Source organism: Cydia splendana, chromosome 11 (assembly GCF_910591565.1).
Source record: "Cydia splendana chromosome 11, ilCydSple1.2, whole genome shotgun sequence".
Classification (NCBI taxonomy): domain Eukaryota; kingdom Metazoa; phylum Arthropoda; class Insecta; order Lepidoptera; family Tortricidae; genus Cydia; species Cydia splendana.
Window position 1 is genome coordinate 4,979,980 of NC_085970.1, and position 288,358 is coordinate 5,268,337.

The 288,358-nt window shown below is 38.4% G+C and overlaps 10 protein-coding genes and 2 long non-coding RNA genes across 12 annotated transcripts; 9 read left to right on the forward strand and 3 right to left on the reverse strand.

Moving 5' to 3' along the window:
* The first annotated feature begins 51,481 nt into the window (after nucleotides 1-51,481).
* Nucleotides 51,482-52,173, forward strand: LOC134795011 (uncharacterized). Its single transcript, XR_010144757.1, has 2 exons — nucleotides 51,482-51,558; nucleotides 51,981-52,173. It is a non-coding gene; the product is annotated as an uncharacterized LOC134795011 (long non-coding RNA).
* Nucleotides 52,174-73,519: 21,346 nt separating this feature from the next.
* Nucleotides 73,520-214,197, forward strand: LOC134794745 (uncharacterized protein K02A2.6-like). The gene is made up of 2 exons (XM_063766528.1): nucleotides 73,520-73,526; nucleotides 212,766-214,197. Exon 2 carries the CDS (start codon nucleotides 213,078-213,080, stop codon nucleotides 214,050-214,052), a length of 975 nt encoding a protein of 324 aa, XP_063622598.1. The 5' UTR covers nucleotides 73,520-73,526; nucleotides 212,766-213,077; the 3' UTR covers nucleotides 214,053-214,197.
* LOC134795012 (uncharacterized) lies at nucleotides 74,693-77,852 on the forward strand. The gene is made up of 2 exons (XM_063766865.1): nucleotides 74,693-75,208; nucleotides 76,445-77,852. Exons 1-2 carry the CDS (start codon nucleotides 75,025-75,027, stop codon nucleotides 77,131-77,133), a joined length of 873 nt encoding a protein of 290 aa, XP_063622935.1. The 5' UTR covers nucleotides 74,693-75,024; the 3' UTR covers nucleotides 77,134-77,852.
* LOC134795102 (uncharacterized) lies at nucleotides 158,015-164,367 on the forward strand. The gene is made up of 2 exons (XM_063766935.1): nucleotides 158,015-158,145; nucleotides 163,719-164,367. Exons 1-2 carry the CDS (start codon nucleotides 158,015-158,017, stop codon nucleotides 164,365-164,367), a joined length of 780 nt encoding a protein of 259 aa, XP_063623005.1.
* On the forward strand, nucleotides 164,788-165,802 carry LOC134795103 (uncharacterized). Its single transcript, XM_063766936.1, has 2 exons — nucleotides 164,788-164,809; nucleotides 165,234-165,802. The coding sequence occupies exons 1-2, from the start codon at nucleotides 164,788-164,790 to the stop codon at nucleotides 165,755-165,757; spliced, it is 546 nt and encodes a 181-aa protein (XP_063623006.1). The 3' UTR covers nucleotides 165,758-165,802.
* Nucleotides 165,829-166,782, reverse strand: LOC134795105 (uncharacterized). The gene has a single exon (XM_063766937.1). It carries the CDS (start codon nucleotides 166,780-166,782, stop codon nucleotides 165,829-165,831), a length of 954 nt encoding a protein of 317 aa, XP_063623007.1.
* On the forward strand, nucleotides 178,474-191,038 carry LOC134794739 (putative nuclease HARBI1). The gene is made up of 5 exons (XM_063766521.1): nucleotides 178,474-188,912; nucleotides 189,064-189,194; nucleotides 189,537-189,735; nucleotides 190,446-190,585; nucleotides 190,900-191,038. Exons 1-4 carry the CDS (start codon nucleotides 188,823-188,825, stop codon nucleotides 190,530-190,532), a joined length of 507 nt encoding a protein of 168 aa, XP_063622591.1. The 5' UTR covers nucleotides 178,474-188,822; the 3' UTR covers nucleotides 190,533-190,585; nucleotides 190,900-191,038.
* On the forward strand, nucleotides 190,613-192,072 carry LOC134794740 (putative nuclease HARBI1). The gene is made up of 2 exons (XM_063766522.1): nucleotides 190,613-191,146; nucleotides 191,894-192,072. The coding sequence occupies exons 1-2, from the start codon at nucleotides 190,890-190,892 to the stop codon at nucleotides 192,021-192,023; spliced, it is 387 nt and encodes a 128-aa protein (XP_063622592.1). The 5' UTR covers nucleotides 190,613-190,889; the 3' UTR covers nucleotides 192,024-192,072.
* Nucleotides 198,896-200,572, reverse strand: LOC134795013 (uncharacterized). Its single transcript, XM_063766866.1, has one exon. The coding sequence runs from the start codon at nucleotides 200,570-200,572 to the stop codon at nucleotides 198,896-198,898; it is 1,677 nt and encodes a 558-aa protein (XP_063622936.1).
* A 7,024-nt stretch (nucleotides 214,198-221,221) lies between the features above and the next one.
* On the reverse strand, nucleotides 221,222-223,686 carry LOC134794743 (uncharacterized). Its single transcript, XM_063766526.1, has one exon. The coding sequence runs from the start codon at nucleotides 223,528-223,530 to the stop codon at nucleotides 222,454-222,456; it is 1,077 nt and encodes a 358-aa protein (XP_063622596.1). The 5' UTR covers nucleotides 223,531-223,686; the 3' UTR covers nucleotides 221,222-222,453.
* A 4,528-nt stretch (nucleotides 223,687-228,214) lies between these two features.
* LOC134795201 (uncharacterized) lies at nucleotides 228,215-229,192 on the forward strand. Its single transcript, XM_063767032.1, has one exon. It carries the CDS (start codon nucleotides 228,215-228,217, stop codon nucleotides 229,190-229,192), a length of 978 nt encoding a protein of 325 aa, XP_063623102.1.
* A 26,062-nt stretch (nucleotides 229,193-255,254) lies between these two features.
* Nucleotides 255,255-258,514, forward strand: LOC134795014 (uncharacterized). Its single transcript, XR_010144758.1, has 4 exons — nucleotides 255,255-257,570; nucleotides 257,653-257,826; nucleotides 257,988-258,027; nucleotides 258,403-258,514. It is a non-coding gene; the product is annotated as an uncharacterized LOC134795014 (long non-coding RNA).
* The last annotated feature ends 29,844 nt before the right edge of the window (nucleotides 258,515-288,358 follow it).

Here is a 288,358-nt window from a genome sequence, read left to right on the forward strand (position 1 = left end):
TTTATACAAATAACATTAGGCATGCCTACCTATTACACTTTACACACAGATACACTACACTTTACATACGGCATTTTACACAGATTTCCAACTTGTATTCATACATTTCTTCACGGTTAATTAATACGCTTTCCAGATGCGTTGACTCGGTTCCTTCTGAACCCACTAAAGTTGTAAATTTTACTCTGGCTGCTTCAACAGCCGTTGCTCCGCATTTAGCACATTTTCTATGTGCATTGCTGTAATCCATGTAGGTACAGACTTACAGTCTTAAGTGGTACGTAGCGGTACACGTTGTATGTATTATTTAAAGAGTTAATAAATAAAATTTTCGTTATGAACTTTAACCACAGCAGTTGGACAGAGTCATTGACAAATATATTTTTTTATTATGGTGGGTAGACGTACCTACCCTCCATATATTTTATGAACATTGATAAAGACAGTTGGAAGCAAATATTCATTATAAAACTTAATCGCATGTAATTAAGTTTTAAGCGTTTTAAGTCTCGTTTTATGATTAATATTGTATAAAATTCGTGATAATTTAAATCAGAGTTGGGAGCAATGTTGCTGTAGAAAAATGTTTTTATTTTTATTACTCGCAACTTTTTCCCGGAGGCCAACGCACACATAGAAGATTAAGGCGCACACATGCGCAATTATTTGGGGACATAACTTTCTTAGGAAGTGAACAGGCCTTGAGTTAAATTTACTAAATGTACTTCTACAACTAAAAGCTTTATTAATGCATGTCAACTACAATTTGGCATGTAATTTTATACATTTAAATTAGAATTAAGCCTAACTTTGATTATAATCTACAAGATTTTTATAAAGTGGGTAGACTCATATTTCCAGAAGGTTCGAGAAGCTTGTTATTTCCAGCGTTATTTTTATAGGAAAATTACAGTTAATAAGCAGATAGTGATAGCCAAATGTACCCAGAAAGAACTAAATGAAAATGTGATGGCAAGAAGAAAATGATTCCTTAATTTACTACTATGAAAGTTACCTTTCTCTTAAAACTACAAAATATTCAAAACACTCACCCTATTTGGGGAAATACTGGAACTTAACACATTTAATATTAGAATAAATTTTACACCATATTAAAAATTTGTCACATCATGACTGTAAAATTGTATCTTTGAATTTAGTCGATTTGACCTCTCGCTGTCAAAGCCGTGGTAGCAATGTCTCGGACGCGTATGTGTCTCATTAGCTGGCCGGTTCACATCGCTTATCGCGAGCCGGGTGACGTAGTCCTTTGTATTCGCATCTAGTTTTACCTAATAGCAAATGCAGTCGTCAATTCTGTTTGTTCGTAGATTTATTTTGTATATATTAGTTTTCAAGGTTTTTGTGTATATTTTTTTAGATAATAAGTATGAAATGTGTATTATAGTAGTTTATAGTTATATTTAGGTTTAAGTTTATTTCTTATTTTGTAGAATTTTAATTGGAAATAACGGTAAACCGTTACATACCCCTCTTTTTAGGTTAGGGTTTTTGCTAGGAAAACCCGCTATTTCTGTTGTCTACTCAATAGATACACTAGTCATCATTCAGGCTTCAATCTCAACATACACCTCCTCTTCATACATGCATCACACAGCCAAATAAGCAATAAACATTTCTATATATGTTTTTGCGTCCTAGCAGATTGAGTATTATACTTACGATTGTATAAATACTCTCATGTATTTATTAATGGTTCTTAAATATATTAATCACTAACCTCAGTGGTCTAGATCATACTACAGGCTGTTTAGAAGACCTGATAGCCTACTGATAGGCCTGAAATTCACAAACCGGTAGAGGTTTACAAAGTATAAATAATCTAATCTAACAGTTAGTGTATTTAGAGTATGTGCCAGCGCTTATACGTCAGTTTCATGAGGCTAGTGAATAAATTTAGACAGTTAATGTAGAAATCGTACATAGGGGACTACTTAATCATATTAAACTTTGTAGTTGGTGATCTTAAAATCTTTAACATGCCAGTTACCTATATTCCTCCCTTGCATGTCTTCTAGTTCGTATACTAAATTAGACTTTTTAGCAACGATCTTACATGGACAATACTTCGGTGCAAGTTTCTTCGCAAACATGTTGTTTTTGTCGCTAAGGTAGAACGTTTTTTTTCAAATAGTATCGCCAACTTTAAAATCATGATCTTTACGGCGTAGGTTATAGTGTTCGCTATTCCTAGTATGGGCTTGCACTAGAGAAGATTGAACCTTATCAAAAAATTTCCGCAAATGACCTAGATTCTCTGCATATTCATCTCTAGGAGTAAATATTATGTCGTCATCTAGTTCTGGGTCAATATAGTGTAAACCGCTAGTAACCAATTCCCGTCCATGAACGAGAAACGCGGGGGTGTATTTTGTTACCTCATTACTGGATGTGTTCATAGCGAATTGAATTTTAGGTAGATTGCAGTCCCAGAACCTATGGTCGTTTTCAATGTAGGATGATACTGCTGTAATAATCACTTTGTTGTATCGTTCTACTGTGTTCACTTGCGGAGTATATTTAGGCGTAAATCTTACGTTAGGGACATTGTAGTCATTAAACAATTTCTTTAACACGTTACTTGTGAACTGCTTTCCATTGTCTATAAGAACAGTACTAGGCACGCCGTGAACTAGGAAAACTCTTTCCTCGATTAACTTAGCTATTATCTCGGAGGTTGCGCGACGAATGGGAAATAATAAACAGTACTTCGAGAAACAGCATGTCACAACAAATATAAAAGTGTTCTGTTTTCTCGATGGGGGTAGGGGACCTAGGAGATCCATGCTTAACATTTGAAAAGGGCGTGAGCAGTCTTTAGGACGGCCCATAATGCCTAGAGTAGCATGAGTAGCATGCTTGTGAGCACAGCAAATATCACAATTAGAAACAAATTTAACTACATCGCGATGCATGTCCTGCCAGAAGTAGTTTAAAGAAAGCCGTTTATGTGTTTTATATATGCCAATGTGGCCAGCGGTAGGTTCTGAATGATTGTAACGTAGTACATTTTTCTAAATTTATATTAAGTATTATTGAGATGATTCATAATCAAAAGAAAAATACTTTTTCTTATTTCAACGTTTTTAACAGTGTCCGAAACGAACTATATTAATTGCACTTCTTTGCATAATCTGTTGCATTCAGATGCACCTCTAGATGCTTATCTGTTGTCGGGGTTGTCATACGAGTAAAAATAAATAAAACTTGAGATATTTATATTGTCACTCCAGGAAAACTTTGTATGATTTAGGTATGTTTTTTCAGGTAAAGAATAATTTTGATATAAAACAAAACATAGAAATTACAGACTTACAAAGTGGCTCTGGAATGAAACAATATTAGATTTAATGATAAAAATATATTTCTTAGGCTCAGGAGTGAAATTGTCTAAACAATTCAGATTGAATTTTCGAAGGATTTGTGTCTTCAAGGGACTGCCACCCTACTTTTGTTAGGCCCTCAGGGACCTCCATATTGGAGGAGTTCATTCGAGAATGATTTGCACATTTGCTTTGGGAACCCCTCTGGGGACACTCGCTCGCAAGAGCACAATTCATGGGAAGACCATACTTTCGACATGGTGGTCTGAAAGATGGAAACGGCTTGAGTCCTTCGGAAGCTCCACTGAGTGAGTACTAATTAAATTTCGTGGTGATCAACTCCACAATGGCGCGAAACGTTGTGGGTTTGTTCTTAACCAGGTTTTGGTTCTTTGCAGAGTGACTCCTGCTCGAGGGAAGGGAGCGCTCCGCCAGAAGTCTTAGCAGCTTTCAGTGCGGTGAGCTACATTTACAATTGTTTCGTTTCTTCTCTAGCGGCCATAAAGGGCATCGGCTAATATAACCTTTTCTCGGTTTACAGGAGCCGGGAATTTAAATTAAATTTAAATTAAATTTATTTCATCATTTCAAAAGCTTGGAAGTCAATTTATGAATATTGTTTGGGAGACCTCCTGGATCGAGGAATTAAGCATCCCATCTGCCTCTGCCACGTCGTCTTGGTACCACGTGCGCGGCCCCTGAGCTCTACATCTCCGCTCAGCTTCTAGCCTTCTCGGGGAAACCAGCCTGACACCCCGCAGCGTCTGAGGAAGGTTTTCATCCTGAGGTCGGTCCTTTCCATGTTTTAATTTTGTAGGGCATCAGCACCTGCTGTAAAGTGTAGAGTGAATTTAAAACTATGAGCAACCATTAATGTAGCATAAAGACTTTTGAAAATCCTGGTACATCGAATTTAGTGTTACAATAATTTAGTTCTTAAATAAGTAGAATTCTGTGTGAAGCTTTATTCTGGACCTATTAAGCGGCCCCGCCGTCCACTGAGCTAAGTTCTACCATTAGGTGTCGTCAAATCAAGTTAGAGGTTCACACAGAGGTCATAAGTTTAGATTAAGCCACTAACATTGCATAGGCAAGATTTTAGTAATAAATAAAGTTCCTTAAATATAAATTTGTTCGCTTTTTATCTCCCAAAATAGGTTCCTCCAGCAAGCAATTTTTGACACCACATTTTTACTAATTAAGTTAATTTTATTTTCTGTGCTAACGTGCTATGCTTTATTGAACAAGCCGGAGCTTTGCATCTTATTTACCTTTTAAAATAGCACGTTTCACATGGCGCCCAGGGAATAAGCTTGCTGTAGGAATTTGGGGAAATTTCATGTACCAGGAAAGTTGTGAAATATTTACTGTGTTACTCACCTTTTTGTTTAGTGTTGGTTGCTCTTTATACATTGAATAGTTTTTAGATATCATAATCTGAAGATTTGATTGCAATTCTGCTGTTTTGCTACACATTTATTTGTTGTTTTTTGGAAGAGAAAGTGACACACACTTTTTGACTTTTTGAGGTTATATTGCCAACCGTAAAAAATAACGTGGTTTTGCACTTTGCACCAAGTATATGTTTTGAAATTTCACTGATTTTATATACTAAGTTTTGATTTCAACATTGGATGTGAATTTGTGTCGTTTTTAAGCATAAAATTGCAATTTAAAAGGTTGTTGTGCATTCTTTTGTCGGTACGGACTTATTACAAAGATATTCCAATTTCAGTACAAACAATTATTTTAAGAGTATTTGCTTACATTTATACTGTCAGCTCATTATTACATATTTAAAGTGAAAAGCATTGGATTTTGTTGGAAATATTACATTCTTGGATTTTTGTGGTATTGTTTGGAACCAATTTGATAGTAGCTTTCACTTTGCAAATTTAAAAAGAAAGTTGACGTTTGAAAGTGCACACCTGTCAGTTAGAAATCATTTTCGGTAGTAAAAATACTTTACTCATTAAGGATTACAGTTACATTATTTGTAGATTAAGATTGGTTTAAAGAAAATAGTACACTATTTAGTAAAGTCCATTTCAATAGAACTTGGGAACTATGTAAACAAACCGCCATATTGAAATTGTCTCTGAATGATGAATTTACTAGTGATGGGCAAGAGTCTCACTTAGTCCTTTACTTAAGGCCGTAACACACTATCGCACTGCATCACGACCTTGGTGCGTCGCACCCATAAGTCGTTTTTTTTTGCATTAGAAAGAACTTGAAAGAAGGTAAGCCATCTTGACATGTCTATTAATTACGCTTATTAAAAATCAGTAACTATTACTTATGAAAGCAGAAGAATATAAATGATCGTATTGGATTCATTATTGTTACATATTTGCCGTAACTTATTTTTAAAATGTGTTTTTCAATCAAAAACAAAGACATAAAGATTGTTTACCTTATTTTTAATGCTAAAATAAAACGAACTATACAGGGTGGAAAGATAAGTCGAGCCCTGGAGGGAAACTATCTTAAATCCTTAAGCTGGCTCATTTTACTTAAAGGAGACCATACCTAATTTTTTAAAAGAAACAAAACTGCATTCAAAGTATGACTATACTGTGAGTCGGGTAGTGTGTAGCGGCTTTACGAGTATATCACCAACTTTAGTCACAACACTACCCATCATAGACAATTGTAGAATGTAAAAGAAACAAAAACGTCATTACATCAGGGCCTAATAACCTAACTTATGAAACCATTTTAAACTTTTATTAAAATATCCAAGATACAGTTATATATTGTTGTATTTTACGGTAACGACCGCTTTAATAGTGTATAGTGTATGTGTTTCAATGGTGTTTGATGAGATGATGTGAAAATTCAAGGAGAAACAGTGACATAACAAAGTTACGTCCTTTGTTTACATAGTTTGCAAGTTCTATTGAAATGGACTTTAGTATTTATTCTTTATAAAAACAACATAAGGAATACAGTCATACATACAAAACACATTGTTAATACCAGAATTTTCAATACAACAGTTGATACAATAGTTAAAAATGGAGCGCAGCATTCAATTTCACAGTCTTTTGAAGGATGAGTTGATTTATGAGGTTCAAATTCGGTCAGAAACTCCTGCAACCACAGTTGACGCTTTGAGAAAGCAACTTAGGTCTCTTATTGTAGAAGCTCCTAGCGAGGACATAGTGGAAACTGAACTGTCAGCGGAGTCGGAGCTAGGCATTGTCTCGGAGAAAGTGATCGATTTGGCTTCCATTGTTGACAAATATTGTGAGACAAAGGAGAGATATTCTTTAAGTCGCGCTAAAGCCCTTGGGTACCATATTTATCACCGTCTGGCCAGGGTTCAGCCGGAACGCAACCAGACATTGTTAGAACTGAAGACTAGTTTGCAATCCAAGCTTGAGACTTTATTGGCGAAGATTGAGGGTCCAGGTTCAGGTCCAGCAGCACCCAGTGGCAGCGCGGAGGTTTTAAATCCAAATCCTTTGGTCTCAGGAAGTAGTTCTGAAATGTTAACAAGCGGTATTAGGGAAATGCAGGTTCAGTGCTCAAGTGATTTGAATATTTCAAAATGGCAGGTTAAATTTAATGGTTTAACAGACCCGCGCTCATTTTTGGAGCGCGTGGAGGAGTTAAAGGAAGCAAATGGGGTTTCAGATGCCAAACTATTTAGGGCGGCACCACATTTATTTGTAGACTCGGCGTTGTTGTGGTTCAGAGGTGTCAAGGGTTCGGTTTCAAGTTGGCAGGATTTAAAGTCACTTTTATTAGATGAGTTTGTCCCCGGTGACTATGATTTTAGGCTGAGACAGGAAATTCAAGCTAGAACACAGGGGGAAAACGAACCCATCCATTTATATTTTGCGGTAATGTCAGGAATGTTTGCAAGATTAAAATCAGACTTACCGGAGGAGGCGAAACTGGACATCTTGTTGCACAACATTCGCCCACATTTTACTCAGCAGTTGGCATTGGTGGATATTAAGTCGGTCGCCGAACTGAAGGCTTATTGTCGCAAGGTTGAGTTTTCACAGCAAAGGGCGAAGTTATTTGTAGAACCGCCCAAGGTCAGCGAGCATACACTTTGTCGTGATCACGTTTATAAAGGCTCCAGTGCCAAGCAACCTCAGGTGAATGCCATCGCTGTAAAACAAAGCTCAGGCTTCGCGACCAAGTCGGATAGTTCCTTTTCACAGCGGAAACAGCAACCAAGGTTTTCGGACGCGAAGTTTTCGAAACCACATCGTGGAGTGTGTTACAAATGCGGAAAACCGGATCATAACTTTAAATTGTGTAAGGAAAAGCCTAAATTAAATTCGTATAGCTGTTTTGGTTGTGGAAAAGCAAATACAATTCGATCGGAATGTGAAATCTGTCAAAAGGGTAGCGTTCAGAAACCAATGCAACCACAGTCAAAAAACGCCTAAGGTTGAATCGTAGCAAGTGTCAATCGAATCGATTAAACTTTAAATCGATTGAACAAAATAAAAATGCTAGTTCGATTGCTACGATTCTGTTTGCCCCAAATAAAGATGATATTAGGCCGTATTTGAAATTTAAGGCGAATGATTTCGAGATTTATGGATTGGCCGATAGCGGTTCAGCATTGTCAGTTTTAGGGAACAATGCACATTTAGATTTTGTCAAATTTGGTTTTACATTTCAGGAAGCGTACTCTAGTTCGTGTAGGGTCGCAAATGGAGTAAATTGCGAGTCGATTGGGTACATTTTTGTCCCGGTTACGTTTGAAAATACTATGAAAGTCATAAAGTTTGTAGTAGTACCCTCGATCGTAAATTACGTGATTTTAGGGTATGATTTTTGGAAAGCTTTTGATTTATTGCCTGAATGTTTAAGAAATGCGGAACACATGACTCCACCTGAAAAATATTTTAGTTGCAACGGTTTAAGTGCAGAACAGGTACACACGATTCGGTCTTACGAGCATTTAACTGCGGCCGAGAGGGAACTCGCGGATACCGTCGTAGGGAAATTTAAAAACATTTCGTTCGAGGAGAAGGGGCTTGGCAGAACCAGCTTAACCGAGCATGTCATCGAGACTGGCGATGCCACGCCCATCAAAACGAAACAGTACCCGTTGTCGCCGGAAAAACGCGCTGCTTTAGCCTCCGAGTTAGACCGCATGTTAAAATTGGACGTAGTTACACCCTGTGAGAGTCCGTGGAATAACCCGGCTCTGTTAGTTAGGAAGCCTAACGGTGATTGGCGATTTTGTTTAGATTGTAGGAAGTTAAATGCGGTCACAAAGGGAGATTCGTATTCCATTCCGTATATACCCCAGATTTTGGATAGTTTGAAGGAAGCGAAATACCTGACATCGATCGATTTAAGTTCCTCATTCTGGCAAATCCCGTTAGCTGAAACCTCACAGGAGAAAACAAGTTTTTGCGTGCCCGGTCGTGGAATGTTTAAGTTCAAGGTCATGCCTTTTGGTCTCTGCGGCGCGTCAGCGCGTCAGCAGAGGCTGATGGACAGCCTTATTGATCACAATTTGACAGGTGACATCGAAACCGGTTTAGCATTTTGTTACATCGATGACATCGTTATTTGCTCATCAGATTTTCAGACGCACTTGCTTTTGTTAAATCGTGTGTTGGCGAAGTTAGAAAAGGCGAATTTAACAATTAATTTCGAGAAATCTAAGTTTTTCAGGCAGTCCATAAAATACCTCGGTTACGTCGTGGACGAGTTCGGGTTGCGTACTGATCCTGATAAGGTTTCTGCCGTTCTAAACTTCCCCACACCGACGAACGCACGTGACGTAAGGGCATTCTTAGGAACGTGTTCTTGGTATCGACGGTTTATCCGAAATTTCGCATCTATAGCCGCTCCTTTGAATAAACTTACGTCACAGGGCAAGAAGGCGCCACCTTTCGAATGGTCTGCAGAAGCAGAGGAAGCATTTAAAATTTTGAAGAACGCTCTAGTGACGGCACCCATTTTGGCGGTACCGGATTTTAAAAAAGAATTTTCTGTACATTGTGATGCCTCTTCGTACGGAATTGGTGGAATGCTTTCTCAGACCATCGAGGGTGTTGAGCATCCGATCGCATACGTTAGCCGCGCCCTAAACAAAAGTGAGCGCAATTACAGCGCCACGGAAAGGGAGGCTCTTGCGGTTATATTTTCAGTGGAGAAATTTCAGGCGTATTTAGGCTCACGTAAGTTCAAAGTAATCACGGATCACGCGTCACTCAAATGGTTCATGAATCTTGAAAACCCGTCAGGGAGGTTAGCTCGTTGGGGTTGCAGACTGTCTCAATTCGACTTTGAGATTGAGCACAGAAAGGGATCGCTTAACGTTGTGCCTGACGCACTGTCAAGACTTATGCAAGTAGACGCAATAAACGTGACGAATGATGACGCTGAGCCAGATGAGTGGTATGATAAGATCTTCAATGGTTGTAGATCTTTTCCCGCGAATTTTCCAAATTTTTGTTTAAAGGACGGGAAACTTTTTAGACTTTCTAAGTCAAAGTACAATCTGTTGCGAGAGTTCGATTGGAAGGAAGTGGTGAAGAAGTGTGATCGTAAGAGAGTTTTGCAGCAAAATCATTGCGAAGCAACCGCTGCGCATTTAGGTGTTTTTAAAACTCATCGCCGGTTGGCGTTGACCTACTTTTGGCCTGGTATGTACAAGGATGTAGTCGAGTTCGTAAAAGCGTGCGAGGTCTGTGCAGCGTACAAGCATTCGCAAAAACCGACTGCAGGCCTCATGGGACAGCCAAAGGTATGTCGACGACCATGGTTGGTAGTTAGCATAGATCTTGTCGGTCCACTGCCGCGCTCTCGCGCAGGTTATACATCTTTATTTGTTGTTACATGTTGCTTTTCGAAACACACACTGCTATTTCCACTTCGCCGCGCTACTAGCGCTTTGGTGGCGAAGCATTTTGAAAACCATGTCATTTTGGAACATGGCGTTCCTGAAACCGTGATTGCAGACAATGGAACGCAATTCACGGGATCAGAGTTTAAGCAGTTATTGAAACGCTACAACGTACCTAACATTTTTTATGGCCCGCGCTATACTCCGCAGGTAAATTTAGTCGAGCGTTATAATAAAGTAGTAATGACCGCCGTAGCGTCTTACGTAAAGGACAATCACCGTACATGGGACGAAAAGCTGCACCAAATCAGGTTTGCGATAAACAGTGCAGTAAGTGAGACCACCGGGTATTCTCCTTTCTTTTTAGTGCACGCTAGGGAACCCGTCATTAACGGCTCGTTTTATAAAGATACTGATAAGCAGTATGCTGTGGGTATGCCTAGAGAGGAGTATGCAGGCGAGTTTGGCTGTATGAGAGAGATTTTTGAGCAGGTTAGGTTACGTATGCTGCAAGCACATGCAACAAATGCCAAATATTATAATTTGAGACGCCGAGAGGCGAAGTTTTCAGTAGGGGATATTGTTCACAAGCGTACTTACACGCAAAGTGACGCCTCTAAGTTTGTTATGTCAAAACTCGCACCTAAGTATGAACCGTGCAGGGTTAAAAAGGTCTTATCTCCTTTGGTTTATGAGCTTGAAAGGCTGGATGGTCACCCAATTGGGTCGTGGCATATTAAAGATTTTAAGTAGAAAATGGAAGTTATCTCTGGACGCAAGACCCCGAGTCACTTTGGCTTGTCGTCTTGCCGCCAGAGTTGACAACCACTATCACCTACCTCTCATAACATAACAAAGACGGTTGAGATCGTTAGTAGTGTTAAATATTCGGAAAATATTTAATTCACAAATTTTGTTCGGAACGTGGCGAACAGGGAAAAACTGTTTCGTTATTATTTTTTGCATGGGCGATGAATGTTTGAGTCTGTTAGTGCGTGATGTATGTGCGGTGCGATCGAAGCTGTGCTCAGTCTCAGAGCGATATTGGGATATAGGACTTAGTATGGTTTTAGAGCTTAGGGGAGTTATCCTTGGACGCACGATCCCTCGTCTTGTACCAGTCGTCGTGCCGCCAAGGACGACAAACCACTCACCTGCTAAGTACCTCTCAACCCCAACATTGGAGCTATCTTTAATATGACAAATGGTAACGCATTGTTGCGCTTTGTCCGGTACTTACCATACCCGACAAACATCGAAATAGTACTTTGTTTGTTTTTGTTTTTAACTTAGTGTATTTTTTTTAAATCACGTGTCGTTAGGCGTAAGTCCTAATGTTTTTTTTAGTAGTACTATTTCGCATGTTGCCGTACCTCGGTTTTGTTTAGGTATACCATATTTTTGGGGGTGTTGTGCAACATGATTTTGGACGTTTCGTTTCCTCCGACAAGTCAGTCGGGGACAAACTTTTATAGGTAAAGATTGAAACTTAAGTTAGCAACTTTGATGGTTTGAAACTTAGAGTTTGTTGGATTGTTTTCCGGTTTGGATTTATGGTTGTTGGAGTCGGGTGATGGTTATTGCCTAGACTTCATCATTTTGCCCGGTCAAGAAGAGTTTATATTGATGAATGCTGAATATCGGTCCTGGCGGTTGGATTTGGCTTTCTCAGCACAACAAGCTTTACCGCGTTGTACTGAGAAGGCCAACGGTTTGTTCACTGGTTCGTAAGATAAAACGGAGGTTTTTTCTATGTGTTGCGCAGAGGCCGCATAGTTTTTTTCACCTTCCGTATGTTAACGTGGGTTCGAGATTTTCCTTTTTGGTCGGTTGTTTTTAGATTCGGTTAATCCATGTTTGTGGAAACGATAGTTTAAATTTTTTTTGAGGATATATGTATCATAGAATCCTTAGACTCCTGAGAGTCAGAATCTCGAAGCCGCGTTAGGTTTTGTTCAATTTGAATAGCTTGTGTAGTAGGTTAGTTTTCTTGCCTTTGGTTTGTTGTTGGTTTGGTCCAATAAACTTATTTCAAGGATCCAAGTCGCTGAGGACAGCGAGCGGTTCACCTACGTTGAACCTTAAAATCGGGGAGGGGGGTATTGTAACGTAGTACATTTTTCTAAATTTATATTAAGTATTATTGAGATGATTCATAATCAAAAGAAAAATTATTTTTCTTATTTCAACGTTTTTAACAGTGTCCGGAACGAACTATATTAATTGCACTTCTTTGCATAATCTGTTGCATTCAGATGCACCTCTAGATGCTTATCTGTTGTCGGGGTTGTCATACAAGTAAAAATAAATAAAACTTGAGATATTTATATTGTCACTCCAGGAAAACTTTGTATGATTTATGAATGAATGAAAAATATTTATTTCGAGCAACTATGGACTCATACAGATTTGTTAGTAGACTTACGTTCCTAATGTTAGTACCTAATTAACTATTACAATATATATACACTGCTGGAAACATGCATTTCGCAGCAGTGTCTCATATACGGGCAGTCAAGTCTGTCCGCTATCACACACAGGATAGGGTTGGGGCTGGCCCGCACCCGGCGCACCAGGGATGTGCATCGTTTGCGCATAGTCGCATAAAAGCAGTCCACGCGTGCTTCTGCGAACATCCCTGATGCGCTGCAGAAACGAGGCAGCCCCATCAATACCCGGAACGCGTTGTTGTATTGGATCCGGAGGGCCCCGTAGGCCCGCTGGGTATAGAACCTCCATAGGCTGCACGTATACAGGGAAGTACAGTACGTTTTAAATAAGGTAAGTTTTACCTCCCTTGTACATCGCGCAAACCTACGGGAAATCATGTTTGCCCTAACCGACAGAGCCCTCCGTTCTCGTTCTACGTCCAGATTGTCCTTTAAGTCAGACGTAACAATATGACCTAAATATTTGAAGCTCCCCACCCTCTCTAGTGGAATACCATTTAGATATATGGGAGGAACCTCATTAACCCTATTTTTGCCGGGGTCAAATACCATAAAATTACTTTTAGTTACATTGTATTTAAGTCCGTGTTCATAGGCGTATTTCTCACATACGTGTAACAATTGTCGTAAGCCACAAGCCGATGCGCTGAGCAAAACCATGTCGTCCGCATAGCTTATATTGTTTACGCACACTGCGTCTATATAGCAGCCGACATGCATCTTACCCAGCGCCTCGAGTAATCCATTTACGTACAGATTGAAGAGTGTGGGCGAGGTCAATCCGCCCTGCCTCACTCCACACTCCAACCTGTACGGGTCCGACAGTGTACCAGCCCATCTAACGCTATTGACCTGGCCCCCATACCAGTACTTAAGTATGCGAACTGTCTCAGAGGGTAGTTTAATAGCTTCCAGCTTCTTCCATAATACATCGTAGGAGACCAGGTCAAAAGCCCTAGAAAGGTCTAAGAAGGCAGCATAGACTGGCGTTTTCCTATCCACGTAATATTTGACAGTATACTTAAGGCACAGTATCGCACTCTCAGTGGATAGCCCAGGTCTAAATCCAAACTGATTATGGTTAAGGTGCACGTACTTATTTAACTGTGCGTTAAGCAAACTGTCAAATACCTTTGCTACAATGGTCGCAAGGGAAATAGGTCTATAGTTAGTGGAATCGGATAAGTCACCAGTTTTATTTTTAACGACCGGCACTACGATAGTCTTCATTAAGTCCTCAGGTAGGTAGCAGTGTCTAACGCACAACGTATAAAACATCGCTAGCGTCCTTGAGATATGAGGACCCGCATATTGAAGATGCTCAATGCTGAGGCCATCATGCCCCGGGGACTTGCCGCGGGAAATCGAGCGAATAGCTTTAGCTACTTCCTTAGCCGTATAACGAGGTCCAACCGGTTCCGTGATGGCCTCAGCACTGTTCATCTCCTGCGATGGTCCAAGAGGCGATTTTACAACGAATTGTTCCTTAAAGTTGTTAGCGATGTCTTTTAAATCGCTTTTGCCTCCAACGCTTACAGGACAGCCAGGCCGAAGCTTTGTGTTATTGGTAGCCTTCCAAAAAGCTCGGAAATCTTTTTTGGAGTGTTGCGACGCTATATAATCCATTTTAATTTGAGTTTCGTGATCTTGACACCATTTAAGGCGAGATTTGAAGATTTTACGCGTTTCACACATCTCGTTAAATAAATTTCCATGTGAGGGTCTACCATTAATAATCCACTCTTGAAACTTCAGTCTCGCTGCCCCATGAGCGCCCTTGACATGTCGATTCCATCCCACCACCCGATTTTTAGACTTTCGTTTCCTACTTTTACAACTGGCAATAGCCGCCGCGCATAACACTGACACAATATTCTTGTATAATTGATTAATTATTGTTCTATGGCTAGTTTCATTGCAGTACTTATCTGCGCAAAGTCTAAACTCAGATGGAAAGTCAATACATTTTAATCCTTTACTACATTCGTCACTGTAGCGAGCTACCTGATCCGCCCCTCTCTCCCCCCATACCACACGTTGATTATGAATACTAGGTAAATTGACTAATCTAGGTGTTATTAAGCATAGATCACATTCTAGCATAAGGGGAAAGTGATCAGACCATGCAACATCATATTTGACATACACATTACATATTGATGACATAACAGATTGTGTTATAAGGCAATGATCCAGCCAACGCTTACAATGATGCGCTTCACTTATGAAGGTATAGGTCTGCGAGTCAACACCTAACTTTTTTACATCGATGCAACACCATCCCAGTTCATTACAGTGGTTAATTAGTTCATAGTAAAAAAGTTCATTTGGATGTGCATTGAAGTCACCCAGTATGTATACCGATTCGATGTTACATTCGTCCACAAGAGCACTCACCGTACCGAAGCAGTCCGTAAAGTCTGGCAGGTTATCCGTACTATTCGTTGGCATATACAGACTTATCACTACAATAGGACGATCAGCTGTCATTATTTTTATGGCACATACTCGCGGATTAACGCACGGCACTACCGATACATCACTAAACACCGCACTCCTCCATAATAAGGCGACGCCGCCGTACGGTCTCCCACGCAGCATGCCCGCCGACGTATCCACGGCCGATGTACCTGTAGGTGATGTTTAGGTATGTTTTTTCAGGTAAAGAATAATTTTGATATAAAACAAAACATAGAAATTACAGACTTACAAAGTGGCTCTGGAATGAAACAATATTAGATTTAATGATAAAAATATATTTCTTAGGCTCAGGAGTGAAATTGTCTAAACAATTCAGATTGAATTTTCGAAGGATTTGTGTCTTCAAGGGACTGCCACCCTACTTTTGTTAGGCCCTCAGGGACCTCCATATTGGAGGAGTTCATTCGAGAATGATTTGCACATTTGCTTTGGGAACCCCTCTGGGGACACTCGCTCGCAAGAGCACAATTCATGGGAAGACCATACTTTCGACATGGTGGTCTGAAAGATGGAAACGGCTTGAGTCCTTCGGAAGCTCCACTGAGTGAGTACTAATTAAATTTCGTGGTGATCAACTCCACAATGGCGCGAAACGTTGTGGGTTTGTTCTTAACCAGGTTTTGGTTCTTTGCAGAGTGACTCCTGCTCGAGGGAAGGGAGCGCTCCGCCAGAAGTCTTAGCAGCTTTCAGTGCGGTGAGCTAAATTTACAATTGTTTCGTTTCTTCTCTAGCGGCCATAAAGGGCATCGGCTAATATAACCTTTTCTCGGTTTACAGGAGCCGGGAATTTAAATTAAATTTAAATTAAATTTATTTCATCATTTCATAAGCTTGGAAGTCAATTTATGAATATTGTTTGGGAGACCTCCTGGATCGAGGAATTAAGCATCCCATCTGCCTCTGCCACGTCGTCTTGGTACCACGTGCGCGGCCCCTGAGCTCTACATCTCCGCTCAGCTTCTAGCCTTCTCGGGGAAACCAGCCTGACACCCCGCAGCGTCTGAGGAAGGTTTTCATCCTGAGGTCGGTCCTTTCCATGTTTTAATTTTGTAGGGCATCAGCACCTGCTGTAAAGTGTAGAGTGAATTTAAAACTATGAGCAACCATTAATGTAGCATAAAGACTTTTGAAAATCCTGGTACATCGAATTTAGTGTTACAATAATTTAGTTCTTAAATAAGTAGAATTCTGTGTGAAGCTTTATTCTGGACCTATTAAGCGGCCCCGCCGTCCACTGAGCTAAGTTCTACCATTAGGTGTCGTCAAATCAAGTTAGAGGTTCACACAGAGGTCATAAGTTTAGATTAAGCCACTAACATTGCATAGGCAAGATTTTAGTAATAAATAAAGTTCCTTAAATATAAATTTGTTCGCTTTTTATCTCCCAAAATAGGTTCCTCCAGCAAGCAATTTTTGACACCACATTTTTACTAATTAAGTTAATTTTATTTTCTGTGCTAACGTGCTATGCTTTATTGAACAAGCCGGAGCTTTGCATCTTATTTACCTTTTAAAATAGCACGTTTCATGATTTTTACTAATAATGTCGACTCTAAATTCGAGGGGAATGACTTCTTTCCACTCGAACTCTCGAGTTAAAGGATTTAGACTTTTTTTAAACCTAAATAGTCTGCCGTTAGTTACTTTGTAATTTAAAAATGAAGTAGGAGTGTTTTGGCAACCGTTGTGAATATTTAGATACCACGAGTCGCTTGTAGAATAAAACATGTCAGGACTAGTTGGGATCTCATCAATCTCGGCAATAGCAACAGAACGGGAGAGACTGTCTGGTACTACATTTTCTGAGCCACGACGATGCTTGATCTCAAAGTTGAATGAGGACATACGAACTCCCCAACGGGCTAAACGACCCGTGGGATTATTTAGATTTAGAAACCACTTAAGTGACGAGTGATCGGTATACACGACGAACTTTTTGCCGTTCTCCAAGTAGCACCTCCAGTGTTCAATCGCTGTAAGTACTGCAAGTGCCTCTCGTTCTGTTGCGCTGTAGTTACGCTCTTGGTTAGAGAGAGACTTACTCATGTACGCTATAACCTTCTCTTGATTGTCTATGACCTGTGTCAGGACCGCACCCACGCCGTAATCGCTCGCATCTGTATGCACTTGGAACGGCTGCGTATAATCCGGGCACGACAATATAGGAGAAGATACTAAGGCTTCCTTTAGCGTACGGAAGGCGACTTCAGCATCGGTAGACCAGTTAAAAGGGGGTGAGTTTTTAGCTTGTAAAGTAAGTTTATTTAGAGGTGCAGCTATAGAACTGAAATTTGGAATAAAACGGCGATACCATGATGCCGTTCCAATAAACCGACGAACTTCCTTGCGATTAGTAGGAGTTGGATAGTTAATGATTGCCTCAATCTTTTCTGGGTTCGGTTGTAGTCCATTTCCATCTACTACATATCCTAAATAACTCAGTCTATTTCTGAAGAATTGACACTTTTGGTAACCAATGGTTAAGTTTGCCATTTTAAGTTTCTCTAGAACTCTAACTAATAGGGAGATATGTTCTTCAAAGGTCGATGAGACAATGATAATGTCGTCGATGTAGACAAAGACTTTATGCTCAAAATCAGGCCCATAGAACAACATATCAACCAGTCGTTGTTGCGTCGCTGGAGCATTGGTTAAGCCAAAGGGCATAGAAACAAACTGAAAGGTACCACGCGAAGGAATATAAAACGCCGTTTTACACCGGTCTTCTTCCTTAATAGGAATTTGCCAAAAACTCTTTGACAAGTCTAAACTAGAGAGATATTTAGCGTCACGCAGATTGTCGAGTATCTCAGAAATGTATGGAATACTGTAAGCATCCTTGATGGTAACTGCATTCAATTTACGGCTATCTAAGCAGAATCTCATTTCGCCATTTTTTTTAGGTGTCAACAGAACAGGGGACGACCAAGGGCTCTCGCAAGGTTCTACCACGTTTTCACGCAACATTTCATCAAGCTGAGTGTTTAGTATTCTTTGTTTTTCAGGAGACATTCTGTAGTATCTTTGTCGAACAGGAACAGCATTACCGGTATCTATATTGTGAGCAATTAGAGAAGTGCGGCCTAGACCACGTTCTTCATATGAAATGTTACGAAACTGCGCAGTGATATGATCAGCCGTAACTTTTTGCTCAGGCGAAAGATGATCATAGTCACATAAGTGTGTAGGTTGAGGGTCTAGTGATAGAGAGGCTAATTTATCAACATCCCTAGGTAAAATTACGGAATCTAGTTTTTTAGGAAACAATTCGAAAATTCTCCAGAAGTCCATGCCTAATATCAAGGAGTTTTCGACTTCTGGTACGACGTAGGCCTTCAAGATGTGGGTTTGATCTAAGAACGAGACAGGCAGATTGATCATACCAATATTGTTTAGTCTATGCCTGCCAGCTGCGAATAAATTTATCGTATCCGTACTGTTGAGCTTGAAACCCGCATCCAAGAAAACTTTATGATAGTTATTACCTAGAATTGTATAACCACTACCCGTATCTAACAAACCATGGATAGTTTTACCATTAATCTGAACTGAGACATACGGTCTGTTATGTATATTATCTGAATCGTGGATTGCAGTGACTGAATAGCAAGTGAAAAATTTAGATATGAAGTTGAGCCAAGATTTCCACTCTGAATCACCAAAGTTTTCACTAGATTTTTTAGAAAGATTATGTACACTACAATCCACTGAATTTAGTTTTTTGCATCTTTAGGATTACAGGATTTACAATCAGGATAGCGTACACCTTTATTACCACATTTAAAACAGATAGGGAAGTGTGGCCGTTTGCATTCTTTCAAAGAGTGTGTATCAGTGCGACACCTAGGAGAGTACTTACGCGAGTTACTAGCAGTGTTGACATTTTTTGTACTGTTTGCTGTCGCTTGTACAGCATTAGTAGTAGTAGGCTTTTCCTCTGTAGTTTTAGATTTGTTGTAGTTGTAAGAGCTCGAGTAGCTAGGATATTTGTTTTGATTATAGTAGTTTTTCTGTTTTTCATTTGAATTTGTATTTTGGTAGTTTTTATTTGTGTAGTAGATATTATTTTTATGATATTTAGTGTAGGCAAATTCTGGGGCTAGAGTCTCAGAAGTCACCCTAGGCGGTTCATGAAACAAGGATAAGCGTGACTGAATGTCCTCATAGTTTGTGCAAAGGGTTTTTAATGTCTTTAGGTCCTTGATCTCAGGTGAAGCGGCTAGGGTGCTGGCATAACATGGCCGGATGTTATGTAAGATAATTTCGAGTTTTTCTTCCTCAGACAACGGTTTAACCAATCGCGAAAACATGCCATGCATAATAGACAAGTAAATAGAAATGTTTTCTTGTTCCCCTTGCGTACGATATTTTATTTCATTAGTCAGGCGATAGTCGTAATTCTTTGGACTAAAGTCTTTTTTTAATAGGACGACGACATTGTCCCAGCTTTGAAAACTTTCTTTATTGCAACGGAACCAATGTAATGCGTCATCAGTGAAAATCTCGTAGGCAAACTTCAATACACGATCCTTTGATATATTCCTAACCTCTACGAATTCTTCAACTCTTTGAATGAAAGAAAAAACGCAGGCTTTTCCAGAGTACTTTAGTTTTGCCAAGTCAGAAGTCAGGTTACGATCACAGTGGAGTACCGCCGTAGCTTCAGGTTCCAAAACTGAGACTGCATTTGCATTTGAGGTTGATGCCGGCCTCAACGTCGTAATTTCTTTGTATTGGTTGTTAAAGGTAGTGCAATAATTTTTGTGCTGGTCAACTAACGTGGCACTAACGTTTGAGATACGCCTTAATCTGTGATATATGTGGTGTAGTAGATTTTCGGTACGCAAGAACAGGGTCTTATCAAATTTAGATTTGAGGGATGCTAGCATCGTTTGGGATTTTGTTAGACTGTCTTTAACAGCATCAAGGTCAACCGCAGGCTCTAAATGTGATTCCAAAATGTCCTCAGGAGGTATGGCCAATTTTACTATCTGGCTTCGGAGGTCCTGCACCGAACCAGTTGAACCACCTCTAAGGATCACCTCATATTCAAGCTCAGCTTTTTGTAGTGACAAATATTTAATTGGGTACGACATGTTTAAATCTTAACGTAAAAAGTGTGTGTTTTGATTACAATTGATTAAAAAGCAGTTAGGTTTAGTTGCTAAGTAAGTAGAATGTGAGATACGATAGAATTTTAAAATTATTTTAAATCGGAATAAGTGAAGTGTAGTGTTTTTTTTTTTTTTTTTAAACAAGAATTTTGCTATAACTATATGAAGTGAGAAACTGACAACCACGTACCAAACAACTGCTCAAATCAGACTTAAAAACTAGATGAATTACAAGTGCTAATATTAGAAAGCCACCAACACCAATGAAAACCAAGAGGAGAAAAAGGCCAAGGACTTGCTTCAATAATGCACAGCTCATAAATAACCCAGTATGGGCGCCAATGTGACGTTTAGCGTCGCATGAAGTAGGTAGATTGCAAAATGAGACGAAAGAAAACTAACCAGAGTAAATTTTACGAAATATAATTTTAAAAAAATAAAAAAAAACTAAAGGAAAGACAAGGTCGTGGATCTTTTCTGAGCTGGCAATTAACAGTGGTGAAACGAGTCCTTGATAGGGGTCACTTCCCTGCACTACGTCGCAGAACGTCGAACTTGGAGGTGGCCGTCTTCAAAAAAAAGGGTTCCGGATCCAGCACGGGAACCTTCCGGAACGAAGCGGAGCATGCGAATTCAGGTTGGTAGGTTCCGACTCCAACCCCAGACTTGGTCCCTGGAATTCCGGTAAAAATGGCCATTTCAAGAAAAGTCCAATTTTGTACAAGTGACTGCGACATCCGGATTTTAGGCCAAATTAATGCGCTAATGAGAAAGTAGGCTGGTGTAGTGAACCCCAAAGAATTAAAAGGTGATCAATGATGTGGCAGTCACAAGTAGAATCATCATTTTAAATTTAAAACAAAGAAGAAAGTGAAGTTAAATTTACTAAATGTACTTCTACAACTAAAAGCTTTATTAATGCATGTCAACTACAATTTGGCATGTAATTTTATACATTTAAATTAGAATTAAGCCTAACTTTGATTATAATCTACAAGATTTTTATAAAGTGGGTAGACTCATATTTCCAGAAGGTTCGAGAAGCTTGTTATTTCCAGCGTTATTTTTATAGGAAAATTACAGTTAATAAGCAGATAGTGATAGCCAAATGTACCCAGAAAGAACTAAATGAAAATGTGATGGCAAGAAGAAAATGATTCCTTAATTTACTACTATGAAAGTTACCTTTCTCTTAAAACTACAAAATATTCAAAACACTCACCCTATTTGGGGAAATACTGGAACTTAACACATTTAATATTAGAATAAATTTTACACCATATTAAAAATTTGTCACATCATGACTGTAAAATTGTATCTTTGAATTTAGTCGATTTGACCTCTCGCTGTCAAAGCCGTGGTAGCAATGTCTCGGACGCGTATGTGTCTCATTAGCTGGCCGGTTCACATCGCTTATCGCGAGCCGGGTGACGTAGTCCTTTGTATTCGCATCTAGTTTTACCTAATAGCAAATGCAGTCGTCAATTCTGTTTGTTCGTAGATTTATTTTGTATATATTAGTTTTCAAGGTTTTTGTGTATATTTTTTTAGATAATAAGTATGAAATGTGTATTATAGTAGTTTATAGTTATATTTAGGTTTAAGTTTATTTCTTATTTTGTAGAATTTTAATTGGAAATAACGGTAAACCGTTACAATATAGGAAACAAAATAAATTGACAACATTATTTTTTTACCTGGTGGTGTAAGAACGGACGGGCCTATTAAGTTCGGCCCTATTGAGTAATTCGGGCTATCATATCCGACCAAATTTTTATTTTTTTGCATTTTTTCCGTCCGATCTTACACCATGCGCTCAATATTCAAGAAATTATGGTTGTCAAACTTGAGATGTGGGGTCCCAACCCATGTAGGGTCAATGAACCATGTGGGTTCATTGACACCATAAGCGTGGTAGGTTGAAAAAAGGTGATAAAAGAGGATTTAAGGCTAAATTAATATGAAATTGGAGGAATGAATACGACCATTTTTAATCAGTCTGCGTTTTTATTATTTATAAACATATTTGATTAAGTATAAGAGATCATTTAAGTATGTGGTGTTACTTAGTTAAGTGTAGAGATCAATACAAGATGATTTGGGAGCTTTAGGCCTACTGTCCACGGAAGCGTAGCTGCATAGACGCGTATTCGTCATTGTACGCTTGGTGTACGCTTGCTTGCAGCCTACATACAAAACCGCACAACTCTGTCCACGAAGCGGCAACGTCGCGTCAGCGACGCTGCATGCAAGCTTCATGCCGCCGGGCGTACCGCCTGCTATACGCCGGGCTGCATCGCACGGAACAGCACGTTGAGTATTTGTGAGAAAAAATGGCGGGAACGGCTGCAAAGTTTGTGCAAATAGTGGAAAAATATCCGTGTCTGTACAATAATAACCTTTGAATTACGTTGTCATCTGCTGATAGTTTTCTTGCAGCTACGAAGTCTACAATGTATGTTTCTTTCTATATATGGATGTATCCAATATAAACGGCGTCATCGCCGACTTCGAAGATAATAATAGGCCAAAATAAGTCTTCATCACTGGACGACATCATCACGAATAGAAGTAAATGCAGGCTACGGTATGCTTACGCTACGCTTCGTGGACAATGTCAGTACGCCGGGCTGCATGAACGCTGCACGGCGATGCGTGCAGCGTCTATGCAGCTACGCCTCGTGGACAGTAGGCCTTATAGTGATTTAATATCTATTAATCACATTTACCTAATACCTAATTTAATTAGAAAAAGTGGTGACACGAATAAAGTTTGAGCATCCCTGAGAATTTAAGATCGGATAATTAGCATCCGATCTTTTACCACTTCGGGTTAGACCGGATCTCGGCCTACAGGCATCGTATCAAAATTCCAAATATACAGATTTGTCACAAATTTAATAAAAATAACATGCAATCTGTAAAAGAAACAAATAACGTTTCAACTTGCCAGTTATTCAAGAAAAACTGGCGGAGGGTATTTCCGGACACAAAATAATATCTCATTTTTTGGACGTTTGCACATATCTCGAGACTTGTTAGTCGGAGCGACAAGTGGGGCCTGGGGGGTGCAGAACAAAATAGCGCATTGCAACACCTTGCTAGCATTTAGAAAAAGCCCCGCAAAAGGCGGAAATTTGAATCATACGATCTTACCCGGTGTCCGATCTTAGTCGAACTCACCTTACAATCAAAGAAACAAAGACAAGTGGATGAGCGTTCCATACAAATATGCTGATGAGTAGATGGCGCCGACGAATGCCGTTACATATTTTTAGAGCGGATGTGTCAAGATTATTAAAGCGGCTGTAGGGACTCATATTCCAGTACGCGTGTACTGTGATATGAGCTGACTAGGCAAAGCCCGCGGGTACGGTACGGGCCCCGCTAGAAGCAGTCTCACCTTAACCACTGATCGTACAACATGAATGTGAATTCTTAATTGTATGTATTTAATTGTGTAGTATATTGGAGTCAGTAACATCAGTGCTTATTATTTACCCGCACCAGTGATATATAGGGTACACATATAAACCCTAAAGTGGTGACCCGACAATTGGACAATAATAGTAGCGTGAGTTATTTAAAAATAGACTTTTAAAATAAAAATTAAGGTTGTGGTTCACAATGACAGTGAAAAATGGTTGACAAAACAGAAGAACTGTCGAAGAACCTGCAAATTCAGGACATAGTGGTGCCACAATCCGCCGACGTCGAATGCCAGAATTCCCAGACTTCTGGATTGATCAGCCACGGGTGTGGTTTATCCGGACAGAGGCTGTCCTAACACCACAGCGGATAGGCGACGATACAAAATTTGATATGGTGGTGTCCAAGCTGCCGAAGGAGGTTATACTTCGGTTAACAGACTTCCTAACAAACCCGCCCACCACTAACAAGTATCAAGAGCTAAAGAATAAGCTGTTGAAAATGTTGGAAGACTGGAAGAATAGGCAAGTAGAAAAGGTCCTCGGGGAAATGGATCTGGGCGATCAGAAGAATATATTGAAGGATACATCGATGACATTCATGTTTACCTGATGACTGTAATGTGGGATGATATAAATGAAGAATTGGAAGGGATGGTGGGAAATGCATTAATTAATTATAAAGATTGGATTGTGTTGTTGGGGTGTGTTGAAGCGGAAGTGTTTTCACGTGTGATGTTTACTTTAAAATCATTTAATTACCTACTAAATGTAATATTTGTGTGATTGGGGCAAACATCATGGCATCACTAATGATGATGCTGATGAACATTGAGGTAATTTTTTTTCAATGTCATTACTGATGCTGCCTTTTCGAGTGTACATTTTAATTGTAATCATTTATATTCCTTTTCTCTCTCTTATATAATAAATCTTTTATACATAAAGTCTGGCTAATGAAAGTTGAACCCAGTATTTTTTTAAACAGCCACACTGGGAATATGTCATCACTATGTCAACTGTCAGTGTGACTTGTCACTTCAACGATTTTCCGTGAAAGTTATCGGCGTAATCTATAACGAATAATGAATAAAACTATAAACAGTAGTGCACGGCGGCTTTTATTTACTATGCTTAGTAAATACACGCAAAGAAAAGAAGAAAGTGAGCGTTTGTTTACCCAGAAAATGGAATGTTTACAAGTTATAACCAACTTTGTAGGTTAGTATAGAAAAAATACTTTGATACTTTTTTGCACATAATGTGAATATGATTGGAAGCAATGGTATTAATTAGCTTATATTATTATTGTCACAGAACGGTTAGCTGCAGATCAAGAAGATATTCGAGAAGTTGCTGAAAATATTAACCAACTGAAAAAAATTGTGGAGACGGAAAAGTTGACTCAAAACAAGTATTGGGAAAATATTCCTACCCTGACTGGTAAGTGATCTACTCAGATTGTTATTTTACGTTACTTGGAAACAAATTAGTTTTTATCATTGTATTTTGTTAAAGTGTAGGTATTAAAGGTTGGTACTAACTGTACTGAGTGATTTTGGTGATAATATATGTACATACTTAAATATACTCACAAATGAATACTTAGACACATGGCAAACATCCATAATGCAAAAATAAATATGTATTCATGTTCATCACACAAATAAATCTCTTGACTGGGATAAAAATCCAGAACCACCAGTTTTATAATCAATGAAAGAGTATATTATTTTTACACTAATTTTGGAATTGAAGCACCAGATTTCTGGATAGAAATCCAGAACCACCAGTTTTATAATCAATGAAAGAGTATATTATTTCTACACTAATTTTGGAATTGGAGCACCTTAATTCAGTTAGGTACTTTTTCTTCCAGATGTCAGTATATCAAACCTGAAAATAATCAACAAGGAAGGCCAACAAAACGACAGTGTCTTTAATATTCCGGGCAAGAAGCGACCTCATCAGGCTACCATATCAAATTTGGATGACTTCGACCTTCAGGCCGTCCGGAATAAAGTTAATGAATTTTATGTTGTCAAAAACAAGTTCCAACTCTTAGGACCCTTTTGGCCAATTTAAAAGAAAATATAGGTTTTGCTGGCTGTAGAGAAACTCTACGCCAAATCCTTAAACAATGGATTTGAAGTCAAACAAAATAAAAATGAACGTCCAGTTTTGAATGAACGTTATGATATTGCACTCGACAGATGTATTTGAGACAGATTGCTGCAAAACGTGCAGAACACAAACAAATCGTATACCTTGATGAAACATATTTACATCAAAATTACAAGCCCAAAAATCATGGCAGGGACCATCACCATCCGGTCTAACAGAATAGATTTCCTCGGGGAAAAGAATAATAATTGTCGATGCTGGTTCAGAAAATGGTTTCGTTCCCAATACCCTATTGACCTTAGTACAAAATCTATGAAAGCAGATTACCACCATGACATGAACTCGACAAATTTTAATAACTGGTTGCAGCAAAAATTTGTGCCTAATTTAGTAGAACCTTCTGTAATTGTGTTTGACAATGCCAGTTACCACACTGTTCAAACAAACAAGCTGCCTAACACCAACACAAGCAAGGCAGACATACAAGCTTGGCTCCGTGCCAATTCTGTGCCGTTTGATGAAAGATTATACAGAGAAGCACTTTTGCTTTTAGTTGACAAGCACAAACCAAAGCCAATTTATGAGGCAGAGGAAATTCTCGCAGCTCATGGTCATGAGGTTCTGAGACTCCCGCCTTATCACTGCGATCTGAATCCAATAGAGCTCATTTGGAGTACCTACGTTAAAGCGAAAAGTAGGTAGTCAAAATATAGGAAAATCACCAACTGAATTGGAGCAACTTATAAAAGAATCCTGTGATAGTATCACTTTAGCTGAGTGGAAGAAAATTACCGAATATGTTATTCATGTAGAAAAGAAATATAAAGAAAAGGATGGAATCACTGACCAAATGGAAAGTTTCATCATTAGTGTGCGTGATGGCGAGACTTCTAGTTCTGATGAATCCTTAGGAGTGGTATCAGGTACAGAGTATTTGGAAACAGATTTTGATTACTCTGAGTAATGTTGCTGTGGTGTTGAAAAATAAATAAATGACAATAATAACCACATAAACTTATTTTATTTATGTCCCCTATTCAACGACGAGGTTTGGCTATATTTTTGAAATAAATTAAGGCCCTGCTTCACATGTATGTTTTACTTATATAAATTAGGACGAAGCTATTCGTTAGAACGAGATAGTGATATTCATCTTTTATACTAACAAATATCTATGTTATTTTATTACGTAATTATTACGTAAGCAAAACTTACAAGGGTAAGAAGTCCGGAAAAAATATTAAGTACTGAAAATAATGAAATAGTAAAAAGTATCAAGATTATGCAATCTTTGTAATCAAAGTGTTGCCTGCTACAGATTTTTTGAAATTACCGCGGTTTTGCAGGTTCAACTTTCACTAGCCAGACTCTAGATAAAACTGCACCGACTCCAGTGGCGCCCTCATAGTGTATCAGTAAACTGCCTTAAAAGTGAACAAAAAAGCCTAAACATATAATCACTTGAAGAACGGATAATAAAAACAATCGAAATAGATAATAAAATTTGAAAATCTTAACTATTTTAGTTTTTGCACTGGTACCGGTTAAACTGTTTAATATTTTTGTTCACTTTCAACTTGTCTAATAATAACTATATGAATCTTTTGGACGAACGTGGTAGTGATGCTAATTTACAATATTGGATTAAGCCTAAAAATTTGTTCGTAAAACAACCCTACCCTATTTTGGATTGCTACCAAAAGAAATCTCATTTTGATGGGAATAAGATGCAAACTATAGTTGTTTAGGAACAACTGTTTTGGAACAGGGGTATTTAACTCTGCCCCGTAGATTTAACGATTTATAGGATGATGCTGTCCAAGAGTTGAAGAAGGGGCGGGGCATATGTCTGTTGTATGTATGGGTCCGAAAAATAAGACATGGCTATTCGAGTTTTGCAGTGAGAAGTAATATGTAAGTAATTTGTCTTTTTTCTTTTTACAGATTGCTCGAGTTACCATAATAATATTAATATTGTTTTTGTGTGTTTAATTTCTTTGAAATAAACTTTTCTTTGAGCCAAGATGGCAGAATTTAATCGAGGCAATCCTCGAGCAGGCCTATGGAACTCGCCGCGCGAGCTCGGATTAATACCTACGAATCCGCTCGCGTTCACGGTAGACAAGCAAGCCAGTTGGTTGCCACACGCGCTAACGTACGCACGCGCGCTCGAATATCCCTGTGAGATCATTCATACGAAGGAAATGTCATCGCAACGAAAAAAAAAATTACACAGCTTGTAGTGTTTATGGCTGCAAAAATACTAAATCAAATAATAAATTATCGTTTTTTGCTCTTCCGACAAATGAGGAAAAGTAAGTAAACCTACCGTTATTTTTACGATAGTTAAAAGCTACGAAATTTCTTTAAAGATGTTATGTTTCTAATGACACATATTTTATAGTTATATACTTGCCTATCTAAGTATCTATTTGAAACAAGTAGGTAGCTAACTTTTAAGTTCTTTTGGTACTGTCATGTTTATTTTAACGAAAGTAGGTACTTACTGCTATTTCAATGTAGGTATTAAGTACTAAACTATGCCCTGTTTGTCTTATAATACCTGTATTGATGTTTTCTCTATTATGTAACGTAAATCTCTAACAGGTTTTAAACTACACGAAGTTTTAAAACTAATTCTTGCTGGGATCAAGCGCGCGGTTAATAAAACGGCGTAAACACTGCGGTTACTGCAGGGACATATGACCTTTTAAAATGAGTATTTCGCAAACACTATCGCATAAACGGAATATTAGGTACCTATTATAATTTAAGATTTAGCTTTCCTTTTATTTCACTCCGCTGTTTAAGTAGGTATTTATTTATCATTTCTAAGCGTCAGCAACCCTAGCGTTGTGCCGGTGCGCGCGGTGCGGGGAGCGGCGATCTGAAGGTCACTCCATTGTATTATTGCGTATAGGTATCAAAACGGTAGGTATTTGCGTTTTCTTTGAGAGATAAGTATCTGTTCGTAAGAACTATTATATAATCTGTGCCTCGAGGGGGATACAGCTCCCGCGGTTTTCGTGGTCGACCTATCTCCGATAGAGATCTTAGATCTCAACGCCGTGCCTATGAGCACAGGAATGAACGCGAGCAGCGCGCGAATTGGGCCTTTGAGCCTGAACCTTTCCAGCCTGGACCAAGTAATTTCAAGCCCCACCAGACTGAGAGATCGTCAGCTTGGAAAACCAGCCAGACGAACAAGAAAGAATCAAAACGTGAAGAGAAGAAGTCCCAGTATAAAGCGACGGAGGAAACCCCCGCTACTTATGAACCTCTCTTCGATTTGGGGCCCCATACTGCCGGAATTCCGGTAAGAGAGATTTATTCTCAGAACTTCGAGTTCTCAGGTTTTTTAGACCTGAATGAAAGAGTGTATAATCGGTTACGAGGTATTGATCCGCGTCTAGACCGCACGTTACCGTATTGTATGTTTCTACACTACAATGTATCTGTCCTGAATGCAGTAATGATTGATGCCACCATAGCCGAGCGCAATATATGTTCCCATTGGAATGTAATATACTTACCAGGACCAATACATGAATATCTCTGTGAGATTGGAAATATCACTACTCACGAAGGCGATGAAGTAAAATTTAATTTGCCTGATGTTGCTGTTCCGGGTGTGGGTGCCAATAGAGGAAATTTCGCCCCATCAATGCCGCAAATTATAATGCGTATGAGTGCTACATTGCACCATATGTAACGGCCCAACGACTAATAGCTACCAGGGACCGTGTAGAAGATCGGAATATTGAAGCAATCACCGGAGGCCTGATACCTAATGAAAACCTCCTAGGATATGGACCCATTGATGACATCCAGGGTGAGGGTATTGCCCGACTTCAAGGTTTGATCTTTCCCCAGACTGACAATTTAACTGGGAGATTGCAGTACTGTTCAGAACTAATGCTGCGAGTAAATACCATTCTTAAAGAACTGAAAGATCGGTTTAAAATGATAGATATCGGAACTGATGACGATAAGCTTAGGAATTATATTACGCCTAAACCTATCTCAGGGAATTTACTGTTTGTTCATGCAGACCACGACGATGAGGTCCGGTTATCCCTTAATCAAGTAAAAATTTCCAGTTTTCCGCATATAGTAGCAGTTCATGCGGACAAGCTAACTTCAACGTTTTTCACCGACGCAGGACAAACCGCGTACGAGGAACATGCTGTTTAACAGAGTTGAATCAACAACCGGCCGGATGGTTGCAGACCATCAATAATAATTTTACAATGCAAGGACTTTTTAACTTGGCTATGATATCCAGCCTTGGGAAGAGCGATCATGTCTTCTAAAAGCTTACCGACAAATGAGGGGGACCCTCAGCCCCCTCCGTCTAACCGATCAGCGACGAAGGAAAAGAGAAAGTTTCACCAGAAACAACGCGCGGAGGCGCACCGTGAAGTGCAGGGTGCAACAATTTGCGGGCGAACGCAGAAGCGGAAGGATAGTATAGGCTTGTAAGTATTATAAATTGTAACTATTTTGGAGTAAATAAATTGAATTTTATGCAAGGAGTGTTTCACCCTACAATTGGCCAGGATCTTCCTCACTTACGATTCGAGAAGTATATAAAAAAAACACAACAGGGCAGCTTGTGGCGAGCTGTTGGGGAGTAACGACCCCACGGACCCGAGTGCTCCCGAGAGTCGGTCAGGGTCTCCGTCTCCGGCGTGTCTTCGTCGGTCGGAGTGGACCCCAAGGGGACACGCAGGACTCTCAGCTCTGGCTTGCCTTCATTGGCCGTCCAGAGAGGAGTCGCTAGAGCTATATGCTCCAGGGGTGGAAGTGAAACATGCATAAGACGCGAGTTGGCACAGAGGCTGGTAACAGCCACTAGGTAGAAAGCGGCGCACACCTCTCGACACCCCTGAGCCGCTCACACCGGTGTTGCTCCTGGTCCTCTTTACGACGGCAGTTTCAGGGGCCCATCTAGTCAGCGGCGAGTCACCGCCTGCCTCGATGACGGTGTTAATATTGTTATGGCAGGTGTCCGGACCTCTTTTACAATAGCCCAGTCTCATTGTCCACCCAAACATCAATCCATAGACCGGTATACTGTTCCCTTTTTCTACAATAGTCCCAATGCCTGCTGCGATCGGTTCATGGGTGTCTATTGTTGCGCCTGTGAACAGGTTCCAGCAGGCGTTCTACATGACATAAAAGCTCTCCAAAGGGCCTCTACGTGTTGGATCTATATCCCCACGCAAGCCTATCAAAAGACCGGGATTTATAGGCCCGTGAAATCTAAGGAGATACAAATATTAATAATATATATTAATATATTTTAAAAAAAGGATTCTTCCCCATCTAATTATAAATGTAAGATTTTTTCTTTATATTTATATATTTTAAATAGTATGAACCTAAAACATTAAAATTTCTGTTTAGTTTTTAACCTTGACCTCAGCATTTGTTTTTACGTTTTGGAAAGTATAGCGAAATAGAAAATAATAATATTATAGTTTATTTTATTTCCCTCCAACAGTTAACGAGGGTACCACCAACAACGGCAGCAGCAGCAGCAGCAGCAATGAAAGTAGCTCTCAGAGCCGCCTCATCATCTCTTCAGAGCAACAGCATCCACAATCAGCAGATCAACACCTCTAGCACTCGTCATGACATCCACCAGTTCGCAAGAAACGGACGAGAACAAGGAAAATCTTAACCCACTCTACTGTATTGAAGATGCTTATGAGAGTGACACCCCCGCAAAGGAGGTCATGCAATCAAAGAAACAAAGACTAGTAGGATATATGCGTTCCATACAAATATGCTGATGAGTAGATGGCGCCACCGAATGCCGTTACATATTTTTAGAGCGGATGTATCAAGATTATTAAAGAGGCTATATATTGAAGGATAGCTCGATGACATTCATGTTTACTTGATGACTGTAATGTGGGATGATATAAATGAAGAATGGGAAGGGATGATGGGAAATGCATTTATTAATTAAAAAGAATTGATTGTGTTGTTGGGGTGTGTTGAAGCGGAAGTGTTTTCACGTGTGATGTTTACTTTAAATCATTTAATTACCTACTAAATGTAATATTTTGTGTGATTGGAGCAAACATCATAGCATCACCTGATCATGTTGATGAACATTGAGGTATTTTTTTTTCAATGTTATTGCTGATGCTGCCTTTGCGAGTGTACATTTTAATTGAATAAAATTATATTCTCTTTCTTTCTCTTATATAATAAATATTTTATATACAGAACTAAAAATAGGGGTATGGTATATTTAATATAACCAAATGAATTCACAAGGTGTTAGTTTGTTTATTTAAATAAATTGTTAAACAATATTCTCTTTAGCTATCCAACTTTTTTCATTAAGCCAAGCCATTTTACATACACTTTATTCCCGCGTCGTCTCACAAAATTTTCCACTAGATAAATATCACTATGTTTAGTTTTCTGCAATTCTTGCTCATAAAACTATACAGAAATAGGTTGATGATGGGCATCTTCAAGTAAATACGTCATAGGGTTAGTGTTTTGCACTTTGATTACTTTAAATATTTCCGTAGTCCAGCGAAAATTGATTTATATTTACTTACTAATTCTCACGGAGTCATAGACCTTAAACTTGGCACGTGGTTTGATTTTAATATTATTGTAAACATTATGTAACAACTGATAAAGAGTTATTTTTAGTCACGCTTGCTGGCGCCATGCCGATAATAATTAGCCTCTCCACTATGGAAGCTTTCATAACGCTAAATGTAGAGTAGTGATTAATATTATGTTGCGTCATAAGCGATTGAAACTTGACATTGAAAAATTCATTTCCGTCATCGGATCGAATATTTTTAGGATTTCTCTCGTTTCTGCTTAAAATCTTGCGCATTGCCTTTGTAACGTCTTCAGCGCTCTTGGATTTAAGCGGTTGCAATCAAGCATATTTCGAGAAGGTATCAATACACACTAAAATGTATTTGTAGTTGTTATTAGCTTTCGAGTACTTTTGCATATCGATCAAGTCAATTTGCCATGTATCATCGAGCCCTCTCTGAATGAAACGGCGACGTGGAAATGTTTGGCAGTGCAGTTAAAGAAATCTAAACTTGTCCACGGAGTTTTGAAAAGCCCTCCAAAACCTGGAAGAGGATCCGAAACTTGAAACGGTAATCAACAGGATTCGAGACACTGAGATCGTGGAGGCCAACATGGCCACACTCAATCCCAATCAAGTACAAGCCCCCGAAGTACATTATGTAAACAAGAGAATGAGTGTAAAGAAACCTAAAAAACAAGCCGAACAGATTGCTGCAGAAAGTGCGGACGTTCTCCAAAACACAAATTTGCAGACTGCGAAGCTACAAACTCCATTCCTTTTCCTTTAAAGCAAGAGTTAAAATTCCATCGAGATGTGTACCACGAAAAAATATTACACATTTAGACTTAGCCCTTCTTTGCAACCAAGAAATAGAGATTTCGTTTCGGAGGAGATTGTTGAGGTTATTATGTTATCTATGGTAGTTGCCACCACAAATCCAATATTACAGATTTGAAATTTGAATCTCAGCGTAACTTGTTAGTACCTAAAGTTGTTAATACAACCTGTATTCGAAGACAACCCAAATGCAGTGATAGCACATAAAGACTTCTTACAATGGTCTTCAGAAATACAAAAGATTTTCAACAAAGAGTCGGCAGCTTCATATTATACACCGTACGTTGCACTTGGTTACACCGAAAAAATATTTTTCTACAATACTACCAGAACGTAGTTAAAAAAATAGTTATACCTACTAAAATTCGATCGTAATAACAAAAAATGTTGTATCGTGTAAAACTTGTTTTTTAAACATCACTGTTTAATTCTAGTTAATTGCAATTTAGTACTGCTTACAATTTCGTCGTATATGTAAAGATGAAAGTGTAAATATTAAACGTTTGTCTCGTTTAATATATGCATCGTAACACTATTATAACTATTGATATGTAAAAATAAAGATACGAGTATACACGTTACAAGTTATTATATTATTAACCATAACGGTTACTATAATGCATTGTATTCCGAACGAATCAAACAGTTGTGCCAACACCACGGTGTATGCGCGGGTGGCGGGGGAGGGAGAAAGGAATTGCGCAAGTCACGGAACAGCCATTGCGCCAGCGTCTTTCGTTGCGCCGGTCGGTGTTTTTATTTACTAGATCCTATCCATAATTTTATTGTAAACTAGTACAAGTGTATAGTATAAATGTGCTTAAAAACTTGTCTGTTTTGTGAACATGGACGAAGACCTAAGAAACCTTCTAATAACGTGGAACCTGGAGGAATATACGGAAATTTTCGAAAGTCCCTAAGTAAAAAGCTGATGTAATGGCCGAATAGTACGGCTCCATGTCCTAACAAAAATCAGTTTTATGGTCCCATCCTGAAGAAAGCATGAAACTTGGCATGAATGTAGCTGTCATATATGTGCTTCAATGGAAGCACGTCGAAAAATTATTTTTCCCCCCATTCCCCCCCTTTTTATGTGCCAAATCGTGTTTCATTTTATTTTTTTAGCTTGGCAAGATACCTGAAGATGTCGTAAAGATACTCAAAGAAGGTGGTACATTCTTGGAAACACTGAAATCCAACATGCAAAATTTCACAAAAGATGTCGTGCCATTTATAATAAGACTACCATTGATCGGATCAAAAAAACCAGCTCTAAAGTGGGGAATAAATCGATGGGCGACGCGTCATGTACCTCAAGCCGCCTGCCAAGGGCTACAGGCTCTAAAGTAGTTAAAGTTTGTTTTTTCTGCAATAATCCTGAGACTGATAAGGAAACCCTTCATACTGTCGTAACAAAAGAGATCGAAAAGCGTATTCGAGATAGAGCAACTACTCTTGAACGGCAGGATTTATTAATGAAAATGGCAACGAAAGACTTAGTGGCGCAGGAAGCATCGTATCATAAGAACTGTCTTACATTTTTTTACAACGAAGTTAGATCTTGTAAAAGTAAGACTAAAGAAACGGAATGTGAACCTGATTTTATAAATCTTGCATTTACAGAACTTGTGATGTTTATGGAGTCTAGCTCAGACACAACTAGGTTGTTTTCTAACTAGGTTGTTTAACAATCAAACAAATAACAAGTACTTATCTGAAAAAAGTGACTACTATAGAACATATGTATTTACTTATTCGAGCCCATTATATGAATGGGCAACACAAGTGCGCGAATTTCTAATAGCGTATTGAACCGGCGGTGGCATTAACTCATGAAAAAATTAACATTCACGTGCTTTTCTACCAACAAAACTTGTCATAGTCATTTATTTATAATATTTTAAATATTACATGTCAAGTTATTAGGCAAAAGGTATTCAATTTTTATATAACATTCAAATTAATTAAATAATCAGCTTAATTAAAATATCAGGATAGGTACAATGTCAATTATTAAATTAAATTATTAAAGTAGATTTAGCTTACATTACATTATTATCAATAAATTACATTTATAAATTATTCGGTAGATCAAATAAATCTTTAATATCGTAAAAAGAGTAGTTTAACAGCCATTTTCTTAATTTTTTTAAAAACATTTGGGTACTACCCGCATTCTTTATCTTCTGTTGGGAGTTTGTTTGTGCTGGGCTAACTTTAATCGTTTGAGTTTTTAGTTGGTTAGTAGTTTTTTTGTTGGGGTTTAGGTTTGTCAAAATGGAGCCTTTAGAGGTAATTTTGGCTCGCAATTTTTCTTTGTGAAACTACGCTCTCACGATTTCAACGGAGGAGCGTAGTGTGTCGGCTGCTATAGCCTGGTTATTGTTGCCATCGAAGACGCCGCGGTGTCTTAACTGAGCTGTAAAAATGATGTGTGAAAAATCAGCGACATATAAGTTAGGATTCCGCTGGCGATGTTATAATTATAAAATCGTGTCGCTTAATAATATCTTCTTCTCTTCTTCTTCGACCTAGCGTTTTCCCGGCCTAGCGCCAGGGTCCGCTTTCCTGCTCAGTCTTCTCCACTTTGCCCGGTCTTCGGCATCCTCGGGTGTGAGATTGTTCTCTCTCATGTCCGCTGTCACGACGTCCAGCCAGCGCTTCTTAGGCCTACCGCGTGATCTAGGGCCTTGGACAGTGAGATTGAGGCATCTATTTCCGACGTAGTCTACCGGTCTGCGGCGTATATGGCCATACCATCGGAGGCGACTTTCCTGCAGCTTATCCGCTACGTCACGGATTCCGAGGCTGCCACGGATGTGTCCGTTACGTATGCGATCTAGTCGCGTAACGCCACACCCCAAGTAGCATTGCAAGCTGTATATAAGCTGTATTAAAGTTTATTTGTATACTATATATTTTTACTATATATATTTGTATGCTGTACAGTTAGGCTGTACAAAGGCTGTATAAGCGCTTATACAGCCCTTATAAGTAAAAAAAGGGCCCAAATTATACAGCCTTTGGCGTTATTAGAGCTGTAGAGTAGCTGTATAAGCAATACATAAGCTGCATAATAGCTGCATTACAGCTACATTTCGGTGTAACAGGAAACCTTAACACTACAGATAATCTCTTATAAGTACGATATAAGAATATAAGTTTTAAATGAGTTATAAGAAAGAATTACAAGAGAATAATAATCATTTAAGAAACTAAAACGTCTTAATCTTGTTGATTCGTAATATAGTAATGGCGACAATAAAGTGTTATAGTGGATGGTAAAAGTAAAAGTAAATATTATACAGGACTTGAATGGAATATTACATTATTGGTAAGTGCGGATTATTATTTATTGTGAACCTGTGTATCTTTTCTGGCAAAATATTTACGCGCCTGCAAAATAACAAAGAGAAACCATAAGGAAAATATCAAAAATCGGTAAAGTTACTGTTTATTTTTAAGGTTAGAGTATCAAACATATTTATAAATATTAATTCTAAGGCTAAACAATTTATTTTAGCTGGTAATCATAACACGGCGTTAGTCTGCTAAATATTAGCAGTTATTTCTTTAATTATATTTACAAATACTTTTTTTTTTTATTGTAAAATGGCGACAATTTTTAAACAGCCTACAGGATAGTTGGAGAGCATTATAATCTTAGTAGCTGTGCTGTGTAATAAATGGAGTGTCTTTTACAGCTTTTGTAATTAAAACAGCTTTATAATAGAATATTTGTATTCGTTTGGCTGTATTTCGGTTCTCCGTACAAAAGTTATAATTCTCTTTAGAGATCCGTATAACAAATAAAACACCTGTACTGTAACTGTCATATATTCCTTTAGTTTTATAAAACACTTATTTTCAGAAATCATTACACTACTATACTTATACGAGTGTAAAATTACGCCAAAAGATTGTTATAAGCGACTCTATCAGTAATACAGAAAAAAGCTGTACTATAGCTGCCATTTATTCATTTGGTTTTATAATACCCTTACAGACAGAAGTTATACAACTACTATTCTTATAGGAGAGTAAGATTACGCCATAAGAAATAGCTTTAAAACGGGGTTGACAGATACATTTGTACAGCTACAAGTGCCAAGTGATACTACAATACAGCCTGTATACAGCTTTTACGATAAAATTAGCTTATAGTGTTCCACAACACTTAATGTTTTAAAACGGAGTTGACAGATACTTTTGTACAGCTAAAAGTGCCAAGTGTTACTACAATACAGCCTGTATACAGCTTTTACGATAGAATTAGCTTGTAGTCTCTTACAACACTTTTAGTTTTATAGTAGATTTTTTATATTCTGATAAAGCACCCCATGCTTCCGCAGAATCCTTTATAATGATTTTATACAGCTTGAGCTGTATAATGTCTGTAAAGTACCTTTTATACAGCTTAAATCTTTTCTGACACTCTTATAGGTCCCTTAAATCACTCAGTTCTTAATTGGCTGCTATATTGATGTTGCCGACACTTCCATGCTACTTGGGACATCCATCGCAACATCTTCATCTCCGTGACGTGAAGCTGCTGGACATGGCTTCCGAGGACAGGCCAGGTCTCGCTACCATATAGTAGGACTGGTCGGATGATGCTCTTGTACACAAGGCCCTTTAGCTTCACCGGTATCCTGGGGTCGCAGAGGGCACCGGTTACTTGCTTACACACCGCTTAATAATATCACCAACAAAAAATACTTTTTTTGTAAAAAGTAAGGTGAGTGTGATGAACACTTGTAAGGTGCATTAGTTACTGTGTGAAACAAAACGTATTGAGTGAGCGAGACAGTATGCTTGAAGATACTTTAGAAAGAAAGGGAAGAAAGATTGATTGAATGAAAGAGATAGAAATAGGATTAGGTTAGAGTAAGTTGAGAAAGAAATATATTCATTATGGCCGAAAACGTTGTTTCAATTCTAACATGTCGGGCGGACAAATTTGGATATTAATTTAAATCTACAGTCATAAATAACTAATCCTACTAAAGTTTATCTATTAAATTCGAGTATACGTTTTATATTCAATAAAAACTGAAGGAAATACCTTATATTTCTAATAAGCTAGGGAACCTCAGCGTATATATTGGCGTATACACACAATGGACAGCACGCGGGAGGAGGATTTGCAGGCGTTTACGGTGAATCAACTCAAAGCAGAGCTCAGGTCCAGGTATTTGCCCGTCACAGGGAACAAGGATGAATTGGTGGCACGTTTACACCAAGACAACATATCAAAACCAGGAACATGGGATATTGGAGGAGTATAAGATGGAACGTACGAAGAGGTTATCACAAGAAGTCGAGCTTAAAAATTTCCAAATTCAGCTCGATCAGATGAAAAAGGATGACGGTAATAATGGTACTACACCAGGTACGTCCACATCAGATAATACTTTATTGCAAATTTTGCACACTCAATCTATGATTTTGCAACAGATTACTAGTCCGACACAACAAACATTGCAAGTCTATTCTACAACAGCCACAAGTCAAGCAATTCCTTTATTTGGCGGTAACAGGTCAGAAAGTGCGACTGATTGGATAAAACAAGCAGAAAGAATTGCAAAGTTAGCAAATTGGTCAGGCAATTTAACATTAGTAAACGCATCAATGAGGCTTAGAGGTCCTGCAAGTAACTGGCATAAGGCCATAGGTAAAAACTTAGGTAACTTGCATGAATGGAAAGCCAAATTGTGTGAGAGATTTTCTTTGAAGATGTCATTTGCTGAATTTATAACATTTCAGGCAAAGAGGACACTGCGGAGCACAGAAACTATCACAGAATACATTTACAGTAAAAATGCCTTATTTGTTAAATCACCATGTACTATTCCAGAAGCAGACAAAGTGTCATTGATCCTGGAGGGCATCTAAGACTCGTTGGTCCATTCCGCTAGCATCTCATTGTTGTAAGGATGTGGAAGGATTGCTGTCGCATCATGCTGCTGCTTTGGACAATATTAGAAAAAATATGCCAAGAGATAAGTTTAACAGAAGTGAAACCGTAAGTAACAGCACTGAAAGCCAAAAATATAACAAGTTTATTCCTAATTTCAACCCACAATTTTGCTACAGGTGTAGAGCTAAAGGTCATGTGTCATACGATTGTAAAATGCCGTCTAAAACGGGCATAAAAGCAGAAATTTCAAATAATAAAGCCAATTACAATAAATTTGATCATAAGTACAATAAGCCCCAACCGTCAACAAGCTTCTTCGTTTATCATGTCCGACGTGCACCGCGCCGACCGCGCGTATACTGGGGTCCATTTGCGTTTGGGCATGCGGGGTCATGCAACTGTGAATCCCAGTGAGGAATTTGTAGCAGGCGAGATTATCATAGACGCCGATCCAAGATGCTTATGAGAGTGACAGACACCCCTGCAAAGAGGAGGTCATACAATCAAAGAAACAAAGACAAGTGGAGATATGCGTTCCATACAAATATGCTGATGAGTAGATGGCGCCACCGAATGCCGTTACATATTTTTAAAGCGGATGTGTCAAGATTATTAAAGCGGCTATATATTGAAGGACACCTCGATGACATTCATGTTTACCTGATGACTGTAATGTGGGATGATATAAATGAAGAATTGGAAGGGATGTTGGGAAATGCATTTATTAATTTCAAAGATTGGATTGTGTTGTTGAGGTGTGTTGAAGCGGAAGTGTTTTCACGTGTGATGTTTACTTTAAAATCATTTAATTACCTACTAAATGTAATATTTTGTGTAATTGGAGCAAACATCATAGCATCACCTGATCATGATGATGATGATGCTGATGAACATTGAGGTAATTTTTTTAAATGTAATTACTGATGATGCCTTTTCGAGTGTACATTTTAATTGTAATCATTTATATATTGAAGTCCGTCAGTGTATGCATCACTTAATCTTATCTTGCTCTATGGTATGATAACACTGAAGTGTCTATTTTATCTATGCATGTCTGACGCCATGTCCTTCCTCTTTCTCGAAACCTCTCGTCACGATAGCATCGATTCGCCGCTGCGCTCCTAGAGTTCTACTGTTACAAGTCTTCTGCTGTATGTTAATTCACAATATAAGTTTACCAAGTCGACTGAGTTTCCTTCGTGTATTTCAAGTAAGTCATCCCCTAGTCTGCGGAGTCCACGCGCACTCTGCGCACACCCCACGATATACTTAATATTATATTCCTTTTCTCTCTCTTATATAATAAATCTTTTATATACAGAATAAAAAAGCAGCAGCAGCGAAATTATTTTTATTGAGAACCAATAAGGGCGCTCCGCTCTTCTTTATGACGGGCACAGGTACAATTTTAGTCACAACAACAAAAATTCTAATAATAGTCTATAACAAACCCGTTTATGTTGGTTTTACCGTGGTAGAATTAAGTAAAACTTTAATGTACAATTTTCATTATAATTATAAATCTACCTAAGTATGGTGAAAATGTGAGGCTGTTATACACAGACACCGATTCTTTTGTTTATGATATAAAAACAATCAACTTTTACGAAAACATTAAGCCGGACTTACAATGTACACTTTGACACTTCGGACTTTCCGGAAAATAATGTCTATGGCTTACCACAGGTGAAAAAAAAAAGTTGTAGGCGTGATGAAACATGAAAACAAAGGCAAAGATGAGACAATTTGTAGCATTAAGATCGAAAATGTATGCTTATATATTAGACGAATAAACCAAGGACAATAAAAGAAAGTGTATAAACCATACCACTTTTGCAACTGACACAGACAACTCTTTGGTGGATAAAACACAAGATACTACACATACTGAGGTCCCGGTATATGCAGCTGGTCCAAACAAGCAAATTCCGAGAAAACGAATAAAAACGAGCGCAGACTGTGATAGTGATAAAACTGATAAAATAATAGAATATTTAAAAAATAAGAATTAACAAAAATCCAAATTGGATGGAGTCGATATTTTTTTTAAAGTTATGCGCAAACGTTTAAGACGTTTCCGCCTAGAATACAAAGTATGGCAAAATTAGAAATGGCTACTCTATTTGCCCGGTACGAGCTGCAAATGGCAGAAGGGAGTGATGCAAGTGCTCCTCGACCTGCAAATTTCCGGACCCTGCTAGTTCTAATCAAGAAAACAGGGTAGTTTAGGTTCTTCCACCACAATCAACTCAAACTACAACATTTCAAACAGCTAATGTACCGCAGTTGACTGGAGAAAAATCCTGAAAAATACTACTAAATTCGCCTTGTTCTTCTCGCGTGGTGTAAATGGGTGCACCCAATACTTTCTTTTCTTTTTAGAAGCTTCTAAGCTCCACAAGACCAATAATTCTTCGTCGGAAGATGAACTCTATAGTGACATGTTGCATGTACGAAGACACGAACGAAACTAGAACACGAGAATTTGAACGCCACTTGTGTGCGTCGGAACTCTTGACCGGTCAACGGTCACCAGAACGCGGAACTCTGACCGCTCTCTCTGCGTACGCTCTTACGCTTTTATTTTAATTACACACACACACACACTAACAGTCTACAAACACATAGTTTCTTAGTTATTAAGGGATTCTTCACTTCCATGAACCAAATAGCCCCTTCTTTCCATATAGTCGTCGTTTGTTTACATGGAACAGCGAGGAATGTCCTTATTTTACGTTTGACAAGGACTCCTTCTGCATGGTAATCCGAATGTAGTGACGCCACCGAATATTCAGTCAGATGCTCCATGAGGACCTTTTTTAGGTCCTTTCGCGCTGCACCCCATTTATTTATTATATCCATATCAGGAGCAAGCGCCTCAACGCTCGAGATGAAGAGAAGATTGTCTTCCGTCCTATCTCCACCACGTTTATAATTATAGGTGATACCCACATTATCAAACCACAACCATACACAAACAACACATTCATGTATTTTAATTTAAACGTTCACACTCTTTGCTGGTTTATAAAATAATGAAGACAATAAATTGTTTGTTAAAACACATCCGTTACACATAGAACAACAAATGACCGGCTTTGGAACGCGTACAGCGAGCCTCGTAAGTCGGGCTACGCCCGAATCTTTTAGTATGAGGGTGCCGAAGGCGCCCGGCTTTCGACCGCGTACAGCGCGCCACGTACATCGGGCTACAACTGACCCTTTTAGTGTCGCCTTTTAGACCGAGTCCAGTGCGTCACATAGGTATGTTTCAGTATGCTTCGCCTGAGCACTGCGAACCCCGATTACGCAATCAGATATAGCGAATGAAATGTACTCAAGTACTTAACTGATAACAGAATAGGTCAAATCACTCCCACGCTATATTTAATTTAAACAAAGGTACACTTGAAGGCAACAAAAACGAACCATCTTGTATGGAAATAACTATTCAAAGTAAGTTGTTTTAATTGTCCATGAGTACAGGCTCACCGCACATGATATCCGTATCATATACTGATAAAAAAAAACAACCACAGAAATGCCTACGTACGTACGTCGACATCCTCTCGACTAAAATGTATGAAACGACCAAAAAACTTTTGTGATTTCGGAGTTGGTCCCATAGAAGAAGTTGTTCAGTATGGCCTACCTAATCACCTCGCACAATATGGATAACGGTCCAAAAATTACACTGTATAATCAATCACGTACTAATATAATTTTTAGGGTTCCGTACCCAAAGGGTAAAACGGGACCCTATTACTAAGACTTCGCTGTCCGTCCGTCCGTCCGTCTGTCTGTCACCAGGCTGTATCTCACGAACCGTGATAGCTAGACAGTTGAAATTTTCACAGATGATGTATTTCTGTTGCCGCTATAACAACAAATACTAAAAACAGAATAAAATAAAGATTTAAATGGGGCTCCCATACAACAAACGTGATTTTTGACCAAAGTTAAGCAACGTCGGCAGTGGTCAGTACTTGGATGGGTGACTGTTTTTTTTTGCTTTCTTTTTTTTTTTTTTTTTTTGCATTATGGTACGGAACCCTTCGTGCGCGAGTCCGACTCGCACTTGCCCGGTTTTTTAATGTTTTTGCCCAATAAGTTACACTATATTGGCATACTAACACGAAATACCTAAGATACAAGTATTAAGTTACTTAGTTTAGGTATTGATGTAAAATATGTTCGAGCCAGATACAATTATTAAAACCATATTTGCATATTTACATTAGTTAAGTACCTACTATTTAAGTGTGTTATATTATGATTGTTATAATTTTGGATATTTTGAAATGAAATAAATATTATTCTTATTCTTATTTAATCCAAATATTAACTCCACAAGTCCACACCATTCCGAACCATAGATTAGTAGATGAACATTTCAAACAAATAGCGCGAGGAAAAGCAAGAGTTAAAATTTCATCGAGATGTGTTTCACGAAAAAATATTAAACATTTAGACTTACCCCTTCTTTGCAAACAAGAAATAGAGATTTCGTTTCGGATGAGATTGTTCAGCGATAATTATCTTTAGTATAATTATATTAAATAATCATTTTTGTTGTGTCATTCCAGCCAGTGGTGTCATTTGTTAAACAGACAGAAACGAAAAAAAAGGACCGGTATGTTTCTATGTTTTATTTATATTTTTCATTTGTTTTGTGGTTTATTTATTTTCTATCACTTCTTAGTCTTACACAGGTTAGAGATAGCATGGAAGAGACAAGATGATGATTGCTTGAGCTTTGCCATCGAATCGCTGAGTGTCTCTCTATCGCTCTTACATATTAGTGAGACAGGACAAGTTACGTCTTGTTGGCTACGAAGCGTTGGCGAATGGTATGTTGCCTACGGGACCAGGGAACAGAACAAAACGAAAAAAAAGAACCGGTATGTTTTATTTATCTTTCTTTTTTTTGTGGTTTATTTATTTTCTATCACTTCTTACACAGGTCGTAATGGCGGATGAACATATACGACAACATACAAGTGACATGAGGAAGAGTCAATTGCAAGCCCAGGCAAAGCAAGAGTTAAAATTTCATCGAGATGTGTTTCACGAAAAAATATTACACATTTAGACGTACCCCTTCTTTGCAACCAAGAAATAGAGATTTCGTTTCGGAATCTACGGTAAAGCTGCCACCACAAATCCAATGTTCCAGATTTGAAATTAGAATCTCAGCGTAACTTGTTAGTAAAGTTGTTAATACAACCCAACCTGTATTCGAAGAAAACCCAAATGCAGTGATAGCAAATAAAGATGCAATGGTCTTTAGAAATACAAGAAATTTTCAACAAAGAGTCGGCAGCTTTATATTATACACCGTACGTGTCTGCGTTGGTCCAAAAGACAGCCCGCAACGCATCTGGAAAACTTCTACGATATGTATATAATAAACGCCAACAACTGCGAAGTCGCGGGATAATAGAAAGAACCCGTTCCCGATCTTCAACAAGAACTATTATATCGGTCAGTGTATGCATCACTTAATCTTAGAATATGAGCTCTATGATACACTGAAGACAACACTGAAGTAGTTGTCTACGCCTGTCTAATGGGTGATACTTTCTCTTTCCGGAAACCTCGTCACGATAGCAGCTATCCAAGTTAGCTCCGCTCCTAGACTTCTATGTTAAGCCTTTTGCTTTATGTATTTGCGAATATAAGTTTACTGATACTGAGTTAATTGCTGTTTCCTTCGTGTGCATCACGGAAGTCATCCCCTAGTCTGCGGGGTCCCACGGGAAATCTGCGTACACCCCACGATATAATAGGTTACGGGGAGGGGGACTAGACCACGCTTCGAACTGAAGCAATTAAGCAAGTAAGAAAGAACATTCATTAAATCAATTTACTGAAATTACTCAAAAAGGGAGCATGGACGACCAACCCGTCGCAGCGCCTGTTGGAGCCATGTCGGCCGGTTCGGGCCACGTGGCTATTGAAAAACTGAATGGTGCGAAGAATTTCTACTCTTGGAAGTTTGCTATGAAATGTCATTAATGATGCTTTCATATTTTGTTCAGTTCTGTGTAGTCAACTGTGACACGCACACTAATAGTGTTATTTTTGTCACTACATTCGGATTACCATGCAGAGGGGGTCCTACAAGAGATACTTGTCAAACATAAAATAAGGACATTCCTCACTGTTCCATGTAAACAACCCATATAACCATTCCAGTCGCAGAATCACAAAGTGGTAACTAAATGTCAGATGTGTCGTAACAGAGTCCACACAATGTGTCTAGAATTGTTTCGAAACAAAGTGTCGTCGCCGTGTCTACACTTTTCCGTAACAAGGTGTCGACACATTTGTGTGCACTTTGCGTGCGGTTTGCGACTAAATCTGACAGCAAATTTGTGACAACAAATGTCAATATAAAATACCTCTTGAAAACCAAGGTTTGTCAAACTACTATTAGTGTCTCGTATGCTCGTAATTCTAGTAAGTCATCATGGGCAATGCAAATGATAATAATCGACCGAAACCATATAAACACCCAACACCCGTCAACCTTTTACAGAAAAGTTTTTAAAGAAATGCAATAAGCTACTTAGGTCAGGCAACGAATGCTCCAAAAGTTGTAGAGGGAAATGCTCGGAACACAATTTTTGACTCCGTAACTCGGTTTGACAAGTTAGGAGGTGAACATATCAAAAGTCCCCGGCCGTAGCCCTTGAGCGGGGGGGAGAGAGGGGGCTTTGAAGGTCCCATTTTCCGGTTTTTCGATTATATCTCGGAAACTATGCATCTCACCGACATGGCCACTTATACAAAATGAAAGTTAATTTAATTTGTTACAAGTTTATTCAGTCAATTTTTTCGATATGTTGAATAGTTTTTGAGATATCCGCTCTTGAAAGTTTATTTAGGGCTCTCAATTTTATCTTGATATATCTATATCAGTGAAGGTGCTAGGCCGTGTTTGGTATCGTTTTCGTATAAATCTGGGGTGCTGAATCCATTTAAGGTATCACATTGACACCATTCCACAAAATAAAAATAAATCTTTTTAGGGTTCCGTACCTCAAAAGGAAAAAACGGAACCCTTATAGGATCACTCGTGCGTCTGTATGTATGTCCGTCTGAATACACAAAATAGTTCTTTACCTATAGATGACAGGAAAACCTATTAGAAATGTGCAGTCAAGCGCGAGTCGGACTTAATGTACGGAACCCTTAATACGCGAGTCCGACTCGCACTTGGCCGGTTTTTTTGAAACTCCTCTTGACGCTTAACCGCTGAACCGATTTCGTTGAAATTTGGTATAGAAATAGTTTGCGTCCCGGAACAGGACATAGGATAGATCTTATAACCAAAATCATCTTTTGAAGGTGTGAAAAGTGGCGTGGAAATTTGTACGGGAAATCAATAACCGCTGAACCGATTTATATGAAATTTGGGATGGTCTACATCTTTGATTTAGTTAAAAATGATAAAAAAACATGACTTCAAACCTAAACTTAAACAGTATTAACTTCAAGAAGTCAATTCTGAATTCCCCCCTACACCTCATTTCACACCTTTAAAGGGTGATTTTTGAGATAACTTATTATGTCCTGTCTCAGGACTCAAAATATATCTGTACCAAATTTAAATTAAAACTGTTCAGCAGTTTAAGCGTGAAGAGGAGTTTAAAAGAAAGTATTTTAATAAGTTTATATGTGTTTACTTCGGAATGGTGTCAATGTGATACCTTAACTAAATTTGGTACTGCGAATTTATACGAAAACGATACCAAACATGGCCTCGTAGCTTTACTGTTGTAGAAGTCAAAATAAAATTGAGAGCCCTAAATTCTTATTACTTGGCCAAACTTGTGTAGAAGGAAAAGGTAAAATAAAAGTCTTCGGCAGGAATATAAGACACAAATATATATATTTTTTGCGTTACTATTTCAATCATCAAATATAAACATACCTTGATTATATTATTCTAGTGAGATCCTCATAGATAAACAAAAACATTTACTTAAAAAATTACAAGGTCGAAATGTCACGGAACTTGTGAGAGTAATACGTGAAAAATAAAAACTTTTATGACAAAAAAATCTGGACACAATTTAAGAATCACCCAATTGCGTCAAGGAATCATCTGTATTTTTGCTTGTTTCATTACCTCCTCGCTTCTTTTTTGTCCTTTGTATTCTGTAGCAATTTGTTAAATCTGAAAATAAAGATAACTTGCGTCGTCACGGATGCTGATTTATAGGTTTTAGGGAGTGCAGAATTCGAAAACGATGATCATTTTATAATCCAAGATGGCGGCTACGTATTTTGTCATAAAAGTCGTCATGAATATCGTTTTATAGGTTTTAGGAAGTGCCGATTTCGAAAATGATGACCAGTTTGGAATCCAAGATAACTGCCGTGCACTTTGTCATAAAAGTCGTCATGGATATCGTTTTATAGGTATAAGGGAGTGCAGAATTCGAAAATGATGACCATTTTGGATTCCAAGATGTCTGCCGTGCACTTTGTCATATGACCCGTCATGGATGTTGATTTAAAGGTGTTAGGAAGAGTAGAATTCGAAAATGATGACCATGACCAACGTGCACGGCAGACATCTTAGATTCTAAAACGGTCATAATTTTCGAATTCTCCACTCCCTAATACCTATAAATCGAGATCCATGACGACTTTTATGACAAAGTGTACGGTAGACATCTTGGTTTCCAAAATGGTCATCATTTTCGAATTCTGCACACCCTAAAACCTATACATATAGTAGTTCGCCCCGAACTGTGAACTCGCGGTTCGCCAAACAGATCAATTGAATGCAGCACCTCTAGCACATCTTGCATCCGCGACTTAGACCGCGACTCGAGTCGACATTCCCGCGGCTGTCAAATCTGTCGATTTCCGTAGCACAACTTGTACCCGCGACTGCAACAGCCGCGTAGAGAACTCGAAAGTCGCGGCGCGACTCATCAGTGTTCCCCGATGGAATCAAAGTCTAAACATAAATGCTATTTACATGTGACAACACTGAATCGGAAACAGGGTTGCGCTATTTCATTCGTTCTTTGGTGGTAAAAAATCTAGTTTATTGTCGATGGTTAAGTTTACATGTGACAACACTGAATCGGAAACAGGGTTGCGCTATTTCATTCGTTCTTTGGTGGTAAAAAATCTAGTTTATTGTCGATGGTTAAGTTTTTCCTGTCAAAGTCAAGGAACTTTCAAATTTTGTCAACATTTAATTACGAGAAAAAATATGAAAAAATGTAAGTAATAGAGCCTTATATACTAAATTTTGATAATATTCCTTAAAATATATAATATATAGTTTATTAATTTCTGTTTAATAAACCTTTTAAATAAAATATTTTTGTAAATAACTATAATTAATGGAATTGCTATTATTGGTTTGGTTCTCATATTCCTGTTGTAAATTGTGTTTTTTTTTTCAGAATAAGTCCAGCATTATCCTAGACACGATTGATATCCCAGCACCCAAAGGAAAACAGTGTTGGCCGAACGTTAATGCAATTGACCATTAAAAATTAACCATTGAAAAGGTTAATTGCCATTAACCATTAACCATTGAAGGGAAATTAATTATCAATTGCATTGATCATCAATTTGCATTAATATTAATTTATTTCGAACCACTAACAATTAAAAATAATTAATGGTTATTGCTTTACAAACCATTAAAAATTAAATCAATTTTGAATGAAAATTAAAAATATGATTGATAATTAACAATTAACAAGAATAAACATCGTAATTTTTGTCTCTGTATTTTTATGCAGGGTTCCCATATGTTCCCCGCGAAGACAAATGGGAATTCACCCATTATTGGTAATAATGGGTGCTTATTGGTGTATTCCCATTTGTCCCCGATTCGCGTGACCTACGACATGCATGAAGCTATGACAAATGGGAATGTTTTATGTGAATGAATATGAACGGCGGGGAACAAAAGGGGTACACCCGATATTAGTGTTCCCATTTGTCTCCGCTCCAATGAGATGGGGAAAAATGGAAATATTTCTGTGCAGCTTCTTTTCCCATGTTCCTATACACTCATTTTCATTATAGGTGTATTCCTATTTGTCCCTGCCATATGTGAGTTGGAGACAAATGGGAAACGGGGACAAATGGGATTTATATGCAGAGCCTATTCCATCTGTTCCAGGTGGGAACAAATGAGAAAACATCGGAAAATGAAGTGTTCCCATTTGTCCCCACCTTATTGGTGTGGAGACAAATGGGAAACGGGGAAAAATGGGATTTTATGCAAAGCCTATTCCATCTGTTCCAGGTGGGAACAAATGGGAAAACATCAGAAAATGATGTGTTCCTATTTGTTCCCACCTTATTGGTGTGGAGACAAATGGGAAACGGGGTAAATGGGATTTATATGCAGCGTCTATTCCATCTGTTCCAGGTGGGAAAAAATGGGAAAACATGGGAAAATGATGTGTTCACATTTGTCTCCACACCAATAAGGTGGGGTTAAATGGGAATGTTTTATATGAATGAATATGAACGGCTGGGAACAAAAGGGATACACCCGATATTAGTGTTCCCATTTGGCTCCGCTCCAATGAGATGGGGAAAAATGAAAATATTTCTATGCAGCGTCTTTTCCCATATGTTTACACTCATTATAGGTGTATTCTTATTTGACCCTGCCATATGTAAGTTGGAGACAAATGGGAAACGGGGAATTGGGATTTATATGCAGTGCCTATTCCATCTGTTCCAGTTGGGAACAAATGGGAAAACATCAGAAAATGATGTGTTCCCATTTGTCCCCACCTTATTGGTGTAGAGACAAATGGGAAACGGGGACAAATGGGATTTATATGCAGCGTCTATTCCATCTGTTCCAGGTGGGAACAAATGGGAAAACATCGGAAAATGATGTGTTCCCATTTGTCTCCACACCAATAAGGTGGGGACAAGCGGGAAATATTTATATGCAGTCTTTTCCTATATGTTCCCCGAGGGGACAAATGGGAATACACTCATTATTGGTTATAATGGGTGCATTATTGGCGTATTCCCACTTATCCCCTATCCACGTGTCCTACGCCATACATGAGAGAAGGGACAAATGGGAACACATCATTTTCCCATTTTTTCCCACCTGGAACAGATGGAATAGACGCTGCATATAAATCCCATTTGTCCCCGTTTCCCATTTGTCTCCACACTAATAAGGTGGGGACAAATGGGAACACTTCATTTTGCGATGTTTTCTCATTTGTTCCCACCTGGAACAGATGGAATAGGCTCTGCATATAAATCCCATTTGTCCCCGTTTCCCATTTATCTCCAACTCACATATGGCAGGGACAAATAGGAATACACCTATAATGAGTGTATAGAAACATATGGGAAAAGAAGCTGCACAGAAATATTTCCATTTTTCCCCATCTCATTGGAGCGGAGACAAATGGGAACACTAATATCAGGTGTATCCCTTTTGTTCCCCGCCGTTCATATTCATTCATATAAAACATTCCCATTTGTCCCAGCTTCATGCATGGCGTAGGTCACGCGAATCGGGAACAAATGGGAAAACATCGGAAAATGATGTATTCCCATTTGTCCCTTCTCATGTATGGCGTAGGACACATGCATAGGGGACAAGTGAGAATACACCAATAATGCACCCATTATAACCAATAATGGGTGTATTCCCATTTGTCCCCGCGGGGAACATGTAGGAAAAGACTGCAAATAAATAATTCCCATTTGTCCCCACCTTATTGGTGTGGAGACAAATGGGAACACATCATTTTCCGATGTTTTCCCATTTGTTCCCACCTAGAACAGATGGAATAGACGCTGCATATTAATCCTATTTGTTCCCGTTTACCATTTGTCTCCACACCAATAAGGGGGGGACAAATGGGAACACATAATTTTCTGATGTTTTCCCATTTGTTCCCACCTGGAACAGATGGAATAGGTTCTGCATATAAATCCCATTTGTCCCCGTTTCCCATTTGTCTCCAACTCACATATGGCAGCGACAAATAGGAATAATATATAATGAGTGTATAGAAACATATAGTGTAGAGTCTCATGTTAAAATATGTATCACGATCTGATAATTCACTGAAGCTTGTATTAATGGTTATTTTTATTTATAATTTTAATAGTTCCAAGCAAAAGTAACATTAATTATTACTTTATGAAATAAATTATTTAATTCCATTAAACGTTAATGCAGATTGACAATCAATGTAATTAAACGTCTCAAACTTCAATTCTAACTAATTTTAATTATATTGATGCGTAATGCAATTGATTAATTGCGGAATTAATGGTTAATGCAATTGATTAATTGTTAATTAGAATTAACCATTACGGCCAACACTGAAGGAAAATATTGTTAACAGGAATGTGCCAACGGGACCCGAAGTGGAGAGTCAGGAAAAGAAACACACTAGGCAAGCTTGTAGGTTTCAAACGCGGAGCTGTCCGTTTCTAAAGTCACTAAGATGTGAGACGCGCTTTAGCTTTAAGAACACCACCGAGGAAGTGAACTATTATAATAACCATAATGGTTATGGCGTACCTATCTATAGTTCATTCGTTTTTAGCATTAGAAATAAGGTAAACAATCTTGATGTGTCTTTTAATTGAAAAACACATTTTAAAAATAAGTTACAGCAAATATGTAACAATTATGAATCTAATACGATCATTTATATTTTTCTGCTTTCATAAGCAAATATTGTGCCAATAATGGATGACATGTGTGTGTACTGTGTAACTGTTTATGATTTGACAAATTGATATGAAAAGCTTATTTCATAGTCCTCGATGAAGTCACGACCATATTTTATTTTTTTGTTTACAAACCAATTTTCTTTCCAGGGTGATATTTAATTGTCCTACGCCGCATGTCGAATAAAAAGGAAGAGAGAAAATACTTTTCAAGGGTAATAAAGAAGATTCTTACAATTTCTCTATTGTGGTTCTAGATGTTAATAATATATTAGGTTTAATAATAAGAAGTCGAATATTGCAAGAATATATAAGGCAAAGCAATATACTATTAATTTAAATATTGCTTTTTTTTTTCACTCCTGAATTTTTTACCTGAAATTAAACAAACATAAAGTAGGTAGGTACCTACAACTCCTAGAAGCCATGATTAGCTCCCCAATGCCCACTTCATACCTAATGCTGACAGCAACGTATCATAGCATGATCGTATCAGGCCCTGTCAAACATGAAGTGAAACATCTAGAACGCGGGTATGATCTAGAGGAGTTTCAATATGGTAGACCATATGATAACCGTACCTATGCTACGCAGACTATGACATGAGCGTAACGACTCCTTCAAAATATTGTTGGTCGGGTCGGTCCAGTCACGTCACGGTATGGTGTTGGCAGGGGACGGAATGGTTTAGTGGGTGATGCTGATGACTGATAATATTTCATACAAAGCATGATTTTGAGCTGGACATGATCCTGTTACAGCCACGTATTACATCATTCTGTTACAGTACGATGCAGCGGGCACAGGCCACATGTAGGTATGTTTTGTTGAAGTCGAGGAAGGTTCCAAACGGTACCTAAATAGTAAGAGATTGTTGAAATTAGACATCTAACCGTGATCCTAAATACTACTACTAAGACTATGGCTTACTTAATAAGTTGGATAGTTTGTTTTGAACATTTGTACCTACCCACCTCATCGGCTTCGTTTATGTACAAGCAAGCGGGCTCCGTTGTTAGGTTGATGAAAGTTTTGTGTACGGAAGTCTTAGGATTACTTTTACAAACTTACAAACCTGAATTGAAATTTAAAAAATCCTACATATGTACCTATTTACTTAATTGAGTACCTACAAGCTAGCTGTTTGAAATTAAAGTTGTAAACATGATGGGTGTGTTGTGGTACTTGTAGGTATCACCGTGCATAATCGATATAAGAGTGCGTAAAGCGCATTTAGTGATTGTTCCATACTTCCTTATCCCTTAGGGCAATAAGTAATTATACAAATTATATTATTACATAATATATGAAACTTGTTTTTAAGTTATAATTATCATGAGTTCAGTTAAAAAAGTACAAGCAAACCACCCGCGAGAGCGAGTCGCGTTATAAAGTCGCGTAGACTTCGACTCGCGGATTGACATAAAGCCGAGAGAATATTTTGTCTCAAAATAGGCAGTTGTGCTACGGATTTTAGTTCAAAGTCGCGATCGTTGTCATTTTCTGACAGTGACACCTGATCGCGAGATTGTCGCGGCTCTCGCGCGTGAGTTGTGCTGCCAACACGCGACAAGCCGCCAAGTCGCGCCGATCTGTCTCTTCTCGCGCCTGTCGCGGCCAGTTGTGCTAGAGGTGCAGTGCTACTTAGTCTGAGATGGGCATTTCGTAATTGATTCCTGATTCCACGATTACTTGAAATTACTTTGTAATCTGATTACCGATTCCTAGATTACTTTGTAATCTAACAATACCGAATTACTAAGTACAATTCCATTTGAGGAATCAGGAATCAATTTTTCGAATACTACAATTTCTAGTAATAGAAATCAATGTCGATTCTTCATTAGGTACAGAAATATATATTACTTGATTCCTTTCAGATTACATTTCGTACTACTACATAAGTACTATCAAAAGTACATTTCGATAGTAGATATAGATGTTGTTGACTTACTAGGATGCATCTACCGATACCTTATTTGAAACAGGTGTGCAGATTTCGAAATTGATGACCATGACCAATAAAACAACATCCATGACGACTTTTAACATAGTGCATGGCGGCCATCTTGGATTCCAAAATAGTTATTATTTTCGAAATCTGCGCTCCCTAAAACCTATAAAACGACAGCCATGACGACTTTTATGACATACTGCATGGCCGCCATTTTGGATTCCAAAACGGTCATCATTTTCGAAATCTGCGCCCCCTAAAACCTATAAAACGACATCCATGACGACGTTTATGACATAGTACATGGCCGCCATTTTGGATGTCAAAATGGTCATCATTTTCTAAACCGGGGCCCCCTAAAACCTATAAAACGACATCCATGACGACTTTTATGACATAGTGCATGGCCGCCATCTTGGAATCTAAAATGGTCATCATTTTCGAAATCTGCGCCCCCTAAAACCTATAAAACGACACCCATGACGACTTTTATGACATAGTGCATGGCCGCCATTTTGGAATCCAAAATGGTTATCATTTTCTAAATCTGCGCCCCCCAAAACATATAAAACGACACCCATGACGACTTTTATGACATAGTGCATGGCCGCCATTTTGGATTTCAAAATGGTCATCATTTTCTAAATCGGGGCCCCCTAAAACCTATAAAACGACATCCATGACGACTTTTACGACATAGTGCATGGCCGCCATCTTGGAATCCAAAATGGTCATCATTTTCGAAATCTGCGCCCCCTAAAACCTATAAAACGACACCCATGACGACTTTTATGGCATAGTGCATGGCCACCATCTTGAAATCCAAAATCATTTTCAAAATTGGGGCCCCCTAAAACGTATAAAACGACATCCATGACGACTTTTATGACACAGTGCATGGCCGCCATTTCGGATTCCAAAATGGTCATTATTTTCGAAATCGGCACTCCCTAAAACCTATATATCGACACCCATCTCGACTTTTATGACAAAGTGTTTTGCTACCATCTGCATGCAAGACATTTCTATTATTTTTACGTACAAAAATGGCCCCCTGTCAACTTTCAATCGAGATTTAATCGATAATTTATTCGATTAATATTCAGATTAATTCAATTTCAATCTATGTTAGGTCGACTAAACTAATCGCGATTAAAATTTGAGAATTAACTTTTTTTATTCCATTAATTAGTCGAATAAACAGTTAATCGATTAATGCCCATCTCTGACCACGGCATTTTTACACTTTGAGAATATCTGAAAACAAATCAACACAAGGAGCCATTTTGCAAATCCAGTAACATACCAGTAACTTTGTTATTACTTTTGACAGCGCGTGTCATGTGTCAACACAGAGTCGACACAAAGTCGAAACATTGCGACTACTTTGTGACTGCAATATTTCTCAGCCTTAAACCATATTTATACATCATAATTAAAAAGTTTCGTAGTATGTAAAGCGTTATTTCTGTTATTTAAGTATAGTATACGCATCGAAGTACTAAAAATGCTTCAAATAATATAGTTATGAACACAGGCACTGAGAAGTAAACAATTTCATTTCCGGCTAAACTAAAACAATGTGGTGGCGCGTTGATTATATTACACTTAGTTTATCAAATCACTCGAGCAGTTTAATTCCCCATAATAATTTAAGTCCTATTGTAATATAAATGCAAACAATATATAATTACGTCTTGTAATCCGTTTTAGAGATGGCGTATTAATGTCACTTATTTTTATTTAAGTATTTTTCCATCTGACAGTTTCCATTTGACAGGAACAAAATGAACGAATGAACGAATGATTTTGGCATAAAGTAGTCGCAAACTCGAAACAATGTGTGCACACGGCGACCACACTTTATGTCACTTTGTGTCATGTGTCGACCCTTCCCCATTTCTGGTAACTGTGTCGACACGGCGACGACTCTGCGACTGGAATTGTGACCGAAACAGGCGGTGTCGACACAAGATGTGTCAACTGAATTGTGGAGCAAGTTCGACGCTCAGTTCGACAAAATCCGCAACAGTCAACCCGTAAAAGAAGTCAGGCTTTGGATGTGAAAAGATTAACTCTGCAACGAATTTTGAAGCGTGATTTGCATCTGAAGGCTTACAAGGTTCAGCTCGTCCAAGAATTAAAACCAGAAGATACGGATAACCGGCTTCGTTTTGTCAATGAAATGCTTGACCGGTTCAACAATTTCCACAATGTGATGTTCAGTGATGAGGCGAACTTTCACCTCAACGGTCACGTGAATAAACAAAATTGTCGGTTCTGGTCCGAGAACAATCCACAACGCTTGCACAAACGTCCACTTCACAGCCCTAAGGTCAACGTGTTGGCTGCAATATCGCCAACCGGCATCGTGGGGCCATACTTTTTTGAAGACAAAAGAGGGCGTGCCTTGACAGTTAGAGCCAACAATTATTGCGATATGATAAGGGAGTTTTTGGTACCAGCTTTGCAGGAATTTCAAGGCAATACCTCGAGGATATGGTTTCAACAGGATGGGGCCACATGCCATACGGCTAAGGAGTCCATAAGCCTGGTTAAAAATGTTTTCCCCGGAAAACTCATTTCAAAAAGCGGGGATATTGAATGGCCCCCACGCAGCCCGGATCTCTCCCCATGTGATTATTTTCTGTGGGGTTACCTCAAATCGGTAGTCTACGAGAATAATCCGAAGAATTTAGAGCAGCTCAAATGGAACATTATACGGGAAATCAACAATATTCCGAGAGCAACGTTTTGCCGAGTTTACCAGAATCTGCGAGTTCGGTTCCAAGAGTGCCAAGCAGCCGAAGGACGACATTTGGATAACATTATTTTTAAGTCCTAAAAATGTCTAAATGTCTATTTTTAAAAATTACGAATAAAAATGTGGTACGATTTGTAGTAATTTTTTAATTTAATTTTCAAACCGCCAACACCCTTTTGGACCACCCTGTATTACTTGTTTGCTAGTTGGGACTCCGCTTCCTGGGACCCCGGAAGGGAATGTAATGTAGGTACATTACATTCCCTTCCGGGGTACTACCTTATGTTTTTTTTGGAGATGGGGCATTTGCATTAAGGTAACATGTGAAGGAAACCATACCATTGGGTTCACTAGAAAGGACTTTTAATCAACGGTAGACAACCGTTGATTAAAAGTAAAGTGTCATTGTTGAAAATGTATTTGGTGTTCTAACATCAGTTTTTAGAATATTTAAAAAAACCCACGGAAATTGAAAAGGACAGGGCTATATTGCTTACCTGTGCGTTAATACATAATTTGAATATTGCACCTTTTTCTACTGACAAAGTTGTTTGACAGGCTATAGTGATGTATTTGTTATGTTCCAGTAATCAACGAAACCCGGCTATTTTGACATGAACGAGGGCTCGTTAGATTCGTCTCGGTGAGCTTAATTCAATGTCGTCATTTACACCGCCTAATGCTGCTATTACACTGCCTAAGCCTTTATAATCTCGAATTAGGAGTGTCAGAAAAACAAAGAAAGCTCGCGGATGCTGAAGAGAAACTCAATTTGTATACTCCCAAACTGAGAAAGTTGGTACGGAAATGGTCATACGTCCCGATATGTGTAGATAATGCGAAGTAACAGATTCTAATTTCCTTACAAAGGTGACGGGTATCGAAATTAGGCTCGTTGGATTTATCTCACCGTGACGTATCCAACGAGTCCTCGTTCATTGTTTAATTTCAATAGGAAGTCCCTGATTGGCAGTGTGGCAGTTGTGGCGGGTTTTTCCAATCCCACCTCAGCTTATGTTTACACTATACTATAAATAAGGTCTGTCCACGATAAAAAGTGGTCAGCATTTAATAAACAATAAAAAATAAAATAAAAGACAACTGACATCTGTCACTTTGATTGTTAGATAGCGGGAAGAATAAACTATCGTTTAGGGCTATTTGGAGTTTATAAATTCGTAACATTTATAAAATGTCGTCTAGCCAACTGGACATCCGAAAAAAGATCCTGTACACCTACAACCAAAATATCGGTATATCGCAAGGAAAGTTAGCCAAATTATTAAAAGTTCCGAAGTCAACCGTGCAAAAGGTATTGGCTAATTATCAGTCCAGATTGTCTGTTTCAAGAAAAGGTGGTTCGGGTAGAAAACGCGGTCCTGCTGATAAAACTAAGGCAAAAAAAGTAATCGAGCATTTTAAGAAGAATCCAACTCTCTCTGTCCGTGACGTCGCCAGAAAATGTAAGGTATCGAAATCGTATGTCCAAAAAATCAAGCAGCGTGCAGGTTTACGATCGTACAAGGCAACTACAGTTCCTAATCGCGATGCTACAAAGGATAAATTATGTAAAACCCGGGCTCGAAAGTTGTATACAAAATATTTGACGAAGTTTGGTTGTATTTTGATGGACGACGAAACATACATGAAAGCAGATTTTAAGCAATTACCAGGTTTGCAGTTCTATGTGGCAAATCAAAGAGGGAATGCCGATAAAAAATTTACAACAAAAAAACTTGATAAATTTGCAAAAAAATTCCTTGTCTGGCAAGCCATCTGTACATGTGGTCAAAAAAGCAAATCGTTTGTTACTACGGGTACGATTAACCAATTCATTTACACGAAAGAGTGTTTAAAAAAACGTTTATTGCCGTTTATAAGAAACCACACCGAGCCTGTCATATTCGGGCCTGATTTAGCGTCCTCACATTATGCCAAATCTGTTTTAGAATTGTACACTGAAAATAATATCTCCTTTGTACCGAAATTAGCAAATCCACCAAACTGCCCAGAACTCCGGCCGGTAGAGCGTTATTGGGCAATAATGAAAAGAAAATTGAACAATAGTGGTAAAATTGCTACAAATGAGAAACAGTTCAAAAGAATGTGGGATACGACATGTAAAAAGGTGACCGAAAGTGATGTACAGAGATTGATGGAAGGAGTCCGAAGCAAAGTCAGGGCATTTTACCAGTGTTAATTTGTTAAACAGGAGGTTTATTAATTTTAAAGAACACTAATAAAGCTTTAATTTAAATAGCCCATGAAATTGTTTTTTTTAGTTTTTTTCTAATTTGTCGTTATAACACCGACCACTTTTTATCGTGGACAGACTTTAACTCTTTAATGACTATACCTACAGCGATACATATTCTAGCTCTATAGCTAGTCTCATAATCCTATTTATACCTCTTTAAGACTAGTACTTGAATAAGCACTTAGATATTTATTGTTTCAGCTGAACAATGCAAGGAAAATTGGGGCAAATTACGAAACACATTCCTCAGCGCAATTAAACGTCGCAAAACGAAGTCTGGGCAAGCAGCATCAAATATTACTGCTTGGAAATACGAAGAGCAAATGATGTTTTTGCGTCCACATATTGAAATGAGAACTACAAAAACTAATTTAATTTTGTCATCACCGGAGTCACCATTGAGTCGGACATCAGAGAACAGTCCTCCTGAGCTTGGCGATAAGTCAGAAAGTAGGGATACTTCTTCACCTGTAAGGTCGAGTGATGAATCTCAAAAGAGTTTGTCATTGAAGAGAGCAGTCTCCGGTAATAGAAAACCTGACATGGGAGACATTTACGAATTGATGAAGAATAATAATGATCTCAGACGAGAAAGGCATCAATTGAAGCGGGACATGGACAAAACCGATTTATTCTTTTTAAGTATGAGTAAGGCAGTTAAGTCGCTACCAAAGCTCGAGCAAACAAAAATTAAGTTAGATTTACAGATGGCTATTTCGCAGGCAGAAATTCGTCAGATTTCTAAAACGGAACAAGTCTTCACGAACAAGAACACTCCCATTACTGTGTAACAACAAAATTTTAATTCTTCATTTTTTCAATACTGTTTAGTATGGGACCCATCTTCGTTTGATACCCTTATCGCCATCTAGTGAGCGCAGGCGTATTCACACAGCGCCCTATCGAACTAAGCTTGGTCCGTGTTGCTACATTAAAAATAATTTCGGTTTCTTCCTACATTTTTGGTTTTTTTTTAATCCAAAGGGGTTTGTAAATTAAAATTGCCTTCAAATATTGTTTTTTCTTTCTATTTAGTATTAGTCCAAGTAAATTAAAAAAGAAAGGTAATGTTTCCTTTTCAAAATCACCTAGGATCGCACGAATCCAGTTCGGGCTGTGGCAACTCTGCCATTTGGTCTGTCATTATTCCTGCCAAAATGAAGGACGAGCATTTTCGTTGGTGTTGCTCCGCAAACAAAAAGCCTTTTCAGGCGACTTCTAACCCAATCGGGAGACATCTCCCTTTTGAGTGAGTATTTTAGTGATTTTTGCGACGGGTTTTGTGTGTAAGATTCAGTTTAATAGTGTGGTGATTTTTATTTTCAGCCCAGGCGAAATACTGGAGCACATGCCGCCCCAAATTTAGTGGCCTTTGAGGCCGTGTTTTATAGACCTCGCTTGTGTCGACATATGTTGCATAGCACCTTTTGCGGGCCATTTTTCCACAGCGAGTAAGTTCTTATTTGTTTTTTTAAGAGTTAACCTTCCGCCGCGCTGGTCAAATGTTAACCTTGACCTGACGCGTGCCGTTCCAAATTCGAAATTATGTATGTCTGGACTCCATTTTGTTGCAAAGTTATTTAGGTTCCAGCGTTGCTAAAGCGTTGTGTACTCTTGTCTTACTATTTGAAAACTTTTCCAGGGTCTACATTTTACCTGTAAATCCGCCTGGCGCGGGTTTCTACCTCCTTGTGTGCCCGGTTGACAGCGTTGACTGGTGATCGGCGGGTGCTGCCTTGGCCTGTACCTGAGAGGTTGACGACGCGGCGGTGGTGTTGGTACCCTAACTCTGCGGACCAGGTCAGCTCCTTCCAACCTTTAATTACTTCTACGGCGCCCAACATTATTCTAGTTCAAGCGCAAATATTTGAGTAAAAGTGTTCAACCATAAGATTTTAGCCGCTAAACCCACATTCGCTCTCTCGTCCCTATTGGAGTCTCAAGTTAAACAAAATTAAGAGCTAGATTAAGATAACTGCAGTGTACGCAAGGCCCTTAAGGCCCGGGTAATAACTTTCCTTTGTTTTCTATAATAGAATAAACGTTGTAATTACAGTGGTTGTATTTTCTTTTCTCTCCTTAAAATCTTTAGAATAGCCACCATAAAATAAATTTTGGTAACAGTGGCGCCCAACGTGGGGCCTTCCTAGCGAGCAACCTTTAGTCACATAGAAGTTAGCTAAAGGAACTTATGGTTGAACATTTTTTTTTCTTAGTGTACCTACTTGTTGTAGCATTAATTCTACTTACTGTCATACCTTTAGTGATAACAGCACATGTGTCAATTGAATACTTATTATACAAATTGAATAGTGTTAGTGATAAGAGTTAATATTAATAGTCTAAACTTTAAATATACATTCTTGCTGGTATTTAAATTCCAGATCGATTAAAAATAAATAACTTACCTCTTAGGTTTATTTTTTGGGTACTATTGTGAACAATAGTAAGGTTAATAATTTTATTTAGTAGAAGTGTATTGTTGTATTGGGCCGAGCACACAAGGTCAATTTTATTGTTTCAAATCTTTATTTACATTGTTTTTGCATGCACTACTGTGTCCCGAACAGGGGTATTGTCATAGGGTTACTAGCGTCAACATAAAAAAAAAATCTTTTGTGTTAAATTGATTGTAATTGTACAATAAGTTTAATTTTTTTTTAAATGGAGGACCGCCCCATTAACTTTAATTTATTGCATAAAGACGAACTAGAGTATGAAGTGAAGGTACGAGATGCCACTCCGGCAGACGATGTAAAGGGATTGAGGGAGCAAATTAGGAAGTTAGCGAGGGACTTACCATCAGATGATATCGAAGAGTATGTTGGGCACATTTCGCCGGAGCTTGCTATAATTCAAAATAAATTGACTGAATTGGAAAACTTGACCACGGCCGCCAAGACTCCAATAACTTTAAAGTCTCTTAACCGGGTACAGGCTTTAGGGCATCACTTGTATCATCGTTTAACACGGATTAACCCGGAGGAGTCCGCTGATGTCACCTTGCACTCGGGGTTAACGGATCGACTCATGCGAATCCTTTCAAAGTTAGATAATATGCTATCGGTGTTTGTGTCGACTCGTTCCAATGCTGGGTTCGATGATGCGATGGAAGGATCGGGGAACCCTGTCCAACCTGAAACTTCATCGACAGCTCCTGCTACCTCGTGCTTTAATAAATATCAAACAGTTAGTTCTTTAAATCTTAAATTTAATGGTCGGACGTGTGTTAAGGCCTTTTTACAGCGGGTTGAGGAGTTGGCAGCTTCGCGTCGTATTACGGAAGCCAGGCTGTTAGCTTCAGCCGTAGAATTATTTGATGGGGATGCGCTTATGTGGTATCGCGGTATACGCACTGAGGTGTCCACTTGGGACCAATTGAAGGCTGTCTTAATAGATGAATTTTTGCCATTCGATTATGACAGGCGCTTATTGAAAGAAATTAGAAATCGTACTCAGGGTTCTAATGAGAACATTTCTACATACATTAGCATTATGCAGAATTATTTCAGTCGTTTGAATACGGAATTGTCGGATCAGGAGAAATTTGACATAGTTTCAATTAATGTTCGCCCGGAGTATACGGTACCTTTGGCCATTCAGTCGGTTACTACCTTAAAGGATTTGAAGAGGGTGTGTCGCGTGCTTGAGGACAGCTGGCAGCGGGCTAATGCTTTTGTGGAGCCTCCCAGACCTTCATCGTCTACCTTGGCCGCAGACTTGAGTTGTAAAACTTCTTCGCGTCCTAAAGTTGAGGCAGCCAATCCGCTGGAGAAGCCGTTCTGTGTTCGTTGTCGTGTAGATACGCACAGTCTGAGGGAGTGCAAGTCTAAACGGGTAGTTTGTTTCAAATGTGGTAGGGCGGGAGGGTCTTACCCAGATTGTCCCAATTGTTTTCCTAGAGCTTCTACTTCTACTTCGCCAGATGCAGGTGCTGTGCCTGGTGTTTCAAAAAACTAATTATTCCGGACCGCCGAATGTCGAGTCCCTACGATTTGGAGCGTGGGAACTCATGTAATTTGGTCGATTTTGGTGAAGATATTATGGGGGACATTGGGGTTAATCCAGACTGTCCTGATTACCCACTTATAGTTAGCACTTTAATGTCTCTTCCCGTTTCGGTGGTTCGGAGTCGGTTCATTTTAAATAAAGACGAGCGACCTCACATGTCGGTGGGAATTTTAGGTCGTTCTTTTCGTGGTCTTTTGGATACTGGGGCAGGGATCAGTATTATAGGTTCGAACTCGCATAGGGACTTTTTGTCATTAGGAGCTCAGTTGGTTTCTGCCACGGATAATACTCATATTATAGCGGCTAATAAAACTCGTTCGAGAATAATCGGGTGTATGTACTTGGTTGGTAAAGCTAAAAATTTAACACGCGAAATTAAATTTTATGTAATACCGGACGTGGGTACACGTATGATCTTCGGTGTTAATTTTTTTAAGGCATTCAATATCGCACCTGAATTGTTTAGTCAGTATGGGAACCAGGAACCGGACACTACCGTGAATGAGGTCGTGCCCGAAAAACACCTGTGCTCCTTACAAGAGTTGACACCTGATCAACGTGCCATAGCGGACGGGATTATTCGTAATTTCAAGGACATTTCGTTTGAGAAGAAAGGTTTGGGGCGTACGCACTTGCTCACCCATACCATAGATACCGGTGATAGTCCTCCGATTAAACAACGTTATTATCCGATCTCGCCACACCGTCTGGTAGAGCTTAACCGTCAATTAGATGAGATGCTAGAGCAGGACGTAGTTGAACCTAGTACTAGTGCTTGGAATAATCCTACCCTTTTTACAGCTAAGTCTAATGGGGAGCTTCGTTTTTGCTTGGATAGTCGCAAATTGAATTCGGTTAGTAAACGCGATGCATATCCGTTACCGTATATATCACGTATTCTGGACCAGTTGAGGGACGCGAAATTCCTGTCCTCAATTGACTTAAAAAGCGCGTTTTGGCAGATTCCGTTAGATGAGGCGTCGCGCGAACGAACGGCCTTTACGGTGCCTAAACGTGGCTTGTTTCAATTTAAGGTCATGTGTTTCGGGTTGACCGGAGCACCTGTTACCCAGCAGCGTCTAATGGATAAGTTATTTGGACCCGAATTTAATGACAGGCTTTTTGTGTACTTAGATGATATAATAATAGTTAGTCAGACGTTTGAAGAACATATTGCGTTATTAAATAGGGTATTAGAACGTTTGTCGGCCGCTAACTTAACTATTAATTTTGCGAAGTCACAGTTCTTTCGAAAGGAACTTAAATACCTTGGTTATGTAGTAGACGAGCGTGGACTGCATACCGATCCTTCCAAAATTCAAGCTATTGTAGATTACCCGGTTCCTACCAACCGTAAGGAAGTTAAAATGTTTGTAAGCACTGCATCTTATTACCGTAGATTTATTAAAAATTTCAGTGACCTCGCGGCCCCATTAAATGCTTTGACTAGTACTCGGAAGAATGCTCCTCCTTTCGCGTGGTCGAGGGAAGCTCAGGAGTCCTTTCAAAAACTTAAGTCGGCTTTAGTTTCGGCACCGATATTATCGTGCCCAGATTTCTCGAAGCCGTTCCTTCTACATTGTGATGCGTCCGGGTATGGCGTGGCCGGAACTTTGACCCAAGTAATGCAGGACGGGCTGGAGCATCCGATAGCGTACGCGAGCCGCTCGTTAAACCGCGCCGAACGCAATTATTCCGCGACCGAGCGCGAGGCACTTGCCGTTGTTTTCAGTATCGAGCATTTTCGGCTATACTTGGAGGGTGGCCCACGATTTAAGGTAATTACCGATCACTCCAGTTTAAAGTGGTTTTTTAATTTAACCAATCCGACGGGCCGGTTAGCACGTTGGGGTTGTAGGTTATCCCCTTATGACTTCGAAATCGTACATCGTAAAGGTAAAGAACATGTAGTTCCGGACGCTTTATCTCGTAGTGTACCCGTGTTGGAAATTCATACTTGTGAGTGGTATGATAAGCTTTTTGAACGTTGCCGGGTATCCCCAGGCTCGTGTCCGAATTACGCGATTCAAAATAATAAACTTATGCGTTACTGTAAAAGTAAATTTAAGCTTTCAGGGGAATTTGATTGGAAGGTCGTGATACCATCGAGTCAACGTCAGGAATTAATTAAAACTTGTCATAACGAGGAGCTTTCCCATTTAGGAATTTTTAAAACTTATAAAAGATTATCGTTACATTATTACTGGCCTTCAATGTACCAGGATGTAGCTAATTTTATTCGAGGGTGTGAGGTTTGCGCTGCGTATAAAAATTCACAGCAGCCCCCTATAGGTATCATGGGACACCCTAAGAACTGTTCGCGTCCATTCGACACGCTCAGTATCGATTTAGTGGGCCCACTACCTCGTTCCAGGGCAGGTTATACTTACATTCTGTCAGTATTATGTTGCTTTTCTAAGTACGTGTTGTTTTTCCCCCTTAGGCGAGCCGTAGGGAAGACTATCGCTCAGCGTCTGGAGGATGAGGTGTTTCTTAAGCACGGCGTGCCGCGCACAGTGATTGCGGATAATGCTACGCAATTCACTGGTAGCGAGCTTAAAGCTTTGTTTCAGAAATACTTCATTCCCCAAATTCATTACACCCCGCGTTATTGCCCTCAGGTTAACACCGTAGAACGCTATCATAAGACCCTGATGACGTCCGTCTCTATCATGGTCCAGAACGATCATCGAGCTTGGGACGTAGCCTTGCCGAAGGTACAGTTCGCCATGAATTCCACCACCAGCGAAACGGTTCGTTATTCTCCATTCTTTCTGGTTCATGGTAGGGAGGCTGTTGCTTGCGGTAAAGTCTATGGAGATTGCCAGACTTCGAAACTAGACCTATCAATTGACTCTCCAGATCGGTACGCGGAATCTTTAGGCGGTTTAAAGGAAGTTTTCGATAGGGTTAAGTTATCACTAATAAAAGCTCATGATAGAGGGGCGCGTTATTATAATAGGGGCCGTCAGTCGGTTGAGTTTAGTGAGGGCGAGGTTGTTATGAAAAAGACTTTTCCTTTGAGTGACGCCGGTAAATTCTTTATGGCTAAGCTCGCTCCTAAATACGTGAAGTGCCGCATAGTTCGTAAACTCTCGAATTTAGTATACGAGTTGGAAGATTTTTATACGGGTAAGAATTTAGGGTCCTGGCATGCCCGGAATCTTAAAAGGTTTGATCCGTGATCAATTTCATTGGCTATAAGCCGTCTATCCACAGAGAGCGTTGGCAGTGCAGGGCGAAATCCCTGATTTCGCACTGCAGGGCCAGTGTTCCCGTGAAGAGTGTCGACTGGTAGCTCAGTGGCTCTTTAGCCGAGCTATCGGACACTGTCCTTGACTCATATGGGTAATTGACTGTACTCAGTCATTACCACAGATTATTGAATAATCTGTTACCTTACGCACATTCCGCCATATAAGTTGGACGTGCAGCCCGCGACCCAGGTCGCTCGCTGCGCCGCCAAGATATACAGCGATGCAGTGCGTAGGTTTCGTTTAGGTTAATATACGTTTAGGGTATCGTAGTGTAGATTACAGTACAGTAATATTATAGTTTGTATGTGGTAACTTGTGCACAGCTCGGCTGTGCTTATTTTTTTATTATAGTTTAATGCGTGGGTTCGAATTGGGTGGTCGTTGCTTTCCTTTATGCCTTTAGTGTCGATTTTTTTTTTTGGGACTTCGTCTAGAAAATAAGAGGGTGGTTTTGCGAGCTCCGACCAGCTCAAAATTTTGCCGTAGTCAAAATTTTCTTCGGGAAGGGGAGCACTGTAACAACAAAATTTTAATTCTTCATTTTTTCAATACTGTTTAGTATGGGACCCATCTTCGTTTGATACCCTTATCGCCATCTAGTGAGCGCAGGCGTATTCACACAGCGCCCTATCGAACTAAGCTTGGTCCGTGTTGCTACATTAAAAATAATTTCGGTTTCTTCCTACATTTTTGGTTTTTTTTTAATCCAAAGGGGTTTGTAAATTAAAATTGTCTTCAAATATTGTTTTTTCTTTCTATTTAATATTAGTCCAAGTAAATTAAAAAAGAAAGGTAATGTTTCCTTTTCAAAATCACCTAGGATCGCACGAATCCAGTTCGGGCTGTGGCAACTCTGCCATTTGGTCTGTCATTATTCCTGCCAAAATGAAGGACGAGCATTTTCGTTGGTGTTGCTCCGCAAACAAAAAGCCTTTTCAGGCGACTTCTAACCCAATCGGGAGACATCTCCCTTTTGAGTGAGTATTTTAGTGATTTTTGCGACGGGTTTTGTGTGTAAGATTCAGTTTAATAGTGTGGTGATTTTTATTTTCAGCCCAGGCGAAATACTGGAGCACATGCCGCCACAAATTTAGTGGCCTTTGAGACCGTGTTTTATAGACCTCGCTTGTGTCGACATATGTTGCATAGCACCTTTTGCGGGCCATTTTTCCACAGCGAGTAAGTTCTTATTTGTTTTTTTAAGAGTTAACCTTCCGCCGCGCTGGTCAAATGTTAACCTTGACCTGACGCGTGCCGTTCCAAATTCGAAATTATGTATGTCTGGACTCCATTTTGTTGCAAAGTTATTTAGGTTCCAGCGTTGCTAAAGCGTTGTGTACTCTTGTCTTACTATTTGAAAACTTTTCCAGGGTCTACATTTTACCTGTAAATCCGCCTGGCGCGGGTTTCTACCTCCAGGTCAGCTCCTTCCAACCTTTAATTACTTCTACGACGCCCAACATTATTCTAGTTCAAGCGCAAATATTTGAGTAAAAGTGTTCAACCATAAGATTTTAGCCGCTAAACCCACATTCGCTCTCTCGTCCCTATTGGAGTCTCAAGTTAAATAAAATTAAGAGCTAGATTAAGATAACTGCAGTGTACGCAAGGCCCTTAAGGCCCGGGTAATAACTTTCCTTTGTTTTCTATAATAGAATAAACGTTGTAATTACAGTGGTTGTATTTTCTTTTCTCTCCTTAAAATCTTTAGAATAGCCACCCTAAAATAAATTTTGGTAACAACTGTAATGTCACAAAAAATAATTCCGCCTCGTAATCAGTCTCGTGGCCAGCACCCGCAAGCGCCTTCATCGATCCAGCCACACACCAGTCCATCAACATCATCATCCAGCAGCACCTAGGGGGGATACGCAATGAAACGGACGCATTATGCAACGGACACTATCGATATCTTTAAAATATCTGAACGAAACCATTCATGGTTTTTGGTTGTTGGCAACACTGATGTCCATAGATAAACCCACAGTGATGACAGGTTCCGGCGGCCATTACTCTGTCTGCTATTTCACATATGCACGAGTGGAGTAAAAAAAAACTGTTATTTGCGAACTGATTTACATTTTGATCATATCAAAAGGTGCAATTGTGATGGTTGTATATGTTGCTACATAAAGTCAAAAAGATACGGAACGGTGAGTTGTAATTTTAACATTACTTGAAGTATTTTGATTTGGGCATAATACTTGTAGGTTATGTTTGCAATGAATCGGACAAGTAAAGACGCGTTGAAAAGGACGTCCGATTCAATGCGTCGATGCCTGTCCGATTCATTACTCCTGCATGCTCCAGTTTCTCAAAAGTTGTTTTATTTGTTTTTTTCATATAGATGCCGCCAAAGAAAAGAATTCGTCCAGAAAAAGCTGGAATAGAATCTGCGGTGGAAGAGGTGTTAAAAAAAGGACAGTCTATTCGTTCTGTTGCGACAGCATATAAAATATCAAAATCATATTTAGCAGATATCGTTAAGAAAGCTAAAGAGTCTTTAAGTACGTATACTCATGATCCCAATATTGACAATAGACGAATTTTTAGCCAAGAACAAGAGGCCCAACTTACAGATTATTTAAAAAGATCGTCGAAGATGTGCTACGGACTCACATTGTTGTGAGTCCGGTTAAAGTCCCAGGTTAAAGAGCTCGCTTACCAATTTGCAGCTGCGAATCATGTCGCACCCGAAAAGTGGATTGAGCGACAAAAGGCTACAAAGGATTGGTTTCGAGGGTTCATGAAAAGAAATCCATCATTATCGGTACGCAAACCAGAAAATACGTCTTTATCCAGGGCTACATCTTTTAACCAAGAAAATGTTGGTAAGTTTTACGAAAATCTAGCAAACATATTAAATAAAAAGAAAATTGAACCCCATATGATATGGAACCTTGACGAAACTGGATGTTCAACAGTGACTAACCCGCCAAAAGTAATTACAACTAGAGGGTGTAAACAAGTTGGACAGGTGACATCGGCAGAGAGAGGACAGTTACGTCACTATGCTTGGATTCATTAATGCTTCTGGTGGCACTGTTCCTCCTGTGTTCGTGTTTCCTAGAGTCCATTTCAAGGAATTCATGCTACAAGGTGGTCCAAAAGGAGCATTAGGTTTAGCCAATCCAAGTGGTTGGATAACTGAAGAGAGTTTCTACAAGAGCATGATACACTTCATCAAGTATGTGAAGCCGTCTGAGGAGAACCCTTGTTTATTACTATGTGACAATCATTCTAGCCACATACTCGTAACAATTGACATTGTCACGTTGGCTAGAGACAATCACATAAAAATTTTGACGTTTCCACCTCACTGTAGCCATCGCCTTCAGCCGCTGGATGTTTCGGTATATGGTCCTTTCAAAGCCCGGAGGCCATGAATGCATGGATGATATCTCAACCCGGAAAAACGGTATCTATATACGAAGTGGCTCAATTTGCCAACACCGCGTATGTCGCCGCATTTTCTATGGAAAATGTTATTGCGGGGTTTCAGAAAACTGGGATACACCCATTTAACAGAAACACATTCACTGAGGATGATTTTTTGACATCATTTGTCACTGATAGACCTATGCCTGAGCTCCGTGATGCTGAAGTAACAACTGATGACGCCCATGGACTTGGTGCTAAAATTCCATCAACTGTCGATGCTCCTCCAACATCTGCTGATATCCTGTCTACCTCACCTTCACAAACAACAGGCTCAGTATCGAATCCATCAACCATGGTTTTATCTCCTGAATGTGTCCGACCATATCCAAAGGCGTTGCCTAGAAAGAATACTCAGAACCGATCCAAGAAGATGAAGAGCACCGTTATAACTGACACGCCTGAGAAGGATGCACTAATGGAAAAACATTTAGCTAAAAAGAAAATTAATAAAAAAAATAATAAACTGAAAACTTCGAAAAACATTAAAAAACTCGTGCAGTCATCTTCTGCGTCGTCAGATTCCGATTTTTCACTCCGAGAATCAGACGATTCTGATGGATCAACATATAATCTACCATCTTCCTCTAAGGCATCATCATCTAAAGTATTCTAAAGCATCTACATCCAAGGCTAAAGGCAAACGTAAGCAGCGAAAAACTCAAAAAAATAATAATAATAAAACGGATGACTATTGCATTGTTTGTAAGGGATCTTATTTATGCAGCAGTGTTGACTGGCTAGTGTGTGTCATTTGTAAAAAATGGGCACACGAGACATGTGGCTTGAAGGGTACAAATAATTATTTTTGTCATAATTGTAATTAATAGGTATTCCAATATGTAACGGAAGACTGATTATTTTAAAATGTAGGTAAGAATAAGAATTATAGAAAATAAGAAAACTAACAATTTGTGATTTATATTTTAAAATCTATATTATTGATACTAGATTAATTATTTGATACCATGACTAAGAAGTTGAGTCTAATTATGTTTTTTTATTATTATTTTTTGATCTCAGAGTAGTATCACAGTATTAGACTTACTGAATAAGTGTTATTGTGTGTAAAACTTTTGATATTACTGTTAATGTTGCCAAATTAAAGCTAAGACAAAGAAGTTGAGAGATTAATAATTTTATGTTGTTTTTTCTGTAATTGTTTATTTTTATATCTCGGTTTATGTTGTAAGAACTAAAGTGTTTGACTTATTTACTGGGAACTTGTTATGTTAAAACATATAATTTGTGACATATTGAGTATTCATGTGGCTCAAAGTATGGCACTCATAGTTAGGCCGTTTCAAAACACCCACTGTCCTATTCAATGCTATCTGTTTTATGAAACGGACATAAGTAAGATAAAAAAAGACACTGTATTTTATATAATATATTTTTTTTCTTTAATTGTTATAAATACTTATACAATATTAACCCCCAATTCCTTTAGGACAGTTAAAGACCTCCTATTATTTTAACTACAGTATGTAAGAATACTTGAAAGTTCAATGTCCGTTTCATGGCGGATCTCCCCTACTACTTTTCACCAGACAGCCAGACATGCAATAGCCCACCCGACTCCGAGTCAATACTCAATCCTCGGGCACAAAATTCAGAAGAAAATATTCTTAGTTTTTATAACAATATTGAAGATGACGAATAAAGTACTTAAATATTCATGTTTTGTTAAAATTGATTAAAAATAAATAAATGCTACAATAACAATTGTTTAATTCATACATAATAGCTATCTACTGTTAGTCCAGTAAATACAAGTCTTAATATAACATAATAATAAGCTTGTGGCGAGCTGAATGGGAAGTGACGTCCCTTTGGTCCCATACCCCCGAGAGTCGGTCAGGCCCCTCTCTCCGGCTTGCCTTAATTGGCCGGCTGGAGTTGACACTGAGCAAGGGCCGCAGGACTCTCACCTCTGGCTTGCCTTAACCGGCCGTCCAGAGTGGGGTGTCAGAGCTATATGCTCGCAGGGCGGAAGTGAAACATGCCTAAGACGCGAGTTTAGCCACCGGGTAGAAAGCGGTGCACACCTCTCCACGCCCTGAGCCGCTCATGTGATGTTGTCCCCTGGTCGCTCCGTGCGAGCGGCCGTTTTCGGGGACCCATATAGTGAGTTGGTGAGTCACCACCTGTCCATTTTTTCGTGTTTTTAAACATAGATTGGGGCAGGTGCCATAGTATTTCCATAGACCCGGTTACCAGTAGACCAGTACACTAACATCTCAACACAATAGCCCAGTTTCTTTTGTTTTTTTATCATTGCAATAGTCCTACACTAACCGGGGCTTATCCTTGGGTGCATTACTATAGTGCATACAGGGATAATCGTCGGATGGTGTCACATCACCTTTTAGAGTAAATTGTCTTTTTACAAGGGGCCTCTGCGTGTTGGCTTTGGCTCCACGCACGCCTTCCAAACTTCCGGGACCTCATGGTCCCGAGATTATGTAAAGGACGAACATAATAATAATAAGTAATAACGTATCTATAATAAAAATAAATTTACCTTAAACATACTGCCAGCCTTTCTTTGGTTCCAATGGGTCTGCGAAGTCTGGTATGATTTTTTTTAATATCTTTTTCAATCAAAGAATGTACGTAATCAAATTGTGTTTTTGTCATCCTGAAATATTGGTGCACCCAGTATCTCCTCTTCTTTCTTTTCTTCTTGAGTTGGCTTAACATAAATAAGTAGGAAATATCTTCTTCAAGATCAGTATCTGAGTCAGAAGAGAACATTGTACAAAAAATAATCAGCCCGCGCGGCGACACGACACTAGTATAATCACCAGCCGTTGAGTCAGGCAGCGTTGCGACACGCGGCGTGGCTCTAATGTAACCCCGGCTTTACTTCGCTAAAAGACTAGTCCTTGATAAGTCCATGTCTCGAAAAATGAAATATTCGGCACACACAGGAGTATGTGGAAACAACTACAGGCAACTTTAAATTCTAAATGCTACCTAACTTAGCTTGAGGAGACACTCTTTGTGACCCTTGTATAAGTCAGCGAATGCCAAGGAAAATGCGGACAAGTGTTGCCTAATTCCAATTTCTGGTGGAATTTATGGAAAGGTATGTATGTACATATTCATTTTGTACTAGTAGGTGTACAAGTATCACCGTCTTTACGATGACATATTTATTGGAGTTGAGGATTGTAGTTTAAAGTGTATTTTCTCTCCTTACAGAAACGGCGACCTAAGTAAGCCGACGGTCACCCACAGGAAAGTCCAGGCGAAATTGTCAACATCCCACAGTTGATGAGGCCAGGGAAGGGATTTATTCATTTCTGCAAGAGAACGCTGAGGAGTGTCAGTTCTCTCTAGAATACTTTAGATGAACGCATGGACCAGATTGAAGGAGAACGACCTCAACCACGTACAGTCAAAAATCGCTTGTTTGAAAAATTTAGAAATTGAAGGACATTTTGATCGTTGAGAGATACCAAGAAAAATCACAAATGTATCAAATTGTCATAAAATTTGAACGAAAAAAAATTTGCGATTTGGGCGGGTTGACTCCAGTCGAATCTCAGGTGAAAATTAACTCGGATGCGTACTCGGCACGAGGTATAGCAGGTTCGCCACTTCGTACTAGTATTTATGGTTAGGTCAGGAATACCTAATCAAGTCAACAGCGATTCAGGAGCAGAATTTAACAACGAACTCAAGATAATTATGATCTTTGATAATTATCTTATAGTTATTAAGTATATTAGACTCACTTAATATTATTTCACACCTGTAAACTAATTGTAAACACAACTAATCCCATCGGTCTATACATTCAAGACGATAACGAGCGTGAAAGAATCGTTCTAGGTTGTAACCTCGATATGGAGGTGATCATATCCATTTCACACTTCATGCATGAAGTCAATCCCTATATAAATATATTCAAACGGTTGAGCCGCGAGCCCTCCAAATCCTGTAGGTTTCAAATGAGCCGGGATTATTCCCAATGGCACGCACGTGATGTCCTCATTCTAGACTATCAGTTGGACATATGCCAATGTTAACATCCTGTCTTACTGTCAACTGTTTCCCGTCTCGTCCCGTATCTTAAGCAGAGTCTTGTTGATATTTTGCTTCTTACTAAGTTGTATTAGTAATTAATTTAACCGTGGATACATGTGATAAAGACTAAATCGTGCAATTAAGGTTCAGGATACTCATTTATTACTGAGAAATTATGGGAGAGTCTAAAAGAAAGATATTCTTAACTACCTAAGATTCGGATAACACCATTTTGTATAAGAACGATTCTTGGAATAAACAGCAATGAAATTAGATATTTGACGGTTTTACTATTATTAATAATAACAATAAGGTAGGTAAGAAAGTCGTCGTCGAAAAGGTAAAAAGATCCGTCGGATCCGAAAAAGTCCGTCGGATCCTTGACAACAATTACAAAATCCAAACCGCAGCCAATATTGCCCGAGTATTGGTATTTCAGGAAACATTAAAAAACGATTGGAACGTTGTAGAAAGTGGCAACTGAAGAACGATCCCGCGTGTGGAAATGTAAACGTAGTGGAAACGATTAGATCAAGATTAATTAAAATACTTCAGGCAAACGACATTAGCGTTAGCGTGTCGCGCTTTGCGCTGGATACGTTTAATCATTTAACACTGGAAAACGAAACAACTTGTTTTTGATAAAGTGCTTGTTTGAACAATGGCTTTACACTCCGACCGCACAATAATAAGGTAGGTAAGAAAGAGCTGAAATGCAGACAACAGCCCCGCTGCATGTGTGGCCAGGATCCGTCGGATCCGAAAAAAGTAGGATCCGTGACGACAATTACAAAAAGCCAATTATTTAAACTTAAATTAGCTTTAGCTGTAGGTATTTGCTATGCAGATATATCAACACGTGTCGATTGACGGAACTGACGCTGAAGTCCTTTCAATTTTTCGGTGGTGTGCAACACGAACGCGTGCTTCATGGACGAATGTCGCTTAACAGACAGTCAATTTGAACAGTGGAAACTTTTGGCAGCTGGCACCAACATGGACACTGACATCAAATACAAGGAACGCACAGTGGTGGAAAAATGCTTTCTGTACAGTGCCGCAAATCACAACTTGGAAACATAGGTGCGAACAAGCGGAGCACAAGATGCCATCGGCGAACGAACAATTCAGTACGACTTTAGAGCTCGTTCCCACTATGTCGGATGTCGTGGCGATTTTTAATCGTACGTTCCACTGGCAGTACATTTTATATGAAGCTGTTCACACTCGTCCGACAACGATTTTGTGTCGGATACGACATAAAATGTCGTGCGTTTTGCCAGCCCTCCCAGCCCGGAAAAAATCGTGTCGTGTCTCACATTTTGTCGGATGTCGGAACGATTTCGCCCGCGCCGCCCGCGCGGCACCCCCTCACACACCCGCGCGTCGCTGCCGCGTCGTTGCGATCGCTCGCATTGCGCAAACATATTTTGGCGCGGAAGGAGAGTATTGTGTTTTTATGCTGCAAAATTGTAATAATGGCTGTACTTAATATAAATTCTGAAGATTTGATCGCACTTGTTCAGGAAAGAGGTATTATTTGGGACAAACCTATAGAAGAATATAAAAATAAGCATTTGAAGTTGGCTGCTTGGCGAGAAATTTGTTCCTTGCTCGTACCAGATTTTGAGAAGTTAGATGAAAAAGAAAGACATAAGTATGGTGAGTAATTTATTTAATAAAAAGTAGGTACCTACTCACTCGTTATGCGTAGGTATTTAGGTATGCATTTCATTTTGCCAAGGCACCATGCCTACTGGTGAGACGAAGTAGTTCGCGAATTCAGTTCGAACATCTTTTGCAATAGGACCACCACGGGGATTTCCGACTTGCAGTCCTTCCAGTGGCATCGGATTATTTGTAGCGTTCTGTATGTCTTCGATGTTAAGCCCGTCCTTTTCCCTTACAAAATTATGTAATACTGTACACGCTTTTACAATTTCAATAGCCATCTCTGGGTGGACATCCAGTGGTCGATGAAATATTCTCCATTTATTGGCTAAAATGCCGAACGCACATTCCACGTACCTTCGGGCCCGACTCAGACGGTAGTTAAATATTTTTCGTGTTGTCCAAGTGAGTGCCTCCATAAGGTCTTAACAAATTCGTTGACAAAGGAAAGGCTTCATCGCCAACGAAAGTATACGGCATTTCTTTTTGTAGTGTTTCATGTAGAGGCCTTGCTTTTGGTATATTTAAACTGCCTTCATTCATTTTTTTCCATATGGCCGACTCTTTAAATATCGAAGAATCGCACTCTTTCCCATATGAGCCAACACTGATAAAAATGAAACGATATTCTGCATCAACAACGGCGAATAAAACAAATGAGAAATAATTCTTGTAATTAAAATACATCGAGCCACTCTTATTTGGTTTTACAACTCTCATATGTTTACCATCTACGGCTCCAAGGCAGTGTGGAAAATTGGCTTTAATTTCAAAACTCCTTGCAATTTCCAACCATTTGCCTTCAGTATCAGGCAATTTCATAAACTCGTGCCTTAACGTGTCCCAGATAATGCAACTCATTTCTTTGCAGATTTTACTAATAGTTGACACACCTACTCTGTAACTGTAGTGCAATTCTCTGAAGGAACAACCCGATGCACATAATCTGAAAAATGATAAAGTAGTTGTTGTCTCATTGAAATGAAACACTTAAAAAAGGGATAAATCGCGTGTGTTGACTACATTCCCTAATGTTTCGAGCCTTTACAGCACTCGTTTTCACAGGATAAACGAGTGCTGTAAAGGCTCGAAACTTATGGGTATGTAGACAATATACGCGATTCATACGTATTTAAGTGTTTTTTATTTCAATTAGTACTAATCGCGGTAACGATTACGCGGTAAACTTATATTAATCATTGTCTTTCACATTTATTTTATTTACAGGTAAACTAGTTGTTACCAAGTGGACAAATTTGCGAGATGCTTGGATGAGAGCTAATAAAAATGAAGTCCAGAAATCTGGAGCTGGGGCGAAGACTAATAAGCCATATATATATAAAGAGCAAATGCAATTTTTAAAAAAAATTGCGGAACCGAATCGCACGCACGATTCTGTGAGCGAGCGTCCAACAGATGTATATTCAGAGACGGGCAAATCAACAGATACAAATCCAGAAGAATCACTATCAAGTGCACGTAGGAAGAGAAAACTCACAGACCTAGATGAAAAAATGTGCCAGTTTTTAGATAGCAGAATGTCAACAGACCAGGGTAAAGACACTAAAGACCATCCAATGCTCTCATTTTTCAAAGGTATTTTACCGAGCGTTGTGTCTTTTGATGATGATGAAATTTTAGAGCTTCAATCAGGCGTGCTATCATTAATCCAAAATATAAAAAAGAAGCGTCAAAATCGTGTGTCCTCATCAAACTATAGTTGGCAATTACAGGCACGGGAATACATGCGAGCTGGATATTTGTCGCAAAGCCAGAATATTAATCCACCAGGACAACAGAACACGCAGTCATCAGCTTCATATGGCTATTCTATAGGCGCTGTCGAACCAGCATCACCTGCTTCTAATTGGTCTCAACATTCACAAGATTCGGACTTTGATTTTAGTCAAATTTAAAGTCTCCAAAGATGGTATTGACTGTATAATTTTTTTTAAATAAATAAGTACGAACTAATAGCCAGTGACTTTATATTTAATCCCGCGATCAATAAAAATATATCATATTTTTTGGTGGTTATAAGGACTCGTCGTCCTACTGCGAACTTTAGGTAAATTAGCACTACATTTTTCCGAGCTCTGTTAATAAACAAATAATATAATTAGGTTATCTTACCTTAAAAATATGGACAGCCTTTCTTCAGTGCACATGCAGTCTCTAAATACTGTATTTTTGTAGTTTATGCATCCTGATATCCGAGATAGTAGATCGTTGAATGTACTTATAGACATTCTAAAATAATTGAAAAATTTCACTTCATCACTTCTTAATTCAGCTATCAAATTCTGAAATATTCCTAAGGTAAATCTTTCCCTGAGAATTGGGTGTACCCAATATCTCCTTTTTTTAACTGCCTCTAATCGTTTCTTTCGCAAATAATACAAAACCACAAACATTTCGTCGACGTTCATCTTGTACTAAGCCTCGCTACCCACTCGAAAAATACACGCCAGCTGCGATCGTGCACGACAGACGACTAGTGGGAACAGTACCGCCGACACCCGATTGAAATCCGGATCCGACATCCGACATAGTGAGAACAGCGGCAACGACACACGATTAAAAATCGCCACGACATCCGACATAGTGGGAACGAGCTCTTAACAGACCAGTGCTGTACATAAATTGTTCTATATTCGTCTGAGAATCCTTGTGGAAGACCTACAATATGATAGTATGACGCAACGTTGATACATAACTCATCTTTTTTTTTCTTGATTGGACTTACTTTATAATATTAATTGTATTGCTCGAGTATTGGTATTTCAGGGAACATTAAAAAAACGAATGGAAAGTTATAGAAAGTGGCAACTGAAGAACGATCCCGAGTGTGGAAATGTAAACGTAGTGGAAACGATCACATCAAAATTAATTAAAATACGTCAGGCAAACGAGATTAGCGTGTCGCGCTTTGCGCTGGATACGTTTAATCATTTAACGAGAAAGAAAGAGTTCATTATCTCCAAAAGCCGAATAAAATATTGAAGAGAGGCATACGTAACGATGCCTTAGTATCAAGAAAAAAATCTAGTCATCAAAAAAAAATTGAGATCGATCTTGTTTATTCCAAGTGGTCACAAGACTAATTACTTTTTTATTTCCGTATTTTTGTAACATGTATATAATGAGTTTAGTGTATTATTAAAACGGGTCATATCTTCCAAATAAATCAGTTGTACCTCATCAAACCGTGTCTTATTCCAAGCCACATAACAATTTTGGTGCAGTCGGTAGGATAATAGGTTTTACCAAAGAACAATCCTACTGCCTTTAAAGTTAAAATTATCAAAACGCGTTCTAATTCTAATGAGACCAATATTTCTCTATCAGGACCTTCGTGTCGGCGAATGAAGCCACAGGACAACTAACTGATCCACTCCCTTCCTATTCTAGATTTTTCTATAAAAACGATGGAACAATATTCCTTAGCGACGAATCCTGGAAACTTATAATCCACCGAGACTTTAAACCCCTCTTGCACGACTCACTCATATGATTAGCGACCACATTCCACATTATCTCGACCCGATAATTTTACCCATGTAAAATTAATATATCCTTCATAAAAATAATCCTTGAAAATTTTTAAAAACAGTCAGTCTTGCATGAAGTAAACATTTATGTAGACAAAACGCGAATTGACAGTTAGCCCCATCCTTAAATAAATAGCTCATTGTACGATGACTGCATGAAGCGACTCAAGCAACTCGCAAAATGAGGGAAATTATTTCCATTGGCCACGGAGAAATGGCAAGCTTCAAACCCAAAACGGTTAATTCTATGGAAGTAGTCATTGATTTAAACTAGATAAGGTTTGTTGTGTTTCCGAATAAGGCACAAATATAGGAAAAAAAATCTATAATATAATGTCTAAAATGTAATGGAAACCAGGTCAAGGGTTAGGGTTAGAAAATGGCATTAAAATACCTGTCAAAACTAAATTGTTAGACCGTGAAACATATGAAGGAATTGGGTATAACTAGGCAGTTATCCACGAAAGAGGTAGACAGTAAATTGATTAATAGAAGTTCTCAAATAAAAAATAGTAGAGAATTCGTTTGACGTAGGGAAAACATAAATAAATTTACACACAACTCAACTTCCATAATTAATTAATCTAAGGAATCATTAAAGTGAAATAAAATGTTGTCTAAACGCAAATAAAAATTTGTAATCCATTAAAGTTTCTCATTCGACATGTCAAGAATATTGAATAAAAAACAACAGCCCATCGTTCTTAATCTTATAGACTTCGTTTCATAATGTTGTACCTACTTTAGGTCCTTGGTAGCAGCTACCATATAAAAGACCAATGCCACTCCAAACTTAGGTGTTCATGAGTCAACTGAATGTTCAGTGCCGGATGCTCACGTATCCTGTCTCTGTTCTGGTCCCCATGCTGCAACAGATCAAAAGCTGCTCAGAATTCTCTCGTCAAAGATCGATCAAGTTGGTAATGGCGGAAGAAAATATAGGGTTGAAGCTGCAACGATTTCGCCCAGTCAGAACATCGTTTGCTGACATTTCAAAGACTAACCGGGCCAGCCAATCAAACCCAGCCCAACAAACAATTAAGCGACACTTAGCACTTATTTTATCACCTAAAGACATAGAACGGCTGTAGAATAGCTACATATTCTAAGCTTACAGGCTCTGGTGACATCAAGGTCTTTAAGAGGTCCATGTATAGCTTTAAGATCCACAGTAGCCGTTTTGGCCGCTATAATGCATCTTAAGCCGCTAGTGTTATAGCTCAAAGTGAATTCTACCACCTTAATATCTATATGAGTAATAAGAAGCTGCAATTTTCACTTAAGGTTCTAAACAGGCGATAAAAAGTCTTTTATAGCTCCGTGTATCATAATCGCTACTTAACTCTCTTGTATCACTTACAGTCGAAAAGAGAAGTTATGAGTCACCATTATCGATCATGTAGTCGCAGACGAGCGTTATTCAATACCTTAGTACATCTTATACTGTTATTGGAGTCTTACTTAGAACCTAAGCCTATAGCGCCATGTTAAGATGACCGATGAATCAATAAGCAAAACAAAAACTATTAATTAGAACGTAAATACTTCATAAAAATCGATACTTTTACTCAATATTGACCTAATGTTAGTATTGTTATATTTAAAACCGGACTTCACGTATATTGAGTAATTTTTCGAAAATTAAATACGGTGGACCACAAATAAAGCAATATTATATTCAGATAAATATGCAAAGGATCAGAGGCCCATTAAAATTTTGTTAGTAATACATATAGTTAGTTAGTTAGTTAGTATAGTGGGAGCGCTGGTGGCCTAGCGGTAAGAGCGTGCGACTTTCAATCTGGAGGTCGCGGGTTCGAACCCCGGCTCGTACCAATGAGTTTTTCGGAACTTATGTACGAAATATCATTTGGTATTTACCAGTCGCTTTTCGGTGAAGGAAAACATCGTGAGGAAACCGGACTAATCCCGATAAGGCATAGTTTACCCTCTGGGTTGGAAGGTCAGATGGCAGTCGCTTTCGTAAAAACTAGTGCCTACGCCAATTCTTGGGATCAGTTGCCAAGCGGACCCTAGGCTCCCATGAGCCGTGGCAAAATGCCGGGACAACGCGAGGAAGATGAGTAATACATATAGTTTTTGACAGTGTAATTAATTTCGCGATCATAAATCCGCAGATAACTCCTGCATCAGTGAACTAAAATAATGATTTGCTCGGAGTATATTATTATACTTACCATGGATTTGCTTTTATTTATCCGCCATTACATTTCACTTCAAGCTGTCACAGAGCAAGCTTACTAATAATAATACAAAATGGAAACATCTGCAACCAAAGCAGATAGGGCTAAGGAAAAATGTGCAATTACCTTCTTGAGTGTTACAAATATTGACTTTAAATGCTAATATACCATCTAAAGCTGAAAGTATCATCTATATGGCCCTACACTACCCAAGTAACATTTTAGTCCTATAATTTTAGTTTTTATCGCTAAAAGCTTGTATAGACGTCGTATTAAGGTTTCAGGGGTGACCACCTGTCGTATAAAAGCGCTTGGCAACACCTTTTTGCTCTATAGGCTTATACAGCGAATATATTCTATAAGCAATTGATGTAAAGGTTTATTTCATCATTTTATAGAGCCGTTATAAGCGTGTACTATAACAGGTTCAAATATAACCACTATAGAGCAATATTACTGTATAATAGTATTTGGAATCACTTTTATGCAACTAATTTGCGCTATTAAGGTTCCCTGCCAAGCCGCTATAGTTTTGTGTTTTAACAGTGACAAAAACCCAACTATACAACGATTTTAGGATATAGTGGCTTTAGAGATCACTGCTATAGTACATAATACTTTAGTAGTTTGCGCTATTAAGGTTCCCTGCAAGCCGCTATAGTTTTGTGTTTTAACAGTGACAAAAACCCAACTATACAACGATTTTAGGATATAGTGGCTTTAGAGATCACTGCTATAGTACATAATACTTTAGTAGTCATATGAACACTATTATAGAACTGTTTTGCTCTATAGTAGCGTTTTTGGGACATATTTATAGCGTTAAAAAGCGCTTTAGTAGTTTTTAAATCCCTATTATATCTCATCGCTGTAAACGTCACAATGACTCTTTTATATCACAAAACTGTTGTATAGTGGTTTTGTTTTTTCTTTTAAAAGACAACAGCGTTATAGTTGAGTTTTTATGTCTTTTATAAACCGAGTTAGATACATAAAGGTAGAAAACGACTACTTGTAAATGATAAATTTGATCTGTAATGGCTACTTATATCTTGCTTATATAAGTTCAGGCCTAAGCCACATAATGTGGTTCCGTACAAAATATTTTCATATTTTAATGAATTGATAAAAAAGACCCCAGTGATATTAGTGACTGTAGGTGAGATTTATCATCAATGATTTAATACAAGCATAAAATCGTGACGGTTTAGATATTTATCGACATCCATTATTAGCACATTTTTTTTACCAATCACACTGAAAAAGGAAACAACAGTAATGACTACATCTAAATTTAAAAAAAAACCTATATCTTTCTAAAGAGTTTGTAGGTGTAACTGGGTCACAGCAAAATTATTTTGGAACCCTAATTTTAATCATGATGGCGGTGAATATTTCGTCGTAAGTTCTATAGTTAGCCTATAAAAGCGTCGGATTTACTTCTTGGCTGTATACTATACAGTAACTATGGTGAATATCATAATATTTTATTAAATTATTTTATTAAAAACATAAATAAATCGAGGGGGCATTTAAAATTCCTCATTAAACTAATACTATTCTAACGGTAAAACTTCCGTCCCATATACTTTTTGCACTATGGACCGAATTATTCGACATCTAAATGGCGCATATTAATATAAAGTCTTTACTTATCACCATTTTACTTAGTACCGTTTTTGTGAAGTAAACACACAACAAAACCACTCACAACAGTTGATGGAAAACTTGATAGCAAATTTCGTAGTAAAGGAACTATGAATTCTACAATAGTATAAAAAAGCACTATAATACAATTTCAAATACTACTATAGTATAAAACAAGCACTATAATGGAATCTCAAATGCCACTATAGTATAAATTAACACTATAATGGCGTTACTGACAACAAATTAGCATAAAAGTGATCATCACATCACTTTTATAGACCTAAAACGTCACGACTGACACTGCTACAGGTCTACTATATCACTGAATGGCACATAAGATGCGCCATTTCGGCTTTATACAGTCTTCTTTGGTCTTTTATAGGACCTTAGGTGGTATTTGGGAAACGTTCTATCGACTACTATAGAACCACAAATTGTTACTTGGGTACTACTCAAGTAGTTAGTATTCGCTTATTTGGCACCCTTTTAAATCCTAAGTACTTAATCAACGCTATTACAACACTACTTTAGCGCTCTTCTACTACAACAGTTTGTAGTCACCTATATGCAACCCATCTAGCTCCTAAAGAATTAATTAACACTATTGTAGCTCCACTATACCGCTCTTACGAGTATGTCTCTTTTTTTATCCGCTAACCCTACTGTAGCACTGTTATAAATCTTATGGTGATAAAATTTGTGCCCAATCCGGGGTTAAAACGGGGTTATAGCCGGCTATAACTCCTATTTTTAGAGCACTAACAACACCTAAAGAGTAAATAGGCGCTTATATAAATCTCTTCTAACCCTTAAATTTAGCGCCTAATGTTAGTTGGGAGTGAATAGGACTTTCTGCTCCCCTTCTAAAAGTCCAACCTAAGCTTCACCAACTCCATCAATGTACCGCCAACACAGTCATACAGAAAATCTTTCTTAGTTCAAAGGCGACCCAAGCCTACGCCTGGTAAGTCTTATGATGTAGAGGCTCACTCAGGCTCTGCTATGAATAGAACACCTTGCTTCACAATATTGCGACAATAAATTCCAACTCTTATAAACTGCTGTGTTTCAATGAATATAGATAACAACACCACATTACTAGGACAGGACGAGAACAACTATCAGTCCGCTCAACTGTAGACAGGATGTATATGAGAGTGATACCGCTACAGAGATAAGGTAGTTTATTAAGCATAGGTATTTATTTATTTGGTTATTATTTCACAGAACATGGTTTAAATTAAATTTGAAGTCTGACAATAAATTAAACCAGAGAAATATAAGCATGGTAAAAAATGGTACTATTTTGGTACTATGTAGCTTTTGGGGATAGCAGCAAATAAACTGAAGAAATATAATATCACAATAATAGCCTCATGTAGCTTACTGTGGACTAGACTGACTAGAGTAGGTAATGTACCTGATATAAATTTATATTTACTGTTTAATATCCACAGTAAAACAAGAAATAACTTCAGAAATAAGCACTAATTGTTTTTCATCATCATCATCATCATTTCAGCCTATATACGTCCCACTGCTGGGCACAGGCCTCATGGGCGAGAGGGCTTGGGCTATAGTCCCCACGTTAGCCCAGTGCGGATTGTCTAATGGTTTTTAGTATCCGATAATAAAATATATTTATATATCATTGTTTAGATTAGTTATATTTATTTATAGATTTTTCAGATTGTTCCCCTCCCTGTTACATCTTAAATTAACTATATAATTATATTTGCTATTATAGTAACATCAGAGACAAAAGCCAAATTACAGACTAGCCTATACCAGGCCCAAGATAGTGCGGCTTGGAGAGCACTGATGAAGAGTGTCCACAGTCGTTAGTGTCTTCAGCCATGAGGATACAACAAAAAAGAGAAGATAGTAATACAATAATTTATAAAAAGAACATTCACAACCAAGGCAGAAATACTCTTCAACACCTACTCAAATAGAAACTGCACATGAGCTTGCATTTCCCTTGCAAGTGTGATCCTATTTCGATTTCTGCGAAAGAGCTGTTTAACGAAAAAATTGTCCATACAGCAAATTCTTAACCAACTTAAGTCGTCACCTTTCGAAGCAAAAAGAAGATCTAAGAGCACAGTAATCTAGATATGAATAACTGACACTAGACAGATTTTACAGCAATTACTAAACAACATTAAATATATTAAGTCTGTTCATTTGTACTTTTGTACTACAAACTAGTATAGTATAAAGACAGTATCCACCACTCACAATGACTGACTGGCTGCAGTGTTGCCAACTCGGATTTTGAAAAAATGCTAGACTAATGTCTAGATTATGCTGAAATTATGCTAAAGTTTTTTGAAATATGCTAAAAAAAATGCTAAATTGTCACTTGAAAATAGACACTTAAAATAATACGGTGTCTAAAAATATTCAGTAAAAAACACCGTACTTTGTCAGTAGTAAAAGGCGCGAAATTCAAATTTTCTATGGGCTGATAATTTTTCGCGCCTATTTTTTTTTAATTTGCCGCTTTTGATTACTGACGGAAATGGCTTGACAGACTATAGTTACGACGGTTACGAGTCTGCTGTTGTTTGGCAATGTACGCTGGCCGCAGAATTTTCATTCGGTTTCCGGACGGTCAGGTGTGAACGGCACGTCGCTATACACATAACTATACATGTCTCGTTTGCACCTGTCATTCCGTACGAAAAAATCCGTGCGTCTGTGGCCAGCCTTATTATTGACCAAGTGAGCTCAAAATGCGAGCAAAGCTTCTCTGTTTCAGGCGTATAACCGCGAACATCAAAGTTCGAAAATTTCCAGCAACTATCTCTGTCAATCTAATTGTAGTGGTATGTAGCTAGTAAGTTAAGTATAGATTATAGTTTAAGCATATGCACGACTCCATGTAAGACAGTCATTAAAGAGACGTAGTCCTAAAATAACCTCCTAAAATACCACTACATAATTACGCCTTAATTGGAGTAAAAGAGGTAGTTGCTCGAAATTTTCGTTATCGTCGTTCTTGGTAGGCCCTCTGCTAGGACTAAAATGCCGACTGCTGTCCCATCCCAGCAAATAGCAAAACAGAGATTTGGCTAAATTTATGTAAGTACCCACAAGATCAGTGAAGGCCAGTCCAGATGGGACAATTTTCGTCCAACCTGATTAAATTGTCTCTCAAAACTCAAATATGTATTTCTTTTGTAGTGTGCAATAAAGCATTTTATTATTATTATTATTCTCTTTATTTATTTTTCGTCTTAAGTTAGGTATTTTTATAATATGAATATAAAAGTAAAATTATTATTCTCTTTATTCAATTAGGGTCTTAGGTTAGGGTTTTACAATGTGAGTATAAAAGTAAAATATAAAAACACTTACAAAACATAACAAAAATATATAAACACATTATAAAAAACCTAACCTAGGGTGCCGCCGGCAGCGGGGCAGGGTCCAAGCTGCCGGTGGTCAGGGCCGCAGAGTGAGGAATCGACGTACTATACGCGCCGTGTCCAAAATTACCGCCTTCTGCATCTGACCCTTGATCCAACCACCCAGCGAGAGTCTCTCTAGGTGTTGGTCGAGACTCTTCGCTATGAGACCGTTCGCTGACACGACTATAGGAACAATGATCGTCGAGTCAACATCCCACATAGCGGTTATCTCGTGGGCTAAGTCTAGGTACTTGCTGGACTTGTCCTTCTCGGCCTTCGCGAGATTCTCATCATGGGGGATGGTGACGTCGACGAGCACGGTCCGGCGCTGCGATCGATCTATCAGCACGATGTCAGGCTTATTGGCTACAATAGTCCTGTCAGTGATGATAGATCGATCCCAATAGAGCGTGGCACGACCATTTTCGAGAACTGGCGCAGGTGAGTACTTGTAGTACGGCACTTCGCGGTCCACAAGGCCGTATAGGAGGGCAAGCTGCTGGTGAATAATTCTGGCTACGAGGTTATGTCTGTGCAAGTACTCGCCGTTAGCAAGATGAGAACAACCGGAGATAATATGCCTGAGTGACTCTCCGGGACGGCGGCATGCCCGACAAATGTCGACCGTACCGTCCTTCAGGATATATCTCCGGTAGTTATTCGTCATGATACCTTCGTCCGCAATTGCACAGGCAAAACCCTCGGTTTCTCCGAAGAGGTCCCCGAATCGTAGCCAGTTCACCGACGCGGGTAGGTCTACATCGGGTCCCATGAGGGCCTTGTAGAACCGCCCGTGTAGCTGCTTATCCTTCCATACCGCCTTGCGGTCCTCGGTGCTTAGTACTACAGGTTTGCGCCAGTTCTCGTTCGCCAAGGAGAGCGGCGTGAGGCCCTTGTCAGCTGCCACCACATCACGATGCATCCCACACTCGTTGTTGAGGAAATAATTCCTGAGATTGTACACCTCACGGTTGTGGAGATTTTTGGCGTTTAGAAAGCCGCGACCTCCACATTTCCGTGGGATGTACAATCTCATAACAGACGAGCGTGGGCGCAACATACGGTGTGTGGTGAGCAGCTGTCGGACCCTCCGATCCAGGGCATCCAGCTCGGTCTGAGTCCACCTTAGTATGCCAAAGGAGTATGTGAGTAGAGGCATTACCCAGGCGTTGAAGGCGCGCACTTTGTTGCCTCCTGACAAAAGACTGTTGAGTAGTTTTGTGAGCCGACTGAAAAAGCGCTCCTTCACCGACCGTCTAATACCTTCTTCCTCAATACCCAACGACTGTGACATACCAAGGTATTTATAGGTTTCTGATTCAGAGATGGATCTGAAAGACATTGTCTCAGAAAGTTGTAAATTTGTTGAATTTACAACTTTCCCCCGCTGTACATGCATAACCGCACATTTATCGACACCAAACTCCATGTTGATGGCATTACTGAAGACTTCGGTAGTTTTCAGTAGCTCCACCAAGTCTTGGCTATTTGGTGCAAATAATTTGAGATCATCCATGTACAGAAGGTGAGAAATGACTTCACCCCCTCTCCGAAGCCGGCAACCTAGTTCTAAATCCTTCAGCAAGGTACTGAGAGGATTCAGAGCTAGGCAGAACCACAGAGTACTCAGACTATCACCCTGAAATATTCCTCGCTCAATCCTTATAAAATCCTGCGGGCCAGGGCTCTCATCCCCGCCTCCTGGTTGACGAAGGACTGTGGTCCATTGCCTCATACACGCGCTTAGAAAAGCTCTTAAAGCTGTATCAACTTTATACAGCTCTAAGACCCTCTCCAGCCATGAGTGAGGCACCGAATCATAGGCCTTCTTGTAGTCAATCCAGGCTGCTGAGAGGGCCCCCGTTCCGCCGGATTTGTTGGCAGATGGTCATGTCTATGAGGAGGAGCTCTTTAGTACCACGGGACCCAACCCTACGAGGGCGGGATGATAAGTTTCCGAAACGGCACAGAAATAAGACAATATATATAAATGTTATATTTTATTTTTCAACGTAGGTCCCTTCTGAGTCCACGCACTTGGCCCAACGTTTCTCCAAGGCTATTATCCCATTTCTAAAAAACGATTCTTCGAGTCCCTCAAAATACCTATTAACAGCTTCTATGACTTCAGAGTTCGACGAAAATTTTTGTCCGCCTAGCCACTTTTTGAGATTTGGGAACAAATGGAAGTCGCAAGGGGCCCAATCTGGTGAATACGGGGGATGAGGTAACAATTCGTAGTGCAAATCTTCGATTTTAGCCATTGCAATTTTAGCCGTGTGAACAGGGGCGTTATCCTGATGGAGTAAAATTTTTTTCTTATTTAAATGAGGCCTTTTCTCTTTGATTGCGTTATCGAGGTTTTGTAGCAGATCAGCATAATATTGGGCGTTAATGGTTCTTCCCTTTTGAAGGTAATCCACGAAAACCAGTCCTTTGGAATCCCAAAATACGGTTGCCATTACTTTACCGGCTGACAAAACCACTTTTGCTTTCTTAGGGGCAGGTTCACCCCGATTTGTCCACTGCCTAGACTGTTCTTTTGTCTCAGGCGTGTAGTGGTGGATCCACGTCTCGTCAACCGTTATGTAGCGACGTAAAAACTCGTTAGGATTATGCCTGTACTTCTTCAAACACTCCGTCGAAACATCCTTGCGGGTTAGTTTTTGCTCGTCTGTTAAGAGACGCGGCACCCAACGAGCACAGAGCTTGTTCATTTCCAAGTGTTGGTGCAAAATGTTAAAAACACGTTCTTTTGAAATGTTTACCATCTCTGCTATTTCCACCAACTTCACACGGCGATCATCCAATACAATTTTTTTTACTTTGTTGATAATTTCCGGAGTCGTTACCTCATTGGGCCGTCCGCTGCGGGGAGCATCTGTACAGCTCTGCCGACCACGTCTGAAGTCGACAACCCAAGTGTGAACTGTGCTTAAAGAAGGCGAAGAAGATCCTAAAACGCGATCCAGTTTGGTTTTAATTTGTGTTGCAGTTTTGCCTTTCAAAACATAAAACTTAATTACCGCACGCACTTCCGATTTTTCCATTTTCACGAAAATGAATACAGTTTTTCTTTAGGTCGCTTTAATATATTATTATTTATATTATAAAAACTTGATATTGCTTCCGCATTAACGTAAAAGCCAAGAGGTTAGAATGACATTATTACTTTTTTAATTATATTTTTTTTAATCTTTCATTTCGGAGACTTACCAGCCAGCACTCGTACATCCATTTTGAGCAGAGGCCAAAATATTGTTTGCGACAATGTGCGCGTTGATTTTTGCTCTCAAAATGGATGTAAGGAGCTTGTAGAGTGTAGGCAAGCATGTGATGGGTCTGTAGTTCTTCGCTTCCGTGGTACTACCGGACTTATAGAGCAGGAAGGTGACACCAGTTGTTAAGGAAGGTGGGGGAGAACCAAGCTCGAGGGCTTGTTGAAATTGTGCTGCCAAGCAGGAGTGTGAGCATCGGAACCATTTTAGCCAGAAGTTGTGCAATCCATCCGGCCCAGGACTTTTCCAGTTCTGGGCCGTGCGAATGGCACAACTTACGTCATCGGGGCTGATGGTGACTGCCCCCATAGGTTCGATGGACTCGCACTCACGCTCGACAACACTCATCCAACTCCCCTCGGTGTGTCCGACAGGCACTGACCAGATGCTACGCCAGAAGTCATTCATGAGAGTAGCATCCGGTGGCTGCGAGTCGGACGCACGAGGGTTGGTTTCCAAATTATTATTATTATTATGTCAATCCACGAAAAAATCAGAGGTCAATTAAACTGAATTTGAATGCCATTTAAAAAAAATATACATTATACTAGTCCGTCGACGTCCATCCGCCCACAAAAGTCAAAATTCATATGAACCGCATAAGGCGATGGCGCATATTGTCGCTGCCAAGTTGGTGCAAACTTGGCTTAAGACTAAATTATGCTAAAAAATATGCCAGATGCTAAATGGAAAATTTGGGTGCCAAAGCGAGTGAAAATATGCCAGATTTGGCATCAATTATGCCAAGTTGGCAACACTGACTGGCTGTGACGTCTGTGGTCTGTGACAGGTGACAGGCTGACAGCGCACAGCGTTCGTTCCATAGATATAATTAGGGCGAGCGAAGCGAGCCCTATCACTATTCGACAAACTATGCATTCTTGTGGCACTTTACGGAAAAAACTATCGCACTGTTAGGTTTGAAATTTAACATAGTAATTTAAATTCATGTCTAGATGTGTTATCAAACATAAAAATATAATTTTATAAACCTAAAAAAATAAAATAAAGGAATAACACTTTGTATTACTACTAGCGCCATCTGTTAGAAAAATTATGAATTAAATTTCTTGCTAATGTACTATGTGCTAACAATGATGAATACAAAAGTGGGTTAAAATTTTGGATTCTGACTAATCGCGCTTCGCACGGTTGGTTCCCAATTTAGCAATGAAGTTTCTGTGAACCGATCAGTCATGTTGTGTTAGCAAACTTAAGGGTACTTTCAGTTCGAGAAACAGTTTTAGTGTTACTATTCCTTGGAACTGCCACAATTATAAATAAAGATAAGCATATTAGGTAATACAAATTTCAGTAACTTAAGGGGCCCACTGATTAACAGTCCGCCGGACGGTATCGGCCTGCCAGTCACAACAAAATGTTGAGAGTTCCGAACAACTGACAGGCCGATACCGTCCGGCGGACTGTTAATCAGTGGGCCCCTTTAGGGCCGATACAGACGGACTACAACCCGACTGCGACTTATATGGAAACTGCACGCCGACTGCACGCCAATTGCAACGTCGGCGTGCAGTTCAACAAAATGACCCAGAACCCTGGCAGTACCCAGTGGAACTCAGGTTTGGTGCAACATAGGCTCACGCTGTTTTAGTAATTCGACACGTCTTGATGACAATTATGAGCACTTGGGAGAGCAGTAGCCAAGATAGAGCTGATGCTGAACCCTGGTTGTACCTAGCGGAACTCAGGTTTGGTGCAACATAGACAAACGCTGGGTTGGACATCCGACTCGTCATGATGATCACTTGGTAGAGCAGTACCCAAGATACCTGATGCTGAACCCTGGCAGTACCTTAGTGGAGCTCGGGTTTTATACAACATAGGCACACGCTGTTTTGGTCATCCGACTCGTCTTGAAGAGCACTTAGGAGAGTAGTACCCAAGATAGAGCTGACGCTGAACCCTAGCTGTACCTACTGGAACTCAGGTTTGTTGCAACATAGGCATACGCTATTTTGGTCATCTCACTCGTCTTGATGAGCACTTAAGAGAACAAATTATACGTAAGTTTATGTGCGGAGCAGGATGATTACCGCCAGTAGGTGTCCAGACGGGATAGTTTTACGCTCAATTGTGTGGTATGGACGCATAAATAAATTCAAGGACATTGGCTCGCTGACCCAACATTATGTAGGAAAGCCAGTTGGCTCCCTTACAAAAACTACTGGGCGACCGTGTAGGATGTAATAAACGCTTATGAAATTGTATATTACGTGGGGATGATATTAGCAATTTGATTTTGTCGTCTGGACACGTTTTTAATGGACAAAGTAAAAGCTGTAACAGACAGGCGTACCGGACAGCGACCGGGGTCCGGTCCAGTATATTTTTTTTTCTTGTTCTCACTTATAGCTGCGTCCTTAACGGATTTAATTCGTACCCACTCGATCGAACATGAAACAAGCCTCGGACTGGATCAAAGTCGAGGTCCGGTACGTTTAGGTAGAAAAACTCCGCGAGCCCTTACAAAGCTCTGCTTTTTGCTAGTAATATATACTTATGGTTCCTCTTCACGTTGGGCCAACGCCAACGAGGGACGCATTTATGCGTTAGAGGGAGCAAGTAATATTGCTATCTCATTCTACCGCATGGCTGCGTCCCTCGTTGGCGTTGGCGTTGGCCCAACGTGAAGAGGAGCCATTAGATGACGCCTCAGCGAGCTGTCACTGTTGCCACTTTTGTTTAGTGTACGATTACAGTAGCTAACACACTACCGCACCCAAGGCCTGTTCACTTCCTAAGAAAGTTATGTCCCCAAATAATTGCGCATGTGTGCGCCTTAATCTTCTATGTGTGCGTTGGCCTCCGGGAAAAAGTTGCGAGTAATAAAAATAAAAACATTTTTCTACAGCAACATTGCTCCCAACTCTGATTTAAATTATCACGAATTTTATACAATATTAATCATAAAACGGGACTTAAAACGCTTAAAACTTAATTACATGCGATTAAGTTTTATAATGAATATTTGCTTCCAACTGTCTTTATCAATGTTCATAAAATATATGGAGGGTAGGTACGTCTACCCACCATAATAAAAAATATATTTGTCAATGACTCTGTCCAACTGCACCTCTAGCACATCTTGCATCCGCGACTTAGACCGCGACTCGAGTCGTCATTCCCGCGGCTGTCAAATCTGTCGATTTCCGTAGCACAACTTGTACCCGCGACTGCAACAGCCGCGTAGAGAACTCAAAGTCGCGGCGCGACTCATCAGTGTTCCCCGATGGAATCAAAGTCTAAATATAAATGCTATTTACATGTGACAACACTGAATCGGAAACAGGGTTGCGCTATTTCATTCGTTCTTTGGTGGTAAAAAATCTAGTTTTTTGTCGATGGTTAAGTTTTTCCTGTCAAAGTCAAGGAACTTTCAAATTTTGTCAACATTTAATTACGAGAAAAAATATGAAAAAAATGTGAGTAATAGAGCCTTATATACTAAATTTTGATAATATTCCTTAATATATATATTCTTTATTAATTTCTGTTTAATAAACCTTTTAAATAAAATATTTTTGTATGTAACTATAATTAATGGAATTGCTATTATTGGTTTGGTTCTCATATTCCTGTTGTAAATTGTGTTTTTTTTTTTCAGAATAAGTCCAGCATTATCCTAGACACGATTGATATCCCAGCACCCAAAGGAAAATATAGCTAAGTTCCTGAACGTGCCAACGGGACCCGAAGTGGAGAGTCAGGAAAAGAAACACTCTAGGCAAGCTTGTAGGTTTCAAACGCGGAGCTGTCCCCGTTTCTAAATTAACTAGGATGTGAGAAGCGCTTTAGCTTTTAGAACACCACCGAGGAAGTGAACTATTATAATAACCCTAATGGTTATGGCGTACCTATCTAAGCTGCCGCAGTAACTCTCAAATAAGTTTCATATAAGTAGTTTTTCTTGTGCCAATAATGAATGGCATGTGTGTGTACTGTGTAACTGTTTATGATTTCACAAATTGATATGAAAAGCTTATTTCATAGTCCTCGATGAAGTCACGACCATATTTTATTGTTTTGTTTACAAACCAATTTTCTTTCCAGGGTTATATTTAATTGTCCTACGCCGCATGTCGAAGAAAAAGGAACAGAGAAAATACTTTACAAGGGTAATAAAGAAGATTCTTACAATTTCTCTATTGTGGTTCTATATGTTAAAATATATTAGGTTTAATAATAAGAAGTCGAATATTGCAAGAATATATTAGGCAAAGCAATATACTATTAATTTAAATATTGTTGTTTTTTCACTCCTGTATTTTTTACCTGAAAAGAAACAAAAATAAAGTAGGTAGGTACCTAGAACTCCTAGAAGTTATGATTAGCTCCCCAAGGCCCACTTCATACCTAATGCTGACAGCAACATATCATAACATGACCGTATCAGGCCCTGACAAACATGAAGGGAAACATCTAGAACACGGGTATGATCTAGAGGAGTTTTCAATATGGTAGACCATATGATAACCGTACCTATGCTACGCAGACTATGACATGTGCGTAACGACTCCTTCAAAATATTGTTGGTCGGCTCGGTCCAGTCACGTCACGGTATGGTGTTGGCAGGGGACGGAATGGTTTAGTGGGTGATGACTAATAATATTTCATACAAAGCATGATTTTGAGCCGGACATGATCCTGTTACAGCCACGTATTACACCATTCTGTTACAGTACGATGCAGTGGGCACAGGCCACATGTAGGTATATTTTGTTGAAGTCGAGGAAGGTTCCAAACCGTACCTAAATAGTAAGAGATTGTTGAAATTATCCGTGATCCTAAATACTACTACTAAGACTACGGCTTAATAAGTTGGATAGTTTGTTTTGAACATTTGTACCTACCCACCTCATCGGCTTCGTATATGTACAAGCAAGCGGGCTCCGTTGTTAGGTTGATGAAAGTATTGTGTAAGGAAATCTTAGGATTACTTTTACAAATTCCTGCATATGTACCTTTTTACTTAATTGAGTACCTACAAGCTAGCTGTTTGAAATTAAAGTTGTAAACATGATGGGTGTGTTGTGGTACTTGTAGGTATCACCGTGCATAATCGATATAAGAGTGCGTAAAGCGCATTTAGTGATTGTTCCATACTTCCTTATCCCTTAGGGCAATAAGTAATTATACAAATTATATTTATTATACATAATATATGAAACTTGTTTTTAAGTTATAATTATCATGAGTTTAGTTAAAAAAGTACAAGCAAACCACCCGCGAGAGCGAGTCGCGTTATAAAGTCGCGTAGACTTCGACTCGCGGATTGACATAAAGACGAGAGAATATTTTGTCTCAAAATAGGCAGTTGTGCTACGGATTTTAGTTCAAAGTCGCGATCGTTGTCATTTTCTGACAGTGACACCTGATCGCGAGTTTGTCGCGGGTCTCGCGCGTGAGTTGTGCTGCCAACACGCGACAAGCCGCCAAGTCGCGCCGATCTGTCTCTTCTCGCGCCTGTCGCGGCCAGTTGTGCTAGAGGTGCGCTGTGGTTAAAGTTCATAACGAAAATTTTATTTATTAACTCTTTAAATAATACATACAACGTGTACCGCTACGTACCACTTAAGACTGTAAGTCTGTACCTACATGGATTACAGCAATGCACATAGAAAATGTGCTAAATGCGGAGCAACGGCTGTTGAAGCAGCCAGAGTGAAATTTACAACTTTAGTGGGTTCAGAAGGAACCGAGTCATAACGCATCTGGAAAGCGTATTAATTAACCGTGAAGAAATGTATGAATACAAGTTGGAAATCTGTGTAAAATGCCGTATGTAAAGTGTAGTGTATCTGTGTGTAAAGTGTAATAGGTAAGCATGCCTAATGTTATTTGTATAAAAGGTACTGAAAACTTTGTGAATGCGCTTTATTAATGTCTATTTTTTTATTAAGTTGCCAGTTGCCAGTTTTCAGTGTATATTTTTATATGTAAAACATTTTTTAATAAATAATATATATAATGTTATAAACATAAACATGCCTTTTATTTAAATCAATTGATAATACCACAAACAAGGGGTAATATTTGCATCTTGCATATATTTCGTGATATGAAGATAACAAATATGTTTATCAACAGAATTACTACCTACCAATACCCGCCAGGCTAAACCGGTTGTCAACTTTAGTTCCATTGGTACACAAAGACGGCGCCACTAGTATAAACGTATAAACGGTTGGGGACATTTTTTTGTATGGAGTTACCGTTCTTCTCCTAGTGAGTATTATATTCTTTGACCGCACCGCACCAAGGTCATTGTGGGACGCACCCATTAATAAGAACGCGCCCGTTGTTGAACCAGTCCAACTTGGTTGTGGTACAAAAGGTGGTTGCGAGGCGGCTGTTCACGCGCTTCGCACATACCTCAGCAACGACCAATGCCAAGTTGTATTAAAGATTGACATAAAAAACGCATTTAACTCTGTGAATAGAGACACCCTGCTGTCGGAAATCAGGAATAACACCCCAGAGCTTTATAATTACCTTCTTCATTGCTACGCTGATCCTTCCAAATTAATGTACCGCAGTCATGAAATTTCTTCAGAGGTTGGATGTCAGCAGGGGGATCCCTTGGGGCCAGCTATTTTTTGTTTAGCAATCAACCCCATCATTCAAAATTTATCTTCTGATTTTAATGTCTGGTACTTGGACGATGGAACCTTAGGAGGCAAGTTGGAAACAGTCCTTTCGGATCTCTCCGTCCTCAAGTCCAAGTTCGAGTCCATAGGTCTAGATCTGAACTGTAATAAATGTGAACTTTACATTCACGATGCGTCTCTAAACCATTCGGACGTAACAGAGAAATTCAATGCTTTAACACCTAATGTTACCACTGTCACGAGAGATTCCCTTAGCATACTGGGGACTCCAATTTTTGACAATTATTTTTCAACTTTTATCAGTAACTCCGTTTCTAAATTTCAAAATTACGCCGACCGTCTTCTAGAAATAAGCCCCCATTCAGCCCTCACCATTCTTAAATTTTGCCTTTTTGTTCCAAAGTTAATGTATGTGCTTCGCTGCAGTCCTTTCTGGAAACATCAAAATTTGCTCCTACCTATAGACATCATGGTCCAGACTACCTTAGAGCGTATTCTCAATTTAAAGCTATCCGATCAATCGTGGTTACAAGCATCGCTACCTGTTCGATACGGCGGGCTGGGGTTGCGCAGAATTTCTAGCGTATCACTGCCGGCATTTCTATCGTCTGTCCACAGCTCTGCTGATCTTGTAGGAAAAATCCTAAGGGTTTTACCCACAAACTATGAGGTCACAGGCTTGGACGATGCTAGAAATGCCTGGCTGTCTGCCTGCCCGGGACAAGACCCTCCATATAATCTAAAATCACAGAGGAGCTGGGATGACGCCTTATCGAAATTAACTTATACCACATGTTTAGATAACAGCGAAGGAGCTGAACGCGCCCGTTTGAACGCAGTTGGGTGTAGGGAGGCTGGCCACTGGCTCAACGCATATCCCTCGCCCAATACTGGCACTCATTTAGATGGAAACACCCTCCGTGTGGCAGTTGGGCTGCGCCTGGGGGTTCCAATCTGTGCACCGCATAAATGCCACTGTGGGAGTGATGTGGACCAGCTGGGGCGTCACGGTCTGTCTTGCCAGCGAATAGTGATTGCAATCCGGATTATTCGAAGTTCAAAAATCCGGATTTCGGAGCGTTTGAAAATCCGTTTTAAAATTCGGATTTTGAAAAGAAAAAACCGGTTTTTCGGATTTTTTCCCACCAGTACTAATTTGCTCAAAATTAATGCTAATGCGAAATAAAAAGCGGTGCACATGAAGCGGTAACGCGGGAGAGCTATTTGCCAGCCGGGCATTGCGCGTCGCGCACTCGCTCGCACCTGTATGCTTGCCCCGCTTCCGCTTTTTTTATTGGCGTAGCAGCCCAAGTAACAAAATTTGGTACTATAAAAGTCCTGAGAACGTTTTTGAGCGTGCTAATTAGTGTTCATGATTAGCACTATAATGGTGTTGTAAACGTTTACAAAACCCCAGATAGGCCCTAGTTTTATCACTGATTTATTCTATAAACATTACATAAAGGCTCTCACGGTGATAAATCAGCTCTATGGTTGAAATGTAAAAGTGAAAGAGAAACGCTCTTTAGTACTAAAATAGTGCTGTCTGCAACGTTTATGTCGCAATTTGGAATTATAAAAGTAACCAATGAAACATGTTTATAGTGCTATTTTGCACCGTAAACGATTCCAGTGATCTTTTTTATCATACTTGCGTCGTGGGTGCCTAAAATATTAAATAAGTTCATTCGCCATTGTTTCTTGAAGTGACATTTGTATTTAGGTAATAAAAAGGATGTACTAAAAAGCATTTGTGGACCGTTACTATGCCGGTACATTGTACATGCGAAAATAATTGTATCGATAGAATCATTATGCTGATTTCAAATTTGACAATGCGCTCTCATAATTTTCATGTTTTAATTAAATTAAAATTAATAAAATAAGCACTTGTTCCAACTGTGGCTGCTATAGTACACATAGGCTCCAGCTGTGCCGCTAATGTGCTATTATGGCAGAAAACAGCAGCCATTTTTTAAGTTACGATTTAAGTTATTTAGCAACGTACCAGGTAACTTTTATGGTACTATATAGCACTATAGAAAAACTTTCATGACTTTTAACAACTCTTTTATCAACTTTTGAGAACTCTTCTAGCCTTATAGCGATGTTAAGAGAGCTTTTAAAAAGCTAAAACGTTACGTAATGGTCGTGCAAAGTCCTTTTATAGTGCAGATTGATCCTCTAATAGTGTTTACGATACTGCTACAATACTAGTACTATAAAAGTTACTTTGACGCATTATTAGTCCTAAAACGAGAGAAAGAGGTCAACTGCCGAATCCAACTCGGTTGGGCAGCGTTCGGGAAACTACGTAATGTCTTTTCGTCCGACATACCTCAGTGCCTCAAGACGAAAGTCTTTAATCAGTGTATGTTACCAGTGATGACTTACGGCTCCGAAACGTGGTCTTTCACTATCGGCCTCATCTCAAAACTCAAAGTCGCTCAACGAGCTATGGAGAGGGCTATGCTCGGAGTTTCTCTACGTGATCGAATCAGAAATGAGGAGATCCGTAGACGAACTAAAGTCACCGACATAGCCCACCGGATTAGCAAGCTGAAGTGGCAATGGGCAGGCCACATTGCACGCAGAGAAGATGGCCGATGGGGTCGAAAAGTGCTCGAGTGGAGACCACGGACTAGCAAGCGCAGCGTAGGACGTCCACCCACAAGATGGACAGACGATCTTGTTAAGGTCGCCGGAAGACGCTGGATGCGGGTCGCTTCCAACCGGCACGTATGGAGGTCCAAGGGGGAGGCCTATGTTCAGCAGTGGACGTCTTATGGCTGAGATGATGGTGAGATGATGATTATTAGTGCAAAATAGGTACATAAAAGCATCAGTAAAGTCGTCTAGTATTAAATAGTACCATAATCGCTTTTTGCATATCTATTACAGTGCAGCACTTTAAAGATTCTTTTGTATGATCCTATAAGCGTTCTAAGAGAAAAATTACTTAAAAGGTCTTTAATCTTATAGAAACAAAACGCTTTGTTAAAAACCTTTATAGTACAAGCAGTCACAATGGTTACCATTATAGGCCTACTATATCACTGTTTGGTGATAAAATGCCTTAGTTATAGAACCTTTTGTTACTTGGGAGTGTACGTATGTATTTTGTTTTTATTATTTTTTTAAGATTTTGTTATTGGCGTAGCAGTGTACGCATTCTGTTTTTTTATTTTTAATAAAAACAACTTAATTTGATTGTTTGTTTCACTTTGCCTTTATGCCACATATTCCTTTCTTAAAATCCGGATTGAATCCGAACTTCGGATTTCGGTCAAACCAAAATCCGAAAATCCGGATTTGAAAAATGTTCACGGATTTGCAATCGCTACCAGCGAAGCGCGGGGCGATTGTCACGTCACGCCGCGCTCAATGACATTATCCGTCGGTCTCTTGTCACCGTCAACGTGCCAGCGATACTCGAGCCGACCGGTATGGCCCGGGACGATGGCAAGAGACCGGATGGTATGTCGCTGATTCCGTGGAGGATGGGACGAGTGTTAGTGTGGGACGCGACCTGTGTGGACACACTGGCACCGTCTCACCTTCACGGTACCACAAAGAAAGCGGGTGCCGCTGCCGAAGCTGCCGAGTCCCTCAAAAGGCGTAAATACGGGGGTCTCGACGATAATTACAAATTTATCCCTTTCGGTGTCGAGACCCTCGGTCCGTGGGGCCCGGGAGCTCAGTCTTTTTACAGATTTGTCGAAACGGCTTGTTGAGGTCTCTGGGGACAAAAGAGCTGGCAGCTTCCTCGCTCAACGCATAAGCGTTGCGATCCAGCGAGGAAATGCTGCCAGCATTCTTGGCACTATGCCCCAGGGGCCCTCTCTAGATATAGATTTTTAGGTTTTTTTTTTAGGTTTAGTTTTAGTTTTGTAGGTAGTTCTATATTTTTTTTAGGTATTAGTTTTAGTTTTGTAGGTAGTTTTAATTTTAGGTTACTTTTTATTCTAAGTTTGTTATTAATATTGTAAACAAATTCGTTATTATTTAGATAAATAATTATAAAACATTAAATACATAAATACCTACTAAAATATGTGTTCCGCAATAATTGAATTCTTTTATTATATTATATTTGACGACCGGTCTGGTCTAGTGGATAGTGACCCTGTCTGCTAAGCCGATGGTCCTGGGTTCGAATCCCAGTAAGGGCATTTATTTGTGTGATGAACACTAATATTTGTTCCTGAGTCATGGTTGTTTTCTATGTATATAAGTATGTATTTATCTATACAAGTATGTATATCGTCGCCTAGTACCCATAGTACAAGCTTTGCTTAGTTTGGGGCTAGGTTTGATCTGTGTAAGATGTCCCCTAATATTTTATTTATTTTTTTATTTATTTATAATATATTCATTATGCATTAGCATTTCAATTATGTTTATGTTTAATGAAGATATTGAAGCTTCATTTAATCGCTATTTCGTTCCGCTGTGTAGCGTTTATCGATATATAACATTAAGAAAATCGTTTTTACGCACACATACCCAACTTGGAACCACCTAAAACGGTAACACCTTGATTTGAAGTTCATCTTGTTAACAGTATGGTTGTCCTTTTTTGACAAACGGCATTTTTAAAAGAGCGAAGAGAGAAATGTTACCAGTTACTGCGCCGTCAAAGAGAACAAACAACGTTGTGGCCTTGTGGTGACCGGAACAAGATCGCGGTCCAGTACGAGTACGCCCATCTGTTGTGGCTGTAACTGAAGCGTTTCACAATTTTTAAGGTTACGGTCAAGGGCCCAACGTTTTCTGTTCTCTTTCACGGCGCAGCAACTAGTATCTCTCTCTCTCTCTCTCCTCGCTCTTTTAAAAATGCCGTGTGTCAAAAAAGGACAACCATACTGTTGACAAGATGGACTTCAAATCAAGTGTTGCCTTTTTTGATGCGCCCAAGCTGTGTATGTTGCGTAAAAGCGTATATGTGTGCTCTTTTAGGGATGTGAAAAGTCGATTTTAATCATGTTATATATCGATAAACGCTACACAGCGGAACGAAATAGCGATTAATTGAAGCTTCAATATCTTCGTTAAAAATAATGTAATAAAATAATTCAATTATTGCGGAACACATATTTTAGTAGGTATTTATAAAATAAATAAATATTAGGGGACATCTTACACAGATCAAACCTAGCCCCAAACTAAGCAAAGTTTGTACTATGGGTACTAGGCGACGATATACATACTTGTATAGATAAATACATACTTATATACATAGAAAACAACCATGACTCAGGAACAAATATTAGTGTTCATCACACAAATAAATGCCCTTACTTGGATTCGAACCCAGGACCATCGGCTTAGCAGACAGGGTTACTATCCACTAGACCAGACCGGTCGTCATGTATTTTAATTAAATATCTGAACTTTCCCTTGGTTCCCTGCTGGGGCGTGACTATAAAATTGTGATCTGATAACCACAATAAAGAATAAAAGCGTTCTTGTTCATTTTAGGTATCGTTAAACCTTTGAAGTAAAATTAAAATTGCAAGAAATGTCGATAGTTTATCGATATGACTTTATCGACATGGCTACAGCAAGGTGGGCCTCATTGTTAATCGTACACTAAACAAAAGTGGCAACAGTGACAGCTCGCTGAGACGGGATCTCTATATATTAAATCTATGGTTACGGTACCTAAAGGGTAAAAACGAGACCCTATTACTAAGACTCAGTAGTTGTCCATCTGTCTGTCTGTCTGTCACCAGGCTGTCTGCCCGATTCGAACTTTGAGATACGTCAATTAATAGATCTAGAAACGATATGGATTAGATGTATCAGTGTCAAAAGTGACGTTTTCTTTGACGAAACGTCACATTTATGTTGCTTAAAGCCGTTGCTGTAAAGCCTCCTCCACACTCGTGCGCGAATCGCGGCGCGAAGCTGCGAACGCGAGTGTTGAGTCGATTATCGCAGACAGCGAAAACGACTCTACACTCGCGTTCGCGGCTTCGCCCGCGATTCACGCGCATAGTCTGGAGGGGGCTTAATATAATAAGCTACAAAAAACATTAGAAAACTAAGGGATTCAGATCGAAGGTCATTGGCGTGGGGTAGCCCCTTAATCGAAGATTGGCGAAAAATTGTCCCCGTCTGGACAGGCCGTAATGGTACGGAACCAAAAAAGCCTCCTCCACACTCGTGCGCGAATCGCGGCGCGAATTCGAGAACGCGAGTGTGGAGTCGATTTTCGCAGACAGCGAAATCGACTCCACACTCGCGTTCGCGGCTTCGCCCGCGATTCACGCGCATACTCTGGAGGGGGCGATAAAGAATATACGGAACCCTTCTTGCGCGAGTCCAACTCGCACTTGGCTGGGTTTTAGGTTAAAGGCCGTAACACACTATCGCACCGCACCAAGGTCATTGTGCGACGCACCGATAAGTAAGAGCGAGAAAGAGATATCGCTTTCACTCGCACTCGACGGGACAATTTTTATCATTAAAAATTGACAATTTTTATCTCTTTACATTCCCGATTCGATTGTATAAAATGTCCGAACGGGATAGTCTTATCTTATGTAGAATAGTATCTTTCAGTAGGAGTACCAGAGAAAGCGCTATTATTGTTTGTCCTTGTCTCAGTCTCGCTTTTTTTTTATTCTCCACCGTAAATTTAGTATGGTTTATGGTGGGCAACAAATAAATTCGACAAATCATAGTGTCGCATTGCGTATGTTTTGTCCCTCACGGACGCACGCATATAGCGCATCTATAGGATCATACCATCTATGAGTTAGGCCAAGCGCGCACCACGACTTTTTGTCGCGCGATAATTTAGTCGCAGAAATGTAACGTATGTGTTTATATGGCAGTGCGCGCATATGCGACAAAAAAATCGCAGCGATTTTAAAATTGTGATTTGTCACATTTTTCCGCGACTACTCGCGACGCGATTGTCGCAAAGTGAATTGCAGCATACGGAGTTGCATGGCCCCGCGCGCACTGCGATAATAAAATCGCACCCGGACCTCAGTCGGCATTTCGCTCTTCGAGCGTCAACATGTCGGAATGAGAAAATGAGACGCTAGATGTTGACCATTTAATTATGGAAATAGACGGGGATCACCTTTGTGTTATAAATGCTCAAAGTCATACAGCGATCGCATATTAAAGACACGTTTCATGACAAACGACTGGTACGAAATCCATGTAGAGAATGAACGACGCGTCGACTTTTTCATCGCAGTGCGCGCAGTGAAATTTCTGCGATATATTACAGCGCGATTTTAAAATCGTGTCGCAAAAATTAAAATCGTGGTGCGTGCTTGGCCTTAAATTCATGCCATGTTGTGGAATCGGCGCGGTAGTGTGTTTAGGCTATAAAATCGGTTGCCATTTGTTGCAACGTCTGTAGAAGCCTTTAATGTACGGTAGCGTCAGTAGCCTAGCTTATCTGTTTTCTGTTCTGTCTGCTCTGCTGTCTGTTCTGTCATTCTGTGGCGTGTGGCGTGTAACGAGACGACTCGGTTGGGTGTGGTGTGTTAGCGTGTGAATTGATCTAATTTTAGATTATGGTATATTCGCACTATTTAGAGTGATTGCAGATTTGCAACTGATTTGCATTGTGTTGCTTTTGTCTTCAACATTGTAATGTTATTCGCCAAGTTCTTATGAAATATGTACATCTGACACATCTGTTCTGTTCTAAAGAGTTCGCCTGTTGTCCTTGTGGGCAAGATCGTACAACTTTCAATTTTATTGTTATGTGACGAAATCTACTGCTCTTTCTTTTCGTTGTGTTGATATGTTCCACTGTTAATAAGGAATCTTAGAAATAATAAATGATTTTCGTGAGTGATACGATAGCTTTGTCCGTCACCAGCAAGTTGCGTCTTACAAAAGACGCCATTGAACATTCGTACTGAAGCTGATTGTCTGCCAGTGCCAGATAATTTCGAGGTCCTGCGTTGAGTCTAGTCAAAGATGTATTTACAAGTGCCCTTTGTGTTGACAACAATAACTTATTTTTACAAATATTAGTTACTGTGACAGTGATTTTAATAATATCCTCCATTGAAAATAAGCTCTTTCTAAAAAAATACTCTAAAGGGCAGAGGTCAGACAAGGTGGTAAGCTTACGTCACATTATAAGGCAAATTGCTCACCTTTTCCGATGAGACTCCTTTATTATCAGGAATTTTTATAAAACCTGTTGTTGTTAATTGATCTGAATGTCAAATAAATATATAAAAATGAGTACTTCCAAAATGTTTTATCAAACAAGCAACAAAATCGTACTAGACTTCTTGAAATGGTTAAGAATGTCCTACGTTGAAACTGAGCTTCAAAATTGCTCAAATTTTATTATGTCCTGCGTTGAAAATGAACAATGTTTTTTTTGGGGCAATACTTAATAAATGAATATGGAACAATTTGTGCAGCGGGTAATATTGGGTACATTATTTCAGATTGAGCTGAAACAAATAATTAAATGATCAAAATTTAATTTAGGTGTGAAATGTCATGTGTAGATGTCTAATGTATTATTATTATTTGTACTCCATTTTGGATTTCACGGGCCTATAAATCCTGGTCTTTTGATAGGCTTGCGTGGGGAATATAGATCCAACATGTAGAGGCCCTTTGGAGAGCTTTAATTATTATTAGAGCCTCTTTGGTTCACTTGTTGAGTTGAGTTGAGTTGAGTTTTATCTTTCTCTAATGATATAATAATTATATTTATTTTATTATCATTATCTGTTAGATCATAATATATAATGGTATATTTTAATATTCAAACATCGGATTCTAGGGGGCAAATTGTATGACGGGATCCCTATCTGTCATACAATTTGCCCCCTAGAATCTGATGTATTTTAATATTACATGAATATACACGAGTTTAATTTCAAATGTATTGCCATTTGATATTAGGTATTACAATCATATAGATCATCGCATATCGTTTTCTATGATCATGGTCTCAGTTCCTAGATAAAGTTATTACTTGATCATAGCAAATTATTTATTGTAATACTATTGCTAGTCATATATTGCTCTTTTACATGTCTGTCTCTACTAGCGCTTCTTTGCCACATTTACATAAGTTTTCTTTTGTCTTTTTCTATTCGATACATTAATTTACATAGTTCGGTTAACTTTTGGAAGACGGTGCTATCTAGTCTGTACTCCGTGTGAACATAGATGTTTCCCAGAGTCTCCTTTATTGTCAGGAATTTTATGTAACACATGTTTATGTTAATGAATCTGGATGTCGAATAAATATATTAATATTTTCATAGCGTTTTTGAAATGGTTAAATATGTTCTGCAATGAAGTTGAGCTCCTTCAAGATTGCTCAAGTTTCTTATGTCCTGCGTTGAATGAACAAGGTTTATTTTGGGGGATAATACCTTAATAAATTTATATGGAAAAATTTGTGCAGTGGGTAATCTTGGGTACATTATTTGAGTATGAGCAGAAACACTAATAATTACTTGATGCCAATGCAATCTTCCATGTCCATGTCATGTCATTTGATATTATTTCATTAATACAGATCAGAGCATATGGTTTCTTTGATCATGGTCTTTGTTTTATGATATAGTTATAACTTGATCATATCATACCAAATCATTTACAGTAATTCTAGTGCTAGTCACATAATTGCTCTTTTACATGTCTGTCCCTACTAGCGCTTCTCTTGTTGTAGCATAATTAATGATGTAACCAGGAGGTTGGAGTGGTAGGTTGAGATTGAAACGGCGGAAGAGAAATATTCTTTATAATGAAAATGAACTCAATTACGGTACAGAGTAGGTACATTTAATATTAAATGATTGAATATACCGCCAATTACTAAAGTAACGGTTCGGGAGCCGATCGCATCACATTAGCAGTAAGGCAGGATCGTATCTAGTGAGCCGGGAGTCCGTCAACACCAAGATAATCCGTTGGAGAAAGATGTCGTACAACGCTACTGGGTGGCGTTAGTAGTGGTCCCAATCTGTGGTTCTAGTTACGCCCCACAACATTTTTCTTTCAGTCCAATAATCGGCCAATGATGATCTACAGTAGGTGTACTGTAGGTGATTGGTGTTACAACGATAAGTATACATTTTGATTAGGATATCATCTTCAGTATGGATTTATTTATATAGTTCGGTTAAATTTTGGAAAACGTTGCCATCTATATCAGTCTACTCCGTGTGAAGTGTGATCGTAGACGTTTCACCGAGTCTCCATTATTATCAGGAATAATATATAACACATGTTTATGTTAATAAATCTGAATATCGAAAAAATATATAAGTACTTACTAAAATGTTTTATCAAACAAGCTTATCAAATCACTCTTTAGAGTTTTTGAAATGGTTAAGTTAAGAATGTCCTACGTTGAAACCGAGGTCCTTCAAAATTGCTCAAGTTTTATTATGTCCTGCGTTGAAAATATCCATCCATCAGTCCATTTGTTAATGTCCATGTCGGAGGCGAGCGCCTCGACGCTCGAAATGAAGAGAATGTTGTTTCCTGTCCCATCTCCAGCACGTTTGTAGTTGTAGGTAATGCCTTCATTATCGAACCATAATCTAACGCACAATGCAATCGCGTAATCCATTTTTTATGTATTTTAATTTAAACGTTCACAGTGTTTGCTGGTCAATAAAATAATGAAGTAAATCAATTGTTAAAACACATCCGATGCAAATAGAGTGAAAAAGATGGGAGAGGTGGACTGTATGAGTGGAATAAAAGTGAGATTTTACCTTGCGAATTATGTATTTAATTATGTTTATATTTACAACAATGGATGAGAAAAACACGTTTTTATATGACTGCCAAATCGAAACCCAAAAATAACACTAAGTGACAATTTCCTTTTCTTTTTAATAATTTCGAATTTAGATGACTTGAAATAAGAATGATACGATGATAATACTCCAAAGAGTATGCAACATCCTGCCCCTCGTGCAGCTATGCACCAACTAATCTAAGTGGATACATTCATTATGCCTTAAGTAGTAAGCCTAATAAGTTTTTTGAGGGGACGGCGTAGTGTACCCCCAGCCGTCGCAACGTCCACCACCCTGTTCACGCCATCTTTTCCAGGGAACATATTGGTTACCCTTCCTTTTGGCCATGTTCCGCGCGGCAGGGATTCATCCACTATAATAACCACATCTCCTATTTGAAGTTCCTGGCCACGATGTCCCTTTGCATTTAGTCGTGTTTGCATCGTTGGCAATACTTCACGCACCCAGCGTTTCCAGAAGTGGTCTGATAACCTTATCGCCTTCTTCCACTCTGAGCGGCCGAACAAGTCACGGTCTTCTAAGGTCGATGGCAGGGTTTGATTTGATGGAGACCCAATTAGAAAGTGGAAAGGTGTAAGGCTGGTTGGGTCCTCTGGGTCTGTGGAGACGTGCGTCAGTGGGCGAGAATTCGCGATCGCTTCAGCTTCCATCAGCAGCGTTACTAGTGTCTCCTTGGGAAACCTTTCATTAAGTGTCGCCCTCAGTGCCACTTTCACTGTCTTAACGAGGCGCTCCCAACATCCTTCAAACGAATCCAAATAAGAATGATACGATGATAATACTCCAAAGAGTATGCAACATAGAGGAACAGGTGACCCAATTACGCAATTAGATAATAGCGAATAAAATATGCTGTAGTAACTGATAACAAAATAGGTCAAATCACTCCCACGCTATATTTGATTAAAACAAAGGTACACTTGAACGCAACAAAAACGGAGCATCTGGTATGGAAATAAGTATTCGAAGTTAATTGTTTTATAGTTGCCCGCGAGTACAGGAAAACCACAAAGATATCATAACACGGAACATGTACTGATAACAAAACAAGTGCAGAAATACATACCTACCAAACGTATGAGTAAATACCTATAATTGGGGTAGTCGTCTTACATTTACCTTAATAAACGAACAATCTTGTGTGAAACATATATTCAAAGTGAGCTGTTTCAATTGCCCATGAGGTGGGGTACATCGCATGTGATTCAGAATATGTACCGATACAAAACAATCCCAGAAATGGCCCCAAAACATATTTACCTAAAGTGCGCCAGAAGCCTTATACACACCGCGTCACATGAATAAGACCAGCATATTTTCCTTTGCTATCGAAGATATAAGACAAAATATATATATAATAATGGTACGTATAAACATCTTTAGGCATGTGAAGTTTAACTATAAACAATCGAACTTCTTAATACTCAGCGAGTCTTTGTGACAATGCTGGTAGGTAATTATGACGCGTCACTTGAATACGACCATTAAATAAAACACAAAAAAAATTGTTATTAAATAATATTTATTTAAAAAAATGTGACTAATAATTAATACTGTGTCCGTTCTTTTGGATTAAATCAAAAATCCGAGATGGCATAGAATGATATAAACTTCTTATATATTTAATCGGTAGTTTGCTCCAACACTTTTTTATACCCTTCTCGAGTTCTTGCTTGTTGCTATATTGTTTACCATTCTTATAAACTTCACGTGACAACCACCCCCATACATTTTCTAGTATATTTATGTCAGGGGAGAGTGATGGCCAGTCGAGAACGTCGACATTTTTTTGTTGAAACCATTGACGGACATCATGCGCTCTATGAATGCTGGCATTATCATGTTGGAAAATGAAACTTTCATCGTCTGTCATACTGCTAAACTTACATATTTCATTTTTTAGAAGATTAATGTAGCTTTTAGAATTTTGTCTACCTTGTAACACTACTAAATCGATCGGTCCGTTGTATGATATCGCACCCCAGACCATAACTGAGCCTGCGTCATTTCGCCGACGCGATAAAATTATTTAATTTTTTCGTAAATCATGAAAATAGTAAGAATACCCGTCGGGGCCATCCAAATTAAATTTTTTTTCATCACTAAATATAACTTTATGCCACTCTTTGGTCCAGTGCATTTTGTTTCGTGCAAACCGAAGACGTTCCGTACAGTGATGCTCTTTTAAACATGGCTGTCTCTTAATTTTCAAACGTTTTAAATGGGAAAAATTGCGTATAACCCTTTGAACAGTCCTCACAGATGCTTCAGTTCCAACATTATGGGCTATTTGTCCGGCTGTTAGCGTAGAATTCGACGCTTCGCGTAATATTGCTCGGCGCTCTCTTTCAGTTGTAGCGAATTTGGTACGGCCTTTGAATTTCTTACCATAATTTTCAGGATCGTCAAGAAAACGACTTACCACCTGGTGTGAACTCCCTATTTTTTTCGCGATTTTTCTTAAGGAATAGCCCTCTTCGCAAAGAATTTTTATTTTTCCTATTTCCTCTAGATTCAAACACTTTTTCCGACCCATATTAAATAAATAAAATATTATATCGTGACTACTCGATGTTGTTCACTTCAAATACGCGTAATACGTGCACTCTGTGTCGTTTTTGTTTTGCAACTGAGGCCGCGCGGGGGTAGGAAAGTCATTGGTCGTATTCAAGTGACGCGTCACAATATTACCAACGTAAGCGTTGCTCGCGGTCACGCTGGGCGGTTAAGTTCAAATGTTTATAGTTACACTTCACGTGCCTAAAGATGTTTATACGTACTATTCTAACATATTTATTTTAATTCATATCTTAAATAACATAGAAAAATATGCTGGTCCAATTCATGTGACGCGGTGTGTATTTACACTACTAACAATTTTTTTATGGGGGAATTTCTTAATAAAAGAACTTGCCTTGACAAGGTAATCTTCCAGACTTCCACTAATTTTATAACTACACTCGCGAGCAAAGAAACGGAATCTTCTTGAAACAAAACCTTGCACGTATGGCTTCTCAGCTCTACAACTTTTCAAATTATCATGCGATCATGAAGAAAATGGTGTCAAATGAAAGCTCATAATATACCTTGCCGGAAAACAAAAACCTTGCTCATTTCAGAAAACAAAACTGAAAAAATCGTGTTTTCAAAGAAACGGCAGAAAATGCCTCGAAAAATTACAGGGGAAACAGAAATGCGTTTTCCAAGAAAATTAAATTTATTGAGCGAAAATTAGTACCTGGTATTGGCACTCCTAGCGTTTTTGACACAATAAACGAGTTTTCATTGACCTAATCAGCTATCTGAAGTAATCCTGGGGTATGGCTAACCATTGAATGACGTTGAATGGAGAATATAATGAGACTGAAAATAGGAAGCGGAAATCATCTTCAGTTGATTTGAGTGAAACAGTCAAGGCAAGATCAAAAAAATGGATCACAACTGAAGTGTTATGGTCATACAAGACAATGATCATTTGTCTAATGCGACTCCACAGAAAAAGCGAAGTCCACTTCATTGCTCTACACCTCTTGGCGGGAGACAGAGCACAAATTTGATAGATTTAAATGTCTGCAATAAAAAATGCTAATGCTAATAAATAACTTTAACCGTGAAGTATCAAATTTGACATCAGATATAAAGAGTGGGATCCCTGTGATCAAACAATAGGGTTTCCACGGAGCATGACGTGTTTCGGGAGCTCTTTTTGGGATTTTTTATCCACCCTGATTGAAAATTCGACACATATATCGTCTCACACCACTTGCGTGTAGCTGTCTTTCGACCATGTCTGTTTAACGGTCACCTCTCTACGCTTGCGAACTAGTGTTCTCTCTCGTGAATATGAAGGTGGTCGGTTCTGTCCGAGGGGCCCCCCCGCGAGGTCGCCGGCCTCGCGTAGTAGTAGTGGGGGAGACCAGCCCAGCCCAGCCCAACCTAACCTAACTTAACCTAACCTTTTTCCTTTTTTTTTTCGAAGACCAACCTAACCTAATTAAATGGGATTCTTCCAGCTTGTAACATTTCCTTATGCCTTTCCAGTACGTACCAGTACACTATTTCTATTTCGACATTACTCAAGTATTTATTAAATTTTCTTTGCAATATTTCCCACAAGACGCTTTCTTTATTACCACATGTTAATGTGTACAAGTTATTTACTTCCATTTTCCTTACTTTACCTTTATTTACTATTTCTATCATTTTATTTTACGTCAATTCCTATATTGTTTCATACAGGAATACATAATTGTGTACTTTTACAGTTCACGTGTACTTTAGTTATCTACTTACCCTTTGTTTGTTTTTCTCTTTCTACTTTCGTTAATATTTCCGCTGCTTTTATGTCTCTTCTTTTCTTTGTTTTATTACCTGTTTCGCTTGTTACATATGTTATGTGTAATTTATATAGTTTTCAACTTACCCTTTGTTTGTTTTTTTCCCTTTTACTTTCGTTAATGCTTTCGCTGCTTTTATTTCTCTTTGTTTTATTACCTGTTTCGTTTTTCGGCCGCCTTGAAATGTGCAAGTTTTTGTTACAATTGTGTTTGTATTCGTGTTTTATTTACTTTGGGGTTATTCCTAAATTACGGCATTTCAAATTAGAGGGGGGAGGGGGGGGGGGGGGTCTGGACATCGGATGATGTCGACGATGATTAAGCATGATTTTTGGATGATTTTAGGGGGGGGGGGGGGGTCAAAAATCGATGACGTAATTTATGGACAGCCCCTTTTATTACAGATAAAATCAAAGTATACATATTGCCAGTCCATGTTATGAATTTAATGGACTTATATTTATTTTATGGACTATTTTGTTATTAATGAGTGTACACTCTCTCTAAAAGAGTCATTATTTATACTTTCGCCGAAATATTGCAGCCTGTTACGTTTGTGACAGGCTGCAATATTTCGGTCTGTTAGGTGGGGAAGCGGTGAAACAAAACGACTATATTCACTTAACCTACGTTTATTTTTTTGTATTTTATTATATTTTTTTCACTTAACCTACGCTTAATCTACTCTTAATTACGCTTAATTAACATTTTTTATTTGCTTTTTAAACTTTTTTTTACTTTTCATCCCTCTTAGGCAACTACTACTACTTAGCTGTACAGGAGTCGTTTAAACTTATACATTCTACACTATTCCCTTATGATAACTGAAACATATCTAGTCAACCTTAATGTACATAGACGAACCTTAATGTATAAGTATAGACAAATGGAGTGTTAACGCCTTATATATATTCGAGTAATAATATACATTGAGTGTGTGTGTTACTTAATTAAATGTTATAATAAAGTCCGAGAAAAAAATGATCAGTTATGTATCTACGACGACCGTTATACTATCATATTATACGTTTTCCACAGAGACTCCCAGACGAATATAGATCAATTAATATAGTCGCGTATCGGTTTATTGAAGTCATATTGAATTGTTCTTTCGTCAATCGCGTCCTGGGCTCCGCTTGTTTGTACATATGTCCCCAGATTGTGGTTAGCGGCACTGTAAAGACAGCATTTTTCAACAACCGTTCGTTCTTTATACTTGATGTCAGTGTCCATCTTGGTGCCGGCCGCCAATAATTTCCACTGCTCAAATTGATTGTCCGTCAAGCGACATTCGTCCATAAAACAAGCATTAGTGTTGCAGACTACGGAAAAATTGAATGGACTATTCGGAGTGAGCGCCGTCAGACAGCACGTGTTGTAATGCAAGTCTACCAAAGATTCCAATCTCATGATTTTCATTGTCTTTCCAGTCGTTGGGGGTCCGTGGAAAAACAAGTTGTTTTTTTTTTGCCCGTATTTTTAGTTAAATGATTAAATGTAACCAGCGCAAAGCGCGACACGCTAATTTCGTTTGATTGTAAAATTTGTATTAATTTTTCACGAATCGTTTCAACAATACTGGCATTTTCACACTCTGGATCGTTAGACAGTTGCCATTTTCTGCACCGTTCCATTCTATTTTTCAAGCTCTCTTGAAATACCAGTACTCTTGCAATGTTGGTGGCTGTTTGGATTCGTTCCCGGGCATATTTTCGAAACATATATTCGATTCCTGTAGGTGTTTTTGTCAGAATTTTTTCAGCCTCTCCCGGTGTAAAAGCCCGTGAATCAACAAAGAGTAGAACAAGATGAAGTGTATGCCTTCGGCTGGGAGAAGGTGGTTTATGAGTGATACACGCAACGGTTGGAAATCATTTGTCTTTTATAATAAAATGTGCGGTTTATATAGGAAAGCATTTCCTTTGTTCTTTACACTAGGTCTAAAGTATAAGGTTGAAGAAAATGTAACATTATTTTTATGCTTGCAATATCGGATTACATGGTATCATATTACATTCGGAAATGAACAATTAATTTATTAAATCGATTCGCGGTGGGTGGTCTCAGCTGTGAGTCACTCCATGCTACACGTCCTTCCCTTTTTTGAGACAAAAATACATTATTATGTCTGTTTTGTCTTTACATTATCATGTGTTTTTTTTTTTTTACTTATGCCTATGGGCTATATTAATGCATCATATATGTAAATGATATGGGATTATACATGTTGAAATCATAGTTTGCTATAGGTACTTAATACCTAAGTTTACACAAAATTAAATTTTCTCTGGTTAACTTATGTCTATAGATGGCTTATACAATGTAGTATGGCGCTAAAATTATGTTTTTTATATAATCCTTATTATTGAGTTATGGTTATCTAGAGGTGTCGGTATGATACATGCCGGGTTTGTTTATTTGCTCTGGTCCTTATACGGTTGGGAGTGCTATTGTCTGTGTTGTTATGATATTTGTTCGTTACTTGACTCTATTTCAATACTTAAGATAGCACTTTCGTATTTGGGTTGATATCTGATTCTATAAGCATAGTTTTAAGGTTCGCTCTTTTTTTTATAACTATTGCCTGCTACCTTGTGGTGATGATCAGTTGTCTGTTGAAGAAAACTAAAATTTAATTTAAAAAAAACAGAAAAAAAAACCATCACATCACTCACACAAGGCACAACACTATAGAAAGTTAAACAACTCCACATCAATTTCCTCAAGGGCGCGATCCACGGCCATCGATAACCACTGCAGGCGCCGCCAGCGGACGAACCAGTACCGCCCATCTCCAGTTAGCCGGAAGTCCACGTACATTAATTCGTTATCAGTGTCGTAGAACCCCAGCTCCGAGGCCAACACATCTCCTAGCCCGGGCGCAGGGTTAACGGGACACATTAGAGGATGGCCGACCTCGGCCCCGAAGACGGCGATATACTGGACGGCAGGGTCGCCATGAAGTGTATGCCTTCGGCTGGGAGAAGGTGGTTTATGAGTGATACACGCAACGGTTGGAAATCAATTATCTTTTATAATAAAATGTGCGGTCTATATAGGAAAGCATTTCCTTTGTTCTTTACACTAGGTCTAAAGTACAAGGTTGAAGAAAATGTAACATTATTTTTATGCTTGCAATATCGGATTACATGGTATCATATTTCATTCGGAAATGAACAATTAATTTATTAAATCGATTCGCGGTGGGTTGTCTCAGCTGTGTGTGAGTCACTCCATGCTACAAAGATTTGTATTGGATAAGTATTCATTATCTGGATCTCGTGCGGAGCCAGGCCCGTATCTTCGAGTATCCGGCGCCGGTTGCTCTCCAAAATTTGCGTTTTCCTGTTCATGCTCCATCGTATTTTAGCAGTCGAGCTCGTAAAGCCGTGCATTGGCGCCGAAGCTGCGCATTGGCAGGGTGGCCATGAAGAGTAAAGAATGAATGCTTAAAAATGCATGCCTTATATACTACACTCGGCGTCACGGAAATCGCACACCCACGGATTTTTGTTTCAAGCCGTTATAAACCTTATGTTGTTGAAGGTAAAGTATGAGTGTGTGGGATCATTTTAAAGAGAATTTAACCCTTCATTTAAAAACAATGCAATAGTTACTAAAGAGTAAAAAAAAGGCACCTTTTTTAATAAGAAATAAAAATCGTATATTCATGCAAAAAAATCAACAAATTAAAACACAATAAAATCAACAAATATCGGAATACAAATGCCTAAAACTAAACTTAAAACCTAGTGTTGCCTCCTCTGGCCTTAATGACTGCCTCCATGCGAGCCTTCATGGACCTCACGAGAGACACGACGTATTCTTGAGGAATAGCATCCCACTCTTCAATGACGGCATCTCGAAGCTGTTCCAGGGTCGCAGGTGCAGGATTACGTGACCGCACCTTCCGTTTTAGCTGATCCCAAAGGTGCTCTATGGGATTCAGGTCCGGACTCCTTGCTGGCCACTGCATGACGGTGATCCCAACCTGATCAAGGTAGTCCCGAACAATCAACGCTTTGTGGGAGCGGGCGTTATCCTGCATGAATGTGAATCCAGGACCGACAAATTCGGCGTATGGAACCACATGGTCCTCCAGGATCTCTGTGATGTACCGATGAGCAGTCATGGATCCCTGGCCTCGACCACCACCAGTGCGGGAAACACAAACGAGCTCGGTTTTGCCGGCGAGGGAAATGCCACCCCAGAACATGCAGGATCCTCCTCCGTATCCGACGGTTTCTTCAAGACAGGCCTGTGAATAACGTTCCCCTTGCCTCCTGTACACTTTTCTGCGCCTATCGTTGCAGAAGAGGCACACCCTGGTCTCATCGGAGAAGAGGACAGCCTTCCATTGGTCGACCGTCCAATCCTTGTGTTCGCGAGCAAACTCACGTCTGACTCGCCGATGCTCTGCCGTCAATTTGGGACCCGTAGCCGCTCTATGGGGCATGATCTTCTTCTCCCGCAACCTTCTTCTTACTGTAGAGACACTCACCACCGTTCTCCGAACTGCTTGCAGCTGTTGCTGCAGCTGGACAGCGTTGGAGAAACGGTTCCGCAAAGACGTCGACACAATAAAGCGGTCGTCTCTTTCGGAAGTGCAGCGTTGTCCTCCGGATCCAGGCTTCCTGGTGAAGCTTCTAGTCCTCTGGAATCGATGAACTGCTCGGAGAACTCGGAAACGGCTTATGTTGAGTTGCCGAGCAACCGCAGACTGCGTCATTCCTGATTCCACCAGGGCTACTGCTTGAGCTGCTTCTGCTTCCGTGGTATCCATTTTCTTGGGGTGTTTTCTTTCTCCAGCTGTTCCGGTGTGACCTCTGTGAACTCTGGATACCGAATGACCCATATTCCACTTTTACCCCCCCTTTTAAACCTATCCAAGGTAACGCAACTAGCGACCCTTACAACGCGTATTGTAGGTGTTCTTTCAGAACGCCGTAATTTCGTGATTATTATTATTTTTCCCAAAAATGCTTTACTCATGTTTTAATGCTTATTAATTGTGCTTTTAAATGATGTATATATTGTGAGGGTATAATACATATGATAAGAGCTATATTCGCTTAAAACAAAAATCGGTGGGTGTGCGATTTCCGTGACGCCGAGTGTGGTTTATCATATGTTAATTATTGTTCACCAGTGCGTGAATGCATCTTAGGAATGCCGCAATGGGTTATTATAAATTAAATGTCTATTTTATGGGTAACAGCTGATCAGCTGTGTGGCCCCACTACACTGCTTTACTGGTACTCAGTTAAAGGGGTTTCGAGTCTTAAGCGCACTTATGGTTTTTTAGGAGTCAAGATTTTTTAAAATTGATATCAACGCTTCTGGTCCCCTAAATTTTATTAGCTCTGCTATAGGGACGTTGATTATTACGAAAATCATAGTGAGTGCTTGGAACCTGTTATAAAAGTTTTCTATTGGGTCCGTGTGGAAATAGGCGATTGCATATATATATATATAAACAAACTTTTCAGACCGTAATATTAACTTCTCATAAGTGTCTTATGACTATTCAAGGTTACAATCTAATTTTTTACTGAAGACGCGTAATAATTACTTAATTAGGACACGTTTACACGTCAAATTTTAAAACTACAGGCGCCATTTTCTATTACCGGTATTAAAATCCTCGTTGAGAAGAACTGGCAAGAAACTCAATGAAATTATTGATGTGAATAAAATTATGAACATCGCTTTTTCTATTTCGTCACGACGATAGCGAACGATAGACAGCTTTACGTAGCGCATCATTTTGGTTGCAAAATTTTTTTTGCAATTAATGCTCACGCATTCGTGCATGCTTACAAGTTCGCTGATATGTCCCCATTGTTTAGACGTATTAAATTTAGACTAAGGTGCTTGCGTCTTGTTCCGGAATCTCGATCGTGTGGACACAACAGCTTCCAAGGGCTTTTGCGAACTTGGTTATAAAATTTTCGTGATGTCCTAAAATCTCGTGTCGGAGCTACTTAAAATTGTAATCTGATTCGATTTCGATTATACATAATGTCTTGCCTGTTAGTCTCAGAATATTTTCTGAGTTTACTTGGTAGGAGCCTGCCGTACAACTCGCAGTCGTCCTCTTTAGTTTTTTGGTGTTTATTATTGAGCACATTTCTTTTTCGGGTTAAATGTTTTACTATAGGTACATTAAGTACATACAACAGTCGTTGCCCCGATGGCTATTTTGAAGCGAAGCGATGATTGCGTAACCCGATGTATGTATCCTACGATGTACCGCTGCGATACTCGCGCTGATGACGATGACTTCTAAATATCGTGCTGATTCTTCCCCCTAATGGGAACACCAAAATGTCGACGTCAAAGGCGGGCAATCCTGGATTCCGGGATGGCGCTCTAAAATACTTCTCTATATTTGGTGCTCGTAGTGGACGTGGTATGCCACACCACCAGTTGGTTAGATCTAACCACAGCCCCAGGCTTGTCGGTGTGATGGTGACGGTGGTAGATGAGGACGTGAGAGACGAAGTCGAAGTCGGTGGTAGTGGCGATGACGGTGGTGGTGACGGAGAGGATAGAGGTGACGATGGAGGTTGTGTTAGTGGGGTGTACATCACCCCCGGTTGTTGTGAGTGATCTCTGGGTAACACCACCCTCCCCCTCCCAAGACTATTTATAGGTATGGGCCGAGATAATCGTATCCCCGTCCCATGACCAAGTCCTACCGGTGATGGAGGTGGCGTTGGTGGAGTCCGTATTGTGTCACAATGTAACGACGACTGAAGATAGAGCTTTAAATAGTCTATATTTGGTGCTCGTAGTGGACGTGGTGTGCCACACCACCAGTTGGTTAGATCTAACCACAGCCCCAGGCTTGTCGGTGTGATGGTGACGGTGGTAGATGAGGACGTGAGAGGCGAAGTCGAAGTCGGTGGCGCGGTGGTAGTGGCGATGACGGTGGTGGTGACGGAGAGGATGGAGGTGACGATGGAGGTAGTGTTAGTGGGGTGTACATCACCCCCGGTTGTTGTGAGTGATCTCTGGGTAACACCACCCTCCCCCTCCCAAGACTATTTATAGGTATGGGACGAGGTAATCGTATCCCCGTCCCATGACCAAGTCCTGCCGATGATGGAGGTGGCGTTGGTGGAGTCCGTATTGTGTCACAATGAAACGACGACTGAAGATAGAGCTTTAAATACAAAGGACTATTTATAAAGGACGCATATCAACATATGCGAGTGGCGCGGTAGTAAGTAGGGGTTAATTAGTTAACTTTAACCCTCTTGGCGCTCGGGTATATACTCGCGGAGTTTTAAATTCGGGATTATTAAATTGATCGGTTGCTATTAAGTATCTTTCTCTTCACGGCGTCGCTGGCGATCTATCAAACATCCACATTTATTCATCAAATAGGCCACAAGGGCACTTTTACACGTCAACATTGAATTTACATACAAGCAAAAATAATAACATCAACAATTTTATAAAATAAAACTAACAATTCAATCTAACGTATTACAATTACTAAGAGATGTATATGGTCTCTTAATGTCGAATTACATACAAAATACAGATACAAAACACACCAAAAAAAATCTATAATATTTAGAGGTGTAAATGTCTCTAGGTGTCCAATTCATCAAATTAACAATAATAGGATCCCAGGTTGTGGTGTCTAAGCCGATGTTAGTCCGCTTAGACATTCGGTTATGACGTCATGCATTTTCTTCAGGTTATAGGCATCTGGTCGTTGAATTATATGAAAATTCAGCATAGTGTTCATAAAGGAAGTAAATTGGAGACGTCGATTGTCATAACGGTGACTTAAAATCTCCCAGCATGAGTTGTAGTTATTGCGTTAATTGTGAGATGCTGGACCAATCCTTCAGCTTCTCATCGAAGGTTAGTTTTGAGATGCTGCATCTTTGTGCCTTGTTGATTGTTGGATTGTTATGGACGGTTTCTATGAAAAGATCTTTGAAGGAAAACCATTGGTTATAGTTTCCTGAGAATTCGGGTATCGAGATGCGCGGTGCCGATTTTTGATAATGTGACGTTGTCAAACTCAAACTCTGCGCTTTAAAGTGAGGTATCAGGGGCCATGAAACGTCACACGCGCATGCCGCTCTGCGCTCCGTGCGCACGAATACGGACGCAGGGTCCGACCACAGCCAGTCTTCTGTCGCGTCCTCATGTCTAGTGCTCACCCGCACCTCGTACTTGGTGTTCGGGTATGGACCCCTCCCGTACACGAACGCGAACTTGCACTATCCCTCATCATAGTCATCATAATAGTCATCATCACAGCGCACAGACGTCGTGTCTGCCTGTCGCCATTCATCTCTGAATGCTGGCAGCCGGAACTCCACTCTATACACACAAGTATCGTGCGGCTACGGCATTTCTTGTACGCCGCACGAAAACAGTATCGAAGAAATAAACAGCTCCAGATGATCTTGGCTGATATTGTTCATTACCCATGTACACGTATTATAATATTGGTCGTTCTTCAACCACGTCTTTCTAAAGGTTCAATGTTCAACGCCTATGAAATCGGTTTTCTTTCAGAACTGTATAAATTTTTATATTTTTTAAGAGCTCACCCAAAGGAAGCTTAAATCTGCGCAAGTATTGTATTCTATGGCGCCTTCAAAAAACGCTCATAGCCTATATTGGCCGGACCCAATGTGACCAATGTCCTTAAGACAGACCACAATAATATGGTATTTAGAGTCAAATTTAGAATCCCATCTACTACAAGATTCGATGAGTAAAGGAGTGTTGTATTGCATAGGTACTATAGTTTTAATCTTGTTTACAAAGGGCGCTAACACTGTCTCTGATGATTTAATGAACTTTTTCACACAGTCCTCACCGCGAAATGTAACATATTCCGATTTTGATTAATCGTATGAGCATTTAATAATATAACCAAAGCTATAATACGGTTCATGTGGCTGATAGTCTAGAGTACATTAGGAAGATTGAGATGGCGCGCAAGTAGGCAGATAGGTTTTAATAAAGCCTCGAAATCCACATACACTACAACTGGTGCTCGTAATTGATTTCGAAAGTTTTTATACTTAAATCTATTATCCCCATAATTTGGTATAATTGTTTTAACATGGAAACAGTCACGTTTTATATGCTGCTTGAATTTTATTTTATTAGAAAAAGACAATAGACATCCATCACAAAACCACATCTTATGATGATGTTCTAAAAGCTGCGCGCTTATCAACCTACTTGAACTTTTAATCCAACAGAAGTGTTTCTTCTCACCATCTTCGATTATAGGGGAGAGTGGGGGAATTGCGAACACTTAACTTATAACGGTAAAAAATAATAGAAATAGGTCAAAAGATAAATCAACTTTTATTTAAACTTAAACTTTATTTATCTATCTATTCAGGTATCATTAAAAAAAACTCAATAATCAACGTTCTGTTAAAAATATAAGCAAGAAACAAAAAACTTGCCGTTCCATTTTACCCGAGCCCCTATGGGGTAATTGAGATCAGGCCACGGGGAAAATAGGAACAGGGGGGGTAAATAGGAATGGCACGTTTATCAGACTTAATAATAACTAACATTTCTTGTTATGGCACATATCACACACATAACCTTTACTAGTCTCACCAGAAGTACATTGTTCATGTGCCCAGAGCTTACAAATGGCGCACATGATCCAATCTTCCGTTGGTGGGGTTACATATTTTTCGTTACACATAATGCAATAAAACTCTTCTTCGTTTTCAGTTCTCTTGCTCTTTCCTTTCTTAGTTTTTGTCTTATTTTGTGCTGTTTTTGAAGTGTTTGATTTTTTTATTGGAGATTTTCCACTTTTAGATGGAGCTTTTGCAGTTTTAGTGGAACTTTTTTCTTTTTTCATCTGTAATAAAACCCGTCTTTTCTGTTTTTCTTCTAACTGAGTTTTTATTGGAGTGCTGGATAAAATCTCAGAATGTTTCTTGTTGGACCTGGTGGTTCTTGTTGTAGGAATTACTGGCACAGTAACAATCGCATCAAGAGGCACAGGGGTGCTTTTTATTTGTGTAGCTGGAGTGGATGGTGGTAATATGGTCACGTTTTGGTTATTTTCAGGAGTAATCTGCCCGGATTCAAGATCATGTCGTGGCGGTGTTTGATTTTGCTCGAAAGTTCCAGGAACATTTCGTGGTGGTGTTTGATCTGGACAAACAGTATTTACAGTTTCAGGAATATTCCTTATCGGCGCTTGACTCTGGCTGACAGTATTAGAACTTACAGAAATATTTCGTATGGGTGTTGAAGTCTGAGCAACAGTGTTTTGAGACTCGTCCAAACTTTCCTCAACTGCAGTTTCATGAACAATTGATTCTGGATTCAGGTTATTCTGAGCTTGCTGGAACACCAAATTTTCAAAGTTATCTTTAAATTTGTCGGGATCAAGAGGATAAATTCCAGCGGCTCTAAATCCATTAATAGCCTTGCTTATGTTTGCCGTTTTATTGAACGCTTTTGTAAAAAGTTCACCAACCTCGTACTGACTTATGCGTTTACCAGGATTGTTAACCATGTAAAGCTCACATTCTTTGTTATACGCCATCTTCAGTGAACTGAAAATCGTCAGGTCCAATGGCTGCATTTTGTGAGATACATGGGGTGGCAAGGAGAGCACTTGCATGTTATGTTTACGGAAAAGCTCGTAGGCTCCCAGGCTGATGTGGCTTTCGTGATTGTCGAGTATTAATAATACTGGTTCTTCTTTGGTGGGTTTGACAAAGGATATGAAGTGTCGCATGTAATCAATAAAAATAGACTCATTAATCCAACCGGAATCAGATACTGTGGCAACCATGTCATTATTACAGCCCCTTATTAATTGTTCATTCAGCCTTTTTCTTTTGAATATGAACATTGGAGGCACATATATGCCACTGGCGCTGACAGCACAAACTACTGTTGTTGTGACACCACGTTCTCCACTTGTCGCTTTTGCTATTTGTTTTAGTCCTTTTGGAGCCAAGATCTTGTAATTTTTTTGAACGGTGCTAATACCGGTCTCATCAATGTTAAAAATACGATGGCCAGGTATGTTGTGTTTTGTTTGGATCGATGTTAACTGATCAAAAAATCGATTTACTTCCGTAGCGTTAAAAGCTGTAATTCTGTTGAGTGAAGTAGCCTCTGGAACGCGCAAGCTGATATTCGGATGTCGATCCAAAAAGCCATAGTACCAATCTTTGCCTGCCAGCTGAGTTTTTTTGTTAAAATTGTGTTTGATTCCGTTTGCTTCGGCAAACCTAAAAGCAATTTGGCGTAACGAAATCGGTGTTACACCATAAAAGGATTTGCAGCAGTCGAGCACATATTTTTCCAGCTGACTTTCCTGTTCTGTATTAAAAACCGCGCGCCGACCTTTTTTGGGTGGCTTGGGCTCTTTTTGTTTTATTCGATTATATATCGTTGTTTTTGGTACAGAATATTGCAAGGCAGCCTTGCCTAATGAAAGTTTTTTATTTTTTACATCTTCAACTGCACGCTTAAGATCTTCAAAGTCGTACTTTGTTTCAGTCTTTCTTTTGTAATTACGAGGCATCTAAAACAATTTTATAAAGTTAAACAATGCTATATGATTAACCAGCAGCAAGAAGGGGTAAATAAGAACGCAAGGGGTAATTGAGAACGGTCGCAAATACCCGCCACAAGCCGTTCCCAATTACCCGCCATGGTCATTTCAAAACAAACCGGCCGCCATCTTTAACAGTATTTTTTGTGAACTACGAACGATGCGAAATTTAAAATCAGATACCACGTGCAAGATATTATTAAAACAAGATGTCATTGAATGCAAAAATGTGATCATAACATACATTTTAACACACTACCAAAATTACATCAAAAATGCAAAAAATAATGTTCGACTTACGGTGACGTCGCGCGCGCAGCCTTCCGCTCCCACTTTCACTCACGCACTGAGGGCGCTAGAAGCGTCCTTAGGATAGGTGTGGGACAGGGTCGTGCGGGGGGAAGTACTACTTATTTAGTTGTTCCCAATTACCCGCCGTTCTCAATTCCCCCACTCTCCCCTAAGCATATTTATATAACGGTCGCGTCACTTTTTCGTATGATACACAAGTAGTAGGTAGTAGATTATTGTCGTTTTATCCTCCAGTTCTCCTTTTTTAATCTTCTTTTTAATTTGTTTTACTACGCATCCCACTCCTCGTCTATCTGATCGACGAGGTTGATGGGTAGTAGTCCTTGATCCCGCCGCTCCAACCGCTCTTAAGTTCAGCTGCTGGCGGTGAAATAGGTTCAACAACCTTTGGATCCTAGGACATGGATCAAGTTCCAGTTGGTTAGGTCTAACCACAGCCCCAGGCTTGTTGGTGTTGATGGTGACGGTGGTAGTCGAAGTCGGTGGTAGTGGAGAAGACGGTGGTGGTGACGGAGAGGATGGAGGTGAGGATATGTCGCTCTCGGAGGCCGTATTTTTCCCAGCCCCCGCAGTTAGTGCTGTTATCACCTCCTTATCTTCGGTTTTCGAATAACTCTTCCCCATTTTGATTGTCGTTGTTCCAAATATTCATTTTTTTTTGAGATTTAATAAAACATTTTAAAATTTTATTCTGTTTTTGTAATTCATACAAATAGTATCTCTGATTAGTAATAATGCCAATATAATCTTCTTCAAGTTTTTCTCTTAAATGTATCATTTTATCTATTATATATTTTTTAAATTTAATAGTATTGCTTGTGTTAATGTGCGATAATTCCTGATATGTACATATAATTAATTACATATATTCCTTTCATTTCGTGGAATGGATGATAAATGTAATGATTTATGTTCTCGTTATTTTTCTTCAAAATTTGGTTTTACGTTTACCAGTCTAAAATAATACCTAAATACATCTCCTGTTATTTTTATATTAGATTTATTCTATTTCTTCATCCAAAAAGTATATTGGATTATACTTTTCGATTGTTGGTGTTGATGGTGACGATGTTAGACGAGGACGTGAGAGACGAAGTCGAAGTCGGTGGTAGTGGCTCCCAGCTCTTGTGGAGGGGGAAATATATCAAAGTTGGTATTGTTATCAAACACATACCGTTGTATACAATATTAACTCACAATTAAATCTTCCTTTTAATTTGTTTTACTACGCATCCCACTCCTCGTCTATCTGATCGACGAGGTTGATGGGTGGTAGTCCTTGATCCCGCCGCTCCAACCGCTCTAAGTTCAGCTGCTGGCGGTGAAATAGGTCCAACAATCTTTGGATCCTAGGACATCGATCAGGTTCCAGTTGGTTAGGTCTAACTACAGCCCCAGGCTTGTTGGTGTTGATGGTGACAGTGGTAGACGAAGTCGAAGGCGGTGGTAGTGACGAAGACGGTGGTGGTGACGATGGAGGTGGTGTTAGTGGGGTGAACATCACCCCCGGTTGTTGTAGGTGATCTCTGGGTAACACCACCCTCCCCCTTCCCCTCCCCCTCCCAAGACTATTTATAGGTATGGGACGAGGTAATCGTATCCCTGTCCCATGACCAAGTCCCGTTTTTCCAATTTCGTAATAGGAATTTGTATTATTTCAAAATTATCGTATTTATATTGCAAGTCATCTTTTAAATTCCGGTTTTTCCCGCTCCGCGCCTGCCCTCATGCCTGGCACCATCTCGTCTCCATGGCATGTCGAGATCATTGTCACCAGTTTCACGTCTTTCAAAGTGGTAATTGCAATGTCCTCAAAATGACACGCAACTCGCTGCCAGAATCACATCAGCTTTGTGCTCTTTTAAAAATCTAGATAAGAGCAATTGGTTCTGCCAATTGTCCATGACACATGTAGAGCATATGCCCTTGCTCAAGGAACCCATCCATTAGTTTTAGCACTATTTTTGCAAAAGATGCTGAAAAGCCATGTATAGGTCCCTCGTTGGGGCAAGTTCCCCGCCTTGTTATTACCGGAGGCATGGGTAAATTAGGAAACATCTTTTCAAAATGTTGACCCTATTGCGAGCTGTCAAAAATATTTTTTTTACATTACATTATTACATATAATTACATTATTTATTAATATATCAACATCAGTATAGTTCGATTGTATTGTTTCAGTCGGTCTGTGCAAGGCATGTGCCATACAACATACAATGTTCATGTTTGGTAACATTGTTTACAACATTTATCCAGGAAATAACACAAATAATATTTAAAAAAAACTCTATCGGAGCTAAACTATAAATATTATATCTATGACATATGACTGCTGTTGCTGTTACTTTTTTTTTGTGGCACGACTCTGCAAGAGTTGTGTTTTCTCGGTCGATCGAGTAGGTAGCTTCTCTTCGAAGATTAGTTTTGAGATGCTGCATCTTTGTGCCTTGTTGATTGTTGGATTGTTATGGACGGTTTCTATCAAAAGATCTTTGAAGGAAATCCATTGGTTATAGTTTCCTGAGAATTCGGGTACCGAGATGCGCGGTGCCGATTTTTGATAATGTGACGTTGTCAAACTCAAACTCTGCGCCATAAAGTGAGTTATCGGGGCCATAAAACATCACACGCGCATGCCGCTCTGCGCTTCGTGCGCACGAATACAGACGCAGGGTCCGACCACAGCCAAGTCTTCTGTCGCGTCCTCGTGTATAGTGCTCACCCGCACCTCGTACTTGGTGTTCGGGTATGGGCCCCTCCCGTACACGAACGCGAACTTGCACTATCCCTCATCATCACAGCGCACCAGTGTTGCCAGATGGTCACAAAAGTCACATTTTTCGTGACTTTTGGCCTTCTCGTGTGACATGTGCGTGACTTACGATCTTGAGGCAATTTTTGTGACTTTTAAGCTAGTCGAATTTTGGACAAGTTTAGTTCTGCAATTTATATTATTTAGGAACGCGGTGAACGCACCCAAGTTGACACTTGCACTGACACCTTGACGTTACATCCACCATCATGTTTATTATAATAGTCGTGGCAAGATGAGACTTGTTACCTTGACATGACGGTGTCATTTAGTTTGATAGTAGTAGTTATTTTTTTTAGTGTATGATTCATTTCTTTTAACCTCATATCTTGAATATCTGTACGAATAGCATTTGTAATTACTTCAGACAAAAGTTTTATCTCAATATTTTCTACAAATTTGGTTATGTTCATTTTTACTCTGTGATCAATACTTTAGGAGCTACAGGCTGTTAAAGTTAAATAAGAGATAAAAAATAGACGGTTTAAGAAAACGTCGTTTTTTCGTAATTGTTCATCATAAATAAAAAAAAATAGTTTAGGATAAGCAAGCTAATCGACCTGCTCATATAATATTTAAAAAAAACCGGCCAAGAGCATGCCGGCAATGCTCAGTGTAGGGTTCCGTAGTTACCCGTCCGTCAAAATAGACTATTTGCAAAAACTCAAAAACTGCTAAACCGATTAGGTTCGCTATATTTTTCCTTGAAAGTTTTTACTAAGTTTTACTTTCACAATTTTTTAAATATTTTTTGGAGCCATGGTTAAAATGCTAGGGGAACTAAAGTGGAAAACACAACTTATTTTCTTTCAGATCGATTATTTCTGAAAATATTAAGTTGATCAAAAATGGTCCTTAAAGACCCTTATTCATTTTAAAAGACCTATCCAAGACACCCCACACTATAGGGTTAAAGCGAGAAAAAAAATCATCCCCACTTAATGTATGGGAGTCACCCTAAAAAAATATTTTTTCTAGTTTATATTTTACGACTTTGTCAGTGTAACAAATTTATATATTCAAGCCAAATTTAATAATAGAAACTAGAAAATGATATTTTTTTATGGTGGCTGCCCTACATTAAAGTGGGGATGAATTTTTTTTCGCTTCCACCCTATAGTGTGGGATGTCGTTAGATAGGTCTTTTAAAACGGATACGGGTCTTCAAGAACCATTTTTTGATCAACTTAATATTTTCAGAAATAATCTGAAAGCAAAAAAGTTGTGTTTTCCCCTTTAGTTCCCCTAACTTTTGAACCATGGGTCCAAAAAATATGAAAAAAATCATAAAAACATAGCTTAGTAAAGACTTTCAAGGAAAAATATAGCGAACCTAATCGGTATAGCTGTTTTAGAGTTTTTGCGAATAGTCTATTTTGACAGACGGGTAACTACGGAACCCTACACTGAGCATGGTCCGACATGCTCTAAGCCGGTTTTTTTTAGCTCTAATTTAACTTTAACAGCCTGAAGCTCCTAAAGTATTGATCGTAAAGTAAAAATAAACATAACCAAATTTGTAGGAAATTGTTGTATGATAAAATTTTTGTCCGAAGTAATTATAATGCTATTTGTACATATATTCGAGATATGAGCAAAAAGAAGAAAAAAGGTACCTTTAACCCTCCCTGCACTCTCAGCACACCCCTACCCTCGAGGACTTTTAGTATGTTTATCTGGACACCACAAGGGTACCAATTTTCAAAATTATTACACGAATTATTTCCGCAGATTTTTCTAATTTGCTTGGGTTATTGAAAATATTAATTTTTTAACTTTCTCATTGACCCCCCAAAAGTAGCCCCCATGCTTAAAATTCATTTGTTTACGTTACATGACTTACATGTCCGTCTTTGGGTCACTAATTTCCACCAATTTGTACTAAATTTCAACTTAATTGGTCCAGTAGTTTCCGTAAAAATAGGCTGTGACAGACGGACAGACAGACAGACGCACGAGTGATCCTATAAGGGTTCCGTTTTTTCCTTTTGAGGAAACATCATAAAAGGTTAGTAGATTTTTTGTGAAATATATTATTTTCTGAATTTCTTCTAACAAAATCGATTTACCTACCCATACAATACAATAATATAAAAATGTGACTTGAGCAGCAAAAACGTGACTTTTAGGGAAACGAAACGTAACTTATGACTCCAGAGCCCTGGCAACACTGCAGCGCACAGGCGTCGTGTCTGCCTGTCGCCATTCATCTCTGAATGCTGGCAGCCGAAACTCCACTCTATACACACAAGTATTGTGCGGCTACGGAAGTATCTTTCTTTTATCCTCCAATTCTCCTTTTTTAAATCTTCTTTTTAATTTGTTTTACTACGCATCCCACTCCTCGTCTAACTGATCGACGAGGCTGATGGGTGGTAGTCCTTGATCCCGCCGCTCCAACCGCTCTTAAGTTCAGCTGCTGGCGGTGAAATAGGTCCAACAACCTTTGGATCCTAGGACATCGATCAGGTTCCAGTTGGTTAGGTCTAACTACAGCCCCAGGCTTGTTGGTGTGATGGAAACAACAAACCTTTCCGCCAACCGCTCAGTATAATTTAAATTAAAAAAACAATCAATCGGACATTGTTCCATCATTAATAGGAAAGTAACATAGTTTATATTTACTTCCATACAGCTATCTTCTAACTGAGTGGAAACATTGTCCCACATACGTAAAAGTGTGTCATATTCATTAGAACATTCATTTTCTACATAAAGCGTATTGAGGAAATACTTCATCTTGCTTATTAAAATCACAAAAGGCATTTCATTTGTCCAGTAATGAATAAATTCATGCCTGTCCATGAAATCTAACAGGTAATTCTTAAAGATGACCGAGTTTGTATCATTGCTTTCGTTTGACATGATCTGAAACATGAAAATTAATTTATTTAATTACCTTTTTTAAAAAAAAAAAAAACACTTTACTGGAACACGATTTCATAGGTGCGACCGACAGCCCCCTTAACCACCATATGCACATTGCCACTGTTCAGCGGTAAAAGGGCCTCATCAGTCAAGGTGTTGAATCTCGCCGGCAGCGTGCACTTGCCAATGTCGTGAAGCTCCACAACAATGCAGCCGTTAACAGTGTCGTATTTCGAAGTCTCCCGCATGCAGGATTTGATTAATAACGGTTTGTTTTGCGGCAGCTCCCTCACTGCCACCCGTGTTGAAAACTTGGCGCCGACTTCATTTATTTGCGAAAGAGAAGACATTTTGATGATTCACTTACGTTTGGCGGAGTGGTAATATTCATAAGAAAACTTCAGTTGTAATGTTAATGTTTCACACCTCTTCCTTCCTTTTATACACGACATCCTTTTCCTACAGTCAGTTACTCGAGAACGTACGGGCTATAACTTCAAAATTAGGGGTCGGGGGTAGCGGGGGGTGTCATTTTTGAGATCAGGAGACACAACTCCATCATGCATCGATGTTAACTCCTAACCCGTTATGCTCGACCTATTAGAGTGCAGTCACTGCTGCACAAGCTGCAGCGTGACGTCTAGGCTTGCACGTCGGTCCGATGCACATTCAGTGGACAATTGCACATGCAGCTTGCTAGCGGGCCGATCGTGACCTTAGCTCATACGTGAGTTGGGATACGCGCTACTGGACGCGGTGTCGCGTCAGCTTATTCTATGTCAATGAAACCAACAAGTATTACATAATAATTTTTATTTAAAAAAGTAAAACAAATAAAGCATCGCTATAATTAGCGAACCTAAATACCGCACAGGTGACAAAGGACATGTAACGATGATCTCAAATAGTATTAAAGTACTTATGATAAATAAAATCTTTAGTATCAATTCGGATCTGGTAGGCCAGCGAGGAATCCAATCCCTCAGGTAGCCATCAGCCATGGTCTCTTGACGACGTGGTAGTGTCGCGTCGGCATCGTGTCGGCTTTCTGTGCTCTCGTCAAAAGGGATCCGGTCGAATCGGTGACCTGTAAACAGATAAATTGACATTAATTTCGTTGGAGCTCTTACAAGACGTTCCGATGGGTTGGCGCACACGAAAACGTGTTTGCTCAGAAGTTGGAAAATAATAAGAAACTTGGACGACGGAACGTTGATATGAATTTGTAGAAATGATGTACTCACTTCTTAGCATCCTGTGCATTTTGCAGTCTTGGCAATGACGATCCAGTAGTTGCGAATCGAAATTAAGAGACGGACGTTGATGTCCAGGTCTTCGGTCACAGTGTTGCTCTGGACGAACCAGTTCACGCAGTGGCTGTTTATGCGCTAATGCTTTCTATTAGGAATTTATGAACGCTATTTATAATAGCCTGTCGATAACTGTTTCAGGACAATGATCAGAAAAATGAAACCACATTGACGCAATCGGCGGTAATTAAATATAAAATAATCGTCAAATGAAATTAACAATGCGTGCATATATGGTCTAATCACGGTCAGTTTTAATAGCGTCAATTTGTATATCGATTACATTGGTTTTCCTGAAATTCCGACGTCAAAGTACTTCCCAGTTATGTATGACTAATTAATTTTATCGTATACTTTATTTAGCCGCATACTGTTTGTGTTTAAACTGGAGTAGATAAAGTTTGTACCTAAAGTGGACACTAATCGAACACTACAAAGTGCATACGTTTTGACATGCTAACTTGTATGAACTCCGTACAAGATAAACCTTAGGTGCCAACCAAGTGCTTCGTGTCTTGGCCGCACCATCGGGCTACCGATACGGTCAGCGCGACACAAAAGAGCCCACTACGGACTCTGACTTCAAAGTTAAGGCTCCAGGGCCTGCACGTCAGTCCGATGCACATTCAATGCACATGCAGCCTGCTAGCGGACTGATCGTGACCTATCAGGTGTATACGTGAGTTGGGCTACCTACTAGACGCGTTGTCGCGTCGCAGCTTATTCTATGTCAATGATACCAACAAGTATTGCACAATATAATTTTTATTCAAAAAAGTAAAAAAAAAAAGGAAGCATTACAATATATATGGACAATAAATATGGAATATGGATTCGAGTTTAAACGTCCCAGTACGTGTTTGGGTCCGGGCCACTCAGAAATCCAATTCGGGTCCCCAAGGCCCGGAATTTCTTAACGACGTGCTGTTCTTCCGGGAGCTCGAATCGGCCGCGGGACCTGGTGGGGTCGGTGAACTGAAAATAGAAAAATTGACGTTAATTTCGTTGAAGCTTTTACAAGACGTTCCGGAGGGTTGGGTCACACGATAAACTCTTTGCTCAGAAGTTGCAACACTATAAAGAAACTTGGACGTTGATACGAGTTTGTAAAAATGATATACTCACGTTTTGCGGACGACAGGGCAACTTCGGTATAGGCTCTGGTCTCGCGTCCGCTATGAGGACCAAAGCCACCAACACCAGCACACTATTCATTGTGTAGAGTGGTGGGAATTATAATTGCAGTAGCTGTAAATGAAAAGAAATAAAATATTAAAGTCAGACGTTAAAAAGGTTCGCCATTCCTGAACGGAATGCGCAGGAGTACATAAAAATGCATAATAAAGTAATGAAAAGAAATACTGGAAACTTACATAGAAAGTCGACGTTGATAACGGCGATATTTGCTTTGAAGGAGCTTGGTCACAGTATTTCTGGAAGGCCGGACGTATCCACGGAGCGGCTGTCGACGAGCGTATGAAAATCATGAGCGACCTACGGACGTTATATAGTGGCCCGCTGATACGAGTTACCGCAAGTTTAGCACTGAAGTTGAATCAACCCATGACGCAGTTAGAGGGAAAATATAACGAAAAAAATGCTAAAATCAATTTAATCAAGAATGGGGAAATTGCGATCGGTTATTATTTGTGCGTCATGTGTTAGAAATAATGGTGTAATTATTGCTGAAATGCGCAATAACTATTTTTCTAAATCCCGCGGCCAACGCAATTTGTACATGTTTACGTCATAATTAAATTAATAACAACATGCTGTTTGCAAACTGGAGTAGAATTTGTGCCTAAGGTGGCCAATGCGTTCGTAGAGTACAAAGTCCATAAGTCTTGACATGCTAACTTTTTCAAAGTCCGTACAAGCAGAAACTTGCACGCCTATCAGGTGCTCCGTGTCTACTTGGCCGCACCATTGAGCTACCGATAAGACCGCGGCGCACGTGACTCTCCTACGCCGCATAGAGCTCGTGGTCACACAATAGAATGAGGTGCGGCGACTGTGCTATCTTTGAAGAAAAAACCACGTATTTCTGCTCAGGCGTATCAACAGCGGCTTGAGCTCATGAGAGACCACGTCGCAACATACAAAAAGTTCAGGTCGCAACGGATTGTTCAACGGCGCACACTCGCTGAAATTCCAGTTAATTTTCGAATGACATATAATTGCGGTAAACTAGTAACATTAATAAATGGCGATACATCCGATTCAGTTATCGTTATCCTCATGTGGTAACGGGATACTGTTACAATGACGTTATCCAGCTAAGAGGTAAATTAGACTGGAATTCACGTCGCAACTAGCTTGCGTAATTATTGTAAAATCCCGAGATAAGGTGTTTGGTTGCCATGGTCACAGAATAAGAGACGTGACAAAGAACCAACGTGTCCCTTGCTGCCTTATTCTCGCCGTCCGAGCAGGACGGTGATCCGGCCGACAAAGCTTGCATAATGTTTATCCTTCACATAACATTGATGCGTCTCGGGCATCGCTGCACATTACAGCATACGGAGATCGCGTCAGACGTTCGCCCCATGTTCGGTTATCTTAACCTACGTCACACTCGTGGGCGTGTACGACACATGGACACACGCACACATACACATACAAGGAAAACGTCTTATGAGCTGTGTAGACGTCACAAACGTTTTAAGATGAAGTAATATTTTTAGCAGAGATCTGCGAGCAGATAAGCAGGTAGATTGTTATGTAGACGCTGACACTGGCCTTAAGATCGACGTTACGTTAGTAGGTTTCGCGCCAAGGGGCTCGTTAGCTCGGCCGCGTTTATCTTCTTACCTTTCTGCAACACCTGAGAGTCTTTTGTAGAGATTCATGCTTAGACCTTATCTAGAAGCATGCCCGGAGGCTAGCGACCATCGTTTGTGGTGAAAAAATTCGACTGCATTCTGAGGCAAATGCATCTAAATGCATCGGGTTGACATTGCAATTTCGAAATTCCTACTATCACCTGATGGTGCATCTAGGAATTATGGCCCGTACGTTCTCGTGTTCCCTACTGTATTACTCACTCACACACACACACACACTGTTCCATGTGTGAGTGAGCATGTGCTTAGGTTATGTACTTAGGTGTTTTAGTATAGTGATGATGATTATGTCACGCCGCGTTACTCCTCGCGGCCCTCTGGTTCTGGGGTTGGAGGCGGGGTCGGAGGCAATACGACCTCCGCAGTTGGCTGCGGAGTCGGAGGCCTCACCCTCACCCTCACCGCCTCCACATATCCTTCGTCTGGGTCTTCATAATGCTGCGGGGGAGTCTTATAATTCGCCATTGACCAGTCGTAAAGGTTTGACCTGTGCAACTCACGTTTAACCATGTGGCACGGACAATCGCAGCATTGCTGACAACAAACGGATGACTGCGACATTGTGCTGTTTGAAATTGAACTGAGCCGGCACGGCTTATATACCCACCCGATATAGGAAGCACAACGGGATAATTGCGTATATTCAATTAAATTGCTAATTAAAATGTACTCCCATCTCACACAAAAGTTAGAACGCTTTATGAGGCACATTTTCACAAAAAGAAATCTGCCCTTTCACCAGCTTATTCATCTCACTCGTGACCCATACCAACACTTTTTCCAACGTTTGCTTGTATGATTCACAATCTTCACTCAATGTACCACCATTTTTTTCTACCCCAAGAGCAACAATTTTCTTTTCAACCTCTACCGCACTAGGCGACGGAAAATGTTTCTCTACAGTTTTCCACCACGATGACAATGGACTCGCTGTAGTCGCAGTATTTTCAGATTTTTTAGCCACCCTGACGGAAAATTCCACACCCACATCATCCCTCACTATTTGATTGAAAACATCCTTCAACCAAGACTGTTTTAACGTCACCTCACGTTTTCCACGCTGCAAAACATTCTCCCTGGATATCTCCAACCGCAACACCTCGATATCTTCATCAACCGTACACAACGGAACTCTCGTCACCTCAGATTGTCTCGTCCAAACGCTCCTGTCCGGCTCCGCAACACCCCTCGGCGCCATTTGGAGTTTTATAAACCAATCACCACTCATCTCTTCATTTACATTATTTTTTAAAATTTTCGTCTTGGATATGAACCACTCATCCGCTTTCACACACGGGGGAAAATAGTAGTCACGCATCGACGGAAGTAAAGTCACATTTCTTTTCTCACCAGTTTGCGATGACTCGATAGTCAAAAACACTGAAAACTGCAACAAGTTTGTTATAAACATTGCTCAACCAGTCGGTCGATCGGTCGATAATTAAATAACAAATAACCCACAACCATATCTCGCTTTTATACACACAAATAACATTGGCCAACAACCAATTTGGCTTCGATCTTAAATCAAAAATCTAATCACAATGACATTCTTTCGCTACATTGCATAATCACCTTGAACCCACTACACATCACATGATCCTGAAAAAAAACTCTTCAATTTTTCCTTCACAACAGACACCTTGTTTTTTTTTGCATTCATCAACATACATCCATCACACACCGAAGCATTCTCAACTCTATAGACAAACAATACATCTGTTGTTTTTCCTCAAATCACACCATCCCACAATAACAACAACCACTTACAAAAACAATTAAAATACATAATTATTAAACTCATACGCTTTTTCCTCAATGCTGCTTTTTTCCTCAATCATACACATAACACAACTTTATACCTACATAAATGTACTACTTGTTTTAGTATTGATTGCTGTTTTTCACTTTACTGTTTTAGTATGAACATGTACATGTACGTGTTTTAGTATAGACATATTTATGCTACTGTGACGGTGGTAGACGAGGACGTGAGAAACCAAGTCAAAGACGGTGGCAGTGGCGAAGACGGTGGTGGTGACGGAGAGGATGGAGGTGACGTACAGGCTATGAGGCTACGTTGCGATTTCCTTTCATAACATCTGCATATAACGATTTAATCTGAGTCCGAATGTGCCTTTCTACATGACAAATTTTGCATTTACGTTGAGGAAAATACTGTCACCGTCAATCTTTTGTTTGTGATGTATTTTTCTATGTTTACCAAATGTTTAATCTTTTTCGGTTGGGTTTCCAAAACATTATCTTTTAATTTGTTTTTAACTTCTTCATATACGCAAAATCTTTGTTTTGGCGGAACCAGATTTGCCTTTGTAATTGTTCTGAAATACTGGAAAGTAACTATATCAGTTTCTGCCCGACTTTCTCCATTATTTGGCATATCATGTTCTTTTTGCCCTATGTCTCTCAGTCCCAACTTGTACTTCCTTCGTTAATGGATTCGGTTCACGTCTTGTATAACCTTCGTCTTGTCTACTTGTGAGGTGACAATGATCACGTACCCTATCTTTAACACTTCCTCACAAATAAGACAGTTTATTAATACCAATTGGAATTCTACCTGCTGGTCTCGTTTAAGAGAACGCATAGGTACTATAGTTTTGATCTTGTTTACAAAGGGCGCTAACTCTGCCTCTAATGATTTAATGAACTCTTTCGCACAGTCCTCATCGCGAAATGTAACATATTTCGATTTTGATTAATCGTATGAGCATTTAATAAAATAACCAAAGCTATACGGTTCATGTGACTGATAGTTTAGACTTTAAACTTAGAGTATATTAGGAAGATTGAGATGACGCGCAAGTAGGTATTATAGGTTTTAATAAAGCCTCGAAATCAGAATACACTACAACTGGTGCTCGTACCTAGTACCTACATAATTGATTTTGAAAGTTTTTAAACTTTAATATATTATCCCCATAGTTTGGTATAATTGTTTTAACATGGGAACAGTCACGTTTTGAATGCTGCTTGAATTTTATTTCATTAGAAAAAGATAAGAGACATCCACCACAAAACCACATCTTATGATGTTCTAAAAGCTGCGCGCTTATCAACCTACCTTAAACTTTTAATCCAACAGAAGTGTTTCTTCTCACCATCTTTGATTACTTATAAGCATATTTATATGACGGTCACGTCGCTTTTTCGTATGATACATAGGTCCCGCTATGGACTCCTCCATGATTTCAAATACGTTAACACTTATATTATTCATACTTTATAACGTTTAATCCCACTCAATGAGATGGGAAAAACACTCCCTCAAGGTTTAGTATCCTTATAGTGGGGAGATGACGAGGGACGATAGGTACCCATGTTCATCGACTGGATATAGAGCACTAGCAACGGCCCACGCAAAGCATGCGTTATCATATTTTTTTTTACATTAATACACGCCTCCCTCCCTTGCATTGCACCCACTTTGGTAGGCATGACTTTGGTGGGCTGAATGCATGATGATCCTCGCCTGATCATTAACCTTTATCCATTTACAATATCATCCGAAGAGTTCTAAATTCACCTTAACAGCGCTCTTAACCCTAGAAATGTTCTCCTCTATGAGATTAATAACTCGTAGGCGTACACTCTCCATGAAATCTTCAGGAGAGATATATTCATCCTTCGAAAACAGTCCATATGAGATTATTCGGCTCTTGAAGGCTGATGTTACTATTTCCGTATCTCCATCATACATCTCACATTTTAGACTGTTTATGCGTTGTACTCTTCAAGTGATTATGTAATGACGTTACATCTACATATATCACATTTTCGTGTTTTAGAGGGTAATGCGTCATCTTTAGCTCGTATTGGCAGCTCTTCATCGCTAACTCGACTGCGTTTCTCCCCCAAGCCTTGATATGCTTTTTCACATTTGGTAGGTATATCTTGCTTTGGTCTTATCATTCCACAACACCTTGCTCCAGGATTATGGCATCTAAAAATGACCAAAAAGTGGATTTTTTTCTTATCTGCTAGTGACGAAAGCTTCCGGAACCAACCTTCAGCATAATTATTGGTCCTTGGTGCTTTTTGTCCTCTATCATCCCGTTCCGGTATTCCGATCCATGTTTCCTCTACGTACTTTAGTAGGCTTGACAAAGCCTCTGCATTACACAGTGTTTTATGAAAGCCAAAAAAGTGACATCCCCATTTTATTGCAAATTACTGTAGTTTAGATCATTATAAATGCGAGACTAAAACTCCCACGTTTCTAATTTGTGTAGTTTTTGAGAAATATTTTTTTAAAAATCGGGTTTAAAATACCCGGGTATTACGAAAAAAAATTATATGCTGCAAATTATTTAACAAACTGTTCTGTTGCCCTAAGTGTTTAATAAACCCTTCAAAGACGTACGTTTAGAGGTAATCACGGCCTCTATAAGTACATTTGATACAAAGATATTAATTATTTATTGATTTTAGTTTTTATTTTTTTTCTTCCATTTTCCGCCGTAGTCGCCAGCGATATTTGCATGGCAGCTTTATTATTATGTCTTCTATCTACCCTATTTTTTACAAGACATATTTCCGTGGAACATTTAATCTACAGTGAATTAAAATTTTCGTTCAGGGCTGCCACTACCCAATATCCGGATTTCCTCGGATATAAAATTAACTCAGTACCTATACAGGAATGCACTAACGTAAATTTTCAACGCTGGATATTCGATTGGTTATCGTAAAAATTTACCGATAATCGGTTAAAACCAGTTACACAATATTTTTTTTAAACTGCTAATAGTGTCTGTTATGCTACGCTAAGTATCTATTATGATGCGAAATACAACAAAATGCTGTTTGATAGTGTTTATAATAAACTTTCGCAAATATATTGTTTTAAAACATGAATTACAAAAAAAAAAATCAACAGCAAAAAATGTTTAAAACATTTATTTGTAAATAGTAATTAAAATAATGTACAATGCTAAATGTTCATTTAGTATGACAAGTTACTGTATGTCTTCTTCTACTTCCAAGCTCTCTGCCCCATTTTGAAGCTCATAAAAGCTGTCGTCATGTGTTGTGTCTTCATCAGATGGTGGTATAGATGCATCCTGTGGTGCTTTTAACAATTCTATTGCGGCAGATGGTAGGGGTCGCTTTTTAATATTTTTTTGTCGTTGCGAAATACGATGCCCCGATATTATTGGGTCTGATGAGACTAACGCTCTATGAAACAAATCAAACATTGTTTTTATACGATGCGATTTGCGAGTATGATGTTCTCTATCGTGACGCCAATATTTATTACGAGACTCTGCTGCTTGCTCGGAGAGCATTCCTACTGGAACAGAAGAGTTTCGTATAATTGCAGCTCCATGGGCCAGAAGTTTATGTATGGTCACTGTCATAGGACACCATTTATAGCTCTTAACATATTTTTCGGCCAGTTCTTTGCAGAAATTACCGAACTTCTCTGAGTCTATTGGAAGACCACTTGATAATACAACCAAAATTGTGTGGAGATCGTCCAGAAGCCACTTCTCTATTCCAAGTATGTTTGCAAAAGTTCCGCGGTGTTTGTCGGACAAAACTGTCCTAGCAGTATTGCCGTCATTAGTAGTGCCACTATTTGGTCGTACGACATCGACTAAAACACCAATTTTTTGTCGGATTTCATCTTGTATCCTTTTTTTGCGCTCTTCAATAAGGTGACCTACATTAGATTTTTTTGTAATGTACCAGATTTTCACCTCATTTTTATAGCCCAGTTTGAGCAGGAATTCTAGAACTCTTATCCAGGCATGTAGGGGGCTAATGCCGTGCTTGAATACCTGGTCATCTACGTGTTTTGAAAACACTGTCATTGAAATTTCTTGCCTTGAGGTCACAGTAAGGACAACGCATCTGCGATGTTGTGTTCAGTAGGATGTTTAAAACTTTGCCATCGATAGCCGCTAAATACAAATCGCAGGTAGCTGTGATGGTTTGTCCTGTTGTTAGTTGGCCTTTAAGAGGAAAGAGGTTGTGCATTTCGTCTTGTACCCTCTGTTTCTCTGACAATATTAATTCCTTATTTTCTTTTGCATACACGATTCGGATTGGCCTGCAGCTTCGATATGACTGTGGAGCTGGGTTCATCCATAAAATGGCTGGATCCGTAGATGACGACTTGACTAAAATCTGCAGTGGTATAAACGTTGTGGCAAAAAGGCTGCTTTCATTTTGCATTTCATCAAATTTTTGTTTGTAAAGAGCTTGGCCAGAACTGCCGTCAAACCCCCATGATCCCACAAAAACACACTCCAAATTACTTCGACTATTTTTTTCGCAATATTGCCTGACAACTTCTTCTTGACTGTGAAGAATGCGTTCAAAGGTGTGTTGGAGGAGACATTGTAACGGAACTGATGCTTCTTTTTCGTTAATCTGAACAGACTTAGGGTAGCAGCTTTGTTTAGATTCAATAACTTTGTAATATGGCGGGAAAGTAGAATAGCCTCTTTGTTTTAAATCGTTGTGTAGAAAATTGTAAACGTCAACAGACATTTTTTTGTCAATTATCATTGCCAGTGATTCATCAGCACTATAAGGTTTGGGAGCTTCAGCACGAATTTTGTTATTTATCAGTATTGGAGCATTTTTGGATTCTAAAGATAAATTTATAGTAGACTCTATGGCCTTTGAATTTTTGTTTGAAAGAGGTTCCCCTTCAATTTGTAGTGTATTTACAAATGCTTTAATTCTTTTATTCTGTGGTTCATTTTCTAGTACAGATTGAAGTGATTTTCGCGACCGGATTTTTTGTCGTGAACTCAAATTCGAAAACAGTGAACTTTTAGGCGATGACAGTACAGTGTCTTGAAAAGGTAGGTCCGTTGCAGTGTCTTCGACAGTTTGGTCCAGTGCAGTGTTTTCGACAGGTTGGTCCTTTGCAGTGTCTTCAATGGGTTGCACCATTGCCAAGTAACTACTGATAAAAGTGGCACCCAACCATTTCGCGTGTTTTTTTGTAAAGTATTGCATGTTTTTCTTGCAATATTTATACTTTGTGTCACATTTCGTCAAAACTACTGGTAGATTTTTTGTGACCTCCTCCCTGGATTGCGACATTTTACATGAATTTCCTATTGTAGCTGTGGCAAGCACAATTTCTACGCGCTCAGCGAGTGGAAGAGTTCTGTTTTTTCCGGATAAAAGTTTGAAAATATCTAGCCTGGTCAATATTTTTGTGTTAGATGCACCAGCAGTAGCATAATCCAATTCTCCTAGTGTATTTGCGGACACTCCCGGAGTGCGAAGAGTGCCGGTTGCGGCATTACCCATAACTTCGCCTGCCTCTCGTTGACCAACATGAGGGTTGGCGCCCTCATGCCCCCCTAGCATTAAGTCCCCCGGTCGGAGCCCGGTAAGACATCCCCCAGCAGGTTGGGTCAGCCCCTGCTGAGGCAAAGTGGCACCATGAGTCTGTGACGGCTCCATGATGCCTCACCCCCGTTTCTCCACGTTACATGTATGGACTTGGGGTTTTAGCTATAATAGCCTTACGAGGGTGGACTCCTTCCCATGTCACATGTAACGTTTCATTGAAGATTTGTAAAAAAATCAGTTCTTGGCGATATTAATAAAACGAATTTCTTATCAGGTATCATACATTTTAATTTTTAAAATCAAACATAGTACTCATAAAACACAACAGCAATCAGAAAAATTACACGTAATTAAAAAAAACAAGCTGTATTTAACTAAAATATTTTAACCATACATTGTATTTTGCGAACACCACAATCAAATATCGAATATTTCTCTCAATAATTATCTTTTAAGTTTTGGCGAACCAAACGGCGATTCCAAATCCACAGGCATTACCGGTATGCGTTTAAAATTCAGTATCTCCTCTAAGTCCGTGTCAGCACCTGAAACAAAAAATATATTGAGGCATACTGCCCTAAATTTAAAATCCACAGTAAAAACCAGGTCTAGTAATAAGATGTGTATGCGAACACGACTCGCACGATACTTACTAAATCAGTCTTCGAAGCACTGGCAACACTTTTTTTCCATATTACCACATAAAAACCAAGAACAATAGATATCCCCGACAAAACTATGTTTAAAATTAAAAATACCAAAGTGTCAACCCTAGAGGCCGGGTAACCCGGATATAAAGTGTTTAGGCGATTACTTGAATGTTCCACGGAATTATGTCTTGTAAAAAATAGGGTAGATAGAAGACATAATAATAAAGCTGCCATGCAAATATCGCTGGCGACTACGGCGGAAAATGGAAGAAAAAAAATAAAAACTAAAATCAATAAATAATTAATATCTTTGTATCAAATGTACTTATAGAGGCCGTGATTACCTCTAAACGTACGTCTTTGAAGGGTTTATTAAACACTTAGGGCAACAGAACAGTTTGTTAAATAATTTGCAGCATATAATTTTTTTTCGTAATACCCGGGTATTTTAAACCCGATTTTTAAAAAAATATTTCTCAAAATCTACACAAATTAGAAACGTGGGAGTTTTAGTCTCGCATTTATAATGATCTAAACTACAGTAATTTGCAATAAAATGGGGATGTCACTTTTTTGGCTTTCATAAAACACTGTGCATTAGTGACATAAAATGTGTTTTTTTTTAGTTTCTCGAATGCAGAAGGACAAAGTTTAAGGCTATTATTTTCTTTATGTGGAGATCTTTACCATGTGCCGTGAGGACCTAGTATTGCCTCCGGAATACCGCGAAACAAAAAAAGGCGAAACTTTCTTAATAAGAGTGGCTGTCTGTTCACCTCTGCCTTGTCTGGGGGCCTCAGCAATGCCATATTGATTTGCGCAGTACTGTCAAAATTTCTATTGGTGCTGAATGTTAGTCGCCTAGGGGACACACCTGAATATTGTTTTAAGAAATCTTTGTTTTGAGACGTTGCACTAGATGAAAAAAGCTTTAATATTCGATAATGTTCTTGAACGTGAAAGTGTTAGTTTGGACTTGAGTAAACCTAGCCTAATTAGGAACTCAATGTTAATGTCTAGGTAACAGATTAATACACACAAGTGTATAACATACAGTTCTGCCCTCCTAAGGTAAAAAGCCGTATTTGCATTCAATTTTCATACAAATTGAATGCAAATACGGCTTTTTAGCTTAGGAGGGCAGACTGTTCTTTATTAATTAATCTAAACTTAAGTATATCAAACATAAACTAGACTTGACTGGATTAAATGCTACAATTCAGGTACTCATGTCATCACCTTATCAACTAATCATTGCGCACAAGTCTGCTGTACAAACTTTGATAATCATAAGAAATCTTTGTTTTGAGACGTTGCACTAGATGAAAAAAGCTTTAATATTCGATAATGTTCTTGAACGTGAAAGTGTTAGTTTGGACTTGAGTAAACCTAGCCTAATTAGGAACTTAATTAGGAACTCAATGTTAATGTCTATTTAACAGATTAATACACACAAGTGTATAACATACAGTTCTTTATTAATTAATCTAAACTTAAGTATATCAAACATAAACTAGACTTGACTGGATTAAATGCTACAATTCAGGTACTCATGTCATCACCTTATCAACTAATCATTGCGCACAAGTCTGCTGAACAAACTTTGATAATCATGAGACTTGCTACTGAAAATATATCCACAATTTTGTTATTACAAAGGGGGGAACGACCAATAAGCATTAGAATAATTCGTTCAACTCTACAAGTACCATTCTGACATTGTATACATGATTCTGCCAATTTTCCAATAATATCCTTATTCATGCTAGGCCAGAAAAAAATTCGTGAAACCATTCTACGAGTAGTACGCGTTCCGTGGTGTCTCAAATCGTGTACACTTTTGAACGCTGTCTAAATTTTTCTGGTATATATGATCGCACCTCTTCTAATCACATTTCGCAATAGACGGATTTATTGCAAGTAGGTATTGTTATTAATTTCAAACTTATGTTACTATTTCCGTCCGGTTGACCTGATTGCGTCATGTTTTTCAGCCATTCGTCTTTCCTTGTTATCAGCGAGTTCCGTGTAATCGAGCACTGTGGGACAAACAATGGTCTCTATGCGAGACAAAGTATCATTAAGTAGTAAGTATAAGTAGCTATAACGTTCTCTTTCCCACTTATGTGCCTAATGTCGGTTGTGTAATGTGTGTTGATAGGTTAACGATGCAATGTTTATAGTACAGCATCGCAAAGCGATAGTCGCTACAGTACTAGCTGGTTAACATTACACATATGTGTTATCTAAGTAGCGATAGAAATTGCTGAGATACAAATTGTAAAGGTGTACTTTAGACTTTAGTTAATCTGTTTTGTTACAGATGCAAATTTTAACTAATTATTGTGTCATGAATTTAATATTTTATAAGGCCGTCATTTGTTATTTATATGCAATGTTAAAAATCTTAGCTTGGTGTGCAGTCAACACGCAGCGCGTGTCATAGCCGGGGGAGAAAAGTCTCATCTCCTAGGCGCAGGTATGACGCAATGTTGTGAAATTTGCACGTGTTTCAGTCGACTGGGGGACAAAATATCACATTGATTAAATCATTAAAAGATTTCGTATTGAACACTGCGCGTGAAAAAATTTCCGCTGCAACACCGCCTTATTAAGCAATCCAGTCTTGATAGTTAATTTGAGCGTCTGCCACTGTCTCTTCCACTTCATCGTTTAAATCATCCCACATTACAATTAATCGGTAATTCCGGTAAACATGGCAATCGTTATGGTGACCTTCGATATATAATTGTTTTAACAATCTCGCTACTTCCGCTCTAAATGTGTGTAATGGCATGGGGAGGCGCCATCTATTAATCAGAGTATTCTTCTGGAAGGCTTTCCACTTGTTTTTACATTCTTGATAAAAATATTTCATTTCATCGCTGGTATTTCTCTCGGCAGTGCTCTCATGGCAGTACAAGGGGTTGGTGTGTTTTTCGTGTCTCCGTTGTCTGCTATTGCCAACGGTTGTGAAGTGATCGGCGATTGTGAAGTGGAGCTGCTACAGCCACCGTCACAGACACCGTGATGCGCGCCATCACACCATTATTTATTTAAACCCACATCATACTTCTCGATGTCCTTTGTCCATTGCCGGTGGTCGTTCGCTCCTTTGTTTTGAGAAGAAGGACCGTTTTCATGTTGGCCCTGAGAGGCCCTTTGTAAGGATTTTATTTGAAACTTACATATAAATCCTACGGGTAGGGCGACTTAAGCTGCACAGCAGGTCAGCCCGATATCATGGACCGCAATACCCGGGAGTTGTGGGTTTTTCCTTAAGGAGTAACGTTAATCAAAGAAACAAAACACATCCAGTTTTCCAAGAACCACTGGCAAAACTCATCACGCGGTTCAAAGTCGAGAGGGTTTAACTATTGACATCGCCGGTGCTGGTGGTCGTCTTTTAAAATACTCCAAATAACTACGTGGTTGCATGGATTATCACAAAAGTACTCCAAAACTGCCTCTTCGAAATCTTGATCGCGTTGGATATCTCTTTCTACGGCCATTGGTGGTCGAAAAGTAGCGTTACCACGTAACCGCAAACATTGTGCCGTTCGAAATGGCAACCCCAAACACACCTCTTGAAAACGTCGTACTGACTAAATTGACGTTATCGTTGCAGCGTGCTACTGCTAACATCTGTATGATCCGTACCATTTCGTAGTATTGAACATTATCTTGTGATGAGGTCACGTTCGCCGAGGCGGGCGCGGCCTCATACAACTTCCCAGTTCCAGACGGGAACCAGGGTTTCCTAGTTAGCTCAGGGTACAGGGTGGTTAATAGAAACACAGATGCAAATCGACGGACTTTTATGCCGGTTTATTGAATCTAAACTATTTCGTGCTTAAGTTTAGGTATCCTAGGCTAAGACGGCTGTGACATTGGGTGGTATTGCTATGCAACTTCCTCTCTTGATCCCGGTCGGTATTTTCCTGGGTCTGGTTGGGCGTCTTATTCCCTGATCCATTTTTGATGCTATGGTGTGACGTGCGTGCCGCCCCGTTTTATTACGGTGCACATAGGGGTAAATTCACGATCTACGGGGCCAAAATTATTTTTGCGGGTTTTTGTATTTTTTAACGTTTTACGAATTTGAAACAACTGTTTCATGATAAAAAATTTTAATTTATAGGATATTTTTTTCAAAATTCTACTGATATGTAAAATTTCGACATCTGCACAAAAGAGGAAAAAATTAAAAATATAGTAAAATGTGTATAATAATTTATTACTGAAATAAAATCAGTTGCCATATTAAGCTACAGTCTCTGCTATGATGTTTTCTTCTTCGCTTCCGGAAGAGCACTCTGGGTTCGGATCGGCAGGCAATAGCAATTCTATCGTCTCTGTCAGGAAAGTACTGTGCTTTCTTTTTTTTACTTTTCTCCTGCAGCTCAGTAAGGGGTCGGAACTCAAAAGTAAGCGATTCAAAATATCCGTGTTGCAGCTTTCTTTCGTAAACTTCCTTGCGAAATCAAGTCGATAAGATCGGAAATGCTTGTTACGCGCTGCAGCTTCTTCAGTGAGCTGTCCAATGGGTAGTAACGCATTTTTTTATAATAACAGCACCATGGACTAGTATCTTATGCATCGTGGGCGTCATGGGATGCCATCCGTATAATTTGACATATAGTTCTCCTGTTTCCTTTGCGTAACTGTCGTATTTTTCAGAGTCAATTTTGTGGCAGCTTGATATCGTCTCTAAAATTACTTTTAATCTATATATCAGCTCGTAACTGATTCCAGTTATATCTGATGCTAATTTTGGATCATCAAAAAACCTTCTGCTGGTGTTTCCATCATTCGTGTTGCCAAAATTAGCCTTTGGCATATCTACAAACAACGGACTTTCAGCAACGGGAATCGCGAAAGAGCCTTCTAGCCAAGAATTATTGTTTTTTATGAATCTGTCTTCTTTATACTGAGCTTTACTCCATCTAGTCGTAAATTCTGACTTGAAATAAGCAAAATTGCTTTTAAATAATTCTATTTGCTCATTAGTGCAGCCTTCACTAGAAAAAAGTTGATCTCTTAAGGAACACAGTTTTACTTCCAATGTAGGTAAATTTTTACTTTTGAAGAGATAAAATATGTGTTTTCTAGTCACGATCTTCATTTCTGACGTATTTGGTACATCTAAAACAAATAAACATGTCGATTAAACTCAATACAAAAAAAAGTTTATTTTTGAGTAAAATGGCGGATTATTTTTAAAGTATAAAAATTATGATTTGGCGGAAGCATGCGGAAAGTCTTTTTTTAAATTATAATAACCAAAGCAATAGACTATAACATGTCGTTAACAATTCTGCTCGATCTCACCCTATTGTATTACTTATTAACGAGTGAAGTTTTTTTTTTGCGAAAAATGACGCTCAAAAACAGTCTCTCTTTCAGAGCATTAACCTAGCCTCAAAAACAAATAAATAAAGCATATTTTTATTTTTGCTTATAAATTACTAACCTGCTGTTTCAGAATCCATGATTTTTTTCACTCTTGATCTCTTAAAAACAATAAACCACACCGTCAAAGTTTTGCTTTTCTAAGAGCGCCGAGAACAAGTAACATACACGAAGTGACACGATCAAATTCCGACTGAAGTGAAACGAATTAGAAAGTGCATACGAGGGTGGGAGGGGTTGTTATCTAGCCTCTAAAGGGTCCTCTACCGCAGGTAGCTGTTATCGCAGAGGTATTTATTGTTTTGATAAATCGACTTTTGGCCGCGTAGATCGTGAATTTACCCCTTAGTGCGGTGTAAATGGATGGGTTTTGCTCTGTGCATATTTCGAGTTCACTATTTTACCTATTTTTATCGTGATTGATTCTGCGTCTTATATCCTGTTGCGCTGGGTCCAGTTTTCTGTGGCTCGCTACCCGATCCGCATTGCTCGTGTGCGTCGTGTTTATTTTCTTCGGGGGTAGTTTTGGAGTTATCTTTTTAGTTTTCCATCCCTAATGGTTGCTTTTGGTGCTAAAATTACATTTAAGGTCCCCAGGTTTCATTTCTGTAGGTAGGTAATGTGTATGCGTAATATTTATTTTTAATGAATTGTCGAAGGCTAGGTTTTCCCCATTGTTGTTCTTGGCTAGTTCTTGAAAGACACACTTTACTGTTAATGTAGTCTATTAAGGCGGCAACATGCTTACACTTGCCGCTTTCGTTATATACACAGCTGCATTTGACACCAGTTATAAACCGAGAATCGTTGATCTGTAATGAAAATAAAAAATTGGTAATAGTAGCTTAAGACCTACGGACCTTTATGTTGAAGACCGGCACACGCGGTGCTAGGTCGTTGGCTAGATGGGTTGCTAGAACCCCTGTTGGGAGACAAGCTGTCTGTGGAGACAGAGAATAACGTCACTGCTGGCGCCATTGCTTGAAGACATGCCAGATTGTCTAGAGAAGTTAGTTGACCCTAACAATGAATAACTAGCAAATATCCCACCAAATTTTTTTACGGACAATATTCGGGCAGGCTGAAGAATACTCGGTGCGACTCTAGAGAACAGTGCAGGTAAGAAAAGAAAGAGACGGCACATGCTTTGGGACCCGCCCCTTAGATTAACGAGAATGCCTTGCTCAAGAAAAATCATAGTGTCACATAGAACGCAATCAATGCTTAGATTATAAATAAAACGATCAGTATACTGGGAAATTCAGTGCGTTTTATTGACACGGGACATTGATGCGGGAACAAGGAAAACGACAACATATTATTAACCTCAAACTAGCATCACAATATTTACATAAGCTGCACGACATTTCGAATATATTACTTTGGTAATAGAAGAACCTATAATTAGAACTCCCTTTCAATGTAAAATGAGAGTATAAGCCCTGACCTTATAAACACTGATTTGCATTAGCCATCGTCTTCAGATGATGTGGTTGCTTCCTTGTCCATTTTGCTGTTCTTGTAGGCTGTCCTTCAGTGTTTACTATTATTGTGTTGTGTTTACTGTTACTGTGATTGTATTGCAAACCAGGTCAACTGCGTTAGATGGTCAAATGCGCTGTCGGACGAATACAGGTTGGAATGCGGGGTGAGGCAGGGGGGTTTGAGCTCACCAACGCTCTTCAACCTGTATGTGAACGAACTCATCGAGGAGCTCAGCAGCATCCATGTCGGATGCCATATAGACGGAGTCTGTGTAAACAACATCAGTTACGCGGACGACATGGTGCTGCTGAGCGCCTCGGTCTGTGGCATGCGTAGGCTGCTCAAGATGTGTGAGGACTATGCGGTGAGTCACGGTCTCAAATATAATGAGAAGAAGAGCCAATATGTAGTCTTTGAGAGCGGCCGCAACAGGTCTTCAGAGTTTCCCGCAATATATCTTAATGGCAGTCCAATGGACCGAGTAACCCAATTTAAATATCTAGGTCATGTTGTTGCGGCCGACCTCAAGGACGACATAGATATTGAAAGGGAACGAAGGGCCTTGTCGGTGCGGGCAAATATGATAGCACGAAGGTTTGCGGGTTGCTCCAGGGGGGTAAAGATCACTCTCTTTAGAGCGTTCTGTACTTCCCTGTATACCTGCAGCCTTTGGGTTCAGTATTCGCAACGGGCTTATAGGGCCCTTCGAGTCCAATATAATAACGCGTTCCGGGTGATGATGGGACTGCCTCGCTTCTGTAGCGCATCAGGGATGTTTGCTGAGGCGGGCGTCGATTGTTTTCAGGCGACCTTGCGTGTGCGCGCCGCATCCCTGGTGCGCCGGGTGCGGGACAGTCCCAACACCATCTTGAGAATGATAGCGGAAAAACCAGACTGTCCCATAATGCTCCACTGTGAGGGACTACATTCCCCTACAAGTGTGATACAGTGGTAGCAAAAATTGAGAGTTTGGCTAGCACTGTATATGTTGTGTCAATTTTAATGTGTATATGTTGTGTTTATGTGTAATTCTTGTAAGTTTATTGTTGTGTATTGCTATGTGTGTACCTAAATCACATGAAATAAATAATTTTGAATTTGAATTGCAGCACTGGGCTGAAGTTGTGCTCGGTTCCATAGTTGTTCAGGGTCGTAGCTGCGCGACGCGGTCTAGTGCTGTGCGGCGTGATCTAGTTGACCCCGAAGGTGGTGATATCAGGACTGCTGAGCAGTTCCACTGGCAGGGTCGCCATGAAATTGAAGAGGTCAGGAACAAATTATCACGTTTTTTGTTTGCGTTAAGTGTATTAAAAAGGAACACAAACGTAGAATGTGCACTTTCGGCATATTACGCATTCCTATGCATGGTTGCGGTATGGGGTAGTCTTATGGGGGGCACAGACGTCGAAGATCTATTTATAGCACAAAATAAATGCGTACGCGTTATAGCTAACATCCGACCACCAGAAAGCTGAACCACACTTTATTAACCTAAAGCTTCTAACCTTACCATGTATTTACATACTGGAGGTTGGACTATTTGTAAGAAAACACATCGCCAACTTCCAGTATGTTAAAAGCGCGCGTCGAAATAGACAACTAGTTCTCCCTGAACCTAAGTTAACTATGTATAAAAACGGGCCCCATTACCAGTCGATAAATAATATAATAAAAGCCCAGATTCTATTACAGTTCAGTTTATTCGAAATAAACTGAAATCGTGGTTAATTGATAAATCATTTTATTCTTATCAAGAATTTATGGCATCTGACAATAGTGATAACGACTGAGAATTATTAATTTTACTAAAACCAATAACTTTGTCTCAATGTAATGGAATGAATGAATGAATAAATGAATGAATAAAATGAATGAATGAAAATGAATGAATGAACCTGTTCGGGCACTGATTAATTTTGACAGGGACTATTCCAAAAGCGAGCTGCCTGAATAGAGAAGGAATCGGACATGTAACCAGTTCGGTGAGATGGTATAGACAGAGAAAGATTGCCAGAAGAGCGAAGCTGACGGACACGAGAGACACCATAGTAGTGGAAGTGGAAAGATCTTAGATATTCGGGGGACTGAGGGTAATTGTAATTCCGTGATGTTGTGCAGCAAGAAGAATAACCGATTCACCGACCCAAACACCGTCCGCGGAACATTGCTCCAACACTTCTGTCACAACGTGATATTCCATTAACCGCAAGTGTTTGTATCTTAGAAGATCAAATCTCAATTCCGAAATAGTCTTATCCGAGTTGATGACGCGTTTCAGTGAATGAAAGAAACAATTTCCATCACCAGGAACTTCCATTTTAACGTAAAGCGAAATATCTGTCTGAGATTCGGTTTTAACCTCATCTTCATCTGAGGAGACACCAGAGTCCGCACTTCCAGACACTTTCAATTTCGGGTTATCTTCAAGATTCGAGAATTCCGAAAGATTTGGAGCAGAGGGTTGGGGCAATTCCATTACCGGAACCGAATTTTCAAATACTTCAGACGCTTGAAAAAAATTTACAGCAGGATGGGCCGTCGGGGATTCATCGTTGATTTTTGGAAGAATATAATCATCTGCGAACGGGAGATTTGAACCCAACCGCATTAGTTACGGTGCCTCATTTTCAATATATGTTGTAAACGAAATATATTTAACGCTATCTTCAATACGAACTGGATATCTTTCAGGCATCAATGACCATTGTATCAACTTGTGAAGCAAATAGGTATCTACCAAACCCTTTACAGAAATCATCGGTTCAGTACCTTCAACAGGAATGTTGTGAGGGTTATTGGTTTTATGTAAATTTAAAGGATCGTAAGCCGATTTGTTTGATTCTGGAACTGAATTTGTCAATTTCTCCCAGATATTTTTACACATCTGACTGAGATTTACGCCTTTCGCTTCGCGAAGTTTAATTATTTCGTTGGTCACTTCAGCTGTGGCACGCGCACTATTATATCTGATACTAAACGCCTTGCAAAATATCGCGTGAGCAAGTTGATTCAACCAAGTGGCGGACATGTCAGAAGCTGCTTGTTCAATTGCTTTTGTACCGACAACGCGAGATGAAAAACTCCGCAAAGCGTTCTGCACAGCCGCGACATTGAAACTATTATGTGCCAAACCGAGGGCGTGTTTAAGCGTGTCATCAACAAGTTTTCGAGGTGCATAGAATTTAATTACTCGCATTTTATTTTTAATCTTATCGTATCCTCGGGGTTCCCAATCGTACGTTTGAATCAGAACGTTATCCTGGTTGTCCAACCATAAGCAATGTGAGATTTCACCGGGTATACCATCACGTGATAGGGCCTTCGTAATTACGAAAAACACTATTGAACACCTAATGGACTTGATCTCCACAAAGTATGATTGTCCTTGAGAATCGCGAATCACAGAGTGCATGAGAAGTTGAACATAAGTTGACATACTATGTTTGTAAGACATGATGGATCATCTGTGAAACTCATTTCGACCATCCAGTCGGCATTTTTACTACGTGCGATAGAGTAACGAGCATTTAATGGTTTAATCACACCTTCCGTCTGAAGCAACATATCCGGATGAAAGATGAACGAACCAGCACCAGTAATGGCACCAGCTTTCGTCATCGTATCGGCAATTTGCGTCGTCGTGCGATCGTATGTAGAATGTAGGAACAAAACATGTCGTGCTTTGATTTCGCAATTTTCTGATCTTTTCTGACACACAAAATTTAAAGTATTTTCTTCGATATCCTTTTGCAATTTACGGTAAGCGGCTTGTTGTTTGGAACTGAAATTTTGCTTTAAAGCTAAAGCATAAGCCCATCTCGCTTCCCTTGCCTGATCAGCCGCCGATAATTTGGGAGCACATACATGAAAATTTGCACGACCACGTGTGACAGCAGTCTGCACATTACCTCCCAAATCCTTAATCAGAGCCTGGTACCCTTTTGGAATAAGTGTGTCCGTTTTAACTCCCAGATACATAATATTCATTTGTTCTTCAATCATACGCAATGACGCGGGCATTGCATGACTATGATGTTTATCCGCGGTGAGATTTAAATTCAATTTCGGAAAGTTAGCCTGAAGGGTTGTCTCTTCGTCTGGTGTTAATCTGTATGGAATGTTCAAAGTGTCTGTTCCTTTAGAGAAAAATCGTTTACGTATGTTTTCAGTTGCGGCTGCCAGGACAGCAGCATGTAATGCTGATTCGGGCTTTGTGATTTCAGACCTTAAAACAGTGCCTGTAATTTGCTCTACATCTAAACCGGCTGTCCTTATCATCATCATACTGTGTTTTGGGTCTATGATTGTACCACCCATTTCACCGCCCATATAGTACTTCTGATAACGATAAATATCTTGCACAGTTTTAAGTGGGACAAACACCGAATCAGCGTCTATGTGTGCAACACTACGAGAGCTCATGTTAGGCAGACGAACAAGTATGTCTGCGTGAGCGTAGGTCGAAAATAATCTCAACACTGTGTTTAAAAGCGGAAAAGCTCCTAATTTCGACGCTATATATGATATTTCCGCGAGAGTAAGATCCAGATCGCAAAAATACCGCAAATAGCAATACCCATTCTTTGTGAACAACTTACCTTTAACAAAACACATATCTCCAAAGTCCACATTTTGGAGATCTGTATATATGTCGTAGTCAGATCGTATAATCCGCCGTATTACATTACGGCTAGCCGTTATCAAAAACAGGGGCGTTTTGAAATGCGGCGGTTCGACGATTAGCCGGATTGTCATTGCGATACGTTCTTCAATAAGGCGGCCAACGTTTAGCCGCATCGTACTACTATTTTAGATTGTAGAGTGACCAGTTCTTTCGGTCGCCTACGTAACCGGAGTTTGACAATGTTTGCAATTTAATTTATTTTTACCATGGTCCCACCGCACTACATGTGTTTCTTTTCCAAAACATTTCCTTCACAACTTAAATAGACGGAGCCCCGCAAGCGGGGCTCCTATTTCTGGGCGGTTTGCCCTTCGGGCATCTGAAGCTACCTAACGAACCTAACCTACTTACCTACCTACGCTTTTTTCCCCAAAGTGTAATGTTTTCACGGACGTCTCACTAAATCAATAGGTAGGTAGGTTAGGTTCGTTAGGTAGCTTCAGATGCCCGAAGGGCAAACCGCTCAGAAATAGGAGCCCCGCGAAGCGGGGCTCCGTCTAGTTAAGTTGCGAAAGAAATGTTTTTTGAAAAGAAACAGTCCGACGAACTCCAGATTTGATGGACACCCCAGCGTTTGTCAGGCAGCGCCACGGGTGTTAAAAATGGGAACTAAAAACTGTCAAAGCGGCGGCTAATGACTCGCTGTATTACATTACGGCTAGCCGTGTTGAAGAACGTATGGCGCCGAATACATTCCGGCGGATTCTCATTCAGCCGCATTCAATCCGGCTAATCGTTAAACCGCCGCATTTCAAAACGCCCCTGTTTTTGAAAACGGCTAGCCGTAATGTAATACGGCGGATTATACGATCCGACTGCGACATATACACGCTGGCGCTTTACGCGCATCGTTTCGGGCGCAGGCAAGCACCCGAAACAGAAGAAATAGGTTGCGACTGGCAAGTCACAACCCAGAATAGTGCAAACTGGCAAGCTTGCACTATAAACTTGTAATATTACTAAGATTTCTCTAAATAATAGTTTTCGTATTTCGTATATCGTCGTAAATTCATTTCATTGAGTTTTTTTTATTAATATCTATAAAATCTAAATGTGGTCAAAATCAAGAACAACGCTTGAAGAGTTAAGCAAAAATAATAAATAACTGTTATGAACAAATGTTGCCTGTTGTTTACCTACTCCTAAGCTTGTATTCCTTTTCTTGTGAATTTTTTAACTTTATGGTGCACAATAAAGCATAATTATTATTATTATTAAATACACAAATAAAAACAATACCTTGAATACCTGGAGCAGATAATTGACTTTCTCGAATATGCTCGCTATGCCATTGTGGAGAAGGAAGATCTGGAATTGGCTTGTCGTCATCATTGTCGGGCTCAATATACTCTGCCGAGACGTTATAGCCATCTATGATTGTGTCGCCCCAAATTTCGGCAAGCACATCTACAGTCTTTTTGAAGTTCTTTAATTCTAAATCTGAATCAACCATTTTTCCTTGTCCATCTAAATGTGAGCCATAAAAATCATGGGGAAGGATAACGCCGGACAATTCACGACTTAAAGGTGCCAAACTTCTTTCTACGTGGTTAAAGGCGCTTCTGCCTGGTGCGTTTGTAAATACAAATATCCTATCTAAATCATGTGCAGTGAAGTGCTGCACAGCGTGAGATATTACTTTTGTATATCTGGAGTTTTCGTCAGGGCCACCATCAGACGAAATAAAAATACTTAACTTGGTTTCAGATGTCCCTGTGCATTTTTCATTGCTGCCTTGACTGTACCTACACACTCGTCTGCATTTTAAATATTTAGAGTGTGTAGGTACAGTCAAGGTAATAACCCTACAAAATCTTGTTGATGTATTGAACAATTATTTTTAACTATTCAGTTCCCTTAAGGAAGCAGTCGTGTTTTTTTTCAATTTTTAATAATTTTATTTATTTAATACCTCTTAACCTCTAACTACTTTCATGAATTTAGGGGTTATGAAGATTCCTCAGTCGATTTAGTTCTTCGAGTGAATTTTTATCATGTGGGTCCTTAATAAGTTTTCTAGGATCCAAGGCGTTAATTGCCAGACCTTCCAATTGCGTAACGCGACTTAGGGCGACATACGCCTCCTGACCTTTGGCAAAGATTTTGCTGCCAAGATCTACGACAGCTTTGTCCAGCGTAGTCCCTTGCAGCTGGTGCACTGTCACAGCCCAGCACAATATCAGTGGCAGCATACGTCGCTCTATTTTACCCTGACCTCATCAATGTACTAACAGGATAGTTGTAGGGTGACTGGAGAGGGTTAGAAGTGATAGGCTCGGTGTCTAGTATAATAATTCCTTTTATTCTATTAGCTTATGCGTATATATACATGTATTTTATCGCTGATACAAGCAATATGCATTATGTCGCAGCAATCCATGAAGTTACTGTTAAACACTAAATGTAGTTGTTTACTACATTACACCTCCCCCGAAAGTCCGTTTCCCCCCCGGGGTGGCAGGAGAAAAAATAATGCATGTTACTTGCTTACATTTGTTAAAAAAAAATTAAGAAGTTATTTGATCTGATTGTCTTTTAGACAGGTAAAATAATTAAAAAAAAAAAATTATTCGTTGTTCAAACTTTTTGCTCTTTCTAGTGTCACTGTGAAAGGTAATGTATTAGAGATATGATAATATTGTTTTAAGAAGATTTTATTTGGAAAGAAGTATACTTGTCTAATGTTATCACGTTTTAATGTTACAATGTTACTTTGATGCTTGGTTTTGTATTTTCATTCCGTTTTGGTATGCCTCAACGATAGCTATAATATAATGTTTTAACTAATGCCGGTCGGAGTCCAATGCTCCTAAACAATAAAATGTGGGCATGGTCACCCTACAAGTGTGGGTATGGTCACCCTACAATACCTTGTGCTACGCACAGAGGTGCGTACACAAATTCATGGGAATCGTTCCCTAGGGCATGGTCACCCTTAAAAAAAAAAACACGGCATATCAGGCCTATCCTTTAGGGATATCCTGTACCTAGGCACATCTACATTAAGACAAAAAGGGTCTCCTACATCTTTCACGGAGGAATACGGTTGTTCTCACTATGATCAAGTATGAAGGACTTGTGCTCTAGCTGTATGAGGTCATATAACTTTGATGTGCCTCCACGTTTGCAGAAACTATTTAAGACCTCGTCTCCAAATTGTTGATTTTATCTAACAAAAAGGACTAGTTACGCAACGCTAACCTATCTGTATTCAACGATTATTAAGTGCTATACCGTTCCTAAGTGTATTTTTGGTGAAATAGTTATTTTAATTATTGTTTCCAAGCTTAATGAAATTACGTATTTATTTAGTTATTTCATATTTAATCACTGGGTAGCTAATCCAATAATTTCGTAGAACATAACTTTTCATCGATAAGTTAATTGTAATAAAATATTTGTTGCTAAGAAAATTTCTAAATGTGAGTATCATATTTCATTCAATGATTAAATAATTAATGTTAATTCGCGGCGAAGTCACGCGACCTAGTTAAATTTCAGCTGACGCGCGCGGTCGAACGGTGGCGCATGCAACGGATATTGTGAAATTTATTGCGATGGACTACATTCGACACTGCAAAAATGAATGTAATCGGCTGAGAGTTTAATTATATAGTTTTTTAAGTAATGAAAACGAGTTGTTATATTTTATGCATTTTACGTGTGACACTAGAATTACGCATGTTATCCGTATTTAGTCAGCGATATCTTAAGAAAAAGAGAAAAAAAAATTAACATGATTTACCTCTACATTTTGATAATTAACAAAAAACAAAAAAAAATCTACTATTAACCGTTACAGCTGCGTTACCGTCCGTCGCCATCCTCTTCCTCGTCCTCGTGGTGGGCTCCTTTCGTGCCGTTGCGGGATGTAGTGGGGCCGGAGTGGCTGGTACCTTGGTGGCAGCGGTCCTACGACTGCTACTGGTCTTGCGGTAGTCCCTGGTGGCTGCGACGGGCACTGTGGCTGTGATCGTGGCTGTGCTGGAGAATTGGCCAATATGCCATTACAATTGGGCAATGGGCATTGCGGCTGTGGTTGTGGTTGCGATGGGTGTTGCGGGGCATCGGGCGGCGTCGTCGCGCTTGGTGTTGGCGGTGGTGTCGGTGACGTGTCGGTTGTCTCCGTTACTCTACATGATCTGTCTGGGGCCATGGGAATGTTCACGGTGAAGGTGGCATTTAGTGTCACCTCCACTTTCCTGCTTCCATCATTATTCACAGTCACCCTTATCGACTGTTGGTACTGCACGGGGCAGGTCATCGTGATGTCGTCGCCCTCGACCGTGATGTTTACTTGTTTCGTGGCCATTTTTCTTCGTAATTGCTCTTAACAGGATAACAGGATAGAGTAGTTATGTATATGGTTTCGGTTTCTTGGTTCTTGATTTCACTGAAGATTCTTCACTGGTACGCGTTGGGCAAGGTCGCCATGTACTAACAGGATAGTTGTAGGGTGACTGGAGAGGGTTAGAAGTGATAGGCTCGGTGTCTAGTATAATAATTCCTTTTATTCTATTAGCTTATGCGTATATATACATGTATTTTATCGCTGATACAAGCAATATGCATTATGTCGCAGCAATCCATGAAGTTACTGTTAAACACTAAATGTAGTTGTTTACTACATTACATCAAACTCTGTTGTGCTTGTCTCAATTTTAACCCTCCCTCCCTCTTAAACCCACAATATTGTTACATATTACATATAGTTTTTTCGAACTCTACAAAGACAGCTCGAGGCAGCTCCCCGGGTTAGAGCTTGTCACGGCCCAGTGCGCCAAAGCTCCGTTGACTAAGCTGTGGCCAACATTTAAATTCTTCCGCAGCATTACTCTTGAACCTACAGCGATCTTTATTGCTTTGGGAATTCCTCCAGCTTTGTTCGGGTCGGAAGATATAAATTCAGCCTTCGGTGTCTGTCCATAGGTTTTAGCCTCTAAAGACACGTCTACCGCCACAATATCATACATCTAATGTTATTTAGTCTTTCGCAATTGAAAATCACGTAAGCGCCATATGTATGACGTTTTAAGTCTTATATATCTGCAGCAATGCTTGGGTAGGTCAACCTAATATCATTTATGTCCCACTCTCGTAATTATATGTATCTGTATTCGTCGCCCTTTCTTGTTTGCTCATCTGCTTGAAATACTGAGCAGCATCTGCTGCAAGTAAGGCCGTTTATTTTTTTTTGCAACAAAACCACTGACGTAAACCGCTGGCTGATTGTCGAAATTAACTAAATTTTCATCCTCCTAATCTTCTGCCAAATGCAGGACAGGCACGTCGCCCTCAGGGGTCCTCAGGCTCGTGCGGTTCTTGAATTTGTTGTTCATTTAAGGTTCCTCTTCCTTTTTTCGTTCCAAAAACGACATCGTGTGAATCGAAAATGATTTGGTTGTCGTCTTGTTCACAATTCGCACCGCGTAGTGCTTAAGTGCGTCAAAATTGACGATTTTAATGCTGAACCAAAATGGTAGCATGTGGGATTCCTGTTTGTCGGACTGTGGTGCCTTATTAATCCATAAAGATTTTCCAGCGAATCCTGGTTATAGCAATATCAAGTATAGTCATAGTCTAGCAAAACAGAAAATATCCCACTATAGTATTATACTATAGTACTATAGTAGTATGCAACATGTGTATTGAGGCGGGAACTATATTCACTTATGCAGATGACACTGCTGTGGTATTCTCAGGAGACACGTGGGAGGAGGTTCGCCTCTCTGCAGAACTAGGCCTCACAAAAATTGCAAACTGGCTGCAGAGGCACCTGCTTACCCTTAACACCATCAAAACCAACTTTATTTGCTTCTCCAACTGTAACCGCTCACAACCAGGGAAAGAATTCTTAATTAGGATACATAACTGCTGCAACCCATATGCCATCTGCTCCTGCCCATCTATTCGAAAAGTGGAAAACACGAAATACCTTGGAGTTACAATTGACCAGCGTCTCACGTGGCATCTTCATGCTGAGAACATAATGAATAGGATCCGCAAACTGACCTGGATTTTCAAAAATCTTAGACATGTAGCAACAAAAACTGTGCTAACTCAAGTTTACGTATCGCTGGCTCAATCTGTCATCACATACTGTATCTCTGTATGGGGTGGTGCCACAAAGACTAAGTTTCTTGAGCTTGAGAGAGCTCAAAGAGCATTGCTAAAAGTCATGCATCAAAAGCCGTTCAGATTCCCTACAAACGAACTCTATTCACTCAGTAATCTGTTATCTGTAAGAAAATTGTATATCCTAAATCTTATTCTAAAAACACACAAGCGAACCACATACAAAACAGACAATACAAGCACACGTAGGAAAAAGACTAATGTAATTAAAACCCATACAGTGAAAACTGCATTTGCCAGAAGACAGCAACAGGCACAATCTTGCAAACTATATAATCAAATAAATAAACACATTGACATTCATTCCTGCACCACATACGAGTGTAAGAGTAGGTTAACTAAATGGCTAAAAACTAAAACCTACAACGATATAGAAAACCTAATTCAAAATAAGTATATATAAGCACACACACACACGCGCGCGCTCACACACACACACACACACACACACACACACACACACACACACACACACACACACGCACACATCTCTTTTATATTAAGTACCCTATACCACATTAAATTTATATTAATATAATATAAGGAGTAGTTAATAGTTATATTAATGCTAGCATTTGTAATTTTTGTAAAAAAATGTATACTTATTGTAAACTAACCGCGTGGAAGAGCGGTGTTCTATTAGCACAAGTGTCTTCTCACTTAAAAAGAGACACCAGTGCAGCTACTGTAATTTGCTTTTCAAGCTACTGAATAAAATATTTTTATTTTTATTATTATTATTTTTTTATAGTGATCTTTTTTAATACCTATACGTTCCAATCTTCTTCCGGATTCATACTTAAATTTATGGCCTTCCGTTCAATTTTCTTGCTTTTTGGCCACTTACATAAGTTTTTGTCTTTATCTATCCACTTTGTTGGACAGGCAGATACATATTCATCATCGTAGACCATGTTATTACAGAGTAGGCCAAGGTGGTGACCGGTGGAGTGTCAGCAAGCTGGAATGGTAGGTCAGTTAGAATGGAAATATTTGTGACAGTCTACACCAAAAGGTATCACTTGGCGGCCTCCGCTTAGGTACTCTTTTACTGCTCAAATATAATATTGAATCTGTACAACGTAAAACGTAAGCGCGTCCCGTCAAATGATAGGTACATTTTCATGTAGACTGTCACATTTAATATGTTTTATTCAAGTTATATTGTATCACGACTACTAACTAACTTAAGCTTAAAAAAGCGATGATAATATTTATACTAGTAGATTGTTATTTGAGTAAATGTTTTTCGTTAGTTTACATACTGTATATCTACAGTTACAAGGATTTTTTCTTAGGTAGGTACCCATCTTGAAGGTGTCCGCAGCAGCTAATCAGGTTCAAACCCGACCCAGATCTTAATGACTAATTAACAATTATTAGTCCGCTGCACGAGCGATGGAAGGCCTACCACAAGCCTGTCGTATGGGGGTCGGGTGACCCGACACTCAGGTCCTTATAGATAGATAGATAGATCATTTATTGATAAAAATATAAAAAAATTTACATGTCAATATTTTCTTATTCTATAAGTAGGTACTATACATTATTATTAATAAGGTACATTTGGTATTATCACAAATTACAATATCTTAAAATTAATTGTTATAATTAATTGTTGTGTTTGTGTACGTCTTAATTTAATTTAATTTATTCATATTATATTGTACTATGTAATTAGTTTTAAATGTATTATAACATATATGGACTATTGCTGGAATAAATTAATTTCATTCATTCATTCATTGGTAAAATTTATTCTTGAACATTGACATTGAAACATGTATCAATCAATGTGATGTACTACATTAAGAGAATTCACAATATGAATGTAGCTATAAAAGTTATACATAAGTAGGTATTACTGAACCGTGATTAGTATAGGATATATTAGAGTTGACAGATCTGCTAGGTATATACTTACGTCAAAATTAGTATGGGTTGACAGCTATCTCAATCGTATTCTCATCGCGGTTCTGTTATAAAAAAATACACCCTTAAATGCTACACAAGCAACCGCCGCTATGCCAGTGCATTGTTTATTTACCCCGAGATAAATCAAACCGTAAGTCACCTTGGTGAAATGATCCATGTAGAATTCTTTTATTTTCACTTAAGGTGACGTAGTGGTTTGACGTTACTGAGGTATCACCAATCTCTTCCGTATTAAAATTGTCAGCAATTTGAATTAAGGGACTAATTGAGTTAGTGCCAAAATGTACTTGGACATCTCTGTAGAGGTGGTTGTTGGAAGTTAACCAAGCTAACGCTCTATTTAATCTTTGCATGTTCACGACAAATTCTTTGCAACATTCAAGATTTTCAAAATTTTCTACTACCAAAATTAAGCCGGCTGGTTGTGGGGTCAGTGGTAGCTGCTCAGCTATTTCAACAACATCTTTTGCAAATAAAATTACCTGTCCCTTGCACTAATTTTGGCTAAATCGGTTATTAAGTTTTAAGATTTAAAAAAATGGTACAATCCAACATAAAAACCGTTCCTCAACGCTCGTCAAATAGGGTATTTTACATAGTTGACAAATAAATAAGTATTGTATTGAACATTATAGAATTTCAGGTCCTATTTACGAATATTTGACTTAAATTACAAATAAATGATGTTAAATATAATAATAATAATAATAATTAAGGCGTAGGGATGTAATAAGGCGTAGGGATGTGACGACCCCATCGCCCGCTGGTTTTACCAGTGCAATCAGTCAACGCAGGGCAGCTTGTGGCGAGCTGTTGGGGATTAGCGACCTCACGTACCCGAGTGCTCCTGGAGAGTTCTGTTACCCGCAAGGAGGGTGGGTGGGACAGGATTCTCTGCCTCTGGCTTGCCTTAGCCGGCCGGCCAGAGTGGAGTCGTTAGAGCTATAAGCTCCAGGGGTGGAAGTGAAATATGCATAAGACGCGAGTTGGCACAGTGGCTGTTAACAGCCACTGGGTAGAAAGCGGCGCACACCTCTCGACACCCCTGAGCCGCTCACACCGGTGTTGCCCTTGAGCCATCCTAGATGTCGCTTTTTGTGGGGGCCCATCTTGTGAGGGCGAGTCACCGTCTGCCGGAAATAAAATTGCATACCGTTTTATTAGGCAGGCGTCCGGTTTTTTACCCCATAGCTCAGTTCTTAGTCCATCGCTTTCACCCAATAACCTAGTTCATTTTAGATTCCATCAACTCTCAATAGTCCTTACACCCTGGCGGGTGCTGCCTCTGCGTGCGTCCCATGACACGGGCAAGGGCAGCCTCCGCTCGGTGTACTCCTTACATTTCATTAAAGTGTCAAAAGGGCCTCTACGTGTTGGCTTCGGCTCCGCGCACGCCTCCCAAAGGTCCGGAACACCATTGTTCCGTGATGGGAAAGACATACAATAACATAATAATAATATTCTTTATTGTGCACAATGAAAACATGATTAAATACAGCAAATTAACATAAATAAAAAACTAAGCAACAATATTTTATATTCCTAAATAAAAATACGAGTTATTGAATCTGTGCGTCATGTCCCCGAAACGTCTCAGCGACCAATCAGAGCACGTGACGTCACGATGTAAATAACAAAGATTTAGGCGCGTTTCATTCTCAGGTTTTTAAAATATTTATTTGATTATTTCGTGTCCAAAGTGCAGTTTTCCGAAAAAATGGAAGTTGGTTTTACTAAAGGTGATAGTGCAAATTTGCCTAAAATTGATCCTTTCATGATCGCAAATTTCTTTGCGACAAATCCGGAGTTTTGTTCTGCAGAATTCAGGAACGTAAAAACTTCATTGTAAGTACAAAACTATCCTTTTCTTATATAATTATTATTAAATTAATTATAGATTACAGTTTGATTTATTTACTTAGGCTTATTTTTTTGCGGTAAATATTTTTTGTATGTATACATTGTAGTAGGAATAAAAACAAGGCTTCGATATAACTTTTAAAAAGAGTAAAGTTTACTAGGGTTAACTATGTGTTTGACGTAACTTTGGGAACAAATCAAATTATTTTGATCGGTGTTTTTTGTAAGTAATGTTTGAATGTTTGACGTATATGTAGAATAACAACAGGGATAAGCCAACAAGAATTTGTCGACAATCATGTGCGGACAAGTGTTTGCCTGCATTAAATCATCAGGCGTCCAATATTCCCAACATGTCATGTTATTATGAGTTTATGACGTTTATTTTGTAGGTTATAAATTATGGGTGTCATTCTGAATCCCTAACAACGTTTGTCCTAAAGTCACTTGCCCTAACTGGTTTGTCCTAATGGGCACATGCCCTAACGATCAATTGTCATAACGATTATTTTCCATAATGTAATGGTTAGCCTAAGACTCATTTGCCCTAAGCATTTGTACCATAACTATCAAGATCCCTAATGTTTTTTACCATATTCTTCGAAATCCCTAACAATGTTTGGCATAAAATAACATGTTCTAACTGTTTTGACCTAATGGCTATTACCCTAATGATCAATCGTCATAACAGTTACTTTTCCTATTGATCAATTATCATAACAATTACTTTCCATAATTAATGGTAACGAACTGTTGCCACAAAAGTGGGTTAGGTTAGGTTAGAACCGTGACCCTCGCAAAAACGAACTGCTGCCACAAAAGTGGGTTAGGTTAGGTTAGAACTGCGACCATTGTAAAAACGAAATGTTGCCACAAAAGTGGGTTAGGTTAGGTTAGAACTGTGATCCTCGCAAAAACGAACTGCTGTCACAAAAGTGGGTTAGGTTAGGTTAGAACTGCGACCATTGTAAAAACGAAACGCAATAGGGAAATCAAAATTAGGGCATACGAGTGTTAGGTCAAGCAACGATAGGCTAAGTGAAATTAGGTAACATGATGGTTAGGATATATAATTTTTAGGCCTAACAATAATTAGGCAAAAAAATAATTATGCTACATAACATTAGGATAAATACTCAATATGGAAAGTGTCATTAGGGAAAAAGATATTAGGACAAAAAAAAATCGCCCATTCGATAATAGGGAAACCAAAATTAGGGAATACGCGCGTTAGGACATCTGATCATTATGACAAACAATATTAGGGAATGCAAAGATAGGAGAAAAGATTTTAGGGATTCAGATATAGATCCATTATACATTCATTATTAAGTTATCAAAAAATCTATGAAGTCTTACCCAGAATAGGTTATTCGTATTCTGGCTATCTGTGGCCTTTATTTCTAATTTTACAGATCATCAAGAGAGTCATATGGTGATGATGCCATTGGGTACGTTCAAGTGAAGCGTGACACGACTTTGTGCATTGTGAAATGCAAGATATGCCCTGAGCGCCAAGTCCATCGTTCAACATATTCCGTCAGCTTGGTAGTGGAAGAAAAAAAGGGCATAGTTATAAGTGTCCAGTGCCATGACTGCCTTGGTTCACTAGGAGGATGTAAACACGCGGTAGCTTTCCTTATGTGGGCACATCGGAGAAGTGAGGAACCACCATGTACATCTGTTGAATGCTACTGGAAGAAGTCAAAATTAGCAAAAGTTGGAACCACCTTAAAGTTTATAACGGTTAGAGAAATGAAGGGAAATTCTTCTACAACACTGGAAGATTTTGGTGATGTAGTCTTAAATGATTTTTTGGTGGAAGCCAAAAGAAGGAATTTATGTACTACACAAATCCTTAAACATCAACCTGACTATGAAGTGCCTGTCATTCTTCAGTTCTCCATGCATTATTTAAGCATCAAGCATAAGAATGAAAGTGACTGCGAAACATTTTTAACAAAAATTAGGGATGTTTTCTCACAAGAAAATATAAATTTAGTAGAAAGTCTGACTAGAGCACAACACCAAACTCAAGCATGGCACGAGTTAAGGTATTATTAATTTTAATATATGATTGTACTTTTAAATTGATTTGTCCTTCAATCATGCTATTGGGACTGAACTAATTAGGATATAATTTAAAATCAATAATTAATATCCTAGAGCAGCATTTCCCAACCTGGGGTCCATAGGTAATAGGTATCCCTATAGTCTGTTGATTTCAAAGATAAAGCTAGATAAAGGTCTAGGGTGTGCCTAAAACAGGCATTTGAATTTGATTTGAAGGGGTCCATGGGGATCAACTTTGATAATATAGGTGTCCGCAGCTAACAAAGGAAATTGCTGTTCTAGAGTAACATACATATATCTCAAAATGTAAATTAGTCTTGTAGCTTTGCTAAAGTTATTGAAGTTCTTGTTAACATTCACATTCGACGACCGGTCTTGCCCTGGCCTAGTGGGTAGTGACCCTGTCTATGAATGGTCCCGGGTTCAAATCCCGGTAAGGGCATTTATTTGTGTGATGAAAACAAATATTTGTTCCTAAGTTATGGGTGTTTTCTATTTGTATAAGTATGTATTTATCTTTATTTAACTAATGTATATTGTCGTATAGTACAAGCTTTGCTTAGTTTGGGTATAGGTTGATCTGTGTAAGATTGTCCCCAAATATTTATTTATTTATTCATATGTGTTGGGCACCCATTCTACGGGGCATCCTAGTGGGAGATAGACATATGTATATAAGTAGCCACCAGTGCCCTGTTTATCAAAAGCTTGTAACTTGTAATACAAGTGGAAGTCCCTTTTTAACAGCTTTTGTTAGAAAGGGACTTCCACTTGTATTACAAGTTACAAGCGTTTGATAAACAGGGCACAGTCACTTGTTTTACAGTTAAATAAACTTTAAATTGTCTTCTTTTCAGGTACCTACGCTAGAATAACAGCATCAAAAACATTCAATGTTTTACGATGCCAAACAAATGATGGATCCTTGGTCGCCTTAATAATGGGAGCTAAAGTACCAGATACTCCAGCCATGAAACGAGGAAGATCATTGGAAGAAGTAGTAAGAAAGGAGTTGGAAAAAAAATATGGCAAGATTGCACAATGTGGTTTAATTATCAGCCATGAATTTCCAATGGTGGCTGCATCGCCAGATGGTATTTTAAAGGGTGACACTGTTATTGAAATTAAATGTCCAACGAGCCAGAAAAGTTTTAAATCTTATATACATAACAACACAATCACAGAAAAGTATGAAGCCCAAGTTCTTTTGCAAATGTATGTAAGTAATTTAAAAAAAGGTTTATTTTGTGTGGCAGATTGGGAATTTGAAAAAAATAATAAAGTCCATGTAATACCACTAGAGTATAATGAGATCAAAGTAAAGGATATTTTATATATAATTGTAAATTTTTGGAAGTTAAACATCTACAATGTATTGTAAAATCATTGTAGAAGTTTAACTTATTTAATATAGGAAAATAAAACATTTTGTAACCAAGTGTTTGTTTTTATTTATATGTTTCTAATTAAGGAATCTTGCAAATTAATTAAGGCACATGCAATAATAACACAATCGTCCAAGAACTTAACTGAATTAGTATTGACAACTGAATGGGGTTTAAGCATCGAGAACTCCCTTAGTCGTCTGATTACTCTTTCTATGTGTATCCGTAAACTTGCAATCTGCTTCGTTTTTCGTGCTTCAAGTTTGGTTAATCTGCACTTAGCTGATGCACTAGGAGGTCTCACTAAACTAAATCCCCTTTGTAATAACAGTTGCTCAATATGCTTGAATCCTCTATCAGCTAGAACAATAGCACCAGGTTCCAAATTATCTAGAAATTCGCAGTTTTCTACCAAACATACATCGGTGATCCTGCCACCATAGCCAGGAGATATGTAGTTAATAATACCATCAGGTGTGCTACTTATAAGGTATTTTATTGTATTGGCCTTTTTATAATTAGACCATGTTAGAGCCTGGTTGAGAGAATTTAATGGCTTTTGAATTTCAATTTCCAGGCAGTCTATTATGCAATTAATGTTTCTGTATTTATGCCTAAAAGCCATAGGTAAGTTCTGTTCTATGGCTTGCTTGTTAGATTTTATAATAAAACAATGTAAAGCCTTTGCAATGCTTGGCACATTTTTGCTAAAGATTTTGCTAGCATTAGAAACTGACATGCCAAACTGATCAGCAAGTTCAACAAGTTTAGTGTCCAATCTTATTTTTTTTAGACACAGCAATATATTTTCAACAGGAATACTAGTGTGTTTATTTATAATGCCTAGTAAATAATAACTTTCTTTTGGCATGCCAATATAAAACCTTGGTTTATTTTCTATTAATCTCAGAGTATTTGCAAGACATGATTGGTGAAATTCCTCTTGTTCTTTTCGTTGTCTTATTGCTGCTAGTTCGGACTCAACATTTTTTTTATCTTGATCATCACTGTCCGATGTCATTTGAAGAATTGAAGACTGAATAGATGGTGAAAGGTCGGTTTTGAGTTGCGATTTGGATGGTGAAGATTCCTCTGAGCTTGCCAATGTCTCCTCTTGAATGGTAAATAATTTTCTTTTTATTTTACTACGTCCCTCTCTTGAAGGTTTAACATGAATTGGAGATATTGCAACAGATGAAAACTGTATTGCTGTAGATGTTGCTTTGTGTTTGCTGAAACTGGTAGTCTGTAAGCCCATGCTTCTATATTTAGTTTTAAAATTTACTTGGACTATTTTACTTTCTGATTCTGGACACACTTGGGTTGATTTATTTTGGTTCTTTTCAATAAGTTTTGACTTTTCATGGATTACTTGTAAATGTGAAAGAAAAAATATTTCTATAGGTATTAATGAAACTAAACAAAAACTAAAGGTTCACATCAGTTTGTATTGAAAGTTATAAGGGTAGAGTATGACACAACTTTAGTATTCAGAAACACTTATTCAAGTTTTATGTTAAGAAGTTGATTAAAGTTTTACCAACATGAACTAAACTTAGGGTGGTATTCCATCTGTCCAATATGTTTGTTCAATGTCACGGCGTCTCATTCTCTCTCTCTCTCTCTCAAGCAAAACGTGAGACAAAACACACATTGGACAAAGAAATTGGGCAGGTGGAATACAACCCTTAGCAAAATACTCATGATTCTTATAGATATTTCCTATGAAAATCTAATTTAGATTTCTTTAACTGGATACATATCAATGCGTGACTGTACTGACATATGACAATTAAATTGCAGGTAACCACACATGGCACTAATGCAATGAGATAGTAAAGGCGAAGGGTCATAACAGGATAATTTTAGGTTATAGATTTACATACCTCCAGTCCCTCCAGTCCATACGTTATTATGTTGTGATTCTATGTTACATGGTGTATCTGTCGTAGTCGGATCGTATAATCCGCCGTATTACATTACGGCTAGCCGTTATCAAAAACAGGGGCGTTTTGAAATGCGGCGGTTCGACGATTAGCCGGATTGTCATTGCGATACGTTCTTCAATAAGGCGGCCAACGTTTAGCCGCATCGTACTACTATTTTAGATTGTAGAGTGACCAGTTCTTTCGGTCGCCTACGTAACCGGAGTTTGACAATGTTTGCAATTTAATTTATTTTTACCATGGTCCCACCGCACTACATGTGTTTCTTTTCCAAAACATTTCCTTCACAACTTAAATAGACGGAGCCCCGCACTGGGCGGTTTGCCCTTCGGGCATCTGAAGCTACCTAACGAACCTAACCTATTTACCTACCTACGCTTTTTTCCCCAAAGTGTAATGTTTTCACGGACGTCTCACTAAATCAATAGGTAGGTAGGTTAGGTTCGTTAGGTAGCTTCAGATGCCCGAAGGGCAAACCGCTCAGAAATAGGAGCCCCGCGAAGCGGGGCTCCGTCTAGTTAAGTTGCGAAAGAAATGTTTTTTGAAAAGAAACAGTCCGGCGAACTCCAGATTTGATGGACACCCCAGCGTTTGTCAGGCAGCGCCACGGGTGTTAAAAATGGGAACTAAAAACTGTCAAAGCGGCGGCTAATGACTCGCTGTATTACATTACGGCTAGCCGTGTTGAAGAACGTATGGCGCCGAATACATTCCGGCGGATTCTCATTCAGCCGCATTCAATCCGGCTAATCGTTAAACCGCCGCATTTCAAAACGCCCCTGTTTTTGAAAACGGCTAGCCGTAATGTAATACGGCGGATTATACGATCCGACTGCGACATATCCACAGTTTCAGTTGCTGCTGTCTGAGCGAGTATTTCTTGTATGATTGATGCACGCTGTCTTTTTAGTGCTACTGACCGGGGCATACTTTCGGCCGTTCTCTTTAAACGATCAGGTTGACATTCAAATCTAGAAGGTAAACAGGAGGGTTTCATTCGTATTGTCGAGATAGAACCCATAATTTTGTACTGCATATAGTTTTCCATATCCTTGGGCAGCTGTAATAGAGACAAATCAACTTTAAACAGGAAATAAGTACGTGTAAATGTAAACACAATATAAATAAACAATTTTGCTCTAACCTCCAAATGTTACTAGAGTACGTTAGCAGGTACCTATAAAGGAGCTACAGTTTTACTAAACTATCAATATAGATATTTTAAAGTAATACTACTCACATCAAAATGATCCTCGCAAAAATAAATTGAAGATTTGGGTGATACACTGGTCGGATCACGTCGTGCTAACTGCAGCCACTTTGCACGAAGATTTTGCGATCCAGGCACGTGGATAAACAATTTCGATGGGTTTTTAATGCTTGTATTTTGACACAAAGGAACAGCACATATTCTATTAGACTTTAACGCCATTTTTTAAAGAATCTTTAGTAAAAATAGTATCTCCCACGTATTGTTGACATTTGATCGTTACATCGTGACGTCACACGCTTGATTTGTCACGTGACTTAGCGTTTCGGCGGGAAATATGATATTTATTTATTAAAACTGACTTTTATTGTTGAAATGGCTCTAAATATAAGAAAAACAGTTATCAAGCGTATTTTTAGTCACTTTAGAACATATTGAAGTACTTTACGAAAATCTGTCAAATACCCTATTGGCTTATTCCGATGGTATATCTGCGGGCAACATTTTGTTTCAAAATGCAGTTGGAGGAAATTTTCTTTTTTTATTTAATATAGTTGTTACATCGGGAGCATGTTGTTATTGTACGTAGAGCCACAATTTCTTCCGGTAACAGTGTATTATACGTGTCAGCTTGTAAATTGAAGCGCTGCTGAGGATAAATATTTCTTTTACAAATAGCGCATGAAACATCGGCGAAAACATTAATACCAGCTTCAAAAGATTCTTCTGTTGTTATGTCCCTACGAACCTGAATGTTATGTCGCATTCTATTTAGCCGATCTGAACGAGATTCAGGTGTTTCGTTTAGTAACAGGTTGCGAATCAATCCAAGACGGTGGGCCCGTTGCTCCTCCGACTCGGTATATAGGCAGGCGGTCGTGGATTAATCCGCGGCGGTGGGCACGCTGCTCCTCCGTCTCGGTTGAAAGGTGCTCGTGGATTAAACCGAGGCGGTGGGCATGTTGCTCTTCCGTCTCGGTTGAACGGCGCTCGTAGATTAAACCGAGGCGGTGGGCACGTTGCTCCTCTAACTCGGTTGAAAGGCGCTCGTGGATTAAACCGAGGCGATGGGCACGTTGTTCTTCTGTCTCATTGGTTGGAAAGACGATCTTGGATTAATCCCAATCGGTGAGGACGCCTTTCAGTATTTTCACTAATTAATATTTTTTTATTGTACGCGTTCATTAGCGATAGTCTTTTTTTTCGCTGTTCACAACTTTCTTTTGATATCGCCTTCGCTCTAGACATACTACTTTGAGACAAACGTTTCTCCTTTTCTTCACTTGTGTCATTTTTACGTTTCTCTCTCATAAGAGTAGCGCGTTTGGACGGTCTACCCATAATTGTCAATAAACCTGTAGATAACGACTGTACATACTATTTACGTTCGTTCTGTACAGATACAAAAAACCTAAAAGAACGGCCGACTCCTAATATTTTATTAATAAAAATAAAACCGATAACTTTTATTTTTTTAGTTTGCTCAATGTACTAATACTTCAAAATTCGACACGTTATCAGCAATAGCATCATTTACTACTTCACTGAAAGGAGGTTGATTGCTGGTTGATGGTTCATTAGCGGTGAGAACTAACCTTGACGGAGAATTGGATCCCGATACCAGGTTCTGATCATTAAAGGTCTCAACGAGCTCAACATTTTGGCTCATGGACTGTGTGGATCGTCAACGGTCGAAATACTTTTTCCAGGTTCAACATTTAATCTTTTTCTCTTTCTCGCCGGCTCTGTCTGTGTACCAAAACGTTGTTGACGTAAATAATCTTTTAATGAATCCCGAACAACATGTTCGATCTCAGAAAATGGAGTATCCCGCGGCAGTTTCTTAAAAACCACATCCCGGTTACTATGTACATGGATATACAGTGTGGAAAGATAAGTCGGGCCCTGGAGGGAAACTACCTTAAATCCTTAAGCTAGCTTATTTTACTTTATTTTTAAAAAGAAACAAAATTGCATTCAAAGATTTTCTAAAACTCGCTTGCCTCGCCCGGGACTCGAACCGACTAGAAATTCCAAAAAATAAACACTCCCAGTTTTATTCTACTAGTCGATACAGTTAATGTTAATGATAACATTTCTCCAAAAAACATTAGGTCTTACACTCGTCTGTCGTATAAAATATCCATAAAATCGAATATCTAGTACAATTTTTAGACAAGCCAAATAGAAGAAAAAAAGAAAAATCTTTAAAGGCAGTTTTGTTTCTTTTTAAAAATAAAGGAATGTCTCCTTTAAGTAAAATAAGCCAGCTTAAGGATTTAAGGTAGTTTCCCTCCAGGGCCCGACTTATCTTTCCACACTGTATACCCGTGGCCATGAAGCTGCTTATTAAGGTCTCTTTTAACAGTATATATCTCAGAAGAAGCGTTATTTTGTGGGGACCGATCCTTTTTTTTTTCATTTCTGGCTGTTCTCTGGTCCTGTAGCCAACAAAATTCACTAACAGAACGCAGCCAACAAGACGTAGCTTGCCCTGTCTCGCTAATATGCAAGAGCGAGAGAGACACTACCAACGATTCGATGTCGATGCGCAATGAATCTTCATCCTGTCTATTCGATGTCATGTCTAACCTGTTTATTATTTTTCTTCTTTCTTGGATTCTGTTTATCCTTCTTCATCAAGCAATACTTCAGCCAAATCAGTAACAGAATACAAAGAATACAATTTTTTCCTACACAATGAACAATTAAATGTAGGACGATAGGCACTATCGTGTTGAGAGGGCTTCAAATAATCACTCATTTTACGCATAGACAATTAGTACACACTTTGCGAATACAATCATAACAATATGATAGCCAAAATTGGACAGGCACAATACAAAGCACATACATTGTATAGGTGAGACGTACGAGAATCTTGTGATTGTGAGGCCGAGTAACTGCGTCCAAATGTTCGTAAAAGTTGGCGGCGCCGAGGTCCTCGGGCGACAAGACTTGCGGCACCAAACCTTTATTCATCATTTCACGAACAGTTTTGCGGGCGTCACCCAAGTTGCGCTGACGTCCAAGCTCGTGTTCGTTCAAGGCGTCAATCATCTCGGCGATACGTTCACGGGAGGACGACATGGTACTGTACATAACACACAAAAAAAAACAAAGATGTAACAAAGTTTCGTATGCCTGTTCCGTCCATTGATCGATGCCTTCCATTCCACAGCAATGTCGTGCGCACTCACAAGTTTTAATAAGTTGCTCGCTGAGAACGTCTTGTAACACTTGACGACCATTGCCGGAATAAATATACTTGCGTAGGTATACAAGCGAGACAGTTAATAGAGCTACATTTGTAGGGTTTCTTCCATTTCGCCATAATACTCTGTACTCGCAATGAATCTTCATCCTGTCTATTTTATATAAATATAAATAAACAGTTTTCCTTACCAATCAGATTTTTTTCTTCAGTGCTTTTATTTTCAAAATCGGGTGTTATTTCTGCAACAACCTCCATCCATGCTCTATTTTTAGTTGTATAGACCAGCCAGTGGAGGACAACCTTTTAAACAAGATCTATAAATAAAACAATACACATGTATTTGTATTTCGCATAGCAACACAAAATACATTAATTCGCATCAGGCTCTTCTTCATCAAGCAATACTTCAGCCAAATCAGTAACAGAATACAATGAATACAATTTCTTCCAACACAATGCACAATTAAATGTAGGACGATAGGCACTATCGTGTTGAGAGGGCTTCAAATAATTAATCATTTTAACGCATCGAAAATTAGTACACACTTTACGAATACAATCATAACAATATGATAGCCAAAATTGGACAGGCACAAATCAAGGCACATACATTGTATAGGTGTGAAAAATCATCAGAAGCTCTGCATGTTTGGGCTCATTTGATCTGTCTCGATTAGGTTAACTCTGTTCTAGGGTCTCTCGGTCGAAATTTTATGTTGTGCAATATTTTAGCGCCTAAATTACTGTTTGGATCTTTGAAACTATATGGGTAATGTGTGTCTGGGATAGAAATAATGAATACAACTTCAACCTCAATGATAAATGTTTAATTTAATATAATTAAATTAACACGTTTAAATTGAATTTAAACCTAATCAAACACGCTTGACAGCCATTTGACTGTACATTCTCGTCCCCATTTTCCTAAAATCCTTTGAAGTTTGACTATATGCCATATTTTCGTTAATGACAATCCCGGAACTTTTTCAAGATAAATGGGGTAGCGCTGGCCGGCGATTTTGTGTTTATTGATGATCTGGATGATGTCAAAAATCTCTGCTACGGCGATCTCGTATTCATTGATTTGGGCATCAGTCGCATCTGCCTTCAGCTCCTGAATCTGAAAATGAAATTTAATTAGAATCGCTAATGGTGAATGTGAAGTCTTCCCATGGAAAACATTGGGACCGTTGCTCGATGATTACTTAGAGAAAGTAACGGAGATATCTGGCTTCAGTATGAGCTAATTCGTACGTCAAAATTTAATGACCTTAGAATTTAAGGTCTAATTAATAATTTACATGGGCCTATGTACACGTTAACAATTGAGTTTTCTCTCGACACTTATAATGTGGCAATAAAATTTTTTAACATTTACCCATGCCGCATAGTACGTCTTTGGCAATGCCATTGTCGTTAATTATTTATTAGTTTAATTTGCAAAAGTATAAAATGCTTTACACGAGTACTTTTGTCCAGTGCAGTAAGTTTGTTTACAGTGCATGTTTACCGTTTTCTGGATATCAGCCAATCGTCTGGCACTAAGTGACGACTCCCGTAATAAAATTCCCGTGTTCGAATAAAGTTACATGGGCGAGTTGAGAAGCACCACGTCAGGAGTAATAAAAAATCATGAGCGATTTACGGAATTTCAAATGGAAAAGATTTTTAGTGTATTTGTTACTTTCTTTTTGGCTGTATCGAATTACACATGCCTACTGCAGATTAAATTATAGTGTTATTAACAATCTGAAGTTCCGTGGTTTTAGGCTAGTCGAATTAATCTCGATCAAAGAGTCTGTATGACAGTTGTGTCAAAAAATACTGTCAATAAAGCTGTCTAGAGATAGAATGGTATTGTGATGCCGACACTGTGGGCTTTTGCATTAAATGAAACAACTTGAAGTTAAAAAACTTAGGTTTATTAAATCAATCATAGACGCTAAACATACGTTCCACTCTCTTGCAAATGCATGTCTTTCCTAAAACAGTGCAGAGATCTTGCATTAAAAATTTAAATATTTCATCATTCACTGCACTTTTTTTTAAGTAATACGGAGTTCGCGGCGCTTTTGTTTTTATTCTCCGTATTTCCCGTTTCGTGGCGCACATTTTTGTGATGATAGGCATGCATCTTCTAGCTTGATCCTTTCCTGCCATGTTAAATAGGTTCTGGAACTAAAACTAATGACATTAGCAACGGAATGGTAAGATTGTCATTGAGCTAGAATGAAACAAAAATAAAAGAGAGATAAATAAGTAACCTATATGCCAAACGGCAAAATGACGAAAAAGATTTTCACACTTACCCATTTTAAGTCATTCTTCAAGGTTGAAGATATTTCTTACAATCGATTTTACAAAAAAAATTATATGTACAAATGCTGTGTAATTTCCTGGCTCAGCGCTTATGCTGAACTGGTACATTTAATTAAACTCTGCACAACCGGAAATATCGATAAGTTTAATTAACTTATTAGGCCGCTATTTTTTGCTTACAATGTAGATAAGCGTATTGACGATATTGGCGACTTTGACCGGATTTTCCTTATCCTAAATTTCCTGCGATCTTATATTATTTCCCGTGGCTGTGGTATTTTTATTTAACTCTTTAAATAAGTTTAAATATCTTAAAGAGGTATAATATGATATATAGCGTTAGCTATATAGGTAGAAATATAATGCTATAGACTTAGCCAGTAAAGGCTATTAGCTAATATAAGGCCTAGTCATATGCTGCCATGAGATGCGGGTATGGCAGCCACATTTGCCACAGAGTCAATCAGACACTTTCCGTTGGTAGTTCGAGATGGCCAATGGCTCGTTGGATTCGTCCCAGCGAGAAGAATTCATTGAGCCCTTTCCCAACTGTGTACCTTCGCAGTGTGGCCCTTTACAACCCGAAATGTACGTATCGGTTGTGGTTGGTACGTATTTTTAGAAAGTGGACTAACTAGACAATTGGCTGACTCGGGCAGCTGGTCTGAATTCGTTATTGATTCGCAGCTTCGCAGCTTGGTTTTTCTGATAAACACAACTCTTGCTGGAAGTTGTTCAAGAGAGTGCCAATCACTCCAACACCCTTTAAAACACAAGCCCTCGTCACTGAAGTGACACACATGGAGTTTACTGACTTGGTATTATTTTTACGACTGCAAACATGGCAATCTCGTCGTGTCTTCCTAGTGAGAATACGAGGCACATGCACTACCTCCCTCCTCAGCCGCATGTCGTCCGGAATCGGAATATCAGCTGATATTTGTCGGGCGAGTGATGGGCGATGTGCCACTATCAGTGAATTCGCCAGCTTTTCACGGAACTTACGATGCGTGATTTCGGGAATTCCACGCCGTTTCAAAGAAATGGTAGTATTATTAGAGCATTGTGCACACTGACATTAAGTAACCTTTTGAACATTTTTATGTACCACTTTAAACACCTCTTCCGCTATATTAAGTACATGGATAACTTTCGATCCTTAAGTTCAACGCCACCCATTGTGTTATTGTAATTTCTTACATCCACAGGTTTCACTAGATCCCGTCCTGCTTTTTTGACCACGTAAGTTTCGGCAGTGTGATACGTCGAAATCATGTTTATAATCATGTATATTCGCCATAGAAAGTCTAAAGAGTTTCCCGTCTTTTAAAGAAAATTTGAAAAATTCGCTGGAATAGATCTGCAATCATTGACGATCTTGTGATTATCGGCGTTAAGTACTCCAAATGACCCTGAGGGAATGTGAACTCCTTGATGCTCTATTGGTCCTTGTGGAACTGCAGCTGGAGGTAAGTTGGTCCTAATTTCTTCACCGCTAGCTGTTAAAACTGTTCCAATGTGCGTTATGTAATCGTTGATGCTCTTCGGTATGCATTGATAATCTGGTAACGCTTCATGAAAGTTTGAGTACTGTGGTAGTACGTCTTGTCCTGACTCGCGTGCCTGTTGTAGAATCTCAACATTTAAATGGTTGCACATAACATGTGTGAACGCACTCTGTGGTAAACGTTCATGTAATCTTGGGTCAATTGCCCATAGATCGCGATACGTGGCTTCCACGATCGGAATGAAACCGCCATAGTCAAAGTTTTGACAGTATTTCCCCTGGATAGGAACCATGCTCGTTGCTGGTCCTACATCATATAAGGGTGCGTCTGTCGCTGGCGTTATTGGCGATCTTGTCATACCATTCACCTGGCTCAGCGTGAATAAATGTGGCGAATGATGATTCGTACGTTTATTGCGTCTAGATACTTTCATAAGTCTTGACAATGCGTCAGGCACAACGTTAAGCGATCCCTTTCTGTGCTCAATATCAAAATCGAATTGAGACAGTCTGCAACCCCAACGAGCCAACCTCCCTGACGGGTTTTCTACATTCATGAACCATTTGCGTGACGCGTGATCCGTGATCACATAAAACTTACGTGAGCCTAAATATGCCTGAAATTTCTCCACTGAAAATATAACCGCAAGAGCGTCCCTTTCAGTGGCGCTGTAATAAAAAAAATCAAAATCAAAATACATTTATTTCAAATAACTATGATCCATACATTGATAAAATTATAGATACATTACGAATCACAATAATAATCATACATCACCATTATAATACAAATGTTAAATTAAATTTAAATACTAAAAATAAAATAATAAGTGAATCCTTCAATATGGTCCATTAGCCAGTCCTCGCGTGGCTGGCAGTATCGAAGTATCAGCATATTGATAATAACGATGCTCAGCATACACCAGTAATCCATTGTGTGGGCTGCAGTAGCTTGGAGAGGCGCAGCCATCCGTGCCTGGTGTATATCCGCGGGTAGAGCCGGTCCTGGTAAGCAGTTCCGCGGATCGGCAGTATTACAATATAAGACGTCCATACTGTACGGCAGTTGGTAATATACTGCCAAACATCAATAATTATCTCATTTGGCGAGATCACTAAGGTTATCTCGTAAAAGGTCAGCGGCAGAGGTCAAGTCTTATCAGCAGCAAGTAACTTACGTAATAATCTACGATTGCGCATGATGACGCAACACTGTTTGTCTGTTTCGTTTGGTTTGGTGTTTACCCTTAACCAAGGAGCGGGCAAACACCGGCGGGCTGTAACAGTTAAAATTAATAAATTTAGCATATAAAACAAATTTAAAATTAAAACACATAATACAAGTTTATTTATTAACGGGACAATAAGTACATAATACAAAAGAAAACACAAAATTTACACATAAAATCACAAACTAACAAAAATCCTTACATTTTATACTACATATATTACTTAAAACTACCTAACCTAAAACCCGTTCTGCGTTATGCCCGGTCCAAAAGTCCCTATCACACTTGCAGCGTTGCCGCGCTGTATGGCGATGGAGACCTGTTGGACCAGCCAAGACCCAGAACGGGGGTCGTTACCCCTCTCCATCAGCCGCCGACCCAGTTCACTCAACAATTCACCCGCCTCGCTGCACCAGGGTCCGGCCGTTTCCACAGCAACCGGCACAAAATCGTACGCCCCCTGCAACTCGGAGTACTTGGCGCGCTTACTTTTGGCCGCTATTTCTGCCGCCGAACCTGCCGCCTTAACCGTGTGCCTTAGATGGGACGCAGCAAATGTACTAACACATGTCGCATCCCATAAAAGGCACCGCCCCCTTCGCCAGGGAACCCAGGTGAGCCCGTCGGGTCTTTTCCCGTCCGACCGAGACAAGCCTGGTGGTTCCAGTACGCACGGGATATTGGCCGACACCATTGCCCGCCGTACAATTTCGTTTAAAGAGTGGTGCCTAGGGAACCGACCGGCGCACCTCTGGCAACTTAACCCGTGATGGCCGTTCTCCTCAACCAACACCCCGCAAATACACCGGTGCGCGTCGCATACCTTGCATCCCAACTTCAGGGCCACTGCAATTCTCAGCGAGTCGTTATCCAGCAGTGTGCCCAGGTGCGGAGACGGCAAAGCATGCAACCACGCTCCCGACTCAGGCCTGGATACTGCCATGAGGCGCGCCAGGTCGGCTCCCCAAGGCCCCACTCTGCAACTTCGAAAACGCGAACTTGCACAGGATGTCATCCCACGCTCTCTGCGCCACCAAGTTGTCAGGACGTTCATCGGTGGGGCATAAAGTAGCCCACTTTGCCAAGGCCTCGGAAACAAAAGGCACGCAGACATCCCCACTCTCGACTCCCAGAATACGCGCAACAAGTCCCGCTGAGCCATGCGCCGACGCTAAAAAGGCCACCAAACCGATGTCCTGCACCCGCCGAACACCAAGGCCCCCGTACAGAACCGGTAAGGACGCCTGACACCACTGAGCCTCGTTTAAATTGACATTTAGCTTCAGTGGGTATGCCCCCGCAGGTGAAACACTCGCACTTGGATGGATTAATCTCCAGGCCTACAAGTTTAAATTTAGAATCACCGTCATATATCTTAAAAACTATTTGTCTTGTGACACACCCCTTGAGACTGTCTACCCACTGTTTCTATATATGACAGCTATACATCCTTTCAGCAATTACTTTTAGAATGCTGTTGTTGTCCCTCAATCGCCTCTGCATCGACGCGTACTTTTTGCGCATTAGGGCGTGAAAACCATCGACGCGAGCGCCTGCGAACATACCTGAGGCGCTGCATCTACGGGGCAGTCGCATCAGCATTCTAAAAGCATTGTTGTACATTGTATATTGACATTTGTATATATTCCTTTTTAATTTGTATTTCTAATTTTATTGTGTACCTATTGTATATTTTGACATGTGTTTTTGACATTAAAGATATTGAATTGAATTGTAGAGGACACGCAGTTGATGGCTGCCTCCCCGGTGTGGAACTTCTCTGCGGACGCCTTGACCTCTATAACTCCGCCACCTCCATTGAGAGTCTATTCAACTTCCCTGTTAAGTCGTCATCCTTTGGTCGCTGTTTACTGGAAATTATTTCTGTGACTTCCAATGGACGCGTGGCATCCATGACCTTGTATAATGTTTCCACAACGTCCAAAATTTCGAAAAGCAGTCCTTGAATGTACTGTGATGCTGGCGAGCGCGGTAGTATCCCCCAAGTCCCTACTGGGGCCTGGTAACGGCTGCGGGCTCACTGGTACGACCGGTGTTGGAACCGCATTTTCTGGTGTTCCAGCTGCAGGAATCGTACTCGCCGCACCCTGCGCCGGGGCTGGCGCAGGTCCTGGCGCGACGACGAGTTTTATACCCTTTGTCATTTTCACTACACTAACACTACTTCACTATCTTAAAAGTTGACAAAATGTTCTTTAATGGGGTCACCAATGTACGTACCCTTGTAGTGGTACGTATATAAATAACTAATTCAAGGTTGCAGATTGAAGGTTGCTAATAACTATAGTCTGAGAATGTATAATAGAAACACGTGCAGGAAGTTACGGACTAATTTATTGACTGAAGCATCGCGGGCGCAGCCGCGGTTATATTAAGTTATACAGAGTTGTCTGCCAAATTCTTGGCAGAAATGTCAAGTAAATAGGATAGCGATAAAGCTATTTGTCTTTTGTAATAATTTGAAAGGCAACACTTACCTTTACTCAAAAACACCATAGGCATATGGTATTTACTAACAAATTTGTTAGTGTCAATTATGCTAAACTTAGGTACTAATATTGTATAGAGATATATGTACAAAGATTGTATAGAGATATATTTAACTTATGTCTAGTATTGTTTTCTGCCTCTGACATTTGCTCACAATAGGGGAATGTGAAAAAAATAATTTCATGCACCGCAAGTGAGTTTAACTGTTCAAAGTATTTAATTAAATTATTGCGACCAATTACACCATGCCTTCTATTGTGATAGGAGCTTTTACACATTTTTTAAAACAAGTAATGATATTTAGTTTTCTTTATAGGAGGAGGTAGGTCATTCCAGCATTTCGATGTTGCGAAACGAAAACTGCCCTTAAATGAAATCAATCTGTGTATGCGTGGAACGCCTATTGCCTTAACAATTTGTCGTATAAATACTTTGGATGTCCACTATACTTAATGTTAAACATTAGTGTTACTAGTTTGAGTTTGCGCCTGTTGAGTATATTATATGTATTTCGGTAATGAGTTATATGCGTATTTTGTCAATATTAAAACAATAGCGTACTAGCTAGCTGTACCTATTATGTGTTTGCCGTTCTTTATTAATAGTTACGCCGCTTGGTTATTCCGTTATTCTGATAAACACAACTCTTGCTAGAAGTTGTTCTAAAGAGTGCCAATCACTCCAACACAAGCCCTTGTCACTGAAGTGACACACATGGAGTTTACTGACTTGGTATTATTTTTACACCTGCAAACATGGCAATCTCGTCGTGTCTTCCTAGTGGGAATACGAGGCACATACACTACGTCCCTCCTCAGCCGCATATCGTCCGGAATCGGAATAGCTGATATTTGTCGGGCGAGTGATGGGCGATGTGCCACTATCAATGAATTGTATACAACACTTTGTGGCCTTTGAAAACCTCGTTTTGTAATTTGTAACAAGTGTTTTGGTTTTAATAAGCTATGGACTATCGGTGATACTCAGGGTTCGTGGGTCTGACGCTCTATTATCACACTACACGTCTGTGTTATTCCTAAAAAAATCTATTTACCAACTGAATTAATTTTTAGAGAGAAATAGTGAATAGTATTGGGCGGCCAGCACGCTATAGAGCGTACAAAATAGGTAAAACTAAGATGAGGGAGAGAAAACTATTGTTTAAGCTCGAGACACAGTTTATAATATTAATGCTCTGCACAAAGAAAACAACACTACAGTAAGGCAATACAGAAGATAATTAGGGCGAGCGAAGCGAGCCCTATCACTATTCGATAAACTATGCATTCTTGTGGTACACTTTACGGAAAAACTATCCCACTGTTAGGTTTGAAATTTAACATAGTAATTTAAATTCATGTCTAGATGTGTTATCAAACATAAAAATATAATTTTATAAACCTAAAAAAATAAAATGAAGGAATAACACTTTGTATTACTACTAGCGCCATCCTCATGGTTCAAAAGTTAGGGGAAATAAAGGGTAAAACACAACTTTTTTTCTTTCAGATCGATTATTTCCGTAAATATTAAGTTGATCATAAAATGGTTCTTGAAAACCCGTATTCGTTTTAAAAGACCTATCCAACGACACCCCACACTATAGGGTGGAAGCGAAAAAAAATTTCATCCCCACTTTAATGTAGGGCAGCCACCATAAAAAAATATTTTTTGTCCATCTTGTTGCGCAATCAATAATAGGTCCTTTCAAATGTGCTATTTTCAACAGATTCCTGTTTGTAGGAATACGCAGAATCTTTACAATCTTCCTGGCTAAGTCTAAAGTTACTTGGATCTCAACATTTTCATTGATAGCGTCTTTAATGGCTAACTGTAGAGTGCGCGCTGCGCATAACATACCCCTCACGTTGTAAGTGTCATTACTAACAGCATTTTGTAGCAACGTCAACTCGAAATTTGCAGATTCTTCTGATACTTCATTCGGTTCATCATCTCCTTCATCGCTAGACATATCAGTATTATCTGCAGAAGTAGTGTCTTCAAATACGTCTTCGGAACAATAAGTACCCTTTAATAACTTTACCATTTTTTTCATATTGGACCCGTTGTCAGTTGTCAAAGAGTAAATTTGATCAGTCGAAATATAGAACTCGGCTAGTATTTCTAACAGTTTTTCTTTTAAAAACTCGGCCGTTTAACACTGAAAAATTTCTGCTACTGCTAAATTTCTGACTATAATCTTATCGTTATTCAGATATTGAATAGTAACTCCGAAGAATTTTCGTTCAGAGCATGTAGCTGAATCTACTTTTAGGCTGATCAGTTTTTCACGAATTATATGCTAAAAGGGCTTCCCTTACATATAAGGGTAACCCTTATAAGCCATATGCGGAGCGGATGATAAGGGTTTTGTAAGGGTTTCGTCTGGCAAAGGGTATGGTGAGTTAAGCCTTATGCAAAAGCCTTATAAAACCCTCTATAAGGGATAGCGGGCCGGTCCCTGCCTCGCGCACGAGTGTGAGCGGGCTTTAGCTGGGTTATAGTTATAACCGCGAACACCGAAGTTCGGAAATTATCTTTGTCATTCTCATTACGCCTTAAGGCATCGACGGGATGATCAAATCGACCGAAAGAAATTGGCGTCAATCTTATCTTGCACCCATCCCATTTATGGTGACATTAAAGCGCTCTAAAGGGGAGTTTCCGAACGGTCGTCAAGCTGTCAAATCATCGTGTTGAAATCTCAAATCAGTTATTATACGATTTATACGTGGAATTTATAGTTTAAAGTGTAAAATTTTTATAAATAACGATTAACAGTAATTTACATTACAGTTTGTACTTACCGGCCTTTGTTGAAGCCGAAGTGACAAGTAACAGACGATTATTAATTATCTCCTTGCTCATCCTCATACATATTTTTATTAAATAATGACAGCATTTGGTGACCTGGTGAGCAAAACAGGAAATTTTACTGTATAGCTAGCCTCTTGGAATGCATAATATAATTCCAGTCAGGGATTTTGTGCTCAGTGAGTTTCTGTGTTTAGTTTTATTTAGATTGATGGTAGAAAAAACCCGTTCCACTGCAGTACTTGAGAGTGGTAAAACCATGAGATAGTTCATAAACTTGCACATGGTCGGAAATGCTTCCACATCCCCTATTTTTTTGTTTTCCAACGGATGCCCAAAATCTAGGGACATCGGCTTCATCGATGTTTATACCAGTGGTGTTTCTGAGCAAACGCCACTGGTCATCCAATTCCTGTAATTTTGATTGGTCAAATATATTTGGGAACAGCATTGCTACTATTGCCACTAGGTGCCAGGGAGTTATGTTTTTTCTTTGATAATTTTAGAATCTAACACTTCTATTTGTTTAAGAAGTGGGCTAGCAAATCGGAAACGTCGATATATTTGGCTAACTCCTTCAATATAGAAACCCAGAATTTTTAATGTTTTGATATCATTGTTTGGATATTTTTTTTCTCTAATTGCAGCTTTTACTTTTGCTCACATATGTTATATCCTTGATGTCTAAATAATGACCTGGGTTTCTGTAGTTCACTGCTTGTATGTCAGTAATAACAGGTCATATTTTTCCTTTGGGACAACTGTTCGGTTAAAAGGGTATATATCTATACTTCCTTTTTTAAATCCACTTTCTACCTTTGGTGTCATTTGGCGTCAAGCATCTGCAAACAAATCAGCATTTTTTTGTTTTTGAATTTTCGTGCTTACATTTTGTCGTTGCCAGTCAACAAGCTTCATGTCCCACGTGTGTTTAAACGATTTAAAAACTGCCAGGTCCAGCGGCTGCAATAAGTGGGATGTGTGTGCCGGCAATTTCAAAATAGTTATCATTCTTAATGGCTAATACTTATTACAACCCTTTCGTCGAGGTGAGTTGTATGACTATCATAAATAATTAGTACAGGTCTTTCATGACCCAAACTTGGAATCATTATATTTGACATATAATTGTAAAAAGTTTGTGTCAATCCAGCGGCGTTTAGTTGCAGCATAGGCAAGTTCGAAATCATACTCCGGTTTAGGTTTTGCTATCCACTGCTCATACTTATTCATGCCTTTATATATTAGCAACGGATTTATTTTTTTACCAACTGCATTTACGGCTGCCAAAACCGTAATATTCTCTCTGCCACTGCCAGCCATTGTTCTTACGCAAGGCGCACCAACTGCACCAACTACTTTGGCTTTGGTCGGATCTAAACATACAGATGTTTCGTCAAGATTCCAAATCCTGTGAGGGTCATCAAGTTTTAACTTCTTTAGTGTCTTCCAATAGTGAAAAATACTCGTTAAAAAGGGTCTGTACATTTTTTGCGTAGATTCCACCTATTGAGGTTTTTTACTGGATAAGCCATGCCGTTTTCGAAACCCAGTGAACCAATCATCCAAATAAAAAAAAAGAAATACATAATTTACCTCTAGGTTAGGAATTATCCGCATTAGCTAAAAAAAACATACCTTACAGCAGATTTCACAAGAGGATTTACATACATACATACAAGAGAGCGCCACTCTGCCCTATTCTACGCCACTTCGCGCCAGTTGGGTATTCCGAGGGCGGACAGGTCTTTTTCGGCTTCGTCACTCCAGCGGTATCTGGGACGCCTTGACAGACGTTTTCCGCTGCAAAGCTCGATACGCTGGAAATTCAGAGGAGTCCATCGAAGGTTTTATTGACGCCATTGAAGCCTACAAAAAGATTGTGCAAATATCTCGGATGGCGTATTCGAGGGTTATCTATGCTTGTTACGGACACCCAGCGACTAACTTTAGTACCTACATACCTAATAAGCTTGAATTTTATTATATAGAATCGTAGACATAGTTTAAGAAGTAGTTAGGCTAGAATAGGGCATTAAATAGGTAGTGTCCGACCGAAAGTTCGGTTTCGGTTTCGGCCAGTTTCGGCCAAAAATTCATGTTTCGGCTGTAGTTTCGGTTTCGGCCAAAAAACGGCCGAACCTTTCGGCCGGGCCGAAACTTACGAAATGGTACTTCGGACAAAGACCAAAAGTTGGGGAATAAGTAGGACAACAATATTAATACATATCTACATATACTGATTCATGTATAGGTACAGAAATTAATTGGTTTATTATAAAACACAATTTCACTAATGAGAGCGCCACTGGACGGTCGACGCAGTCTTAAGAGGCTGTCAATACTTATAACGCGCACACTGTCTAATTGTATCGGAGTGAATGAGATAGCACTGTCGCACGTAGCCGTTGGCCGAGTATCAGCTCGGCCCGAGTCGAACGATGTCTTTTTCGCTCTTATTCACTCACTTATTCAGTCATTTTCCTATCTACCTCTAATGGCAAATTTTAAGCGAGGCTAAAGGCTACGCTCAACTAGGGCCGCAAAGTTGATTTTCTCAATAGTTAATATTTTGCGAAGCTGAACAGCTGACTATTGATTAAAACGAAGAAAAAACCCTTAAAAGTGTCCCCAGTACAGTTTTTCATACGAATGCTCGACCTTAGCCTCACTTTTTACCTCAATTTACCATTGGTTTGTGTTCCACATGTCCTCTACTTCAGCTTAGCCTTTGGCCTCGCTGCGCCATGCTCGGCCTGCGGTCTCGCTTTTTAATACAATGGACATTGGTTGGAGTCTGTGCTTAACTACTTATCCTGAAGCCTGAAGCACGGCTTTGACTTCGCATGAAAGTTCGCCTCACTGGGGCACTTCGGACTTTTAGGCCCAGGTGTAGATCGGTACCCGGCCTTGCGATATTGTTAACAAAAAATTTCGCGCTCGCTGCGCTCGCGTTTTAGGTTGCTGTTTTGGTTGACCCTGTATCTACTTGTTAGCTTGACTGGTGAATGAATAGAGTTAGACCAAGAAGATTCTGCAATGATTTTGATAGCATACGCAGTGCTACTAGTGCAAATGTTATTTATACGTCATCATTTCATAGAAGTTTTGACGTTTAAAGTAACACTTGCACTGCATGTCTTATCAAAATCGTTGCAGAATTATCTTGGTCTAACTCTAGTAATTTTCTTAAAAAACTGCTTAAGTAACATCAATTTCAAGGACATTGGGTGTTGACAGCCCATAATATGTGTGTAAAAGCGGTTTTATGAGATTTTTTCAACGATTTTAACAAGTCTACAAAAGTTTCGGTTTCGGTTTCGGCCGAAACTAGAGCCAAAGCCGAACATTCGGTTTCGGTTTCGGTTTCGGCAAAAAAACATGTTTCGGTCGGACACTATAAATAGGTTTATAACGCAAGGTCATTGCGAGTGCGAAGCGGCAGGGAATCGTTTCGTCCTTGGCGCGTGGAAAGAGACAGCGCCATACTACCGATATGTTGCTGTCGCTTTCTTCAATAATAAGGCTTTTAATCAATAGGAAAATGTTATACATTTTTGTGGAATAACATATTTAATGCCCTAAGTGTACATTAAACTTTCTAAAATATTGTATAGTCTAAGTACCTACTACTTATTAACAAAAAACGCATTTTATGTCATTTAAAATCATTTGCGGCTAAATCAGCTTTACTATTATATAAATACTTAGTATTCCACAACTTTTAGTACAATAATTGTTAGGTACAGGTTTATAGATGAATAATTAATCACATTAAAACAATGCATTAGCCACTGTTGAATTTGCTGGACCTTATGTCCGTGTAATAGGGTATACTGTATTAGTAGCTAGAGAAACCGCGCGTACTTTGTGATCTAGTTTCCAGAACCTTCGTCATGAAAGAGATAGGAGATATATATGTTAGAGTAGTAAGGCTGCTCCTGCGCAGCCAACCCGGTTCGTTGGAACATTCTAGAAGTCCACCGGAAATAGATATCTATTGGCTAATTTTTCCCCAAATTTTTCCACCCATATGGGATCAAAATTGCATACTCGTATTTATACTCGACGCGCCGCTCGGGCCGCCAGTGCGTCTTTACCGGTTAGCAAGTAAATATTAACTTCGAGGTTACTCTGTTCGGAAAGTTCTGGATCCTAGTTTCATTCTAGATTTTTCAGTGTTTAAGTAGATTTAATAATTTGCGTATAGCCTTAGTGCGGTATAAACAGACTGTTGTGTAAAATTAACCTTTCAATGACCATTATAGACTTTAATAATTCGAGTTGTGTTTTCATTAGTATCCCAGAACATAGTAGGCTAGGTCTTCGTGGGTGCACACTAGATTTGCAGCCGGTAAAAGTATTAACAGGTCGATACTGAAGAGCACTCGACTGTAGTCTATTCGAAGTTTAGGTTCGCATGTAGGCCTACGGGGTTCCGGCCCCGTGCATCGTCTACAATGCTATTAAAGCATTCAGCCGCAGATTGGTGGCAGGGCATAAAACCTGAGACAACTTCATGGCCGAAGTAATTGACAGCTTGCGCCATGTCGCGAACTACCCCCATGCGTGTGTATGAATATATTACTTTATATCACTAATAGGACTGCGATAACACACACGCATGGAGGCGTCGCGATACCAAATAAACCAGTGCCTGGGTTCCTGTATATATGTGACTCTCTAAATCCTTACCTTGTTCATTGCTGATTATGATGCAATCGCAGTCTAGGTGCTTCGCTTATTAGAGGTTCTCGTCGTTACCTCGGAGCTACCGTCCGACATCTGGGGGTTAAATAGTTTAACTACACAGTCAATAAGTACGGTTAGTATGATATGGTAAGAGACATATGGTCATTAGTTAATGTCTGTCAGTAACGTCAAGGAGACTCTGCATGGTTACATGGTCAGTAAGTCCGTAATGTCCCAGAGATCATACTCCTCCCACAAATCACCGGCACCACAACCACAGGGGTGCCGTCAAACATACGCCTGCCACAGGCACTTCGACACCGCGACCACGGGGGTGTCGACACATCAGCCTCGTCAGGCTCCAGGCTAAACACCGTACAGGTTGCCGTCAGGCACTAGCTCACGGGCACCACACCCACAGGGGTGCCCTTCTCCACTCTCCAATAACACATGGGCCTCACAACCACTGGGAGGCCCTCTCCTCTGCCTTCTATAACCAAGTCCACCGTACCTCACGTACGGTGGTGATCTCCCTCGTAACTCTAGCCAGGTAGTGGACACATCAAATACATCAACGATCAATAGTTACGGGGACAAACATTCATAGAGGGCACAGACCAAGGGTCTTTAGTATTAGGCTAAGGGACCACGAGATAAGACTGAATAGTTACGTTATGAGTACAAGTTACACTGTCATGGTATAGCAAGAGACTTACGAGAAATGGAGAATACACAGTTACAATACAATGAATAGATATCAAAGCAAGCGTACCTATATCAAACTAACAATACTTAACTTATAATAGATGAACCAGTCGCCGGCTACAACCAATCGGCACGTGGTCTTCACGTATACACTTGTTCACACTACTGACTGTTCACCATGGCCGCAGAGGGCAAAATGGACGAGCGACCGGACGCGCCGGAAACTCTGAAGCACTTTACTACCCACTTTTACAACAGTAAATAAAAACTAAGCCAATATCGTTGGCGGGGCGGACGAGAAAAACTATTTGACAGGTTAGCTTCGATGACAGATGACAGACGTCATTTAGGGCGCGTTCAGATGTAGTTAATATCTGCACCTCTAGCACAACTGGCCGCGACAGGCGCGAGAACAGACAGATCGGCGCGACTTGGCGGCTTGTCGCGTGTTGGCAGCACAACTCACGCGCGAGAGCCGCGACAAACTCGCGATCAGGTGTCACTGTCAGAAAATGACACAGATCGCGACTTTGAACTAAAAACCGTAGCACAACTACCTTATTTGTAGACAAAATGTTCTCTCGTGTTTACGTCAAACCGCGAGTCAAAGTCTACGCGACTTGAGAGCGCGACTTGGGTGATTGGGACATTTTTGTGTAAAAAAGAAATTCAGAAATCTCTTCAAAAGGTAAGTTAAAATATAGTTTATTTACGAGAATGCTATTTAATTGCCTACTCCGTATATAACAAGTACAATATAACAAATAACCATCACAACATTTTCAGAATGGCTTTGTTCTTTATGTTAAGTATATGAAGAAAAACGAGCCCGACAAATTCAGCGGGCTCGTCTAAGGGATTTAGCCAACCCCTTCGAGCTCCCGGAACAAGAATTCTTCCATAACTACAGAATGAATAAGCCTATGGCTTTATACTTGTGCCGGGAGTTGGAAGGTGCGTTGGCTCCCCGGCAGCAGCATGGGCTCCCTGTCCATATCAAGGTATATAAGTAATCCAAAATAATTGTAATTCTATTTGAGCTATAAAACTGCATGGGCACATTATGAATGGAATTCATTCATAAAGTGTAAGTACATTTATCCTTGGAATCTTTATATTCATCATAAATCATAGCAATATTTACCATCGTAGGTGCTGGTTGCCATTAAGTTTATGGCAGGTGGCAGCTACCAGCGGGAGGTCGGACAGGACCACACTTTATGCGTGGCACAAAGGACAGCCTCCAAATACCTGAGCCAGGTGGTAGCTGCTGTCAACAGAAGGTATGATGTAACTCTTAAAACGATAATGGATAGTCCCCATTTTGTCATTGACTAGGTAATATAAGAATTAGGTAGGAGCGAAAAACAAATTACTTATTAAAATCTCCTATTATAATAATTAAACAATCGAAAAAAAAACGAAACGAAGAGGCACAGCTATGGTTAATGTATACTTACATTAAATAAGTAAGTACATAATGTAGGTTTATATACTTAATAGCATTACTATTGCTAGAGAGCAAAAGAGAAGGCGTAATATGAACTTCGTATTACCTATCTATAGTTCTGTTTCTGGTATTTGTTACGCTTGATTTCCACCGATTCATAGCAATTTGTTTTCAGCCTTAAACCGAAATGGATATCCTTCCCGGGTACCGAGGGGGGAAGACGAGACGTCGCGGCAGGTTTTGAACAAAAATATGGCTTGCCAGATTTGTTGGGAACTGTGGACTGCACCCACGTCTCGATCTTTCCTCCTCCTAGACCGCACGGCCTGCAGTTCATCAATCGTAAGGGAAAGCATACAATCAACGTGCAATTGGTGAGTTTCAACAAGATAAAAATATGTAGGTACTAACACTTTTTTATGTAAAAGATATATACCTAGTGATACTTCAAGCCTTCTTATGCTTAGGTACCGTGGGACTTAGTTTGTGTTAGAATGTCCCTATAATATAACTAAACGAATATACTACTAAACTAAATTAATAACTGGCTTAAATCTAAAATAGGCCCTTGAGGTATTGTACCAAGGATGCTGGCGGCATTTCCTCATTGTATCACAATGCTAATACGTTGTACCAGGAAGCCGCCAGCTATTCGGTCACCAATTACTGCAAACAACTTGTGCGCGATGGGACCCCATGGACCTAGAGTTTCAGTTTTCAAACCTTCTTATGTTGACATACATTTCTCTAGCTAACTAGCTTAAAAAATTATAATGATACTTAGGGTCGGTTGCACCATACTGTTTGTATCGTTAAAGAGTTCTTTAAATTTTTATCTATGGAAAGTTTCATAGTAAAGCGCCGGGGCGCGCCGGCTCTGACGTTGATCAGTCTGTCAAATGTGGTTGGTGCAACTGGCCCTTAATCATCATGGAACAACAAGCACAACGTACTTAAGTATGGCGCGGTAATTTTTACAAGGAGGATGTTGTAAAGGACAACAAATTTATATTATATTTTATATTTATGAATAGGCATACTACGTTATTGAAACACGTTATCTTCACAAGCTTTTAACTTTTAGATTGCTGATGTAAACTGCAGGTTGCTGCATGTAAATGCTCAATACCCGGGAAAGGTTCATGACCAGTTCAGTTCACGGAGTGGTTAAAGATGAGATGCGACGGCTATACGACCTGAGAATCGGGTCGTATTACCTGCTGGGTAAGTATATAAATTGTATAGAAATATATGTATGTATGTTCGCCTGCGAAGCTGATGGTCCTGGGTTCGAATCCTGGTAAGGGCATTTATTTGTATGATGACACAGATATTTGTTCCCGAGTCATGTATGTTTTCTATGCATTTAATTATTTATACATTATACATATCGTCGTCTGATTAGTGAATAGGTACCCACAACACAAGCCTTCTTGAGCTAAACGCGCGTGAGGCTTATCAATTTGTGTAAGAATGTCCTTAATAGTTAATAATATAGTTATTCACAAAAAATCTTTAAATTGATTACATGATTTCAGGAGATTCAGGTTACGGACTGGAGCCATGGCTTATGACTCCAGTCCTTAATGCTGCACCGGAGTCTGCGGAGGAGCGGTACACAGCATGGCATTGCCGGGTCCGCAACACCATCGAGCGGACCAACGGGTACCTGAAAGGGTCACTGCGTTGCTTGGGTTGCGACCGCTCCCTCCACTACAGCCCAGAAAAGGCGTGCCGGCTAATATATGCCTGTTGTACCATCTACAACATCATGAAACATTTCAGGTAATACATTACGTCTATCGTAGACTACAATGATAGTTACCTATTAAAATAACATTTGGCGGGTCATTTTCGATCTGAACAGGGTGCATGGGTACATGCCCCACGGTCTTCTCAACTATGTTGATTGCTCCATAATGATTCTCGTCTAGGAATCGCAGTGGCCCTACAGTTAAGAAGTAAAGAGTCCAAAGCGCAGCGGCCTCTATGGGCTTAATTTTTTTTTTGCAACTGTTGCATATATATCGTAGCACTTGTATTTTATTTTGCACTTTTTAAAGTTGCAAAATGTCAAATTTTATATTAAAGGAAAAAATGGAAAAATTACGCTTCCGGCAGGACTTGAACACGCAACCTCCGCAATCCGTGCGTTAGCTCTGCCAATTGAGCTACGGAAGCCTACCAGAATCTTGCGAATCTTTCCATTCCTTCCCTTATGTATACACGCCTTTGGGGTGGCGTATAGCGACATCTACCGACAGACAATTACATCTTTTAACGGCACCGGAGTCTCAAGTTGCATTGAGAATTCACCAGTAACAATGTGCTAACCCGTACCAAGCCGTACTAAATCAATTAATAATGAATTAAATTAAATTAATTTATAATGTGTAAGCCAGTCTATTTTTGAAAGTGTTCACCGACGGTGCACTAACAACAGTTCCACACATTTACCACACGATGCCAAAGATGTGTATTTTTTTTTACTCGCTATACACTATGTTATGTAAGTAATTTTATTGTTCCTAGGGTGGAAATGCGCGAAATTAACGAGGAAGAACCTGACGACAACCACAGGCCGGAGCCTGTACCACAGGCGGCACTATACCAGGCCGCCTTGTACAAAAGGCAGGGTATAATTCGTCAATATTTTAATTAACAAAATTTTTTTAAATTTTTTGAATTATATTTTTATCTTTACATACCTATATGGTTTTTCATTTCATTTTTTTCTAAACTATTGTAGGTACTATTTAATTCTATGCATTGTCTTGTATCATTAATATTCTCACTCTAAAATAAGCAACTACACCGTAAATCACCTAATACCTATACAGGATGAATGGAACGACATGAGTAAAAGCAGTGGTGGGCAAAAACTTTCCTCGTGAGGGGCCAAAACTTGAAGGAATTTCAGACGAGGGCCAGGATGATAGCAAAATTACATTTTTATTACATATTCGAAAGACCAGCGGCGGGCGGGATCTGGCCCGCGGGCCATACTTCCCACCACTGAGTTAAAGTATCGCATCATATAAAATAAAGCAGAGTCCAGAGTGCTTAGCCAAGATGCCAATCACTTAGGCTCCGTAACGAACGAAACGCTAATGTCTCTGTCGCACTAATATGGAAGAGTGATAGAGACTACCGTATCGTTCACCACGGAGCAAACGATTGGCAACTTCGCTACGCAACCAGCCGGCCTAGCCAAGGTGACAATCGCTATCGCTTCGACGACGAAACGCTTTGTGTCTCTCTATCACTATTTCATATTAGTGCGACAGTGACAGTTGCTTTTTTAACGCTACGAAGAGTATTAAGCGATTGGCATGTTGGCTACGCGGCCAGTTATCGCGAACGTTCGACCACGACAAGTTGCTATTTGGTTTTGGTCACGAATCTGATAGAGTGAGGCATCCGTACGCGGCAAACTTCGTCTCTAATTTCATACGGATATAAATTTCATTTACAAATGTCTCGTCTTGTTGTTATACATATTTTGTTCATATTGTTATCTTTATTCATTTAGACCCTTTACCCATAAGGCCGTATAGAAGAGCAAGTTGCTGGTGAATAATCCTGGCTACGAGATTATGTCTGTGCAAGTACTCACCGTTAGCAAGATGAGAACAACCGGAAATAATTGAAGGGGTGTTTACAAAAACAACATAACTGCTTAAAGCGGTTGAGACTTTTTTAAGAACATTGTTAATCGTTTCAGGTGTCAACCAGTGTAGTCAGTTATGTCATTTTTGTAAACATCCCTTCAATTGCTCATATAATTCAAATTATTAATTTAATTTTAAACACCGACTTATCATTTAAATAAAACTTTGTGGAAATGTATTGTACTAAATTTATTATAAATATTATAATACTAAATAAAAAAAGGCTTATTATTAACCGGGCAACTAAAATATTAAACAGGAACTTTCATTGGGCATATAATAATATAATTTGTCTGAGCATTAATATTTTAGCGCCAAAAAAAAAATTATACAATCAAATATAAGCATCATATAAATCATATTATTAAAAAAACTGGCAGCAAAATCAAGCCACACAAAAAAATTATAGGGAACTTAAAGTGATAGATTGGCGACTAAAATGATAAATTGGCACCTAATATTGTAAGGCGATCATAAAATTTAGTTGTCATCTAGTTGTTCACACCTAAGTAATCACCTATAGTCATAACTGAGCATGTCGTTTCAGCTAGGTAGTATTTTAACAAGAAAGCAGTCAAATTTAATGAATATTGGTCACTTTTTACACAAAACACCTCAAATTTACCAATACGTAATGGTCAAGATACTTATAGTCGAAATTTCTAATCATGAAACGCCTAATGGCCATTATACCATTAGATCTTTAAATTTTTAATTACTAATTTCTATAGTTACCACTGTGTTCTGCTAGAGTCAACAGATAGGTGCGACGACGAGCAAAGCGAAGAGGAGCGTGTTAGGTTGACCGTGTAATGACCAAACAAAATATTTTAAAAGAACTTCATTTTTGAATTATAGATAGCCGTTTCTTTTTAAAATGTGCTTCATAAATGGTGTCCAATATAATAATTCAGTTGCCAAATAAATACTTGGTACCTGCCTAAAAATTATCAAAAGCTGTAACGGCATTAAAATACAACTCATATTGATATATTTTAAGGCTCCGTTTTAGTTGCCAAAACTATTAATTTTAGTACCCATTTCTATTTTTTTTAACTACCCAAATTCGATTAATTGGCCTGATGACAGTAACAAAGAATCATGGAAATAATAGTTTCATAGAAACATATATGTTAATATGGTTCTAAAAAATGGCCCAATCTCAGTATAAACATTACGATTATTAATATATTCAATAAAATAAAAGTGCAAAATTCTCCAATCAGCCATTTTGACTGAAACGCCAATCAGAAGCGACCTAAGGAGTGACGTCATCAATCCATGACGTATTTCTTAGAGCAGCATAGACAACCTCATTGACCGTAATCCATCCATACATCCTCACCAAAGAGTTTGGAGGATCAAAAAAAATGTTATTTCGCCACTAAACATTTATTACGTCCAGAAAATATTATTACACGATGATTAAATATTTATTTGTTATTAAACAAATAAAATGCTAAATAATATGATATTTCACCAAAAAACTTTTTTAATTATTTGGCTGAATGGAACTATCATTGCCATGTTGGCTGTCATAACCAGAAAAACTGAAAAATTAAAAATAAAACCGGCGCTCAGTGATTTTCACTACGAATTTGCATGTATCTAAATAATTTATCTTAAATTGCAACCGTGTGAGAGTTTTTGTATAAAATGAGTTATTGTGATTAATGTTTGTAATGTATTTATCATCCCTAATCATAATATATGGTGCTGAATTTACAATATCATTCGGATTCAAGGGAAAATTCGTAATTGTAAGTATGTAAACAATGTCTATCACCCTTCCACCAACTAACTAATGACGTCACAAATGGCTTGCGAGGCGTTTTCGCGCGAGGTTTAAACTAGCTATAAAAAAATGCAATTATTTATTTTAAATCTTATGAGTATAGCTGAAATATTGTGTTTTTCGGAACCAGTACAAGTGTACCGACAATAATAAAAGGGATTTCAAAATTTGTCATCAGGCCAATTAGTTGACTGGTTAAATACGTTTTTTTTACGTTAAATATTATTTATTATTTAAATACGTTAAAATTTAAGATGGTTTAAGGGGCCTATAAACCGACGTCTCTCGCGCCGCGCCGCGCCGCGGATCTCATTTGATATATCCTGCAAAAATAAAAATATTTGAGACTTGGTGACATTTTTTTTTGTAAGTATATAAATATTTTAAGAGGCCGGGTTAAGTGAAAATTTTAATCTGAAATTGTATAAGTGACTAGAAAACATGTGGCGCACTACCGCGCCATTTATTTCAGCTAATAAAATTGTAGGCACGATTTTTTGTTAGGATATCACATCATGATATAATGAATGAATAAGTATTTAATCCGATGTTAAGAAATCCTAATCATACCTAGTTTATATGAAAAACATAATTTTTACCTTTATTTCTGTATTTATGTACGGAATTTGATACTAACAACTCCCGAGCCAATGCCCGTCTCCTGCTCGACGCCGATGCCCGTTGCGCACTCAGCACCAATTGCCCCTAGAATTTTACAGGTGCTGGTGCTGAGTTCGGGGACGGCGTCTGTGTTTCCTGTTCTATTGAGCGTGAGGCGAATCCGCCCCCATCCGCACGGGCTTTTTTCTTTAAATCACGCCACGTCTGAAAAATGTTTTTATGAAAATTTTATATTTATATAATTCGTGAACATCTTTATTGCACTGAAGAAAATATTAGTTAGTAGATGGCTGACTGAGCATGAGTGAGTGTGCATAAATAAGGCTTTTTATATATTGATTGTGCGCGTTTGCTTATTGAAACAGGAAAAACCAACATGAATGTAGGTAGTCATTAGTTACCTACCTTATAAAACTTAAGGGCTTATTTAGATGATGCGAGAACTCGCATGCAAGTTTTATTACATTGCGGTTTTTGATCGGTCGGTTGAATTGGACGTAACCAACAGTCCGCAATGTAACTAAAATCGCATGCGAGTTATCGCGTCGTCTAAATCAGCCCAACTACTAGAATCTATTAGTATGGCAATACAATCAAATAGGTATACTTACGTGCTTCCATTGTTCTACGGACTTATCAGGCCCGTAGTTGGCCAACATCGCCTTTAGCTGGTCCCACTCGGCTGCAATCTTCTCGTATCCGAGTGGGCCGCGAAATTCCCCGGCAGCAAATAAAGGGTTCGTGGACATATAGTCCACGAGCTTTTCTATCTGCGCCGAGGAACTTCGTAGTCTAGAAAGTGTAACAAAAATAATGATAGGTAGTAATTTTTCTATGTATTTCATAAATTGCTTAAAAGGGCAAATATTATTAAGGTATTTGTTATTTATTTACAAACGATTTGTCAATGTGGGCAAAGGCAAAATAATGTCATATCAAACTAAGTAGTAAAGTACCTTTAAAGATGGTTATTCAAGCAATAATATATATGTACTTACATTTGTCGTTTCACCTTCGGCGGCATTATTTGGGTTTTTTTTCAAACGTCATTTATTTTACCCAATTTGACGTGTATAAACTAACACCATAAAGAATAATTGTTTGTTTTACATTTTTAAGAACGAATGATTTAGCGCATCCCTGTTTCCGATTCAGTGCTGCCACTTGCAAATATCAATTTGTTTAGACTTTGATTTCGCCGGGGAACACTGACGAGTCGCGCCGCGACTTTGAGTTCTCTACGCGGCTGTTGCAGTCGCGGGCAAAGAGAATATAATCACTACGTTTTAAGAGACGGGAGTTCCATATATTTGTGCGAAAAAATGAAAAGTACGAGAGTATAGTCCTAATACTACCAATATAAGGAAATTGAGTGTTACCATCACTAAACGTCACTGACACATGACAGGTGTCAACGACAGTGATGTGAAAATTCGATAATAGTGATGCCAGTAATTTAAAATGCTTGTTATCGATATCGATGAAATTATTGCACGGACGCGTAGCCTTGGTTGGTTCAGGATTTCAGGTTTTAGGAGTTTGATAAAAAAGCGAGAGCTGAGAAATACCTTAAAAATCTGACTTCGTTTACATTATACATTACATTACTTTATACCGTACTCGATAAATAAAATATATACAACTCAGTAAAACAGACACGATTACATGTACCTTGAGCTCTCGCTTATTTATCCACATTTATGAAATAATAGAACACTTTTTCTCTAATACTTTCATCTTTAATCGTTTACAATGACAATTTTTTCCAAAAATAATAGTTATAGATGTAAAAAAAAACATTCAATTTGATAATTACCCGGATACAAATAAAAAGGGGTTACTATAACAATTTAAACTAATGCAAAACTCTGTTCAGTTTCCTGATGCTCTAAAGGACGTTTATTTACGTTTACAATAATTACAAACTTCATCCACGGACCTTTTAACTTTCAGGTTTCTTAAGAAATATCATTAATTTTTGGCACACGACTTTTTTTAGTCAGAGTCTCACCAATGTTCTCAGATATTTGCTTGACTCCACTACATGAGCCCTGTTTTTGGTGCCTAGTTAATTGTATTTTATAATGGAACATTTTGCCTTCGTATGTGAGGTAATATGAATTCCCAATTAACAGGAACAAATCTTACTTCATAATTATCGCCACCTCATCTTTCTTGAATACTTAGGATTACTCAGTTACTTTACTTGGTGTGTCTGCTCTACTACTACTACTTGCTACTGCTCACCATCTGGCGGGTCGTATGCTTGTTTGCCACCGACTTCGTAAAAGTACACTATTTATTTATTATGCAATTTTTTCATATACCCATTATGAATATGAATAAAATTTTAATTCTGATTTTAATGTTTGTGTTGTTAGTTCTAGATACTTTTCTCTTGTTCCATTTATTTATTTTTCTTGTTAGGCTAGGTCATTTATAACATGAATATAAAAGTAAAATATAAAAACACAAAAAAAAAACAAAAAATAAGTATAAACACATTATAAAAAACCTAACCTAGGGTGCCGCCAGCAGCGGGGCAAGGCCCAAGCTGCCGGTGGTCAGGGCCGCAGAGAGAGGAACCGGCGGACTATCCGCGCCGTGTCCAAGATCACCGCCTTCTGCATCTGACCCTTGATCCAACCACCTAGCGAGAGTCTCTCAAGATGTTGGTCGAGACTCTTCGCTATTACACCGTTCACTGAAACGACTATCGGGACAATGATCGTCGAATCAACATCCCACATAGCGGTTATCTCGTGAGCCAAGTCTAGGTACTTACTGGACTTGTCCTTCTCGGCTTTCACGAGATTCTCATCATGTTTATTATTATACTAGCTGGTCTTCGCGTGGAATATGATCCGTGCCGTTTTCTCAGTTACCTACTTATCTAAACTCTAAAAACTAACCCCAGCAACACTACGCACTCGGAAACTGCTTATGTTAAATCTTTCAGCAACTTCTTACTGCCATAGTCTTGTTTGCAGCAGTGCCACCTCTAGAGCTGCTCCTTGGGTTTTTTCTTGCTGTAACGGTTCATTAGTAACCTCAGTGACCTCTGGAGAGCGAATAAACCATAACTAACATTTACCCTCCATTTTATACCCGTCCCGCATTGCACAACAACGGACCGATTAAAATTGGATCTCGGCCCTTTTTTAAACAAAACGGTTATGTTCGGCGATGGTTGCTTTTACGGACAATGACGATTTATCATCTTAAAGTTCATTAATTGCGCTTTTAAGTGATACCAATATTGATAGGGTACAATGCATTAGATAAGAGCTATATTTGCTTGAAACGAATTTTTGGCGAGGTGCGATTTTTTTGACGCCGAGTGTATAATTCAAAATAAACCCCTTATAAACCGCAAACAATTTGAATGAATGACATAAATTAACACCTGACTTTTAGCTTGTTTTTAAATTTTTGGTTAGCCAGACTTTACTTCGATATACCCTGTTGTTGACCTTTTTTTACAGTGTCTGCTAAAGGGTCTTCTAATTCCGCGAACATTCTATTTTTAATACGGCATTCGTTTCTGATTAATAAGAGGCTTAGTCGCCTCAGCAGTCGGTCAGTCATTGTTGCTTGATGGTCTCCACACATCCACGATAAATTAGTACCGCAAATCATGACAGTAATTGCATATTTGCATATGTCTCTAACATGCAATCGTGTCGCCACTTCCGACTCAAATATTTTTGTTGCATTATCAATTGCCTCGCAAAGTTGTAAAGTGGGGTATGTTAGAGAAGTTTCATCGTTCCACCACTCTCTAAACGCTATATAATTGTATATAGAATTTGGTTTTGGAAAAGACACTTTCATCGACTTTATACATTTTTGACAGGTAACATCTTTCAAGAGGACCTTGGCCAGATAACCACTCACATAAACAGTCGGCTGCTTATCGAATCCCTTGAACATTTCCTCCATTTCTTCCATTTCGTGCTCAAAATTTTGTTCCTCAGGAATGTGCAAGACATATGGAATGCTTTCATTCAAATTTTGAAGGTGGTGATCAGATAATAAGTCTACCGATGTAGACTTACATTCTTCTTTTTGGTCATGTTTTTTTGCAAAAACAATATCGTGAAAATCGAATAAAATCTCGTTCTCGTCTTTTTCACAGTTCGATCCTCTACTAGTAGGTGTACTAAGGCGGGTGAGTATTGCAGATTTTAATGCCGCAGTAAAATGGTGACACGTCGGGTTATTGTTGGTCGGGCTGTGTTGTCGTATAATGCCGAATAAATTTTCCAATGAGTCTTGATTGCATTGCCGCAAATTCAAATATTTAAAATTTTTGGACTCTACATATTTCCATATGTCTTGCAAGGAGGATATAGTTGTGATGTATCCATTTACACATCGGACATTCCTTAGCCTAAGTTGGCTGTTGGATTTGAGGAAATGGAGAGTCTTTAATTTTTTTTTATATTTTATCCAACATTCATGATGGTAACTGTTTTTTGTAACGTTTTGTCGTATTCCTTTTTTAATATCTTTGTGAGATGATGGCCCATTAGTGCAGTCAAATAACCTGTCTAAATCTTCAACTATATGCGCCGTTTCTAAAATTTCTTTGTTTTTTTCTTTATTTTCAGCGCTTTCAGCTAGTAACTTTAATATTGCAGCAGTTGTGTTACTTAATATTTGGGCAGCTAGCTTGACTTTCATTTTCGTCCTATATTTGGGGCTCACATGTGCTTTTGTGATCTTCGTGAAGTGAAGCGTACTTTGATTTTTTTCCTGCAATTCTACCAAATGAGTCCATTTCGCTGTTTTATTGTCCATTTTTAACAAGCCACCTTCGAGAAAATTATTTCGTAATGACTTAAATAGATGAGGCACGTCATATACAATAAACACTTTTTCATCGTCTAACATAAAATAATTAGATTCTGCAGGTTCACCGCTGAGGTTTTTGAGCAAATTCATCGCACCCACATTTGTGGGTCCCTGGTCGCATACTGTCGCTATCACCTTGTAACCAGCCTCATGTACAGCTCGAATTGCAGTCTTTATAATACTGACTAATGTTTGAGTAGAAATCGTTCCCTTGACGAAATAGTGAGCAATGGGTTGCTTAATTTTTTTATGAAAACCTTGAAGCATCATAACCAGGGCATGATTTGCAATTTTTTCAGATCGATCCCCTTGACCGCCCAGATCTTCATAGCCATCGACTTCGTCTGTAGCACTGTTATAAATAAGTCTTTTTTTCAAGGCTATTTCGTCAAATAAAAGAACACATATTTTATTTTGGGCTGACAGGGTTTCTGCTTTTTTTTTTAATGTGCCATAACAGAAATATCGATGCCAGGTGCCATTTTCATGTTTTCTAAAACAGTTTGCAATGTCCTAACACTTGGCATCGGTAGAAGTTGGCTAAGATATCTATAAGCCTTGGGCGATTTCTTATATATGGCAAGAGCTACACTTTTATTTAACTTGGTCCAGCGTTGACCTTTTGGTTTGCGATTTTGATTTTTGACTGAAGATTGAAGAATGCTTTTTAATACGGGTAATGTGGTCGTAATTTTTTCTATTTGACGAATTTTTTTATTCAGATTCTTTATTTCATTTTTGCTTTCTTTAATTTTTTCAGTAGCTTGATTTTTCGAGGCGTCATTAGGTTCACAGATCCCGTTTCCGTAGAAGATTCTGTAACAACCGAAATTGTGTTATGTATGTTCACTCATTATAATAAGTTACAATATGTATTAAGGTTCATAGTGTCATAACTTACTTGGGTTACACGGCTTTTTCCTTTTAGGACTAATCTTATTAGGATCTGAAACATACATAAGAAATGTTATATATAGGTGGAAATCGGCCTGTTTTGAAAAAAAGTCTTCTAAACTGGTATGGATTTGAAAGAATATTAAACCTACTATAATTGGTTTTCAATAACTGTAGTCATAACTTTAGTCATTTTCAAAATACATAATTCAAAACATGATTTTTTACACATCGTTTTTACCACACGATTTTTTTTTAGCTCGGTAGCAGTAGAAGAGTCGTGGTTACATGCATAAATTCAATTTCAACCCACTCTTTTGCTGTTCGGCGTTAGGTCTTATGCGAGGCCTTCTGCCTTACAGCAAAGTTGATCTTCTGCCCAGTGCCGGATTAACCAATAAGTAAAACAAGCACGTGCTTAGTATCGATATCGGTATTTGTAACGGCTGAAAAATGCAAATTCCGAAAAATGCACAAAAACTATATTATTTGTATTTAAAAAACGGAAAGTAGGTACACATATAAAAAAAATGAGCGCAAGAGACGTGCGGTTGGCGCAGAATCTAATTCGGAAACAACTCGGGTTTGTTCGGAAATGCATAGGTGCATCCCCCGGCTCCCCGCACCCACCTATCTCAGCTATTACACATTCATTGACGCTGTTAATGAGATAGTATTTGCATCGCGAACATAAACCCCCCCCCCCCCTAGTGCTGCTCTAGCAGCACTCATCCCCTATCGGAAGGTGAGCGACGTGTGTGGCAGATCTGGTAAGTATTCCCGTTCTGGTTTTAATCCTCACCATACGGATCCGCCCGTCTCTTCCAGGTATAACTTCTTGTATTATTCCCCTTGGCCACACATTGCGAGGCCCGTCTGGCTCTACAATAAGCACGAGGTCTCCAACTTGCAATGGCCTCTGCTCTGCTTGCCATTTCTTTCGCGACACCAGTTCAGGCAGAACCTCCCTCACCCAACGCTTCCAGTATTGGTCAGCAAGGAGCTGAGCTATGAATGAAATGAATGAATGAAATGAAAATCTTTATTTCAGGCAACTAGGGGCCCATACATAAATACCTTAAAAGTAGCATACATATTATAAAAATATGTATATTTTAAAACTAAACACTACAAATCACATTATGGCTGCGATGCATTACGCAACCCCGCATTTCTGCTCTCTCCATGGTAACATCTTTCTCAATGGTATGTTTTCTACATTTTTTTACAAAGGTAAGTACCATATTAGACCTAAGTAGGCGCAAACACGAAGAAAACCTTGTTGGGTTCGGCACAGGTAAGTCAAGTTCATTATTTTGTATCATAATTACGAATTCTAAATCATCTATTTTTTATTTCAGGGTTCAGTACATCGGTTGGCCAGTCACACTCATCACGTTGGAGAAAGTTAGGTCCATGAAGCCATTCGTTTTCCAAAATGCGGCAGTCATAGTTTATTCGCGTGCCCAAGTCCGCTATGTTTAATATTGTAGGCACGTACCTCCATTCACTAATGAGCGTCATATCGTCAATCTCGCCTAATCGATGTGCTATGTACGGTTTATAGGCACGCGCGGCATTCCTTATCCAATGCAGATTATGCAGAGTACAACTTGAATCACTCCAGAAGGTTCGTCGCTCGGCCTTTATCTTATGTTCTTTTGTTATCGTATCTGCTAAGCGAGCAGATAATACAGCAGCTTGTAATTCCGCCCTAGGAATCGATAAGGTTTTATTAGGCATCAGCATCACACGACTTCTGCTAGTTATAAATTCAATATATATATATATGTATGTACTTATTTATTGGCACGACTTTTATTAACACAACACTTTCGGAGGTACAGTCAACATGAGTAACGACTTGAGTTTCCGTATTTTCAGTCTCGGGCGGCTCCTCTACGACGGGGTTGCTGCTTGATGTCCCACGATTATTCGGAACGAGATGCAATAAGCGGTGATGCGCTTCGTGCATTTATCAATATCGCATACTGGCGCCGGGCACAGCTGTTTATCGTGATGACGTAATAGGCACTTGTAACATAGTCCAGACCGTTTCACATAGCTCCAGCGATCTTTTTTTAATGATTTTTTAAATTTCTTACACTCTGTGAGATTGTGATCAGATCCGTGACAATAACGACACTTAGTATAATTTTGTTCACTTTGTAGTAGTATAGTTTTAGTGGTGATATTATTGTCCGTGTATTTACGTTTAAAATTGTCCTTTGGAGCATTAATTAACGTAACACTGCACTTTGATATTTTAATAGCTTCTTCGTTGAGAAAATCCATCGATCGATCGATTGTTGATCGAGTCTAGTCGTGGTACTTGCGTGGTGTTGTGTGAGTACCGGTAATCCACCCATTTAGACAAAAGAATGGTAGGCAGTAGATAACACAACTGTGATTAGACTCGAGTCTTCGAGGTGGTTTTCACGGTTAAGTGCGAGCTGGCAAGCCTGGCCCCTGGGTACCCTCGTTCCGTTCAGTGACTGGCCGTGACTCTAATTCTTGCTGACTTCGCTACACCCATTTAGCATCCTCACTGCGATTGGAAACTAAACTGTCGGCCTCCGATGAATGTGGACTGTAATCGTTATTTAATTCCGCTACCAACCGCTTGTCAATTAACTCCATCCTAATTCGTGCTTTCTGTTCCGCCGCTTCTAACTCCAGCTTCTTTCTGCGCGCTTCTACAGAAGATACAGAAGATAGCTTTGTTTTCGATATACTAACGGCGCGCTCAGATTTGCGAGTTTTATCCGTCTTGACGGTACGCGATCACTGATGTCGTATCCAATATTCGTTTCTGTGATGTTGGAGGTTCATTTTGTTCATCTTTAGCTTCGGTATCCTGCGGCATATCGGAACGGACGCATGTTTTGTCAGTACTTATGCTATCCATGCACGGTAAAAAATCATATATTTTAAAATATTTCGCAAACGACTACAGTTATTATAAACCAATAATAGCACGTTCAATACTATTTCAAACGACACCTCATATGAATCGATCGGTCCCATAGGATTCAGGATGTGAACAAATATCAATGCTGGTCGGCCGCCCAATTTCCCTCCTTTGTTTCGATACGTCCCCCCCTCCATAAACTATAACCGGTCAATTCGTATCCTAGAGACCACGAGGAATAACATCCATACTAGTTTTAGGTATTTAGAAGAGATGTAGACGAAAATCGTGAAGGAGAGGACTTTTGTTTAATTTTCCTATACACTATTATGCAAAGCACTAAAATTGTAAGTTATAGGTTTTAACTTAATAACAATCTATAAATTCACATAAAACTTACTTGGACTACATGGTCTTTTCCTGTTAGAATTCGACGTCAAAGGCTCAGAATTTGACGTAGAAGGCTCAGAATTCGACGTTGAAGGCACAGAATTCGACTTTGAAGGCTCTGCAACACGTAAAAGGGATGTCATGCTAGGTCTCCAAGTTAGTTAGGTAATAATAACCATTTTAAAAGTCACGTCAAATTTAGCATTACATCACACTACAAATTGGTTAAAATGGTACCTTTTTTGTTTTGTTTAAAAGTGGTGTGGAAATCTTACCAGGTGTTACATCGTAAGGTCGGCAATAGTCATGCTCCATCTCTGGATTATATATTAAAGGCGTTGGCGCTGTCAAACCTGTAAAATGTACCATATTCATTTAATTGCACTCACGTGGATAAAAAGAAGACATTTGTATGATAGTGATATAAAATGTCAATCCTGGTAACTTAAATAACAATCTATAAATTCACATAAAACTTACTTGGGCTACATGGTCTTTTTCTCTTAGAATTCGACGTCGAAGGCTCAGAATTCGATGTTGAAGGTTTAGAATTCGACGTTAAAGGCTCAGTATTCGACTTTGAATGCTCTGAAACACACAAGAGGGATTTCATGCTAGGTCTCAAAGTTAGTTAGGTAATCTTCTGGACTTCTGGCCGAAAGGTGTCGTGTTTCGGAGGTTTCGGGGCAAACTGCCGAATCTGACACAAGAGGAGCGGATACAACGGAGCCACGCCGTTTTATCGACTAAATAGTAGTTAGTTTTAAGTTTCTTAATCTCGAGTTCCTAATGCTAGTAAGTATATAGTAATCTTAGTTAGGTACTTTCTGATGTAACGGGTAAAACATAATTTAGAAAGGGTCACTTCTGTGGACAATAGGTACTATAAAAGGTAACGACTGTGGTTTATATATATCCCGTTTTTCTCATTTGAGTCTCAAGTAGGTATTGAATGATATATTCTGCCTGTAAAGGTGCTGCGTAAAAAAATGCTTTTAGATTCCCTTAAATGCGATGGCTACAGGAAAGACACGAACGAGTTTGCTATAAAACGTGTATTACCCGTATAAAATATCTATTCTCGTAATTTTGGTGTGTTATTTACAAAAAAATTGTACCTAATCGTTACATTCATTACTCCAAAATGAATTGATCATTTAATTATTTAAATAGGTGTGACGCTGACGATCAAATGCTGCATTCAAGTTCATCTAGATACAGTGAATCATTATGACCCCAAATAATCTTTACAGATTAATTTAGATAGTATCCAAAATTATTATAATACATCACGCATTCGCGAGATGTGCGACTTCGGTATTCAAACACAAAGCAATAGTACTTACAAGAGTCTAACTAAATGCGAAGGTCGAAGGCTGCGCTCTACGTAAGGCCGAAGGCAAGAAGCGTCCAGGATGTCAGTGCTTTAACAGGCAGAATATATCATTCAATACCTACTTGAGACTCAAATGAGAAAAACGGGATATATATAAACCACAGTCGTTACCTTTTATAGTACCTATTGTCCACAGAAGTGACCCTTTCTAAATTATGTTTTACCCATTACATCAGAAAGTACCTAACTAAGATTACTATATACTTACTAGCATTAGGAACTCGGGATTGTCAAGCAGCCGTCATACGTTATGTGTTCTATCAAAGTAACTCACGCCGCCGCGCCGCCTTAGATGCTAATGCATTATTTGAGGAGATGAGCATATATTACTATGGTGAATGTGGTATTAAAAGAACCGTTATTGCTTTATCTTACTATTTCAGGTATATTTTGTCAGTTTTGCGCCCTATTTTTCGCACACGGTGGCCTCAAACAAGAGCAGTGATAAGAATTCTGTAAAATCTGTCACATTTTTATTTTTTAACAGCTTATTGTAATTCCACGTACTTTATTTTACTCATATTTCATTAAAATAAAGTAAGATCTATCAAATGACATGAATGAAAATCGGTTAATGGACTGATGAGTCATTACTAAATGAACACTGAAAATAGGGGTCATTTTTGCTCCGAATACGTCGTGTCTAGCGCAGAATCAGCGCCATCTATGTCAGCGGCACGTGCTGTTCCGAGTAATGGCTACTTTCTTCTACATATCTGTATCAAAACTATGTTTATAGGTATTATAGTTTCGGAGATATAAGCCGCCGCGCCATAACACTTTTTCGTTACATCGGTTTTTGATCCGAGCCCCTCTACGGGTTTTTAAAGACGTTTACCTACGTTTCACGTCAAAAATAAAAACGAATAGGTATACTTACTGTTTTCTTTGATTCCCTGGCAGATTTATAACCATTTAACCACATTAGTTTAGTCAAATACCGTAACCTAGTAAGATATTACTATCTTACTAGGAATATGATTACATATAATACGTATTATACGGCATATAACTATATAACTATGCCTCCGCCGCACCGCTGTACTCCTACCTACAAATTATTTCACTAAACTTAATCCAGTAATATAACTATATCACTAAACTAAAGATGTATTATATGTAGATTCCTAGTAAGATAGTAATGAATCGCTTTCGTATAACTATGTTACGACATATAATTATATCTCTAGGGTTATAACTATATAACGGCTTTATCTATCTTACTGCGACATATATATTATATTAAATAATCGTTTAAATTAAGATGTCCATTGATATATAAGTATTGTCAATAAATTAGTAAAATAGCTTACCAATGCCCATTCCAATATGAGGTATAGCTGGTACTGCGCTAAATACAAAAATATGACATGTAACCAATATTTTGATATAAGTATAGACAGCTTTACAAAGACTTAACTTACCATCTACATCTACATTCAGTAGCTCTGGAGTATTAGTCAGATCCATCAGCACTCGATGTTGGCTAGGCAGCACGTCCCTTTTTTGTCCTAAGAAGAAAAAGGAATAAAATATGTTGGTATTATATGTAAGTATAAGATATTCATGTTAATAATCGAATGCATTTGACTATAATAGTATCTTACGTAAACAAATGAATTTTAAACATGGAGGCCATTTTTGGGGGTAAATGAGAAAATTAAAATGATGTTTTACACTATATTGTGTTACATATCAAATGAAAGACCTCATTTTGAGAATCTCAGTTATTTGTCATTTTAAAATAAATAGTTTAGAAGTTATTTTAGAAAATAGCCAAAAAATTGGAAAAACATTTTAAAAATATGTATTTACCTATAGTAGGGTGGTTCAAAAAACATTTTTTTTTATTTTCCGACGGGCCATCCCCTTATTTTGTTACACTTATTATGCTGATAAAATACACCAAGTTTCGTAATTTTATCTCAACTACAAGGGGGTGCTCAACCACTTTGAAAATTTTGTATGTTGTATGAAAACCAAAAAACAGAAGTATTTATTATTCAGATTTTTATATAAGTATCTGTTTTCACATTATTTGCACATGTGATGTATAAGTTTTTAAGTAGAAAAACAGTTTTATTTCTATTTTTTATAATTTTTCGAAAAGTAAGATTTTTAGAATTTCACCTAAAAAATCATAAAAAATAGAAATAAAAATAGTTTTTCATCAAATAACTTTTAAATCACACTTTCAAATAATGTGAAAACTACTACTTACATAAAACTGAAAAAAATAATAACTTGTTTCTTTTGTATTTCATACAACTTTGAAAAATTTCAAAGTGTTTGAGCATCCCCTTGTAGTTGAGATAAGATTACAAAACTTGGCATATTTAGTCAACAGAACACGTGTAATATTTAAAGGTAATTCGCTCGCGATTCAGATATAAAAAACACATTGTAAAAATTGGGTAATATACAGAACCCTTAGAATTGGAATGCGAGTCCGACTCGCACTTGGCCGGTGTAGTATACGTGCGAAAGAGATGCGTATATCTGTCGTCTCCTGCGCACGAACACGGACTCTACGCGCGTGCAAGCGCGCAGTGGTATTTGAGATACGGAAGCCGAGTCACGTCGCGTAGCGTAGCCGAGGAGCCGATATTCATTATTATATTATTGTGTAGTGGAACTAGTGGATACAGTTGAAGAAGCAAACACTACATTTTGGCGACGGGCTAAATCGGTAAGTCATTATAATATATAACTTGGTGACATTTCAAAATTACTAAATACGAAGGAATAGATACATGTATACACACCTACCTGGTTTCAAATAAAAGTGTAGCAACATAATGTGTTTAAGGAACGTAAATCAATACATGTCTTTGTATTTACGTCGTTATTTTGAGATCAACAGTGTACGGACATCTAATTTGAACAGATTGCATGATTGCAACAGTTAAACATGAATGTGCATGGCGTAGTAGGTACCTAGGTAGTGTTAACCGGAAAATCAAAACTTGCAACAACACTAGCATCGGTGTCAATCCCTAGCGGTTGACAGCGTGGAAAAAAAAACAGAGATCGGTTGCGCATGTAATGGCGTGTAGCGTAACTAATAACTTGATCGGAATCCCGTAGAAATACGGTAAGTGCTTTCTATATCTTAATAGTAGTAATGCTCAAGTTTACAAGAGGTAAAAATAACGCATATATTATTAAAATAATCATACAACTCAAGCGTAGATGACAAAAGCCGTGCAGTATACTGTAAGTATAGGTTATAATATAAACACGATCGGGCCGCGACCTGTCGGTCGGCGAGCGCGCGGCGTAGCTTTGTAATTCAAGACAGCGACATGCGAAATTGAACCTTGTGCTTCTTAAAGGGACTTCTTATACTTTAACAAAATAAATATTGTTTTGTTTCCTGTTCTTTTTTTTAGGTTACGTTAATGTAGTGATTTGAAATTACCTAACCTAACTAAGAAATTAAATGGACATAACGCCATAGCGGTAATAGTACTTATAACTTTGCTATTATTTTCACTTAATGCCACTACATAGGGTCGTATTTCACAAAATGTTTTGATTATGGCATTGTTTAAGTTTGTTTTCTTAAGGTACCTATTCGATAGAGATGTTGACCTAATAGACCAGTCGAAATATAATAGTCCGGTCACATAAATTTCTGGCGTTGACATTATAGTAAATATCTATTTCTTAGTCATTGTGTGATTTCAAATGAAGGAAGATACATACATTTCTATTTTACACTGTATGACTTTTAGAAAAAATTGATTATATTACTTAGGTTTTAATAGTCCAGTAATAGGAGAGTAAATAGTCCAGTAAGTGAAAACTTAAATGTATGCAAAATATGTCAAAATCAAAACCTATAGTACCAAGCAAGATGTTGTAAAGCGTGATGGCTGTTACGACTTAGATGTATAGGTATGCAGATGATGACTGTAATATACCTGGAAAAATGCATAGAAACTGGGAAGGAAGGATGCGGACTGAGTAGGATTGAACAGATGACGTCTGTTTAGTGCCTACTACAGTTCATAAATCAATATATATAAAATACATAATATGTAAAAAAAAAAAATAAAAAAAAAATGAAAAATTGGATGGAAGGATGCGGACTGAGAAGTATTAAACGGATGACGTCTGTTTAGTGCCTACTACAGTTCATAAATCAACATATATACAAAATATATATATATATGCAGATGGAAATTTGGATGGAAGGACGTAGACTGAGGAGGATTAAATGGATGACGTCTGTTTAATGCCTGCTACAGTCAATATTTTTTGTCAACAGGAAGCCAACAATGACAACACCATCGCTGGCGCTTGAAAAGTTTGACTGCGAAGGTGATATCAATTCTGTATGTACACGATGGGAACGTTGGAAGAGGAGTTTGTATATTTACCTGGAAGCGGCAGGTGTTAAGACTGCTGCTAAAAAACGAGCAAGTTTGTTACACTGGGGGGGAACTGAACTACAGGAAATATTTTTTAACATACCAGGGGCAGACGTAAGATCAGAGGAGTCCGGTGAGCAGGATGTATTCCAGGTGGCCATTGAAAAATTGGACAATTACTTCGCACCTAAGCAGAATAAAAGATTTGAACGGCATACCTTTAGACAAATTAAACAAGAAAACAATAAAAAATTTGAGAAGTTCTTGGTGCGCCTTAGACAACAAGCGGTGAAGTGTCAATTTGATAACGTAGAAGATCATTTGATTGATCAAATCATAGAAAGATGTGCGTCAGAAGAACTGAGGAAAAAAATACTTAAGGGAGGAGATAACATGACGATTGAAAATATTATCTCAGAGGCTAATGCCCTGGAGGCTATTAACAGGCAATTAGAGGATTACAAAAATAAAGAAAAGAACGTGCCGATAGAGGTTAATAAAGTGGAAGAGAAGACAGACAGAAAAGGGAAAGAATGTTATAGATGCGGGAGCTGGGGACATTTGTCCAACAGCGAAAACTGTCCTGCTAGGGGAAAAAAATGCCTAAAATGTGGCAAAATTGGGCATTTTAAGTTGCAATGCAAAAGTCAGAACCTGAAAAGAAAACATGAGGACATAAAACATGATGAAACTCGACAGAAACAGTTTTCAAAGAAATTTAAAAAATCTCCTAAAGCTCATGAGGTAAGAAATATTATAGAGGAAGAGGAGGACTCTGAAACCGAAGAAGTCGAGTATTTATTTAACATAAACGGAGATGACATGGTGGTCTGTGATGTGGGAGGAGAAAAAATTAATATGATGATAGATTCAGGATCAAAAAATAATCTAATTACGGATAAGACATGGGAAAAAATGAAGGATGTGGGAGTAAGGGTAGTTGACGAAATAAAAGAACCAAAGAAGAAGTTCTTCCCCTATGGATCTAAAATACCTTTGCGACTGCTGGGATCTTTCCGCTCCGACATTAAATTAGCCGGGAGAGAAGAAAACGCAATTTTCTATGTGGTAGATAAAGGTACACAAAATTTACTGGGGAAGACAACAGCAACTAAGTTGGGGGTTTTAAGAATTGGGTTAGAAATAAACCAAATTCAACTAAAGCCTTTCCCTAAACTTAAAAATATTATGATTCAAATACCCATCGACGATAAGATTAAACCAATCGTTCAGCCTTACCGTAGAATTCCAATACCTTTAGAAACCAAAGTCGAGGAAAAAATTACGGAATTACTGGAAAAAGATATTATAGAAGAAGTCCATGGCCCCCCAAGTTGGATATCCCCTATTGTGCCTATAATCAAAGAAAACGGTGACATTCGGCTTTGCGTTGACATGAGACGTGCAAATAAAGCGATTAAAAGGGAAAATCATCCATTACCGACTATGGACCAACTACTGCCAAAGTTTAGGACTGCTACAGTGTTCAGTAAATTAGATATTAAGGACGCATTCCACCAGCTAGAAATCCATCCAAACTCACGGGATATAACGACATTCATATCTGGAAAAGGCGTATATAGATACAAAAGATTAATGTTCGGCATTACATGCGCTCCTGAAATATTTCAAAAAACTCTTGAACGCATATTAATTGGATGTGAGGGAGTTGTCAACTTTATTGACGACATATTAGTTTTTGGCGAAGATCAAAAGGAACATGATGTCAGACTTCAGAATGTGCTGAAGGTACTTAAAGAGCATGATATCGTTCTGAAAGAAGAAAAATGTATCTACAACGTTAATAAAATTAAATTTTTAGGACACGAACTAAGTAATAAAGGAATTCGACCACTAGATAAATACGTATCGGCTATTATGGACTTCAGAGCACCCCGAACAATCTCGGAATTGCAAAGTTTTTTAGGACTCGTCAACTATGTAGGGAAGTGGATACCAAATATGGCCACAATTACTGAACCCCTGAAGGAATTATTAAGGCACAAGACAGGCAGAAATGCGGACATCCAAGAGCTCTGGAAGGAAAATCAGGAAACAGCATTTAACAATTTGAAAACGGCTTTGTCTAAAATACCTAATTTGGGATACTATAATGTTAAAAATAAAACAATGGTATTCGCAGATGCTAGTCCTGTGGGGCTCGGCGCGATCTTGGTACAAACAAGTGAAGCTGGTCCACGCATAATAGCTTACGGCAACAGAACCTTAACGGAGTGCGAGAGACGTTATTGCCAAACAGAAAAAGAAGCTTTAGCTCTGGTATGGGCAGTGGAGCACTTTCATATGTTTCTTTTTGGGAAAAGATTTGAACTCATAACCGATCATAAACCTTTAGAGGTGATATTCGGACCGAAAGCTAAACCATGTGCTCGTATCGAACGATGGATATTACGTCTACAGTCATACGACTTTCAAGTTATATATCGTCCAGGAAAAACCAACATTGCCGACTCCCTTTCCAGACTATGTAAGAACCTCGACGAACGGAACAGCAACACTAAAGGAAAAGATTTTGTACAAAACATAGTAGAACAGATAAGACCAGTAGCAATATCGCTACAAGAAATAGAAAGCAATTCTAAAGAGGACTCGGATATACAAAAAGTAAAGGCAGGCCTGTATGACTCCAAATGGGACCAACAAATAAAGAGTTACAAAATCTTAGAAAACGAGTTGTGTTTTTGTGGAGATATTCTTTTAAGGGGTAGTAAAATAATTATACCAAAAACATTGCGAGAAAAGGTTTTAGAAGCCGCCCACGAAGGCCATCCTGGAGTCGTTGGAATGAAAGCTAGGCTTAGAGCTAAAGTATGGTGGCCCAGGTACGACAAGGACGTTGAGAGACTGGTTAAGTCGTGTAAAGGATGCACCCTTGTTTCAGCGCCAAATCCCCCAAATCCGATCAAGAGAAGGGAATTGCCGACACACCCCTGGGTTGATATTGCAATTGATCTCTTAGGTCCTTTGCCGTCTGGGGATTACCTTCTGGTAGTAATCGACTACTATTCGCGGTATAAGGAAATAAAGGCTTGCCGCGATATATCAAGCAAGGCTATGATAGCTATATTGAAGGAAATGTTTAGTCGACTAGGATGTCCAATCACGATTACGGCGGACAACGGTAAACAGTTCGTTAGTCAGGAGTTCAGAGATTTTTGCCAAAATAATGACATCCATTTGTTCAACACTATCCCTTACTGGCCCCAGCAAAATGGAGAGGTGGAACGTCAGAACAGAGACATTATTAAACGTTTAAAGATAAGTCAAATTGACAAAAAGAACTGGAAAGATTCGCTCTTGGAATATCTGACTATGTATAATAGTACTCCCCATACGACAACGGGAAAGACGCCAGCGGAATTATTTTTCCAACGGAAATTTAGAGACAAGATACCGATGATAGATACGTTTGAATATAATTATAAAGACCAAGATATGGACGTCAGAGACAGGGACAGAGAGCAAAAAGAAAAAGGAAAAGAGTACGCGAACAAGAAGAGAAGAGTTGAGGATGGAAACATAAAAGTAGGGGATGAGGTTTATGTTAAAAATATGAATAAGACAAATAAGTTAGCTCCAAATTATGAGCCAACCCCTCACACTGTAGTATCTTGTAAAGGCGGAGATGTAAACATTGAAAATAACGAAACTGGACAAAGACTGAGAAGAAACATGATGCATTTAAAAAAGGTCGAAGGACAATGGAAAATCTTGGACGAAGAGACGACAGAGACGAATGATGGCGAATCAGATAATTAAATATATATCTTAAAATTTAATAAGGGATAAGAGGAAGACGTGAAGTAATGCTAATGCATGAAGCGCAAAAATATTGCTAAATATATACATAAATAAAGTGAAGTATAAAAGTACTAAGGAAGTTAACGAAGCAGGAAGTAGTTGTGTTAAAGTAATGATTAAAAAAATAAATAATGATGATTATTGAAATTACTGTTTTATTTAATTATCCAAAAATATTAATACAACAAACTTAACAATAAGGAAGGGATGTAGTATACGTGCGAAAGAGATGCGTATATCTGTCGTCTCCTGCGCACGAACACGGACTCTACGCGCGTGCAAGCGCGCAGTGGTATTTGAGATACGGAAGCCGAGTCACGTCGCGTAGCGTAGCCGAGGAGCCGATATTCATTATTATATTATTGTGTAGTGGAACTAGTGGATACAGTTGAAGAAGCAAACACTACAGCCGGTTTTTCAGTAGAGTACTTTTAACTAAGTATAGTTCTTACCCATTATTGTTTGCGTGGTGGTTGACGCAGAATCTAACGCCGACACATGGGCCTGTTTTTTCTTCATCGGATTGGGCGACGGAGCTGAAATTGATAAAATACAGTATAATAATTAATTATAATTTCGTTTAGTTTGAAAGGGAAGAGAATGAGCAGAATACTACAAATAATTTAATGTACGCATGAACCATTATTAAAGTTTTTGGCAAAATATTCTCTAATGGTACAAGCTTTTATCGCTGTCTGTACCACACAATAAGTAATAGTACTACAGTAATATAGAAGTTCACTCCTTCACAAAAGTCAGATTTAGGTATAAGATTATGCAAGCCGCCTTCCGCCTGCAAGCAAAATTGAAACTTATAACCGCGCACGAACCGTGAATCTTCTTTGCGCGCCGCAGTTTTATGACCGAGCTGTGAGTGTCGGCACGGGGTTGTCACTTGACAAGTTTTTGTACCTACTGATTTATTATATTTAAGATAAAAATGTAGAGCGACCGGTAGCCTAGCGGTATGAGCGTGCGACTTTCAATCCGGAGGTCGCGGGTTCAAACCCCGGCTCGTACCAATGTGTTTTTCGGACCTTATGTACAAAATATCATTTGATATTTGCCAGTCGCTTTTCGGTGAAGGAAAACATCGTGAGGAAACCGGACTAATCTCAATAAGGTCTAGTTTACCCTCTGGGTTGGAAGGTCTGATGGCAGTCGCTTTCGTAAAAACTAGTGCCCACGCCAATTACTTTACCTGCCAAGCGGACCCTAGGCTCCCATTAGCCGTGGCAAAAATGCCGGGATAACGCGAGGAAGATGATGATGATGTAGGAAATACAAACGTTGATTTTGTAAACATATTTTTTTTCCGGAGGCATACCTACTTCCGTGAGAATCAGACATAATAATAGTTAGCGTTGTTTTATCACAAAGTTCCCATGGCCACCTCCTGTCTCCTCTCCATCATCAAATCAGCTCCATGTCATTCCATTAATTTTACATATATATATATATATGCAAAATTTCAGCTCAATTAGTAATGGGAAAGTTGCTCAAACTTAGCCTCCTAGATTGGACCCACAATAACTAACATACATGCATACTAACAGGGCAAGTTAAATCAATAAAAGTTTCTAAAAAGATGAGGAAATTGAAATTGCCATAAGTAAGTATACCACATCATACTAAACTCAACCTGCAAAAGTGTATCAAGTCACGTGCATAAAGTACGACCTACAGACACCTACGTATCTGAAAATTATAATATGTAAGTACTTTGCCTTGTAGGTACATGATCTCCGGTTCGATATCCTAAGAAACCTATGAGTCCTAAGACTAATCCAAATAAGCCCTATTTTCATTGTTAAAGGTCAATAGCAGAAGCTTAAGTTAAAATTCGTGCCTGCGCTAATTTTTGGGATTAAAATGCATTTGTAACACACTAAGATGATGAAGATTAGTAGTCTAGTATAGGTAAACAAGAAACATAAGAATAAAATACAAATACTTACCAATTACATTTTGCTTTGTGGATGGCGCAAGAGGAGTTTTGCTTACTGAAGGTGGTACTGGCGCCACTTCCTCTATGCGGCTTGGCGCTGAAGCTGAAATACATCAAAACAAGCATTCGATAAATATATAATTACTCGTAGTACATACTCAGATATTTGTTCTCGAGTATGGATATTTTTATATATTTATATACTCCGCAATAAAGAATTCATTTATTATTCATTTTATACAATCATAATATTACACAACATTAATACAATTATTGTAAAAAAACCCTAAAAATAATTCAAATAAAACTTAACCTACAGAAAGCTTAAAATAACCCACCCTGCATCGTACCTGGCTCAAAGGTCCCCATAATGCCTGCAGCGTTCCCCCGCTGAACTGCTATGGAGACCTGTTGAACCAAGTACGACCCAGAGCGAGGATCACCACCTCTCTCCCGCAAACGCCGGCCTATTTCCCCAAAAAGTCGGCGAGCTTCGACTCCCCACGGCCCCGCTGTCTCCAGTGCTACCGGCACAAAATCGTAAGCGGATGCCAGTGCGGAGTATTTAACGTGCTTTTGCTTGGCAGCAGTCTCCGCCGCCGAACCAGCACAACGCATGGTCTGCCCTAAATGGGATGCAGCAAACGTGCTCACGCAAGTTGCATCCCACAAGAGGCAGCGTCCTCTCCGCCACGGAACCAACGTAAGGCCGTCCGGCCTCTTCCCATCCGTGCGACTGAGACCCGGCGGCTCCAACACACAGGGAACGTTTGCCGAAACCATGGCCCTCCGCACAATCTCATTTATAGAGTGGTGTCTCGGAAAACGGCCAGCGCATCGTCGGCAACTCAAGCCATGATGCCCGTTCTCCGCCACCCATGCTCCGCAGCCACAGCGGTGAGGCTCACACACCTTTGCCCCCAATCTGAGTGCCACAGCTATTCTCAGCGAGTCATTGTCTAGCATGGTACCCAGTTGAGGTGAGGGCAATGCATGGAGCCACGCCCCTGATTCTGGCTCCGCGATGGCCTTGAGACGCGCCAGATCTGCTCCCGAGGCACCAGACACCAATGAGCTGTATACATGTCTGCTCCGCACGGCGTCCCATTAGGTTAGGCTAGGTCATTTATATACTTAACTATTGATATATTATATTATACCTACTAGTGACTTCCCTCGGCTTTGCATGGATAGTTTTAGGGTAGTAAAATGTAATTTTTAAAGGCCTATTTTTTTTAATTAGCATAAAGCCCTACTGCTGGGCGGGGTGGAACTACGCATGTGGCGTGGGTGCAAAAACGCTTCTTACCAAAAAGTAGGTAGGTAAATACTTCCACAGCAATGCACGCGTGGCCTGTTCCGAATTGCCGCCCACCCACGTACACGCTAGCGCTCATGGCAGGCGAAACCCCACTGCGGCGCACGCAGAGCACGCCACGGACAAATGCCGTACATGGTGGGGGAGCGGGGGACATGAGAGCTGTGCACCTTGTTTGTAGTTATTAAAACCATGAGGCCTATGCTCAGCAGTGGGCGATAAAGGGCTGATCTGATATGATGATGATGATGATGAAAACCATGGTGGCTACTTGCTTACCATTAGGCGGGCGGGGTATGCTTGTTTGCCAGATTGCCACCGAAGTGGTATAAAAAATCATAGGCTACGGTGATTGCTTACAATCAGGCGGGCCGCATGCTTGTTTGCCAGCGATGTGGTATAGAAAAAACATAGGCTACGGTGACAGCTCACCATCTGGCGGGTCGTATGCTTGTTTGCCACCGACTTCGTAAAAGTACACTATTTATTTATTATGCAATTTTTTCATATACCCATTATGAATATGAATAAAATTTTAATTCTGATTTTAATGTTTGTGTTGTTCTAGATACTTTTCTCTTGTTCCATTTATTTATTTTTCTTCTTAGGCTAGGTCATTCATAACATGAATATAAAAGTAAAATACAAAAACACAAAAAAAAACAAAAATAATAAGTATAAACACATTATAAAAAACCTAACCTAGGGTGCCGCCAGCAGCGGGACAAGGCCCAAGCTGCCGGTGGTCAGGGCCGCAGAGAGAGGAACCGGCGGACTATCCGCGCCGTGTCCAAGATCACCGCCTTCTGCATCTGACCCTTGATCCAACCACCTAGCGAGAGTCTCTCAAGATGTTGGTCGAGACTCTTCGCTATTACACCGTTCACTGAAACGACTATCGGGACAATGATCGTCGAATCAACATCCCACATAGCGGTTATCTCGTGAGCCAAGTCTAGGTACTTACTGGACTTGTCCTTCTCGGCTTTCACGAGATTCTCATCATGTTTATTATTATACTAGCTGTCTTCGCGTGGAATATGATCCGTGCCGTTTTCTCAGTTATCTACTTATCTGTCTCGTTAAATACGTTCCAACATACTGATACCTAAATGAGTGCCGAGTTTTGTAGATAATTAAAATGTGCATGCACATTTTATCCTTTCCCTTTCGGCACACTATTGGGCGAATTAAAAAAAAAATTGGGTGTAAAGGTTACCGTGAAAACGTAATACACAGAAGGATAGAGGTACTTTCGCAAGTTTCGCTTTAGCTAGTATGGGTAAAATGTATACAGGTAGTAGCTCATTTTGAGCAAGATTCTATAAGTAATTAGGTACCTTCGACTATTGCCAGCGGAGTTGTGCTACACGCAGGCAGCACAGGTGCAGCAGGGCTCTCTTCTTCCATGGCAATTGGGGCTGAAGCTGAATGATTATAAAACATGCAATACAGTACACTTAATAGTTCAAGCAAAGACAATTTTTATTTTGCATATTAAACGTCATTGCAGAAAAATACTGGCCTATTTATTATTCTTACATTACAATTTGATAAAATATATGTACTTTTTTCATATTTTATATTGCTTACAAGTTTTACAGCCTAGATGTACTCGTATGTATGTACTTAAAAGACTTCTATGAGTTGTATGGGTACTTTAAAATAAAGATTATCATGTCATAAGTAAACAATGAAAACCATTATAAACTTCCACTACTTCTGAGATATTGATATTAAAATAGTGTCAGTGCTAGACAAAATATGTCCTTCCTTTCTAGAATTTCTAATCTAGAATTTCTAGATCAACGGAAAATTAAAATTAAATTTTGATTCCCTTGAGAGTGACGAAATATTATTAATTGTTTTTTTTTTGTGGCATAAACAGCCATAACTTTTTTGAGCGTTAACTTAGAAGTTTGATTTTTTCAGAGCTTTAAGGGACTGTAGACCTGAGTATATGGTTTTTACTTCAACTAAAGGGTCTTGACAGACAGACAGATGGACGGACGGACGGCCTGTTGCCTCCTATATATGGGTGATCCTAAGGGTTCCGTTTTTTCCATTAGATGTACGGAATTCTAAAATTGTAAAGCTACCAGAGGCACGAGATCGTAAGTGGGTGCTGATGTTTACCTCAATATATTTGTTTAAAAATGATCAACTTACTCATTATATTTTGGGTTGTGGCTAGGGTTGCCAGATCGAAAGGCGCTATTATCGGGAAAAAATATAAATTTTTCGGGATTTTGGGACTTAAGTCGGGAAAAAAAAACATTCAAATTAAAGTAATTGTATTAAAAACAACGATATTTTATATTATTGGCACTACGTAAGCTACGCGCTCGACGCGGATCGCTCGCCCGCTCGACGACAGTTCGGAACATGAAATTATTGCTTTACAACGTGAAGCTGTTTTTCGGGACAATTTTCCCTTCGTCGGGAATCGGGAACACATGCTAAAAATCGGGAGAATCCCGCCAAATCCCGACCATCTGGCAACCCTAGTAGGGTTGCCAGATCGAAAGGCGCTATTATCGGGAAACAATAGAATTTTTTCGGGATTTTGGGACATAAGTCGGGAAAAAAAAACATTCAAATTAAAGTAATTGTATTAAAAACAACGATATTTTACATTATTGGCACTACGTCAGCTCGCTCGCTCGACGACAGTTCGGTGCTTGAAATTATTGTTTTAAAACGTGAAGCTGTTTTTCGGGACAGTTTACACTTTGTCGGGAATCGGGAACACATGCTAAAAATCGGGTAAATCCCGCCAAATCCCGACCATCTGGCAACCCTAATTCCAGTGGCTTACACAATAATCCGTCTAGTACTTAAACTCTGCGCTGCCAAAAAAAAAGTTATTTTACAGTGGATTCCATCCCACTGTGGTGTAGTGGGGAACGAGGTGGTGGATCGATCAGCTAGGGAAGCATCCGAAATGGGTGTTAAATACCATAATGTCCCTTGGTTCTCTGACGTTCTGTACAAGGTCAAAAATATGTGCTTTGACATGTGGAGCGAATATTTTGATGAAAGATCCCGCTCTAAGGGTATATGGTATAAAACGATCCAACCCACTCTTCCTCGTGCTCCATGGTTCTCTCTCTGTAGGATGAACAGGCAGGATTTAATTGTTGCTCTTAGATTGCGATCTGGTCACATTCCTTTAAATAGCTATGCGTATATGATGCGTAAAGTTGCCTCGCCCAAATGTAATTTATGCGGAGTAGTTGAAGACGTGTTTCATATTTTAATGGAATGTCGCCGAGGTGCTGCACAGCGTCATTTGCTTAATGTTAGGTGCTATGATATCGGCAGAGTCAATAGCATCCTGGCATATCCAGCCTCTGAAGAGGCTGGGCTTCTTTATAATATGGTTAAGGATATCATACAAATTAGAAGTAGTGAAAGTTAGAATGTTATAGATTCATTAGAGAGCCACTATGAGGGTGGCATTTGTAAAAACCCTCTATAAAAATAAAGATATAAAAAAAAAAATTAACATGTTTGACACTTGATGTCAATTTATGAAAAATATATACTTACCAAAACTTTCTAGCACAGTAAGAAGTTAGAGAACCATGGAGTCGATATTACCATAATATTCAACTTTTACTCATACTCATCCTCAATTATTTATTTAGATAAGAGATATATAGAGATCTTTATTTGCATACCAGGTATTATAGGTACATGGACCCTGGAAAGGGTGTAGCAAAATAGGAACTACAATATAAGTAGTTTAACTTATTACATTAGATTTATACTTAGGTGCTAACTTCTTTATATTCTAAATTACAGTTATAATTAAGTATTTCATCACAAAATGCCTTCATAATCATCTATAACGATGATTTAACGCAGTTATCTGTTAAAACTATATATAGAACAACAAATAAATTTTACATACTCATAACTTTAAATAATACTTTTAAAATAATACTTGCACTGCGTGTGCAATCAAAATCGTTGCAGACTTTTCTTGGTCTAACTCTATTACATTTTTAAGGTCTATTAGTAAGTACTAGTTTCTGTCTCATAATAATTTGGCATCATTTGACTAGATTCTCAGTTTGACGCGGTATACACTCATATTGTTTATAATTAATAATTATTTACACTCACCGTCTTATCTTTAATTTCATTAAGTACTCATCAAAATACGAATTTGCTAATAAATCTTATTCAGTATTAATTGCCGGAAAAAATCCCGGAACTGACAATTCAGAATACCGATGTCGTCAGAATAAGGACGTAGACGTGCTGCGCGGGAATGGTGCGGTGCGCCGCGCGGGGCGCCCGCCTGCCCGTTCTACCACTCGTCTGCTTCACCCCCTTGAAAACGTAAAACTCGAGTATAAGAGCGCCTTAAGTGGGTGGTTTGATTTCCCTAAACAAACACATGACATATGTTGATATGTTAGTGGTATCCAGACGGGCCTGATCAAATCGGTTGGATATTTGATTTTTGATCATGAATCTAGCTGGATCAGGCATGAGTGGTGGGGGAACTAACAGAACGGGATAGTCTTATGTATCTTTCTGTAGGAGTAGCAGAGAAAGCGCTAGTTTGTCCTTGTCACAGTCTCACATTGTTTTTATGAGTGTATACTGTAGTTTCCTAAATGGCAGTTAATACCATTCTCATTTTTTCCACTTTTTATTTTTCTCGTAAGCTTCATTTATCAATAGCAATTATAATCATTCTCATATTTACCCATTCTATGTATTTATTAGTAGCTTATTTTCTCGATATGTTTTTGAACCGTTTTCATATTTTCCCATTCTGTGCATTTATTAGTAGCTTATTTTCTGGATATGTTTTTTAACCCTTCGCATTATTCCCATTCTATGTATCTAGACGGGTCAAGATTAGGATGGTTGAAAGGAGAGGAGGGAGGCCTTTGCCCAGTAGTGGAACACTGAAGGCTCATATAAATAAATAAATAAAAAAATATGAATAAATTAATATCGTTTATTGAAACTTAAAGAATGTTTTTTTTTATTCTTAAAAATTATGTTTCATAAATATGACTGACAACTGTGAAAGTTAAAATCAGTATTCATTAACTTAACTGACAAGCATATTAATACTTCAAGCAGGCCAAAAGTAAGATGGTTTTTTTAATGTCATATTTTCCCAGCAGAAAATTATTAACAATGTTATCGATTTTCATGTCCATTGCAATGTATTTTTTAGCCCTTTTCCGAAAGACATCAGGGCGAACATCATTTTGTAGCTCTTGGAAATCCACTGCCTGTGCCTCGTCCTTCAGTTCAGAGAGCACTAATAAAATATTAGAATTTTTTCTAATGATATTATTAATCTTTTTGTGCCAGCTCTCAGTCACGTTGTTCGTTCGGTGACGCTGCTTAAAGCACGATACTATGTGGATCATTTCTATTTGAACCCATTGCGATGACATGTATTCATTAAAGTTTTTGATGCCTGGCATTTGTGGCATGTCTGACGAAATTTCGATCCAACCTTCGTGAATTTTTACGGCCGGCAGATGGGCAAGGGCCGCACATTTTGCTACATAGGTACAACCCTCGCGTCTAGATAATATATTAAATTTTTCTGCATTGTTGTACAGTGCTTGCGAAAAATGAAAATAACATCCGGTGATTTTTGCTAACGGGTACAGTTTGCGGAACGCGTTGATTGCCGCTTTCTCAAAATCCACTTTTAATTCATCAGGTTGAAACCCAGGAATGTTTTGTTGAAAACTTTTAAACATTTTTTCATAGGTCTCCTGCTGCTTGTTGGGCAATAGAACATAAATGCAAGGCAGTACTCTTGTGTGGTCAGCAGTAGACCCAATGTCCGCATGAAAAGTGTACAATTGCACAAACGGTTCTGGAACGATCCGAAAAGTACCGTCTGCAAAAAACTTCTTACAATTTGCGAGCCATTCCTTGGATTTTTCAGTAACAAATATTAAAAAGTCGTCTTCTTTGACACAAAGCCAGTCCTGGGCTAAGCTTTCTGGTAACAGGATGTCTTCGCAGCATTCGAAAGATTCTTCCTCGCGGCGGGCTCTATATAAACTATCTTTTTTGTTGCGTAGAATCGGCAGTTTGTCTATATACTCAACGGTCATAAACTGCCTCATTTCTTCCTTAAACAAGGTTGGGATTGGTTTATATGACGTGGTCACCATCTTTTTTAAATTAATTATGCTGCGCTCTATGTCAATGCTCTCATGGTCTGGTATACAGCAATGTTCGCGCTCTCGAATTATCTCAGTTTTGTCAGGGTTGAGCAATACTGAGCCATAGCAATGACCAACCTTGTCGCAAGTCCATACAGAAGTCCGGCATTTGTGATTTTCGCGTTTTAAGTAATGCCTCCGACCGCCCTTGATCAAAATTTTACCTCTGCGGTTGCTTTCAATGAAGCTAAAAGTTGCAACACTATCTTCCAAATTGCTTGAAGCCATTGAAAGTCCTGACAAATTACTTTTTTGAGAAGATAAGAATTATATTCTCACAACGACTAAATTATGTTATGTCACATATGACAATGATAGATACGTATGTTGAAGTGTATGCATATTGATTATTATCTAGTGTCTATGATTATTTAAACGTTTATGCCTAATCAACTAGTTTTCAACCTTAGAGTATTTACTAATCATCAATTTACGAACCGACTACTATTACTTCTTTGCTAACAAAAATATTTGAATATTTATTATTTATTTATTTAATTATGCGGCTGGTCATAAAACATATAGGGATATTAAGCTATTCATAAAAAAATTGTATGGAAAATAATGCGAATGGTTACAAAACATACCGGGAAAATAAGTTTTTCAAAAAAAAATAGAATGGAAAAATATGCGAATGACTAAAGTTGCTATAGGGAAAGGAAGATTACGAGAAAAATATAAAGTGAGAAATAATGCGATGTCACTTTGCACAGCGATATTTTTGGCTTATTTTTCAAATTATACATGGCTCTAGATGCCTAAAACTGCTTTTATTTTATCAAAAAACACCAGATTACTGTGCAATAGTGTGGGCAGGCCCAGTACTGAACAAATAATAACATATCTTTTTGTTTCAGACGTTGCGGTCTTGCACGGCTACGTCGTGTCGCCCTGACGGCCGATGTCAACGTCTACAACGAACTATATATTGTATTTCTAGTGAATCTTGTTATTTTATCTTTAAGTTTTTTGTGCTTTAATTACTGCTGTGTAGTTCCGGTAAGTGGATGCATGCCGCAACTCAATCAGGCGATGGCACGCCATATCCAAATTTTAATTGTGTACAATGCGATAACTCTTTTAAAACGCAGAGAGGCCTCAATATTCATATTTCCAAAAAACACCGTCTTTGTATCAGCCAAAATGACGCCGGTCTAAATTTAGGCCCATCCCTTTTGACCACCCCCCTTTCTGACCATCCAAATTCTATCCCTTTCCATTTACACCTTAGCGAACTTAAAAATAATGTGCCCGTTATTAAAAGAGTTCCGCGCGGCGCCAGGATCACAGTCGCTAAACACCTTTCAGGCCTACTTACAAAATGTGTGGAAAATAATCAAATTGATGATTGGCATAATCTTTTCCTTTTCTCATTCAAAACCCTTCATGCCAAGAAGGATAAGACAATTTCTTTAACACAAAAAATCAAAAACAATTGCGTTTCGAATACAACTTCACACATTTCTCGACCTTCTGGATGTAGCTCATCCACTTTCAATAGAACTAAATTAATCGAAAGCAAAATTAGCGACGGCGATCTTAAAGGTGCCGCTCGTCTTCTTTTCACAAACGACGTGCTATCGCCAGATACTCCCCGATACCCTCTCGGCCTTACGATCTAAACATCCCCCGGCTCCTTCAGTACCACACTCGTTTTCCCCACCTACAGTTGACCAGGCCTGCCTCCAAATCGAAGGCAAAGACGTTATTGACGCCATATTTTCTTTCAAAGCCGGTTCGGCGGCCGGCCTGGATGGGATCTCGCCCCAACATTTGAAAGATCTTATTTCTCATTCCGTGGGCGACGCAGGTGAGCAGCTTGTCTGTTCCCTTACTAAATTAATAAATTTTATGTTTTCAGGCAAAATTAACACTAATATCGTCCCGATTCTATACGGGGCAAACCTGATCGCCCTAACCAAAAAGGACGGAGGGGTGAGACCCATTGCGGTGGGGTCAACTTTACGACGTCTGGCTTCAAAAATTGCGGTTAGACACATTAGATCAAAATTACAATCCCTTTTTGAACCAATACAGCTAGGTTTCGGCACGAAAGGTGGGTGCGAGGCAGCCGTCCATGCCCTAAGGACCTACCTTTCACTCGATGATTGCGAAATTGTTGTCAAAATTGACGTTAAAAATGCTTTTAATTCGGTTACAAAATTCCGGAACTATACAATTACCTTTTCTTTTGCTATTCAGACTCATCTAAATTAATGTACAAGTCACATGAATTATCTTCCGAGGTTGGCTGTCAGCAGGGTGACCCTCTCGGGCCAGCAATTTTTAGTTTGGCTATAAATCCAATTATCAAAAATTTAAAATCAAAATTCAATGTGTGGTACTTAGATGACGGAACCCTAGGAGGTGACGTGAATACTGTACTCTCTGATTTGTCTTTTATTAAGAGTAGTTTCGAAAATATTGGTTTAGAACTGAATTTCAGTAAATGCGAACTCTTTATTCAAAAACCTTCTTGTACTTTGACCAACTTACAACCCAAATTTGACGATCTGACTCCCAATATCAAATCAGTAGACAAGTATTCTCTTTGCCTCCTGGGTTCTCCTATATTCGAAGAATCTTTTCCCGATTATATTTCTAACTCCATAACTAAATTCAAAAGTCACACGGATCGCTTACTCGAAATTAGCCCTCATTATGCTCTTGTGATTCTTAAATTCTGCCTTTTTGTCCCTAAATTTACGTATGTGCTCCGCTGTTGTCCTTTCTGGAAACATCAAAATTTATTGTCGCCCATAGATGATTTGATCAAAATTAGTTTAGAGACGATTCTAAACATTCAGCTAAGTGAGCCTTCCTGGTCTCAAGCGTCCCTCCCCATTCGGTTTGGAGGTTTAGGAATTCGCAAAATTTCCAGTGTGGCTTCCCCAGCCTTTTTGGCGTCCACTCATAGCACGTCTGGTCTCATAGGAAATATCTTAAGGGCTTTGCCCACAAACTGTGAGATTGCGGGCTTTGAGGACGCCAAAAATGCTTTTAAAATTGCTTGCCCAGGCAAACAATTTCCAGACAACCCAAATTCACAAAGGAGTTGGGATAATGTTTACTGTGATTTAACTTACAATACTCTCCTAAACAACTGTACAGGTCCAGACCGCGCGAGGCTTTTGGCGGTCGGAGCCCGGGAAGCCGGTTACTGGCTACATGCCCATCCTTCGCCCAATACTGGTACTTTCTTGGATCCGGCCTCCCTTAGACTGGCGACTGGTTTGCGACTCGGGGTTTCGGTGTGTACGCCACACATATGCTCTTGTGGCACGGACGTGGACCGACTGGGACACCACGGATTATCTTGTCAAAAAAGTGCAGGCCGTTTTTCGAGACATGCGTCGCTTAATGACATAGTCCGTCGGTCTCTTGCCACCATCAATGTGCCTGCTCTTCTTGAGCCGACTGGCATTATCAGAGATGATGGCAAGAGGCCCGATGGAGTGTCCTTAGTTCCTTGGAGCTTGGGACGGATGTTGGTGTGGGATGCTACCTGCGTAGACACACTGGCACCGTCCCACCTCCAACGGACTACTGTAAAAGCGGGCGGAGCGGCGGAAAGCGCCGAAATTCTAAAACGTAACAAATATAAGAGCCTCGGTAGAGAGTACCATTTTGTACCATTTGGTGTTGAAACTCTAGGTCCATGGGGTCCCAGCGCGCATAAGTTGTTCGCAGAAATCGCGAAGCGTCTGGTTGACGTAACTGGTGACCGAAGAGCTGGCGGCTACCTCGCACAACGTATCAGCATTGCGATACAGCGAGGAAATGCCGCCAGCATCCTTGGTACAATGCCTCAAGGGCCTATTTTAGATTTAAGCTAGTTATTAATTTCGTTTAGTAGTACCACTGTATATATATTGTATGTAAATAAATGTTTTCCATGCGAATGGTATTAACTGCAATTAGGAAATAACGATTTTCGGAACACACAGTATACACTCGTTTTTATTCCCCACCGTAAATTTAGTATGGATGGTGGGCAACAAATAAATTACACCAATCATAGCGTCGCATTGCGTATGTTTTGTCCCTCACAGAGGCACGCGTATAGCACTTCTATAGGATCCTACCTTCTATGTTTTTGATCGAGTGACAAGATAGCGAAGACGAAGATGCCGCCTCTCACCAGAAAACAAAAAATTGCTTTGGTCATAGCTTTCACCGTAAATTGTCACTAGAAACGGAAAAAAAAGAAAATGTAGGCAAAGGAATTATATTTAAAACGTAACCTATTCAGTCACGTTAACATACTTGAGGAGTTAGATGGCGAAGATTTTTGAACTTTCATGCGAATGGATCATGCAGCTTTTCATGAGCTGTTGAACTTGGTGAAACCACATATTACTAAGGAAGATACATTCATGCCAGAAGCTATCACTGCCGAGAAAAATAGTAACACTAAAGTATTTGGCGACAGGAAGAGATTACAGTGAACTCAGATTTAGCTCTGCAATTTCAACACAATCTATCTCAGAGATTGTACCCGAAACATGCAAAGCTACATAAAGGTAAGAAAACAAATAGAAACGGTGTTAATTATTTTAATAACTCCTAGAAATTACATGAACTACTACTTAAACAAAGATTTTGGATACTTCGATGCCGTAGCGAAGTGCGCATGGTTGCCCGAAAATGTGCCTACTGTATAAAGCGTAAAGCAACGCCCCACATCCCACCAACCGGCGACATACCAGATGTGCGCCTGGAACACCACAAACGCCCGTTCACAAACACCGGGCTAGATTATTTCGGCCCAGTCGAAGTGTCAATCGGCCGTCGACGAGAAAAACGATGGATAGCCCTCTTTACCTGCCTGACGACACGAGCAGTGCACCTGGAAATTGTTGCTAGTCTATCAGCAGATTCCGCAATCATGAGCATACGTCGTTTTGCTGCACGTCGAGGACTCCCGAATAAGATACTTTCGGATAATGGGACATGCTTTGTTGGAGCCAACAGACAGCTGTGCGAATTTTACAGCGACGCTGTGCAAGACTTTGCTGCCAGCAAACGCATAGAGTGGTGCTTCATTCCTCCGGCGTCACCATTCATGGGTGGTTGTTGGGAGAGACTTGTAAAGACAGCACTCCTTGTGACTCTAAAGGAAAGGGCTCCCAGAGAGGAACTACTCCATACTCTTCTCCTAGAGGCAGAGGCGCTAGTAAACTCGCGGCCATTAACCTACGTTACTGAGAACAGAGAGTATGAAAGCCTGACTCCGTCCCATTTCTTGATTGGTACCTCTTCACCGCAGCAGCTACCGGCCGTTTTAGACGATGGTGTATTTTCGTCAAGAAAGGAGTGGCAAAAAGTTCTACGACTGTCCGAGCACTTTTGGACCAGGTGGCTCAAAGAATACCTGCCCAGTCTGAAGCCGAGAAGAAACGACGGAAGGCAGTATTACAATTTAAAAATAGACGACGTTGTCCTCGTAGTTGACCCCGACCTGCCTAGAGGTGTTTGGCCTATAGGCCGTATAGTGGAAGTGTTCCCGGGCAGAGATGGAAATGTCAGAGTGGCTGACGTGGCCACAAAAGGGGGCCTATTAAGGAGGCCCGCCAGAAAGTTAGCTCGACTGCATGAAGAAGTTGTGTAGCCTTGCTCCACGGGGGGGATGATGTCGAGGACTAATTTGAGGTTTTATATGTTATTTATACTTTTTATACATTTTGTCTATGTTTTTATGGTATTTTGTTTTACCTTTTGTTTTTAGATCAGTTGTCATTAAATGCTCTGTGTGAAGCCCGGCTTTTTCGTTGCTCCCGAATTTTATAGCTATCGAAGTGTAAATTGTCCTGGATTCCGGGACAACAATCATAATACAGTTACCGTAAAATGTCACTACTGTGCTCTAAAATATGAAATTTAAAACTGTTTTAATAGTTTTAAATTACATATTAAATTTAGTTCCATAGTAATTTTTTTATGGAAGTCACCTCATCATGCCTATATTTTTAACATTTGTCGCCTTTTTCCCAATGGAAGATTGCTGTGCCAGTGTTGGAGCACAATTACTCAGTTTACAGTTCTAAAACCACAATTTTTTTTTACAATACAATGTAGTTATACATCAATGAATCAGCAGTGTTTGATTTTTAATATAAAAAAGCAGACAACAGACTTCTACCTCCTTATCAAAGGGTATTCGGTTCTGTAGGAAATTGTTAGTTTTCTTTATTAGGCAAATTATTAGGAGAAGGCTGTGATGTAGAAAATCTTTGTCCCTTTTGTATAATAGAAGAATTGGGTATGGTAATTGTTCTTAGAGGCTTAGGAATAGATATAACTCATATAACAACTGGATTATTTAACGGAAACCTATTAGAAGCTGGTGACTAGGATAGAGATTGTGAAGAAGAGGATTGTGGCGGACTGGCATTTAAATTTAGAGAAGTATTTATCGTTAATTGTTGAAGTTTCCCATAGAATAAAACTTCAGAAATTATTTTTTTTGCAATACATTTCTGCAACTGTCTCATTTATTTCAGTTGCATGGCCATCACTCTTGACATGTGGTCTGTGGGATCTTCTTCATTAGATAATAGTTTTTGTGCTGATTCCAGGAGTTGAAGCTGCTTATCTTGTACATCATAATTTTTTTTATGGAGATTCCTGAAACACAAGAGCAATGGTTAGAAGTGGCCAAAGAGTTTAAGACAAAGTGGAATTCAAACAAAATTTATTTATTCTTTACATAAATGGGTTTTTGCATTACACATTCTAACATAATAAGTAATAAATACACACATTAAAATTAATATATAACTAGGAAAGTTCACTCACGACCATAACTTAAATTTATCTAAATAACATCTTATTCTAACAGACTCCGCGAGCTGTACCGGGTGCAAAGGTGCCCATAACACTTGCCGCGTTACCACGCTGGATAGCGATGTCTAACCTCTGCACCAGGTAAGACCCCACGCGAGCTTCAGAGGTGTTCTCCCTAATCCTACGTCCCCCCTCCCTTATAAACGCAATGGCGTCAGAACCCCAACACCCCGTTGTCTCGAAGGCGAGGGGTACAAAATAATACTTCGCCTCAAGGACAGAGTATTTTGCCTTTTTCTGGACGCCGCTAACTCTGCCGCAGCTCCGGCTGTCTGCACCTGTGAGGCGGCGACAGTGCTGACTCACGTGGCGTCCCACAGTAGGCACTTCCCTTTCTGCCATGGCACCAAAGTTAAGCCGTCCGGCCGTTTGCCATCGGTACGACAGAGGCCCGGCGGTTCCAAAACACACGGGATGTTAGCGGATACCAGTGCCCTCCGGACGATGTCATTTAGCGCGTGGTGTCTAGGGAACCTCCCTGAGCAGCGACCGCAACTCAATGTGTGACGGCCATTAGCTTCCACCGTGGAGCCGCAGATGCATCTGTGAGATATTACAAACATCGCAACCCAGGCGAAGAGCTACAGCCACACGCAAGTGGAACTTTGACCATTGTATTGGTAGCATAGATGGAAAACATGTCATAATTATAAGACCTGCAGACAGTGACTATTTTACAATTATAAAGCAACATATAGTGTTGTATTATTTGCAGTGGTCAATGCAAATTACGAATTCTTATATTTTCACATATAGCCTAAGCAAATTGGAAAAATCTGCGGAAATAATTCGTGTAGTTTTGAAAATTGGTACAAGTATACCTTGTGGTGTTCAGATAAACATACTAAAAGTCCTCGAGGGTAGGGGGTGAAGGTACCTTTTTTCATATTATTGCTCATATCTCGAATATCTGAACGAATAGCATTATAATTACTTCGGACAAAAGTTTTAACATAAAAGGACCATAGGCACTTTAGTATGGAGTCTGGTCCATATCCTCAATACTTATGAAACCTAGTCGCGGGCCAACATGGTCTTTTTTATATAAATAGAACCCAGTACGGCAACGGTTTCACCATAGTATGTTTTATTATAATAGAAAGAAAAAGACACGTTATGCAATTTAATATTGTAGGTAGGTAGATACCTATATAATACCTATGTTATTTTTTGATTAATATAAATACAATGATAATAAAATGCATAACGTGTCGTTTTCTTTCTATTATAATAAAACATACTATGGTGAAACCGTTTTTTTTTTTTTGATTCCTGGCTTTTACTGATTGGCCTCGCCAGGGGCCAGTAACAGTTTACGGTGTGAGTGGGGTCAGTGCTGCGGCCTGAAGGGCCGCGGCACTGCCAAGAGTGAAAGGAGAGTGAAAGAGATAGGTAGAAGTGAAAGATTAAATGTTAGAGTATAGAAGAGAGAAGTTTACAATAGTCTTAGTGTAACGGGCCCTCTTCATACTAACTTTAACCCCACTTAAATACACTCCTTAATTAGAAAATTACCTGTGTCTACAATAAAACTAACTTGGCCATAAGAAAATTGCGATCGTCTAGTTAATGGTAGGACTCCTAAGTTATGTGTAATAATCCAGGTTCTTTTTACATTAGAAGGATTAGTTAGCCTGTTAAAAATACCTAGAACTATTTTATAGAGAAAAGTACATGGAAGAATTTATGTATTTAAATAGATTGCTATGCTAATGTAGTGATAAGTAAATGATGGTAGAATTTTATACGATCTCAAAAGTGAGTAAAATTTGTATAAATTAGTTTAGTCAAAGTACACAATATAAAATAAGATATGGATAATAGTTTTTTATATAATTAGGGTAATGTCTCCTACCCACTGGAACCTTGTTATAGGTTTATATATCATCTATATCATTTCTCCAGCTGAAGCGTTTGAGTAATTGGAGTTGTCGGACTCAATTTTTATATTCTTAAAAATTGAGTAATGGTTCCTTAGAACATTTATGAGAGGGATTCTATAGCAGTGTCATAACACTTTTGTAAGCACTAATTATAAGTACTACAAATAAGAAATTTAAATAAGGAACATTTGATCCCTGAAATATTTTTTTTGAATTGTGGGATATTTTTATTACAACCACTCCAATCTTTCTCGTCGGGATGAAGACGGCTTCGTATCCTAATTTCGTTCTAGCAAAGAAAGCGGACCTCCTTCAGGATAATCCAAATTGGACCTTTATCATACAGTCATCTTTTAATACTAATCAAATCCACTCTATAGAGTATATTTTTCGTCAAATGGCACGTCCTTAGACTCAAATACCCTCAATTAAAAATAATGTTAAACCGGCCATAGCCTTAATGTAGATATTCAAACTTCCAGACTATAAAATTCCACAGGCATGTAATGATACCACATTCCAAGTTTAGCGGTTCACTACCTGACATTGTGTTACACATAGTCAGTGCCAGAATTTGTCTATCATTCTGAATAAATCATTATCCTTTGATATAAATTGTTAGGAGGAACTATTGATCCTATTACATGCCATTATCAGTAATTATACCTACTGTATACAATCTGCTTTATGTAGATTGAATACTTGATTTTACTCGCAACCTTTCAGTGATAGAGACGAAATCCTACCATAACTAAATGGCCTAATATTGAGATATGTGAACTTTATTAAATCACTAAAACTTTACTATATAAAATTAGTATTTCAATAGATACATACTAATCTAATTCTTCTAAGAATAACAACATTAAATTATAAATCCACCCCTTCTTACTTGTTGATATGGAATTTTACAAACATTTTCAAAGATTAAAGGAATCACTTCAAAACTCTTAAAATAGTTCTATAATTTGAATAAATTGTATATGTTAAATCAAAATGGTCTTATTGTCAGTTTCGCTAATCCTGTTATGTAATGGAATGCCAGAAATTAGCCAACTCTAATTTCCCTTTTTGAAAGCTAGCTACGAGAGGAAATAAGTATACATAATTTAAGTATATAAAATTTATAGAAAATAAATTATTACATTTTTAATAAACATACTTTGAAATTGACGTTTAATTGTTTTAGAATGTAGATGGAAATTTGAGCAAATAGCTCAATAGGTTAATGAAATAATAATTGGTTAGAGATAATGCAGATGTTAAGTAAAAGTTTAATTCTGAAAAATAAACGCCCTGAAATGTACACAAAATTAAACACGTTTTTTAACACGTAATCGCTTTCAATTTCTAAATTACACGCTTTTAATTGTTGAATTTATCTATAACGCCCTAAAACTGAATAAAGGTTTACATAATCCTGAAAATAATTACACACAAACACTTATTACATAATTAAATCGTTATCATTCACTTCCTGAAAATTAACACAATAAGGGTCGGTTGCACGAAACTGTCCGTATCGTTAAAGAGTTCTCTACAGTCTTTTTATGTACGAAAGGTTCCATAGTAAAGTGCCGAGGAGAACAGGCTGACGTTAATCAGTCTGTTAAATGTGATTCGTACAACTGGCCCTAAACTAAATCACAGGTTTTCTAATTAATCTCTTACCGAATCAGGATCGTTTCATTTCTCGTACCACTCCAAATTCTATGTCAATCTGACTTACGTTAGTATGCTAATACTTCCCTACTTTAAAAATGGCATCTGCCTGACAATCACTTCGAATCAAACATAAATCACTTCTGAAACCACTGTTTAACCAAAAGACTTCGTTGGCATCGTTATACATATCCGTCCCCAGTTAAACAGCGTTATTAGGGTTAGTACACAGTTATATTTTTGTTAACCCCTTACAGCATGTAGTAATAAAAATATTAGTTGAAATTTGAATCTAATTAACTGTCTAAAGAGCTAAATATAATTACTGCCATATATGGCTTTGTAAGCGGTAAAGGGTTAAGGAATTAATGGAACTTTATTTTATTATGTTAAAATCTATTTATTTTATTAAAAAAAACACTAATTTATGATCATTTATCTGATATTTTAAATGAACTATAAAAAGGTATAATTAAAGGTCAAAAGTCTTTCTAAATATTTACTGAATTTGAATAAAATCTGAATAATTAATTAGTTACTTATTAATTTTAATTAAATAAATTAACTCACCACCCCGCCGACTTGTTCTCCGGATCTTACTGCCTACGCTCTCCACCGACGCTCTGCCTTGGTCCCTGCTGCCTCTCCCTGCTGCAGCCCTGCTGCCAGGCCACCTCTGAACACCTCACCGCCTGCTCCAATTCCAGCAACTCCCAACGCTATATTACATATACACGCTATATTTGTATTAATTGGCGGAAGTTGACTTTAATAACTTTATTAAGACATATGAAAACAATTCTGATTGAAACTACTTCCATTATTCCATATAGAGATTGATCCTTCTGTTTTATCATGGTAATTTCGCCTATTTACTTTCGCATTAAATGATTCTACACATTATCATTATCATAGTCTTGACCTTAACCAAACCAAGTCTGCACCACAGATATTTGTTAACAACCCATTCCCATATATTTTCAAATATCCTTTCGTATACATAGAAAACTCCCACGATCCAGTAACAAACACACATGACCATCCCATGTTATACAAATATTCCCCATCGGCACTCGAACCCAGAACCTCCACGTAAGACTGATTTAATAAATGATTAATTTTTCAAATATTAATCAATTATCTACAAACAAACTCTCACAGTGGTATTTGCCATTTTCCTTTTTACAATATATATATTTTTTTATTTGACTGAGTACAATACAAGTAAATAAAAAGCTAATTAGTGTAAACTCCTTATGATAATTTAATATTTTTAACTCTAATTCTCCCCAAAGTTGAACAATTCTCCCGACATTCTAGGGTAATTTTAAATATATGGCATCCCAATCCCGCATATGGTAACCATAGCAACGGCCTTGACCTACATTCTCCAGAGCGCGCCTAGATACCAAAGTCACATTCCATTGAAGTTTACAGATTATGTTAATTTTTATAGCATGTTTTTATGTTTTAGAGTTTTGCCGACTTATTTACTTGTGAAACTATATTTATATAAGCTTGTTTATGGGGTTGCGATTCTTTACGGTTTGATGATGTTTTTCCTAGACATTAGAATAAAATTGTCTGTTGACCTACTGTCATATTTACCAAAATAAATGTTGATTATATACATACACTTAATTATACTTGTTATATACATGTAATATAGTTAATATTTGTACGGGAGCCCGTGTGATCCGTTACAGCTGCCCCCACATGAAGATATAAATACAAAACTAAATGATTTTTGTATTGAAGTCGAAATGAAAAAACCCCTAATATAATTCAGTTATTGAAAAAAAATTTTTTTTTTCATGTAGATGTGGTGTGTAAATATGACCAATACTTAAAAGAATCCTTATTATCCAGTGCGAACTATAAACCTAAAGGTTTTCCAATTCCATGAGTCAAATCATTGCCAGCCATGAATTTTCATTTCAACTAAAGCATTCGATTGTGAGTCAAATGGACCCTATTGGTAAAATTCTTGCATCTTCAATTAAAATCTATTGCCACTTTGCCCGGCAGGCGATCTCGCTACCTACATTGCTCAGGTATAATGAACCTACAAAAATCTCTTCTTTAAAATGAAAAAGCCTTTCTATTCTAAGTAACCGACAATAACTGTTCTTCCCATAGTCTAGGAAACCAGTTCACAATCAAGCACTACACAATAATACTCCTTCTTTCTTGGCATTTGTCCTTGTACAAATGAGATCAATCAGATAGTTAATTATCTTTTAAAGGATTTCTTTTTGAAAATGAAAGTTTTTATATTTTCATAACCCAAAATTTGGATTAAGAAAAAAAATTACTCATTAATTTTAATGTTTTACATAATTTTCCTGATTTTTCCCATAAGGGCACAGGATGTGTAATTAGTTCGTTTGAAAGCTTCTTGTAGAGTGAGTTTTTATCAAATTGAATGTACCTATAAAAGGTATGAAATTTTAACCTAGCTCTTAGACTATTTTGATAACAAATTCATGTAACCCCGATTACCCCAAGTCAAATCTCAATAACCGCTGTCACTATTCCTAGATATGCAACCATGATGAGACCCTTTTAAACCTTATGTTATTTCACTCATACATCTCAATTTTTATTCATCTAATACTCCAGACTTTTTCAATATCACCCGTTCATCCATCCATTTATTCTTCCTCATCCGCTCTTATATACTGTTTCAGTCACAGCTGCTAATCCATTGTGAATATGACTATATTATAAAAAATCCCATAGAAACAAAATTATCCCTTTCTTATTACACTTTGATATATATTTTAATATATTATATATATGCATACATCGTTATCGCGGGAGCAAATATAAATTTATTAAAGAAGTGGTAAAACAGACTGCCCGTTTAGTAAAAACAGACCTTTCTGCCTACACATTATAAGCCTCCAAGAAGTTCATCATACATAGCACGAAGTTTTTGTTGCATAATGTTCATAAATCTTGCTTTACACTCTGTTAGTAAATAATGACCCGGAATCGACATATCAAATAAATATTCATGATTTATTTTGTACAACATTATTTAATTTTTGTTGATCTTAAGTGATTTTCGTAATATACGACATAAATTTTCTCTATGTTTTCTACTCTTAATCTGCGGCGTCGTGCAGTAAATATCCATTTTAATTGGCTAAATGATCTTTCGACTGCTACTGTTGTAATGGGTGCGTTTTTAAAACGACGGAAGTAATCAAATGTAGAACGATATATCGTTGAATCTAGTACTATCTCCTTCTCCGATATCAGTTCACACATTTTTTTCATAACTTCATATCCGGCATTTTTCTGCAAAACCACTTTGAACTTTTTTAAAATCTGTTTTCCATCTTTATTCAAAATTAATTTGGATATATGTTTGTATGTATTTTGTACTATGGTCAAACTTTCACTAAGAGATAGATTTTGGCACTGCAGTTTATTTATAGCATCTGGTATTACTTGCAGATACTTTGCTATGAAATTTACATCTTTTCGAACTTTTGCACTGAGTAAAGATTTTTTTGCTTTGACGATGCACTGTGCGTCTGAATTACGAAATGTGTCTATAACGCTTTTTATTTCATCAAAATACTTGTTGTAGTAAGTGGTAGCCTCGATCCATGTTCCCCAGCGAATAATTGTTGGGTTTGGAGGCAAAGGAATTCCATTAAACATTTCTCTTAATGCTTTTACTCTTTTCGGAGATTTGCGAAATACTTTCTTTACATTTGAAATTAATAGGTTAACTTCTGGAAAAAGAACACGAACTTGATCGGCAACTCTGTTAAGAGCATGGGCTAAACATGTAACATGGACAATGTTCGGAAAAAGTGTTTTCAAATTTCTGCCAGCTTTCAACATATACCCCACACCATCAGTCAATAACAACAACACCTTGTCATGCTTATTGTGACCAGGGCCCCACAAATCATCCAGGGCATTTTTTACAGTATTAGTTATACTGATATTGTTCGTTTCATTTAAACATTTGCTTGACAGCACGTGTGGAGTTCCAACATCATCTTCAAGCATAGCACCTACTATAACGTTAGCGATTTGACGACCTATAGCATCTGTGGTTTCATCAACACTTACATATATATACGCGTCTTTTAATTCGTCTCTAATTATATCCATCTCTTTGTCGTATAATTCATTCACGCAAGTCTGCCTCAGCAAACATTCTGAAGGGACCTGAACAGTTTTTTCAAATTTTCCAGATACACAATCTTCAATGAAATTTTTAAATACAGGGTTCTCTATTTGAGACCACGGTATGTTACAGCTTACTAGAAATTTTGTCAGTTCCAACCTAAAATCTTTTTTGAGAGAAGTGTGTCTTTCAGAGTTAAAATGACGTTTCACGGAAGATTTAGTTTTACAAAAACTAATATTGCACTTCGAGCAAAATAGATTTGTATCGCGAGCCTCTAGCTCAGGATAATCCTGTATAAACAACCCCACAAATTCATCCCATGTTATTTTCCTTCGAGGCATTTTAAAGGCAACTTCTATTTGATTATGTTGTTACAAATAAAGATCAGTCAAGATTGACAAATGTCTAAATTGACTGATAAGGTTGCGTACCTAATAGGTAATCTTTTTAAGTACCAATCAAGTCAAGTATGGAGGTAAGATAGCATTGATATTCAATAAAATAATTATACATTTTAAGGTCGTAGGTATAAACGTTTCTCTATACGAATGTCATTTCTGTTTTTGACTGTTTTTTATAATCTTTCAGTATTGTCAAATCGTATTTGCTCCCGCGATAACGATGTATGTATATATGTAGTACTTGTTTAATGAACAATCTATATTTTACGCCAATTAAAACCGTTTATCATACGCATAACCTCTTGATCAGAACGCAATAGCCAAAGATATCGCAAATAATGACAACCACCCTTATAAATATGCATTTATGGATAGAATGATATTTACGCCAAATAGCCAATCACCGCAAATATTTGTCATACATAATCGCTTTTATAATATGTACTACGCGAAGTCAACTATATAACGCCTTATGTTCGCATTTTGAGAATTAGCCAATTGCCGCAAATATTTGTCTCGCATAACCGCTTTTATAATACTACGCAAAGCCAACTATATAACGCCTTATGTTCTTATAACTACGCATTTTAAAATTAAAACTTTACGCCAAGCATTCAAATGCCGCAAATAGTTTGTTATGCATCATAGTTTTTTTTTTTAAATACTATGCAAAACTACAACTAAAGCATTCGATTGTGAGTCAAATGGACCCTATTGGTAAAATTCTTGCATCTTCAATTATAATCTATTGCCACTTTGCCCGGCAGGCGATCTCGCTACCTACATTGCTCAGGTATAATGAACCTACAAAAATCTCTTCTTTAAAATGAAAAAGCCTTTCTATTCTAAGTAACCGACAATAACTGTTCTTCCCATAGTCTAGGAAACCAGTTCACAATCAAGCACTACACAATAATACTCCTTCTTTCTTGGCATTTGTCCTTGTACAAATGAGATCAATCAGATAGTTAATTATCTTTTAAAGGATTTCTTTTTGAAAATGAAAGTTTTTATATTTTCATAACCCAAAATTTGGATTAAGAAAAAAAATTACTCATTAATTTTAATGTTTTACATAATTTTCCTGATTTTTCCCATAAGGACACAGGATGTGTAATTAGTTCGTTTGAAAGCTTCTTGTAGAGTGAGTTTTTATCAAATTGAATGTACCTATAAAAGGTATGAAATTTTAACCTAGCTCTTAGACTATTTTGATAACAAATTCATGTAACCCCGATTACCCCAAGTCAAACAAACAAACAAACAAAATTTACTTTATTCATGTAGGTCTAGCAACAAGCTCTTATGAATCGTAATTAATCTTAATCTAATTATCAGAGCAATTTATTGATGTTAATATTATTCCATAATACAATTGGATTATTATACATATCAAATTTAACACTAAAAATTTCACAAAAGGATCGTCAAACATTAAAAAGATTGTATAAAAAAATACTAGTCTAGAATTTCTAGAATAAAATCTAAATGTCAAAAAAAAAAGCATAAGTGACAAAAGAAGTAGATAGTATTACATCGGAATATCCATTTCCTCATCAATAATCAAATATACCTAATAAATAAATAATCATTTCGAATAACAATTAATCCCACGTTGTAATATCATTCATGTAGTCTTGTGTGGTATAATAAGCTTTAGAAATAAGTTTACGCTTTACATAATTCTTAAATTTATTAATAGATAATTCAGTAATATGGTTTGGAAGTTTATTATAAAATCTTACACAGTTACCCATGAATGATTTTTTAATTTTATGGAGCCGAGTGAAGGGCACTGCGAGCTTATGTTTATTTCTAATATTAATATTATGAATTTCACAATTTTTCCTAAAATTTACAATATTTTTATGTACGTACAGAATATTCTCATAAATGTATTGACAGTGCACTGTCATTATGTCAATTTCCTTAAATTTATCTCTAAGTGAGTCTCTATGGTTCATTTTGTATATTGCTCGAATAGCCCTCTTCTGCAGAACAAAAATGGTATTTATCTCTGAAGCACCGCCCCACAGTAAAATACCATATGCCATAATGCTATGGAAGTAACTAAAATATACTAATCGAGCTGTTTTCACATCAGTTAACTGACGGATTTTGCTCACTGCAAAAGCTGCAGAGCTCAGTCTATTCGAAAGAGTAGCAATATGGGGACCCCACTGGAGTTTAGAATCTAAAGTTATTAGTGTTAAATTTAGGGTTACCTGCCATATTTATAAGATCATGTGCCGAAGCGTTAGCAAAACCCTTGTGCATTGTATTCCGTAAATCGCTGGAGGAAGGTACGTTCCCCGATCTCTGGAAACTGACTAAAATTACTCCTATCCACAAAGGTGGGGATAAAAGCAAGGTGTCAAACTATCGCCCTATCAGCATATTAAACTGCTTCGCCAAGGTATTTGAAGGTGTCGTTTTCACTCAGGTTTATAATCACTTTGTCCATTTGCTTAGCCCGTGCCAACATGGATTTGTAAAGAAGCGTTCAACGTCAACTAACCTTCTTTCCTATGTGCAGGAGTTGTGTTTGTCCTTTCAAGCAAAGAAGCAGGTCGATTCCATTTATACAGATTTTGCTAAGGCGTTCGACAGAGTGAACCATGCCATACTGTTGAAAAAACTGAATCATCTTGGAATCCATGGAAATTTACTGCGTTGGTTTGAGTCCTATCTCTATCGACGTTCCCAAATCGTTAGCATCTACGGTTATGACTCTATTCCATTTATGGCTGAATCAGGCGTGCCGCGGGGCTCTAATCTGGGCCCATTATTATTTATTTTTTTCGTGAATGATCTTCTAAATAGGATTAAATCACAATGTCTCGCATACGCAGATGATATAAAAATCTTTAAAGTCATCAGTACTGAAAATGATTGCCTCATCCTCCAGGAAGATATTGACCTAATATTTGACTGGTGCAGCACTAACCTCATGTTTTTAAATATTGATAAATGTCAGTCTATTACGTTCACTAAAAAAACCAACTGGATCAATCATGAGTACAATATTAATGGCAAACGATTAGTTAGGGTTTCTTCCATTAGAGATCTCGGAGTATTATTGGATAGTGAATTGTCGTTCCGTTGTCACTATGAACATATGGTGTCGAAATGTAATCGCATGCTTGGTTTTATCAAGCGAACTGCAAAACCTTTCAAAGTGTCAAACAGCCTAATTGTTCTATACTCCGCGTTAGTTCGAACTACGCTCGAATACTGCTCGTCGGTTTGGCAACCAATTTATAAGACACACTCTGATAGATTGGAATCAATACAGGCAAAGTTTTTACGATATCTTTCCGCTAAAAATAAAACACGCCGAGCGCTTCCTGAATATACAGATAGACTTTCAGCATATAATTTACAATCACTATCGTCCCGACGCGACGTTGTTGATCTGGTTACACTTCATAAAATTGTGCATGGTGGTCTCGACAGTAACCTCATGGATTATGTCTCCATTAGAGCCTACAATAAGAGAACACGGAATCGAGAATTGTTTGCCTTGCCTATGGTTCCTAATAACAATGTATCCAATAATGCGCCTGTTTTTAGAATGTGTCGTTTATATAATAACTTGGATATTGATTTAGATATTTTGAACATTTCTTTACCTAAGTTCAAAAATGTTAAGTTGTCCCAAAATTGTAAGTAAATATTTATTATCTTATCGTGCTAACTATTTATTGTACTATATTATTTTATTATCTTTAATAACAGAAGTTTTGTTTAGTCAAAATTTGTATTTAGCTTAATAATTATTATTCCATGATAATGTTGTGTACAATAGAAAGTTTTATTAGAATGTAAAAAGCATACTTTGTTTTAATTAAAATAATACATAAACTAAACATAAAACTAATTAAAAACTAAACTTAAATATAAATATAAACTAAATAAGAATAAAAAATTGCCTACTGAAGCCCGTCCCGGGCTGCCCCCGACGCAAAGGTGCCCATCACGCTCGCTGCGTTGCCGCGTTGGACTGCGATGGACAGCCTTTGCATCAGGAAAAACCCGGAGCGGGGGTCAAGGCCTCTTTCTAGCAGGCGACGACCCAGCTCCCGGAGGAAGGACATACCCTCAGCGCACCAGCAGCCTGAGGTCTCGACAGCGAGGGGGACGAATAAGTACCCGCTTAGCGCCGAGTATTTAGCTTTTTTAAGGGACGCCGCGTGCTCAGCAGCCGCTCCTGCCGACCGTATTGTGCGGCTAAGATGCGAGGCGGCGAAAGTACTGACGCACGTGGCGTCCCATAATAAGCACTTACCTCTTTCCCACGGCACCAGGGTCAAGCCGTCAGGCCTTTTGCCGTCCGATCGGCTGAGACCTGGCGGCTCAAGCATGCATGGGACATTAGCTAACACTAAGGCTCTTCTAATAATGTCATTAAGAGCATGGTGCCGTGGGAACCTCCCAGCGCAACGGCAGCAACTCAAGGCATGGTGACCGTTGCTCTCCACAGTGGAACCGCAGATGCATTGGTGTGGTTGGCATACGTCACAACCTAAGCGGAGAGCAACGGCCACACGCATCGAGTCGCTGTCTAGTAAGGTGCCTAAGTTTGGGGAGGGAAGAGCGTGTAGCCAGGCTCCAGATTCAGGCCTGGAGGCAGCGATTAGCCTGGCTCTGTCAGAACCAGCAGCGGTATGAATAAGACTGTCGAGTAGTCTCTTTACCACGACGTCATTCCATAAACGCTGGCGGTAAGGTTTGTCTGGTACTGGCGCATCAGAGTTCAGAGTCTTCCAAGCCGACAAAGCCTCGGCGGCATAGGGTATTGTGGCCTTGGCACCATCTAAAGGTAAAATTTTAGTGACAAGGTCCACAACCCCGGCCGCCGACGCAAGGAAGGCCGGAAGGCTTACATCTCGTGAGCGTCGTATACCCAGTCCGCCATTGCGAATAGGTAAAGAGGCCTGGTCCCACTGGTCATGGTTGAGGGATTGTGTACAATTATAATCGTAATGTAAGTAATTTATAAGTTGCTTATGTAAGAAATATGTTACAATGTTGTTTGCCTGCATTATGTTATTGTACCTATTAAAATAAAATAAAATAAAATACCAAGAAAAACTGTACTATCAACTAATTCCAATTCCTCATCCTTCACAATGACACTTGTTTGCACATGCCTTACGTTACTACTAGTGACAAACTTAATACATTTAGTATTTTTCTCATTTAACAGTAAATTATTAACATTGAACCAATTTACTACTTTTGAAATAGCATTGTTTACATCATTGTAAGCTTGTTGCTGTCGTTTGACTTTGAAAATAAGTGAGGTGTCGTCTGCAAACAATACTATATCATGGTGGGTCTTAATAAGGAATGGCAAGTCATTTATGTAGATAAGGAACAGGAAAGGCCCCAATATTGACCCCTGTGGAACACCCATAGAGACCAATGACCCAGGTGATCGCTGTCCATTCACATCGACCCTTTGTATTCTACCATTTAAGTAGGACTTAAGTAAATTCAGTGCCGATCCTCTAACTCCGTAATAATGAAGTTTCCTGATTAATGTTTCATGACAAACACAGTCGAAGGCCTAAGATAAATCACAGGACACCTAAAGCATCTCGTGACTCCTCCCAGGCATCGAAAATATGCTTAATTAGCTCAACACCAGCATCGGTTGTTGAGCGACCCCGTGTAAAACCAAACTGCTTATTATGCATCAAATTATTAACGTTAAAATGTCGTACTAATTGAGAAAGAACTAATTTTTCAAAAATCTTGCTAAATGTTGGTAGCACAGATATCGGTCTAAAGTTAGTGGGGTCAGAGCTGCTACCAGATTTAAATAAAGGAATTACTTTACTATGTTTCATTAGATCAGGAAACTCGCCGCAATCAACACTGTTGTTAAATATAACTACCAAGTCAGGCGCTACAATTTCTACTAAGGATTTGACAGCATGGACAGAGACTCCCCAGAGGTCATTAGTTTTTTTGACATTAATTGATTTAAACGCCTTTATTACATCTGAGGTACAAACATGTTCAAAATGAAGGTCTCCACAACACTCTGGAGCGTTATGTTTTAATAATGTAACAGCAGATGAGGGTGATGAATTTAAATCCTTAGTTGTGGATACTGGTACCTCGGTGAAAATTTTTTCAAATTCTGTAGCTACTTCTAAATTGGAATCTATAATTTTGTTATCAATGTTTAGTTTAAGTTCTTTAATTGTATGTTTCGAGCGACCAGTCTCCACATTTATAACTTTCCAGGTTGCTTTAACAATGTCGGAACTACTTTTTATTTTCTGACTTAGATAATTTCGCTTAGCTATATGACAATCTACTTTAAACTTCTTCGAATACTCCTTCACATGTTCTTTAAATTCATTACTCTGATTAAACCGCCGTTCCTCATATAAGGCATACAGTTCACGTCTTCTTTGATGTAAGTCCGCAGTAGCCCACTCACTAAAAACTGATGCACCACTAACTACGACCGATTTTGAGGTGAATATCGCATTATAATGATCCATAAAAGTGTGAAAGAATGAATTATACATACTATTAGGACTCATATCGGAAGACAAAAAGGGTAGCGCCTGAACTAAACTTAGCTTCATTCTTTCCACGCGGTCCGAGGTTACTGGTACAAAAGTTATTTGTTTTCTCATGGTATTTTTCCTTAATGCCTCAAATACCATTAATTGACCTAAGTGGTCTGATTCTAAATTGCTGATAACTTTTTTAGCAATAGGAAAAATATCTGTGAAAATATTATCTATACAGGTTGCACTAGTAGCAGTCACTCTAGTGGGCTCCATAAACATGTGGTTGAGATTACAAGATTTAAAAAGATTCAATAATCTACAAGACATTGTTGAATTTTCCATAATATTTACATTAAAGTCGCCGCATATAAGCAATTTCTTACTAGAAGATGATATTTTAAGTAGGGCAGATTCCATTATGTTTTCAAATAATTCAAAATTACTTAATGGCGGCCTATACACACAGACAACAATAAATTGCTCTAATTCTACTGCACTTAGTTCTATAGTCCGTTCAACAGACATGGATACAATGTCCTTACGTTCCTTAAATTTTAACTGACTATTTAATATAATTAATGACCCACCATGTATGGAACTAAGTCTGGTGAACGAACTTCCTGCCTGGTGATTATTAAATTGGGGCATTAATTCATTATTATTTAACCAATGTTCAGTAAGACATAAAATATCAATATTAAAATCATTCAAAAAAAGTTCTATCTGTAAATTTTTCCCTCTAATACATTGAATATTTTGATGCACCAGGTGGATATACTTTCCATGTTTGCAGTATTTTTCATTATATTTATTTAAAACTAAATTGCCAGAGACAGAATCTTTTGTCTTAACAGCTAGTTTAAATCTATTAAATCATTGGTTATGACTGGAACCAATTCCATGTTCATACTGGGCTGCTCAATAGGAGCAGAATTGTCTGCCAAATTCTTGGCAGAAATGTCAAGTAAATATGATAGCGATAAAGCTATTTGTCTTTTGTAATAATTTGAAAGGCAACACTTGCCTTTAGTCAAAAACACCATAGGCATATGGTATTTACTAACAAAATTGTTAGTGTCAATTATGCTAAACTTACTACTATATGTACAAAGATTATACAGTGTGTTTTTTTTAAGTGGGACAGTATGGGGAAATCCCAAAGTATAAGAGATACAGGGAAACTGTCTTAGGAAACATTAGGTACTTTTTTGTGAAAAAAAAAATGGTATAGTCAAAATTTTGGTCAAGTGTGAGTTGTCCCTAAAAATGATTAATTTTGATGAAATTTTTTTTTGACGCACATCTACTCAGTTTCATGAGGGGATCATTTTATTGTATGGGAAGAAAAAAATCGGGACAGCAGAAGTTAGTCAAATTTAAGAAAATCGTTTTCATTTTTACAACCCGTGTAAATTGAAAACCACTGCCCACTGCAAGGTTTTTATTTAAAAAATATTGCCTATTCCAGTTTTACATTTGAATTTGGAACACTTTATTTGGTTTAAAAAGGATTAAAATACTTTAAGATATTCTTACGCGAGCCTTACCTTACAAATCTAATTTAAAAAAAAAAACAAATTTTAAATTTGGAACTTCTTGAAACAAACAGTATTTTACTTGATATTTCATTGTTTAAAGTTAACATTATGTTAAGTTTTCGTCATGGAATTACCAAACTCGCATAAAGTAGATTTAATTGAAGCGTATTTTGTAAATTATCGTAGCTCTGTGAATGCGTTACAGTGGTATCGGGAACGTTATCCGGACCGCGATCAACCGGACCGCAAAATTTTTGACAAACTGGTGAAAAATTTAAGAAAGGGAGGCTGTTTTAAATTAAAACGGAAGAGACGAGCCACAGTAATAAATGAATTTACAACTATCGCAATCTTAGGATATTTTGAAGCCTACCCAAAAGCCTCATTGAGGGAAGCTGCTAACACTATCGGTGTGCATAAATCTACAGTACGAAAGGTATTGAAGGCTTACAAGTACAAGTGTTACATAGAAGGTCATCTTGTACAAGCATTGCTTCCAGGAGACACTGACCGGAGATTAGCATTTTGCCAGTGGTTTGTAGCATGCTCGATTAGAAACCCGTCTTTTCCAAGCCGGATTATTTGGACAGATGAATGCAATTTTTCAAACAATGGCATGTACAATAGAAAAAATAATCATTTTTGGGCACGTACAAACCCCTTCCGAACTACGGCAACCCATAACCAGGTCCGCTTTTCCTTTAATTGTTGGTGTGCAATATTAGATAATAAAATCTTTGCCATTAAAATTTACCATGGAACATTGAATAGTCAAAAATATCAGGAAATATTAAACATGGCTGTGGATTTAGTAGATATGGCAATTCCATTAAATAATTTGAATAATATCATCTACCAACAAGACGGCGCCCCTGCCCACAATAGTATCGCTACGAAACAGTTTTTAAATGAACATTTTCTTGATCGCTGGATGGGCACAAATGGCCCTATTAAATGGCCACCACGTTCACCCGATTTAACACCGTTGGATTTTTTCATTTGGGGGTACCTTAAAGGTCGAATTTATGCAGATACTTACAACTCGGTACAAGAGTTAAAAGACGCAGTGCATTATCATTTGAACAACATACATCACAACGCCTTGTCTAAAGCTACCAGAGGTGTTCTGAAACGCGCTCGTGCCTGCATTCGACAAGAGGGAGGCCACTTTGAACATTTACTTTAATGTAAAATTATTTTATTAAATTTACCTAACTTCTGCTGTCCCGATTTTTTTCTTCCCATACAATAAAATGATCCCCTCATGAAACTGAGTAGATGTGCGTCAAAAAAAAATTTCATCAAAATTAATCATTTTTAGGGACAACTCACACTTGACCAAAATTTTGACTATACCAATTTTTTTTTCACAAAAAAGTACCTAATGTTTCCTAAGACAGTTTCCCTGTATCTCTTATACTTTAGGATTTCCCCATACTGTCCCACTTAAAAAAAACACACTGTATAGAGATATATTTAACTTATGTCTAGTGGTATTTTCTGCCTCTGACATTTGCTCACAATAGGGGAATGTGAAAAAAATAATTTCATGCACTGCAAGCGAGTTTAACTGTTCAAAGTATTTAATTAAATTATTTTTGTTCACATTACCCCTATTCCCCATAAGAATAAGCAGTGTTGTCTTAGAATTCATATTACTGTCATTTAAAATTTGTTTTAAGATATTTTCAAAGCTACTGTGAGGCAGACAATTGCTGATTGTACTAAGTCCCTTTAGGTAAAAGCTTAAAAATGAGCTCATATTGCTTCCAATTTCATCAGAATACATAATAACATTAGGTTTAGGTGTGCTTTGTTGTGTAGTGTGGAAGGAGCTATTATCATTTACATGCTGTTGTGGTAAACCGTCACACAGGCTTAGGTCGAGTAAACTGGTCGACGAATGTTCAGTCACTTGCTTACAAGCACATGACTGGGCATTGGTCAGTGACTCAAACCGTTCTGAATTAAGCTTAATCTGGGATATTAAATCATCCATGGCCAAAGAATATTCATTAATCACCTTTTTAGAACTCTCATTTATTTTTTCTAAGGATTCTATGGAATCCTCCAAACTCTGAATTTTTAATTTTAAAGTCTGTGTGTCGGTTTCATATTGCAATTGACTATTTTCTAACTGGGCAGAATATAAATCTAACTTATCCACTAAATTAACATTAATTTTACAAAATCTCAATTTTTAAAAAACAATTTATTTATTTTTGACAAGTTTTGGTTTTTTTTTATGAGTCTATTTAATTTAATATATTTCTTTAGTTTGTTCCCGCTGCAATTTACTAACCTTGGTGTGGTAGTATCATAGGCTAAATCTGTAGTGGCCACAAGGTTTTCAATTGGTGCGGTAACCAACTGAGAGTCGGGCCGGACCAGTTCTTCGAACAAGCTCTGAGAGTGTGCCGCTGCATTGTGTTGGGCCTCCTGTAGCTCATAGATTTGTTCGTGGGCGTCGTGCAGTGCTCTCTCCAATGAGTTGATGTCCTTCAGGGCCTGCTCATACGCAGCACTACACTCAGTGAACCTGTCAACCGTCTCCTGAAGCCGGGCCCGCTCTGAATTTACATTATTGTAGTCAGCTTCTAATGAGCAAAGTTCCTTTTTAAGCTTATCATTGCTACTAAGTACTAATAATAGTTCCTTCTCACTGTCTTCCCTTTCACTGAGCAATTGAGCACAAGATTCCTTGGATATTTTCAACTCCAGCAAGGTAAGTTGGAGTTTATCAGTCTCCTGCTGGCGAGCCGCTGCGGCTGCTCTGCGGGTAAGCATTGTAGACAGTTTTGCAATTGAATTAAACCCAAAAATAAACAAGGAATCGCTCACTCAAGCTAAGTGATATTTAGGTACGTACTTACGTGAAATAGTGACGATTGACTGTATCTACACTGCGTTCTAACCCTGTACAATGATCAACGCTTTATTATAAACACATTTAGTGAATATTAGTGATAAAAAAAAACCAGAAAGGATTCCAAGGCGAACGCAGGTTTCAAACTTATAACCTGTAACGGCTACAAATCTGAGATATTACAAGACACTAGTAAACGTCACTAAAGCACTTCACTTATTATGTATACATAAAACTTAATGTTAAAACTATTTGATTCACACTTTTAATGCTTAATATAACATGAAATATCATTAAAACTAAAATAATTACAAGGGACCTAGCAAAATCAGCTGCTTATCCAAATCTCAATAACCGCTGTCACTATTCCTAGATATGCAACCATGATGAGACCCTTTTAAACCTTATGTTATTTCACTCATACATCTCAATTTTTATTCATCTAATACTCCAGACTTTTTCAATATCACCCGTTCATCCATCCATTTATTCTTCCTCATCCGCTCTTATATACTGTTTCAGTCACAGCTGCTAATCCATTGTGAATATGACTATATTATAAAAAATCCCATAGAAACAAAATTATCCCTTTCTTATTACACTTTGATATAATTTAATATATTATATATATGTAGTACTTGTTTAATGAACAATCTATATTTTACGCCAATTAAAACCGTTTATCATACGCATAACCTCTTGATCAGAACGCAATAGCCAAAGATATCGCAAATAATGACAACCACCCTTATAAATATGCATTTATGGATAGAATGATATTTACGCCAAATAGCCAATCACCGCAAATATTTGTCATACATAATCGCTTTTATAATATGTACTACGCGAAGTCAACTATATAACGCCTTATGTTCGCATTTTGAGAATTAGCCAATTGCCGCAAATATTTGTCTCGCATAACCGCTTTTATAATACTACGCAAAGCCAACTATATAACGCCTTATGTTCTTATAACTACGCATTTTAAAATTAAAACTTTACGCCAAGCATTCAAATGCCGCAAATAGTTTGTTACGCATCATAGTTTTTTTTTAAAATACTATGCAAAACTACAACATATTTGTCTGTAATAAATAGAATTTGTATATAACCAAATATTTCCCAATAATCAACTTAACCAACGTGCCCCCCTCATACGTCTTTTATTGAATCTGCATCATCAGAACAATATCACTACACTCCTTTATCATCGTTATCATCCAAATATTTCAATATTTCACCTGTTTTGGTGACCAGGAGATAACACATACTAACTACAAGTGTAACAATACTAATTCTCACGACGCGCGGGCTCGAATACTTTCTCGCTCGCACAGTATCAATCAATCAATCAATCAATTTATTTTGCTATAATAAGGGTTGGTTTACAGGTGTTATTACAATATTTTTATGCACATTCCTTAATTAGCCATAATCTATAGCATGCAAAATATTCACAATTATTTACATATGTACAATTTCAATTGAAACTTTACTAAATATTAAATAACATTATTTACCCAAATAATATTTTTCTAACATTACATTCAAATAATTATAATTTACATTAATTTTGCAAGAAATCATTTAATTTATAAAATCTGCGTTCTAAAAGCCACTCACGCATTTTTTTTCACGCAGATTCCATTATGTTTTCAAATAATTCAAAATTACTTAATGGCGGCCTATACACACAGACAACAATAAATTGCTCTAATTCTACTGCACTTAGTTCTATAGTCCGTTCAACAGACATGGATACAATGTCCTTACGTTCCTTAAATTTTAACTGACTATTTAATATAATTAATGACCCACCATGTATGGAACTAAGTCTGGTGAACGAACTTCCTGCCTGGTGATTATTAAATTGGGGCATTAATTCATTATTATTTAACCAATGTTCAGTAAGACATAAAATATCAATATTAAAATCATTCAAAAAAAGTTCTATCTGTAAATTTTTCCCTCTAATACATTGAATATTTTGATGCACCAGGTGGATATACTTTCCATGTTTGCAGTATTTTTCATTATATTTATTTAAAACTAAATTGCCAGAGACAGAATCTTTTGTCTTAACAGCTAGTTTAAATCTATTAAATCATTGGTTATGACTGGAACCAATTCCATGTTCATACTGGGCTGCTCAATAGGAGCAGAATTGTCTGCCAAATTCTTGGCAGAAATGTCAAGTAAATATGATAGCGATAAAGCTATTTGTCTTTTGTAATAATTTGAAAGGCAACACTTGCCTTTAGTCAAAAACACCATAGGCATATGGTATTTACTAACAAAATTGTTAGTGTCAATTATGCTAAACTTACTACTATATGTACAAAGATTATATAGAGATATATTTAACTTATGTCTAGTGGTATTTTATGCCTCTGACATTTGCTCACAATAGGGGAATGTGAAAAAAATAATTTCATGCACTGCAAGCGAGTTTAACTGTTCAAAGTATTTAATTAAATTATTTTTGTTCACATTACCCCTATTCCCCATAAGAATAAGCAGTGTTGTCTTAGAATTAATATTACTGTCATTTAAAATTTGTTTTAAGATATTTTCAAAGCTACTGTGAGGCAGACAATTGCTGATTGTACTAAGTCCCTTTAGGTAAAAGCTTAAAAATGAGCTCATATTGCTTCCAATTTCATCAGAATACATAATAACATTAGGTTTAGGTGTGCTTTGTTGTGTAGTGTGGAAGGAGCTATTATCATTTACATGCTGTTGTGGTAAACCGTCACACAGGCTTAGGTCGAGTAAACTGGTCGACGAATGTTGTCACTTGCTTACAAGCACATGACTGGGCATTGGTCAGTGACTCAAACCGTTCTGAATTAAGCTTAATCTGGGATATTAAATCATCCATGGCCAAAGAATATTCATTAATCACCTTTTTAGAACTCTCATTTATTTTTTCTAAGGATTCCATGGAATCCTCCAAACTCTGAATTTTTAATTTTAAAGTCTGTGTGTCGGTTTCATATTGCAATTGACTATTTTCTAACTGGGCAGAATATAAATCTAACTTATCCACTAAATTAACATTAATTTTACAAAATCTCAATTTTTTAAAAAACAATTTATTTATTTTTGACAAGTTTTGGTTTTTTTTTATGAGTCTATTTAATTTAATATATTTCTTTAGTTTGTTCCCGCTGCAATTTACTAACCTTGGTGTGGTAGTATCATAGGCTAAATCTGTAGTGGCCACAAGGTTTTCAATTGGTGCGGTAACCAACTGAGAGTCGGGCCGGACCAGTTCTTCGAACAAGCTCTGAGAGTGTGCCGCTGCTGCATTGTGTTGGGCCTCCTGTAGCTCATAGATTTGTTCGTGGGCGTCGTGCAGTGCTCTCTCCAATGAGTTGATGTCCTTCAGGGCCTGCTCATACGCAGCACTACACTCAGTGAACCTGTCAACCGTCTCCTGAAGCCGGGCCCGCTCTGAATTTACATTATTGTAGTCAGCTTCTAATGAGCAAAGTTCCTTTTTAAGCTTATCATTGCTACTAAGTACTAATAATAGTTCCTTCTCACTGTCTTCCCTTTCACTGAGCAATTGAGCACAAGATTCCTTGGATATTTTCAACTCCAGCAAGGTAAGTTGGAGTTTATCAGTCTCCTGCTGGCGAGCCGCTGCGGCTGCTCTGCGGGTAAGCATTGTAGACAGTTTTGCAATTGAATTAAACCCAAAAATAAACAAGGAATCGCTCACTCAAGCTAAGTGATATTTAGGTACGTACTTACGTGAAATAGTGACGATTGACTGTATCTACACTGCGTTCTAACCCTGTACAATGATCAACGCTTTATTATAAACACATTTAGTGAATATTAGTGATAAAAAAAAACCAGAAAGGATTCCAAGGCGAACGCAGGTTTCAAACTTATAACCTGTAACGGCTACAAATCTGAGATATTACAAGACACTAGTAAACGTCACTAAAGCACTTCACTTATTATGTATACATAAAACTTAATGTTAAAACTATTTGATTCACACTTTTAATGCTTAATATAACATGAAATATCATTAAAATTAAAATAATTACAAGGGACCTAGCAAAATCAGCTGCTTATCCAAATCTCAATAACCGCTGTCACTATTCCTAGATATGCAACCATGATGAGACCCTTTTAAACCTTATGTTATTTCACTCATACATCTCAATTTTTATTCATCTAATACTCCAGACTTTTTCAATATCACCCGTTCATCCATCCATTTATTCTTCCTCATCCGCTCTTATATACTGTTTCAGTCACAGCTGCTAATCCATTGTGAATATGACTATATTATAAAAAATCCCATAGAAACAAAATTATCCCTTTCTTATTACACTTTGATATATATTTTAATATATTATATATATGTAGTACTTGTTTAATGAACAATCTATATTTTACGCCAATTAAAACCGTTTATCATACGCATAACCTCTTGATCAGAACGCAATAGCCAAAGATATCGCAAATAATGACAACCACCCTTATAAATATGCATTTATGGATAGAATGATATTTACGCCAAATAGCCAATCACCGCAAATATTTGTCATACATAATCGCTTTTATAATATGTACTACGCGAAGTCAACTATATAACGCCTTATGTTCGCATTTTGAGAATTAGCCAATTGCCGCAAATATTTGTCTCGCATAACCGCTTTTATAATACTACGCAAAGCCAACTATATAACGCCTTATGTTCTTATAACTACGCATTTTAAAATTAAAACTTTACGCCAAGCATTCAAATGCCGCAAATAGTTTGTTACGCATCATAGTTTTTTTTTTAAATACTATGCAAAACTACAACATATTTGTCTGTAATAAATAGAATTTGTATATAACCAAATATTTCCCAATAATCAACTTAACCAACGTGCCCCCCTCATACGTCTTTTATTGAATCTGCATCATCAGAACAATATCACTACACTCCTTTATCATCGTTATCATCCAAATATTTCAATATTTCACCTGTTTTGGTGACCAGGAGATAACACATACTAACTACAAGTGTAACAATACTAATTCTCACGACGCGCGGGCTCGAATACTTTCTCGCTCGCACAGTATCAATCAATCAATCAATCAATTTATTTTGCTATAATAAGGGTTGGTTTACAGGTGTTATTACAATATTTTTATGCACATTCCTTAATTAGCCATAATCTATAGCATGCAAAATATTCACAATTATTTACATATGTACAATTTAAATTGAAACTTTACTAAATATTAAATAACATTATTTACCCAAATAATATTTTTCTAACATTACATTCAAATAATTATAATTTACATTAATTTTGCAAGAAATCATTTAATTTATAAAATCTGCGTTCTAAAAGCCACTCACGCATTTTTTTATTAAATTGGCCATCGGGCACTTCTTTGAGCTGTTGTGGTATTTTATTGTAAATGTTTACACACATCACCGTACAATTCTTCCTAAATCGGCTTGTTTTTTGTTGTTTGTCCACCACAAGTCGGCTACCGTTTCTTGTGTTCCGTGGATATAAATCACTAGCAGTTTTAAAAAGTGTTCTGTGCTTTCTTACAAATTTAGACACTTCTTCAATATATAAACATGCAAGAGGTAGTATACCCAATTTAAAGAATAAAGGTTTACAAGTTTCCAACGGGCTAACTCCACACATAGCACGAATACATCTTTTTTGGGCAACAAAAGCTCTCTGGATGTCACCACTATTGCCCCAAAGAATCAAGCCATATCTTAATACAGATTCAAGTACTGCGTCACACCGGCCAGCCACCGAGGAGCACCGAGCGCGCACGACGATCGCCGACCGGACCGAATAAAAGCCGCAGTCCGCGCCGCATCAGATGACTTAGCTAGCGACTGCCTTAGCGATAGGTACACCTTCTGTCCTTTGGCGAGTCATAATGAGTCTGGAGTTCGATAGCCCACTTGCAGTCTTCTCCCAGACTTACCTAGGTCCCTTGGCGATAGGTTCATAGACTGTCCCTTGGTATTTTTACATTGTGAGTTGTCACGCTCAACAATGACAACTACCCACTCTTTTAAAGAAGAAGTTGCATCTACCCTACATTATTTTTCTAAAGTACCCTACGTGTAAAATGGGACTGTACGAAATAAATAAGGAGGCAAACGACGAATCATCTAAAGAAGGTAGTAACAACACAACTTGAAGACAAAGTAGCAACAGAAGAATCCACAGTCACACCAATACAGTTGATGTATGCTATCAGACCAGCTTCACTCCAGGGGGAGGGTTCCGTCGAACACCCTCTCAGGCAGTATTTGTAAGATAGTGCCAACTTGGCGAAACTGAAGGAGACATCGTTCTACACAAGTCCTGTCTTGGTACTCTCTCTTCAGACATACGTGTGCCAGAGGTAGAGAATATAACAATCCAGATCCTGGTACTCTCACGGGACGTCATCGAGCACCAGAGGGGGAGAATGTAACAATGCTGATCCTGGTACTCTCACGGGACGTCATCGAGCACCTGAGGGAGAGAATGTAACAATACTGATCCTGGTACTCTCACGGGACGTCATCGAGCATCAGAGGGAGAGAATGTAACAATACTGATCCTGGTACTCTCACGGGACGTTACCGAGTACCAGAGGGGGAGAATGTAACAATACTAAGTCTCACGACGCGCGGGCTCGAATACTTTCTCGCTCGCACAGTACTGCGTCACACCGGCCAGCCACCGAGGAGCACCGAGCGCGCACGACGATCGCCGACCGGACCGAATAAAAGCCGCAGTCCGCGCCGCATCAGATGACTTAGCTAGCGACTGCCTTAGCGATAGGTACACCTCTGTCCTTTGGCTAGTCTCAATGGGTCGGGAGTTCGATAGCCACTTGCAGTCTTCTCCCAGACCTCCTTAGGTTTAGCTAGTGCCTTGGCGATAGGTTCCCGACTGTCCCTTGGCAATTTGCATCGGTAGCAGGCGTGCTCAATCTTGCCGTCTGTTATTCGATATTACGTAGATAGGAAGTAACCAGTTTTGTATGAACCCATAAATGTATGCACCTATATGTATAAGTTTTCATAGTCAATAAAAGTATCGTTGACATTGGCGTTTGAGTGAAACTCCCACCTACCCTACACAAGGAATAATGACCACATATATCTAAACATTTACAGTGAAAATGAACGCAAAGTATATAAAATAACCTTACCTATTTTCTATTATTTTCATCTGGAAAAGTCGGGCAATAATCCATAAACTAACACATTTCGCATTATGCCACACTCCTAGAGTCTGTAATTACTTTCTGATCTAAAATTCCATAATTTTATCATCTTTTCACAAGTAAAACTTTTCTTGTTTGATAACAAACTTGTCTAAATTGTTCTCGCCGGACCGCTCAAGCAAGCGATAGAGACGTCAAAGTCTAACCAAAATATTGCTACGGTACAAATTCCATGTAATTTCTTTTTGTTCTTCTACTAACTTCATCTCTACGCTGATACAAATAAAGTCTATTTTCTACTGCAATTTATTCTGCTTAAAATTGGTTCATTGACGTTTTTAGCATAACCTTAGTTGTCTGTGGAATGAAACTGTCAACAAAGATGCGTTCAGAAACTATTTAGGTTCTTCTTTAATGAAATTACTCCTATTATTGGAAAAATTCTTTAAACTTTCCCATAATAAAAAAAATATGGAATTATGTCTTTCCCTTTCTTTTTTTTTTTTCTTTAAATATAACATATTATTTACTCTATTTTATAGTTTTGCGAATAACTACAATATACTTTTATTTATAACTTCTGGATATATTCCCTTCCCCTTTCACCCCGCTAATTTCTTCCGCCCAACTGTCCATTTCAAAACGATTGACCTCTAAGACTAAATCAGTTACTGTGTCAAAATTTTATCAATACAATGGTGAGTTAATTTCCTAAATTGATGTTATTACCCTTCCTTTTACTCTTAGTTTAGTGTTTTATTTATTTACCCATTGTTTTCGTTTTTGTGTTTTTTCCTAGGCAACTCAAGAATTTAAAGTTTGTGGCACACAAACTGATAACAACTTTAATGTGGGAACCCGAACAGTTCCCACCTTATATTTCCCAGCGGTGAGTTTCTTCCTATTCTTGTTTTTCTTGTCTTAAAATTCTCTGCAATGTTCGTGACTAAGTTTTTTTTCTTTTCTTCCAGCCTACAACAGTCGATGTGGGAACACAAACCGAACCCACTCCATGCTGCCAAGACTTCTATATCACCCGTGCGCCTCCATACTTCTCTCCATCCAGTTCTGAATCTGACATTAACGCTAACATAGCTTCTTATAGTCCAATTTCTAATCCAGAGTCCCCTCCAAGTCCAATGAACGTAAGTTTCCTTTTATATTCTTCTTTGTTGAGTTGTGTTGTGTGTAATTAAGTGTTTAATATCTGAGTGACCGAGCCTCGCCCGTATAGCACACAAATTCTCAAAACGTCCCGCAATTCCTATTTTCTTTTTATTCTAATCTAATTTTATTTGATTTACAGATTTCCACTTATTCCATCTCGTCAGAAGATGATGTAAATGGTAAGTTTTCCTTTTTTTTTCTTTCCTTTCCTATTTAGTCAACTTAATTGCTTTACTTTTAGTAATTATTAGAAAGATTTGCCTATTTTCCGTTAAGTTTCCTTATATTTCCTCATTTTGAAAAACATATAACTTCCTTTCTTTTATTTAAACCACATACATTCATTTCTTGTTCTTTATTATTATTACAAATCATTATTCCTAGAATTGCCTCTTTCTCACGGTTTCAAACTTGAAAAAGATCCGTTTATTTTTATTTTATTTTTTTTACCGTTTTATTAGTATTGCCAGACTTCCATTCACCCATCCTACACAATTATTGTAAAAATCAAAATGTGTTATCTATAATTTGCTTTTTTTTTCTTTTTGTTCTAGCATAAAGCACGCTTCACACTTCTCACCATACAATTATTGCACCATTTAATATGTAACCATTTTTATTAAACTAATTTTAACTTTCCCTCTCTTTTTTTTCTAATTTTATTTCCTTTTCTTTCCTCAATTCCCAATTATTTTGTTTCCAAAAAATGCTTATATATTTCGTTTATCATAACCTATTCCCTTTTTCATTAATTATGGATGAGTGATAGAGAAGCAAAACAGATCCCTCGATTTTCATCGTCTATGGCATTCTACACTAAAATCCGTAACACACTGTCGTACCACACCGCTTTATGCCTAACCTTTTTCTTTCTGGCAAGACTTTGTTTATAATTGTCAATATTTTCCCTTTTCAACCGTTACTTAATTATAAGCGTCTTGGCGTCTCCTAAATTTTTATTAGGGTAATTAACAAATAGAATATAACAATGGAAAATGTAGATTTGACCATTATTTTGCGCAGTACCCCATACTGTGGGACCCCTCACATTTTAACTACAAGAATAAACTTCTCTGTACTCATGTAAAAAGAATCATTATACATAAAATAACTTCACACTATGGGGTGGATTTGTCTTTAGAACAATTGACTAGATTGATCTACAGTTACGCACGCCGACATAAGTACAAGGTTAGTATAAACTTTTTCAATTCACCATTGTCCTGTATCCTTTATTTCCTTTTATTTTTCCCCTTCCTATCTTTGTTTTTCTCTCTTTTTTTTTTAGTTACGAAAGTCTGCTAAAGAAACTTTCCCTCAAACCCTGACATCCACCCAATCCACAACTGCGTCCATCGACCCACCTATTGAGCCCCCGTCTGTCCATCCTTCAACTATACCTACCTATCGACCCATCGAGCCCCTGTCTCCCAACCGACCGCCGGACGAACCCACTCCTGATTGGTAATTATTAATTTTTTTTTTGTAACTTGGTAACTATTAACTTACCAAAGCTTACCAATTCGTTTATTTTCAGGATACAACTTTACCTTGCTCCCCTCTCCCCACATTCCAGGACACGGCCGCCACTATCTTGCAAGATGTCCCATTCAACAACCACACACAGCCCTCGGATGCTTATAGTGAATATTTCTCTTCTTGGGTAAATATTCCATTTTAATTCGCCCTATTTATTTACCTATAGTTCGTTTTCCCCAGCATTAGGAAGAACCTGTAAGAAGGTAAACGATACCGATGCGTCCTCCTATTAAAAAAAACCCGAACCATAACAACACTAATATAAAATATTTTGTGTAATACCCATAACACCCCCTTTTTTTTCTTTTCAGGATACCATTGCTTCGACACCCAGCATTCCAGAGTTCCAAGTTTTTCCACTGGAACTCCCCTTACAAAACTTGGATACCCAACCCCCAACCGCCTACCAGGATTATCTACCTACTTTGGTAATTTTTTTCTTTTTTTTTTAAATATATATTTTATTTTTATTTTTATTTTTTATAACAAAGTGTACTTTATTAAATCATGATTTTCCACAAATAAGCCTATTAGAAGAAATACCTATATTCTCCCTTAGTCAATGTCATCATTAAATCATATACTTATCTGACTTCTTATACAAAATGTAATAGACTGTTAATAAATTTTTGTTTTTACTTCCCCTTTTTATCCTTTTCAGCTTGACACTGATATAACCTATTCCTTGGACCCCTCTTCTCTTCTGTTACTGCAAGAGCTGGAAGATGTCTTAGCCATCAATAACTCTGCTCCTTCCTCTCCTAACCTGAACTATCCCTTCTCCTGGACTGATTTGTAAGCTAAATCCCTATTCCTGTTCTGTTTTTAATACTTAATTTCTTAACATTTTTTTTTTCAGTTTTTTTTCATTTTCTTTATTTTTCCTTTCACATAATTCTATGATCCTTCCCATCTTGATGTCCAGTGATGGTAACCTTGAAGTGCTGGTGGCCCAGCGACAAAATCGTGCGACCCTCAACTCGAACGTCACGGCCTCCATCCCCGGCCCGCTCCCACAAGCCCCCCGGAAACCCTGCACGAAACTCCGTTCAACATCCACCCAGTCACCCCTCGGTGAAGAAAAACATAACGTGGAAGAAGATCGTTATGTATTCATTTGATACTAAAATTTTTTGTAAACCTATTTAAGTGCCTAGAATCTAGTCCAATTTGGTGGTCTCTAAAATCTATTTTCCTAATCGACAGACCAAAACGACAGTGCAATATAAACATAACTTAACATCTCATAATATGAAATGCCTTCCTAACTCTTTGACCTTAAAGACTTAACGCCTTGTTAATGTTATATTTAACTGTAACTCTATTCTTAGTAAATTCTTTTTAGACTGTATTTACCTTTGAGTCTTACATTTGGCTAAATAACTAACTCTATTTGTTACGATAATGACGACTTGGTTATTTTTGCTAAAGATTTAGCCTTTGTCATTGACTTATAAAATTTTACTAAAAATATAACTCTAGAAATTGTTTTTTTTTTTTTTTCATATACCTTACTATTCCTTATATTTCAATTTGTGCACTAGTTTGACATTGGTCCTAACTATAAATTAAAATACTTATTTTCTTATTTTTAAATTTATTAACTAAAGTTTCACAAAGTATTATTACAAAATAAAAAAATCTAAAAGTTCCTTTTGCAATGAAATTTACCTTATTATGTAAAATTTCTTATTTTTAAGTTTACTAAACTAAAATTCACAAAGTTTTATTACAATAAAAAGACTAAATTTTTTTTCAATAAAATGTACCTTATTATCTAAAATAACAAGACACTTATGTGGCGTTCTGAAGCTTAACTTTCTGCAACTTCTTATTTAAATCATTTTTTTTTCAGCTTCCTACTTCTTTGGACAGTTTACTTTTTTTTTTTTTTTGTATAATATCTCGATAGTTGGATAGTATTATATTTGCCTCTAATCTGACCTGTATCTGGTTCCATTAATACATACACATTTTGATACGGTACTGCCGCTATAACATAGGGTCCCTCATATAAAGTTTCAAATTTTTTTGTTATTTTCCGTTCTGCATTGGATTTGTTTTCTTTCTTCAATTTCACCCAATCACCTATCTGGTACTGAATTAGATTAGTTCTTTGATTAAACTTCGCTTGCCTATAATCTGCTGATTTTCTTAAATTTTGTCTTGCTTTCTCCCTTACTAGTCGTGTATCTAATGTTTTCCCGGAATATAATCCCTTGTCTATCGTTAAACGCATTGGCTCTCCATACAATATTTCACAAGGCGTATAACCAGTGCTATAATGATGGGTATTATTGTACAGCATTTCTATTTTCGGTAACATTGAAACCCAACTCTTGTGGTTAGAATGACAGTATGTTCTAAAAAGCCTGCCTGCCTCCCGGTTGAATCTTTCTACAATGTTTGGTCGAGGATTCCTGACGGTGGTGTAAATAACTTTAACCCCTTCTTTTTTCATAAATTCTCTCCATTGTTTGCTAGCATATTGGGAACCATTATCTGTCATTATGGCTTTGGGTTTGATTATTTTGAAAAACTGCTTCATTTTCCCTAAAATTGCTCTGGCAGTAGCCTTTTTCAGTGCATATACCTTTACAAATTTACTGAACGAGTCTTGAACCACTAGTACATAGTTCATTCCGAATTGTCCCGTTGGTAATGGCCCATAAAGATCACTCATTATCAAGTCTCCAATATTTCCTGTTACTATGGATCGGCAAGGTCCTACAAAATTCCTATTATTACTTTTTGTCATTTGACAGTTATGACATGTTTTAATTTTTTGTTTTATCTCTCGAGTCATTCCTCTCCAATAGAACCTGTCCTTTATATATTTTATTACTTTATATGCTCCTTGATGACCCATTTCTCCATGCACCTGTTCTATCACATCATTAACCAATTCTTTGGGCAGATATATTACTCCCTCTTGTGTGTGGTCTGGGGTAATGTATAATATTCCATTTTTCAATATACATCTCTGCCCAATTTATCCAATGTTTCTCCGCTTTCTAATTCCTTGATTATTTCCTTAACATCTTGATCCCCTTTTTGTAATTCTTTTATTCTTTTAAGTTTATTTATTAATTCTTTGTTAACTTTTGTTTCCGTATATAATATTTCCGGTAGTTTAATTTTATCTTCCTGCAAAAACTCGCTCTGTGGTGGATATCGAGACAAAACATCCGCTCCAATATTTTCCTTTCCCTTAATATGTTGTATTTCATAATGAAATTGTTCTAAATAACTTATCCAGCGCGTAACCCTAGCATTATACAATTTCCAATTTTTTACAAACACCAACGCTTTGTGATCTGTTTGTATAATCACTTCAGTTCCTCTTAGATAAGTCTCAAACTTTCCCAAACAACTAATTATTGCTAAGAACTCCTTTTCCGTGGTGGTATAATTCAATTTTGGGCCTTTTAATGATTTGCTATGGAATCCTAATATCTTCATTTCTCCTTGGTCTCCTTGTTGAAATAAAATTCCTGAAAGGCCCACCCCTGAACAATCTGTCTGTAAATAATATGGTTTGCTGAAATCTGGATGTTGTAATTCAACAGCTTCAATGAACAAAGACTTTTAAAAAAATAAAAAAAAAAATTAAAAAAAAAGTCATTTATTGTCGCAACAAAACACACAGTACCAATCTGTCTGTAAAAAGTGATAGTGTCAAGGTTGTGTCAATGTGTCTGTGTGTTGTCTGGTCTGTGTACTTTTCAAAAGCTTTTTGTTCTTCTTCGCCCCAATGCCATCTTTTCTCTTTCTTCAATAGTTTACACAAAGGCTGTATGTATTTATTATAATCTGGTATGAATCTTCGGTAGAAATTGCATAACCCTAAAAAGGCTCTAACTTGCTTTATCTTCTTTGGTACCGGAAAATCTCGTATTGATTTTGTCTTTTCTGGGTCTGTTCTCAATCCCTCAGTTGATATGATAAATCCTAACATCTTCACTTCCTTGCATAAAAATTCACATTTTGCTAGGTTGCATGTTAATCCTGCCTTTTTCAATTTTCCCAATATGATGTCAATGTGTTCCAAATGTTGAATCAGAGATCCCGTTGTTATAATTGCTAAATCATCTAGATAGTTTACACAATAGTCTCTTACTTCATGTCCCAAAATCATGTCCATTGCTCTACTAAAACTGCCAACTGAAGTTTTTAGCCCTTGTGGAAGCACATTATATACGTAAGTCTTTCCGTTGAAACTGAACCCTGTGTACTTTCTACTATCTTCAGAAATGGGTATCTGAAAATATGCATTGTTGAGGTCTATTATGCTTATGAAATTAGCTCCGTGGAAAGCATTCAGCACATCTAACTGTAGCGGAGGTTTTTCTGTGTCTGCCATCATGTTTTTATTAATTTCTCGTGCATCGAGTAATACTCGTATAGATCCATCTCTTTTTAAAGTGAAAGTTAAGGGGCTGCAATAAGGAGTCGAAGCTCGGCTAATTATTCCTTGCGTTTCCATTTCTCTTAGTTTGTCTTCTATTTTCTCCCTGTATGCATACGGGACCGGATAGGTCTTTCTCACCACTGTGCTATTATCATTCATTATAATCTTGTGTTGATAACAATTTGCTCTTCCTAAATCATCACTAAATAGCCCCCGATATTTCTTTATTAACTCATTTAACCTTTTCTTATCTTCTTCTTGTAATTCTATTCCCATTTTGTACGGTATACGACTTATCTCATGAGTTCCTGTCTCCTGATCCCTCTCTGTTATCCTTTTAAATTCTAAATCATGTTCTCTGGTCCTGAAAGTGATCCATATCTCTTCATTTTTCAACTTCAGACTAAATCCACCTCGTTGCTTTGTTAATTCTATTTTAACTTCATTTTCCTTCATCCAATCGAACCCTAATATCACAGGCATACTAAGATCTGGTACTATCAGGAATCCCACGTCAATTGTCAACTTTCAATTTTTACGGGTAATAATACTATTGTGTTAATATCCTTGCTTTTATGTCCAGCGGCGGTCTTAATTTGAAATGTTCTTACTGGCATACTTGGTATATTGGAGTATTTTTGACTTATCACATTCCAAAATGCGTCTGATATACAGGTTATATCACTTCCCGTATCCAAAAGTCCTATAACATCATAATCGAATACCCGCAGAGTCATTTCAGCTTTATAAAAATCTAGTTCAGCATGTACTTCCTCTTCTTCAAACACCGAAGTGATCTCAACTCCTTTCAATTCAACATTCTCCATCTTTTCTTTCAATGCTTCAACAATATTTTCTAATTTAACAATTTCTTCAGAGGCTTCCACATTATATCCTATTCCATGCCTATTATAAATTCCTTTGCTCTTCCCTTCTATTGGTGTTCGCAATCCTTTACCATTCTTTCCCAATAATTGCCCTGGTTGCCAATTCATTTTTTGCATCATACGAAATATTTTGTCCCCTATTTCAGAAGCTGATCTGGGAACCAACGTATCAGCTCCAGCTAGTTTTCCTGTGTTTGCTGACCTTGCGAATCCTGAGATTCTACTACTTTTACTCCAGTGACACCATATCCAGTTCCTTTGTTATTATTCTCAGGTCGTTTCCATTATTGATATCCACGTTGTACTTCTTTCTTCTTTTCGTTTGTCTTATTTTGAACTGTTCCCCTTATTTCTTGCTTGTTTACATCGTCCATAGACCGAAGTAACTCTGCAGTATCTATAATTGTATTAATTTTTGACGATATAAACGATTGTTGAATATATCTTGGGTAGTGTCTTATAACATCGGCCACAAGTTGAGCCTCCGGTATCTTATGATTCACCATCTTTGCTCGTCCGATAATTTTCAAAAAATAGTTCAACATTGTAATGTTTTGTTGACGTTCCCATACTCCCTGTACTATATTACGTCTTAGTTCATTTTGCTCTCGCTCTCCCCAATATGTAGCCATAAAATCTGTTACATTTGACCATCTATCTTTATATATCCTCGCCCAATCTCTAGCTTCTTCTTCTAAGCATTCAAAAATCAAATCCAATTCGGTTCCTTCTTTCGCTGTCTTCTTCAAGTAATTATCCAAATCTTCCAGAAAATCTACCGGATGGACTGTAAGTTTCTTCCCAAATTTAGGTTTCTCTACATTAATGTTTTTGATATTGTAGACAATTGAACGTTGTTCCTCTACAGTTAGTTTTGCTTCATTATTCGCATGCGAGCATGTCGCACTACCTTGGTTGGATACTGTTTCTTGGTCTACTCCTTGTTGATTTCCAGGGTTGTCCGTCTGTATTTCTCCTTCTTCCATTGAAACAAAATCCTGCTCATTGGCAGATCTCTCTGCAAGATTGCTTCCAACTGACTCTTGTATTTTACTTTGTATTACTCGCATTTCCGTCCTAATCCTACCTAATTCCGCTAACATTCTTCCTTCCGAGCGCTTAATCATTCCTAACAAAGTTCCCATAGCTCGTATGTTAGTCTTCTTCTGCACTCCCCTCCTAGAAGAACTTCTGTCTGTTGCCACATCTGGTTCTGGTTCCTGCCTATCTGGTGTTGTTGCCAGCCGGGCGGGTACTGTACGCTTCCTTCTTGGTTTGACCATTTTTTTTCTATTTCTTATTTTTTTCTGCAAAGATAAATTCAGCTCCAGAACGCTTATTATACACTTAACACTAGTTTTATAATCATAGGTTTAGACTATAATTAAATCATATTTTTAATTGTGCCCTAGTTACTATTATATTTTGTAGTTATATTAATTTTTAATTGTTTTTAAAAGTCACCCAAATATTCCCTGTTTTATAATTTAAATAAATCCCCCTCGTCCCTTCATTTTCTTTTACTTTCATCTCATCTAAGTTACCCAGTATAATAGGTATTTGTAATCCTGGCACAACTAGAAATTGTACATCGTAAATATAAGTTTGAAACTGGACCGGTAACACTACTAGTTCCACAATTTCAGCACTCAATTGTCCTGTCATAAATTTAATTTGTAATGGTTCTACTTTTAATCTGGGTATATTTGCATATTTATGATTTAACACATTCCAACAATCTTTGGATATACAGGAGATGTCGCTTCCTGAATCTCGAAGTGCTAGGATTTCATGATCAAACACCTTCAGAAACATCTCATTATATCCTAATTATATCCTAATACATTATTTCCTTCTCTCCTTGTTCGTACCTTTTTCTATATTTTTTTTTTCTTAATCGCCTTTCCCGCTTACTTGCAACGAACTTTCTGTAATAGAAAATTTCCTGTAATTTATTACAGCCAATTTTCACCTTAGTATGTAATATATATATTTTTTTGCCTATGCAATCTAGTATTTTCTTTAATTTTAATTATTAAATTATTTGCAATTCCATTTAGCTCATATAAGTTTTGTTCCATTAATTCCTACTTATTTAATATTCATAATGCAATACAACATGGCTAAGAATAATTTTCATGCATATCCAAGATAAACGCCATTTGTATGTTCTTCGTAGTGCAATTTGGAACTAGAATTGATAATAAATTTCTTCTGTGGCAACTCCGACAGCTTTGACAGACGTTTCTGATTGGTCGCCGACGCACACTAGCAAGGAGTATAAATCATTCTGTCTTCTCATTGGTTGACTTAAAGCTTCATTCACTCAAACTCTTGTCTATGTGCACTACCACATTCCGTATTACGCAAAAATCTTGATTATATTATTCTAAGTCTTAGAATTTTAACGTACAAACGTTTAACGAACACTGTCACTCTCTAGCACACTCCACTTAAATAACATTAACATAAAAATGTACTCGACTTATTAATTATGAAGTCTGTAATAGTCTTACAGCCCACTTACTAGGGAAAACGAAACGTGAATGCATCATAATCCGTCATTCCTGTGATTACACTCACACATGCACACACTTGCACGCAATGCAAAATTTTAGAAATTGTTTTTCCGAAACGATATTTTAATTAAATAAATAAAATACCAAGACGACTAAAAATATGGTAAAAGTGTAAGAAGTGAGTATTATTTAATTTAGCACTAATACCTGTTGCATTTAATGCAGTAATTATGACGCAAAACGTAAACAAACCACCAATGTTTCCTTTTGTTTTTAGGTTATGGTTTTTATATGGTTATGTGGTAGCGATATTTGTTTCAAAAATAAAACGTGTCTTCAAAAGTAATGAAGCTGTGTTATGATTTCTACGACATCCTACCGAAGATGCGTCAACCTATACTGTAAGTAATGACCATATTTTAAGCCCTTTTGAACTAAGTATCTATAAATTGGTAGTCAACATACAGTTCAGTTATTCTATTAAGAATATCGAATCAATCCCCTTGATTCCCATTATTTGAACCCTAGCTTACTTGTGAACCTACACCCTAACCTAAGACATGGGTCTTAACACCGTTATATATACTTTTATCTTATATTTCCTGCTTACATGTTTCCAGATATGGCATGCCGGATGCCCCCCCAAGTTTACAAGTTTAGACCAGTGTCCAGCTTCTGCAATTCTGAGTGTAATACTTCTCATAACCCCGTGAAGATAATAGAGTAAACGGATGGACCAGATGTAAAATCCTTTGATGATAATGTGAAACTCTATGCAACCACAATTACTGATTGGTAAGTCACATTAATTATTTCTAACAGTTCTATGTATGTTTAATCCTATATTAAATTCCAAGAAAATTAACCAGTTCACTTTTTAATGCAATAGCCACTACTTTTATTTATTTTTTCGGAGCGACCCCAGTAAAAAGAAATTTTGAAAATTCATGTTAATGAATGTGTTGAGATATTTTATTTGATTACTCAATTATTATTAAAATTGATAAGTACCAATTAGCTATAAACTATCTGTCAATAATTTTTTTTTTCTTACACCTAAGTCTTATATACTAACCTTACCTAAGTCACAGAATAAATAATAGCACTAGGTCTAATATAATGCGTCTGTTACGATCAGCTCAAACACGGCCGATAGGCGGCGACATCACCACAAGTGGCTTATGGCTAACCAACAAAACTGGTGTGGAACGGATGTTCCCCTAACAACCTGCAGCAAAGCGACAAAATCGCAGAGTGAACCCCGCCTGTCTAACTATACTTATATTATTCATACTAATACTTATACTAGTCTTATTTTAGCTTCGAGCAACACAACACCGGCTTCCGACACATCGGAAGGGAGGGGCCCAAGCGATATCTCACCGTACAAATCTTTCTGCCATTTTTCGCGGGGGGAAAGGTGCACACAGTCGCACTTCTCACACACTTACATACAAAATCCAATCTGTAATGACGACACAAATACATAGAAAATGACACACGTCAAAGACAAATCTTGCAAACCTCGATCTCTTTTTGTGTACGGACGAGTGACAAGTGTCACAACACGCACACTAACACATTTTCGTTGAAGTATGTTATTGTATTCTGAGAGATGAGAAGTCGGATTTGTCGCTCGACCGATCCGCAATTTGTACTGAGCGAGCAAAATCGATAAATCCAACAATTACATGAGACTAAAATATAATAATTGTGTTTGAATGTAATTAAACGTATGATATGTAAAAAAAAATATTACATGTGAAATATGTATAACACTTGCATTTTGTAAATTTGATGTCCCCCGACCTCTTTTTATAACAAAAAACCGAGCAAACAGGCATTTTTGTGCAGCAGTGTTCACGCGCGCGTCTGGACTCGGTCTAGTGAAAAATCCAAGTGCAACTAGTTTTATTACCCGCTGTTGGCGCAACATAAGAACTCGTACGAAGACCGGTTGACGACACATGACGTCACACACATACGTCACGGCTCCCCGTTCCGCGTACCTACATTAGACTGCACCTTACAGCCGAAGCGGCTACACATAATTTATATAGATTTCCAAAAACCTAAACGTTATACCTGTATCTAGCTATTAAGTTAATTAAAGAAGATAGTACTATCCTGGAGTTCTTCATTATTCACCGCAAGAGCTTAAATTGAGGAGTACATCGAACATTTTGGCGACCGTGTTACTGTTGCTATGCGGACGCATAGCACGAATTGCAATCTACACACCAAGTATTCACGGGAGAAGAACGGAGCTGCTTTATTACCACCGGGATCTAGAGGAGGCGGAGTGGATTACCTACCAGAAAGTGTGATACCTAAGTGCCTACGATTAAAGTGGTGTACGCTGAAGCCGACTTCTAGAACAAAAGGGAGGTTAGCCCGTTCCTTATCCTACCTAGTTTATTGTGTTAGTCCTGTAAAGCTTCGTTTGTGCGAGCAGATCTCATTTTATATAATTAACTACATAATTAATCCAGCTAAAGCATATTTGAACGCGCTTAATCAATAGGTAATAGCACTTAGTAACAAAAAAAAATAATCATTATTTTAACGTTAAACCACATTTAGTTCCATATTTTTCCTTGTTTACGTTGCTATCTGCTTTAAAATAAACATAAAGATCTTTAAAACTGCAAGTAATTATTACGATTTCTAATTGCATCAGCCATTTACCGTTATCGAGACACAGGTACCCGCATTGCCTTTGTGCTTCAATATTGCATTTATTTTATGAAATTAAAGTTGATAATCGTATAACCCTTAACTGTATCGCATCTCTTATCGCAATTAGCTATTGCATATAGGTTTATTTTACGTAAATTATAGTATTACGGCCGAATATTCCAGGATTCCCGCCCCGTGCGCCCGCGCCGGCCCCTCAGTCGCCTGCGCCGAGTTCTATTGTTCTGGTTATCAGCCGGTGAGACGTACAGCTGTTTCTTATAAGGCAATCGTACATAACAGGTATTTATTGCACTTTATTTAACCGCTTGACCTATATTCGTAATTAGTTTACAATATGTCTGACACAGAATTGAAGGCGAAAAGAGCATCGATTAAGGGTCGATTAACTACATTTAGGAACTATTTAGAAGAGTTTAAGAAATTAAAATAGGTATCTAAGGCAAATTTAAATGAAATTAAATTAAGATTGCGAAAAGTGGATTTGTTGTTTGAGGAATATGATAAGATCCAGTCAATCATTGAAGTGGGTGAATCCAAGGTTAAAACGGACGGACTATCAGCTAGCGAGCAAGATTTTAGTGAGCGGGAAAATACAGAAAAGTTATTCTTTTGTGCAATTAGTCAGGCGCAGGAATTGATCGCGGCTAATGAGCCTCGCTTCTCGCTGGATGGTGGCCCGGACGACGACGCGCGCTCGACCCACAGTGGGGCGGACGCGGGTGGTGTACGTCTACCAACCATACGTCTACCTAGCTTTGATGGTTCGACCAACAAATGGTTAGAGTTTCGCGACGTTTACATATCAATTGTTCACAACAATGATAAACTCAGTGATATTTGTAAATTTCAATATTTAAAAGCATCCTTATTAGGAAGCGCAGCGTCTGTTATTCAATCATTAGAAATATCGGCGGCTAATTATACCGCTGCTTGGAAACTAGTTTGCGATAGATTTCATAACAAGCGCCAGCTGATTCATACTCACCTTAAGTCACTTTTCAATGTGTCTTTGTTAGGAAGGGAGTCTGATAAGTCTTTGCGTTTTCTAATTGATCATGTTTCGAAACATTTGAGGGCTTTAAATAGTTTAGGTGAAAAAACAGATAACTGGGACACACTTATTATATTTATGTTTGCAAGTAAATTAGATACTGCCACTTGCACGAAGTGGGAAGAGTATAGGAATAGCTTAGCGGAGAATCCTACTCTGGATAATTTTTATGAGTTTTTACGTCAGAGGGCCGATGTGTTGGAAATGATCGCGGCGACAACTACTAGTGAGAAAACTGAGAACAAGCAAGTTAATTATAAGCGAATGGATAAAGTGCAAAAATCATTTGTTGCCGCGGCGAGCGATTCTAACACATCGAGCAACTCAAACATAAGTAATGCGCGAGTATGTCGTGTATGTAATGGTGATCATTTAATTTATAACTGCGAAAAATTTAATCAGATGTCAGTTGATGAGCGAAATGCATTGATAAAAACTTTAAAAGTGTGCATTAACTGCTTTCGTGGGGGGCATTTTGCACACCAATGTAAGGCGTCTCCATGTGTTATTTGTAAGCGTAAACACAACACTCTTCTACACAAAACTATGACGTCGGATAAACAGAAGGACGGAGGTGAGAAGGAGTATGTTTGTGCGCCCATATCGTTAGCAGTCTGCAACGATAATGAGGTCATGATGTCCACTGCAGTTATTTTAGTTAAGAATGAAAAAACAAATGCAATGCATGAGGCTCGTTGTTATCTCGACTGTGGTTCTCAATCTAATTTTATATCTGAGGCGCTGGTGGAGAAGTTAGGCATGCAGGGTGAGGATATAAACGTCAACATTACGGGTATTAAAGATATTTCGTTTGATGTCAAAAAACATTGCGCGGTGACTATTCAACCTCGTAATCGTAGTGTTAACGGACCTTGTGCGCGAGTTGATGCCTACATTCTCTCTCAGATAATGAAACCCTTACCGTCAGAGGAAGTGGATATTTCAGATATTGATATCCCTCAAAATATCACATTAGCAGACCCAGGCTGGTACAAGCCTGCGGAAATAGACATATTAATAGGCGGTGCGATATTTTGGGACTTAATCCGCAATGGACAAATTGAGCTTGGTCGAAATAAGCCTAAATTGCAAAATTCAATATTTGGTTGGTTAGTAGTAGGAAAGAAAATGTTAACTACTAAGAGTAGTAAAACAAAAACTGAGCATTGTGGTTTCAGTAGGGAAATACGCGATCAGCTAAGTAAGTTTTGGGAGTTGGAGGAAGTGCCAGTTGCACCAGTGTTGTCCCCAGAAGAGGCGGCGTGCGAAGAACATTTCAAGCAAAACACACGACGCTTAGCTGATGGCAGATATTGCGTCACGCTGCCCTTAAAAAATCAACCAGATGTCCTAGGTGACTCATATAGACTAGCAAGGAAACGGTTTGATTCTTTGGAGCACCGGTTTAGAAGGCAGCCTGATGTAAAATCGCAATATGTAGACTTTATTAATGAGTATGCACAGTTGAACCACTTATCAGAGAGCAAGAAGCCTGAAAAGGGCCACTTTCTGCCCCACCACCCAATTTTAAAAGAGCAAAGCGAATCTACGAAGTGTCGCGTAGTTTTTGACGGTTCAGCTCGGACGGATTCAGGCTACTCGCTCAATGACATTCTCATGGTGGGTGCCACGGTTCAAGACGACATTTTTTCTATTCTAATACGATTTCGTCAGCACGTTTTCATATTCACAGGAGATATAGAAAAAATGTATCGTCAAGTAATCGTGGAACCTTCACAGAGACACCTTCAAATGATATTATGGCGTGAAAATGAAGGCGAGCGCATGAAGTATCTAGCCCTAAATACTTTGACGTATGGCACGTCAAGTGCGCCGTTCTTAAGCACGAGATGCCTAGCCCAACTGGGCTATGAATGCAGTGATCTTTTGATAAAGGAAGTGATTGTCCATGATTTTTACATAGATGATTTGATAACCGGTACGGATGATGAAGGACAATTATTAAGCCTTTATCAAGGGGTCAACAAAACATTGAGCTCAGCTCATTTTAACTTGAGGAAGTTAAAAAGTAATTCTAAGCAGTTTATTGCGGAAGTAATGGAGACAAGTAGTTCTCAACAGGATAACTTAAAAATATCGAATCAAAGTAACACGCTAGGCGTGGAGTGGAACCCAAATGCAGACAGCATATTAATAAAATGTTCGAAGTTGCAGTTGTTAGATAACCATGTAAAATACACTAAAAGGGCCGTCCTATCTGTAGCTTCAAGTATATTTGATCCCTTAGGGCTGTTGAGTGTATGCGTTATTCTATGCAAATTGTTTCTGCAATCATTATGGTCACAGAAATTGGACTGGGATCAAGAAATACCTCAGGCGCCGAACTGTATCTGGACCAGATTTGTCAACAATATTCATTATTTAAAGGAAATAAGTATTCCACGCCACGCCAGCTGTAGAAATGTGATTGAAATTCAAATCCATGCATTTTCGGATGCCTCTTTAAAGGCATATGCAGGATGTATTTATTTAAGATCAGTAGATGAGTTAGGAAATTGTACGGTTCGACTTTTGTGCGCTAAAACAAAAGTCACGCCTTTGAAGGCGACGACTATCCCAAGATTAGAGCTTTGTGCATCCTTACTAGTTTCGCGTCTATGTGAAAAGGTTGTGCAAGCTTTACGCTGTAATATCGCAAAAAGATATTTTTGGTCAGACAGTAAAATTGTCTTGGGTTGGTTGCGCATTCCTACAAACAAGTTATGTACTTTTGTGTCGCATCGAGTCGCTGAAATAAACGATAAGTGTTCGAATGCTGCATGGATGTATGTCCCTTCCGCACAAAACCCGAGTGACCTTGCCTCACGAGGCGTGTTTCCGGACGAGCTCCAGTCGTTGTCACTGTGGTGGGAGGGACCTGCATTCCTGCAGGATACAATTGATCAGTGGCCAAAGCAAACTGAAGCGACAGAAAAGAGTTTACCTGAGTTACGTGTATATGCAGCAAGAGTTGAAAAACCGACAGTACCGATAATCGACATGTCAAATTATTCCAGTTTTCTTAAACTTCGAAGGATATTCGCGTATATGTGTCGATTCATCAATAGCTTGCTGCGTAAACAAAATTGTGAAGCTAACAGTTCATTAACTGTAGACGAGCTCGAACAAGCCGAGTCCAAGTTAGCTTATTTGTCACAAAAAGAAAGCTTTCCTAATTATGATAGTAATCCAAAGTCTATTATTGGATCAGGTAAATTAACTCCTTTTGTCGATGACTCAGGATTGATTCGAGTAGGAGGGAGATTAGATAACTCTAATTATGATTTCGACAAAAAACACCCTATCCTCTTAGATGCAAAACATCACTTCACTAAATTGTTATTTAGATATTTCCACTTTAAACTGTTACACGCACCGCCACAACTTCTTCTGTCAGTCATTCGCGAACACTATTGGCCTTTAAATGGCAGAGTACTTGCTAGACGTACTTACAACAGTTGCACTCGTTGCAAAAGAATGAAAGGAGAAGTAGCTCAGCAAATCATGGGAAACTTGCCAGCTCAGCGAGTAACACCTGGATATGCATTTGAGGTGGTAGGTACTGATTTTGCTGGTCCATTTTTTGTGAGCGACAGGAAAGGTCGTGGTGCGAAACTCCATAAGAGTTACCTATGTGTTTTTATAGATTTTAAGATAAAGGCAGTTCATTTGGAACTTGTAAGTTCTCTGAGCACAGAAGATTTTATTTTAGCATTGCGTCGCTTCATATCTCGACGAGGAATGCCTCGAGAGATATTTTGCGACAATGGGAGAAATTTCGTAGGCGCCAGTCGCGAGATAGGCGAATTTCTCAATGCTGCCTCCAGTTTTGTGTCAGATGCATTTGTAGATGATAAGATAGTCTTTCATTTTTCACCTGCGTACGCTCCAAATTTTGGAGGCCTTTACGAAGCAGCTGTCCGGTCTGCGAAATTTCATATAAAAAGAGTGGTAGGCAATACTCACTTAACTTTCGAAGAATTGACATCGCTGTTCGCACAAATTGAGGCCGTCCTGAATTCCAGGCCCCTCTATCCCATGTCATATCCTCTCCAACCGATTTAGCACCTCTCACCCCAGGGCATTTTCTCATTGGAAGACCCCTTGTATCGCTACCGGCACCTGATTTGCAAGATGTCAATCCTAATCGGCTTCATAGATACGCAAGGATTGAGCAGGCAAGGCAGCACTTTTGGTCGAGATGGAGTCAAGAATATATCTGCGAATTGCAGCAGCGTACCCGATGGCAGCAGCGACGCCCCGACATCAAGCCCGGTCAAATGGTCCTGATTAAAGACGAGGCGACATCACCACTGAAATGGCCGTTGGGACGAATACAGACAGTGTATCCAGGAAGCGACGGAGCAAGTCGAGTCGCAGATATACTCACAACAAAGGGCACGATTCGACGAGCCATCAACAGGATCTGCCCCTTCCTGGACGAAGATAAGGCTTAAAGCCAAGGCTTTAAGAGGCGGGAGGATGTTGGCGCAACATAAGAACTCGTACGAAGACCGGTTCACGACACATGACGTCACACACATACGTCACGGCTCCCCGTTCCGCGTACCTACATTAGACTGCACCTTACAGCCGAAGCGGCTACACATAATTTATATCGATTTCCAAAAACCTAAACGTTATACCTGTATCTAGCTATTAAGTTAATGAAAGAAGACGGTACTATCCTGGAGTTCTTCATTATTCACCGCAAGAGCTTAAATTGAGGAGTACATCGAACACCCGCGCTAGATTAGATTGACGCGCGAATCTTGTACCTCGGCAGAGGGGAAATAGTGCGAATGCCGCCTCCCTTCCGTGTTGCTCGAAGTATTTTAGTGTTGTTACATTATAAATACTATATGTATACATTTATTTCTTTTCAGAATAGACTAAGCTGCCCTGCTTGCGCCACCCAACTACACAGAATGCCGAATGCACCCTATGTACTCCCCGAACAACACATCTAGCTCCAAGTTCACCGTCCCAATTCAAGAATGGTAAATGGGTTTCGCTTGTCTAAAATCAGTAATAGTGAATGCACATGTGGTCCCTGAGCTCCTGTGCTGATAAGTTTACCGAAGGCCTACTTCAAACGCTCACTTAATTTTTATTTAGCGTGGATAGTGCCTATCAACTTAAATAAAGACTTAATATCTATGCTTATACATGTCCTACAATGTATCTATCTATCTAATCAAAATCTTAACCATGGCCTAACTGTCAGACTGTTCGCTAAGATCCAATTCTAACAAACTATAAATGTCCTTATCTGGCCTACTTCATGATTGCCAATGTATCCGATTTTATGTATAGCTAAGCTTGTTGGGTGACATTGCAACATTAAATGTACTATTAAACTGAAATGTGTTGTATTTCATAATGATGTGACAGGAAACAATCTCAAAATTCAGACAAAACAATACAGTGTAGCCATGTTTGGAACTGCTATGTATACCTATTTGTTAAGTTCAAACTGTCGGTAGATAGATTAGCTCATTAAACTATAAACTACACTTCAAAAAAATAAACTTAGTGCCTAACTTATTTAATTTCTAACCTGATTTGAGAATGATTATTTTGTTTCAGATAATGATGCAGTCCATATGGAGCGCATTGAGCAGCCAACTCTCACTCTACTTCTTACAGATCTAAGCTTATGTGCTAAACATACTTCTGTTTCTTTCTACTGTTTTTATGCAATCTAATAGTAACGTTTTTGAATCTGTTATGTCACAAATAAAGCACTTTAGTCTTGAGTTTCATTTATTACATCATAAAACTGTTTGCATTTTTATTTCAATGATTCTCATGATTTTGATGAAATATCTATAATTGAATAAAAGCTATCAATATACCTACAAGTTACCTTTAAATACAATACCAACACCGCTTCATGTCTATAGTTAACAACTTTTTGATACCACTAGCTTTTGGCTAAAATAAAAATATTGGATTATCTAACTGTTCAAATTTCTAATTTCAAGGCTTTTGATGATGATGACATACATAATACTTACAGTTAGGACTTCCTACTTATTACATACTATGTTTATATGCTAGATTTTTTTCTATGAGCTTAGCTCAGGACCGGAACAAGTGGCGTACTAGAAGAGTGGCCTATGTTCAGCCGTGGGCGATAAAGGCTGATATGATGATGATGATTTACCTATCCAATTAATTAATAATCTTAAGTTTAGTACCTAGTACCATTTTGAGCTAATAATCACCAGATTTCTAGTCCAACTTTGCACCCACTGAAAATAAAATTCAGTGTCTAACGCCTATACTGCATTCCCATATAAATATCTAATGAATTTCCCGTCTATTCCTGAATTTCCTGTTCCTAAGTTTGTAACAATGGAAATTGTTAAGTCTCCAGGTTGGAAAAGCAGTGTAAAAATAAATACTATTTATCCTTAATATCTAGTACCTACTTGTGTCCTAACACTATACATTCCCATAAAACACTATAGTACTTATTCTGTTACCTACGGTTTTTATGTAATAATAATGCTTCGATATTTCCTTGTAAAATTATTAGTATTCACTTATGTGCTGTATCATTATAAATATTCATTCATAATCTCATACTTTTCTAGGTTGTTCTATTTTTTTTTCTAAACAAATTAATGTCTTCACTGATAAGATAACATCTTATCAGATAACTGATAAGGTGATTTAGCGTGAAATGTCATAACGAGGTGAGAAGAGCTATGGTTAAGAATGAACAAAGCCAATGCTTGCCTACTATAAATGTCAAAGTGACATTTCCATCAATTGCCTTATACACATCGATTTTGACAAAATATAATCTAACTTGACTCTATACCTATAAATTTCGTGTAAATTAATGACAATGAAACTTATCATCTATAAAATTAGCTTATTTCTAATATGCTTATGAGAATAAACCTAACTATCAGGTTTTAAGTTCAAATGATTGGCAGATAATTTGCAATCAATTAATTAATTGCGACTAATGTCTACAAGAGTTATTTAAATTAAAGTCTTAACTGGACAATTTCCTACACATTCAGTCCAAATTACAAACACCCCGCGAGACCATAATTTTTACAATGAAAGTTACTATTTCGGCCGCGTCCACAGTGACCTCAAATAGACTAGATATTTGACAATGACAAATAGTTGAAATACTTTTCTTCTGTCCCCAGCATTGATTTTTAGTAACTTTTAAATATCTCAAGTAAATTAGTTCAATAACGCAGACCGGACTAAACTTAAACAATGCAATTTACTGTATGTTCGGGTCAAAATACTAATATTCAATCTGTAAAATGTGTTATGTGCGAAATTATATGCGCGAGCACATGTCAGTTTTAAAGTTATCATATCAGTTGAAAAATAGCCGTTTAACAACATGTTTTTCCAAATATACATTCAGGTTCTACAGTGTTTCCAATTGTGTAAACCATATCGTGTTCATTACGTGATAAAACCATCAATTTTTCCGATATTGTGCCTAGTGATGAGTGAAAAATACTTGTGTTTGGATTGCGATATTTCGGCTTTAAAGTCGAAAAGCTACCATGCCGGAATTACATTTTTCATCCTAATAAACCCAGGTTGGTGTCTTTCCCTATATTATAACAATACGAGTTATAAATTTACGCTCTATCCCCCCGTCAGTGACGGCTCAAAACTATAAAATAAAACAGAACCACTTGTGCTAACTAGACAGTAAAGACTGGTAATAAATGGTTATTTAACGCAAAAAGGCTAATAAATCCTTAACTGAATGTATCTCATTACCCGACAATACTTTGTGACAAACGTCACACTAACATAACAAGTAATTTAAACCAATTAAAGAGTGTAAATTCATCCTGGTCACGGCACCACTTTGTAACGGGCCCTCTTCATACTAACTTTAACCCCACTTAAATACACTCCTTAATTAGAAAATTACCTGTGTCTACAATAAAACTAACTTGGCCATAAGAAAATTGCGATCGTCTAGTTAATGGTAGGACTCCTAAGTTATGTGTAATAATCCAGGTTCTTTTTACATTAGAAGGATTAGTTAGCCTGTTAAAAATACCTAGAACTATTTTATAGAGAAAAGTACATGGAAGAATTTATGTATTTAAATAGATTGCTATGCTAATGTAGTGATAAGTAAATGATGGTAGAATTTTATATGATCTCAAAAGTGAGTAAAATTTGTATAAATTAGTTTAGTCAAAGTACACAATATAAAATAAGATATGGATAATAGTTTTTTATATAATTAGGGTAATGTCTCCTACCCACTGGAACCTTGTTATAGGTATATATATATCATCTATATCATTTCTCCAGCTGAAGCGTTTGAGTAATTGGAGTTGTCGGACTCAATTTTTATATTCTTAAAAATTGAGTAATGGTTCCTTAGAACATTTATGAGAGGGATTCTATAGCAGTGTCATAACACTTTTGTAAGCACTAATTATAAGTACTACAAATAAGAAATTTAAATAAGGAACATTTGATCCCTGAAATATTTTTTTTGAATTGTGGGATATTTTTATTACAACCACTCCAATCTTTCTCGTCGGGATGAAGACGGCTTCGTATCCTAATTTCGTTCTAGCAAAGAAAGCGGACCTCCTTCAGGATAATCCAAATTGGACCTTTATCATACAGTCATCTTTTAATACTAATCAAATCCACTCTATAGAGTATATTTTTCGTCAAATGGCACGTCCTTAGACTCAAATACCCTCAATTAAAAATAATGTTAAACCGGCCATAGCCTTAATGTAGATATTCAAACTTCCAGACTATAAAATTCCACAGGCATGTAATGATACCACATTCCAAGTTTAGCGGTTCACTACCTGACATTGTGTTACACATAGTCAGTGCCAGAATTTGTCTATCATTCTGAATAACTCATTATCCTTTGATATAAATTGTTAGGAGGAACTATTGATCCTATTACATGCCATTATCAGTAATTATACCTACTGTATACAATCTGCTTTATGTAGATTGAATACTTGATTTTACTCGCAACCTTTCAGTGATAGAGACGAAATCCTACCATAACTAAATGGCCTAATATTGAGATATGTGAACTTTATTAAATCACTAAAACTTTACTATATAAAATTAGTATTTCAATAGATACATGCCAATCTAATTCTTCTAAGAATAACAACATTAAATTATAAATCCAGTTTCTTACTTGTTGATATGAAATTTTACAAACATTTTCAAAGATTAAAGGAATCACTCTTAAAATAGTTCTACAATTTGAATAAATTGTATATGTTAAATCAAAATAGTCTTATTGTCAGTTTCGCTAATCCTGTTATGTAATGGAATGCCAGAAATTAGCCAACTCTAATTTCCCTTTTTGAAAGCTAGCTACGAGAGGAAATAAGTATACATAATTTAAGTATATAAAATTTATAGAAAATAAATTATTACATTTTTAATAAACATACTTTGAAATTGACGTTTAATTGTTTTAGAATGTAGATGGAAATTTGAGCAAATAGCTCAATAGGTTAATGAAATAATAATTGGTTAGAGATAATGCAGATGTTAAGTAAAAGTTTAATTCTGAAAAATAAACGCCCTGAAATGTACACAAAATTAAATACGTTTTTTAACACGTAATCGCTTTCAATTTCTAAATTACACGCTTTTAATTGTTGAATTTATCTATAACGCCCTAAAACTGAATAAAGGTTCACATAATCCTGAAAATAATTACACACAAACACTTATTACATAATTAAATCGTTATCATTCACTTCCTGAAAATTAACACAATAAGGGTCGGTTGCACGAAACTGTCCGTATCGTTAAAGAGTTCTCTACAGTCTTGTTATGTACGAAAGGTTCCATAATAAAGTGCCGAGGAGAACAGGCTGACGTTAATCAGTCTGTTAAATGTGATTCCTACAACTGGCCCTAAACTAAATCACAGGTTTTCTAATTAATCTCTTACCGAATCAGGATCGTTTCATTTCTCGTACCACTCCAAATTCTATGTCAATCTGACTTACGTTAGTATGCTAATACTTCCCTACTTTAAAAATGGCATCTGCCTGACAATCACTTCGAATCAAACATATGTAAATCACTTCTGAAACCACTGTTTAACCAAAAGACTTCGTTGGCATCGTTATACATATCCGTCCCCAGTTAAACAGCGTTATTAGGGTTAGTACACAGTTATATTTTTGTTAACCCCTTACAGCATGTAGTAATAAAAATATTAGTTGAAATTTGAATCTAATTAACTGTCTAAAGAGCTAAATATAATTACTGCCATATATGGCTTTGTAAGCGGTAAAGGGTTAAGGAATGAATGGAACTTTATTTTATTATGTTAAAATCTATTTATTTTATTTAAAAAAACACTAATTTATGATCATTTATCTGATATTTTAAATGAACTATAAAAAGGTATAATTAAAGGTCAAAAGTCTTTCTAAATATTTACTGAATTTGAATAAAATCTGAATAATTAATTAGTTACTTATTAATTTTAATTAAATAAATTAACTCACCACCCCGCCGACTTGTTCTCCGGATCTTACTGCCTACGCTCTCCACCGACGCTCTGCCTTGGTCCCTGCTGCCTCTCCCTGCTGCAGCCCTGCTGCCAGGCCACCTCTGAACACCTCACCGCCTGCTCCAATTCCAGCAACTCCCAACCGATGTCGATATTCGCACGGACAGCGTTTCACCTTACCCGTTTTAATTTTCAAAATTGAATGTCCCGCCAAATAAAATGCTCTTCTATTTATAGCCAATTTTCTCATTCCATTTCTATTTTTTCAAGTTAATCAAAATCCTCCCTTATTTCAATACCGTTACGGTTCTCCTACATTTTTTTGTTTTAAAAGCCACGCTTTTCCGAGAATCCCCTCTCTTCTCTCTATTCACAGTGTTCGCAGTTACCAGTGTTTCTATCATCCCAAATTTAAATTTCCCAATAAAATTTAATATTTAATTAATGAAAACAGTGGGGAAGTTGTAGTTGCACGCTATATTTGTATTAATTGGCGGAAGTTGACTTTAATAACTTTATTAAGACATATGAAAACAATTCTGATTGAAACTACTTCCATTATTCCATATAGAGATTGATCCTTCTGTTTTATCATGGTAATTTCGCCTATTTACTTTCGCATTAAATGATTCTACACATTATCATTATCATAGTCTTGACCTTAACCAAACCAAGTCTGCACCACAGATATTTGTTAACGACCCATTCCCATATATTTTCAAATATCCTTTCGTATACATAGAAAACTCCCACGATCCAGTAACAAACACACATGACCATCCCATGTTATACAAATATTCCCCATCGGGACTCGAACCCAGAACCTCCACGTAAGACTGATTTAATAAATGATTAATTTTTCAAATATTAATCATTTATCTACAAACAAACTCTCACAGTGGTATTTGCCATTTTCCTTTTTACAATATATATATTTTTTTATTTGACTGAGTACAATACAAGTAAATAAAAAGCTAATTAGTGTAAACTCCTTATGATAATTTAATATTTTTAACTCTAATTCTCCCCAAAGTTGAACAATTCTCCCGACATTCTAGGGTAATTTTAAATATATGGCATCCCAATCCCGCATATGGTAACCATAGCAACGGCCTTGACCTACATTCTCCAGAGCGCGCCTAGATACCAAAGTCACATTCCATTGAAGTTTACAGATTATGTTAATTTTTATAGCATGTTTTTATGTTTTAGAGTTTTGCCGACTTATTTACTTGTGAAACTATATTTATATAAGCTTGTTTATGGGGTTGCGATTCTTTACGGTTTGATGATGTTTTTTCTAGACATTAGAATAAAATTGTCTGTTGACCTACTGTCATATTTACCAAAATAAATGTTGATTATATACATACACTTAATTATACTTGTTATATACATGTAATATAGTTAATATTTGTACGTGAGCCCGTGTGATCCGTTACATTAGCAAATCTATGACGCTATATAATCTAAATTAATAGTATTGTGGTGATTTTATACAAATAAAATTTCCCTAGGGCGGAGGGCCCTGTGTGATATTGACCATTTTGATTATGATTATGAACTTACTATTTTCTTTTGTTTTCCCAATGGGGGCGGGTACTATAGTAGGGTTTTGATTTTCTCCTTTTTAAATTAATATTATTGCTGTTAGATGCTTGGTTTTTGAGTTGTTTTATAATTTCTAGGTTACGGTTTTGGGCTAGAGTTATGTCGTCGTCCGGGTCTAATAAGACATGCCTCGGCCTACGTACACCTTTCCTGGGGGGGACCTCAGGGGTGTACACCGAGGCATGTCTTATTCGATCGTTGGAATGAGTTTCAGCCTTTTCAAAATATCGGCGACTAAGTATTTTGAAGTGTTGTGCTACTGTGTTTATTTGATAGTCTTTGTGTAGATCTTTGTTAGTAACGTACCATTCAGCCCCGGATATTTTTCTTAAGAATTTGTTTTGGAGAACTTGAAGACTATATAGTTGTTTTTTTGACGATTGGGCGAACGCTACAGATGCGTATGAGAAGACAGTGCGGATGGCTATTTTATAAATGTGCATTTTGTTAGATTTTGACATATGACTTTTTCTCGTTAGAAGTGCATGCAGCCTGCTGAGGTAGAAGGTGGCGCGATTTTTGACAGTTTTAATATGTTTTTGGAAGTTAAGTCTCTTATCACGGATTATTCCTAGGTATTTTGCCTCATTTTTCCAGGGGATGGCTTGGTTGCAGAGGGTGATGTTGGGAATAGTGGCTAGAATATTGTGATAGTTGGAAGATCTGGAAAAGAGGATCCCCACGCTCTTCTCAGGGTTTATTTCGACTCGCCACGGTGAAACCGTTGCCGTAAAGAAATAAATGATAGCATTGAAGCTATCATTTGGCATAGGTTTCATAAGTATTGAGGATATGGACCAAAATTATTCATTGTCCTTTACTACAAATTTCGTTATGTTTATTTTTACTCTACAATCAATACTTTAGGAGCTACAGGCTGTTAAAGTTAAATAAGAGATAAAAAACATACGATTTAAGAAAACGTCGTTTTTTTGTAATTGTTCATCATTCGTAAAAATTTTAGTTTAGAGTAAGGAAGCTAAGCGACCTGCTGATAAAATATAAAAAAACAGGCCATGAGCATGTCGAACCATGCTCACTGTAGGGTTCCGTAGTTACCCGTCTGTCAAAATAGACTTTTTGCCAAAACTCAAAAACAGCTATACCGAATAGGTTTGCTATATTTTTCTCTGAAACTCTTTACTAAGCTATGTTTTCACGATTTTTTCCTTTTTTTGGACCCATGGTTCAAAAGTTAGGGGAAATAAAGGGTAAAACACAACTTTTTTTCTTTCAGATCGATTATTTCCGTAAATATTAAGTTGATCATAAAATGGTTCTTGAAAACCCGTATTCGTTTTAAAATACCTATCCAACGACACCCCACACTATAGGGTGGAAGCGAAAAAAAATTTCATCCCCACTTTAATGTAGGGCAGCCACCATAAAAAAATATTTTTTGTCCATCTTGTTGCGCAATCAATAATAGGTCCTTTCAAATGTGCTATTTTCAACAGATTCCTGTTTGTAGGAATACGCAGAATCTTTACAATCTTCCTGGCTAAGTCTAAAGTTACTTGGATCTCAACATTTTCATTGATAGCGTCTTTAATGGCTAACTGTAGAGTGCGCGCTGCGCATAACATACCCCCCACGTTGTAAGTGTCATTACTAACAGCATTTTGTAGCAACGTCAACTCGAAATTTGCAGATTCTTCTGATACTTCATTCGGTTCATCATCTCCTTCATCGCTAGACATATCAGTATTATCTGCAGAAGTAGTGTCTTCAAATACGTCTTCGGAACAATAACTTAATAACTTAATTAATAACTTTACCATTTTTTTCATATTGGACCCGTTGTCAGTTGTCAAAGAGTAAATTTGATCAGTCGAAATATAGAACTCGGCTAGTATTTCTAACAGTTTTTCTTTTAAAAACTCGGCCGTTTGACATTGAAAAATTTCTGCTACTGCTAAATTTCTGACTATAATCTTATCGTTATTCAGATATTGAATAGTAACTCCGAAGAATTTTCGTTCAGAGCATGTAGCTGAATCTACTTTTAGGCTGATCAGTTTTTCACGAATTATATGCTAAAAGGGCTTCCCTTACATATAAGGGTATAAGGGTAACCCTTATAAGCCATATGCGGAGCGGATGATAAGGGTTTTGTAAGGGTTTCGTCTGGCAAAGGGTATGGTGAGTTAAGCCTTATGCAAAAGCCTTATAAAACCCTCTATAAGGGATAGCGGGCCGGTCCCTGCCTCGCGCACGAGTGTGAGCGGGCTTTAGCTGGGTTATAGTTATAACCGCGAACACCGAAGTTCGGAAATTATCTCTGTCATTCTCATTACGCCTTAAGGCATCGACGGGATGATCAAATCGACCGAAAGAAATTGGCGTCAATTAAAGCGCTCTAAAGGGGAGTTTCCGAACGGTCGTCAAGCTGTCAAATCATCGTGTTGAAATCTCAAATCAGTTATTATACGATTTATACGTGGAATTTATAGATTAAAGTGTAAAATTTTTATAAATAACGATTAACAGTAATTTACATTACAGTTTGTACTTACCGGCCTTTGTTGAAGCCGAAGTGACAAGTAACAGACGATTATTAATTATCTCCTTGCTCATCCTCATACATATTTTTATTAAATAATGACAGCATTTTGTGACCTGGTGAGCAAAACAGGAAATTTTACTGTATAGCTAGCCTCTTGGAATGCATAATATAATTCCAGTCAGGGATTTTGTGCTCAGTGAGTTTCTGTGTTTAGTTTTATTTAGATTGATGGTAGAAAAAACCCGTTCCACTGCAGTACTTGAGAGTGGTAAAACCATGAGATAGTTCATAAACTTGCACATGGTCGGAAATGCTTCCACATCCCCTATTTTTTTGTTTTCCAACCGATGCCCAAAATCTAGGGACATCGGCTTCATCGATGTTTATACCAGTGGTGTTTCTGAGCAAACGCCACTGGTCATCCAATTCCTGTAATTTTGATTGGTCAAATATATTTGGGAACAGCATTGCTACTATTGCCACTAGGTGCCAGGGAGTTATGTTTTTTCTTTGATAATTTTAGAATCGAACACTTCTATTTGTTTAAGAAGTGGGCTAGCAAATCGGAAACGTCGATATATTTGGCTAACTCCTTCAATATAGAAACCCAGAATTTTTAATGTTTTGATATCATTGTTTGGATATTTTTTTTCTCTAATTGCAGCTTTTACTTTTGCTCACATATGTTATATCCTTGATGTCTAAATAATTACCTGGGTTTCTGTAGTTCACTGCTTGTATGTCAGTAATAACAGGTCATATTTTTCCTTTGGGACAACTGTTCGGTTAAAAGGGTATATATCTATACTTCCTTTTTTAAATCCACTTTCTACCTTTGGTGTCATTTGGCGTCAAGCATCTGCAAACAAATCAGCAATTTTTTTGCTTTTGAATTTTCGTGCTTACATTTTGTCGTTGCCAGTCAACAAGCTTCATGTCCCACGTGTGTTTAAACGATTTAAAAACTGCCAGGTCCAGCGGCTGCAATAAGTGGGATGTGTGTGCCGGCAATTTCAAAATAGTTATCATTCTTAATGGCTAATATTACAACCCTTTCGTCGAGGTGAGTTGTATGACTATCATAAATAATTAGTACAGGTCTTTCATGACCCAAACTTGGAATCATTATATTTGACATATAATTGTAAAAAGTTTGTGTCAATCCAGCGGCGTTTAGTTGCAGCATAGGCAAGTTCGAAATCATACTCCGGTTTAGGTTTTGCTATCCACTGCTCATACTTATTCTGTGAGAGTCAGGATCGCGGGTGTACCTAAATAAAAATAAACAAAAAGCATACCATATTTTAGTACCTAATTTGTACTATTTGGTACCTCCTTTAAAAAAATTAGTACCTCTCGGTATTAAAAGTTATTACCAAAAAACATTACACCCGCCATTCTGACAGTCAGAATGGCGGGTGTATTTTATTACGCAATGATCCCGCGATTATTGATAAATTCTATAAAAGCCAAATTTTAGTACCTTTTTAGTACTTTCATATTCAATTATAAATTGAGCCATTTTATTTGTGGTTTCCGAGTTTTACTCATTTTACACTTTACATTGCTATTACAATTTTGCAGGCGCTGTAATTTTCCACCGTATCGATTTCGTTTTTAAGAAAAAACGCTACGCTACAACTATTGTTATTACGCCAGGATTTAGTACCTTTTACGTTTAATTTGTTACCTTTTCACGATTAATCTGTTAAGTTCAATTAACTATGAAAATTACGTCTTACAAATGGCCAGGCGCCATGTCATAGAATTCTTCATATGAAAAAATTCTGCTCTTCATTGTGCTTGTAATTGTGTACCTAATACCTACTTTTAAGTATATGGTGATTAATGAAATAAAACCCGCAAATTACTTATGTCTGTTTGTCGGTATATGACTTCTCGTCCCGTTGATGTCCTTTTTAGGGTTCCGTACCAAAAAAGTACAAAAGGAACCCTCATGGTGCGACTCTGTCCGTCTGTCCGTCCGTATGTCACATCGCTAAATATATCGAGAACTACGGAAGCTATCGATTTAAATTTTTTAATAATTATGGAAAATGCCCAATATAAAGAGGGGGCAAAATTTACAAGTCTATAGTTACTAGGTCGAGTAGGATATCATTTGAAAGCGCTCGAATTGAACATTACAAAACATTTCTTTTTCACACTGAAAAATAAATTTATATTTGAAGGAAAAATGTGAAAAACAAAACTATTAAGGTCAATGTGGCCAAATCCGTCAGAGGAGTAAATCCGTCCAACAACATTTGCGACTATTCTAACAACAGTATACACTTGCTGACTCGATCGCTAAAGCAGAGAGCATATTTAATACCAGTAGTCAAAAACAGATCACAACAGTAGTCAGAAACAGCGCTCAGTCGCCAGTAAATGAAAAAAAATAACGCTATTAAAGTTCAGGTGCGCTCCGAACTTGATATCGAGCTAAGTGTGCTGCTCTGTTTTGTGAAGTTGGGATGAGACGATGTAAGTTAGGCCTTAATAATGGCTTATTTAGAATTTTAGACGATGCGAGAACTCGCATGCGAGTTTCATTACACTGCGGTTTTTGATCGGTCGGTTGAATTGGACGTAACCAACAGTCCGCAATGTAACTAAAATGCATGCGAGTTCGCGCGCAGTCTAAATCAGCCCTTAGTATGTTTATTATTGTTCGATATGCATGTTTATCGGTCTTTTTATCCATTTTACATTATAATCTCTTGGTGAGAAACCATGGGCGGTTAAAATTTGT

Excerpts from the sequence above, each read along its gene's own strand:
- LOC134795012 (XM_063766865.1), top strand. The coding sequence starts at position 75,025 with ATGGCTGTACTTAATATAAATTCTGAAGATTTGATCGCACTTGTTCAG. Across the intron at positions 75,209-76,444 it reads AAAAGAAAGACATAAGTATG|GTAAACTAGTTGTTACCAAG; the intron begins GTGAGTAATTTA and ends TTTTATTTACAG.
- LOC134795102 (XM_063766935.1), top strand. The coding sequence starts at position 158,015 with ATGTGTATTGAGGCGGGAACTATATTCACTTATGCAGATGACACTGCT. Across the intron at positions 158,146-163,718 it reads ATTGCAAACTGGCTGCAGAG|ATCATCAAGAGAGTCATATG; the intron begins GCACCTGCTTAC and ends CTAATTTTACAG.
- LOC134795103 (XM_063766936.1), top strand. The coding sequence starts at position 164,788 with ATGGTCCCGGGTTCAAATCCCG. Across the intron at positions 164,810-165,233 it reads GGTCCCGGGTTCAAATCCCG|GTACCTACGCTAGAATAACA; the intron begins GTAAGGGCATTT and ends TCTTCTTTTCAG.
- LOC134795105 (XM_063766937.1), bottom strand. The coding sequence starts at position 166,782 with ATGACATCGGACAGTGATGATCAAGATAAAAAAAATGTTGAGTCCGAA.
- LOC134794739 (XM_063766521.1), top strand. The coding sequence starts at position 188,823 with ATGAATAAGCCTATGGCTTTATACTTGTGCCGGGAGTTGGAAGGTGCG. Across the intron at positions 188,913-189,063 it reads GGCTCCCTGTCCATATCAAG|GTGCTGGTTGCCATTAAGTT; the intron begins GTATATAAGTAA and ends TTACCATCGTAG. Across the intron at positions 189,736-190,445 it reads ATACAATCAACGTGCAATTG|ATTGCTGATGTAAACTGCAG; the intron begins GTGAGTTTCAAC and ends TTTAACTTTTAG.
- LOC134794740 (XM_063766522.1), top strand. The coding sequence starts at position 190,890 with ATGATTTCAGGAGATTCAGGTTACGGACTGGAGCCATGGCTTATGACT. Across the intron at positions 191,147-191,893 it reads AACATCATGAAACATTTCAG|GGTGGAAATGCGCGAAATTA; the intron begins GTAATACATTAC and ends TATTGTTCCTAG.
- LOC134795013 (XM_063766866.1), bottom strand. The coding sequence starts at position 200,572 with ATGCTTCAAGGTTTTCATAAAAAAATTAAGCAACCCATTGCTCACTAT.
- LOC134794745 (XM_063766528.1), top strand. The coding sequence starts at position 213,078 with ATGAAAGCTAGGCTTAGAGCTAAAGTATGGTGGCCCAGGTACGACAAG.
- LOC134794743 (XM_063766526.1), bottom strand. The coding sequence starts at position 223,530 with ATGGTGACCACGTCATATAAACCAATCCCAACCTTGTTTAAGGAAGAA.
- LOC134795201 (XM_063767032.1), top strand. The coding sequence starts at position 228,215 with ATGGTTGCCCGAAAATGTGCCTACTGTATAAAGCGTAAAGCAACGCCC.